Genomic DNA, 257,077 nt, shown 5'->3' on the forward strand with positions numbered 1-257,077 from the left:
GATGCTGAAAAATTAAAACAAAACCCTCCCCAACCTGGTACCCAACAGTACCCCCCCCTCAACGACCGCCACCCGGCGGTCCAGAAGAACCAGAGGGTTGGGAGGAACGAAAATCAGTGATAAGGGAGGGATCCAGAATAAAAGAACTGGGCACCCATAACCGGTCCTCAGGGCCGTAGCCCTCCCAGTCTACTAAATATTGCCAACCCCGCCCACGCCGGCGAGACCCCACAATCCGGCGGACAGTATATGCTGGGTGGCCGTCGATCTCGCGTGGGGGGGGGGGGTGGGGGGGGGGGCTCCTCAGGTGGGCACAACGGGCTGGGGCGCACTGGCTTAACTTGAGAAACATGGAAAGTAGGATGAACACGGAGGGAAGACGGCAGGCGCAGGCGGACGGCAGATGGACCAATGACCTTCTCAATAACATATGGACCAATGAAACGGGGGGCCAGTTTTCTGGAAACAGATTTCAACGGAATGTCCCTGGCGGAGAGCCAAACCTTCTGACCTGGTTCGTAGGTGGGGGCAGCCCTCCTCTTGCAATCGGCCCAGCGACAATTCTGCTCCGCTGTGCGATTAAGAGCAGCAACAGTCTTGTCCCAGATGGCCCTGCATCGCCAGATGTGATGCTGAACTGACGTGACAGCAATGTCCTCCTCATCAGCCGGAAACAGGGGAGGTTGGTAGCCTAGAGAGACCTCAAAAGGGGTCAAACCCGTAGCAGTGGAAGTGTGTGAATTGTGGGCATACTCTACCCAGGACAGGTGACGGCTCCAGTCGGCAGGGTCGGACGCAGTGAGGCATCTGAGAGTGGCCTCCATCTCCTGGTTCATGCGCTCGACCTGGCCGTTCGACTGTGGGTGATAACCAGACGTAAGAGAAACCTTGGCCCCCAATGCTGCACAGAAATGTCTCCACACTTGCGCCGAGAACTGAGGACCTCGGTCTGACAGAATGTCGAGGGGGATACCATGCAAACGGAAAACATGCTCGACCAGGAGCTGGGCAGTTTGGAAAGCCGAAGGTAATTTCCTCAGGGGAATCAAATGGCAGGCCTTAGAAAACCGGTCAATAATAGTGAGGATAGTGGTCATCCCTTTAGAGGAAGGGAGACCAGTGACAAAATCCACAGCTATGTGGGACCAAGGCCGTTTAGGTGTAGGCAACGGTTGCAGTAGACCGGCTGGGGGCTGATGGGTGGGTTTACAACGGGCACAGACGGAACATGCCAAAACGAACTCCCTCACATCCCTGTGAAGAGACGGCCACCAAAAACGACGAGAAGCCAGGGCTATGGTCCTGCTAATGCCGGGGTGGGCTGAAAATTTTGAAGAATGTAGCCAAGTGATTACACGAGCTCGCATGGCCGAGGGAACATAGATTTTGCCGGGGGGACCCACACCCGGATCTGGCTCTGATTGTTGTGCTTGTTTAACCAAGTCCTCAATCTCCCAGGTAACCACAGCCACAGAACAGCTCGGAGGGAGGATAGGTGCAGGGAGTTTGTCAGCGTCATCAGGAGAGTATAATCTGGACAAGGCATCTGGCTTGATATTCTTGGAGCCTGGGCGAAAAGAGATGGACAGATTGAAACGTGAAAAGAACAAAGACCAGCGGGATTGACGAGCGTTCAGCCTCCTAGCGGACTGCAGGTAGGCCAAATTCTTATGGTCTGTCCACACCACGACTGGGTGTTCTGCTCCCTCCAGCCAGTGTCTCCATTCCTCCAGCGCCAACTTTATGGCAAGCAGCTCTCGGTCCCCGACGTCGTAGTTTCTCTCAGCTGGAGAGAGTCTGCGAGAGAAGAAAGCACAAGGATGGGTTTTATGATCTTGGTCCGAGAGTTGAGAAAGCACAGCTCCCACACCGGAGTCTGAGGCGTCCACCTCTACAATAAACTGTTTAGTGGGATCTGGCTGGATGAGAACAGGAGCTTTTGCAAAAAGAGACTTCAATCTGTTGAAAGCTACCTCGGCTTCTGGGGACCAACAGTATGGGGTCTTTGTGGAGGTCAAAGCAGTTAAAGGCTGAGCAGTCTGGCTGTAATTGCGTATGAAACGTCGGTAAAAGTTAGCAAAACCTAGAAACCTCTGTAGTTGTTTCCTGGTTTCAGGGGTCGGCCATTCCAAAACCGCCTTAATCTTCTCCTTAGTGGGTCTTACCTGTCTGCCCTCAAGAATGTAGCCCAGGAAGGTGATCGATGCTTGGTGGAATTCACATTTCTCAGCCTTCACAAATAACTTGTTCTCGAGGAGGCGCTGAAGGACCAGACGGACGTGTTTCTTGTGTTCGGGCACATTCTTGGAATAAATCAGAATATCGTCGAGGTAGACAAAGACAAAGACGTTCAAAAAATCCCTTAAAACGTCATTCACCAGTGCCTGGAAGTAGGCCGGGGCATTGGTTAACCCGAATGGCATGACCAAGTACTCAAACTGACCCATAGGGGTCTTGAAGGCCGTCTTCCACTCGTCTCCCTCCCTAATGCGAAGAAGGTGATAGGCGTTTCGTAAATCAAGTTTCGAAAACACAGTGGCCCCATGGACTGGTTCGAAAGCTGAAGATAGGAGTGGCAGTGGATACTTATTTTTAATGGTGATTTGGTTCAGACCTCTATAATCGATGCATGGCCTTAGAGTGCCATCTTTCTTTCCAACAAAAAAAACCCCGCCCCAAGTGGGGATGATGAGGGTCGAATTATGCCTGCAGCAACCGATTCCTGTATGTATCGTTCCATGGTCTCTCTTTCTGGTTTGGATATATTATAAAGACGACTACTTGGCAGTGGGGCCCCGGGCAGGAGATCTATTGCGCAATCGTAAGGCCTGTGCGGAGGCAGAGACAGGGCTTTAGTTCTACTAAAAACTTGAGCCAGATCGTGGTATTCTACAGGTACCGTGGAAAGGTCAGGTGGATCTGCTTCTTGGCGACCTGCCGTTAACTGGGTAGACTGAAACGCGGACCGCAGGCAGGAGGAGTGACAGTCTAGAGACCAAGATTCAACACGTCTGTCAGACCAGTTTATGTTCGGGTTGTGTAATTGTAGCCACTCAAACCCAAGCACCACTGGCGAGCTAGCCGAAGGAAAGACATAAAACGAAGCAGACTCTGTGTGATTTCCTGAGACTGTGAGTTGAAGTCTCAGTTTGGCATGTAATTAGAGGCAGCGTCTTACCGTCGAGAGCGGAAACCCGGAGAGGAGAAGAAAGAGGAACGGTTTCAATGCCCATCTGCAGACAAAAACTGGCAGCTATCAAATTACATTCACAACCGGAATCTATTAAGGCTGACAACGAAATGGATTGGTTCCCAACCTGGAGAGAGGCAGGAACTAGCAGGCGAGGTGAGTGTGTTAGTACCTGATGGTCCGCGAGTTCCCTCGCCGTCACTGGCGGACCTGGGCTTTTGACAGAATGGGGCATTGAGCAATCAAGTGTCCGGCCTCCCCGCAGTAAAGGCAAAGCTTAGCTCGCAGTCTGCGCTGTCTCTCTTCCGGGGTCAACCGAGTATGACCAATCTGCATCGGTTCTGGTTCAGATGACGTCACGGGGGGAGTGTCTGCTGAAGAAACATGAGTGGAGACGGGAGGCAACCGTGGTGGAGGATTCCTACTAATCCTCTCCTTAGCTCGGGATCGAATTCTGTTATCCAACCGAATAGATAACTTGATTAAATCCTCCAGAGATGCCGGCTCGTCTAAGGTTGCGAGTTCATCTTTGATTGAGTCATTTAAAGCATTTACATAAACACTCTTGAGGGCGGAACTGTTCCACCCTGAGGCTGCGGCTTGAATGCGAAAATCGATAGAAAACTCAGCAACAGTTCGATGCCCCTGCTTCAGCTTTAATAGATCGCGAGAAGTCAGGGCTTTATCCACGTCTTGATTGAAGGCTTGCTTGAATTCTGATAGAAACTCATCAAAGGTGCAGTTGTACTGAGTGGAGGAAGAGAACTTTACTTCTGCCCAATCCAGAGCTCGATCAGTGAGATGTGCAATTATATATGAAATCTTTGAAGAGTCATGAGCAAATCTATGGGGAGAGTGATTAAACTGGATATTGCATTGCATTAGGAATCCCCTGAATCTTCGGGAATCTCCATCAAACCTGGGCGGATTGGGCAGTGGACAGTCGGAAGAAGTGGACTGGATCGGAGCCAGAGGCGGTGCTGCCTGTGCCGCAGGTCCTGGGGCAGAGGGGGCTGCAGCGGTCTGTGGAAAACGATCACGGAGAAAACTGGTTAGTTCTGCTAATTGGCGGTTTGTCTCATTTTGACGGTTACCCAGATCAAGAAGAGCTGATTCGTGTTTCTGAATTGAGTCCTGTTGTTGCTGAAGGGCTCTCCGGATTGCTTCTGCTGGGTTCTCGGTTTGGCCAGAGTGTTCTGTCATGGTGGGTTTTAAAAGTCGAACCCACATGCAGAAAACACTCACAGAGAGGAGTAAATGCAATAGTTTATTTACAGAATTTACAAGTTATTGCAAAAGAGTGATGACTAGTCTTAGGAAAATCCGGAATGGTTGGAGGCTGAGGCTCAGGATCGGCAGAGAGGAGTGGGTTCCAGGTAAGGGTATCGCCAGGGGGGAGGGGTGGCGTAGGAAGGGTGCTGGTGTTGGAGGGCGGACAGGTAGACGAAGTAGGAGGCTCCGAGGACCGAGGGGCAGAGCGGCAGCCAACTAGAGAGAGATCCTCCACAAGACGGTCCTAGGCCAGAAAACTTGAGAAGCCTTCTCTGAAGTCTCTCGTAGGGGTCCTGATGTACCACTATAGGCAACACTCTGGCAGGGAAGTGCTGGCAACCCGCTGCTTATATCCTCCTCCTGGGAGATTGTAATGAACCTCAGGTGCCTCCTGTTAAGCCTGTCAGCACACCCTCCTGTCAAGGCATGAAACACTGGCGCCCTCTCCTGGATAGTTGGAGATGCTGAAAAATTAAAACAAAACCCTCCCCAACCTGGTACCCAACAGTAATGAGATAATTATTATCTCATTATAATGAGATAACATTGTTATGAGATAATGTTCTCATAATAACATTATAATGAGTTGATTATTATCTCGATAACAATCTCATTATCATCTCATTATAATGTTATGAGATACTATCTCATAATAAATAATGGAATACTATCTCAGTATAATGAGATAGTATTCAGTTATAATAACATTATTATTATATGTTATAATAATAACATATGAGATATAACAATATGTCATATGATATAATACTATCTCATATATAACACTGAAATAGTATTATAATATACTGAGATAGTGTCTCTATAGTATATAATAAGATATTATCTCATAATACTAGAAAATTCCTGAAGAAATTTAACCGGGGCCTGCCAAAGTGTGCTTGTCGGTTTGGACCCAGCATTCTGATGCTAAACATTAGCATCCATGCTAAAGAAAGCTGCAATGTAATCAATAGCACGTGGATAGTTACAAGCATGACTTAATGCATTCAGTATACTAAACATGGGTAATAAGTAAGGGAAATAGCTAATACCTCATTTAAGGTAAAATGCCAATGCTCTGCCTTGCTTTGCTGTGTTCCGTTGCTATGGTAATGGATCCTCTGCCAGCTGTGAGTCAGACAGGGGGAGACATAATTCTATCAGTTTGAGGCAGCCATTTTCACTAAAATAGGCATGAGCCCGAAAGGAATCTTAAGGCTTTTATTTTGAAATTTTCATTAAGCTTCATTTAAAATTGCCATACTAATTCCATTTGTAACAATGGTTGGTTTAAGTCAGTTATAAAATGCCCAAAGCCCAAGTAGTTCTAAAGCCCAGCTCAGTCCTCAGAGCTCTGCCATAGTAAAAACTACAGTGATGCGTTTTTGTAGTCCTAATCAGCTGCTCGGCCCTGCTGTGTTTTGTTGCTATGGTAATGGATCCTCTGCAGCTGTCATGTGTGTGAGACAGAAAGAATTCTATCTTTGTGACTCAGTAAAGCAGTCCGAACAACTCCTTCCCATTCGGAAACTGTGATACGTATCGGAAAACCGTTTGAAGCATATGGGAGGGCTATCTTTCGTCTCCGATAGTCCTGCAATTCATATCTGTATGTCATTCACAGTAATTGCAGCGACGAGATAAAAATGGTGTGCGCTGAGGTCTGACATTTTTCAGAAATGCATGGAAGTGAACCTGGCTGAGCGTGTGGAAATCCTGTCGCATCACTTCGCTCTGAAACACCTAGACAGAAAACCGTAAACCCTAGGAAAATTTCGAAAACATTTTACCGGAGCAGGCATGCGTATCTATGTCATGACCGAGTTTGATACCGATAGGGTGATATTTGTGGGCGTGACGGTGATTTCAAAATTTATTTGGGGTCAGAATCACACTGCTTCCCACACTCTAACGAAACGTCAGTTACACTCTAGTTTGGGCAGTTTGTAACTGACGAAAAATGTTTGATTGTTTTTCGCTTTTTACGTCGCCATCATAATTCAGAATCCCACCAAAAGTAATAGCTCCAATGCCGGGATCGAGCCGCATGTTTTGATACCACTTTTGGTATCAAAACCTTTCGGGATGCATTGCTATGGGCAGGCCCCAATTAGCAATAAACACAATATGGATGAAGACAAGAATTTATTATAGTGGAAAATAAACCCAAAACTAATGTGAGAATGCCCCAGTCAAAGTCTGTACCTTAATCAACTCAAAATCTATGACAAAACTTGGCCAAAAGATTGAAAAAAAAATCTGAAAGAAAAACTTCTGATTTACATGATCCTGTAGTTCAGCTTCTGACTGGTGCATAAACTATTTAACCCAGAAAGCTCTTTATTCAGGCTAGATTAAATCATCTTTTTTTAAATTACACTTTTATAGCGTTGTTCTTATTGCCTTCATATTTGTCAATTTTTATATGACTTTCCTTAAAACAATTACTTTATCAAGGCACTAGATGGCAGTGTTGTACACCATAACTCTTCACTTTTTCCGACCAGAATTTCAGTATCCTGACCTTGCAAACAAATGTTTTTATTCCTACTGAGTCATCAATGCAACACACATCTGAATTTTTACAAACTTTGTTTAAACTTCTGGTCCTTGCAAAAATGATTTATATTCCTTTAACTTTTTTTTTTTTTGCATTTTGTCATGATGCAACCAAAAACGTTTGATGGGTTTGATTGAAAATGTGTAGATATTCGCAAAGTACCGAGCAGAAAATGAGTTTCAAAATATTTTCAAAATAAAAATCAGAAGTGTGGCAAGCATTTGTAATGATCCTCCCCCTAACCCCTCTTTTCTCTGATTCCCTTAAGTAAAATCTAGTGTACAAAAAGGACCAATTAACACAGACTGGTCAATGATTACGATGTGGAAAACATTAAAGAGGTGTTAGGTTAAAAAGTTAACTGACATTTTCGGAGCAGTGTTCATCCAACGATGACACAACTGCAAAAATGCCAAGAAAAAGATAGCCCAAATTAGGCTAGATAAGAAACAATCAGGGAAACAGAGGAAAAGTGTGTACTAACTTTTTATAAGCTGCAGAGATCAATAGCTCACATGGAAAAATCTATTGATAATAAATCCATTTGCTCTGCACTTGGAAAACCAGGCCTTTGTGGAGTAGTGACCAGAAGAGAGTCCTGCTTGAAAGAAAGTCATCTCATGGACTCATCAGTACTACAGAAGAAATTACTCTGGTCAGATGAGACCAAAGTTGAGCCTTTTCACAAAAAGAGGAAATGTTTTATGAGTTGCCGCTACACCCTGAGGGCTCTCTTTCCACAGAGGAACATGCTTATGATTGTGGGGTGTTTTCCCTCAGCATAGAAAGGAATACTGGTCAGAGTTGATGGAAAGATGGATACAACATAGTGGCCAATCCTGGAAGAAAAGTTTTAGACTTGAAGCTTGGACAGATGTTTGCCTCTCAGGAGAACAAAAATCCAGAAGTCAGAGCTGCAGTGCAACATGTGGTTCAAAGCATGATGGGCTTGTCAGACGTCCGACCTAAATCCAATTGAGAATGTCTGGCTAGATTTGAAAATTGATGAACAACTATCAGCTATTATGAACAACAGGCAAAATCTGAATTTTCATTTGTGTAAAAGTGATAGAGGAATGCCCACATGACTGCAGTTTTAATTGGAGTAAATATACTTTCAAAGTACACTGTCATATTTCAATGGCTGAGATCCAATCAAGCTATTGATTAAATAATATACACAGTTTATTAGGAAAATTAGAATCCAGCTGTAAATACAACTGGATACAATTGTAAATGTATCCAAAAGAGAGATATAAAGTTGTTGGTAGTTTTCCTTAATGTTTTTTTATTTTTATTTTTTTAGCTATTTTAGATGTATGACATCATCTGAGCACCCTGACCTAATGGTGCTAAAGGTCTTGGAGCCCAACTTGATTCCTCATGCAAGGCTGGAAAATAAATGAAACTTTAAATCACTGTTCTTTCATTGAGATCTACTTTTTTTTCTCAGAGCTCTCATCAACGTTTTTTTTTTAAGTGATACTAATGATACTGTGAAACCTCCATTTATCAGTCTGATTACATGTATTCATCCAACAAAGGTAATCAGACAACTATTACCCTTTGTTGCATGAAAAGAAACTCACCAGTGGAGCATTAGTGTCTTGGTGATTACACTCCTCAGAAACACTGTTAAGTTTGAATATTTACTAAATGGCATTTCCACAGGTAGTGCATTGAGCATTTATTCCTGCTCAAGTGGGAACTTATGTTTGTGTACAGAGGAATGCAACCATTTGCATTTCGATGCATCTTTTGAATCCAAAGCGATCACAGGGGTAACAGTCCATCGACAGTTCCCCCGGGCCTAGAGAGGATTTTCCACTGGGGCTGTTATTGTCCAGTTGGTCACCCTTCAAGCAGCACGGCTGTGACAGAATACCCAAACATTTAGGCCTCACATGCCTGGCAGTTTGTTGACTGTAGGGAATTGGAGCCAACAACTGGCAGGACTGGAGCCTGATGGGGTGCGGAAAAATACTGGCCTCTCCTCTGACTAGTACAGTTCCCATTGAGGCTATTGAGAAAAATAACTTGCAGTTTCAGGCCAAACTAAGATCAAGCTTATCATTATATTATGGTAATAGAATTTTATGTTCTTCATGGGTTCATTATAAACTGATTAATACATTGTTGGAGTATTACTGATTCAGCTGGAATGGACGAATATCTGTTTACCCCTGATGCGGATCATACATATTTCAGCACCTTCTCTCTACCTTTTCACACTTCTGAAAATCAGCAAAGGGTCTTTGTGAAGTCTCTGCAAAATATTTATTTTACTGATCATCTTCAGTTCATTAGTTCAGGTTTTTCTAATGATCCAGATCAACTTTGTCATTAAGAAAAATTATTATTATCAATGATTATTATATTCACCCATCGTTTTCAGTTAAATACAAAGTTACAATTTATAGTAACAGAAAATAAGTTGTTTTTATTTAAATCTATGGAAATCAATTGCCTCAAAAGAACCAATTATCATTGCAACATATATAAAAGCAAATGATGCTATGTTGTGCAATTTAAGCGTTGCAAACCTAAAATAACCTGATAAACTAAAAAGTAAAGACATCTGGACATATAAGTCACATGCAAATTTATATGCCAATTTTCAAAAATTCTGTTTTCCATGGTAGACAATATTCTTAAACTTGTCTAAAGTGTTATTCTCAGCAAATCTGTATACATCACCAAGAGCATTGCATTTGTGACATGCATAAGAAAAAACATATTCTCATTGAATCATATTTTATTTTTCAACACTTAAATTAGTTGTACAGAAGTTAAAAACTTTCTCTTTGGTTTGCAGATTTGCATGAGCAGAAATGGAGTAACGTCTGGACATGCCCTGAATGTTAAGTGTTAACCCTCACAATCCAAAATCTTTCAAATACCTAACTTTTTACATTTTTTACATACATATCCACTGTTATTTACAGAATCCAAAGCCAATGGGAACTTTGGTAGTGGGCATATTAGTTATTTAGTTCTTTTCTAAGTCCAAGGTAAAAAATTTTTTGTTTTTGAGTCCAAGCTCTACTTTCCTTTTACAGACGTTTGTCGGTCCAAACAATCCAATTTTAGCCTGATATGTTTACAGAATCTGTTCTGAAATCCTTCCTATGTTTGTGCCTGTAAGGTGACAACATGTAAAATGATCTGGAAGACACTGGGATTAGAGCATCAAAAACAAAAACAACCAACCCCGACGTGTACATGTGATGATCATGCTCAGCAGGGATCATATTTCATGCTCATACGAGGAGTGAAAACTACAATAATATCTCATCTTTATCTTCATGTACAAACATCTGACTATTCACTGTTAAATCATTTTGTCTTTTATGGTTTTCAAAACAATAAAGTGCACAAAGTAAAATATGTTCTGACTTAAAGCTCACTCGTGCTGGCTTTCTAGAGACAATCCCAGAGGTGCTGACGCAGTCGCTGGTTATGTAACAAGATATTTGATTAGGACAGCCAGTTCCCTGATGAAGGCATTTCTATTCAAAACTGTACATGGCGGGCTTCCAGAGAATCATTCAGTCTGGGAACTGGGAGGGCGTAAACAAGTAGCAGTGGACCAGACTGTGTCATCATGAAGATTAAGGAGAAGGTTGGAAATTTTATCTTTCAGTGAAGAAATCTGATTCACATGGGATCCTAATGAATGGGTGTAAAAGCTGATAAACAGTTCATTTGATTACTGATTATACACAGTATACTAAAAAGCATAGATGAATGGACAGACAGACGGACAGACGGATGGATGAATGAATCCTGTTGTACACACAAAACAGGTGTTTATGTAGGTGTGTTAAGAGTGTGTTAAGAGGGCAGCAATTTCTAAAAGAAATCTTTGGTCATGATTGCAATTTGACACAAGCCACATAGTTCACCCAATAAACGTAGAAGAAAGTGCTCCAGTCAGATTACACCAAAACTGAACTTGGTGTTAATGCAAAACACTTTGTGTGATGGAAAACTAACCTTGTACATCATCCTTAGCACACCATCTCTATTATGAAACATGGTAGTGCTGTAGGAATGTTTTCTGTTCAGCAGGGAATCTGGTCAGAACTGATGTGAGAAAAAAAAAAAACTTGTTAGAGACTTTAAACATAATAAAGGTAAATTTCCCTGCAGGGCCCAAGTCAAGGCTCAGGCATAAATACAAATGCATGTTGAAACCCTTAGTCACACTCACATTGAATGTCTCATATTAAAGTTAATTGTTTGGATTTACAGTCAAAAGTAAATTCTAACCTTATATAAACTCTAAGTAACCCACTTGATATCTATCTGATATTTACACCCCCACCAAAGTTACTGTAGGTGATTCGTGGAATGAAGTGGGGCTGCCAAACAGCACGTATGTTTACTTGAGCCGTTGCTTCAACTGTTCTGGAAGCGTTTCCTTTCTGGGAGGGTCCAAACTAGCCACGCCCTCTAGCGAGCTCCGATTGGTCACTCCGGAGGGTAAATAAAATTCCTATCATCTGATTGGTCGAGGATCAGTATTTTCTTTCCTGCCGCAAGCCGTAGCAGCTAGAAACCATCCCACTCAGAGAAAACGGGGGGCAGAGCCTCCCTTCGGCATTATTGTTGACACGTACTGGACCTAGAAGGAAAAAAAAGGAATAATCTGACAAGCCATCATGAAGTTTGTCCGCTTTATAATGAAAAACGCCGCGTTGGCTAGCGCGCCGAAGCACATCGAGCATTTCTCCAAATTCTCTCCGTCTCCGCTCTCCATGAAGCAGTTCATCGATTTCGGTGAGTTGAGCTCCAATTTGATTTTTCCCACGTTCAGCAAAGCTTTGTTTTAAATCAAAGCTCAATTCTGCAACACTCGTTCATGCTGTGGGTTATAACTGTGAATTTCAAAGCGTGCATCTGCTGCGCACGGGCCTGCTGTGATGTGATATTCACAGGCGCTCAGTGTTGCATCAGATCTGCTGCAAACTCAGGCTGCACCATTTAGCCTCTTACCTGGTCACACAAAAAAACAAAAAACAAAACAAAACAAAAAAAAATTATATGAAGGAATAGTTGTACTTTAATGAAAAGATAAATGTACTCAAATAAGCCAAACTTTAAAGCTAGGTTGATATGCTTGCTCAGATGGTTTAAGCCCTGAAGAACTTGGCAACTTAAAGTGAAACAGAAAAAATATTTTATTTTTGCTGAAGCTATTGTTTTTTTTCTCTCTCAGACCATTATCTATCATCAGATACATTTTTTTATGTCTATCAGTACTTATCTGGCTCTATAATTGTTCACAGAAACAACTTCTAACCTGCAAATGGGTCTTTTTTAAAGATGCATCATGTTTTACTTTATTTATTCAAAAAGCTCTCAAGTAATTCAAAATAAAATTTCTGATGGATGTGCTTGCTCAAACCCTTCGAAACCTTTCAAAACGTAGAACAGCAAGGAATAATTAAAACTTTGTGTTTGTGTGAGAAAAATCTGAATTGTTTTGTCTCCGTTTACCCCTAACTTTCAGGTTCAATCAATGCCTGTGAAAAGACATCCTTTGTCTTTTTGAGGCAGGAGCTCCCGGTGAGACTCTCCAACATCATGAAGGAGATCAACCTCCTGCCAGACAAGCTGCTCACTACTCCCTCAGTTCAAATGGTGCAGAGATGGTGAGTTGTTTATCCAGGAGACGGCCTATTGATTTTCATTGACCTGGGTTTTATCTTCAGGCTGAAATGTCGCCTTTCTTGTGGCCAAGTTTCATTACAATCACAGAGGCTGTTGTTTACCACAACCTGGGGCGGTTGATCCGCCCTCATTAGTTGCGTAACACGCTGAATTACAACAAAGCCCTGTGACCGAGTTGTGCTCTCTCCAACTTGCTCAGAGCGGAGGATGTGGGGAGTGGCTGTGAGCTGTGAACTTTAGCCCAGTTTCCCCGTCACAGGCCCATGTGACCTGTGTTTTTCTCACTGCACTATTTTTGCTTCCTTCATGAACTTTCATTTCCTTCAGCCTTACTCTGCCTCCTATGTTTGTTCACGGGTTTGTTTGTTTGTTTTTTTTTTTTCAGGTATAGTCAGAGTTTAGTGGAGATCCTTGACTTCCTAGACAAGAATCCAGATGACCACAGAGTGCTTGCAGAGTAAGGCTTTCGTTCTTGTAAAGACTAATTTCCAAATTAATGCATCTGTTTCTGGAGGATGCTAAAAGCCCGACAGCTGAAGGAGTATACTTTCTCCCCAGGTTTGTCGATGCCCTGGTTACCATCAGAAACAGACACAACGACGTGGTGCCGACCATGGCGCAGGGGGTCATCGAATACAAGGAGGTTTTTCCCCAGGATGTGGTCACCAACCAGAACATCCAGTATTTTCTGGATCGCTTCTACTTGAGCCGCATCTCCATACGAATGTTGATCAACCAACACAGTAAGCCCACAACCAGCTTCAAAATTCAGCTATATTTAGTTTTTTTGTGTTTTGTTTCTTTAAATTTTTTGTCATATTTTTCGTTGTTGGGTTACTTTCATTACTGTTATTATTTTATGCCAAAGCATTTTTTTTTGTAGATATTTGTTAGAGAATTGGAGAGACATGTTCCAATTTTCATTTGTCACCTACCTGATGAACAACCTAATCATTCACGTTAAAGGCAAATATAGAAAAATGTCCATTACAGTTATAATCTGAGGTGATTTAGACAACGAGTGTAACAGAAGTTCCTACCTAATTTTTCTTTCAGTCAGCATTGACCTTACTTGGATGCCACAGTTCAGCAGAGGACAGATTTATTGAGCTAGGTTTTTAAAATGTCAGTTTTGTCCTGACAATAATTCCTTGTTGCATTTGTTTCTATGAATATTGAATTATTGGGTAGATATAACAGCAAAGGGAGAGTTTAGCTTCTTATCTCATTTGGATTGGGAACACACATTCCCATATTTAAGTTTACACAAGTCTATTCCAAACTTCACACCCCACAATTGATAAGAGCCAAAAGAAAGGAAAAAAGCAGTTAAGGCCACTGATACGTCAGCATGTTCTTCATTAATAAGCGCAGATAGCCTATCTCTGCTTAGCTGCTGACATTTTTCAGGCCCATATGCATTTGTGCTGCAGCTGAATTTGTATGTGCAGTAAAACCCGCACAACTGGTGCAGAAGGAGATAAGAGATGGAATGAAGAGTGTCTGTTTTTTTTCCCCTTTTCATCTGGTACAATCCTGCACAGTCTAGTTTTGTTTGTCACAGAGTGTCTGGATAATCCACGATGTCGAAACACAAACTGCTGAAGCATACACTATCGTTGATCCAAAGCGAAATGTTTCAAAACTGCTGTTGCATGAAGGGGAAACGTCAAGAGTTATATAACCTCGTCCCTATCGAACCAGTCGTGTCGGGCAACTTTTAATGCCCTATACGTCTTTCGTAACATTTTGTTTTTCCAAACTAAGAGGAGAGCAGAATGACTGCATGGAAATCACTTAATGCTATTTTTACTCTTCTTTTGTACAGGCAAGACCAAGCCTAAGAGTCTTTGTGCAAAAGACATTCACACATTTAAAAACTTTTTTTCTTGCAAAAACTTTGTAGGTGAAATAGAAAATGTGAAGAAGTTCTGATTTTCCCTTATTCTCTTGTTTTCTGCAGCTCTTGTGTTTGATGGCACCACTAACCCAGTCCACCCAAACACAATAGGAAGCATTGACCCTCAATGCAACGTAGGAGATGTAGTCCAAGGTGAGTCTGAACTTGAGTTAAGGCCTCAAAATACTTAAACTGGCCACAGTTTATAGCAATCATTGTTGTTTTTAAGCTACTTTATGGGTTTTAAAGTAGCTGAAATTATGTTCCAGCCACTTTAAAAACAATGTGTTTTGTTTTGTCTGCAATTAAAATTAAGTTCCTTTTCATTATCATCAGATGCCTTCCTCAGTGCTAAGATGTTGTGTGACCAGTATTACCTCCGCTCTCCTGATTTGGTTCTGCAAGAAATGAACCGTAAGTTTTCCTTTGATTTGTTTCATATACTTTAACGATTCGGTGCTATGCAAAAGTTTTCTTAGAAGCTGTGTGTAGCAGATTATGAATGAAGAGCTGATCTCTGTACATATTATTTTTATTCTTCTTTTGCACAGACAAGACGAAGAGTCACCCCATAAGCATCGTTTACGTGCCCTCCCACCTTTACCACATGTTGTTTGAGCTTTTCAAGGTAGGAGATGCTGCCTTCTAATTCATGCATATGCCTAAAATTAACAACAATCAAAAAAAAAAAAAAAAAAATCAAAGTTTCTGTTTTTTCCTCTTGTAGAATGCTATGAGAGCTACCATTGAGACTCATGAAAACAGCAACAGCCTCCCACCCATTAAAGTCATGGTGTCTCTCGGTGGAGAGGACATGTCAATCAAGGTGAGACAAAGTTTAAAGTGCAGGACAATTGCATTTCTATTTACAGCGGTTACTTCAATAAGATGAATGCAAATAGTTTTACAACTTCTAAGTGCAGTAAAGAATATGCTTCATGGTCAAATAAGACCTTTTATTTTGGAGCAGGAAGACACCAAATCTTTATCTCCTCTCTGTGTTTTACATAGTAGTACAAAGGATTTTTGCGCTGAAGAAATCTGAATGTGAATAATTGATCAGTTTTGTCTTTCATTGTGTGAACTTCTCAGTTTTAAATGAAGCCAATATTTCCCAGCAGAAGTTGTTTTTGATCTCTGAATGTTTGATCTGTCCCACTTATGTAACGATTGAGTCCTCGTTTCAGCACAGCGCTTTCTGTAATCTCTCCGATAAGATAAGTCCATATGAATCAGGCTTTTACTGTCAAGCCAACTTTTCACAGGGATCAGCAAGTGAAACGTCAGGTTTCACCTGCTGTCATCTGGCTACAACTGGCCCAGTTGAACAAACAGAATCAGGGGTATCTTTGCTGTGAAAGAGAAATAAAGGGTAGACTGAACTAATACCAACAATAGCTATAATGACTTCATCTCGAAAAGAAAAAATTTCAAAGCCATAAGCACTGAGCCAGGTCTACTTTCTGTTTTAAAACATAGTGCATGTAACGGCAGCGATGGCTTCTTCAGGGCTCTCATCTCCTGTCAGCACTCATGTCTTCTGTTGCTCTGTCTGTTCCCCTGTAGGTGAGCGACAGAGGCGGCGGCGTTCCGTTTCGCAAGATCGAGAACCTTTTCAGCTACATGTACTCCACTGCTCCTGCCCCACAGATCAGCGACCACTCCAGTGCACCCTTGGTAAGGAGGGTTTGGTTTAGATGTACAGATTCTCTCAGCCTTTGTACTTCTCAAAAATGTTTTTAGTCTTTTATTTAGACTTTGCTCTGTAGTGATTGCATTTTTCACCTCATTTTTTATGACGTTATCTCTCTAGTCAACAAAAGCGATTCTGAAATGAGGTGCTACAAATTTTAAGCCTTTCCCTTTTCTCTACAGGCTGGATTTGGCTACGGCCTTCCCATTTCTCGTCTCTACGCTAAGTATTTCCAGGGGGATCTGCAGCTTTACTCGATGGAGGGTTTCGGCACAGATGCTGTCATCTACTTGAAGGTGAGCTACTTTGTACATAGAACTGTGGCACAAAACAATCGGGTGTGAACTTCCTTTTGATTTAGTAAATTTGTTTTTCTGATATGTCCGTCTAGGCTCTTTCCACGGACTCTATCGAAAGGTTGCCAGTGTACAACAAAACTGCTCTGAAGAACTACAAAGTGTGCCAGGAGGCTGATGACTGGTGCGTGCCCAGTAAAGAACCCTTAGATCTGCGCAAATACAAGGTGGCCTAGTGAGACCTTCGGGTGCAACCGCTGCTTTAAGACTACAAGGCATGGATTCTCCATGAACCATGTCCTAGTATTCCCATGGGATCATGGCAGATGAGCTTCTCACACCTCCCAGAACCAGAGCAGATTTCAGCCGACGTCATCAGTAGCATGTAATTTCCAGCTTCTGTCATTCATTTTGGTTTCTGTAATAGAAAATTAGACAACCTCGGAACTGCTACTAACAGGACATTTAAATAAAGTTACCATTGAGACCTGGGGAAGCAGCCCAAGTGCTGCTGAAATGAGACTTGGCATCAAGTGGTAAAAGGTGGAACCATGTGCAGGTGGGGGGAGACGGAGGAGGGCACCCAGCCCGTTATTGGGTGTCAGAAAATGAGAGAGAAGTCGAGAATAAGAGTGGACAGAGGAAGTTGAAAGTGATCCAGCAGTTTTGAGTCAGATGTAGAGGCTTTTACATAACAGTGAAATCTGATGTTCATCTATGCCTTATAGTATCAAATCCTCCCAAAGGCGCGTTTTGTTTAAATACTTGAACGATCACAACTGATATTTGCACCTTACATTTGATGGTACTGTAATTGTGTTTGGTTTGGGAATTTTGAGCAAATGCTAGACTCTGGAGTTCTTTTTTTTTTTTTGCATGAATTTTCTGATAGACTTTGTATTTCAGCCTTTGCAAATGTAAAAAAAAAAAAAAAAATGATCTTGTGCTCAGTTTTCTGGACCAGGCTGAATTTAGTCCTCCTGTTTTGTGCATTATTTGTAAGAAATACAAAGAAAAAGGGCATAATTTTCAACAAGCTGCAGCCCCACTGGGCCCAAGTTTGCTGTCAGTCCATCAGAGTATTTGCGCGCCTTGTCTCAAAGCTAGCATCTTGAAGACGAAGTCATTGTAAATGAGTGTTATTAAGCCCCAGTGGGTGCATTGTTTGTGGTTTTAATAGGCCAGTTCTTCGCACAGTGCCAAATGAGACTGCCGAGGGTCCAGATGTGTTCACAGTAGTTTTTATTGTGTTTATCTAACTCATGCAGTATGTAAAATGTTATTTTTATAGCTACACTTTGACTGAAATAAATGTAAATACTGTTAATAAAAACAGAAACACCTGTAGGCAAAATGCTATTTTTGTCTCTTTTTTTTTGTTCTGTGTGTTTGGTCATTATAAGGTTGTTAATGAAATCTGTGCAAAGAGACATGAACAAAGAAACACAGAGCTACTGGTCTACTGTCACTGGCAAAGAGATCAGGTAGAGCCGCCATTCCATCATCGGACAGTTGAAAAGAAGCTTGCTGCACTTATGGCTATGTTGTTCATTTGCCTGTGAGTACAAACTGTTTTGTCGCACAGTTATTCCAGCAGATGAGTGAGTGGACCACATTGTTTTCTGGCCATTTCTGGCTAAAAGCCCAGTAAGGTAGAGGTTGCAGCGGGTAAACCGAGAAGCGAAGATCTTCTTTGTCTAGTATTCGAAGCATGTGAAACCCCCGCAGCTAGAGGCCAATAGCCTGAAGCAGTGCTATTAATAGCTGACTACTTATAGACTTTGCTCGATGTGATTTTTCAACCTCGGAAGATTTTATGTGGTGGACAGAATTTAGAAAGATTTCCATTTATTTCTAATTAAAATCTATAAAATAATTGAGTTCTCTTAGTCAATGCTTTATATGGCCATCTTAATACTTAATTTTTAAATTTCAAGTCATTTGGGATTTCTATAGATTTAAAGACTGACATTCCTCCGTATTTTTCTTTGCTTAGTTGCTCAGATGCCATCAGACTGGATGGAAAATTCTGGTCTGGACTGACTGGACCAATGAGTATTCATGCTTGACCGAAGTCAGTGTTTCCCAACTCTGGAATTCAAGGCACCTTCCCTTTAATGCTTTAGGTGGTGCCCTGCTTCAGAACACCTGATTTTAATTATGACTGGTTAACAGGCTTTTGTTGAATTGCATACAACAGAATTAGGTGTGTCACAGGAGCGTCAACCTATTATCAACAACCTGCTGATTAAATTCCACTTGCTACAACATCATTTTTACCATTGCATTGTATATCAGTTACAACAGGGCCAAGCTAAAGCTTAATGTTGAGAATACCTAAGCTATTTCTCTGAAGCAATTGTTTTTTAAATCCCTGCCAGCATCTGTAAGGTGATTAGAGAGATCTAAACGCATAAAGTTATTTCTGTTCTGAAAATCTCTCTAATCTGTGATCGGTATTGTGAAGTAGTACTGTATTATGTTTAAAGGAAAGGCTCTGCATAAAGCAATGTTTGTTGATTGGATTTTGGATATTGTATAACCACAGCAAGAGCTGTGAGTGAAATTCAGACATGTTTTTGGTACAAGTTGGACTCTGCAGAGGAGTCCAACACAGCATTGCTGTAGCTAGGTGTCTGGTTTGGGTACCTCAGGGTATCGTCTCTACTTTTTAGAGACAATGTGGTTCTGTCGGAGAACTACTGCCATAACCATCAAAATCAGAGCTGTCCCTCCCCATTAGATTAATTCAGTTGAGGTAATTTACATTTCTGATCAGAATGCCTGCCTTTATTTAAGATACGTTCCTCTGGGACAGACATAGGAACTCGCTGGACAGAGCAAATTTCCCTTCTAGCTCTCTGAATTTCTTTGAGAGAGTTCACATCAGTTGCACAATATCATGTCTTGTCAGTTTTCAGACATCGTTATATGCCTTTCACACGTTTGATCCGTTGCGCTGCAGTGTGTTTAACCAGGACTATGTGTACATGGGCGTAAGCCAACCTGTGTTGGGTATACAACCCGACTTCGTGACCATATTTAGATCCGCTGTTTTTGGCCTTATGACCCACACAAATATGACACGGGTTATGAAATAAGTTTCACCTGACCTTCTCACTAGACCTTTCATTCATCAGTAAACTCAAGTAGATAGCGGGCGATAACAACATGCCAAGTAGAACGGAGCATTCAACTCGCAAAGGGGTGATTACATAAACATATTAATTCATGAACATTTTATGCACAAATGAATAGCCTTCAACTTTCAAATAACATATTTAGGAGTTCTTGGTTGACTTCAAATCTGTGTGATCAATTTTTTTCTTGGTTTTACATTTCCGTAAACCCATTATAATTAGTTTGTCAGGCATTTAAATCTAATTCAAGCACAGTTTAAATTTCTCCATTTCAGTTATTTATGTGCTGAATGAACTGAAATGAGCTTCTGAACATAAAAGTTGCATTTCTTTCAAAGGAGTGGAAATATTTTAACAAAATGTCTTAACTCTAATTTGTTGACAAACCTTATTAAGCTCACCTTTTAGCCTCTTTCCTTTCTATGATAATAATCAGTTATGCTAACATTTGTTGGGAAACATAAGTTATGCATAAATAAGTGGAGATGCATCCAGCAATTTCCCAGAGCTCAGATTTGACCAATTTACCCACAACCAACTCTAACCGCCAACTTATCTTTGTGGCTGACTAGTGCCAGGGTCAGATGTTTCCCAAAATCTGGATCCCATTGGTTGATCAGCTCCACATGATGACTCATTCATTATCAACATGGGACCTCCAGTTCCATGTGAGCTGCTGAGTTTTGAGACCAAAAGTAGAGAGAGAAACGGTACGACAGACACACCAAGAAGAAGTCGAAGCAAGTCAGAGTCACTCAGCTTCTCTCACTTATTCTTCAAACATGTTTATTGATTCTGAATCCAAAGTGAGAAGTCTTTGGACTCTCTTGAAGTTAGTAACAAGATGGCTACTTGCCTTTTTATGCCACAAAGCCCTTTGTTTAAATTTCACAGGGAGACCAGTAAAATTTATGAAAGTACAATCTTTATTCAGTTTAGACACTATTGAACATCCAACGTGTAATTCAGACAATGTTCTCTGTAAATTTAGCTTAGTTATGTTTTCTAATTAGTTTTTTTGTCTTCCTTTTGTTTAAGTATATTAATTGTAAATATAATAATAATAAATGCTGTCATTAATTAAGTGTAAATATTCTACATAGCAAACAGATAATCCCTCCTTCTTCTATAAATCATAAAAACAACAGAATATCTAATGTATATTGATATCTGGAGGCACATTTTAGGATTCCTGACACACAACACAACCCTAATTATTCAGTCTTATTTAATATATTTTCTGTTATATTATAAAAGGTCACAATAAGATAGGTGAAAAAAAATGTAGGCTCTCTTCCCATTTGTTTTTGTCAATGAGTAAAACATCCATGTGGGGCTTCTCTTATGGGCTCAAGTCTATCCAGGTCCAGCAGGCCGCCAGCATCTGATCTAAAAACAACCATGAGCAAGCTGTTTACTCTAACACGAGCCGGTAGATCTGCATACACCGAGGAGTGGAAAGAATCCAGTGGTGTCATCCTTATCACATGGAAACAAAAGCCTCTGATCAACTCGCTGCAGCAACAGCAACGGCTGCCAAATCACATCGTGTCCAGCATCTCGTGTATGTTTATGTGTTCAGAGACTGAACACACAAGCTTTGCAGGAATGGGAATTTAATTTCCTTTAGAATCAAAATACATAAATAAGGTTAAAGAGTTTCCTCTTTTCTTTATGTTTGAGTTAATTGCTTTATTTCAGTGTGAGAATAATATTTAATTGTGAAGGGTTTTTTTTAGAACTGTCTCATTGAAGGAACAAATAAATAGGCTTAATTTTAATTTCATACTGGAAGGAAGACTGTTTCTTACCAGTTCACTTAGATTTGCCCTATAAAATGATAATGGAAGAAATGCTCTGTGTACAATAAATGGTAAAATACAACAACAACTCCAATTATATGACCTTAACTGCTCAAGATTAAAGATGGGAAATCAGATTGTAGATATAAAAAATCATGGCAACGGCTCCAACACAACAAATAATAATCGCCAAGTGTCAAATGATAAGCAACAAAGAGTGAGCTCAGTCCCAAGTGTCACTGACCTGCACCTTTCACCGTGATATCGTCTTATGACATAAGGATTTGGCAACTGCACATGTGTTTGGCACACATTTCAATTAAACATTCTCAAACAAAGGCCTACAGCAAACGTATGGTTGTTACTTTAATGTGTACCAGTTACATAGCAATTTAAATTTTAATTGCACTAAATATTTGATTTTAAATGCAAGTCATAACCCGTTCCTCTGCCGCCCTCTGGTGGTAAGTTTGGTGAAAACAATATATTTTCAGTTGAATGAAAGTCCATTTCCTTTAGTTTTCTTTGAATCAGATGTTTGTTGTCTGAGATGTTTGTTTTCTGTTTATTGTTAAAAAAAAAAAACGAGACAGTAACTGCTTGAATTTAAAAACTGGAGATAAGCAATTCATTACAAATAAAATGCAGGACTCAATCCTGCCTATACCAATTTTTATTTTACATGTAAGCAGCTATATCGCCCTAAAATGCTGATCCCTGATCCATTATTTTATGTTAATTTCCTCATGCTATAAGAATTTACGTTTTGTCTTTAAAAGTGATCCATAAATATTTGTGTTATTTTTTTTTACTTATCTTGTTTCTTTTATTGCAGCTTACCTTTCCTTTATTAACTTTTCTGTAAAGCACATTGTGCCTTGTATTGCCCAGACGTGAACTTGCATGCATTGTACACGAGGGGGCGTACTAAAATCACTGTGAGCCCAGTTGCTTTGACCTATCAGCTTTAAATCATTTTGAAGGACTGGTTCAGATTGAGGTAACTTAGTATCTTCTGATATACATCAATTTATTTCCCAGTAATACGCCTTTTGATGAACTCCACTTCGCTTCCTTTTATGGTAACAGAGAACATCATAAAATAAAAATAATAATGCGGTTTTCCCTCTCTTTTTTTGTGCAGGCTTTGTCATTGCTGTGGAGTAGTGGTCTTTGGGAATATTTGCGATGTTTTCAGGCTGACACAATGCCCAGTCTGGCCCAAGTCTACCCAAAACACCTCTGCACTGTGTGGGCGGGGCGCCTTCAACAAAGCTGCAATCCTATTGGCTGAGGGGTGCAGGGGGCGGGGCGGGTGATACGTATACAAACGTTGAGGAATCGACGCAAAATGGTCTTTCCAGCCCATTCAGGTCCACTGGTCTGCCATATTGAACGTGGCAAATTGACCTTGGTGGGCGATACCCTTATGTTTGCAGACTTAGATCTAATAAGATCTGAATGAGTGACCGTTGCCATAAGAGAAACACTCATTATGAGAAACACTCACATAAACATTCAACTGACCTTCTGTAATTTTCAGTTAAGAACTAGTGACAATTCAGATACAAAAAAATAAATAAAAAACTGAAAAATACATATTACACAAATAATATGAAACAATCCTGCTTGGAATTCCCTTCTATTAGACTACCTTGTGGCTTTTGATTTCATTTCGCGATCTTCTTGAGCTCGCAATATTTGTGAATCCGATTAACCTGAAATAATGCTTACTGATTGTCCAGTAAGGATTTTCCTTAAATTTGGTCATTTGTCAGGTCACTGCTTACCACTGATTGTAGAGCGACTTCAAACAATCAGAGGGATCCCACAATTAAGATTTTCTGGTGAAGCGAAGTATTCAAACATTTTGCAACACTACAAATAAACTCCAATAGAGTAAAGACTTTTTTTTTACTGTAATTTATTTCCTCAGAATTCAGTAATTCTGAGGAAATGTAGAAAAGGTGTGACATTACTAAAACTGAATTTTTAACTGAGGTAAAAACAACAACACTTCTGAAAATCTGATACTAAAAGAGGTGAAGTTGCAATCTACAATATAAAACAGTCTCTTCTGTTCTATGCACACCAGTGGCACAATGGTATTTTTTCTTTAGATTTGATTAGACTCTCAAATCAGATAAAAACCTAAATTGTTGTAAATATCAGTCAGTTTTGACCCAAAATGTGAGGAAGAGAGATTGTTTTCCATTCAGCGTCACTGAAGCATACATCAAATTCAATAAAAGCATGGTTTGTCTTGAAGAAAACTTGATAGAAATTTATAGAAATTTGACAGAAGGTCTGTGGTCAAGAGATGATCCACAAAATCTAAGATATTTTGAGAACCTTTGTGATAAAGGGAATCTGGATATTAAGATACTCCAAACAGTACATCAACAAAGTATGAGATAAGTTTTCCACAACTATCCTATTTATAGAATTTATAGAATTTATTTATAGAATACATATATAGCTATATAAAATGTTCACGCCCAACACATTAAAAAGGTGCAAATAATTTTTTTTTCTTTTGTAATCCCACTTTTTAAAGTCTCAAAATCCTGGAATTGTTCGAGGAGTTTTGTAAATCTCACACAAATTCCCAAACGGCAACAGAACCATCGTTGTTAATTTTGCCTGTCCCAATATGGCGGCCACATTGACGTGCGGACCCGGACGTTCGCGCTGCGTCTGTTTGAGTCGATCCCCGCAGCGTGAAGTGAAGCCGAGCTGAAAACGATTGGAGCTCGCGCACGCTGTAACGGGACGACTTCAGGAAAGAGCAGGGAAGTTTGTATGGACATGACGCTTTTTTCCTTGCGGATAAACAGAGCTGCTAAAGGAGAACAGCGTTTCGCGAACGGGAGGAGAGGCTTTTAAAGCTATGATCCAGCTTAATTTATTATGAGTGGACGTAGAGTTTGACTTGCCAAACAAATCAAAATGCGGAGCGTTCTCTGAGGAAGAGACCGCCAATGCTCACCTTCTTCTAGGCACTTTACAAGCTCTTCAAATATTTTTTTCGCTACTTGTTTCAGCAAAAACAACACGGCGGCAGCATGGCAGAGCACGAAAGCTTGGAGTTTGGGAAGGCAGACTTTGTGCTTTTGGACAACGTGTCGATGGAGGAATTCATGGCCAACTTAAAACTCAGGTAAGCGGTCACTCACCTTTACAACCCCGCTGTGCGGACTCAGAAGGACTCGCGCTTAGAAAATATTAGCATTTAATAATTATTTGGCCTGAAATGGCTTGTAAGAGGGGTCAGACGGAGCATCAACAGGTGCTAATAGTTGACGTGCGTGCAACTCCGAGAAACTATTGTCACCGTTTCAAAATTCATTTCTACTTGTTTTTGTTTGATCTCGGTTGTGTCCATTGTACAGTTTCGGAGCCACGGCTCGCATTTCCTTTGGCTTTCAAACCGAACAGGTGACGCCTGTTTGAAAAATGTGCGACTCCACCCAGTCTATTCAGGCTCTCCGTCAGCGGGTTTGTGGAAGCATGATGTCAGGATTGAGAAGATGTAACATTACGCTGTTCAGGTGGGACAGCGGCTCCGACCGCTCACCTCTGCCATCTGTGATGAAAGTGCAAACTGATCCCCAGTGTCGGTTAGAGCTTTTAGTGTCTAATTCAGCAGCTCTGGACAGTAAACCCGAGAGGATCTGCCTGTTTCTCAAATTGAAGTCCACTAATTTCCCCGAACAACTACTCTCCTTAACATATTTTAATATTTGTGTCGCTGCAAAGTGATCCTTTGTTGTTGTGTTGTGTTTGTAACTGCGGTCATTTATAGCTGTCCTATTACCACTCTGGATATGATTAATTATTTTTCTTTGGCCTAGCCCTTTAAACTGCAATGACAAGACTAACTTGTTACTGAACAGGTTTGTTTCGGAAAGAAGGAGTAGAAACATTTCTTCAACATTGTGAAAATATTTTTCATTCATTCAAAGATGACAGTTTCTACATGTGTGCCACAGTGACTTCCTTCTCCCACACCCACTCAGGTCTAATTTTGAAAGGAAATAAGACTCTCACTGCATGAAGTGTCTAAAGTATGTCCCAGAAAAAACACAGTGTTCATCTATTGTTCAGTGTCAAATAGAGAGCCACAAATAACAGGATGAGCTAAGTTTCTCTGGTGTTCATTAATGGCCTTGTTTAATTCAGGAATGTAAGCACCAATCAACACTACATATTAAATTTGCATTTAATATGTAGCAAAAACATTTAAAACATGTTTTTGCTTCTGTATCAAAATGCAGAGTGCTTTCATTTTGTTTGATTTCAGCCACAAACTTTAGTATACTGTTTTGGAATTATGCTTGATAAACCATCTCAAGTTTCAGTTATTAAGAGAATCTGAAAAATGTGACATATGACTGTATTCAGACCCCATTGTTCAATAATATGAAGAACTACATTTCACTTCAGTTACAGTTTGCAAGTCTTTTGAAGTTTGTGGCTGCTCAGTTTGAACACCTGCAGACTGAAACGTTTGTCCAGTCTGTGCAAAATGGTAACTAACCTGCATTTGTTTACAGCTTTATCAAGTCTGAGGACTTCAAAGCGCTTTGCACTACATCATTTATTTATTTGTTTTACCTGTTGTAAAAACTGACGGTGATAAATTACAGTGTAGCCACAGCTGCCCTAGAGCAGACTGACAGAAGCGAAGCTGTAGAATTTGGACTTTGTTTCCTCATGTTTATGACTTGAAAAAGGGTAAAAACTAATAAAACTTTCTCACTGTGTTCTTTTTTCTTCCAAGGTACCCTAATACTTCCAGATTAAGCCATCAAAAAAAGCAATACTGCTCAAATAAAAAAATAAAATAAACTTTCCTATCATATCATACATAGGCATTTTTACTTCATGAGGTAAATTAAGTAGAGCAAATGTTGTTCTTAACAACATACAATAGTTGTATAAAATCATATTTTAGAATATATATATTTTTTATTGATTCGCTCATGGGATGACGATTTGAAAAGATAGTCACACAAGACAATTCATTATTTTTCTTGAGTTTGCAAACCTCATCAGATGTCTGACGTTCTTCAATGTTTTGGTGCTGCAGCGTCGGTTTTCTACATCGCCACCAGAAAAGTCCAGCGCATTTAATACCCCTTCCTCATAATTTTAATCCAATTTGTATATTTACTTTAAGCCTTAGCTTGTAAACAGTCTGTTCCCTCAGCTTTCTGGATGGACAATGGAAGATCGAGTGATGCATTTAGGAGCTTTAGTAGAAAGTTTGCAACAAATTGAATGCAGGGGGATTAAGATATCTTTGGAATGTTATTCTTAGCAGTTGTGATATTGTCTGTTTTGACTTCAAATATGAAACATCCCACTTTCAGTCTAGAAAAGATTAGCAGCAGAACTAAATAAATGTTTTTCCACAGAGCTCCATGGTGACGAGCTCTATTGTTAGAACATGGCCTGCAGGTGACTCATTTGTTATAGACTATCGGGACCAGTTGTCATGTTAACTACCAGACACCTGGCTGTCATGGGAGGTGAGGCATGCAGTTGTTAATTGATATTTTTACACTTTAATTGTTTCAGCAAGTAATTATTCTCTCTATTGTTTTCTCTCTTAAGAGCCCTTGGGTCTTTTGAAAGGTGCTTGTAAATTAAAAGTGTAATTAAATGTTAACGTTCATAAACTGATAATTAGAGACTGAGCAAGTATGACTGATTTAAAACAAAGTCTCCTCTGTAAAGAGTAAGATAGCACAGCTCGGGTTTGCAAAGTTGCATCTGAATAAGTCACAATTGTTCTACATCCTCGGTCCACATAAATTCAAAGTAGAGATGGTGGCCCCTAATGGACAGCGTGATGTCTGGAGAGAACAAATTGCAGCTCGGAGGAGTGATGAATTGGCCACCTAGCTTTGTGAGTCTAGCGTGAACTTTTAGGTATAAAGCCTTTTAGTGAAAAATGCAAGGCGGACTGTTTTACAGCTGGCTCAATCTGGGTCATCAACAGGACACTGATCGTAAACATAAATGCAAATCTACAACAGAGTGCCTGAAAAAACGAAGAACCAATGTGTTGCCTCGTCAAAGTCCAGACCTAAGCTAGTTTAAAAAGCTGCAGTAAGACCTTAAGATATAGTAGCAGCTGTCCGGAAACAAATGTCTGTAAGCCTGAAATCACTAAAGAAACAACAGATTGGATGCAAAACTATTTTACACTAATGAAAGGTTGATAATTCCGTACAGAAGATAACATCACTGCTAAATGTTGAGCCATGCAAGTGGCTCAACATTTGGCGCATGTGATTTTTAACCCATTGGTTAAAATATTGGTTATATTATTCATGACATTTTATTCCTTTGAGGTTCAATCTACCTAATTCTTAGGCCTATGTAATGAATTACATTTATTTGTAAAACATATTTTACATTTATGCCCACTTTATGTACTTTTTCTCAAGACTAAAGATGAGTTGCTCCTGATTAGCAGTACAAATCTCAAGCAGAAAAATATTCACTTAGTTTTGTTGACATGTTTCAGTCGGTGAATGTTTTCTCTTTAGCTTTGATTTGAAGCAGTGAAACTCAAAATGTCTCTGGTAAAGAGTGCTGGTATAAAAGTGAAGGGTTTTTTTTTTTCAAGAGGAGACAGCCGTTCTGGTTACCAGTGTTTTTACAGCCATGCTTTTTAAATTAGATCAGCGTCTGTGGTGTGAACAGTAGCTTTAGCAGTCGGGCTGTAAGACCTGAGAGCTACCAGACGGCACCAGGCATAATTTTTCCAACTATGTCCTATTTTCTGTCTGTTTGTTTTCCCTCCAGCCAGACTGTTCAGTCCAGAGGTGGCGTGTGCAGATTGTTATTTGTAGAGGGTGTGACCAGCCAGGATCGCTTCCTTTTTGCTCTCTCCCACCTTCCCCCCTTAGTCGCAGAGTGTGTGCATTCATGCAGGGAAATGTATGTGTGTGTTGGAGGGGGAGTGGACCACTTAAGGGATGGATCCAAAGGGCATCTAATGTTCTCTGTTTGGTTCGCTGCAGTTATCCAAAATAACTTGGTCTAAAGCACATCTGCCCCGTGTATTTTGGCTTCAAAGGACCTGCTGCTGTACAGCCAACTTTGGCTCTCTCTACCAAGTAGTTTACTTAATACATATCTCCTACAGTTGCAAGACTGTCTTTGAAGTTGGCATGCACTCATATTGGGACTTTTTTTCCCTTCATTATGTGGGATTTCTACCGTTAAAGTCCTGGTATGTCGGGTAATCACAGTCCCTTGTGGCAGCAATTAAGCCCTGATATGGAAAAAATGGCTCATGGTGAGACGCTGTTCTTTAAGATGACATTTGGTTTGTTTGACTTGAAGTTGACCTCTGCAGCCTGTTCTGCTCGCCTCAAAATAGAGCCCAATCAGATGCCCAGTCCATTTGTAGAGATGCCAAGATAGAAGTTCACATTCTTGTGGCATCTTGGGAAGTTTCAGTTGATACAGTGCCTTACAAAAGTATTCAAATGATATATATATTTTTTTCACTTTTTGTCCTGATATAACCATAAGTGTTTCCAAATAATTTTTATTTAACATGAGAAACCAACAAAAAAAAAAGGAGCACATACACATAAATTTGGTGGTTTTCAAAATTATATTGTCAAACGGCACTCAGCCGTTTTTACTTTGAGACCCCAGAATCAAATTTAATGCTACCTTTTGCCTGCATAGTATAGGTCAGAAATGTGCAAGAAGGTGCTCTGGGCAGATGAGACTAAATTTGACTTTGTGCAAAATTCTGTTTGATGGGAAACTTACTCTGCATCTTACCCTGAAGACATGGTGAAACAGTGTAGCAGCACCATTATGTTCAGCTGTTGCTATTCTTCAGCAGGGACAAGAAAGCTGGTTATTTTTAAGTAAGATGGAGCTAAATAGTCCCAGAAGAAAACCTGTCAAAGGGTGCACTATATTCACCTTTCAGCAAGAAAAAGCCTCTAAACATCAACCCAGTTACAGTGGATGCTTTAGATAAAAGCAAATCCTGTGCTAGAACAGCTCTGTCTATATTAAATCCAGTTGAGACTCAAACTGACGTCCATAGCTGCAGAAATGTCGTTCTGTACAATGTGCAAAGCTTGTCGAAATTGACCCTAAAAGGCTTGCAGCTAAACTTGCAACAAAAGCTAGTTTAATAAAGTATGCACAACACACTTCAGATTTTTGTCATAATTCAGAAAACCATAATTTTCGATAATTTTACTCCTATTTCACAATGATGAATTGTGAAGTGGCAACTTCACAATTCATAAAAACCAAAATGAAATGACTTGAAGTCTGTGGTTGTAATTCAGCAAATCATAAAAAGGTTCATAGTGTATGAATGGTTTTGCAAGGCACTATAAAACTTGGCATCCAACTACAAGTGTTTATGCCAAAGACAGTAGTTTTATGTTAAGAGTGGCATTGGAAAAAAGCCAACCTAATACACACACCTACCTGCTTCATGTTTCATAACATTTTTAGGTTAATACAGATAAAATAACTACCAAAACAAGCTTTATGATACTGAGAAACAAAATTCAAAGAAAACCTATTTGTACAATATTAAAGCTTTGGAAAATAACCTTTACCACTTGCTAAATGTGGAAAAAAAGACCAAAAAAGGAAGTGATTAAATAAAACTTGAAAGAATAACAGCATTAAGTAAATGTTCTCAGCGTCCTGGAGTTCTGACATCCTGCCCGACATCTGAAATGTCTTTATAAGGCAGCATTGTTTAGTCTGATTCCTGCAGCCCAGTGGAAAAAGAAAATTGCTGCGGTGTTTTCCTTAAATTAATATGGTTGGACTTTTCTTTTTCCAAAGCAACAGCCTTTCTAAAATTTGAGATTCTAATATGTTTGGTATGTTTTTCACTCGTGCTAAAAACGTTGAAAGAAGAAAAACTGCAAAGTTTTGTTTTGATCTCAGTAATAAGGATCCCGATGGGTAGGAATCAGTGTTCCTAATATACAATCTAAATTGCACTGATGTGGTTTCAGCTCTGCTTGTTAAATTATTTTCAACCTGAGGCAATACATTGTTTTCTCTATAAACTTTGGATGGTGTTTATGTTATTTCCCCCCCCTAGTGTGTAACTCTACAGGTTGTTGTCTTCAGGGTATGAATATAGCTCCTGAAGGACTCTTGAGTGATTTGACCCTTGTACTCATCTACGAGGAGTTAAAAGAGACTTTGGCCAGGAAGCCGTGGATAATACGGAGCAGAGCAGGAAAGCTGGCATTTCCCTTCCCTTCATTGTATCCTGTAGCCTCTCTCCGACTTGTCTGTCATTGTTTTGTATAGTTTGGCACGGCAGTACATTTTAACACTGATTTTACTTCTCAGATAATTTGAATAAATCACAGTTCTGACTTAAACAAATTAAGGTTTGCTCTCTGTTTCTAGTAGGTTCTGGATTTAACTTTAAAATGAACCAACAAAATTACTTTCATATGGATGTTAAAAAAGCAGTAATTCTCTTCTTTACCCTGCAGGAAAACTAGAAGTGTAATGCATAAAGAGGCCGTGCTGCCTCTCTATCTTGCAAAGTAAACAAAGGGTTCTTGCCAGACTTGTAAAATAAGGATTGTCCTGGAGATTTGGTTAAAGGTCTCCGTCTCCTTTGTTGGATATAGATCAATAAATGAGCCTCTGTTTCTGTTTAGAAACCTTTTTATATTACAAGTGTTGACAACCTGTAAGATATTGAGCTAGCTCTTTTTTTTTTTTTTTTTTAGCTGAGTTTCTCTTCATGCATTTGTCATCAATACAACAAAGTGCTTCTTCCCTGCAACAAATATGCAGCAGATGCCTCTTAAGAATATTTATTCCCAACCTGCTTATTATGGTTCTTTTCCTTGCAGTGGTCCCTGACTGGAGGAGAATATTTATAGATGACTGCCAAGATAGAAACTGTTCTTTCATTTGCTCTGTACTCTGTTCAAAACCCGCAGCAATAAAGTATGAGGTCTAATTACAATCATGAACATAAAGATAGTGGATCTAAAGTTGATTCTGAGTGTGTCATGGTGTGAAAGTTAACCCATAAACATCATCAAAGTGCTCGGTAACTTCTGTGAAAGTAACCTCCCGGTTCCAGGAGAGTATGACCTCTTTAGAGTTACCAAAAGAATCTTTCACTGCTTCCCCAGTGTCTCTCACTGCGAGTGGTCCCGCTAACACTGAAGGATGAGAGACTCCTGAGCTGACTGGATTCATAGAAGGCTCTCTGAGAAATGCTTGCTCCCCTGCAATCCAGCACTGAAAAGTCCAGTCTCACCACAGGAATTTCCATACAACCAGCTGTAATCTGAAACACATTACCATTGCTGCATAAACAGGACTGTGCCTGTGTAGCTTATTTTCCCCCTCTGAAATGGGTTCACCAGCCCTCAGAGACGTCTCATTTGTGGACTGAAGGAGTTGGCAGACGGGGTCAGAAGGAGGCCTTTAATACCGGCTTTCAAAACCCATTTGTAGTCTTGTTTTATCACTTCTGTGTCATAGTTTCTTGACTGCTACTTTTTAAAATTATTATTATTATTATTTTTTTAATCATCTTAACTTTATATTTAATTTTGTGACCAGGAGCATTTTGCTTAATAAGATAAAATGTACAATTATGGGGAGGAAATCCGTGTTATTCAATTCTTTCAAAAGTTAATTCTCTTTAAAAACCAGGATGATTTGAAAAAGATGCTTGTTGACCTTAGTTAAAGGTTGTGGAAGAATCCAAGGATGCTGCATGGACTTCTGTTTAAGCCACTCCTCTGAAAAAAGTTGGTTCAGTTCAAGAAAGAAGTTTATGGTGTTTTTCTTTAATATACACTCATCATGGGCATAAATCCTGTATTCATTCTGAGCTTTTAATTATTATTTCCATCCATTTTTTGAGTGACGGAGGATTTAGAGTTGCAGAATATATTGCGTTGCATCTCTCAATCCATTATTGCTTGCCTGCAGTATTTGATAGGCTTTTATATTTCAACTTCCATTCATTATAGTTTTAAAGATTCAGTTCTTTGTCAATCCACCCACTTTGTGCAATTTAGCAGTAACACTAGAACCAGAACAAACTCTCAGCATAATGCAGCCATCATTATATCTAACGTAGCTCTGAAAACCTCCTCTTGACTCCTCCAAGTCAAGAGGAGGCATCTATGGGCACACAGCTTGAGCATTGTTCAGCTAACCATAAAAGGTATTAAGCGAGTGAGTCCAGAAGGGAGGGGTCTTATTTTGAAACAGGTGTTTGTCAGCAGGTTCTCAGTTCTTACAAATGCAAAAGATGTTTGTTACATACCAAAACCAAAAAAGGTTTAAGCACATAAAACAAAAGATTATTGACGTTCATGGTCCTGGTGAATTTATGTAAGCTTCTGACCGGCACTGCATGTTTGTGTCTGACCTGAATTGTTTGTGTCTGACCTGAATAAACAATTTATGATCTGTTTAAACTATTATTTGTTTTGCATTCAGCAACAAAGCTGTGGCATGACAGGTTTGAATAACTTTGAATAACCCACTCGGGTCTCTCTAGCCTAGCACATGTGGTGTTCATATTTAGAATTAAAATTTAGCAATCTCGCTAGATATTTTTCTAACATATATTTATATTTTTCTTTTTAACGTTGTGGATTCATTGATAAGATGGGGATTTAAATCTGTCGGGCCTCGCATGTAAACTGTCTGGCTCATGATTTAACAAGCAGCCACATCCTCTTCCTGCAACAGTACACCACGATTAAACCTTTGTGTTTTACCTGTTGTTGTAACGTACCCCCACCCGCAGTTCCCTAAGTCTTTCGGTGCAACACTGATTTTTCAGATCTGGGTCTCTTTGTAGATTAAAGACCGTGTGCGGTTTCTGTCTGCACGTTTGACGTGTCCTGCTGTGACGGTTTCAGCTCTCTTCAGAACTGCATTGTTGTCCAGTCCACCTGTTGGAGCGGCAGTGTCCTGATCCACAGTGGGGGTAGAGCAGCTTACTCACTTTCACAACCTGTACGTCACGTTACTTTACAGCATCAGAGGGACACAGACTACTCAGACAATGGGCCGGAATTCACTTGAGCATTCAGTGCATTTTGTTTAATCTTTGCCGTACTTCTGATTGCATTGGGTGCTTTTGCATTTCCAAGCCTCAGTTAACTTGAAAGTGCATATTTTTCTTTCTTACACCTGAAAGTGATATAATTGTACTTTGGAATTTGGATTATAAATTTGTTCATCATGGTATTTCCAGAAAGTCAGTACAGATACTGATACTTCTGCATGATGAAATAAGCGAGTGACACATTTTGCTTTGGATTACAATGTATAATATTGGTTGTGATGGAAACAGAAAAATAAAGTGCCTGAAAAGTTGGTTTGCTGTAAAAGCACAGGCTACAAATGAAGAATATGTGTATTTCCAAATTATTTTTGTTTTCTATCTGAAAATGGCACAAATCGTTTGGGGCAACTTTGAAATCATCAGTATACCAAGGTTTTAAAAATGAACAGTTTTAACTTTGTTTAAATAATTGTTAATGATTTTTCTTTTATCCTCATTGTATGGAGCATATTGGGGTCCTACCTGCTGTTAGCTGGCTGAAATAATTCTCTTACACTTTTCCCTCTCTTAGACAAGTTCAGGTGTTTGGTTATATATTCCATCTTGACCAAACTAAGGTCAGCCATGGAAATTAGGGTGCTACTTATTTCTCTTAGTCTTTCACTATGATAAAACTGCTATAAAACCGCAGCTATTTTAGTTGTGACCTATTTGTTAAAATGCACAAAACAAATTTTTACATGAATGGGAAAAAAAGCCATTCATTTTGAATGTAACAATGTCCACAATTAATATTAGTTGCAGTCCTTGTTCAGACCAAATATGAAATCCTCCTCTGCCAACATTGTATCAGTTTTCTGATACCTTGTGTAAAATAAAAGTCATAAAATAAATGCAGAATTTGTCATGATTGTAGCTCTTTTATCAACTTATTACTAATGTATCTAATTATTTGTCAGCTTTTTTTTCTAGTTCTCCATTAGATCCTTGCTTATTTTTCTTTTTGCAAGTCAGAAATTATATCACTTTCCTTAAATAGCATGTTGAGTAATGCCTGGATTTCTTTGTATCGAATTGTTCCTTTTTCTTAATTTTTTGTTTGTCTAAATCCATCCTGCTCCTCATTTTTAGGGTGTATTTGTAGATTAAAGACAGTGCGCTGCTTCAACTTGAGTACCAATTTCTGTCCTGATTCATCCCGTCTTAAAAAGGTGTGGTGGACAACTGCTTTCAACCATATAAAGCGTCAAGCGTCTTGACATGCAAGCCTAACGGCAACATCCTGTTGATGTAGAAGAATTTTGACAAAGTTTTATTTGGAAACTCACATTTGTGTGGCAATGAAAGCTGGTAAAAATTGGTAAAGTTTCAAAATGTTTTCTGAAGTGTATTGTCTCTGCAGACATCAATAATAACTTTTTTTTTTTTAAGTGGGGAAAAAATCCAAATCTTGTATTGCTTTGCAACGCTGATAGTGTAAACTAGTATAAAACAATTTTTGTTTTTATATTGTTTTACACCATAAGATAAAAGCAATTTTTGTTTTTATCTTTATTTTATTTTTGTGCCTTCCTCTTGTTAGTGGTATGCCATCTTTTAGATCTATATATTACATCACAAGAGTTGAGGTTGCTGTGTATTTGTAAATTTAGCATTATGATCAGTGTAGATAGCATAGATAGTATTAATAAATCAAAAGTTCATCTGAGCAAATGTAGATCCTTACACAAACTCATTTTCCTTCCCTGTTTATTTGTAGTTATGCAACATTTTTTGTTGTCACACAAAATTCCAATAAAGTGCTAAATTTGTGTTTAACGTTGAAGGGGGATGACTAATTTTTTAATGCAGTGTTTTTGATGGGTGATTCTGGACTTGGAAAAAATACCTAAAATTTGATTTTGATCAAATACTGATGTAGCACTGTGGGATGTGATATGTGTTGATGGGCCTCTCCTCCTACACACAGTGTGGGTAGGAGCTCCTGTTTACTAAGCAGGCTTTACAAAGAAGCAGAAAATCCCCTAATGCAGAGTCCAGATGTTGGGTGGCTGCAGACCATGATGAAAGCCTCTGTCACACTTTATATCCTAGATGAGTGGAAAGCAACACTTCTGTCTCATTTCTGGTGGTTTCCACAGTTTAAATTTTTAGCAAGTGGCAGACTGACCTAATATATTTAGTACATCTAAATATGTACTAAATATATTATGGACTCAATATTTCTTGCCAGTTATCTCAGAAAGTGAAACAGTCAGATTTTAATGACTGGCTTACGGTTAAAAACCCCTCAAAAATTCAATGTCTCAGAAAAATAGAATATTATATTACACATATTAATAACTGATGTTTTAATCACGTCACTTAAAAGTATGCACTATGTACTCAATACTTGGTTTGGACCTTCTAATTATACTTTTATCTCCTTATGGTATTAATACTGAATAATCATTCTAGGTGAGTAGATAGCAATCAGTATTTTCCAATGAGGCTTGGGGTCATGTTTTGAGTGATATAGTTTTCTAAAATTACATTTTTTACCTTTTGAATCAGAATTTTTCCCAAATAACACATTTCTCCCTTGACAAGAGTTTCACAATAAACCATCATCATTGCAGTATCATTTTGACATCCCTGTTGCAAAAAATTTAATGTTCGGGTAACAGAATGTAATATATTCATGCTTTATATATCAGTAATGTTGGTTATTTTAATTCACTACTACTTCCAATCATGCATTGGGATACTTGGAGGAAAAAAAATTTTTTTTGGTGATCTGAAACTTGTGTGAGACTATGAACCAAAGGCTCTGAACATATCCATGAGCAAAATCATAGCTCTGTTTAGCTATTGAGAAGGTATAATAGTTAAGTGACAATTTTCAGTTTAAGAGATATGGAGAAAATAAATTTAGACCAAAGTCCTCAGTACAAACCTCTGGGTCTTGAAGGCAAAAATGACAATAATTTATGGATTGTTATGCAAACAAACCATCAAATAAAGAAAACACCTCAGAGGAAAAAAAAAACCCAGAACAACAGATGAAGATGGTATGCTGAAATCAAATATCACTGCTGTTCCAGTTATGTGCAAAGCATGATCTGATCAATGACAACGATGTTTAAATCATATTGAGCTGGCACAACATCCATACCTGTTCAGCCGCTGAGCTTTATTTGGGTTTTCCTCCTCCTCTAAATGTTCTTTTATATACTTTCATCCTATTGTTGTCCAACTGTGCTAGAGCCAAGGACATAAACAGTGTTGAGTCCCCAGAAGAACATAGGATTGAGTTTCAGGTGTATACATGCTCATTGTTTCAGACTTAACATACTCCATTAAGTTGTTGCTTACTCCAAATATGACCTTGTTTTGGTTAAGGTAATCCACATATATAGTTTTGAGATGAGCTGTAGTTGTGAAATAAGCAGAAGCAGCAAATGTTTTGGATAGTCATTGTTTTTGTCTACAGTACAGCTGTCAGGACACACCCTAAGCATTTCTGATGTTTACACTCAGCAAAAGCAGTGATGAACTCGGAGATAAAAGTGGAACAAACACAGATTATCTCCGTGCAGTTTATAATTCCCATTCCTGCATCGACCCTGAACACACACTGATAACGTGTGCCACAGATTTTATTGTGTAATGGAAATGTAGGGCAGTTGAGATATGTTACTTATATCATTTATTAAATTACTATTAATAAATGTTAATCTGCTATCGGTTATCCCTTTTAAAAACAAGTCTGCCTTGGATTATGTGGAGCTAAACTTCAGTACCTCATTTGGGTTTGACTGTGTACAATATCTTTTAATTAGTTTTTAATTTAACTTGGAAGTAATTGATGATTATCGAACTTTTTCATGTCGTGTAACTGTCACAAAGACACATTAGGTGAATATGAAAGAATACATGGATTCCCATTTTCTTTAAAAAAATGTGGAAAGAATGGCATGTATCAGTCAGTGTTTTGTATGGGTTTTTGATGGTGAACTTGTACATTTTAGTCTCGAAGAGTTGTGAACTTTTATGGACCAAAGTCTTTGCTCATTCTTTATACAATAGCTCAAACTTTAACATGAACATTCTTTGATCTGAACAGCTCCATTTTATGTTGTCCTCATTTGACTAATGAGGGCAAACCCTGCCAAGTTAAACGTGGCAGGGTTTGACTTTGAATAGGGATGCCTTATGGCTTTTGTTCAGTAACGGATTCCAGATTTAAAATTATTATTGTTTTTATTGTGGAAAACATTTCTAATAATTTAACCATCAATTTTTTTTTTACTCTTTTTATTTAAGGAATCTAATTTACTTTTGAGTTTATTTACTCTATCTTTATTATTATTTGTTCTTTAGTTCATCCTTTTTAGTGTATTGATATAGCAATTGATGCTAGTACACCAAGTGCTACTTTTTCAACAATGACTTTCTTCTTGCCTTTTTGGCATAATTGTCCTGTTTGCAGTGTTCTGTGGTCTTCAGGATGCTGTTTGCTCACTAATGTTTCCCAACAAATCTGAGGCCTCTAGAGAGCTTGAGTGAATTAGAATGCATATGTTGTCACTGTTTTCTCATCAAAATCCTCATTAGTATCATTACACTAACATCCCCAATTTACCTCTTCAAATATAAAAAAACGTAGCATCAAATGAGGACGGTAGCTTGGTGGTGGCAATTTCTGTTATTTATTTATTTTTTATTGAAATGTTGGCAAGCAGAAGAACGTATTCACTTACTGCAAACATCAGCAAAATGTCATAGATATCTGGATCAGAGTTGCAAACACAGCAGTAACTGAAGGTTTCGCAGGATATCTGTGTGACTGGAAAAGACCTCGCCCTGCTGAATGTATCTTGCCACAAATCTGCTTTGACTGGTTACATCCCAAAACAATAACTGTGGACCGTCATTTTGAGCCACTCGTGATCCTACAGACCACATGACGTTTTTTGGGGCCATTGGGGGATATTGCTATGAGCCAAATTAAACAGTAAAACCTTTTAATAAAGAAAACGGAGCCACTCCTTTTGCAGTGCTGTGACAATAGCATTATTCTGTTGAGAAAATAGAAACAACTTGCATTCATTGAAGCTGCTTGTGAAGTTTTAACTTCAACTTGCTTCTGATGATGGAAATTAACTCATTAGGGTAATTTTCGGAGTCCTGTTTGCTTCACTCCCCGATGAGAATTTACTCCTTTTTCTTTACACCTACAATAGTATCGACCTTCAAAACTACTCCACACATCTAAATAAAACCTCTTTCTGTGTGAGCTGCTTTTGGCGACTTGTTTTTTTTATGGTGCGATGGAGCCATGCTGGTGAAAAAATGTTACAAGTCGCTGCCGCTCCTCCCCAAGTTAACCATTACAGAGACCCACCCAAACAATTTTGGAGACAGTGGTTGTGTTTGGCTCTGCTCTGTAATTCTGAGGCGAGCATGACGTGTATGTTTACATGCTGTGTGCGTGTTTGAACAGCAGCTTGTGTGGGTGGTATTTGGGGTTTTCGGATATTTTTAGGGCAGACAGAGTTCTTCGGATAGATTAGAAACACCAGGCATTGTGTGAGTTTATGTGTTAACCTCTAAAAGCCACTTTTTAACATCTCGACTTCCATGTACTTCTCAGGTCTTAACGGCTGACCTAGCCACTATGACCTGACGTTTGCCTGCTTCACTGCTTGAGATGGTGAAACCTCCAGTAGGTTGAAAAATGCTTTAAAACTTGATCTTAGCACAGCTTCTGTTTTTATGAGGCGAATCCTGGAATGCACATGGGAAGTGGTTGAAAAAGAGAAAACAGTCCAGCATTTTAGATTTAATGTTTTAGATTTCAACAATAAAGAAGTCTGGTTAAGACGTTATGCAGCCACCTCAAGATTAAACAATGTTCAATATTGGCCATGGCATCATAATGCTTTTGTATTTATTTAATTACTCAACCAATAGAAGAACTATTTCATAGATTGCTAAGATGTTTGATAGTCTGTTAATGTCTTTCTGGTACGGTTTTATGGAAAACAAAGACTGCAGCATAGAGTTTTAATATGCAAGAAAAGGTAAAGAAAAAGGGGAGTGTGGGCTGAGAGTCGTTTACCCAGATACTGTGGAAAATAATTAAATTCCTTGTTTTCAGGAAGCACAGATGTACAAAGCTATTTAAAAAGGAATGTCGATTGGAGATATGTATGGTTCGTTAAGGCTGTGAGAGAGCGAGAAAGAACAAAATCTTCAGCAGATAACAGGATGGATAAACGGAATACAGCAAAATTAATCTTTTCAGCTTCGATCTTCTGTTATGCATTACGCTGATTAAAATTGTTTTTGTATTCTGTTAAAAAATAAGGCAGTGATCTACTTTCCCTAGAATGCACATTGCACAAGTCGTAGACTACTCAACTAGTAATAGTTCAACTATTTGAATTAAACTTCAAACTCTTTTTAGTTTTTATCTATTTTTTAAATTAGTAAAAGCCATTTTTAGGTTGTGTGTCAGTGACTCTTTTCCTCATGTAAAGTGAGTAAAAAAAGATTTTAAGTTCTGTTTTTCGTATCATAAAGAAAAATCTGGATTGGCAAGTCTCTAATTTTCACAAATAATATAGATAAGATAAAAAACGTAAAACTCATATTAGTCATTAAAGACATTCAAAAAATGCATGACTCATGTTTATATGTAACCACTTTATACCCTCGAGTTCGCCTCTTCATGCCTTTCTCAACCTCTTCCTTGTCCTCTGTCTGTTTGATCCTCCAATGTTTCCTGACTGGGATTTAGAAAGGGAAATCACAGGTCAGACGGTTTAATGAAACTTCCAGTCCCAGCTGGACAGACTGAAAAATATGAGCGGATCCAGATTAATGTCAGACGTGCTGTGCTAATTCTGCTTTATACACAATCTAAAATATCACCTTTCAGATAGGTTTAAATATGGAATACCTTCATTTTCCTGTATCTATAAAAAGCAATTCTGGGACATTATTTAGACTCATAATTTTCTAAGCTCAGCCCTGTGTGTCATTTAAATCCTCCTTAATCAGAGTGCAACAGATGGATCTCCAGCTCTGTTTCGAGCCTTAAACTGATTAATTTCCCTCTTTGCTTGTGTGCGTTCTCTCAATCCAAACTAGTTCTCAGAGGAATGAAGAAATGTACAGACACTTTAAGCAGATGCTTATAAACTCAGATCTGATGGACTAATGTTTGTCCAGTGTATCGTGTCTGTTAGGTGAAATAACTGAAACCTCTAAGACACACTGACTCTCCCAGTAGCATTAATATTTCCACAAATAATCACTTCTTTCTATACTCCCACATAATTTCTGAAGCAGTCACCAAAAAACCATCTCTGAAGTTCAGTTGCTCAAAGTTTCTTATACAATTGCAATAATTATCTCAGAGAGGATCAGTAAGCATTAGTGCACACACTCTGTGTGTTTATTGCTCATGTTTCATTTAATTACTGATACGTGTTATCTGTAAAGGTGGAACAAATTCCAGCTGGAAGTAGGTTGATTAAGACAGCCCTAAAGTTATGAAACCATGAACTATTAGGTAATTTTCTGGCTCTGCATCAGCATACAGCAGGTTTGATAAATGCCAGTTTTGTCATATACAGCATACAAAACTATAAAATGAGAAGTATATGCATGCAAATATCAGGGATTATCTTCATTTTTTTTTTTTTTTTTACATATTGTGCTCGTTCTTAAAGTTTAGCTGCATCATTCCAAACAATTACAAAGTGGAAGTGACTTCTCTCAATTTTCTATTTTAAAGGATCAGTAAAGTTTGTATTTCATTGTAACCAAACTCTGGTACTTGCCTTTCCGTGTTTGATCTATCTGATGCTGAAAGTGGAGACCTTTGACTTTTTACTTTCTACAGTCAAAACTCAGAGGTGCTGCTAGTATAACGTGGCTGTTCTTGGTATGGTGCAAATGTGGTTTTTCAGTTTCTCACTGGTCAGATCTCGCAATTGCAGTGAAAAGCAAATTTCTCAGTTCATTTTTTTTTTGTGTTTTTTGTTGTTAATTTTCTCTCTTCTGTTAGGGGTTAGGGTTTCTGTAATCTAAAGCAAAGCAAACCTGATCTATCAGCTGAAATCTAAGTAAAAAAAACATGAAAAAAAATGTTATTAAAGCATATCACTGCTGACTTTAATGTATTTTCCAGCAAATATTCCCAATTGACAAGTAGAGAAAAAAAAAGATTCCTGTGGTTATTTTTATTTATTATGTTTCTGAACACAGAATTTCAACACTTTGATCTTCCATATTTTGCTGAAACATCTTATTACTGAGAGAAGGCTCTGCCACCTCCTATACTTATGCACTGGGATCTGAGATACGTCCCTCCTCTCATGTAAAGCATTGTCCACGGTCCAGCAGAAGCTATTACGCATAAGGCTTAAGTGGGCAGCTCATTGTGTTGGCTCACACAGGAGGAGATGGAGGACCCCTGTCAGACAAAGACCTCCGTTTGACGCATAAACAATGGAGCTGGCACACAGCAGCCTTCAGCCTGGGGAGAGGAATGGCACAATGGGTGTGTTTCTGCTGCAACACAGAGGAAGAGTTTGCACGTTGCTTTGTCATTGTAATTCAGAGTTGTGTTGAGATAGAGAATACAAAATGTATTCAGCTTATTATTTCATACAGGACAAATTTTCCTGAATATTTTCAAAACAAGTACATATTTGATAGGTTTGTCAGCATCATACAATTTGTGTAAAAGGTCGTGTCAGACCCTCTGTAGTTTACAGGATTGAAGACCTAATAAGCTAGCAACATTTTTTCTTACCCCTGTGAGTTAATAGTGTAATGTAAAATCTTCAGAATGCAGTGAATAATTAAATGTGTGTAAAATTAAATTTCAATCCCCATATTTTAAGTGATAAAACATGGATGTAATGATTAGGATTTAATGTGTTCCTGGACACCAAGCTTCATAAAAAAGGTTTCAAATGTATCACGTGTCCTTTGTGGCTCTGACGAGCTATATTTTGCACTTGAGCCTTACATGGTCATGTATGCCCTCACTGTCCTAGACACACTAGCATCCTGTGTCACCTTCACCGTTCGAAAACAAGGATGTGCTCATCTGAGCTAATCTTACAGATTTACTGTTTATGGTCTGTTTCCTGTTTTTTACTTCTTGTTTTTAAATGTAGAATCAAGCAAAGTGTGACACCAAAAGGAGTAAAAATAAAATAAAATATGACCGGTTGCAAAAGCCAAGACATATATTGTAAGAACTTGTGTCTGACTACTTCCACAGCCTCCTGTTAACAGTTTCCTATAAAGTGATGTGGATAATTTAGCTTGATGTTTGAGGGCCTGAATGATAGCAAATCTGCTCATTGCATCAACAATGGACCAGAAAGAGCTACATCTTTTCATTTAGTACATGAGTCAGCATTTTGGTTTTCAGGGGAAAATTATTGCCCATCTTTTTTTGGAAACAGTCATGCTCCATTAAGTCTGTCTGGAACTTCTGCAGTCACAAATGCTTTACATTGAGCTATTAAGAATGTCTTAAAAATAATAATCTATTGGCCTTCTTTGCAAGGCGGCAGCAGAGGTTTGGCAGCTGTGATGAAAGGCACCATTCTTCTGTGGAGAGAAACGGGGATGCTAGCAGCACTTGGACAGGAAGGAAGTCAGCCTGGCAGCCTCATGTTGGGAGAAATGTAGGAATAGAAAGGTTGCATGAGTCTGGGAGTGAAGAGCACACACAGATGGATGCAGAAAGTGAGACAGGAAAGTGTATAAATATCTGTGATACGTTTACAGGATGTGAGCATATTGATTCTCTGTAAGAGCGAAGTGTGTAAAAAAAACATCATTATATAACCATTAAGGGCATACTGTCTCAATTCTGCTTAAGGTCTCAGTAGTTCATCACCCATAAATACATAAATAATGCTGTACATTTAGTATTAAAAATATACTTCATCTTAATTTTGAACTAGCTTTGAGACTTCATTTTGATTCATCAAACCAAACGGGGAAATGGACGTATGACTGAAGATCACAATGTCAAATTTATATTTTTATCATTTATATTTTGTAGGTACTCTTCTTCTTGAGTCTGCAATCTTCCCATTGAATATAGGCCAAGTCCTGGCTGTGCTTTATCCTTTCTGTGTTTAAAATAAATCCCTTTTTTTTTAAATTGGTCTTATTTAATTAAAAAAAAAAAAAACTAATAAAATCTATTGAATGATTCATTGATCACTTACTATATTTAATTTCTGAAATAAGACAGGTCACATGTGAGAGCCAATCATGCTGAAATTGTCAGAAGTGTTGCTGTTGTAAGAACATTTCTGTTTTATATGCTTGCTGTTATTTAAATGTATAAGTAGAAAAGATACATGACTCTTTATCTTTGTGCTTAAAGCAAGTATTTATTTTTTTATTCTTTACCAAAAGTAACATATAAATGTCTTTTATTCCCTTCAGGTTTGAGAAGGGGAGGATTTACACCTACATTGGTGAGGTGGTGGTGTCGGTGAACCCGTACCGTGCCATGAACATCTACAGCCGGGACACCGTAGAGCAGTACAAAGGTCGTGAACTATACGAGAGGCCGCCACACCTATTTGCCATCGCTGATGCTGCTTACAAAGCCATGAAGAGGAGGAACAAAGACACTTGTATTGTCATCTCAGGTACAATGAGAAGTTCAAGAATCACAAAAACACACACACACACACACACACACACACACACACACACACACACACACACACACACACACACACACACACACACACACACACACACATATATATATATATATATATATAAAAACTTGACTGTTTCTCAGATTAATATTCAACTTGGCCATTAGCAATGCTGTGGAGAATAAAGCACCACTCTGTGGACAAAGAAGGAACTGAGAAACTTTAAATCTTAAACTATTTGGAAGTTTTACAGAACAAGAAGCATGATGTAAGAACATCATACTTTTTTTTTACTTTTGAATGAAGTAAAAAGAAAAAAAGAATTCCTAAAAACAAGCCCAAAAATGACTAAAGGATTGACTTGCACTGAAACTGTTTCAACATTATAAGCAGTTCAAGTCTCGTTGCTCGATTTGCAAGCCATGCAAACCACTGCATAGTCTTCAATGCCAGAAATACTTTATGGTTATATATTTATCTTTTTCTTTTTATTGCAGGGGAAAGTGGTGCAGGAAAAACCGAGGCCAGCAAGTACATAATGCAATACATAGCTGCTATTACCAACCCTAATCAGAGGGCGGAAGTTGAAAGGTGAGCTGAGTTTTGGCAGGAAACACGGATTTTGTCTAGTTGGATTACTCTCTTGCTTTGATTATATTTGTGGAAACCAGTCAGACATGTTGAGTAGGAATAAATTTTTCTTCAGTCAACCTATTCCTTTCATTGCTTTCAAGGAGTCGTAGTCTTCTTGAAATGCTCACCGCCTTATATCAAGGCTCTTGCATCATAGTCAGATAAAGTTACAGCCCAGCAAGGTGTTGTCATTGTCTCAGGTAACTGAGCAACTGCTGTTTGCCTTTAAAGCACAAAAAATTTTATTGCTCCACAGCACAGAACAATCAATCATGCTTTAGGGTGTAATTAACCTGAATTGATATAAAGAAGATACGTAGAGCTTTTTGTAAAGCAAACAAAACGCAGGTCGGAGGCTGAAAGTCAAACATCACAGATTAAATATTGGACAATATGCAGTGCTGGTAACACACAGCAGACTGAGGAAGCATAGCTTCGTGTTGGGGGTGTATTGGTCCCATTTTGCAGCCAAAATAACAATCAAGGATTGGAGTCCATTAAACTCCTAAAGGTCCATTGTTGTGTCAAGCCCAAAGAATTTAGTAGACCAAGTCAACATCTCAAACTCATTGTTCTCCCCAAAACATTACAGAAGAATTTTTGCTTTATCACATTATCCTGTTGAGAGACCACAGGATGAAAAGGTCACATGCTTTGCCACAATGCTTAAGTAGAAAGTAAATGTCAAAGAGTCGTCTATGTAGATGGTGGGACTCCAGGTTTTCAGTTCTGAAACTCTTCCGCTGTTCTGAGCCCTCCCATTTGCCATAATTTTTTTACCCTTCTTATGTCACTTTTAAGGACAGGATGTTGGCTTACCCCACCCACTAACAGGTGTCATGTTTAATATATAAGCTGTTTGTTGGCTTTACCTATCAGTACATATTATGTTATGCCTGAAGGATTTATGTGAGCATTTAAAATCAATAGTACAAAGTAGAGTTCCTTATCTCAAACTGTGGTTTACAATAAAGGATCTTTGGGTCAAGTTCAATGATTTGTTCTGTCTTGGTACACTTTATTGTGACCCATCCAATGTCAGAAGCAACCAATTTGCCACATTTATGTGGTCTCTTGAACTGTCTGTCGTTATCAAACTCTTGCAGAGCTGATTTACTCTTAAATCCTTTCCCATGCTGTCTCTACCTCACTTGGCAGCTCAGAGATTTAGTAGCAGTGGATTGACTTTAACTGACCTTATGCATACTGTTAGGTATGGTGGAGGCCCTGTCATGCCAGGAACATTGTTAATGTGCATGGCGTACTAAACTGAGTCATCACATTAACAATGTAATGTAAACACCATGCTGTTAGATGGATGACCACAGATGCAATGCTTTATACATTTTAGGTCTAGACTGCTGTTATAGAAGACTGTACACTGGTGATATAAAGATGTTACTAATGATGTTTGAATATTTTTTTTTCTCTGTACCACCTTCCCATTTCACAGAGTAAAAAACATGCTGCTGAAATCCAACTGTGTCCTGGAGGCCTTTGGAAATGCCAAAACCAACCGCAATGACAACTCCAGCCGCTTTGGCAAATACATGGACATCAACTTTGACTTCAAAGGGGATCCCATCGGGGGCCACATCAACAACTACCTACTGGAGAAGGTGAGGTGGTATGATATTAAAATGGGACACTTTGGGATGGGATAAAAAGATTTGTTTAGAACAAATTTACAGTCCTGTCAATTGTATTTAGGTCTAAACTTTGACTGAGCCATTCTGATACATCAATTTGAGTTTAAATAAATCATCCAATTTTAGCTTTGACTTCTTGTTTAGGCTTTTCATCCTGGAATAAGATAAATCATCACTTCATTTTCAAGTGTTTTGTGTTCTTTGACAGCCACTCCATAATTTTCCCATTAAACTTGTCCATGACTAAGAAAAGTATTCCCACAGTATGATGCTGCCACTTCCATGCGTCATGTGTTTGTTTCCTAGAAAACTGAGTGTCCTGGATTTTTATTTTTTTTTTTTTATTGGTCTTATTTAACCCGAGAAGCTTCTTCCATATGTTCACTGTGTCCCCTGCATGATGAGTTGTTCAGTCATACAGATTTAGATCTATATTACTCACTCTGTGTGACTTTCTGTGTGATTCACTGGATTTTATTTAAAGCCATCAGAACATCCAAGGCTGAAGACAAATACATGCCACAGTTTTTGATGATGTTTCACACAAAATGCTTTTAAAATACATTAACATTTGTGCTGGTGAATACTCAAGAGGTCTGAATGCTTTTCCAAAAATCTTCTACACATTCCAAACTATCTTTATGTTGAGCATCAGTGATGAACATGAAGACCATTGTTGAGTTCAATTTATGATGTTGTGACTTCACCAAACTGTGGTTTTTTTTCTTCCTACTAAAACAGTCCAGGGTAATTTTCCAGCAGGAAGGCGAGAGGAGCTTCCACTCATTCTACCAGGTAATTATATTTGCACATCTGGATTTGCATAAACTCTGTGTTCTGTTGCACAAACTTCCTTGTGCTTTTTTTTTTTACATTCAACATAACCATGGGAATGTTGACTTGTTTTTCTATTTTTAGCTCTGCTATGTTTTGCACATGTATGTATATTCTAATCTGAATCGTGAGTCAGTCAGAATCCTCTTTTCCCTATTTATAGGAGTATATAAAGTGATTCTTGTGGATGTTTGTGTTGATACTTCAGTTGTATTCACAGATTTGCAATGAGATACTTCTGCTTCATGCATTTTATTCCTAAGATTGACAAAGTTTAATTTAATTCACAGAAGTTTTCTAACCAAATTATCATTTTAAATTTTTTTTTTTAAATTTTTACTAGCTGCTGAAAGGTGGTCCGGATTCCCTCTTACGCTCTCTTCACATTCAAAAAGACCCAACAGCATACAACTACATCAAAGTTGGAGGCCAGATTAAGGTATTTCAGACTCTTTGTTAACATATGAATAATCTACGTTATCATACTTAAAACCACATTTTTCCTAATTAATTATTAATACTTATCTTATAGGGCATGAAAGTAAATCTACGTTTAAAGCTATATGTTTGGGTTTTAGGAACAGAAATGTAGTGACCCTTCAGGCAGAGCTGTACATAGCTTGATCCTTTTCCAGACCTTTTTTTCAGATCTGCTTTTTCTGTTGTTGAATGAGTCAGATGATTAAGAACAACATGGAACCAAAACACTGTACAGCATCCAATTAGCTGATGTCATGCAGCTCAGCACACCCAAACAGCTGAGGTGTAGCTTTCCACTGTGTCTAAGCAACTTGTATTTTAATTTCCAGGAAATCTGTAATTTCACAGCTGAACTAGAAATCCAGCCTTCAAAAAAGAAATAGGCCACAACATTCAGTGGGAAGATATTACAAATATTTTTTTCCACTGTTCTGGTTTATAGAACTGATAAATGTTGAAACAATTACACTTTGTTTTGTGTTCTTTGAATTATTTCGTCAATGTGCCTAAAGCATGCTTTTTTTTTTTTTTTAATCTTTTCAGTCTGGCATCAATGACAGTGCTGATTTCAAAGCTGTAGCCGATGCCATGAAAGTAATTGGGTTCACAGTCGACGAGATTCAGACTGTTTACAAGATCCTGGCCACCATCCTGCATCTGGTAATACACAGAAAACCTCAATCCTCTTCATCTTGGTTGGCAAGATTTTTCCTTTTGCCACCTTAGATAAAAAAAAAAAGTACATTGGAAAGGACTGATGTAATTTCAGTTATGCAGCTCAGTCACTCCTAGAAACATTCTACTTAAAGTTTGATTGTTGGACTTTACTTTTATAAATGTCAAACTTTGGCATTATAAGAATAAAGGACTCATTATGTTTGTTATCTTGCCCAACAAATAATGAAAAATGTACCAACAGAACACTGTGCCTCTTATCATGGGAATATTTTCCCCCTAACTTCCCTGAACACATGCTATTTTACTCCAAGTAATTACAAGCAAATGCAAAACTCATGAAACAGACCGTTGAAAAAAATGTGACAGAAAATGTTATTCTGCTACCTCAGATGGCAAGAAGCTCAAATTTGCTGAAGCAGGTACTTTAGACACCAAGAAATATAAAATGTAGTTTTTGCTCTTTTTTATTTTTTTATTTTTTATTATTATTATTTTTATTGAAACAATTTGCAAGTAATAAGATGTCTTATCAGGCTAGAGTGAAAGGATGTGAGCCATATCAAATATTTGGTCATAAAATTAGCAGCACCATAATGGATTCTGATGTTGAGGAATTTCAACACTTTGTATATGTATAAATATTACTATAACATTACAGTTTCACTGAGCTAATCAAACATTATGGCATTAGTTTACCTGCAATAGGGATGCTAAAATTAGGATATTGAAATAAGAAACCTCCATAGATGTCTAATTCATTTTTATGTCTTGGAGGGGTTGAAATGATATTGTAAAATCAGAGTAGAGTAAATACAGTAGGCACATAACTCATTATTTAACCTAGACTTAATTTAGACTTACTAGTCTAAATTATTGTTTTAGTTTCCTATTTATTGCAAGAACATAAAATATTTTTATTTTTCAGAAGTTCTTACTTAAACAGAAAAAAAAGGTCAATGAACCCACGTCTTCTGTTCTGTCCTGCAGGGAAACCTGACCTTTGGAGTCGATGGTGATGTTACCCTGATAGAGAACACAAAGCTTGTCTCTGTGATTAGGGAGCTCCTTTCCACCAAGGAGGAAAATGTGGAGAAGGCTCTGCTGTATCGCACAGTGGCAACCGGTCGAGACGTCATTGAAAAACAGCACACCACACAGGAGGCCAGTTATGGGCGAGATGCTCTTGCAAAGGTTATTTCTGGGCACCAGTTCTGGTGACCTTTTTGTATGTATGTGTTTTTTTTTGTGTGCTTTTTTTTGTAGCAGCACTAAAGGGGTTGTGACATTTCACTCTTTGCTTTGTGTTACTTATAATTCTAGTTATCGTAGTTCACAGAAACATGAGTCACAGTGTTTTGGCATCAGACAGAGACTGAACACTGTGGAGGATGCAGTTAATGTAGGCAGTTGCAAGACCAGCGCAGTGATGCTGTTAACAAAAAAAAAAAACCTGACTCATTGATATTTTGGCACTTTTCATTCCGGTTACTCAGCTGTTGCTAAGCGTTTGTGCCCTGAGATAATCTGAACACAAACAAGTGCAGCATTATTCCCCTCCACACTTCTCAACATTTTACATTTTCCTCAGGCAATGTATGAGCGTCTGTTCTGCTGGATCGTTGGCCGCATCAATGACATTATTGAGGTGAAAAATTATGATGCCAGAGTCCATGGAAAGAACACGGTCATCGGAGTGTTGGACATCTACGGCTTTGAAATTTTCCAGAACAACAGGTGAAGATAAATGTGAAAAAAATTGTTTGCATTTATGTAAGACAATATTTCACAATTTATTTTATGTGCCTATTTTATTTCTTTAGCTTTGAGCAGTTTTGCATCAACTACTGTAATGAAAAGCTGCAGCAACTCTTCATTCAGCTGGTTCTAAGGCAGGAACAGGAGGAGTATCAGAGAGAAGGCATCCCCTGGAAACATGTATGATGTGTTTTGTTTTTCATATTAAACTATGTGAAAAATTTATCTTCCATCCTTAAAGCAATTGGCTATTGAGTTTAGTCGGCAGTACTGGTTGTCAGACGGGTTTGAAGCTTTCAAAGCACTGCCATTGCATGCAAAGTAGTCAGTGCACTGCCATGCCATCAAAAGCAACAGCAGGTGTTGTCAAACGTTGAAAAATCAAAGAAACAATGAAATCCAGCTTTATAAATAATCAGGAAAACCCCTGATGTCAACAGTCCCAAATGGGAAAGAAAGTGGCTTCTTACCAATCTCATATAAATCTAAAATGGCTTCTGGATTCTTAAAACTTAAAAGTATTTGCATTATTAAACATGTATATGTATTTTAAATATAACAAGATAAGAGAAGAAACAATGGATTTTCATGGTTTTCCACAAGAAGTTTGCACTGCTGGGTTTTCTTCCAAACAGTGTGTGTGTGAGAGAACCATCTCAGGACCCCATAAAAGGGAGGTTCCTAGGACTCTGAAGTAATTCACAGTTTACACAGTAATGTATCTACAAAGTTGGAGTTCTTTGTGCACTTAATGAATTAAAAAAAAAACATTTAGATGCTTCTGATCAGATGAGAAATAAGAAATTTACATCTGTTGCCAATTGATTGATGTATCTACTTGAAATTTTGCCGCAAAAACTTTTAATTCTGGTGTGTGTGTGTGTGTGTGTTTTTTTGTTTGTGTTTGGTTTGCATTTTATCATGTAATCATTTGCATATTTCTGTTTTCCAAACTGAATTCACCTCTGTCCTTGGTCTCGTTTTTTGTAGATTGATTACTTCAACAACCAGATTATTGTTGACCTGGTGGAGCAGCAGCATAAAGGCATCTTCTCTGTTCTGGATGAAGCCTGCATGAATGTGGGCAAAGTTACGGATGAGGTCTTCCTGCAGGGACTGAACGTCAAGCTGGCCAAGCACGCCCACTTCACAAGCCGCAAGGTAGGAAGAATGAGCTGCAGATATTAATCATGTTTTTTTTTTTGTTTGTAGTATGTGACTCTTTGTAGCAGAGTTGGAGTAGATCCAAAACTATGTCTTGCCTTTTTGTAGTTTTGTGTTTGAAACTGATTGGACATCTGCACCTCAGACTGTTTCCTTCATTTTGCCTTTCTCATGAGCTATGTGCTATATTGCAATTACTATTCTTGTTCAAATGCATTAAATATCCATATATATATACAATAGGAATTGTTTGCTCTCATTAAATCATCTTGATACAGAATACCAGCTTTTTCACATCCTTGATGTGGCTGGAGTAATCCAAGTGCAGCAGAGGGCAGGTTTCTTCTTGCGTTAAGCAGCTTTTTGTGCTGTAAGTGGAAACTGAATAAGCAGAAAGATTCACTGTCTAATTTGTACTAATGGTGTCATCAGACTCCTGAACCAAAGCTAAGCTAAATGTCCTGTTATTCATTTTTGTTTGTGACATCTTATCTTTTTTGATCTAATCGATATATGACACAAAAAGGTCTACCAGGGGCAGAAGTTAAAAGATTTCATTTTACAGATGTTTTTTTCTTTTTTTGACTGGAGATTTGCTGCAGTCTACTTTCTAAACACCAGGGGGCAACAACTGTCAGGATTTGTTTTTTGGGAGTCTGACTCAACAATTTGAACAAGTGATGTCACTATCAGCCTATAGGAGAGTGGAGGAGACATATTTACAGATTTATGAGGAGAGCCATACAGGAGAGCTAAAGTTAAGTGAAAAGGAGGGCAAAGGATAATGCTGATGCAGTTGGAATGCATTTTGACAGTGTGTGTGTGTGTGTGTGTGTGTGTGTGTGTGTGTGTGTGTGTGTGTGTGTGTGTGTGTGTGTGTGTGTGAGAGAGAGGGAAGCTGTTAACTGAAATATATAAATCAACAGGCTGTGCCAAAAAACTGTTCAAAGTCTTCATGTTCCCATGTGAAGCAAAAATGCCCAACAGGCCCTCCATAGTTCAGTACCTGGTACCCACTGGAGTTCAGAGTGAAAAAACTACCCTGCTTCACGGGGAGCTGTGAATACAGAAGGACTGAGGCAAAGATTGTACTGCACAGTTTATTGATCCCTGAAGCTTCCTTTCCTCCTTTCATCCACGAGTCGATATGCTCTTCAATATCACTCTTCTTCTGCTGCTCTCTGACCCGCTCCTCCTGCTGGAATTTCAAAGACATGTAGGGTTTCAGAATACATTTATCCTGTTGGTGCTTCCTGGAACTAATATCTTCACGAATCAATATTGTCTGGAAACCTTTTTGTTTGCTGTTCTGTTTGAAGTCCTGTTCCTGCAAAATGTTGCTGTGAATTAACTTTTTTCTGTTAAGAGATAATACGAGTTGTTCCCTGCTTCAGTGAACCCCCTTATTAATTAAGGTGTAAATCTTTATTATGTTGAGTGTGAATACAGACAGGTTGTTTGGTTAAAAATGAATTTGAGTCTTATAAATAAAAGAATAATTGAGCCTTCAAACAAATGTTTATACCATCAGATAAATGACGTGTAAGCCAGCCCTTTCCTACAGTTTGTCACAGAGGTGAGATCAGTAAAGGCTTTGCTCACCTTTGTGGCCAGTGGTTAAGGTTACACTGGTATGCAAGCTGTCCACTGACTACTTTGCATGCAATGTCCCATGAGAAGACATAATCCAATTTTTACAAAAATGCAAGGCATTTGTGTGATGTTGTATGTACTGGTTGTGTCTCCATTGGTGGCAGCAGCTGCTGTCTGGCATTTGAGAACTGATAACCTCAAGATTGTCTGCTTGAGAGCAGAATTCATGGCTCTATCTATAACAGCAAGTCCAGAAGCAGTAAAACAGTTTCTGACCATCACATTAGCCCTGCCATCTTTGACTAGGAACTCTTGAAGTAATTTTGGCAGGTTGAAACTCAAATAACATTCTTCATTGTATGCAAGAGCATGTGACTCTCGCTTGGGTTTTTGAACAGTTTCTACACTGATATATGTCAAAGACTTAGTATTTAATTTATTGTGAAGACTGTTAATCTATTAAGACTAGGTTTTTAGCCTAGTTCATGTTATTAGATGTGTTCTGTTTTATTGATTATACATATAGTAATTGGACAATGGTCTGAGGGAGATAAATTTTTCATATAGGGTTTAGGGTGGTTTGTTTTTTTGTTGTTTGCTTTTAGCCTTTTTTATACTTTATTGCAGTAGCTGCCACCTGCTGGTCACATTATTTTTACACAGTTTATTGAGCTGCAGAAAAGCATTTTTACAAACCCCATACCTCCTAAATTTTGAACATAGATAAGACATGACTATTTGAAAAGATAACCCAAAGTAGTTTTTGCATAAGTTTTTTTTTTGTTTGTTTTCTTTCCGCTCTACATAATTATTTAGACTTGGAGATTTTAACGTAAAGGGGAAAAAATAAGAGAAATCTTGCTGTTTCATTACAACATAAAATTCTTGTCTCTAACTCCATGTGCAGGGTGTATGGTGGTTCTTGGAAAAGGTTTGAAATTCACAAATGTTTGAGGATAGGAATTCCACACAAGTCTCCAAACTCTATAATCCACCGAAATTCGGCAGCTTCCACCATTCACATATTTTCCCTCGCAGACAGTCTAAAGCAGATGTGAAGCTGAAGTAGGAAACGAAGTGTGAGAAAGAAAGAGTTGGTGTTGGTGAGAAGCTAAGAATTAAATATGAGGTGAGACATCCACACCAAGAGGCAGGAAGAAAGAAAGGTGCTGAAGCATGTGGAAAGACTGTATGATAATCACAGTTACATCTGTAGTTAATGATGTTTGACATAGACTTTCGGCAACATTACAAAAACTGTTTTGTTTTTCCAGCCCATAAACTCCATCAGAAATGTTACAGCCACAGCAGGATGTTCTTTTTGTCCTTGATTAACTTTTATTGCCTGTTATGAACAAAATAATAAGTAAAAATATATCAGAAAACTAATATAATGTGTCATACAGAAATGTAGAACTGAGAAAACACTATTGCACTTGTAAGAAAGAAATGCCTAAAAACAATGCAAAACGTAAACAATAAAGAAAAAAAAAACCTAAGACAAATAAATGTCAATCATAAAAATTTCATTTGAGAAAATCAAAAATTAGTTTAATAAGAATAAAAAAGTCTGCAGAGCCTTAAGATGGATAAAAATGACAACATATACCAAACAAAACACAACTCTGTGTTAGATGGGCTAATTCAAAAACATCTATTACTATACAAATAAAGCCTGAAAAGATCTGTTCTTTTTTATTTATTTACATTTTTCAAATGTTTAGCATTTGTATTACTTGTTTCCTGCTGCAAACAGAGTACACACACACACACACACACACACACACACACACACACACACACACACACACACACACACACACACACACACACACCCACACACACACACACACACAACACAACACACACACACACACACACACACACACACACAAAAACAATCTGCAGGAACAGAGTGAGTCATAGGTCTTGGCCTACGGAGATGCTCATCTAACAAGATCTGTGCAGCATGTCTGCTTTTTTCTCACCCTCTTCTCTGTGCTAAATTATGCTACACTGGCCGCAGACTGACGCACAGGCACTCTGTCCAGGCTGTTTCATTGCTTCAGTAACTCGCTCTTTACATGCAGCATGTGGTCAGTAAATACACTCAAGCCGCACAGACGGCGTGCTCAGATCGGCTGTTTCCACACTTGGGGAAAGGGTATGTGTACAGAGTTTCGATCCATGACAGATGCACTTTGTTGTGATTCTAGCCCAGTCTGTATCATCTCTCTGTCATGATGTTTTCCAGTCAAATGATCAGAAATTCCTTTCATTTACTTCCCAGGGTTCTTGCTCTTATCAAATACTCAAGTTGTTTGAATACTTGGAAGCTTCTGGCTTGTTTACATATTTTCTTCTACCTAAAAGGATATGTTTAAATTTGCATAATTGCATGTGATATTTATTTCCTGCTTGTTTTGGGGCAGTAAAATCCAGCTGTCTGCAACATTTCTGCATCTGATTGTTTGTTATAGCTTTTGACTTTAGTCCAACTAGATTTTGAAAAGGTTTTAGCCATGCTGACCAGCTGCTGTTAAGTGTCAGACTTGTGCAGTTCATTTTTAAAAAGCTTTTTTTTAGGTCATTATAACACTGCTTAACTTAAGTCGTCAATTTAGCTATCTATCTGTCTAGCTGCCTGTCTGTCTTGAGAAATGGGCAACTTTGCAAAAGACCAAATTTAACTTAGATGCCTTTATTGTAACTTTATAGGGGCCTTAAGGAGTCTTTTTGTAATCAATTGCAAACTATTCATCATATTTAACATATTTTATCATAGTATCACAGATGATATTGTGATATTGTGAGAAAACAGTCAATGTTATGTAACCATGCGGCTAAACACAGTTTGGCTAATATTTCAAATCAAAGAAATCATAATTATGTAGGTCTTTAGCGACTTATATTATTGATTAGCAGGGTGAGCACACCTGACTATTAAAAGACCCCTACATCAAATGAATGCATTTCTACATAATGCATGTATAAAAATGATAAAAAAACGACATTTTAAAACATGCTGATCTTTTCAGATATCTTGCTGATGTGAATAAAGATTATTTCTTTTTTCAGTAACTGTGTCCACACTGAAGAGGGCGAGACATGTGGCTGTCGGTACCGGTAGTTCATTCACCAATTGGAACAAGATACTTTGATACATTTACATTAACTTATAAGCAATCAAAAAAAATAATCAAGTAAAACACACAGTCGAGAATACACACATCTCCAGCAGATTTATCTTCTCCTTAACATCTCACTTTTTCTCTCCCCAGTTGTTTTCTGTTTGCGACGCTCAGTTTACCTTCAGCTTTTTGAGCGTACCTTTCACGTAGATCTCAGCACGTTGCTTGTACAGGTGCAGAATACTAACAAGTTGTTTGTGTATGTGTACTCCACCAGCTGCCACATGTATGAATTCATGTAGGGGGATGTCCTGGGAGGTAGAGCTTTCACGCACCATGTGTTCATAGTGCTAATCATCCAAACGAAGTGGTCATTAACACCAGGGAGGTACAAGGTCAGCAAATGTACAAAGGACACTTGGAAGGAGTCAAAATGATACCTGTAAACAAGACAATATTATATCCAACAGGGCAGCTGTGGTTTTATTAATGGGCTGGACTGAGTTTGTACTCATCTCTCTGCTTAGAGTCAGGGAGGAATGTGGTGATTTAATGCCCTGAAAGCTTCTGCAGAGATTCAGAGATGATCAGAGGCTGCTCATCAGGAGGTCTGGCCTGCTTGCTGGTAGATATCTCTTTATTCCTGGAGAAAGAGATTATTGGGGCACAGGTGGCTAAAAGGATTGCTGGAAAGGTAAAAGTGATGGGAGATGCATAGGAGCACACAGGCTGGCAGGAGCAGGGGAGGCAAAGATAAAAATGAAATCTGATTTATTGGCAGTCTATCAAAACAATCTGTGCTGTAGAAAATGAAGGACATCCTCCTGTACACCTGCTGAATTTGCCAAGAGTATTTTTTCTGTTGACTTTAACAGCAGAAAATCTATGTCAACAAGTTCATCTCAAATTAGAATATTATTTCAAATGGGCTTATTTTAGTTCAATAAAGAAAACATCAGATTAAATTTGTTCACAACCCAGTGCTATATAGCAAGTGTTCTTTAAAATTTTATGTGACTAAGAACTAATGAAAATACTAGATTATTTTCAGGCTTGGCTATATGGCTGAAAAATACATCACTATATTGTATTAGGGTTTTATATCAGTCGATATCACTAGTTATTGAATATTTTTTTTGTTTTAAATAGCTGAAATTCTGGTGGCTGTTTATCCAGTTTTATCTCAAGCTGTTGTACTTATTTTCTCCATTCAGTCCACATAGTTTTCCTTTTTCTTTTTTTAAGCAGTTATGGGGCATGATGTCAAAACATGAAACTGTTGCTGTGCAAGTTATTCAACAGGTTGTTGTTAGGTAACCAATCAGTGAGTTACATAGAGACACAGAAGAAGTTGAAGGCAACAGCCTTCGTCAATGTCTGTGTTTCTGCTAATTTTAGATAAACTGGTGATGACTAGTTTATCTGTAGTAAGACTAGTTTCTGAATAATTATTGTTAGCTTCACTCTTGGTCTTCAAAAGAACAAATCACAAAAGCTGTTTTAAGATATTCTGGTTTTCCATTATCATTCATAACATTGAAATATCTAGTACCAAAAACAAAACATTTTTTGACATTGCCCATTCTACTGTTAGCCATAGTCACTGATTGCTTATGTTCATCCACAGCACCCCTTCACACAGCAACAGTGTCTTTGTTCCTTAATTTGTTGACTGAAAATCCACAGAATTGCTGAAACAGCATCACAGGTTGTTGCGCTTCAGGCCATAAAACAGGTTTTATCTATAGTTATGGAGTTTTCATGCTTGCCACGTACTGATTATGAGCCCCAGGAAACATAAATCAAATGATCATTCAAACAGTTAGACCAAATGACACAATCCTCAAATGTAAGTCGGGAAAATCTAAACTTTATAAATTAAAAATGTGTAGTAACCCTGTCATACAATGAAAGACACACATATACAGCCTGACATTGATCATGGCCAGAGTCCAAATCACAGAAGAGGTGCTAATAATGAAGATGCCAAGCTTTGTTTCTGAGGTGTGTGTTGGAGTGTGACTGATTGTTTTGGATGAGGGCACTGTGTGGCGTCCAGCAGATGCAGTCTGCCTGTCTGAGAGAGCATCTGCTCGTCTGCTCTGTCTGTCCTTTTCCTGATTACTGCTTAAAAGAGAAATAAATCTGTAAACAACTTTCTGAATAAACAGAAAGCAATAAAAACAAGTTTTACATATTTTCTTTGTGTATATTTTGCCAGAGAAAGTGGAGGGGTTTTTTTGTCTCTTATTTATAATTACCTGCTAAATTCATTGTCTTCATTGGAAATCACATTTGGCTTTCCTGTTTCAAGAGTAAAAGTTTCTGATAATAACATTCTACATTAAAATCCCTTTTTTGACCATTTCAAGAAGTATGTGTGCTTGTTCAATCACTAAACTCAGCTTTATGGATCATTCCAGAATAAAAAAATGATCCTAAATTTAATGGATACACCACTGTGGTATGCAAGACTTCACAGAGCTAATATTTTTCTTACAAAGACTACCTGAAATGACTGAAAAAGTCCAAATCACTTTTAAAGCATTTTTCAAGGTGGTCTTAAAACTTGATTTTAGTATCTGGCTTCCTGCCAAGATGGTTGTTTATTGGAGGGTTTGTCAGCATCACACAGTAAAGAAATTGGGTTTTGATTATGATAACTTAGTGAATTATGAAGCAATTGTTCAATAGTTTTAGGGAGGAAATGTTTGAAATTTAAAATATCACAATAGGAAGGTGACATATGAATAGTTTTTGTGTGAATACAGCAAAAGTTGCACTTCATTGTAGGTTTCTTGTTTTGTTGTTGCTCAGACATAATGGTCAGAGGAACACATTGTATTGCGCAGTCTGGAGTATTTAGTGCAGTAGTCTTTAGTTTAATTTGAACATTCTTAACATATGTATAACTATAGAGAAATATTTGTATTTGCAAGCTTTATTCTCTGTCCGATTGTCTAAAATGCATTGCTAATAGATCTGTCCGTCATCCGTCCAATCGTTCCTTTCATCTGTTTGTCCCATATGTCCATCCCTTTGACATGGATGTATGTCAAAGGGACTATTTAGCACTTTATTTATTCAATCTTTTCTGCCTTTTCACTACTATCTTCATTTGCCATCAATCAATTTATTCGTTTCCTTTCATCCATTTATCAGGTTTGAAAGTGTCCATTCACTTTATCCGTTTGTCCGTCCAGCATCTTCTTGCAGTTTGTGTTTCAAATTTAAAGCCTGACTTCTGTATAAATACCTGTAATACACTAATAGTGAAATTCCTTCTTTTGTCCAAGAGGGTATAAAACATTTAACTGTGAAGATTTGAGTCTTGCAAAATGACTAAACTAAACATGAATAATAATGTGCATCAACCTACAATCCCTTTGAAAGAACCTCTTAACTCTCACTGAAAGCAATGAATTCAGTCAGAGTGAAAATGCACAGACTCAAGCCAATCCCATCATAACAGGCTCCATCGTCTTGTAATGGGGCCAGACTTTTATGATTATAACAACTCTCTAATTACCATCTCTTTCACTTATACACACAGGCAATCACACATTTCTTTTGTTTCCTCATCAAACTCTTGTTGACAGTAACTGGAACCAGCTTTGTGTCTCAGCAGATTTCTTTTTTTGTTTTTTTGCCAGGGAGGTAAATAATCTTTTGATTTCCACCAGGAGTTTTTCTCAGATTCGTCAAAGATTTACTTTCAGCCCCTTCGTGCTTTTGATTTGGGCCTTGGACTTGGTTCATTCAGCTGTCTAAAATAAATCTGATGCTCTTATTATGTTTGCAGAATTTCCTCTTATACACTGCTGCTTGTGTGTCTGTGTTTCTTGTTAAGGTCTAAGAGCTCTTAGCACACCGATGAGTCATTCATCACTTTCAGAAACTAATGGAACATTTTGTAACAGCTGATTTGACAGAACTAGCCTCTAAATAACTATTAACATGGCTGTAGAAGCTTGTAATTTATTTTAGCATATATCACCTAAACCTATTAAATTACATTAGATATGGATTGGTCTTATGAAATTAAAATTTTCTATGATAAACTGAACCATGTACTCTTATCTGTTAATCCATAATAATTTAAATTAATTTGAATGAAAGCTTCCATCTAATTAATCTTTACAAATTTCACTCAATTCAATGGATATCAAACGTTGATGTCCTAATATATATATATATGTCTATATCTATATATCTATAGATATATATACATATATCTATAGAGATATAAATATAGACATCAGTGAGTTACATAGAGACACAGAGGAAGTTGAAGTTATGCAAATAGATATCTCTCTCTCTCTCTATATATATATATATAGATATATAGATATATATATATATATATATATATATATATCTATATATATATATATATATATATATATATATATATATATATATCTATATATCTATATATATATATATAGAGAGAGAGAGAGAGATATCTATAGATTTATATATATATATATAGATAGATAGATAGATATCCATAGATATATCTATATCTATGCATATTTTCTTCTCTTCCCATTTGCTGTTATTTTCCTTCTCCCTGCTTACTCTGTCCTCTGCTCTCCTCACATGTTCCCATACAGGTTTCAATATCACACTCTTCCTTACCTTTGTTTTCCCCCTTGATGTCTCCACCTGTCAAATTACTTTTATTTTCTCCTCTTCGGTCTTCTTCAGTCCTCCTCTTGCTGTCTCAGTTTGCCCCCCGGCTTTGAATTTACTTCCTAACATTGATGCATGTTCCTCTCTGTCCTCTTGCTCTTTTACTGTGGGACTTAATCAAACCTGACAGCCTCTGTGTTTCTTGCACCAGTGGGTTTGCTGTGTCAGTAATGCTCATCGCGCTGCAAATCATTCTGGACACTCAGTTTAGCCATCACAGCTTGACTTGTGAAGAGTTATGATCAAAGGGCCACCGATGACTTGACGCTTTGTTTTAAAGTAGACTTGGCACAAACCTTTGACAGTAAATTAATTTGGACTTGAAAAGAGTCCCGCTGAGCCTGATTGTTTAAGGGGGTGAAATAAGGTGTTTGGATTGATGAGAAATTGCACCAGGTTTGTCGCCAGTTTGTATGAAAGAGGGTGAAATAGAGCAACCAAAACATGTCTCCTCTTTCTCTATTCTGGTAAAGCTGCCTTTATGTCACAGGAAATAAGAATCTCATCGGTCCTTCTGGCTCAGTTTGTGTTAAAGCATTGCTGACTGGGCTTGGTTGCTGAGTCAAATTTAAGATACAGAAGCTTTTGAAAATTTTAATCTCCTAAAGAATATTTGACATTCAAAAAAAAGCTGATATTTTTGTCAATTTTTGCATAAATAAATCCATGTATCCTTTTCATACTTATTAATCCCATTAAATGTGCACGTAAACCATCGATCCAACCTGTGAAAAAGAGGGATGTGAACCGTGCTCTCAATGATCTTATAAAATATATAGTATACAAAAAGATGAAAAATATCCCTGAACTCAGACAGTATATTCACAAATACATGATTACATTTTTGACTGTACATAATTGTAAACTTTGATCAATTTTAACAAAAAAAATCCATATTTCTTTGGCTAACACATCTTTTTCCCCTCTTATGTCATATTTAGACTGTGCTGTGGCTCAGTTTACATTAAATAACTGAAATCAAATGTTAAGATTTTAATCATATTCAAATGTGTAGATACACACACTTAAAAACAACCATACAAATTACAATAAATGTACAACCAATCAATCTGAATGCAGACAAATGAAATGTCCTTTGATTAATATTTGAACCTATTTTGGTTACATTTAGAATATTACCCTCTAAAATCTATACAGAATAGTCTAAATTTTATATGAGACAATTTATTTCCACTCTGCTTTATTTTCTTTTTATTTAGACTGAGGAGACTTTTATGCAGTATATATCCAGCTCTATGGAGCTCTGTTCACTTTATGTTTGTGTTTCTCTTTATAGCTCTCACCAACTGATAAGAGTCTGGAGTTTGACAGAGACTTTCGCATCAGGCACTATGCAGGGGATGTGGCGTAAGTGTCTTTCTTTTTTTTTTTTTACTTATTTAGGGAAAGCTTTTACTGATGATTTATCACTTTTTCTACTCTTTGATGCATTTATGTCTCAGAGCTGCTGACTGGAACCAAAGCTGAGAACATTAAGTTGTTCCAGAAAAAAGATTGAGGTTATTAAAGGCCCTCTCATTCAGACTTCTTAAAGTAGATTTTAACCAAATAGACTTTATTAAACCAGGTTACGTTGTCCATACCATTCTCTGAAGAGAAATAATTTTTTTTCAATACGGTTTCTTTTGATATAGGAATCTAATATATCTTTGGTTGCAGTTGTTTTTTGTTGTTGTGACAAACATGCTTCTCTATAAATTAAAAATGTGAATGTTTTATTTCAGCAATTTAATTTAATAACATACTATTTTTGTTTCATGACACGTGGGGAACATTTCTTTAAGGCATTTGTTTCTGTAGATTTTTGTCTAACCAAGGAAGCTAAATTGACTTTTCAATTGTAAATGAATTTATTGAGATGTACTTGTATATGCCTTCATTAAAAAAAAAAAAAACTGTATTAAGCATTACCTAATATTTTTAACAGTGTTTTTTTGTAGGTCAAGAGTAACATCTTCATTGCTTGTTGGGACCTGTTTTCAGTCACTCACAGCACCTGAACATGACTTATATGATTAAATCACACACACTAAGAACCGTCATAAGGGTTCTCATGGAAATGTGTAGAGCCTATTTGTGAAGGCTAAGTGTCTGGTTCCCAGGGGAGCAGGGCCAGGCGGCCAAACCTTGATTGATCCCAGTGCCACAGTTGGATAAGGCAGGAGACTTAAAGCTCTCGCAGCGTGGATTATAACAGCTTGTCTACTTATGGAGCTCCTTCACCTACTCAGTGTATCATCTAAAGATGTACATGAGCACCAGACATTCTGTACACTGGCAGAACAAAGCTGAAAAGGTCTCATTTTATTTTAATGACCACAATTTGTGTAATTGATGGTGGTAAAGAACAGCAAGATGGACAGTATGTCCGAACATTAAAGTGAGCGTCATGTGTATTTACCAGACATTTTCTTTTCACAGGTACTCAGTGGTGGGCTTTATTGATAAGAACAAAGACACCCTGTTCCAAGACTTTAAGAGGCTTTTGTACAACAGGTGATGCACACCTTTTAACACTTTCTCACATTCTATTTATATCTCTTGTTGCACTTTCAATTCAAAGACTTTCCTCAGATTTATCTAACACTACACTCTCTAAACCTCAGTTTGTTCTGGCAAATATGACATAATAAATCCTTAAAAATCACGTGTGCACTGTGTACATTTCAATTGTTCATAGCTTTTAAAGGAAATATTTGGAAAATTAATAGACTAATAGAATAGAAAAAAATTAATAGTTTTGTAGCTGAATAAAGTTTCCTAATCTAAAAATATCTCTGATCTTTCAATGTACGCATGGAATATTACCACATACCCACATTATGACAACCTTGAGTAAAGTTATTCTTTTTCCTACCAAATGGAGGTATTTTAGTACTTTGGAAATTTACTTTCTGATATGTAAATCTATTGACAGGTTCAAACTTTTTTTTGAAGAGAATGTATGATATTCATCCAAAGGCTAGTGCATTTTTTTTTTACCAATGATCTAAATCAATTGGTCCAAATTAATCACATGTTGACTTATATTTTAAGCCCATTAAAAAAACTATTTTAAATCAAAAATAATCTCACGTATGGCAGACTGTTTTTCTCAAATGTTTGAGTCTAATTTATGCACCATAACAATGAAAACAGAAACAAAGATGTAAAAGGTTTAAGGGATTTGAGTGATTTTACAAAGGATGCTTAACATAAGTTTGTTCTTTTTGCTAAAATGCCTTTAGGCATGAACAGAAATTTCAGGGTTGGTTCAGACAAGTTGTGTTGGCGTCAGAATACATAAAAGCTGGAAGCTGCAGCTTTTATTTTTAGTCGACTGAATAAATCAAGAACTGGATTTAAACTGTTGCCTTGATTGTAGGTAACTGTGAGACCATATGGTGCATTTTTTTAACTACACAACAAATAATTTTATTACTTAAGGTTGACTTGTATTTTATAGTATTTTTGCCTCTTTCATCAATCTCTTCAATTTTCTTATGTGCTTTTCTTTTGTTTCATAGTTCCAATCCAGTACTGAAGGGGATGTGGCCTGAGGGCAAACTGAGAATTACAGAGGTCACCAAACGGCCGCTGACAGCAGCAACAATCTTCAAAAACTCCATGATTTCTTTGGTGGAGAACCTTGCCAGCAAGGTGAGGAGTCAGGATCAGTTGTACCAATTTCATGAACAAAATGTGAACTCTGTGAAAGATGGTGGGACAAATCCAAAACAATTCCACAGCTATTATAACTGATCTTAATCCTTGCAAACAAAAATAGCACATTGTTGGATAGCATAAAATTTAGGACATAAAAATAATCAGATTGTATTGTACTGTCAGACCGTTAGTTCTCAAAACTACACCAAAGAAAAAAAAAAACACATGTGGGGTCAGTAGGACCACACTGAACCACATACAGGATAAAAAGTTGCAGGGTCCAATGGATCAGCCATTTTGATATCCCAAAGAAAGGGGCAACAAAGATTAATTTTGAACTTTCCATTAGCTTTCTAGTATTAGCGTCAATCACATTGTACGCTATTCTATTACAATGTGACGGATTAAAATGTGTCTGGTTTATGACTTTTTGTTAACCTTCTGTCTTCTATAATCCACAGGAACCCTACTACGTCCGCTGCATCAAGCCCAACGACGTCAAATCTCCTCTTCTGTTTGAGCCCGAACGCTGCCGCCACCAGGTGGAGTATCTCGGCCTGCTGGAGAACGTCAGAGTGCGTCGGGCCGGCTTCGCCTACAGACAGACATATCCACGATTTCTGCAGAGGTATAACAGCCTTAACTCCTTAACTGGTGGCGAAAAAGGCAGAATATTCAAGCAAACTAGATTCGTCCCATGGATGAGTTAAGGGGTTAAAAGAATTACAGAGGCCGTCTTTCAATAAACTATACAATAGCGTCTTAATCTTTTATTCATTGTTCATTTATTGTTATCAAGGTGAACACTTTCATTTATCATGATATTGACTTTAGGCCATGTTGTCCAGCCTTTCCTTCCTTGTATGACCATCACAGATTTGGATACTATGAATAATCAATGGGCTTTACACTGACTGTGGAGTGTTAATGCAGTGGTTCCCAAAGTGTGGGGCGCACCCCCTGTGGGGGTGCAGTGCCATTGCAGGGGGTTGGGGGAAGCAGTATGGATCAATGAAAAAAGAACAGTTACACAAAAGTGTTTCACTGTAAAGATGGTTTGTAGTGTGTTTTGTTTAAATCTGAAGTGTGATATACACTTCAGTGGAGTTTGAAAACAAAATGTGTATAGGTTTATGTCTGGTTGAACGATGTGTGTGCCCAGTTTATTTTTTATTTTTCTGGGGGCGGGGGGTTATTGTAATCCATAGGGGGCCCCAGAAGAAAATCTTTGGGAACCACTGTGTTAATGTCTGTATCATAACCTTGATATTCAGCTCCTACTCTACCAACTCGTCCACACCAGGTGTTTCAAAAGAACCCCATCATTATTTTGTTGTAGTTTGTAATTTTCCAGCAACCACAGTCTTCTAGTGGCTTTTAGATAAAAGTAATTTGTGTAGACAACTATTGATGACAGCATATTAATGGCTATTTTTAGAATGGCTTTGGTAAAAAAAAAAAACTGCACTTTTCTTTTAACTTTACATATCTTTTAAAATTTCTTTTTACATTTATATCCCCAGTCTCATGCTATCAGAAGCATGTTTACACCCTGATTCAAACTCATTTACCTGCAACTCTAAGAGGCAGTTACTGTCTCCCAAGATTTGTATGTTACCAAAAAATGGCTCAATATCATTTGATCAAGCTTTGATCTGTATTTAGCAGCAAATAAAATACTAAAAGTTAGACAAAAACAGAGTAAACGTCTAAAAAATAATAAATTGCACTGTTTAACAATTATTTATTTAAAATGAACAGAACCTCACATTACAAAATCAACTTCTTAATAAAAAGTCATCTTGACTGCCCTTGAAAGTCATTTATTCACCCTGAACTCCAAATTTTCTCATTTTACAGCTGTAAACTTCCAATGTTGTTGCCAGGACAGACCAAAACAGTTTTTTCCGCTAATAAAAATCAAAAAATTGTGACTTGCATTTATTTCAATACCGCTATAGAGTGAACTTAAAATAGTTTAAAATAGTAGATTAAAAATAATCATAAATGTAGCTTTGGAGCAGTTATGCTGCTGTTTTTCACGTCTTCGCTTTGGTTTCTTTAGATACAAGATGATCTCAGAGTTTACATGGCCCAACCATGACCTGCCATCAGACAAAGATGCCGTTAAGAAGCTTCTGCAGGGCTGCAAGTTTGACCACGATGTGGCTTATGGCAAAACAAAGGTCTTCATCCGCACGCCGCGTACTCTCTTCAGCCTGGAGGAGCAGCGAGCTGAAATGGTCCAAAGAATTGTGGTTTTCCTCCAGAAGGTAATTATGTGACCACATGGGCGTATTTTATTCACTTTATTGCTAATATGTTATGTAATTAAATCTTTTATCTGTGCAGTTGTAATACTACTTTTTGTCCCTTGTTTTATCTCTTGTATTTTAACCCATTAGACAAACTAATACTTACTATTTCATGGTATTTGATAATAATAAAAAAGCTTCTAATTCTAAACATCAACTCTGCCGGTTACCCCCCATAAACATAAATCATGTGATTACAACCTTGAAATGAGATTAAGAGCTGCCTCTGTTTCCAAGGCCAGAGATCTTGTTCCTTCTGGATTTCATCAGATACTGTTCTGCATATGAATAACCCCTGAGAGGAATAAATCTGTGACTCTGCAGTTAATTGGAAAAGCTAAATCTGAAATCATATTGTATTATTGGTGTTGCTTTTAATTTTCTAGTTCTGGAGCTTCTTTATCTGAATGTAGTGGTTTTAAAAGTGTTAATTTTCTTTTTTATATTTTCTCAGAATAGCAGAGCTGAGATGTTAGAACTTTTTTTATTTTTATTTTTTTGTTTTACCTTTTTATAGTTACAGGTATAGGAGCTGTGAAATTAAAACAGGTTGCCCACACTTTCCATCCCATTTCATTTCCAGGTTGCTGAAATTGCAGACAGATGTATTCACAGTAAAAAATTATTATATTGTGGAAACAACAAATCTAATAAATCTTGACCTTCACCAACATACCAATAGTTTTTTTTTACCTTAACAATGCCATTCAAAATGGGACAGCAATGACTGACTGAGATTGTATTGGCTGTCACCTGCTTAAGCTCTTGATTCTAGCAGACAGACATGTGAGAGTGACTGAAGAAATGTAGCTGAAACGCAACTTCAACAGAATTATTATTATAAGTTTAAACTATTTGTCATAAACTACAACTTAGTTAAGTGTATTTCCTTCAGCTGAACACATTTAAAATAATATGCTCTGATCTTTGTATGCGTCTCTGGACTGAGTGGTTGTTGTCTTCCTCATGCGTCAGTGATTTGATGACACTTCCTTCAGGCGAGAAAGCCAAGATCTTGGTGTGATTATGCTGCATTCGCTGACAGGCATCGTTTTAGTATGCATAGGAAGAATGTGATGGTTTGTAAATGTGGACTGAGACTCTGTCTCAGGTTTAAATTGATAATATGCAATGCAAATTCTGTCGGCTTTAAAAAAAAAAGCCAGCTCTGACAGTCACACGTGTGCAGTATCAGTTTATCAATAGTGTGAGAGAGCTCTCGTACAGAAAGCAACTGAGGCACTATTTGTGCTACGCTTGGGACCCGACTGATAGGCATTCATGCATTTTCCCTGCTTGTCATTACTTAATGTCAGCAGATTCCTCCCCACTATGTTGTTGTATTCCTCCACAGCATCAATGTGCACCTTTGTCAAGGTAAGCCCTGACATGAAAGGGTTTTCCAAGACGAATTATCTTCTGTAGTGAGTTGATTGGTTGACCTTATTTATTGATGAATGTGACCCGTTAGGAGTTTCTTCCCCCTGAGGAAACCCCTATCTTGTATCTGCAGTATAATCCAGCTTTGATAACAAAGGGAAAGCTCAGAGGAATTGTAGCTCTTCCACCAAAGCAAATGGCTCAGCATGGTTGACTTTTTTTTCAGAAACTATATTTAATCTTGTCCTGGGTCAGTGTCGGAAGCAAAGCTTTCATTATGTGCATGCTCACACACTCCATATTTTCAGAGCGTCAAATAAAAGCGTGACAGCAGAATAGACTCCTGTATCTTTCATGCTGTTACTCAGAAAACATCCCAGTCGGAGTCTGATCTGCTGTGCCAAGCAGGCCTCTTATCAGCACCCGGCACACCATCCAACCTTAAGCCAGGCGGCACAGTGCCAAAGTTAGTGCTGTATGACTGAGGCGCAGACATTCTCCTTGTCCTTATTTACCTCACAGATTTATATTAATTCCACTTAGTTTGCCTTGTCAAACAAAACAATCTGTGACTCTGCATACAGGTTTAGTGTCAGCTCACACTGCAGCTGCGTGTGTAAGCCAGGAGACAACCGGCCCCACCATTCAGACTCCTTCTTTTTACTATCTTCTCAATGTCCAAAATACCTTGTTGGAGTACACCATGGACAGGTCACAGGTCTAACAGCTCTTCTCTTTGCATTCTGTTAAAATTTGATTTGTTTCAAAAAGCCAGATTCCATTTATATGCAAATGACACTTATGTGATTATCTTCCTCAACATCAGCAATGGAAAATCTTTCCAATCGGACTTTGAATTTCAGATCTATATTGCACAGTTAAAGTTTGAATTAGACAAAAACAAATTAAAGTTTAACTCGGCTAATTAGAGTTGACTATTCATAAAATAATCAGATTATATAGTGAAGCATTTCTTACTGTAACTCTTTTATTCCCATCTAAAAAAACATGTTGACTATATAATGGCACGTGTGCACTTTGTGATCAAGTCTTAAAAGCATCCATGCCTTCAAGATTTCTAGCTACAACCTGCATTGAAAATGAGAAAAATGAGGTTGTTTTGACCATGTCTGAAGTAATGTCAACCTAAGGTTTATATAAACCCTGGTAAATATATTGTTAAAAGCATGAGAAGATTTAGGTGTTGTTAGCCATAACAATATGCCATGTCTGTTTACTGAAATTCAAAAGGGTTTAAAAGTGTCAGAATTGATCGATAGAGAAATGTTTGTTGATTTTATTGGAGATAGAGAAGATTTCACTCAGTCAGTGTGACTGTTTTTGAAGTGGATTCTCCTTCTGATTTGCTGTAATGGTTTTGTTATGTACTTGTTTATGTTTGAAGTTGGTTATAAACTTATGTTCCATGATATTATTTATGTATTTTATTGCCTTTATGTTTTGCTGCCTTTATGAAATGGTCTCTCTTGGAAAATGTCTCTGCTTTTATGCCTTTAAATTACCATAATGCCTCCTACTTTAAGGTGGGGGTGAAGTCGGCATACAGGAGGGGCGAGGGCTTCTTCTCATCTCAAATTAATCCTCTATTTATGAGTTTTTTCTTCATATTTTAGGGTTCATCACATCTTTCTACTCTTTTTATTGTCTGGTTTTGTGAAATCCTTTCCTGACATCGAGCTGGGGAAAAAAAGCAGTTTCATTATTCCTACTTTAAAGAACAGAAAGAAAAACGACAAGAATCCCAGAGTCCAACATAAATACAGATAGCCCTTAAATTATACATAAACTTCCCCCACCTGCTCTGTGTGTTGCAAATGAATATTTCATAAATCCAAGCTCAGCCATCCACATCACAGTACCTGTCAGCGTTTGTCAGAGCAGGCGCCATGATGAGACGACACCCCCCTCGTGTACTCTGAGCCTGGGTTTTAATTGCTTTCCAAAGCTTTACATGGTTCATGTGTGAAACTGGGTTTATCAGACATGAGGAGTGTTTTTTCATGGGTCATCAGCTTTTTTGGAGAAGCCACATGGGGTTTATATGGACAGCATTTAGAGGAAAAAGTTTATTTGATGAAGACCTTTATTTAATCCTTTCCACTGACACCCGGTTGGTAAATCATGTCTGAAAGCAATGAATAATGCAGTCATTTGAACCTGTCCTTAGAACAATATTATTAGAGTGGTAAAGAGGACTGCTAACATTTACCTCTTTCCGTACTGACTTTCTGAAAAGTTGGCACTACCTTGGATCTCCCCAACAGCGCACTGTTCTCAGCAGAAACACAGTCGCTGATCCTTTTATTCCTCCTGCAAAAAGTTTTAGAAATTCTTTCTAAAGAAACTCAACACTGTTACAGAGTAAAATTAGATGGTTTAATGTGGCAAATCATTTTGCTATGGCTTTAATTTTTAATTTTCTTTAGTCTGTATTTCTTTTTATAAGATAAAGTACACACCTAAGTTACAAGCATGTAACTATCAACATTCAAATGTAATTCTGGATCATTTCAACATTTGATGGATTTGTAAAACAGCACTATAATAAAACTCTTTAATAATTCTCATTCAGGAGAAACATTCACATGCTCTGTTTTCAAATTACAAGTTTGCATCAAATCCTTTCAAGGTTTTATTCTCCTCGTGTTTTGAGACACCAACTTACCACTTCTGTGGATAAGAGTTTTCTCTGGCAAAATCTAAGGTTCGCCTGCATGAAGACCAATAACACCTCTTTAATGAGATTGCAATGTTTCAAATCAGTTTGAACACATTTGTTTCACATCATTGAAGGGCATTACCCCTGAGGTAAAAGTTTAAACCCAATGCAGAGAGTAAAGGGGATGAGGAACCACTGTGGGTTACTGGTGAGTGTGCCACTCAAAGGAGACCGTCATTGATTTATGATAATGACTGCTGCCCTCAGCTTCTTCCCAGTGTTTCCCTTTGACAGTGAGAGGTCAGCAAACCTCGCAGCTTCACCAGATTCTGTCATACAATCCTGATATTAGCCCCCCTCAGTCCGCCCCCCTTATTGAGTTTGTCATTTAAAAAGCAGTTCGATGTCCCCTGAGGACGTGGAAAGTCATTCACTTGATAGAGGTCCAGCCCTCCTATTGGTCCTTCTCAGAATAAAGTGCAATTTTTTTTACATTTATTTTCTTTTACTAATCCCATAAAGGAGTTGTTTTTAATACCTTAGACTGGTCTGTGTACAGTAGTGGCAAGTGTTTACCTTCACAAATACAGCACCTCATTGTATTTATAGCCTGGGGTAATCTGCAGTGTGGTAGGGCTTTTTAGATTCCCTGCTGTTTATTCCTCTTAAAAAGAAGATGCCTACTTAACCATAGTGTTCACATAGTACCGGTTTTCAAGTACCAGAACTGATGCCAGCTCTCCTAGTTGTTGAAGATCTCTTGCATGTCAAGAAAGGTTCTTTGAATAGACTGACAGTGATTACACTAACAATGATAGCAGCTCACAGTGAGACTTGTGCTGTATTTTATGGAGCTCAGTGTCTCAACAGAAACCCTACAGCTTTTATTTAATATTAATTTCTCAACCCAAACAACAGTCTTTGTAACAACAGAAATAGAACCCCAATCTGGGTTTGATAGGCTCGTAAACCCAGAGCCCCTTAGCTTGGCGAGGACCTCCTCCTTAATGATCAGATGGCTTTATTGGCCCAAAGATTGAGGCAGCAGACCGTCAGAGGCCTCGTTACAGGCCTGATTTATCCTCTTACCCCCTGGGTGTCATCTCCATCGGTCGGGCTCAATCGTTGGAGCCAGAGTGCTACTCTGTGGCAGAACGTTGTTGTGTCTAACTGTGGGGTTTCTGTAGGCACCCCCACCATTTTTGCACAGTCCCTGTGCCTATCACACTCTAATGAAGCTCCAAATACACCGCAATGGGTTTATGTCTGCTCTCAACTCATTTATCTGTTTCATCATGCTCTTTTTATCCCCCTGTATCACCTCTTACCACTGACATCAGTCACATTGTAATTAGTGACTTATGACTTCGCTAAGCAGAGTTGTTGATCTGGCAAAGACCTGTGCACCATGTGGGCCTTAGGCAGCCAAAATATTTCATGAGCTTTTATTGATTCCCCAATTGGGCACTTTTGTTTTGTTCTTTTGTTTCCATTTGAGGATTGGAAAATTTAGACAAGAGAGCATCCTGCAACTTGAAACAAAGTACAAAACATTTAAACAAAATATAAATTTAAAAGCAGCTACTGCAGTGAGGCTAAATATCTTTTCAACTTGCAAAATATCTATATATACATAACTGGAAATATCACATTCTAAATTGTCCTTTCAATATTATTAACGTGCAGAATGATACTGATATGCAGTCCATACTTAAAAGTCCATCTATTATTTAAAAGCTCTGCATCTTCTTGGTTTCTCTTTCTAGCATTAGTTCACCGGGAACTGTGCTAATGTAGCTATCCAAAGAAAGAAGCTACTGCAGCAGCTTTTGGCAGTGCAAGCTGATGTTTTAACATAAATGTAGTATATTTGGCTTTGTGTGCAGAATAAACTTATTTTATGTTTAATTTTAGATTTTCTATTGACTATTATAGGCCAGTCCAGATTAGAAAAGCAGTTTGAGGATCCTAGTTTTTTGAAACAGCTAAAAAGGAGTGATGTCTAATGCCACCTGTAATACTTGTCAAGTGTCGATAATTAATAGATCATGTTTAAGGTAAACACCAGTCCATCTACTTTCTACCCTTGGTTTACTCTTGTTTTGGGTCTTGGTGGGTCTTGTGCTTAGACACTTGATATTTTTGTCTAAATAATAAAAGAATGTTATTCATAGAAGTACAAAGAATATAAAACTTCTAACAAAAAATTTGGCAAGATTTTAAAGAACTATGCTGGCATTCAAGGCTGATGCACATGTATCTATCTAAAATTCGAACATAGGTGAAAATTCTTCATGTTTTGAACATATTTAACATTTGGATGTTAATGAATTAACATCAGCAATGTCATCCTTTTGTCAATGCTTTCTGAATCCTTTATTTCTCACAGCAATATTTTGATAGTGAGGCTTGACCTAGCGCCTTCACCTAAAACTGCGAGAGCCCGATTTACAGCAGCTTAGTGATTACATTCAAAATTGAAATGGAAATAATATGTCAACCTTATTTCCAGAAAACAGTCAAAAACGTTCACCTTGCTCCTCCCACTGCCGTCACCCTGAGCACATGGGAGAGTCATCTCAGTTATCTCTCTCTTTTATTCATGATGCATTAGAAACATTGCAGCATTTCAGAAATGAAGGACAAGGTCTTCATTATTCAGCCTACACAGCAATGGAGGGAGGATTTTTTTGTGAATGTGGGATGATTTGCATGAACAGAAAATAAATCGCAAGCCTTACTAAAAGAAATGAGAGTAATTTAATTCTGGATGTGATACAAATTTCTGTTCTGATTAGAATCACAAAACATTTGAGCAATCTTGGAAATCATTTTCCTCCATGGTCAGCCTATTTAATTTGTACCACACTGGCCTATTTTTTATGGATTTTATCTGCACAGACCAGTCTGACCACAGCTTAATTCACATTACATGACTGAACAAACTTAAAGGTCTGAAAAGCCAAAATCTCAGAAAGCAGTTTGGCTTTGTTGTCGTAAATTTGATTTTTTTTTACTCGGGTGGCTCAGGTTACTGTCGATAATGAATACTTTTGTGGCTGTGCTGTGTGTGCAGCTGCTTTTTACCTTTTTCCTTTTTTTTTTGTTCCAACATGACATTTTCCACTGATAAACAGAAATTTAACACTTATATTTGCAGCCTCTGATCGATTTGTTTGTGTCTTCAGTGATCCATCTTGTTCTCTGCATGCTGTTACACTGCTGGTCTCATCAGGTGAAAACTGCCTCCTCCGCAGTTTCAATATGCAAATAGAAGAAAGCCTTTTCTTTGCCACCCACCTCCCCCTCAGTGTAAAGGATTAAATATTCATGATCTCCTTGATTACAGTGCATTATACTGAAATGGTATTCAGAAGAGTGCCTTCAATGCACACCCTCCATAGTGCTTTGAACTGTTGATGTTTAGGGCCCTGTCAGTGGATTAGTGGCTTCCAGGGATTATTTAGGGGACACATTAACACCAGATTTGGTGCTTGTGTCAGAATGAGGGAATACTGTTAAAGCAGAGCATATGGTGCTGGTTTTAGAGAGGCTAGATTAGGAGTTATAACTCTCTTGGGTCCCCCCTTGCATCAATTATTGATGTTATAAAGGATCTGATAGCCACTCAGTTTATATTTGTTTCTAGGCAGTTCTGCTTCTCTCTTGTGTCTTTTAATATTTGTAAGATTATCATTTTCTTCTATATGCAGTTTACTCTTTTTTTCCTCTCTCATCTCAGTTTTTTGTCTTGTTACCTTGTATGTTGTTGTTTTATACTTGTATGTTCGTCTTTAACATGTGGAGGATGATCTTTCTGTTCAAATTTCCTTTGTTGTATTACTGTTGTTGGTGGGCTATAGCTTTCACTTACACTGACCTTTGTTGAAATGCCTGCTGTTTCAGTCTTTATGGCAGCAGTTTCAGCAAGATGTCTCTGATTATAAAAAATTTACCTTATATTTGCTAACATTTTTGCCTGTACATTTTTATTATTTTTTTATTTATTTGTTTTTCAGGTATCTCCTAAACCAAAAGAAAAGTAATTGACTTCAAAAGATTAAATATATTTTGTCAATGCTAACTTTTTTCTTTTAAATCTACGCCATTCCCATGTCTTCCAGGTTTGGCGGGGCACTCTTGCCAGAATGCGATACCGGCGGATGCGCGCCGCCCTCATAATCCTGCGGGCCTACCGACGCTACAAGGTCAAGTCCTACATCCGCGAGGTTAACCGTCGCTTCAAAAATGTTCGCTCCATGAAAGACCATGGCAGACATGTGAAGTGGCCGACACCTCCTAAAGTCCTGCGCAAGTTTGAAGAGGCAATGAAGAGCATCTATAACAGGTATTCAACCAGGACAGCTGGTGATGCGCCATCTGGAGGTCTGAGGCCAATTTCCAATCTGTAGTGTTTGTAAAACTAGCATTTGCTAATGCTAGTTTTATTCAATTAAGATTTGTTGCTAAAGACTATCATTTTCAGTGTACAACACATTTCTCTTACTATCAATCCTGCTGTGAGGTTAGGATGTTGCATAGCTTTTTTTTTTTTTTTTTACCTGTTAAGGTCAGTTCTGGGTCAGTTAGATAATATATTAGTAATTATTCATCAATTTGACAACACTGATGAGACAGTTCTGAATTGATGTCATGTGGCAAACGGCTTCGTTTCTTTCCTAAAAACATTGGAGAGCAGTGAATTAAATAAATATATGTATTCCTTTTATTCTAGTTGCACATTTCTGGTTTTTCATAGCTGTTATTAAACAATTCCAGATAAAAGCTACATTGATCTGATTTATCGGTCTGATTTATGGACTCATTTTGAAAGGGCGGGTGTTGATCTGTGTCTCAAGAGTCACAGATGCTGAACGCACAACACTGCTGTAGCAGAGTGAGTCGCTGAGCATTAGTGGATGTAATTTAGGCTTAGTTTTGGATCCCACTTTTGGAATGTTAACAGCTAGGATAAAATAAAAAGTTCAAATGTTGCTTTTAAGCTAAAAATTACTTTTTGGGTCACTTACTGATTTCTCTCTGTATCACTCAGTCTCACAATTCACTTCTGAATTTGTTCAGTGTGATTTTGCAGCAGAGTTTCAGTCTGAGGCATTTATAAGTTTGTTTTGGGTGTAGTTTATATCTACCTGAAGCAACTGTCGGTTTGAAGTGAAACTCAAAAATAAATCTCCAAATACTCATAGAATAAAGAGAGGTCATGAATATTTTGGACATGATGCTTAATTTGCTTAAAGGAAATTTTTCATTGTAAACAACACATGGTCCAGAGGGTTACTAAGAACCAGATGTGTCACTTTTCGAGCTGTTTACGCCTGTTTCCTTCAGGCTCACGCTGGGTATCGATTTTATTTCTCCTCCATCAGGAACTCATCTCTGTCTTTTGTCTTTTTATCAGTTTTTTTGTTTCACCCTTAAGGCATCCATAGATAGCTAGCCTTCTTTCAGAATCATGCTGGCTGTCGGGATTTATGAGTGAAAAGGCATCAAAAAATAGCGCAGTGCAGCTGGTGTCTGCTAACCCATCGACAGAATGAAAGCTTTGAGCAGAGGCCTTGATGGAGAAACTTTTCATTTCTGTGATGGCTTTTGGTCTTTAGAATTGCCTTTGGTATGTTTCCGTCAGGTGGTGGGCATGGACACTGATCAAAGGCCTTTCTCCAGAGGAGACTCTGCAGGTCAGGGCCAAGGTAGCCAGCCTGGAGGCCCTGAAGGGCCAGAGGGCCGACTTGGGCTTGCAGAGAGCCTGGGAGGGAAACTATGTGGTGAGTTGGTGAAGGAGAACCAATTGGATTAAATTCGTTCTAAAGATAAAGAAACAGATGAATAATATTTAATGTTGCCAGTATGTAAAATTTAAAATCAATGCAAAAATGCTCTTAGTTATTCTTGTGCTTGTGTGTTATTATGTTTTTAACCTTTTTATCTTTTTGCCTTTTTAATGCACTAGTTGAAAGACAATAAAATTTAGTTCCGCAAATTACAATTACTGTAATGATGATTTTCATCATACATGGCGGTGGATATGTAGTTAAATATACAGCTACATTTAAAATTTTGTTTGCCTTAATCAGCTTTTTATAAGCCTAGTTTGCAAGTTTCTACTAAAAGTAGGATGTAGGATGGTTTCTTGTTGCAATTTAATAGCAGAGCGCATAATCTTTACTTAATTTTTTTTTAATACACTTGAATATTTCGTTACTGTTAATTGCTTCGCCTCGATTATAAACTAGTTAATGGAGAAATCTGGAAATTTGAGATGGGAAAATCTGAAATAATATAAATATGTTAGAGCACTTGTAACATCTGATCTGACTGTGATTTGCTTCAAACTATTTTCTTTTCTCTTGCTTTGTGTCGGGCAGAAGCGTGACAACCCTGACACCGCTTCGTCATTCACTCTTGTTTCCAGCGAGCTACAGCGGAAAGACAAGTTCATGAGAGTTTTGTTCTCCTGCAACGTGAGAAAGGTAGTAGGCTATAAAATCATCGGTCCTCAGCTCACCACATTTATCCGCATGTGTGCACAGCTATAAAACCTTCTACTGGAGAGCATCATCTCCCTCCAGGGTGTGGAGGTTAGCCTGTTTGCCAGCTCATGATGCATCTCTGGGGAATGACTAACGAGGAGCTTTGTGTTTCCCAGATCAACCGTTTTCACAAGGCGGAGGACCGGGCTCTGCTCATCTCTGACCGACACCTGTATAAAATGGATCCCCTGAAGCAGTACAAACCCATGAAGAGCATCCCCCTCTACAATGTATGACACCCCCCCGTTTTATATCCTATTTTAAGCACACAAGGGGTAGTAAACAAAGAGCTCATCAGAAACTCAGTCACAATAAATAAGAAGTGTTTAGATCCATACTCTGAGTAGGCCATTGTAACACATAAATATGTTTTGATCTGAATCCTTTCATTATAGCTCTGGCTGTAAGTTCAGAGTTGTTGCTCGGAACAACCAGTTTCCCTTTATTGAATTTGTTTACAACTTGCACAAAAGAAGTGGCTCTTTAAGCCTAAATTTATTAGTAACTTCTATTTTCTTTTATCTATTTTTGTTGCCAGGGGTTCTGGTCACTATGCCCCTTAGCCTTTTATACCTCTGCAGTTTTGGTCATTTCACTTTCAGATGCCTCCTGCAAGTTAGTGGCATTTGCTCTCAGACATTTTGTAGCAGGTATTCACCAGAGGAAAAAACAAAACCACAGAACAAACATGTTCGCCCTTCAGAGGAGGTAGACATTCACATCACTCAGGCAACATCCAAAATCCAAAGCGAAATCTTCAAAGACAATAACTTAAAAAAAATCTTCTGGTTATTTTCTTTTTCTTTCTCTTTGTGGTGACAGCAAGAGTTGAGCAATTACTTATGATTAATTGTACATTTCTGCTATGAATGGCATACTTAATGGTACCTTTTTAAATTTGAAAGAAATTGACAAGTTTTGTGTAAGACATTGATTAAAAAAGGCAGTTTAGAAAATACCCATCTATGTGCACTTAACCTAATGGACTTAAAATTCAATCTAGAAGAGCAAACTCCAGCTTATTATTTTTAAGTTGGTATTATGGTGGAAAGGAGAGATTTTATTTTATTTTTTTCTGTTTCTTGCACTGCTTTTTTTCCCTGCAAAACTGACATGGAGGTCATGGATAGAGAGGAAATGTGCAAGACAGTAATCTGTGAGGCAGAAGCAGGAATAAGTGTGATCTGAGGCCGGTGGGCACTGAGCTGTGATGAGACATGGCAGTGTTCAGTCTAACGAAATGACAAGAAGGAATTACAGAGCTGAAAAGTGGAAACCCGAATCTTTCATCAGAGCATCTGGAGGAAATGTATGCGGATTGAGTTGAGACAGATGGTGTCAGAAAAGACGCGTTGCAGGAGTTAACAGGGTTTTTGGTTATTGTTCCTTCAGGGACAAACTGTCACAAACACAAACAGTGTAGAAGGCACAGAGGCAGCCATCAACATAACTCTCACTGACAGACGAGAATGACAATATGCACAAAGCTCAAAACATTTAAATATTCTTTTTCACAATCATCTGTAGTTTTGTTAGCAAAGTCTCCACAAAAACCCAAACCACCATCCGACAGATCAAATTAACAAACAATTAGTTCGTATAAGCAAGACTAAAATATCCTTTTTTTTTGCCATGGTGTTTCATCAGTCAAATTAATTAAAAACAAAATGAGTCACTTTGAGTGGATTAAGTTATATCATTGAAAATCTGCAAATTAACCAAAAATACTCCGTTATGAGACAGAGGAATATAAAACTTACCTTTTTAAATAGTTTTTGAAAAGTCTTTCTCAGCAGTCTAAGAAATTGATAACATATAGATAACATTTCTTGCCACCTGACATGATAGACCTGTTGCCTTATTATAACAGTAATTGAATTAGAAGGTTGTATTGCACTGAATTTGATTTATTATTTATTTCTATATTCCTGATTATGAGCCAGATCATCTAAATTGCCTTGGGGTGCCATTTATCTTAAAGTGACGATATAAAAAGTCTCTTGAATTTAACTGAATTGCTTTGACATCACTGCCTTTGTGTAAACAAAACTCCCAAACCTTTCCACGCAATAAAAGGCAAGCTGTGAGGGGAAGGGAATTGGTCAAGGTGAAAAGTGCTGATGTAGGAGTGAGAGGAAAGGTGTGTGTGTGTGTGTGTGTGTGTATGTGTGTGTGTGTGTGTATGTGTGTGTGTGTGTGTGTGCGTGGTTGTGTGTGTGTGTGTGTGTGTGTTTGTGAGTCAGAATATATAGAGATGTAAGCTGGGAGCCGGTGCAGTGTGACATGGAGCTATTGATTAGAAAAGGTCAAATAAAGGGGAAAGCAGTTAGCTGGTTGTTGATTAGCACTGATAGGCCACCAGCACAGCATCTCCTTGGCTGCCCTACAGTGACTATTTACTGCAAAGTAAAGACACCAGCTGGCCTAATAGATGGGTAATAAGCTTGTGAGGAACCAACAACTGTCCAGCTAATGATTTATGCAGCAGTAAACACCTGTGGGTTGAGATTAAACTATTAATTTAGAGAAATATTTCCTTTTAATCAGCAGTTTTAGTTGCTGTTTTTGACATCTTATTGGTTTCCTTGTTTTTTTTTTTCACATTTCTCCTCTCCCCATCACCTCTCCAAGCTCCCCATCTAATCCTAACTGCCCCGCATCTCTCTGCTGTCCTCCCGTTGTTGTCATGCCAACTTCCCGGGAGACAGTGTTGTCATGGTTACCGACCACAGAACGGATCAGCTGATGTTGCTCATGTATGTGTACTGATCGCACTCCCGTATGCCAATGTTTGCCCTTGTTTTCATTTGCTGCTGTTTGTTTTATTTTATTATTTTTATTCAGCTCCAAATGGATCAAATATGCAGCATAATCGCGTTGAAGTCTATTTTTATACACTTAAGAAAATCTGGTATTTTAAAAATAGGTTACTAAAAGGTGTTGCTGGATGCAGCAGGGCTTAGATTATAATCCATCCACTGCAGAGGTCGTTTGCAGAACTTTGTTCTCCACGTCCAGGCTAGTCTCTCTGGTGCTCTCAGTTCTGCAGCAAGAATGGCTGCTAAGCCTCCCTCATTATATTAAAATAATTTAATCACTGATCTTTCTGTTGTGGGCTGCTGGCTTCTATTTTGGTTGCATAACCAAAAAGGTTAATCTGGGAGAACCTGCTATTCAAATTATGTCCTTGTGACATCCATGAAGCAGAGCACTTCAGACCAGAGAGCACTTTTTAAATGAAGGAGAGGTTTTACCTGGTGGTGGATTATTTTTTTTTTTTTTGCTTTAAAATACGTGGGTGTTCTTAAACACAGTTACATTAAATTGTTTTTTTTTTTTTTTACCTGATGCTTAGAGGCATCTATTTTCTCTCCCAGTTTTTCTGTAAGCCTCTTTAAAGCACCAAAAATACTAGTTGTAGGAGAAATATCAAAAATTAAACAAAATTTGTGTAAACAGATAACAGCTTTCACCGATCAAATATAATGCCTTGATCAGCTGGATGCATTCTTTTTTCTGTTTTGTAAAAATGAGCAGAAATTCTCTTAAGCTTGTTGAGATAATTTTATATATATATAAATATATATATATATTCCCTTCTCACCCACCGCGGGTGGTTCTTATCCTCTGAGCTCGGGTCCTCTACCAGAGGCCTGGGAGCTTGAGGGTCCTGCGCAGTATCTTGGCTGTGCCAAGGACTGCACATTTCTGGACTGAGATGTCTGATGTTGTTCCTGGGATCTGTTGTAGCCATTGCTCCAGTTTGGGGGTTACTGCCCCGAGGGCCCCGATGACCACAGGCACCACTGTGGTCTTCACCTTCCAGGCCTCTCCAGTTCTTCCCTGAGGCCCTGGTATTTCTCCAGTTTCTCGTGCTCCTTTTTCCTGATGTTGCAATCACTTGGTATTGCTACATCTACCACAACGGCTTTCCTCTGTTGTTTATCCTCTACGACAATGTCTGGTTGGTTTGCCATTACCACTCTGTCTGTCTGGATCTGGAAGTCCCACAGGATCTTAGCTCTGGTGTTCTCCACCACCTTTGGGGGTGTTTCCCACTTTGATCTCGGGGTTTCCAGTCCATATTCATATATATATATATATATATATATATATATATATATATATATATATATATATATATATATATATATATATATATATATATATATATATATACAAAGCCAATTTGTTCTGGTCATATTGATCAGTCTGAGATACACAAGACCTTTATCAGTGTGTCAAGGTTTTAGTTATCAGGAAAAACGAAGCAGAACAAATGTCCAGCACAGAGAAGATTCTTCATTGTCTTGATTGAGTCTGACAGCAGTTTGAAACATTGCTAGGTAAGATTTATGACCAGCAGCTGAGCAGTGGAAAATCTCCTACAGATTAAATAATTGGGTTTCTGTGAATTTATATAAAATATGAGATGGAAATGAATCCAGGAAGTTCATCATTCAACTCTTTGGACCATAAACTTTTGTTCCTTGGAATTGGACTTTCACTATAAATGTAGATGTGACAACCTTTTTGTACCTACCTGATTGTTGTTAGACAGAGAGCCGTGGTTCTTGAAGCCACATGCATCATTTTGATTCTTATTACGCTGGTGGTATGAACCTGCCTCTGCCCGTCTTCCTTCCTCTGATGGAGAACGTTTCCTGCGGGGCCGAACTCTGTTGATGGGTGGTAATGTACCTTGCTTGCTACCCTGTGGCTATTTCTGCAACACTCATCACCTGTAAATCATCTTACAAAGACAAATGAAGTGAGGAAAAATCGAAGAGGAAAAATGACAAAGCAGGTGGAAGAGATGAGTTGAACAACAACAACAACAAAAAAAGAGATAAAAGCACCCAGAGCAGAGGAAAGGAAGTTAATGAGATGTAAAGCCGAGTTCCTTTTTCCTCTTAAGAAGTGTTTTCCTGTGAAGATATTGGCTTCTTCCTGTAGTTTGTACAACAAAACAGGGATTCCTCCTTTTACTTGGCTTCTCTCCACTGGTATGTGGTTTGAGGTTTCTAATTAGTGAAATAAGATGGGTCCCCTGGGATTCTGATCAATAATTCTATAACTCCTCATGCTGACTCTGTTTCTGAGCGAAATCTTTTCCATTCATTATCAGGCACCACAGAGTGCCTCTTTGAAGTGATAATAATACAATAATGCATTCCTGGCATTATTTCAGACTCATGGTGGTGCAGAAATAGGACATAATGTAAATTGTTTTTGGTTCAGTATGAGTGATTTGTTAATAAGGTAGTCTGGTAGTACAGATAGAAGAGCAATACATGGCATTTAGCTGCACGGTCTGACAGAAGGATGACAATAACCACTCGTTTCAAAGAGAGAGATGATTTCTAACAAACCACTGTTTTAATTCACTGATTAAACTGTGACAGTGAAAGAAAATGTGATGGGAGTTTTTTTTTTAATGTATGTATTATGGGTAACACTTTATTTGACGGGTTGTGAATAAGACTGACATGACAATGTCATAAGCATGACATAACACCTGTCATGAACGTTCATGAATATTTATGTCATAAAGTATCATACATGTCATGTCATGCTTATGACAGTGTCATCAAGTCTTATTTACAACCCGTCAAATAAAGTGCTACCATATTATGCTTTCCTGCGTCATTGGCCAAGAAAAGTGAGACATTTAAGTTTTAGTTGTTTCTTTTTTCCCCACTATTTGACATATAGATCATCAGTCAGGGCTGATCAAGGGAAGAGCAGATTGATTAGTGTATCACAACTTACTGTTTGTTTCCTATGTATATTTGTTTCATGCTGGTATATTTTTATAAATTATATTTGTGATCTTCTTGGTCAAGTTTCTCTTGAACAATTTAAATATGATGAATAAAACATATAGCGTATAGCTTCTCAAATGAACAAAATGTTTTATTATATTAGTCAATGTACAAATCACAGTTATTTAAAATTGTTTCTTGTTTGGAAAAACAAAGCACTTTTTGGAAAAAAAAAAGAAGAAAAAATATGTTCGACCTGCTAAGTGTGCTCATGTTTTAGTGGCTTTAGTCACTAAAAATCCTGTAAATAGATTTAAATTTTGGCACAATATACACTGCTAAAAAAATAAAGGGAACACTCAATTAATCTTATTTCATTCATCGGAATGAATGAAATAAATATGAAAATAATTTCCACCTGTTGTCTATTCCATTTGCACAACAGCAGGTGATATTGATTGTCAATCAGTGTTGCTTTCTATGTGGACAGTTTGATTTCACAGAAGTTTGATTTACTTGGAGTTATATTGTGTTGTTTGAGTGTTCCCTTTATTTTTTAAGCAGTATATTTTAGATCCTCTTCCTGATCTTTAGATCTCCACCACTCCTCCAAAGTAATCAAACTTAAGTAAACTTCTCCAGCTTTTCCCCTGAGCTGTCTGCTGTGTTCTTTGGTCTTATCTGATGTTGTCTGAGCTCAGTTGGTTGCACTGGATCGTATGCTGGAGTACAGGAGGTGAATAAAAATATACAGCACACATCTATATAAAATGAAAACAAATGATGACTTTCATTCCACTTTACAATTATTTGGTAGCTTATTTCAACAACAGGGTTACATGGAGATGCACAGAGAAGACAACCAGTAATTCAAATACTAAGACCTAAGAGCAATTTAGGACAACCAGTTAAGCTAAGATGGATGGGTTTTTTTTGCTGATTGAAGGCAACTGAAGTTCACAGGGACTTATTCCACACAGAGAAAATCCAGCCAAGATTTTTACTTCCCACCAAATGCCTGCAAGACAACAGATTCAACACCTGCTCAGTGGTGCAGTCCTTTAGTTTGTTCCAGCCTCACTGACTCAATAGTTGTTTGATATTATGTGGGGAAAAGCAGATTTGCACTTCAGCAGTTTTGTTTTTTTACTGAATCCAGTCATGTGTGCATAGAGGTAGCATCTGTTGTGCAACTCTTCTAACCTGTTTATATCAAATCATTTATTTCCTGTTACTTGTGTGCCTCTTGTTGATATGACTGCGGTCTAGATTTTTGTGTTTTATGACTTTCTATATGATTTTCTCTCTGTTGGCTCTGGTTTATCTTCTGTGTTTATATGTTGCAGGTGACAGGATTGAGCGTGTCCCCTGGGAAGGATCAGCTGGTTGTGTTTCACACCAAGGACAGTCGGGATCTCGTGGTGTGCCTGCAGGGCATGGTGCCTGCCAACGAGAGCCGCATCGGGGAGCTGGTTGGCACCCTGCTCAGTCATTTCAAGAGGTTAGCAATCAGGGGGCCGTGATAACTAGCAGTGGACAACACATACATTCAAGAAGCAGGATATATATTGTATTTGCTATCTAAAAATCTAAAACTAAAAAAAATAAAAATACTCCACAACATTTAGCTCATTGACTCCACTTAAACGTTTACCATTTAATTTTATTTGCAGCATCGCTGTAGAAGGAGTCTTGGCACACAAGCTGGAAACATTCTCTGTTTGTTCCCTAAATGAAAGTGAGGAGCTCGTGTGTGATGTTGACTGAGGTGACCTCAGGCGGCAGGATTATGGGGCAGGACGAGGACACAGTCACTCCTGTCTAACTGTCCTCAGTTAGGCTGTAGTGTTCCCTTAATGTGAGCTCTGTTGTATTCAGGACATTAGCATCACTAGATGGATTTTGTCTGTTGCTGAAGGGGAAAAATGTCTGTCCAGCTTGTTAAACAGTCATATTTTGTCAGTAAATGAGAGAGCTTTAATTCACATGTCATAGTAATGGCTCTGTCAGTGAGAGAAGGGCCAGATACAGTAAACACGCTTTGATTTAAACCATCCCTGTGACAGGATGTTGCCACTACAATTGTGGAGGTAAGCCTGATGTGCAGTGCAGTGCATTTATTTTCCTCCATAGCTTGTGGCAAAATGCAAACAAACTTCTTAAAGTTTCCTTTTGCCAGTTTAACAATTGTGTCTCTTTTGTGAAGGCATGATTCTCAGTTTTTAATTTTTGTCTTCTGTCGCAGCCAGTAGCCAATTTGATCTCACTTGGTGCTACACTTTAACTGTACCTCCATGTGTTTTTGCTTAAGTCCATGTCTGTCTAGTTTATGTCAAGAAAAGTATAAGTCAGAAATTATTTGGCAATCAGTCGTTTAATTTCTAAACAGAGGCTCTCTGATGCGTTTGGACCTTTATCCCTACTTAAACTCAGAGCTTTATTTGATTCATCAGACTGAATTTTATCAAACAGCAGATTTAAAGTAATTTGAAGTACCCATAGCTGGCATTCCTCGTCTGCTTCGTTTTGTGTATTATCCTGTTGTCCTAGAATGATTTTATTTAGACATTAGTACTAATAGAAAGGAAGCTTAATTGGATTAAGGGTAAGTTACCTACGATCACCAAATTCTCAAACATGTGTATAAGTGTTTATTGTAAAATCTCTCTGATCGTTACTGGATGCTCCAGTGACTGAATCAGGATACATGTAATTGACAAGTGCCCACTGTCATTTTTGTGATCTGTTTTCACAACAGTTTCTCTGAAACATGGTCCTGTGTTGCAGGATGTTGCCACATCTGTTTGTTTCTTGTAGCTGTGTGTGAGGAAGGTGTTAGCATGCTCCGTCACTGCCATTCTTTGATGGTATCTCATGCTATTAAGGAGCTCATTTCTCTGTCGGTGCCAGGAATGAGGGAGGCCTCCAATGAGCCTTGTGTAATGACCCGCCATGTGCTTCACATTCAGACTCATCCATCACTGTGAAGCCCTGACAGAACAAAGGCAGCACCAGCATGTGGAAAGTGGTGTGGATATATATGTGTCTTGTTTATCTGTGAATAGATTCCTGTAGGTCAGTCTGCAGATCAGTACTTGTATATCTGATGCCGTAGGTTGTTTTTCGTGCTGTACTGCCTCTGCAGCTCCTCATATATGTAGTGTTAACCTTTGTCTCTCTCACAACATGCTTCACAGAAAGCAAGAAGCACAACAGCAAGCAGGCAGATGGAAGGGCAGTTTACAGCAGCAACAAAGCAGCTGATAGTGATAGCAAGCCCAACACTTTCACTGGACATAGACTGTCCTCTAGATACTTAAGTTTCCAAATTAATTTGATATGTATTTTGTCATAAATTTGAATTTTATGTGTGGGTTTGATTTAGCAATAGCATCAAATATTAAGTTATTGTCACATCCTGCTGGTTGCCTCTAACTGAAGTGACTCAGATTTCTGCAGCATTTTGTAAGAGGATAACCCTCTTATCAGCCTCGACTTTGTCTGGAGAAATTCAGAAATAGTTCATTCTTATTTTGCATAAAAAAAGGATTGGAATGAGATTCCGATTCCTTCACCTTCCCTCCTCCTCTCTTCATCCCCATTTCATGCTTTTATTCCGCATGCCTATTTTTAACTACATCCCCCCATTGTTATCATTTGGGCTTCTAACGGAGCCCCTTCAGCCCCATCATTCTCTGCTTCTTGTTCACGCTGTCTCGTTTCCTCCTGACTCCCACTTTCTTCATTTCTGGCAAGGAAGCAATGAAATATTTAAAGCTGCACTGCTGCTGCTGAGCTCTATATTTATACAAGACAGATGCACATGTTTCCTCAGTTCTAAAGTGTTTTCATTTATCTCAGTCAGTTTCCAGTAAACAGGTAAATAAACCCAAGTTTTTAAATTCTCTGATCACATGCTGAGAGAACAAAGAAAATTAAAAGTAGTTTTGTCACATTGCAATTTCCATAGTCTTACATTTATAAAAATAATGACACTTAAAAGTTGGAATTAATTCTTATGGATAAGAAGATCACCGTTTTCTTCAATTAGCTAATTCTCTCCACTTTTATTTGTTTTTAGTTATTTATCAAAAGGATTCCTGAAATCCTTTTGCTCCTTTAATGAAAATTAATATAAAAATACAAGGGGATTGGTGGTTTAAAGGTTTAGCAGTTCTGTAAATAGGAGATGCTAAGCTATAAGCTAAGTCCATTCATTATTGCAAAATTATTCACACATTTCTGAACTTTTCCACATTCAGACACAAATAGGTGACTGTATGTCCTATTTGTGAAGCATTGTATTTTGAATCATACAATACTTCAAAATTATATGTGTTTTAGTAGAGATGATATGCTATGAATAGACTAACACATAGTATGACAAAAATGTGAAGTGGAATTAAAATAAGATGTGCTCTGCAATACAGTGCACCCCCACCTATTTGCACAGAGATGCACTTAGCCCAATCTTACAGAGTTTAAGATAGTTTACAAAGATGACCCCAAAGACTTTTTCCTGTAATAACAGTAAAAGGTGTACCATACCATGCATCACTAGCCTTTTAATTCACAATATCTATTCCCAGCAGTGAGGATAATGCATGTTACATTTTCATTGAGAGGAGAGTTTATTTTCTGGACACTGTACAATTTATGGACATTTAAACTAATTGCTTGTTTGACTCGGTGAAACCCAAAACTGTGCTTCAAATGGTTTTCCCATTTACTTATGTTGTGAACAAGTGACTCACAGACAAATGACTAAAGTCAGAAATGTCTCATAGATGTACAAACACAATATCTCTAAATGCCACAATTTTGTGAATGACTGATAAGTTTTATTTCATTCAGTTTTTCCATCAGCGTCTTAATTTTATTTCTGAGTCACTTCTGCATCATGCTCTTCTGCTCGTGTTCACCTCACTACCCCCTTCACTGAGCCAAAATGTAAAAATAGGTTGTTATTGAATTATTCATCTTCAACCCCAATTCTCACAGGTGGAAAGCTGCAAGTTTTCTACCCACTGGAGTCAACCTATTTATGCAAAAATATTCTTTTCATCCAAAATCAGGAGAAATCAACCATGTTGAAAGCTGACATAAAACGTGTATGGATCATGTTGTTCAAGCTGTCTCAATCACAGTTAATCGTCTCATACTTCTCCATTGTCCATGCATGTCAGTCAACACCTAAAGACTAAGTTCTATATTTCCTAATTATCAGGATTTCTGCAGTTCTCCTGCAGAAATCCTATAAGCTGTTCTGGAAACCGAAGGGTTTCTAAGGAAAGCACAGGATCATTTGGTGCCACCAATGAGTCACTGCGACTGAAATTCCACAAATACATCATCTGCACATGTGCGATATGTCTTTTACCACATACCTGTTGTTCTGTGGCCATCTTTGAATTTGAATCTATAAGTCTAATGATGACTTCCAGCAGAAATTTGCTGCCGACATCTGAATTATCTCTGGAAAAGTGTCAAATTTGAGCCTATGGAAAATTGTTTATATTTTTTTTTCTATTGGGTGAAGACGTTTCATCTGCTTAATAGTCTGGTCATCATTCCTTCAGTCCATTTATAAAACTGGGAACTCTGACATTTCTCTGCTGAGCAACTCTCTCAGTCGCCTTAATGCAGATGTAAGAATGTACATGTCGTTCCTCCAGGACCTTTACAGCTAGAGAATCCCAAAAAAAAAACCTTCAAAGGGGAGCTGCTGAATACTGCAGTTTGTCAGATCCGTTCCAGACTGTCACATGATTTCGACTGATTCCAGTTTCTCAATGAAGCTTATAATATGGGACGTTAGCAGACTATTTTTAGCTTTTCTGCAGTGAGTTCCCATTTATTATTAACATGACAAACAGGGTTTTCCTTATAAGCTTAAAGTCATACCATGTGATCACAGAAATTACCTTTTATAATGTCTTTAGCGTCTTATAATGGCAGCTTGCATTTCCTTGCCTCAACTATGAAGTTTCCAAAAAGGGTGACAGTATTTCTAAATGCAGCATGCTTTGTATCAAACAGAAGTCTTACAACATGGATGTACCACGGACAGGCATGCTTTAGAAAAAAAACATAATTAAATTGCATCATAAATCTCTCCGCTTCCTCTGACTTCATTTAAAACACCTCACTGGTTCTGAAAATGACTAATTTCGAGGCTTACATTCTTAACAGCTTTCAAACTTGGTAGCACTTGCGTATAATGCATTCATTGATTGGAAGAAGATAGGGGGCTAGAGGAGTGTTACCAGAAGCCTCTAAAACAGCAATTTGACAGGAAAGAGGGTGAAGAGAGGTTTGCAAGACATGCAGCCAATGGCCTGAAACCCTGAATCAGATCCAGGACAAACACTTCTTATTAAAGCCTCTGCTCATCATTAGGTATGCCTGCTCAACCAATGGAGCCGCTCAGCACCGGAAAAAAATTGATTTTTGTGTTTCCTATTGCCATGTTGTCAATCAGCATTGATCAAGATGAAAATCTGACTTTGGTTGGCAACAAATTTCTAGTTGCTTCTTTTATTATTATTTTGAATGAAAAATATCAAGATTAAACAAACAGGTAAATTTTATTTTATTTATTTCTGTTTTATATTTTATGTAAGTGGTACAAATTTGTCAGTCAGATTTATTGCATCCATTCATGCTTTCGTCCACTCTTCTCTAATCTCCACATCTTTATGTTCTTCCTCTTAACCCTCTTCCCACCTGATATTATGACTCGTCGCCAATGTGCAGACCTGTGCACAGACCTTCATTGATCTGTCAGAGTTATATGGTCATATTGTGCTCTAACACCTCTCCCCCAAGACATCAACATTTAACTACCCCAACTGTCAGCTTTTGACACTGCAGGAGGGATTTGGGACGTGTCAGTGGGAAGACGTGTGGAGAAGTGAGGGGGAAAGACTGAAAGTGTTAGAGTGAGTGAAGAGGGAGGGAGGAGATGAAGAAACAAATTATCTCATAGAAAATGAGCAAAAAACCAAAGGATGGCGGCTATAATTTCAACCCCTAGTTTAAAATCCATTTGGGTTCTTGGTTCTATAATCACCTTAGTCTGACATTAAAGGATGTCATCATTAGATTGTCTGTAGATAATCTTTTATGGCATTTGATTAAAAGTTTTCTTTTCAGTCCATGGTGGATGTTCCTCTTATCATTTGCATAATTCCTGTTGAGTTTTCTGTTTAAACAATAATATTTTGTGTCCAGATTTTGCAATTTTCCATCATTGATAGTTATAATGTACAAAATACGGCTGCATTTCACAGCTGTCGCTCTAATACCAATGCATCGGAGATGAAGAATTCGATGTTTTTCAATAATGTGGCCACTGAATAAGGTTTTAATTCCTTTCTAAAACTATTCTAAAACTAAAAGGATTGCTTAATATCGGTTAAAATCAGTACATGTTTCATTCTCACTAAGCAAATACTAACTTGTGAAGCTGAAATAAAAGGAGGAGGAGAAAGTTGATCTGTTTTAGTAAGACCATAAAACAGGATTGGAAAAAAATGGTCCCTAAAGATGATCTCATAATCTGTTTGCCTTGGCAGATTGTCACCATGCTCGAATCTTTCACAGTCTTACATCTCCTACTTCAGTGCTCCGACCTGATTAGTTTTTTTTGTTGATGTTATGATTATGATTTGGCAATCTGTTTGCAATTTCACTGAATTGAATCCAAATGATTTTTTTAATCCATCATTTGGTGTAATGGCTTAATGTTTTCTCACTCAGCTGTAGAGAGCCTGTATTATACGAATAACCACTATATAGCATGTAATTTCATTTTCATTGCATTGATAATTTGCATTACAGCATATTGCTATAAGTGACCAAATGTTGTAATACTGCCTAAACAAAAAAATCACAACGTCAAAGGGGTGAAAGCTAAATATATTCCATTAAAAACAAATCTATTAATAGATAGCAGATATACTAAACTAAATCTGCGTCTGTGCGAAATGTGTAGCCGAGCAATTTAGATTTAACTGAAGGCGACGTGACCATTGTTTAGAACTGCTTGATAAAAGCATAATGAGAGGGAGCAGGCAGAGAGAACTGATGAGGAACGCAGACAGAGAGGAGGAGACAATCTGCCTTTGTCGTCCTCTTCCAAGGTCACCCTTTCTGCTGAATCAAATATTTCACTCTGGGAGAAATGGGCACCTCTCTCCTCCTCCCCCTTCTCCTCCATCCCTTCTTCTCACTTTCCTCCTCCTCCATCTATCACTTGTTTCACTGCTCCCCCTCCCCCTCCTTGTTTTTCACTTCACACTCCACTTCTCCTCCTCTCCACCACCGTCCTCCCACTCGCTGCCTCCCTCCTTTCTAGGGCGCTGCGGATGCAGTTCCCATGGCAACCATGAGATCCATGCTTGTCTGGACGTGATCCATTAATAGCCCCGCTGGCTGCGGATAACACCAGCGCATCTTGCGTTGGACCACAGTTTGGAGGAAAAATAGACAGAGACGTATGATATCAAAACCAAAATATTCAAAAGAGAAACTGTGAAAATGTAGTGGACGATGGAGTTTGCCTAAATCCAAATTTAGCCTCATTCTCCAGACAGTTAAAGCTGCACGTTGACTCCAAGTCCATCCCTTTTTATCTTGTGTCCCCTTAGCATTTCAAACAGAAATGTTTTGAATGATCTTGATTTGTTGTTTAGAGGATTTTCCTATTGAAACCCTAGATTTTTAACACAAAACTTTTACGGCTATTTCTGTTTTGACATCCAGCATATTGACAGAACTTCCAATTTTTGTTGTAATCTTTCACAACTTACAAGTGATTTTTACACATCGAGACTGGGGCTCTTTTTGTGCTCATCTCCGTGGCTCATCATATTGACAACATGCTGTACACTGGCTAGGTGGCATGATGAGTGGCAGGTGGCCAAGCCAGAGTGTTTGTGGGTTTTTTTTTTTGCAACTGTGTGTTTATTTCTGCAGACCTTGTAAGTACACATCAGAGATAATGATTACAGGGTTAGAAATATGCGGTTTGTCGCAGAGGCAGTGTATGAATGAAAGACGGAGGGTGAGTGGGAGACGGTTTGACCTACTTTTTCACTGCGGAGGACCAGATCCACAGAGATCCAGCCAGCCGCCTTCTCGCCGCACCTCTTCATTTTGTCTCACCCACAAGGACAAAAACAAGTAGCTGTTCTGCAGACCCACTGGATCTAATAATAGTAACACATTTTACTTTCAGATGTGGCTCATTTAACAGGTGTTTAGGTCAGACAATCACTTAACTTTTGTTATGAGCTACTGCTCGGACATTCATCAGGCTTTACCACATTTCTTGTATTTCACAGAACATATTTATATGTAAAAATTACTTGATGTGCTTGATGTCCTATGTGGATATGAAAAGACAGTTCTGTGTTCATATTTGTTACTTTTCTGATCAATATAAACCCTCTGAATTATCAGAGATGTTTTAGCTTTTGGGTTCAATGTTCTGGGAAGGATTTATTATTAAACCTTATTTGAGATTTTATAATCGGCAGATAAACATCTCATTGGATCTATCTATTTAAAAATCTTTTTTTTTCCTGGAAAATCCAACATATTGTGCTTTCCTCTTTTAACCAACTACTTTTGATCTGTTGGTTTATCAGCATTTCAATGTGTTTAAATATTAAGCGTTTCTGATCAGAAAAATTGACTGTCTGAACTTTGCCTTTTAGGTTCCCATTAAAACGCTAAATACGACTTGGCGCGTCTCATTCATTAATTGCATAATGAGTTTCCTCTGCAGTGAATCAGACGCTAATTACAAACGGATCACAACCGTAAATGAAATGAGAGGCTCAGTGGAAATTAGCTGCCGTAGATTTGGCAAACATTGTCTTCACAGCAATTGCTTCATTTCCCCTTTATTCAGCATACATACATAACCGTAAAAAGATATATGTGTGCGATAGACAATTAAGGACATTATCTGGTATTTGTTTTGTTGCACTCAGACTGGAAAAGAGAATTTATTTTTAGATGTTGATGCCTGTTGGAACTAGAAGCCATGAGTGTGAACTGTGTGTATGGGTGTGCGTGCATGCGTGTCCATTTGTTGATTTGCTCTGGAATTCCTTGCATGAACTCTGTGCGTTACTGTAAGAGCTGCGCTCTGGTCTCAGTAAATGAATGAAACCGGTGGCCTTGCTTTTAGATCACCTGATTCATAGTGTATAAAAGCAATAGTTAAGTGCTGAACCATTAAGAGGTACCTGTGACCTCTACAATCCTCTCCCAACCCCCAGACACACATTTTTTTTTGCCCAGCAACAGCAGCACACCAGTTTCCTCTGTTAGACCAGTTGTTATGGACCCATTGCCCTCCTTTTTTTTTCTTCTTCCTCCCTTTTCCTCCCATCACTAACAATTTCTTCTTCCATTTTCACCTCAGATCAATCATTCTCCTATCTTGTCCCCTTTTGACTTATCAATATTGTCTTTCAATGAATCACTCCACTTCCACAAAGTCTCTTTTACACCAGTTTTCATTTTCATCTTTTCAGTAAATGACACACTTTATCCTGGTGACCTGCCACTTCATCTAAACTTCAAGATAATAAAATAGGTTTAGATTTTATTATTTTGCTGTTGTGTTGCATCAACAGTTTAGCACACTTTAGAAATGGTTAGTACATTTACATTTAAATATTAACATTCACCTGGCACAGTTAAGAATTTACCTAAAACAAGTAACCTTCCACACAGCAAATTTGTTCCTGTTTTTTTAGACATGCAAAGTTGAAGTTTTGAAGTTGAAAAAGCTGCACATCTTCTCGATCTATGTTTTTTATAGAATAATTACTCTAGACATGCAGGTAGAGCTACAATGGAGAGGTTTAGATTGGCACACTATATGGCCCAAATATCAGATATGGATCCAACAGAGAACATTGAAAATTGATGCCCAGAGACCCTATCGGTTCAGATTGACTGATGCATTTCTTAAAAGTTGAAGAGAGATCCCCACTGCAGGGTAGATACTGACTGCCTTATAAATAATGATCAGAATCTAAACCGTATCCTTTTTCTATTCCCCCATACTCATAATCTTGACTGACACTTATTTAAAATGAAAAACTGTGGATTTGATATTTTATCTCCATCTCGTGCAATGATTCATTCAGCGCCTTTGAACTCTTGTATCTCTTGAAAGGAAACTTATCACGACCGGACGAGACTTGTTTTAAGAGATGAAACTTTGATTAGGCATTGACTGGCTTTAATGAACAAAATTGGAAACGTAACTAGTTGAGAAGTGAGCGCTCACTATTCAGGAAAAAGACTTAAAGGACACGACCTGTCTTTTATCTGCTTTGACTCGGTGTGAGCCAGAGTATTGATTTACCTAATGTGTTTTAAATGAACTCCTTTGGCCCTTCAGAGTGTGGAGTGTCCTTTAGAAAAGGCCAAAGGCACAGCTGATTGGCGAGTATGATTTAGCTCAGTGGTTTTGAGGTCTTAAGAGGAGAAAAGGTCCAGCGGTGTTGACCCGGTTGGAAATATGAGCTGGTTAAACCACCTGCTGTGTGGATATAATGACTGTGCAGTGTGTTAGCCGCCACCATCTGTGGAGTAGCAACAGTGTCCTCCAGGGACCTGGAGGCCTTTGATTTTTGAGTTTCCGTTCCTCATTCATCCCCCCACTGATCTCTTAAACAGTATCTCTTAAACAGTTGAAATGTTGAGGTGAGAAGTGTTGTTTTGTTTAATGGGGAAACGACTGGGAACACCAGACTCACAGCAGCTTAAATAAGAAATGTCACTGATCCCATCTATTCATTACATGTCCTGTGGGAAAAAGGGCAGTGAATCTAATAATGGCAGACGGAGCACCTTCGAGTATTACCAGATATTAATAAGGTGAAACAGAAAAGGTGGAGGGGGTCTTTGGCAGACCAGCAAGAACTGAGTGTGTTTGTGTAATTAAACCATCACTTTTATTCACATTTTCATTTAGTATTTTCATGTTTTTCTTGCATAAAACGCAAAACATAAAAGCTAAGTGTCATTTTTAACATTTATTTTAAAAATGAATGTAATTTAACTCTGGATTTATGTTTATTGTTTCTGTCCAGCTGGAAGCAAAATCCCTGCTTTTACTCTTAAATTTTTTTTTTTTTTTTTAAGGATTACCTTTTATTTAGCTCCATTGATCTATCTTCCCTCTCCTTGCTGAAAAGACGTGTCCCTGCAATTTGTTGCTGCCTAATTGTTTCTCATTAGAAGTGTTGTGTTCAGGATGATGTACAGTGCTATAGAGGCCAAAACACTCTAGTCTCCTCTGACGGTGTACTCCTCTCTGTAGTAAACATCCAAGTATTGGTAGATATCCTTGTGTCATTTATTTTCCATCACCAGATAGCAAATTAAACTGTTCAAAACGTGAGATATTTATACTGAACTCAAATTACATCCAGGAGGAATTAAGTAATTATGTGACATCTTAAGGGACCTGGTTGCATTGGATTTTATTTGGGGATGTTAAAGTAAGATGGGCTGAAAAAATATTTCCACCACTATTTTTTAGAGTTTTATTTGTTAAAAATCATCCTTTTCCTTCTTCTTGTACTTTGCAGTTATGCACAACTTTGTGTTGGTTGATCATATAAAATTAGGATAGAATATGTTGCAGTTTGTCGCGAAAGTGGCAACCAACACAAACCACAGAACTTAAAAGCACTTCACACCACACAATAATGACTTTTGTACATTCAGAGGTTTTTGTTGGCGACTTTTGATTGTCAGCGTTTCTATTCCATAAATGCAGTAGTCCAGATCTCGCTTACTGTGCAGAAAATTAAGAGAGACTCACGGAGAATATTAAAAAGTAGGGCTCTTTTAGCTTAATTTCCTGCTTGCGTATAATAAATTTATATTGCAATTTTTGTACTTTCCAAACTGCAGACTGACTTTTCTTCAAAGTCTAATCTGTCCTTTGGGACAATGATGTTGTATAATACACCCTTGATGTCGGATGTTTTTTAAAGAGTTATATGATCAGCTTATTGTTATTATTATCTCTTTTATGAAGGCATCAGTCTTCCTCAGCTATGTTTAGACTTAGGGAACTTCTGTCCCTTTTAGCATTTATTTTGGAACTTTAGACCTTTCTTTTTTTATCCTGTCTTATTGTTGTTGTGATTATTGACTTGCTTGTTAACATTGCTCTTTTGTGCTTGGTTTTGTTTTCTGACTGGATGGGGAGCAAAGGCAGTTTCTGATGCTCCGATTTCCTTCTTAAGGTTGTGAGTGAAAGGTTTTAATTTGACCTTAGAGTGGATCGTTTAAATGTAAATGTATTATAATTTTAACAACTTTTCCTTTTCAGTTGTTTCCAGGCTTGAGTTCCTAACAGTTATTTTTGTTTCCATGTCCAAAAAATATATATAAAAAAAGCATGATGTTAAAAACAAGGGGGTGAGTAGATTTTGAAATTTCCCCTCCAGTTTTGACCTGCATTGTTAATCTAATGTGGTCAGGCATCAGCACTTTTTTCCTTATGGTCATCAGAACGGCCTTAGTAATGATATCAAGCTAAGCAAGGTTTGTGCAAGTTACACTTGTCTGCATTTAAAAAGCCTTTGTCCCACTTGTGAAGTAATGCCATGTTTGTTCCAAAAGAGAACTGGTCATGTTTGAAATTGGCAGGTTTACAAAATTGGTGTAAATTGACCTAAAAATCTCTGACAAGTGCAGCTCCTGTAAAAAACAAACAAAAAAAAAAACATTCTTTAAAGGAGTATAGGTGGTCATACATTAATTTTTGTAATGTCTTTAACTGATTTAAGATCCAGGCTTATGGAAAATACTTTGTTTCAATTTCTTTAGAACTACTTTCTCCTTTTGCATATATCTATTGAAACATTACATCTGCACTTTACAGCTCCATCAAAACTGCACAGCTCTAAGGCACAGTCATGCTAATTAAAGAGCTGCAGTCAAACAGCCTCTCGGGCAGTTTTCACAGCGTGAACTCCTCCAAACTAAACTGGGGCAGATCATCTTTTTTTACGGTTTCATCCGTCCAGCTGCTTTGAATCAAGTTCTTTGTGTTATGATAATCAGGGACAAGAACTGTTCCACCTTTTTGCTGCTCTGGATTATTTTTAGTTTTTATGTAGGTGTGAGTCTGTGCTGCTGAGTGCATGGTGCCATTTGTTCTTCTGTGTGAACGCAGCTCACAGAAGGATGTGAGACATGCAGTGCAGCCATGTGAGACAAAGAAAGTGTGATAGTGAGAGGAACGAGCTTTTTTTGTGTACATCTGCTGAATACATTTCCAATTAACTGAAAGGAGGAGGGCAGGAAATTATGAAAAATGATGAATGGAGTATACAAAGCTTGAACATACAGCCATGAGCATCCCGAGGATTCTGAGGCTTGGGTAGAAAACCTCCACGAGGCATCTCTAGAAAAACATTAAAGTTGGTATTTGTATTGTCAGAATCTAATTAGAACATTTCAGCACGAGCGAAAATGTGTTTTAAACAGATCTAACTACTTAACAGTAAGGACTTTATAAAACAAAATGAAACCACATGGACAATTTGGAAACTATAAAATCAATTAAACCTGTTTATCACTAAATGCAACACAGCAATGTCTTCATTCCACCTGTATTTTAGAGCAAATGTACCTCTGAGTACATCAGTTATTTTATTTTTATTTTGCTTCTGACCTGATCTACATTTTACAGAAAGACCAGAAAATCTGATGCAGTTTATGCGCAGAATACATTTTTTCAGTTCAATCTAATTACACAGACAGATTCAAAGTCCATTACATATCTTACAATCTGGTATGAGTTATAGACATAAAGGGGTCAAGTTCAGATTATTGTTCCATTTGGACAATCTCGTTTACTGCATCAAGTCTGTTTTTGTAACAATAATCTCTCCCAAAATATATATGTGGCCCTTTAAACCGGAGGAAAGTCCAGCATGTAAGTGGCCCCTTCGCTTAACTGAAAGAGGGAGATCAGAAAACCAAGCAGATACAAGAAACACAGAAACAGGAGTACTTTGTATGTTAAAGAAAAATGTTAGGGTTAAGTAGTTTCTTAAGTGGCTACATCTGGAATAGAAACCCAGCAAACATATGAAGTCTAAGCCAGTGGGATAAAAAACAGAGTGAACATAGTTAATCACAGCTGTAGCTGTGATGATGGATAATTGGAGAGTAGTAGGAGAAAGTAGCAAAGCAGGAAAATATGGTCAGCATGTCCTCCAGCAGCTTTACGGCATTACCAACTTACCTTGCACCTTGGTACATCCTGTTGTAGACGCTGAGTGTTTGCAAACATGCATGGACATTTCCAACAGGAACATAAATAGATTTATACTAGTTTAGGTTGCAAAAAATTCTCCTTCTCCTGTTGACTTCAACTATGCCTCCTACAGTACATTGAGTTGGTGGAGTCTAACCGAACAAGCCAAGTTGAGCAAATTTGAACTTCCTCATATTTTTTCTTCTGAGTTATGTTGTTCAGGGGAAAAAGCTAAAAGCATAAAGAAAAATCCTTCAGAATCAGTGATACAGTTATTCAATTGAAAGCATCACCGACTACTAAAGAAGAACCTTTTTTGGTATAGAACTGTGTGTATTATTTTTTTTGTTTTGATCCTGATGTGTTTGTGTGCACAAAAAGCTTGGATAGAAACTTCACTGTCCATCAGTCACAAAAGGCAACACTATCCAAATCTGACCTGATGGTTTTTGAACTAAAAACACAACAATACACTCTGTCTGAACAGATATCAAACATATTTCTCCTCTTCTTCTTTCATTTTGATCTCCAAGTTGTCTTCAGATCTAAAATATTGACATAAAGTCAGAGCTTTGTGCACCTGGGAAGCACATCCTCTTTGAAGCGTTGACAGATGTATTTTTCTGATTCAGTCTGTGCGGGGTGGTTTCTAATCAAGTATGTTTCCTCCTCATTGCTGTTACTGCTACTAAAAGTTGGAAAAACAAATATCAGCCTATGAGGGATTAAAATAATTCACACTTAGAGATAAAACAAAGGAGCTTGATTAAGAATTCTGTTCCATCAGCCTTTAAGTTTCATTCCCAAATGTTATCTCACCCAGAAAGGAAGGAAGGAATGTTTCGCTTGAGTCAGAACAAACTTTAGCTTTCCAGAGTGCCATCGCCTCCTCCCCACCTGCAGTACTCATATATATTTTAGCTGCTGTCAGCTTGGGGGACATTCCAGTACCCTGTTAGAAGAATGACTCAGAAGGTGAGCCGGATGGCTTAATGGATCTCTACTGCATCTCATCCTTCTTCCACTGACCTTGTTTTCCTATGTTCTTTAAGACTTGTTTTAAAATTGGGAATATTTTTGCTTCAGCATTTTCAAATTTTATTAAGCAAATTATGATCTCGATACCACACTAGATGAATTTAAAATAAGAAAAAAGGCACAGAACACTTTGAATCACCGAATCTAAGTTACCTTTTCCATAATACTTGAGATGCATCTGTGTGTACAAATCTCGAACAATAACTTTAATAATAATTCTTCATCAGAATATTTTCCATCCTATTTTTAGTTATGAAAAAAATGATAAAATGATTATTATTTGGTTTCTATGAAACGACACAATCTTTTTTTTTTTTTTTTTTTGAGCTAATAATAAGGTGTGAAGGGTAAACTGACATTCACCCGTTGCCTTCACCTTTTCTTTCCCCCAAAATTTCATTTTCTCTCCGTCCTCTTTCTTGTTCACACAGAGGAGCTACCTTTGGGAAAAAAGTGATTCAGGACTCATGTGGCTTGAAGGGCAAAGACGAACACATGCAGTGGACTGGGGGGGAAGGGGACTGGAGTAAAGGAAAGAATTGATTTTCCAGTCAAAGAGGCCATCCAATGATGGACCAAGTCTGCCCCCGGGGCTCTGGAGGGCGTCTGAAGGGGGGTTCCGGTTGGCTCAAGCCGACTACGAGTTAAAAATGGCAGTCGATGAACTTAAAACCAAGCTGATCATCATTTCTTTCTCTTTAGAGATGAAGTGCTTATCGTTGTTTCTTTAAAACGAGTCTTTGTTTTGGCTCAGAGATGCGTCAGCAATCTGTTTGTTTGTTTGGGGGGTTTTTTTGTGAGGCGGTTTGGATAGGAACGTTTCGGTAATTTTTTGCCCTTCACCCGACGCCCGGCCCAGCATTCCCTCTGGCGTTCCCTCTGGGGTTCCAGCAGCACAGTTGGACGGAGACGGACCGAGGAACAGACAGATCGCTGCGCACTCACGCAAACACTACCGTTGGCTGGCTGGCAGGCAGCCATGACAGATGGGGGGAGTTGGAGTCATGGGGGGGGCTGTTGCCATGGAGACCAGCACCAGCGCTACCCTGAGCCTTTTCTACCCTGGATAAGCTGAGCTGCACATGCTCTGCAGAGGAGTGTAGCGTGGGCAGCACAAGCCTCGTTTTTCGTTTTGTTTTTTTTCTTCTTGTTTATTTTGTAGTTGTGCAACAAGTCAGATTCAATAGGTTCACAGCTGAAATTTAGACTTTAGATTTAAGCAGCACAGAGCGAGATGGAAAAAAAAATACATTTGTTTACATGATTAGTAACTATGTCATCGGGAAAGTGTGTGAGAACAAACACTTGACCACACAGAATCAGATGCATATTTATTTATCGTGCTTTCAGCCCTCCGGCCCCAGCAGCTTTATATTTCCATCACTTCCTCCTCCCACTCGATCAGAGAGCAATTATCACACTGTCATCTTCTCAGTTTCCATCACATTAACGTTATCTCGTGTTTCTGTCTCCCTCAGCAGCCCCACAGTCCCTGCTGATTTTATTCTCACCGGCTGAGTCCCTCCATCGATCCTGTTGGAGAGCAAACAAGGCAAAGCCCCAGTTCACCCACAGAGGGTCTAACTGGATGCGACAGTCTCTAAAAGCCCAGCAACTGCCGCTCTCTGCTCCAGAAACCCAGAATGGGTGGTTCCTTCCAAAGCTCTCCTGCATGATTTCCTCACTTATTCATCTTCATGTTCTCAGCCTTTCTTTTCAAACATGCACAGACATGGTATCTGCAACAGTATATACAGATTCAGCTCCCATTGTCCTTCATAAATACCGTTATTTTCTCAATCATTCACACTTTGATCATATGCATCTTTTCTCACATACATATGTTCTTTTTAATCTACAACATCTTAGAATTTCTTTTGATGGATGATATAGGACAGACAAGAGCCGTCTAATGACTTCCTGAATCTTTGCTGATGATAACTTTTAAATTTCCTGGCCATTAATTTTGATAAAGCCAAAGTCTTTCTTACTTTCACAAAGTTCAAGTATTTTTACTTGGCGTATCATTTAGAGTAATTTGACAAATTCTTCAGTCATTCCTCATGTCCCTATATTTTATCTCCAGGAGTCTAAGCCTTTTGTAATATTTTGAAGTGTTCTTGATCTATAATTGGATTTAAGATGGTCATTTTAACATTTTTTAAGGGGGGCTTCACGGATCAGAAAGGAAATGGCACATCCCCCCAACATATAAGGAAATGCTGTTCAGAGAACATTAATGATCACAGCAGCTGAAGTTCAAGTACATTAAGCTAAATTTACTTTTAGATAAAAGATTTTGAGCCACCCTTCACTTCCTACTTTATATATCCTGTTATGACTCTTCATTATGTTTTGTATTCTAACATCATCTTAATGTCATCTGTTAAAATAGATACATTAGTTTTAAATACATCATGAGTAACTATAGTTAAACAAGTAGATATTTTTCTGCATTGATTTCTGTTGAACAAACTGGTAGCAGTTTTTTTTTGTATTGTATGAGTTGATGGATTTTCAAATTTGATTAAAAAAAAATTTTTTTTTTTATCAACGGGTGGATTTTCATACATAAATAATTCATAAAAATTAGAAAAACTGTTTCTAGGCTTCTTAACCACATGTGTTCCACATGATTTATGATTTATACCATGCAGTTTATTCATGTTCTGTGACAGAGTGTCTAAAGTACTTTGAGACAATTTTTTTTTCCTTTGAAGAAGCTTCACTTTTATGCAAAACAATTCGGGATTTTTTTTTCTGGTATTGCTACGAAAAAAGGCGCCTTTCTGAGTGAGACAGATAACTCAGTTTGTATAAATGATGATGATTTATGGTTCCTCACTGTGTGGGCGTATGTGTACCTGTGTGAGGGTGACTGTATGACAAATATGAAATAGAGTTGTGATTATGATGCTGTTTGTGTCAGAAAGAGAGAGGAAACCCATAATTTATAGCTTTATACACGTCTTGGTTTCATACAGGGTTTCTGTTGCTAAAGGATTTCATTTTAGCGGAGATGATCCTCCAATCATCTTTTTGGTTTGTAAAACAATGGAATTAACAATCTTACACCACCTCACATGTTTGTGGAATCTAAGGAAGGTTTTTGTGACGATGATGAGGATAATTTAAGCCTTTTTTTTCCTGTTCATACGTTCATCCCGCTGCTTTTTGAATATTTATGTCCCCATTTCCTGTTCTCTTCTCAGTGAGAAGAGGAAGCTACAGGTGAACATTACAAGCCCCATCCAGTGCAGCATGAATGGACGAAAGTGCACGGTCGTCGTCGAGCCAAAGATCAACCAGTCGCATCCGGACTTCACCAAGAGCCGAGCTGGCTACATCCTGGCTGTTCCTGGCAACTAAAATGGGCCAAAAGCAGAAAAGTGTAATAGCTGATTTTAAACCATTCCGAGATTACAATGAAGATTGTTTTGATTCGCAGAGCTGCTCTTGATGTAGCGAGCAGCTCTATATATAGATGGATTCTTTAAGCTAAGCCAAATTTGTCCTAGTTTTGCTAGTTGTGTCATTGAAGAAGGCAATATCAGCTGAAAGAATATGCACTTATTACTTACCAAAGGGGAACTGTTGCTTTGGTTAAAATCTGTATTTGAGTTGATTTGCTTTGTGCAATATTTAGTTCGCTGCATACTGATTAGTGTTAATCCAGGTGAGAATGGATTATCTAAAAGCTGTTCTCAGAAGCACCGTCGTTGCGTAACATCAGTAAAATCCAAATGTTTCACAGGAATTTCTAATCCCTGAAGCTCCATCAGTTAGCCGGCACAAATGGGAACCCTTGAAAAATGAAGAATATGATTGATTATGTTTGCTTTAATGCGTACCATTGGTGTTTTCAAAAACGATAATGCTACCAAAGACCATTCCTGTCTAATGGAGATAATGAAGGACCTGGAATGTCTGCTTTACTTAATGTTTACAAGTGTATCATGAAACTGGGCCAAAGTCTCAGTGACAAATTATTTTAGTTGTCATCACAGGATGTTTGGTAGAATGTGTTGAGCACATTCTCAACAAAACAATCCTGCCACATAAGCATGTTAAAGCGTTGGCAAAAAAAATGAACAGCAATTAGCAAAAAATGAAACAAACTTTTTTCATTTTATTTCCTATTATCTGTACGTGTAAAACTCAGTGCTTTATCAGAATTGCTTGCCAGTACTTCATAAAGATGGAGATCATGTTTGAGTGAGACTGAAGATGCAGGTGTTCTTTTCTGAGTCCATTAGTTTGCTCAGAGCTTCACCTGCAGACAGCAGAGATGGGGTTGGACACATTTGGACAGTTCTTTTCATCAGCTCTTTGGAGACTTGTCTTTTACTTTTCTCAAAGCTTAGAAATCCAAACAGCGCAAACCACATGATTCGTCTTCCACAAGGTGTCACTTGTGCTACTGTCATCCCTTTGCTTTTTTTTTTTTTTTTTTTGTGCTGGCTAAGTACAGAATGTGTTTCTCTCTGTTTTGCAAAAGAATCCGTCAACACTGAATTTCACCAAACACAAATGTCATGTTTTAGGATATGGATTTTATTGTATGGTATTAAATGAAAAAAAGATGCATAACAAAAGTTATGTGAGCTATAAGCCCCTGGCCATTCACACCACATATACATAGCTCACTCATTAGCATTAATATTCAAATCCATCCTCGGATTGAACAGATAAAGTAGAGATTTTGGGCTCAAACTATTCTAACCCCGTTTATCCATTGAGGTGAAATATTTATTTCTGATCTTTTTTCATGTTTTCCACATAAAATTGTTTTTGTTGATGTTCTGGAGCTTTCATTAAAGTATTTGTTTATCGAAAACAATTTTTTCCCCACCTTACATTGCTGCTAACTGCTAACATCCCCCTAGCTTACAAGACAACCACTAAGCCATTGTTAAACAGTTTGCTGCTGCTGTCCAGGCTAGATAACCATTAATGTAAAATAAAAAGAAATATTCCCAACATTTTCTCAGATTTTCCTTCATTTTGTCTATTTTGATGTTAATAATCTGTCCATAGACTGAACAGAAAAAGCAAAAATTCTGACCTAAATATTTTTTTTTGTAACTTCTCAACTGTAGTCTTATAATTTTCTTTATCTGTTTTACTGTTTTAAGATGTTGCTTTAAAAGGACCAATCAGTTTGATTTGACAGAAATGGCTTCTGGTATTTAGGAGAGTCTACTTATAATAGGAGTGACAGATTAAATTTGAAAGCACCGTAATAATTTTTTATTCATGCTGTCTTTATATTAAACCTTAGATACTCTTAACTATTAAAGAATGTAAAAATACATTCATGTACAGTCCCTTAATACTTTGATCGCCGTTCCAGTTTTGATCCTGAAAGTTATGAGAGAGCTCCAGAACATTTACAGAAATGTTCATTTCCTTTGCTGTTTCTTTGAACAACTGGAAATATCTGCCTAATCTCCATGTTCTGCTTGCAATTTCCACACAGCTGGTTGTAGGAGGACTAAATGTCTTTCTAGATGTTTTAATGGGAATTGCATAAATAACAAAATCAAGCAAAAAGACACAAAAGGACTACACAGCCAAAGCTCCCATTGTGTTTTCTCTGGACTAAAAGCTTTCGTTATGCTTCACAACAGGAAGGAGAACTTTAGTGGACTTTCAGGCAAGTGTCGCACAGCCAGCCAACTCTGTGGGATTTATCCAGGTATTGTTTAATTACTCTGACAATGTTTCCACCTTTTGAAGAGTTGTACATATTCAGTTGATTGGTGGTGCGCTTTTAGACGAGAAAAACTTGTGAAAATTGTAGCAAAAAAATCGAATCAGGGAAATGTTGTAGGTTTTATTAGACAGTCCACAAAGGAGTGTTCCTGCGTGTGCGTGCGTGTGTGTGGGTGCGTGTGTGAACTAGCAGTGCACCTCTGCATGTCCTCCAGTGTGGTAATTTCCCACTGGATTTTCCTCTTTTCCCTCCTCTCCACTCGGCTCTTCACCGCTCATCATTAGGATGGACTTTATGTTATTTCTTACTTCAGCACTTCTCTCCAGGCCAGAGAACAAAATGGTGAACAAAGCCTCATTTTTGCTTTCTCCCATTCTCCTGTCTCCCTCATTGCATGTCTCCACTCTGCATCAAATCACTCTGACTCCTGGGCCAGCATAGCTCACTGTACTGCTGGTCATTCAGGGATTTTGTTTGGTTTTGCTTTGTTTTCTTTTTTAAATTAGTTTTGCTCTGTTTTCATGCACTCAAATGTTTTCAAATACAATTTTTAAAAATACAAGACTGCAAAAAAGAGTTATGGATGTCCCGAAGCATTTTATAGATTACACAGTGTATCAAATTTATCATCGTTGTACTACAAAAGTTATTTGACTGCTATTTCGTTAAATATTGCAGAAAGAGTTTGAGACAAATTTGGTGCTTTCCAAAATATGTATAAGACTTCTCATGAAGATTATACATGAAAGTTCATGTATTAGCTTTGTTGCAACATGAAATGCATGTTGCAACAAAGCTAAAAACAAAAAATCTGTAAAGCTACGTACATCATTATTTATCACTAATCTTGTAGCCACTGGCATTAATCTCTATATTCACGTATGGTGTGTTTCTCTGTTATTATGTCACACAATGTATCTGGCTACAAATCTGTTTTATTATTTTACCTATTTTGGAAATACGCAGGGTTTTTTGGTACAACAAAAGAACTTTACACTACTGTGAAAAGTTCTAACTCCTATTTTTTTTGGTCATATTTCCATAAGAGAGATTTTGTTGAGTCCATCAAAATGGTATTATTCTAAGAATAAATAAATAAAAATTAAATAAAAAAGGTTATTGAGGCCCTAATGTGTTTGCCTCAAGATGCTTTTTCAATTAAAATATTACATTTCAGATTCTCGGCTCATCAAAAACACAGTTCGTTCCCATTTCATTTCATGAATCTGTGACACACATTTTAAAAAGACATAATCGTTTCCAAACAACTATTGGCTGAAAATTTGGCAGAAAACTAAATGGTGGCGCATGGAAGACCTTTGTCAGACTTTCAAGACTTGTTTTCCCCCTGCTGTTCGTCATCTGTAAATATATATGTTTTTTCTTTTATTTCTTTTGCCTTCTTTTGTCACGCACTTGTCAACTTTCCTTTCTTCAATACACAATGACGAGCTTGCACAATCTGGTCAGAAAATAGCGAAAAGCAGCCAAAGTCCAAGGAAAACGGTAAAGCTCAAAGAACTAACAATCAAAGCCACTTACATAGATTACTAGAAAGCTCAAAATTTGGAAACAAATTATAAGAGTTCAAAAGGATGTTTCAAAATTATACACAGTTATAATTTCCCCAAGTTATAAAGTTCAAGCTGCAGGCTGGAGGCATTTTCTGTTCTGTCCTTGGAGCAAAAAAGTAAAAGCCAAAGCAGTCAAGTTACTGCATCTGCACTTTCTAACTTTTGCTGATTTGTGGCTAAATCTGTAAAAGTAACTCTCCAGGATATTCTGATCATTTCTTGTTCCTGAAAAATACCGTATATTACAATGCGTGCATTATTGTTATTTGAAGGCCGAGGAAAAATATGCAGTGTTGGCAGATTTATTTTTCTTTTCTTTATTTTTGGGGATTTTTTTCAAAGTAATTTGACATTCAATTAATACAGAAATATTGCTAAAAACCATCTTATTTCTAATTATCCCATTATACACTCGTCTAAATCTGAATGACAGCTTTTGTGCCATTATGTCTTCACCTTACTGTGATCTATTGTTTTTTTTTTTACCCAATCCATGTCAGCCAAATCATAACTGATTATATCTTCTCTCTGTAATTTCTGTTGTCAGCAGCTTTAAGTTAAATCTGTGTGTATGTATGCACCTTTCCTTCAACATGTGCCTAATTTTATTTTGAGTTTATATTTTGTAATATTTCATACTATATATAATTGAAAAATATATCGCAAGTAAAACTAAAGGGAAATGCTGTTATTCTGTGTTGTGCATAGTGTTTTTGTATGATTCAGGTTCAGCTGTTTATGATGTTCCACAATGATAAATATGGCATTAATCAATTTATTAATAAATGTATTTGCTTCAATTGCTGCCTCTGAGTATGTCTGTTGCCTATAATGGAGAGACTGATATTACACTGGCATCAAACTCATCAGGTGGGGTCAGCATTTAGATAAAAAGAAGCTGAACAAAACAGCACAAAAACACATAAGATAACAAATGGCACCATTGATGTTGCAGCGTTGATTAAAACGATTAAAGATTCAATGAACAACATGTGCGCAAAATAATAAAGCTGACGACAAAAAGTACACAAGTAACATTCAGTTTAGAGGAGCTTGTTTTGTTGTGCTTTTGCCATTTTATGAAGAGCTACAGTGTCTAGAATATCACATAATATGTATTTGCTTCTGTGATAAATGGACTGTTTAAAAGAATGAGTGATTTTCTGCTGCTTGTCCAAACCTAAAGAATCGCTTCTTAGACACAGCAGATTGAACAGGATAATTGAAGACGCTTTGATCGCTCTAGAATCGACTTCGTGTTTCAAACTAGTGGTTGTGTAACCTCAGGTGTCTACAGGCGTGGCCATTCACGCCTTTCACGTTTGTACTTTAAAAATTCCGCTGTTGATTGAACAAAGTGAAAATTGCTGCTGTGTTTATATTTATCAATCATAAACGTCAGTATGGCAAAATAAGTGTTTTGCTTTGTGTTTGCTTGTTTCCATGTTTGCTTGAAAATGTACATGCGTGGAGTGGAAAGTAGAAGAAAGGTTAGAGTTGGCAATTCTTATTGGTGCTGACTTGATAGAAGTGGACTTTTTAGGAAACCGTGCATCTTCTACTTCTGACGTAAATTCAATAGCATTTCAGGAAAAGAATAATCCCACCGACAGTCAAACGTGAACAATGAATTTTGGAAAGTGTCCAGCAATCAGTTCATCGGTTTTAGGTCAAACTCACCTGGGTTGGATGATAATCCAAAGACACCAACAAATTTCTAAATGACTTTAAAAAAAAAAAAGAAAAGAAGAAAGCTAAATGAAGATTTTGAAGTGACCTAGTCAAAGTTGCATGACAGTAAGAGGGTTGTTTGTGCTACAAAACCCTCCCTTATGGGTAAATTGAAGCAATTCTAGCTTGGGCCAAAATTCTTTCTTCTTGCCTCCAAGGTGGCCCAACCAGTTGTTAGGTCAAGGGATTACTTTAGGCTGTTTTGGATCATTTGTTTCCCTTAGGATTAAATAAATTAAAATAAATTTGACGCCCTAAAACATTTTGGCAGGGACAAGAAAATTGCGAGGGGAGTAAATACTTTTTCACGTCTCTGTAAGCCTTATGTTTTGCACGCTTTGATGATTCAGAAAACAAGTGTTTGGTGTGACATGAAGTGTCTGGAAGCGACATAAAATATCACAAGAGACAAAATTGGGCGATCAGTGCATTTTATTTTTTTCATCACAGTACAAAAATAAATTAAAATAAGCAGAAACATACTAAAAAAAAGTTACAGCAACTGCTTTTTTTTTTTTTTTTTTTTGTCATTTTCTTTTTTAAAAAAAGAATGACTTTATCTAACAGCATGTACACCTTCCTCCCACCGAGTCCTGGTACCACTGCGTATGGTTGCCGTTTGCCAAGTTGTCCCTCTAAGTAAACAACACATTCTTCTGTACAAATAAACACTGCAGTTTACACACACTCATCCACGCATTCGCACAGTCACGCACACACACGCGCACGCATACGTCTGCAGCTCATTGAGCAAATCCTTTTGAAGATTTTAAATCACTGTTTTATCTACAAACAAGATACAGAAAAAAAATCCGACAGAAATATTTCAACTATCAATTTAGTCTTTTTTTCTTTTTTTTTTATGGTTTATAAGCTTATAAACAACTAGTGAACAATGCAAGTGAAGAAACATGGCACATTTCAAGCTGAGAGGGGGAAATTATTTAGTCTGTTTCACCTGACCCTTTCTATAGTTCCTGCCTGATCCGAAGAAAACCCAAAGACCTAAAACAGGAATAACAAGGATTGCTATTTGGAAAAGTGCAGCCCACACTTTTTGATTCCCATCGTCCCCTTAATCGGGAGACAGCGATTCATACAAGATATTTTCAATAGATGATCTTCAGATATATAGACTGCAGCTGTCATCTGCTTCTGATATGTGGAACATCAGGTTGGGTTTCTTGAAGTTCAAAACAAACAAACAAAAAAACAAAAAACTGTCAAAGCTGTGTAGTTTTGGCATGGTGACAATGGAGGCTACCGTGTTGGTGATGGTCAGATTAAACACAGGTTTCGATAAATGGGAAACATAAACAAACCGGCTCAATCTTCATTCCCACCAACGATAAACAAGCCTCCTGCACCAACAACCCCTCCTCTTCAAGTCCTTCGCTTTCTAATCACTCCAATGTGCCCAGCTGAATAAATACCTAAATGGCAATAAGTTAGATGTTGGGATAAGTTGCCTCAACGTCCAGTATCTCAGTGTTCTCCTCAATGATATGGCACCGTAAGAACATTTTTAATGCTGAAGCGTGAGCACAAGAGTGGCTGCAACACAACCTGTCCACAGAAAAAGTACAATGAAACTTTTTTTTTTCCCCTGGTAAATAATAGCCTATTTTAGCAAGCAGAGATAAATAAAACTAGCGTCACTTTGTTCACAGCATTCTCTTAACGCAGATGCAGTCGGTTCGCAAATCAAGTGAAAGGAAGAAACATAATAGTCCTAATAGTTGTAATAATAATAATAATAATAACAGCTCCTGGAGGCTTCGTAAAATTGCATGGCACACGTGCAAAATGTTACATTTTTAAGTAGAAAAAGAAAACTTGTTGGAGAACAAAGCAATAAATAAGCCTCGTGGAGCAAAACATCCATGAAAATGTTGTCTTTCTTTTTTTCTCCCCCTTTTTGTCAAATAATGTAAGTCTTTCTGAACACGACATTCATCGTCCAGTTTTTTTTTCTGTTCTGCTTTCCTTTTTTTTTTTTCTTTTTTTTTTTTAATCAAAAGTTCAACAAAGCAGGGCTGAGCGTCCACTGACAGACCCCTCCGTAACCCTCTCACCCCCAACCTTAATAAAACTCAGGCTCCGATTGGGATCTCTGTCCTCCGACTGTCAGATATGCATCGCCGCAGAAATAGAAGAAGCCCTCCTCCCCCCCAAAAAAACCCAAAAACATCCGTGTCAGTGGAGGGGATGTCCCAGAGAGGCAGCGGGAGTTGCCTGTTCATCCGTGGAGCTTGACATCCAGTCAGGCGATGGCCCTCACCCTCCTGCAGTAGGCAGTGCACACATCACATCGTCAAACAGTCAGGAGGTCACCGGTGGGCTGCTGCAGCTTCAGTCCTGTTCACATTCATTGCTGCAGCTTTTTCATACTGTTTTTTTTTTTTTTTGGTCATTTTGTCCTATTATTATTTTTTGTCTTGTATTTTAAATAATTATTCTTATCTAACAGTTGGTAAAGAACTCACCCAAATCTGGCGTTTTTTACTTTTTTTTGTAACTTATGTACAGTCTTTATAAATCACCTCTAAATTCTTAAGTTTTGCCTCCAGGAAATCTGATAATCCTTCATAAAGGTCTTCACCAACATGTCTTTCTGAAGGTCATTCAAGGCTTTTTTTTTTTGGTTTGTTTTCTATTTGGAAAATTGTGCAGCGTGTACTTAAAAAAAAACAGTGAGGGAGATGGACTGTCTAAAGTATAATCCTGCACCGGTAGCTGGAAGTTGTGTCTTTAAGACGGAACACAGAACCTGAGACATGGCTCACGCTGCAGCTGAGGTTTTCATTTTATAGCTCCATGGGAATCACTTTTTCCATGTGGAAATCCTTAATTCTCTCTGCCATTCTTTGGTATTTTTCACACAGGCTGCAAGCGGCAAAATCTGTTGGGTGCACACGCTGAACACTGGCTCATCTGGTCAGTTTGGAACCCCCTTCTTATGTAAATCAGTGCTGAGGTGACACACTAAAAATGCTGATGAAGCATCCTGTGATGAGAAAATCTACGAGTATCGATTTTCAAGTCTTGCCACGGCAGCCGTACGTCTCCAGCATGACGGAGGCAAGATGATCCTGCGTTTAACTCCAGCCAGCTTTCCTGTCAACTCTCACCGTTTTAATGAAGAGCATCCTAAAGCTCTTCATTCATCTGTGTTTGCTCTGGTAAAGGGTCTTCTGAAACACAAATCCCATTGTATGTAGACCAAACCGTTTAAAGTCTGAAGGACCTTCAGAAAGCCTGAAATGTTGATTAAGACCATGAAACAGTTACGAGAGAGCAAACAAAATCTGAAGAATCAAAGAATGACTTGAGCACAATCCAGTATGATAGTCTTAAAAAAAAGCTTTCATTCTTGGGTTCACATCCTTTGCAAGTTTGAAAATACTTGGGGGAGCATTGTGATCCTTTCAGTATATGCCAATATCAAACCAAATGTCAAAACTGCTTCATACAAATATGGAACACTCCTTCGTGTAACTGGCGTCACGGCAGTTTGGACAGTAGTGAATAAATAGCATGATTGATCATTTCTTAAGAAGATGTCAAAATGCGAGACTGGAGTTAACCCCCTTCTCTCCCCCCCCCCCCATCACACCCGTAGCATTCCCTCACCGGTCCAGGCCGATGAGCAGGCGGCTCCTCTCCTCCTCCTTCTGGCTCTCGTTCTTCAGGTCGGCAAACACCTGAGTGAAGTAGTGGGGGTCGGAGTTGATCTGGAGCATCTTGGCGCTCATCAGGTTGATGATGGACAGGCACCGGTCCCAGAAGGTCTCCTTGGAGCTCTCCACCAGGAAGGGCTTGAGCGGATAGGAGATCTCGTTACCCATGTAGGAGTAGGACAGGTAGAGGCAGGTGAGGAGGACGGCCTGCAGCTCGTGCTCCGTGGCCACCTCGGAGGAGACCACGTCGCGGCACAGCATGTAGACGAAGGCTGTTGAAGCCCTGGGCCAGCCCTGCAGCAGGAGTCCGCAGCACCGAGAGTGCTTCAGCACGCCCCAGGCAGCGCAGCAGCTCGCTGGTGGAGGCCTGAACGATCACTCTCTTAGGGGTGCCAGGGGCCACATTGGAGTTAGTCAGTGGGGCCTTCTTGACCGAGGATGTCGTGTTGTTGGAGCTCTTGCTGAGAGCCGGGCTGCTCTGGTCCTGGGTGAAGCTGGACAGATTGGCGCAGGACTGCGACTTCTTCAGGTTCTCGTTGTTCAGATGGGACACGTTGTTCTGGTACGCGGCATTGGGCTGCACTTTCTTGGAGCTCTTCTTCTTGGCCGACACCGCCACGATCCGCTTCCATGGCAGCACGTTGATGAGCGAGTGGCGCTTCAGGTTCTTGTCTTTGGCGTTCTTGCTGTTCTGCACGGCCGTGTAGTGGCCCACCGTGGCGGGGCCGTCTTCAAAGAGCGCTGCCTTCCGGTAGCTGGGGGACAGAGACAGAACGGTTCCCATGGCGGCTGATAGGCGTCCAGGAGCGTCAGGGTCAGAGGTCTGAGCTCTTTGAGGGGGTATCTATCACCTGGACAGCCTGCACCTCCTGGAAGTAGAAACATAGCTTGTAAAGATTAGACTAGAGATTTAGAGAAACAGGATCCTTTTATTTTTATATATGTATTTTAAAGGAATCATTATCGAGTCATTGGGTTCATTTTAGATAATATCACAGCTCTCTCTGCTCCGTAATACTCTAACAGATATCTTCAGAGTGGTTTTATACCTCAGGATGATAGGAGCATTGATTTGGATCTCTAACAGGCAGAATGCATTATAAACCACCAGCAGGCATCATGTTGCTTATGAACAATCTTTTATCTGCAGGAGCTTTGCACATCGATGAAGTTTATGAAATCTTGTCAATTTTCCTTTGCACCACACCTCAACATCAGTCCCCTTGGATGGAGAGCATCCATAAAAACATATTCTATGCCTTTGCATTGAGGCATAGACTCCAGTCTTAGTGTCATCCATTTCCCTAACAACTTGACCTAATTCCTTGTGCCTGACAAAGCAAAACAATCCCACACCATGATGCTGCCATCACTATGTTTTGCAGTTGGACACATAGTGATGTTTTTTTTTTTTTTTTTTTTTTTTTTGCTGTTTTTAGTAAGAGTCCCCTACATGTCTTGTGGCTAAATTTAGATGGGAATTTGTACCTCTTCCCTGTTTCTTCTCATCTACGCTGTCTCACTGTAATTCTGCATGTACGTTTATGGTTCTGATCCTGCCGGGCCGGGAGGCGAAGCTCCTCTCCGGTCTGTAGTCTTTGGCAGCTTGTCACAGGTTTTCTTCCAAGACTGCTATAGTATTTGGCTCCATCCATCTTCACAGCCATTCTGAAGAGTGAAGCATCCCCACACAAATATATTCTCGAGAGTGATGCATGGTGTTAATATTTCCATTTTTTTATTATTATTTTTTTAAAGATGAACTTTCTGGGGATGTTGTTTTATAACCCAACCTGTTTTAAACCTCTTCACAGCCTCACCTGACATGTCTGCCGTGTTCTCTCTTATGTCCACCACTCTGTTTGTTCACTAATGTTCTTTACGGAACCTCGGAGAACTTCACAGAACAGCTGGATTTGTTGTGAGACTAAATGAACACAAGCATGGAAGTTATTTCTGCATTTGGATGCGGGTTTTATGGAGTAAAGTGGACTTGAATACGTCGTTTGACTTTCTCTTTTGAGTCATTTTGAAATCCAAGAATAATTTCCCTTCCTCTTCAAAATTATGCTCTTTTTTTTTTTTTTCTTCTTTCTTTTGATGACCTGTCATATAAAGTCCTGATCAAACACACAGAAATGATCAAATCGCAGAGGAGATGCGAATTCTTATGCGATGCTCTGCAAATAGGGGGGGGGAAATGCTAAATATAGCCGCTCAGATAAAGACGACGGTGGATTGGAGCTCGGCGGATGATTGAAGATGGATCCATAAGCCATAATTCGCAGTGTGAGATTTATGGCGGACGGATCAGAGTGAATCATGCGTCTCCCCGCTTCCCCCGCACTAAGATGGACGGCCGGGCCGCAAACACCATTTTAGTCATTTTTATTTTATTTTTGTAAAGGTGAAGTATTTATCCAGATTTGAGGCACAATAAAAAGCCAAGATCACATTTGAATTTGAACTCGCTGAACATTGGATCAACGCCCCCCTCCCTTTTCCTCCCCATCATCTCTCTCTCTCTCTCTCTCTCTCTCTCTCTCTCTCTCTCTCTCTCTCTCTCTCTCTCTCTCTCTCTCTCTCTCTCTCTCTCTCTCTCTCTGCAGCGTTAAAGACCCTCGATCCAACAAGCTCCGTTCCTTCATCATCACGTTGTCAACCTGATCGCCGGTTCCATGGTGTGCGGGAGAAATGCCAGCACATCCCGTTTTATTTCCGTGCGCGATCTTAGCGGACTAATGTGCGGAGGAGGTGAGGAGCCGCGTGCGCGCTGCGCTCTCCGTGGTGCTGAATCTGTGCGACCGAGACAGATCTGTCGCTCGGATAGGCGGTGGCTCGCAAACAGAAACGTTATTAATTTTCTTTCTATCCCCCCCGCTCACCCCTCCCCAACCTGTTTGTTAATCTACAACATGCACAGATACATTTAACCACATCGTGGTCATTTTAATTAGACTTAAATGCGTACGTTCTGTTAATTAGAAATAATAAGTGCGCATTTCTCGTTCTGAAGAAGAATCCAACAATCCGCTATTTTTGTTTTTCTGCGCAAGGATTACGTCAAGAAAGCAAATAAACTCACCAGATCTCCAGCTCAACGACTTGAAAGATGATAGTCTTCCTTAGAATGACACGCTTGAAAAAAAAAATTTAACCATCTCGAACAGAGTAATTGCAGCGAAGAAAAAAAAAATAATCCGAGATGATCCAGACAGGGGGAGAGAGAGAGAGAAATGAAATGAAATGATGCAGGCAGCGTGATGAACTGGCCTGGTTGTCGGCGATGTGCAGACGGCGCCGGGCTGTTGTGGAATGGACGATCAGATGAAGGTGTGCTCCTGGTCCCGATGGCCGCGAGATGCGGGATGCTGCGCGAGCTAATGCTGTGGATCTGCGATGGTTGACGCAAAGGCGTTGCTGCGGCCGCCGCGGGTCGCCAGGATCTGCGGTGAAACGGCGCCCCCTGCTGGCAGGCGTCGAGTCGGACGCATCAGAAACCCGAAGAGATCCGGACGTGAGGGGCAGCAGCGGCTGTTTCTCATGTGGGCGACGTGAGAGGAGAGCGGCTATTGACTTCCAGTTCGTTTTGTATACAGTTTGCTCCCAATGCGTCACATGTCATTGGAGTAAAAAAAAAAAAAAAAAAAAACTGTATTTTGTTGTTTAAATTGACAAAACGCAAAAGGGTTCAGTTAAATATTTTCACAAAACACTGTGAATTTACGATCTCAAATTGTTCCAAAAAATACAAAATAAAAATGTGGACCACATTGCCCGGTCCGGTTGTTGTTATTTTTAACCACATAATGAAACCACAGTGGGCTGGTAATGACTTATGAATCACTGAATTTAAGAAAATGTAGTTATTTGTGTAGGCTAAGCCATTCAGATGAAGTCTGATGGACCGAGATAACATTTCAACGAGTGCAGTAATACCAGTTCAAATATATTTCTATGAAATTGGTCTTTCAAGAAAAGTAGATGAATAAGAACCTGCCCAATTCACACAATTAAAGAAATATTTTAAAGACCATTATTTGCCCACACCATATGTGTTTTGAAAAGAGGCAGATAAATACGGTGTGGGTTTGTGTCTTTTCCAGTTTCTTGCACAACGAAGGTCAGAGCAGCCAAATAAATTAAGGTAGCTCATGTTCTCTGCAAACTCACCAATTAGATATATACGATATGTATGGGTATAAAAAATAAACCTAAAAATACATTTGTCATTACCAGGCTGATTTTGAAGACTTGTGAGACGTGTCTACCAATATACTACATTTCCCGAAGTGCACTAAGTCACGCCCAGCGTAGAGCACGCTGACGTCAGCCCGCCAAGAGACGTATTCGCCGCACGTACTTTTCATTCAAGTAGTATTTGAATAAGGAAGATGGCGGCCGCAGCAGTGGTTGAATTCCAGAGAGCTCAGTCTCTCATTAGCACGGATCGGAATGCTTCTATCGACATCCTTCATTCAATCGGTGGGTGTTTATTTCCCTCTTCAGTTAGACCCGGTTCCTCTGAACCTGTTTGTTCCGTGTTTCTCAGTGACTGTCGGAGGCTTCCCAGCTGCTTGAACCGGCGCTGTGCGGTGCTGACTCACTGCTGAACCGATAGCAGCTGGACGTTAGCTCCGTAGCGGCTCAGCTCTCTCTTTAGGCCCATGGCTCCCATGTGTCCCGCGGCAGTTGTAAAAGACGGACTTCTTTTCAAGAACTCTGCTCGTTTTCGTGGTATTTTCTCACAGTACATAGGTTTTGTGTCCAACTATCCCCGTTAGAAGGGGCAGTGCTGCGGCTAGCGTTATTAGCTTGTTGTAATGTGAGCACAGTGATATCAGCTCCATGAAGAGGAAAGACAAACACCCACCGACTTATCTCTGGGGCATTTACCAATAACTTGTTTAAAATCGGCTTGTAAGTCAGCAAGATCAAATCGGACACATTTTCCTAAAGTTGTATGTCAGAAGGCAATATGTTTCTATAGACATGGCGGTCAGTATTTTGCCCTGTCACACCTGTCAAATAACTGTCAACTAGTCTGCTCTGTTTACTTCAAGACCCATTTTGTTCAATCTGACTGTTGATTCTGAACAGACCAGCCGGATAATCTGCGAGTCAGTTAGCACACTTTTCAGAAACATTAAGGATTTATATTTAAATATATGAGCCAACTTTTTAAAAATTAAACTTATTTTTCTAAATGTGAACAATTACAACTAGTCGAATTCAACTCCCCGACTGTCTTGGGTAAATGTATTTAAAGTCCTTTTTAATAGATCGTCAGAAAATGACACTTTCATGACAAATTCTATAAAGTAATTCTTTATCACCTGCTTACAGTCTGTAAGGAAACGTAGTGCTAACTCCAAAAAGGTCCGCCAAAGGATTTTCTTGGCATTGGGTTTTCTAATCTGCCATATTCCATGCAACTAGCCCAGACTGCAGTAAGAACTTAAATCACTGCAAATAGTGTGATACAAAGTGTTAAGAAAATAAAATGCCATTTTGGCATTTTCTGACTGTATCTCCATAAATTGATATGAAATAGTTTACTCTGGTTTGGCACACTGACACAACTTCAATAATGAAAAGGGAGCGGGAGGTACATATTGGGGGGCCACATTTTATGTAGATTCCAACCCCAGAATCAATAAAGCGTATACTTTCCAGAAACTGAAAGAAACTTGTGATACTGCTGACTTCTGTAAAGCAAGCACCTGCAGCAGCCCCATATCAGAGGATTGTTGGAGACCAATGTCTATGTGTTTCAGAGAAAATGCTTTGTTAGTTTTGTTCTTTATCAGTCGTCTTCATTAACGAATCCGTTTTTAAAACAGTGAGACGAGATGTTCAGGAGAACGATGAGGAGGCCGTTAGGGTTAAAGAGCAAAGCATCCTGGAGCTGGGAACACTCCTGGCAAAGACGGGGCAGGCAGCAGGTAAGGTTTTTAATGGTTTAATGTTTGTAAGAATTGTTGAAGTGAATTAGCTTTAAATTTTGCCTCCAAATTATATATATATATAAAAAAATCACAATCACGTAAACAGTTCCTTAAAATAATTTAGTTTTCCAAGTTTGCTCTAATTTTGAATTGTCTGACTATTTATATACTATCTTCAAAAAGGAAACTAAACGTGCTGAATTATAAAGTTTGGATGATTCTCATCTTTCTGCAGAACTCGGAGGCTTGTTGAAGTTTGTGAGACCGTTCCTGATTTCCATCAGCAAAGCCAAGGCAGCCCGGCTCGTCCGCTCTCTGCTGGACCTTTTCCTGGACATGGAGGCGGCGACTGGGCAGGAGGTGGAGCTGTGTCTGGAATGCATCGAGTGGGCAAAGACAGAGAAGCGGACCTTCCTGCGACAGGCTCTGGAGGTCAGTACGTCTAAACTAGCCTTCATGGGGTGGGTGCATCAAATAGCGCCTAATCCATCCTCCACCACACTTTTCTATGTGAATTTGGAACTTTACTCAGTAAAAGAAGATGTGACATTTACTCAAAACAATTTCTGGATTTGTTTTGCTAACTTTTAGCATAAATACATATAAAAGATTTCCAAGCCAAGGCAGTTTACTGTGGGATCAGAATGTTCCAAGAGCCATTTATACCCGACTCTTATCTCTCTATTTGACTTTTTGTATCGATTACAAAAAGTCAAATAGAGAGATAAGAGTCCAGTAAACCTGACTCCAGAATGCAATGATCAAAACCTGATCACTGTGTGCTCCTACAATAATGAAACAACTACTGCCAAAATATTAAGTTAATTGCTTTGCTTTTTATTTCTGCTTTCTGTACAAACATAGATCAGGTAGCGTGAAAACAGAATTGAAATTCCTGAATTTGAGCTTCGGAGGAGATCGGTTCTTAAAATGCGCTGGCTCAGGGAGTGGGAAAGATTTCCATCTTAAAGTGAAAGTCGTCATTAAATAAGACTGTTTATAACATGGTAAATAAATGATAAAAACTGGAGCTTGTACAAATGTGATGATGCTGCTATGTATAACTTCTGTTCTTTTCTGAATGTTAATATAAAAAATATACCTGGTTGTGATGTCTGCTGTAAATATCAGTGTAACACTGAGATAGTTACCAAAAAATGTTGCAGATTATGAGTTATTCATCCTTTTACAGTGGATTCCATTTCATTTTTGGAATTAAGAGAAGTCTATTTTCTTAATCTTTTAATTTTCTGTTGATATATGAAAGTTTTACCAGAGTTCTGAACTTTTGACTTTGTCCAGTAATCAGAATTGGATCGTTAAACGTAAAAATTGAGAACCGTTGTTCTATGAAATGCAGGTCAGCCCAACATTTTTAGCAGTTTGGCTTGGCGTTTTCACCGCTCATTTTAACATTCTCTCCGATTTCAGGCTCGGCTGATCTCCCTCTATTTTGATACCAAAAGATACCAGGAGGCCTTGGCTCTTGGTGAGTTTTGTTGCTTTCTCTATGTGGGGTTTTTCTGTCATATCCTACTTAAATGAAATCACTTAATAATCACCTTTTTCTTATGTTGAGCAGATTAGAACAGAGAAACAAGTTTAGTCACAGTTTAATAGTAATGTTCAACACTTAAAGCGAGACTTTGACTCGGTCTCGCTCTCCTTCCTCCAGGCTCCCAGCTGCTGCAGGAGCTGAAGAAGATGGACGACAAAGCGCTCCTTGTTGAGGTTCAGCTGCTCGAAAGCAAGACGTACCACGCTCTCAGTAACCTGCCCAAGGCCCGCGCCGCCCTGACCTCGGCCAGAACCACGGCGAACGCCATTTATTGTCCCCCAAAGCTCCAGGCGACGCTGGACATGCAGTCAGGTCAGATGGGAATGAAGCTGATGCTTCAAAATCTCTAATGACTATAAAGAATTTTTAAAATTTTATAGATTGAAACCAATCTAATTGTCAAACTGAAACTGAATCAGCTCCAGATTCTTTCTTACTCGGATGATTTCACAATTTTGGAATTGTTTATGTCAAAGTTTCAGTTTTTTTCTCTTTTAATCCTCTGATGCATGACATATTGACTATACAGTCTTCCATGAGTGTGTCTTTTTGGACCTGTGTTTAAATCAATGTGTTTTTATGCTACTTTTGTCATTTTGATTTAAAATAATGTGTAGTATGATACTTTCTGCTGTGTTTTATTTCACACAGGTGTTATTTGTTTGAAATATTTTCTTTTTTAAGCATTTTTAGAAGAAATTGTCGAACATTTGTGATGATTTGTTTTCATTTTTAAAATGAAAAGATAACAACAGCAATTTTACAACAACAATGTTGGAACAATGTCAGTGACCATTGTGTGTGTGTGTGTGTGTGTGTGTGTGTGTGTGTGTGTGTGTGTGTGTGTGTGTGTGTGTGTGTGTGTGTGTGTGTGTGTGTGTGTGGTCAGGGGGAGGGGGAGAGCTGGGGGCAGAAAGAGCGCGTTTCTTGAAACTAGCTAGCTAACCAATCTAGCTAATATTACTGTCTATATTCTGTTGTGCTGTGTGTGTCATGCATGTGAGTGTGTGTATGTATGTGCATTTATCCATCTGTCCGCCTAGGGACAGGTTGTGGGGAAGCAGACTAAGAAGGGAGGCTCACAGTTTGCTCTTCCCAGCCACTTGTTCCAGCATCTCCAGGGGAATCCCTAGGCTAGCTGAGAAACATAGTCTCTCCAGGGTGTCCTGGGTCTTTCCTCTGGGCCTCCTCCCGGTGGGTGGTGCCCGGAACATCTGATTAAGATGCCAAGAGGCATCTTAATCAGATGCCAGAGCCACCTCAACTGGAATACCTGGAATGTGAAGTGATAAAAACTTTTCATTGCAAAGATAATTGCAAAAAGATGACCTCACCTGGTCCAAAAGGACCCACTTATGCATTCGAGTGTTGAAAACAGGAACAAATGACATCATACCTCTGAGCACATGAAAGGTGAAAGGTCCCTGCTGGTTTCGGTGCAACTTTACAGCTTAAACGAGCCTCGTCTGGCTTTGTGGACGCTTCACATTTCATGGAGGTTTATGTGTCTTACTGTGACCATAGACGCTTAATGTCGTGCTGTGTCATGAATGCTGCAGGGATCATTCATGCAGCAGAGGAGAAGGACTGGAAGACGGCCTACTCCTACTTCTTTGAGGCCTTCGAGGGTTATGACTCCATCGATAGCCCCAGAGCCATTACAGCACTCAAATACATGCTGCTGTGCAAAATTGTGCTCAACTCGTGAGTACTTCTGTGTCTTAAAGTGTCAATTTTTATTGAGATAAATGTCTGAGCCATAAATTGGCATTTTGTTTTGTTTAGACCGGAGGAGGTACAAGCCCTGGTCAGCGGCAAACTGGGCCTGCGATACGCCGGACGTCAGGTATGTAACAAATGGCGATATTTTTTTTTCTTTTTTTTTAATATGTAACAGTGTTAAACAAAAGGTCTGATTAATGCTGATTGTGGTGGTGTAGATTCTCTGTCATCTTTACAATTCCGATAGAGATGGACGGTTTGATCTTTTTTCGTTTCCAGAAGAAGTTTTACTTCTTGTTCTAACATTTTATTTCTGGTTGTTTGTTTGAACCCAAGGGAATCTTCTCCTCCTAGTTTTGTTTTTTTCACATTTAACATTGACGTTATCATGACCTCAATGCAATCCTTTTTTAGTTCTTGGAATTAAAATCTGTTTATGGTTTAAACAAATATTTAGTGTCAACAATACGGTGTCTGCCCAAAGCAGCTTTAACTGTTCCACTTTTTGTCACCTTAAAATCTTAAAAAGTGGAAGGAAGTGCTTTTTAAAGGTACATTTCCACAGCCTCAACCATAAGCAAAAGCTGCTCAACATCTTCTACTGCGTAATTTGCTCTGAGTATAAACTCAGTTGTTCTGTGAAAGCTTCGAAGATTTGCTGGAGTGAAAACAGCAGCATGAAGACCAAAGAATGAAGTTTAAAATATATTTTATAAAACATATCTCAATCGCTGAGATATGTTTGGTGCGTCATTTGAAAACTGCAAGCCTAGCAAGACATGACCCTTCACCTCAACTCACCATATTTCCCTACCACACGTTGAGAAATTTCCTCTGTACAAATGTTTTTTCTTCCACTTCTCCTGATGTACACCACTTTGCATTAGTGTGTCACACAAAATCCGATTAAAATACAACAAAGTTTGTATTTAAAATGTGACGAAACTTTGGGAATTTCAATAATTATGGATATTTCTGAAGAAGTGCATTGCCATCAGTTTTCCTTTTGTTTTTTAAGGCTGTGTTTACACTCCTAATATTATTTTATGCTTCCAGCCTCGCAAGTGTTTTTTCCTGCATATCTTGATCAGTATGGAAAAGCATTTTTGTGTTTCTAAACTTGATTCCCTTGGCCCCAAATGTTGTTTTCTCTTCTCTGTGAACTTCAGTTGTTTGCATGTAAACATGAAATGCAAATGCAGCACAGAATGATTTGTTAAACAAATTTCAACTGTAAACAGAGCCTAAGACGGCACTGAAATATTTTCTGTATTCTTGTGTTTAGACAGATGCACTGAAATGTGTTGCACAGGCCAGCAAGAACAGATCATTAGCAGATTTTGAAAAGGTAAGAATTATCTTCCACCTTTTATATTCTTTCTTTATGAATCAGTCTCTGGACTGTTTTACTTTCTGTTTGACCTCAGCTTTGTTTCCTGGATTAAACTGAGGAAGAAGTGTTGTGCCAAGAGAGACCTTTCTGACCTTGACAGAGGCGTTCATTAAGTACAGATTTATGCCTTCTGATTTGAGTCGGTCTTTAATCCAACACACCGTTTTGACTTGCAGGCGCTGACAGAGTACAAAGCAGAACTAAGAGACGATCCGATCATTAACACTCACCTGGCCAAACTGTACGACAGTCTGCTGGAACAAAACCTCATTCGAGTCATTGAGCCTTTTTCCAGAGTACAGGTATAAACGATGTTCTACAAATGCTTGATTACAACACTTTCCAATGACAAAAGTATGTTACAAGTCACCAGGTGCGGTGTTGATTTGTATTAAACCTCTCTGGATTAAGAGTGACGTCTTTTCCAGCCTCGCAAATCTACTTTTGCAACAATAGCTCCTTCTAGTTCCTTGATCATGCAGTATTTAGAGTTAGTCCCAACACAATACAACTTGGTTACTGTTTTTACCTTTAAGGCACTGTGTACTGCATCCATTTGCGTTTCTGTTTCATTAACTGTTAACTAATGTGCAGGATTAAAGCAACATAGTTTTTTGTTTTTGAAACGTGTGACTTATTTGCCTTGCCGTCTCATTTCAGATAGCACACGTATCAGATCTTATCAAATTATCAAAGGTAAGTTTCAGCAGAAGCAATTAACTGTTCACGTTTAAATTAAAATCTGTGATTTTTCTTTAAAAAATTTACTGATTTATTTTTTTGTATCATGACAGGGTGACGTTGAGAGGAAGTTATCACAGATGATTCTGGACAAAAAGTTTCACGGTAACTTAACATTTCTGGTTTAATGTTGAACCGACTCTATCAGAGCAGCAGCCTTCAGTGGCGTGACGTACGTTTCCCAACACTCCTCCAGGAATCCTTGACCAAGGTGAAGGTGTCTTAATCATATTTGAAGAGCCTCCGGTGGACAAGACGTACGAAGCAGCCTTGGAAACAATTCAGAACATGAGCAAAGTGGTGGACTCGCTTTACAACAAAGCCAAGAAGCTGACATAGGTGAGGAGATGTTGGATAAGGAGCCCCAATTTAGTTTCTTTATTTTAAATGTTTTCATCTCTTTTGTTCTCAGAGCCGACTCCCCCTGCTGGCTGTGAGATGGAAGAACTGTGTGTGTGCGTGTGTGTGTTTTGACCAGCATGTGTAACATTTTTATTTTTAAAGGGGACAAACGAGGGAGAAAAACAAACAGGATTCCCCCATCCTTGATTTTCAAACGGACAGCTTCATCATATTGTTTGTTTTTTCCTTCCTGATTTTGATAACTCTTCAGGATTCTGTACAACAGTCAACGGCCAACTCAGGCCATCAGGGAATATTGTATAACTGCATTAAAAACAGAGAATGATAGGTGTAGGAACACATATATGTTTATATCTGCAGTAAGGCTGGTCCTGCCAAGCCTTCAGCTGACTCCATTGCAACCTCACAGGTGCAACATCGACCTCTGTGGCCTTTTGCTTTGTAATCTGCAGAGCAAGGCCTCCGTTTTATTTTATTGTGTTTTATTTTATTTTATTTTTTTCTCCATATCCTTCAGAAGCGAACTGGCACATTTGCTATTCCTTCAGGATGCCAACAGTTGACTCCCCTCTCTCTATTTCAGCTTTATATAATTTGGCTTCTTGTTTTAATGTTTTTGCTGAAGGAAAATCACATTGTTGCCACATGTCTGTACCCCCTCCCAGCCCGTTTTTAATTTTTCCGAACAGACAGTACGCCATTTCACCAACAGTGCCACCTTTTTGGCGCTTCGGTTTGCCTCAAACGTTTGGGCGCAAAATGAAATCGCGGGGTAGAAGTGGAGTTGTTTCCATCGCCTCCGAAAGTCTGCGGGTTTTCCCAAGTGAACACTTCTCCATCGTTAGTTCTTAGCACTAGCCCAGTCTGCTAGTAACCAAACAATTTGTATGATTTTGATTTGGTTCTTTCTTTCCTCTTTTTTTTTTGTTTTGTTTTTCTCTCTCTTATAAAGACATTTTCAAAAATAAATATTTTGTATTTTAACAGTTGTCTTGTCTTTTCCCACAAAATAGACACAAAAGGCTTCAAATGCTCTACTACTACTAAGATTTTTGACAGTGGCCTTCAGTTGATTTAAAAAAACCAAACAACAAAACTTCTCTAAAATTTACCTAGTCAGATCTTCAAATTTCTGTTGGTAGAAAGTGAAGGCAATCATCCAGTGAAGAAAATGTGGCAGCATTACTAAGAATTGGATGTCCCCCAAAGTTGATGAAAAGACTTAAAAAACAGTCATGGTTGCTGCCAAGAGCCCTAACGCTGTACTTAATTTGTCTTGGAAGGCATTAAACACAAAGTCTGACCTGGAATAAAGATGTATCAGAAAGCAATAGTAGATGAGCTGGAGGAATTTCTTGCAAACCCCTGACTACTACCTGTTAGAGTCACACGTAGCCTGGAAATTGCCTATAATTTCCAGGCAATTGTAGCTTGGCAATATGGAAGATATTTCTTTAGTACAATATCTAATATCTAAGCCCAGCTAAATTCAGAATAAGAAACATTTGATTTGAAGTCTCCCAAAAGCAAGTGGTAAAATGTGTTTTGTTCTGACAAAGCCAAGGTTGAACTTTTTGCTCATAATACCAATAGTTGTATTTGGCACAGACACATTCTTATACCCAGTAGGGAAAGCTATTCCCCAAAGTATGGCATGCCTTGGGGATGTTTCTTTAATTTTTCTTTTTTTTTTTGGCAAACTGGAGGGAATTACAAATTCAGATTCTCCTAAACATTTTAGGGTAAGGATGAAGTTAATTTTGAGCTTGGCTACAACCCAAAGCATACGTCTAAATAAATAAATAAAAGCAGAGGAAAACAGTTCTGGAGTGGCTTGAAAGTTTAAAGTGAGATGAACACTTCTTCAAATAATTTGTTTACAACCTTATGACAATGTTTGGATTCTATGCCATGATAGAGCAAAAAAAAAAGAAAGGAAAAAGAAATTGGCAAAAAAAAAATGCCCTAATTTTTTTGTGCAAAGTACATATATTGATTTTAGTAGTAGTTATGGAAATCAATATTTAAAAAAAATCTGCAATTCAAATGTTCGATAGGGTATACTTAAATGCTTTTAAACTAACTCGAAATGTCTGCAGTTAAGAACATGCCACTCATAATATGGCGACGGTCTTCACAACCTGTATTTCCGTCGGCTGTAATATACGTATCTAGTGACGTTAGGCCACGTATTCTAATCCCGCCTCCGGTTCCGTAGTTTTTTTTTTTCGTCTACGGAACTCTGATGTCCAGTTAAATCCAACAAAAATGGCGACACGGGTGAGTTTATTTTGACAGGCCTATTGGAACTCCGGCACCAATATACAGCGAAGGAAAATACATAAAAGTACACCATAATATTTTAGAACGGGAAGTTTGTTACACGTAAAAAGAGCCTGCACAGCATTAGCCAGAGTAGCAAGACCAGTTGTCATTCAGAAGTTCCGGAAGAAGAATCTTATGACCAGTCTGCTGTTAATAGTCGGTTCTGCTATTGGTTTATAGGTTAAAATGACCCAAAACCAGAGAGCTGCTTTATCTACCAATAAGATAATATTTCCGAGAAACATTTACATGTCTTTGATGTGTAAATGCTGCTGATTCGTTAATTAGCCCCGGTGTTTACAAGGTAAAATGAAGGAAGTGCCACTGGATTTAATGGTTGCATGAGGGTGCTTCATCTCAGTCTGAAGTTTTTCATTGAAATGTGTTTATGCTATTCAGTACACATTTTTTAAAATATATTTTTCTCTATATCATTTCATTAGTAGATTTCAATCTGACAATCCAACAATTTCAACTTTACACTTCAAAAATACATTTAAACCTGCAGAGGAAGTCTTGTTTAAAGTTAGACATAAACTGAGGATCACAGCAAACTTTTTGATCTACATGCAAAACTAAAACTGGAGTTAGATGCAGTTTTTGGAGTTAACCTAAATGGAGTTAGATTACAAAAAACTAAATGCTAAGCTTGAAGCATCCTACCAGGCACCCATAGCATCCCTACATTGAAACGTGGTGGTGGGAGAAAGATGCTGCAATTGTAAGGAACAGTGGAGCAAGGAAGCTAGACATTGTTGAAGGTGAGATGAATGTAGAGTACAATATTAAGAAAATCTGTGAGTGATTACAAGTGACAAAGGAATATTGTTTGGATAAAGCATATTTTTGTATTGGAATTGCCTAAATTCTTTTGAGAATTTCTCATAACACTCGAACAATTTTTAAACAATATAGACACCATACATTTCTGTATGCGACATTTTTCATGACAAGTTTTAAGCATAACTTTAGCATGTGCGGATCTTTGCAAATCTCACGTGCAGACATATGACAGCAGCTTTACCTTTGACCTCGACCAAATGATATTGTGACAGTCTCATGGGGAGATTGCTGCTCTCTGTTGACGCAACTGTGCTTTTACTCACAGAAACATTTGCCCGGGATTAATAAATCAAACCATCGCTGGAAAACTGATTATCAAGGCGCTTCTTATCTTTGCATGGCATTAAAATTTGCTTGACAACCTCAAACGTTTAAAGGTGTGAAAACAGGAAATCTGTAGTGATACATTTATTTTTCACAGCAGAGTGGAGAAACTATTGGTGTAATTAGCAGATGTAGAGTTGGGCTGTGGGGAAGATTAAACATCATCCAGTCTATCTGAAAAATAATGTGCATTTTAATAATTATCAGGCACTTCTTTGAAAGCATATCTATATTTCCACTTCTCATTTGACTATTAAAGTATGTTCTAGGTTGTATGGGTTAGGGTTAGGGTTAGCTACTTCTCGCTACGAAGTAGCTAATTGGTACATTGATGCAACTAGTTTAAAAACGCTGATAGTGTTTAGCATTTAGATTTTTTGGCTAAATCTTTTAAAAGTGCTATTAAATTCTCAATAGAAATATGAGTAAGTTGTGGTTATTCCTGTCTTTCTTTCAGACCTTGAAGGCAGTGAGGTGCCCTACAGACGAGCTCTCCCTGACCAATTGCGTCGTGATCAATGAAAAGGAGCCAAACTTGGAAGAGTAAGTGGGGCTTTTTTTCTGATGCATCACAATTGGTCAACTTTTTCACCCGGCATAAAATCCATTTAGGGATAAACGGTTTAAACAGTGTTGAGTGTAACTTTATGAAACATGCCAGAGGAGCTGAGTGTGTTGACTTTAGATCTAAATCCTACCAATCAGCTGACAACAGAAAGAAGGGGCAGACTGAATAATTACGAGAAGCTTGACATCTTTGAAATAATCCTTTCATGTTTGTACAGACGATGGGCAATGCCGTGTTGCTACACTTTACACCAAGCTGTTTGCTGATTCCAAAATAACTTGATTTGATTTTTACCTGAAGCTTTAAAGAAATAATCCCACACCTAATAGGCATGAGGATAATGCCTTAAATCTCCTTCAACGTCTCGATTTCAGCCGTCAGAAATTAAAAGGGAAATCTTTTGGATGATATTCCGTTTTTTTTTTTTTTTTTTTTAACCTGAATAGGTTCAGTTAAAAACCCCACTTGTGTTTATTTTTTAACCCCTACAACTGATTTTTTTGTTGTTGTTTGTGTTGTGTCTGCAGACATGTGGCCGTGTCCAATAACAGACAGGACTTTGTGTTTACCATTAAAAGACATAATGAAGTGAGCATCGGCTCAATCGCTTTCAGCCTGCCACAGGTACGGTTCACACGCTTCCTCCCCGAACTACATGCTACCTAACTGTGCCTGATCTTTGCAGTTAACCCTGCAAAAAACATGCAAAGAATGTCTTAAAGTTTGACTTTGAAAAAACAGGTTTTGAATTTATTCAAAAGACAATAAATCGTATGGTGTGAATTGTCTTGCACGGGCTTCTTTGTCTCAATCTGCCTGTTCCTGCTTTTTTCCTCTTTTTCTCTGCCCGCTCTTCCTCTGTCTAAAGCACTGGCAGCAAAAGAACTCAGGTACTACTGTAACCTCCTCACGACGGTCTTATTTCACCACCTTGCAATTACTGATTTGCTCAAGTTCTACCTGGTGGAAGCTGTTAATGAAAAGGCTGTTAAATAAGACCAGTTCCAGAGGAATGTTGCTTTCTGAAACATGCTGTTCTCATTTTTTTTCCTGCTAGAAACATGCACAAGATTGCTTAACTCGCAATCCTGCGCATGTTTAATTTATTTCATTTCCATCATAACAAATAAATTACCCTTAACTAATTCAAACACTTCCTCTTTTTCCCTACAGAGAAAATGGGCAGAAATCACTCTTGGAGATGACTTCAGAGGTGAGCCATTTAGAGCTTCATTCTTGACCACTAGAGGGCGGTGAAGGATCAAAGCTAAACTGAAATAACTTGTTTCTTGAGCCATGTCATAAACATAGCTAAAATTCATATTCTACTAGAAACAAAGTGATGTTTGACAAGTAATTTAAATTATCTGAATGTTTGTAATAACTTTTGAAAAACTCAAGTGGAAGTAGCAAGGATTTTTACAACATAAAAGAGCAGTCATTAGTTATTTAGGATTCAACTATCGAATCTAATTGGGGCCAAAAGCAAAGAGCCTCACAAATATTTACTTAAATGTCTCTGGACAATTTGCTTCTTTACATTCCTTCCTGCAGCCGCTCACAAGCGTTGAATATTATTCTGACTGGACATTTGACTGATCGTCAACCAGTGGTTGGTTTTCTGGATTTGGATCCGGTGTGTTATAATAGTTTGTTGTCTAGCAGTTTATTCTAGCAGGTTATTTTCATCCAGCTTTATTCACTCAAAAGCTATCTTTGACATCTGTTCGGGGCCTTTGTGCGTCTCTATATGTTTGATATTTCATCTCACTGTCATAAAACTGACTCCTGGATGAAATCCAGTAGTCACTTTCTCTCTGGCTGAGGTCTTCCTCGCACGTCTCACCCAGGAATCCCATCCAACCTTTTTGTGTTTGGTGACATTAATTTGTCATGTGTTAATTAGCCTCCAGCTGCAGACTTTAAAGACTTCAAACAGCTTACATGCGACTGACGTTAAAGGCGCTTGACTTTAATCTGACAGAAACCCTCCAACTGATATCTGGTGGGTCATTTAATGCTGATTTCCAAGCACAAGAGGAGGAGAAAGAGAGGAATTCAGCTTTTACTTAAGTGACATAGAGACCGCATAGAATATTAGTTAGCCTCCAGGTAGGACAGACAGTATGACAGTGGATGTGGGTGGTGTCGGTGAACATTTGTCTCAGAGGCTGACCAGCTTCCAGAGACGGAGAGAGCCTCTTCTTTGATGAATATTTTGCCGAAACTCTCCAAGGCCAAAGTGATGCTCTGAATGACGCGAACTATTGTCAGGCGAAGAATAAAAGGGAGCCGGCCGACTGGTTTATTCACCGTCTTGAGGAAAAGAATAAGCTTCATCATGCTTTCAACGGTCTTGACGTCATCTTAAAAGACTCAAGAAACGCTTTGTAGACTTTCTAGTTCAGGATCAATATCATACAAGATGACATAGTTATATGAAGGATGGGATTTGAATCAGAATGTCGCGCTTAACTGGGATAACACTTGTGACGATGTGTGTTCCTCAGCAGCATGGTTTGAAATTAAACCATGCTGCTGGCAAACCATTGACAAACAGTTTGGTAGTGAACGTTTCCTCTTCAGTTTTAATAGCCACAATTCACTATGTATCCATGTTACCACATTGCACTTAATTAGAATATCATCAAAACTAACAACAAAGCTATTATCACATGATGGCTACCTTCGTCTAGCATTTTCTGTGTAATCAAAGGGAGAAAATTTTCTTTGTTTAAAACCTAAAGCTTTTATCCTTGTTTTGTTTCCCTCCACAGTAACAAACTACAAGTTTGACAAATCCAAAGGGTGCATAAGCAGTATGACTGTGGAAATTGACTTCCTCCAGAAGAAGTACATTGACAGTAACCCGTATGATACAGACAAGATGGCAAGCGAGTTCCTGCAGCACTTCTATAACCAGGCGTTCTCTGTCAACCAGCAGGTGTTTTTGGGTTTACAGGGTTAAATATTAGGTCTACAAAATGTATGCAGTCTTTTTCTTTTTCAGGAATAAACATTTTCCCTTCTTGTTTCCCTCATTAAGCTGGTATTTGGTTATTCAGAAAAGCTCTTCAATCTGGTGGTGAAAACTATCGACGCCATGGATACCAGCATCCTGAAGGGAGAAAAGACATCCAACGCTTCAGGAAAGAAGGTATCTGCAAATATTCCTCTCATCCAGCAGCTTTCATACCGTCTTGAGTCAACTGAGGCTCTTTATTTCCAAGTTAAAGCTGTGGGTTTTTGTTGCTCAACATTTCTGTGAGATCTGCGCAACGGTGTCCAAACCAGGATTATTGTTTCCTGTTTCTGTTTTCCTCAGATAAAGGTCGGTCTCTTGCTGACAAACAGTCAAGTGATTTTCGAGAAATCGGAAAGCTCAGCTGTTGTTTTGATTGGTGAGTGTTAGTTTTTGCATGTTGCAGCGCCACGTGTCTTTGTTTTAGCTCCTCTGCTTCGCTTCAATGTTTCAGATCCTCTCATAAATTGCAATATCAGACAAAGATAGACTGGGTAAATTCATGTTTTTACATGTTGATTTTATTTAATTGGAGAAAAACTATCCAAGCCCTCCTGGCCATGTATGACAGGGTAATAGCTTTCCTGTTCAAATCATAAATTAAGTGTGAGTAACAACATTTTCAGGAAAGCTGAGTTCAATTTGAAAAGCCACGCCCTGGTTTGATAACTCCCAAACTTTGTGACCGCTTTCTTTATGTAATCAGCCTATTTTTAATAATGAACATTTGTGGTCTTTCTTATGTTTGTGTTGTCTATAGCCTAACACTTTTTGTATTTAAAATCCACTTTAATTCTATGTAATATTTTTATTTCATGACACACTGGGTTTTCATTGGCTGCATTTTTTCAAAAACCAAAATGAGCAGAAACACCTGAAATATTTCACAGAATATTGAATGCATTGCATATTAGTTTTACTTTTTAAAAAGTAATTATTCAAATAAATAAACTTTTGAATTGTATTTTAACTTTTTAAAATGCACATACAAATGCTAAGATAACCCTGGAAAATAATTTTATTTCCTCTAAAGCAACTGACATTTGTTCCACCAGGGGGCGCACAACACCCACATAGGAAGGTTTGCTAGGCAATATAGCAATAAGCAGAAGCACCTCACACACCTTTTGCATTTATTAGTAATTAAACACATTGGACACAATAAAGTTTATAAACTTGCAGGAAAACGAAGAGCAGTTCAGAGCTTCTTCTGCTTTTGCAGTTTTGACTTTCTGTATCCACTGGGCATTTGTTAGAAAAGAGAAAACATGAAAGATGGCCCTGGTGCATGTTCAGGTTGGTTGGAAATGTTCTGTGATTGTCATGTTTCAGCTTGCCGGTCGTACATTTAGTGTCTTGTGCTCATTTCACCCCGAAGGAAAATCTAAAACCCGAGATGCTCGGCAGTCCATCATCAGCCCTGACTGGAACTTTGAGAAGATGGGGATTGGAGGCCTTGACAAGGAGTTTTCTGACATCTTTCGCAGAGCCTTCGCCTCACGAGTCTTCCCTCCAGACATTGTTGAACAGATGGGTAAGTGCCCCTCCTCGCCGCCCCCTTTTACATTTTTTTTTTCTCAGTTCTTCCTTCTCTTATTTATCTGTTCCTGCTCATGTGTTCCTTGTACTGAAAACAAGATTATTTTTCTGTGTCACTGGAAAATTCTCTTGAATTCTCCTCATCATGTAAGTTCTACCTCAGCCTTCTACAAATGTATTCCTTAATGGTAATTTGGAGTTTTTAATTGTTTATTTAACCTTTGCTTTTTCTTGGTTGGAATGATTCAATAATATAAAACTGTAATGAATTTAGCCTAAGCTTAAGGTTTGCACGTTTGTATTTGCTGTGTATTAATTTAGGGTCAAAACTGGCATTAAAGCAGTCCCACAACATGATGCTAGCCCACAATGCTTGACAGTTGTGGCTTGTCTGTGTGGGAGTTTTTGCAAATTTCAGTCAAATTTAACTGTGTTCATTGTGGACCCGGTTCTTGGCAGAAACTCCAGTCCATAGTCATGTCAAACTAAAGCAGAATCTCACAAGATGATGCCACCATCTCCCTGCTCACCTGAGGTAGTGCTCTCAGGTTCTTAGTTTAATGTTTTTTTGAAGGTCCAGTTTGAAACGTTCCAAGAAAATATAAGATACATTTATTTTCAAGGTTATTATTCAACTTCTATGAGTGCAAAATTTTAGCAGATGCTGTAAGTTTTCAGTTGTCATTTGAATCTCAACATGAAGGCAATATAATTCCTTGCCTTATAAAAATGTTCTTGAATCTACAATCAGTGTTACTCAAACAGCTAAGCCTGTGTCCATTTATGGACACCGCAGAGCAATGACTAAACAGCCCTGACAGAGACCTCGGCACTCACTCATTAATAAGTCTCTGACAGCTGTCAGGTTACACGATGATTCACTCTAAAGGACAGCAGCTCACTCTAATGAAAGCCATGAGTTGGACCTGTTTGTGATTCAGACCCCCAGACCTTGGTTCCCACATCTGCACTTGATCACCCCCGCACTGTGAGTCTCACTTTTACACCAAGAAATCTCATGAAAACCTGTTATTTGCACCTCTGATTTTAAGAAATGTGCTCCATGCTTAAAAAGTGTAGCCAGAGAGACATGTACCCACCTTGCGGTGGGGCAGTGGTGGCAGGATGACCTTTAGCTGGGTGGCTGTGTGCAGGAGCTGCCCTTTGGCTGCCGGCAGCTGGCCGGCCATCGTAATGAGATGGCGTGCCCTGATAGAGCTTCCCGCTAAGGGTAAACTTTTAATTGGTAGGCATGTGGAGCGGGGGGCTGCAGGTGCTGACAGGGAGGCGTTCCTGCTAAAAGTCTGAAAGTTTCACCTTGTCTCCCCTTTGCTCCCGGAGAGGCGAGACAGACGGACAGAAACTTCAGAGCTTTGTCTCCGAAGACCACAGAGACAAGCACATCACTTTTCCCCGCCGCGCTCTGCTCCCGTCTCGCCTGTCAGCCCGGCTGCTTTTCCCTCAGCACACCCAAATGGCATCTCAGATGGTTATCTAAGGTTGCTCAATTAGTCTGGCCTAAATGTCATTAGGCAGGTGCAAAAGGCCATGAAAAGATCCAGACTTTGACCAAAGTCCAGTGGAGAGTTCATCGCATCCAGACACACTTGAACTTTAGAGAGGAAAAACTATCGTAAATGTATAAAAATGAAGTTATTGATCAGAAGTTTGTGCCAGTGGAGCGATTAATTGAATTAGTCGTGGTATATTGATTGTTGAAATGATTGTCAACTAATTTAGTAGTCAATTAGTTGACTGAAAAATAAGACGTTTTACAGAAATTCAGTGAAAACTGAACAAAAACATACACATTTTGCATTTGAGATGACAGAACTTTCTTTGTCTGCAAATGTGTTCTACCCAGAAGTCCTCAAGTGGCGTACTTTTAGCTTCACTCGGTTCAAATTTGTTAAAAAAAAATACTATTAATCATCTTTTGCTATCTAATTAATCGGTTAATCCCTGACTTGTCTTTTGTTTTGCTTTTTAAACTCTTACATTAAATTTAAAAAAAAAAATGTATTGGGACAGAAGTAAAGATTCACTTTCTCTCAACAACGGTTTATTTTCTTGCCAGACTTTAATAAGAGCCAGATTTTTAGAGCTCACAATTAATAGATCGATACTTGATTTCTTGTCTGATCAGTGTTAGACTTAGCTGAGATTCAGTTATTCTAATTTAGACAATTGAATATGAGAAAGAGGAACTGAATACAAATGCATTTTTTACGCACTACTTCATGTTGGCTGATGTCACAAATCACAAATGCATTTTATGGGTGTTTTGTTTTTTTTCTTTTATTGTGTGTTTCATCCCTTATGTGGGGGCTTTTATATGTTTTTGAATATATAAAAGCCCCCACAAAGTCCTCTGTGACTTTAACAAGTCACAGAGGACTTGTTAAAGCAAGTCCTCTGTGTTGAAATGAACCCTTCTTCTCGCCATGCGCGTGTTTCTGCCTCCAGGCTGCAAACACGTGAAGGGAATCCTGCTATACGGCCCTCCGGGGTGCGGAAAAACCCTCATGGCCCGTCAGATCGGCAAGATGCTGAATGCGCGGGAGCCGAAGATCGTCAACGGCCCAGAGATCCTCAACAAGTACGTCGGAGAGTCTGAGGCTAACATCAGGAAGCTGTTCGCAGATGCAGAAGATGAGCAGAAGAGGGTAAGAGGAGAATACGCTGTTCCCTCTTTCATGGAGACAGTTTTATCTGAAGCAAAAAAAAAAAAAAGAGCTATCCGGTGTTGCAGAAGGATCTTGCCCTGTTTAATTAGCCATTCATTTTGTTATTAATGTCAAAACTTTCCCAAACCCTTCATCGAGACATCAGAAGTCTCAGACCTCTTTAAAATAATAATAAAAAAAACAATAACTATCTTCATGAGGAGAGAGATCTGCCCTTTAGCCAGATGTAGCTGTGAAATTCTGCTTAAAGCCCAGCAGCTACGTCTGATCAGTGACATGAGCGTCACTCTGCACCACTTAATGATAGCGCTGGGTTCTCCTTGACCCCTTATTAGGCCTCCATATGCAAACACACACTTACACACGCACACAGGATCCAGTGTGTAACATGCGCAGCCCCACACCTGCCTTAAATGCTATGTCAGGGTTGACAGGCCTGTAGATGGAGGGATAACCCCCTACCCTGCGGCTCGCTCATTTATTCCATCTGTTTGTCTGTGGACGGCCAGGACTCGGCGCAAATCAGATAAACATGGAGATGTATAAAAGCAGTGCTTTGCGCGAGCATTCATACCCATTAGATCTCTTTTTCCATTTTGTCACATTACAACCACACATTTTTAGTGTGATGGGTCACAATTGTAAAGTGGAAGAACAGTGACCAAACATACCAGCCAGGCATTAAAACATAGTAGTGCTGACATCATTCTGTGGGCATTCGTTTTCTTCAGCACGGACCGGCGAGCTGAGTTGATAGGAACGGTTAAGGGGAGCTAAATAAAGGGCAATCCTTAAAAAGACACTTTGATCAATGTTTATTTTTTTTCAAAATGTTTTACATGATGTTTCAAAGAAAAACATCTGTGGTTTATATTGGTAGATCAGAATAAAGTAGTGCTTTGTATCGCTAAATGGAAGGAAAACTGTCAGTTTTGTTTTTTAAACCCTTACAGTTAAGAATTTAAAATGTAAGACATACATTTCTATTCTTTCTAAAACGTGTTAAGCTCAGTCAGATTGGATGGGAAACATCTGTGAATATCAGTTTTCGAGTCCCGCTAAACATTCTGAGTTGGATGCAGGTGTGGACTTTGATTGGGCCATTCTAAGACATAAAAATGCTCTGGTCTAAAACCATTCCTTTGTAGCAGTTGGTGTTTAATTCTGCTAAAAGATTAAACTCTGCCCCAGTATCAAGTCTTTTCCAACCATCACCAGGTTTTCCTCCAGGATGGCCCTTTATTCTGCTCCATAAACCTTCCTATCAATTTTGAACTGTTTCCATTTCTCTAGAGAAGAAGAACATCCCAATATCATGATACTAATTTTCTCTTCTAAGTCCTTCCCACAACAGCTGGATTTATACTGACAAAGGTGGACTCCACTTACTCATTAAGAAACTTTCAAAAGCAATTGATTGTTCTGGATTTTATGTGCAATTTTTCTATCACATAGAATAATAATAATAAAAAAATAACTAAACACAGACTATACCCCTAGGGAACCAGACAATTTTGTAAGCTTGATCATTCTGACAAAGTGTGTTTGGCATTAAGAGGCGAAGTCGGACCTCCGTGCTTGTAGGTGCAGATGTTTTAAGATAACAGCAGACGGCTTATTTACGGTCTGCGCGTTAATCTTCTTTCTCTCCTGCGTGGCTCCGCAGCTCGGAGCCAACAGCGGCCTCCACATCGTCATCTTCGACGAGATCGACGCCATCTGCAAGCAGCGCGGCAGCATGGCGGGCAGCACCGGCGTCCACGACACAGTGGTCAACCAGCTGCTTTCCAAGATCGACGGTGTGGAGCAGCTCAACAACATCTTGGTCATAGGTGAAAAGCCCCGTCGCTCTCACTTTCTCTCTGGGTTTATGCAACATAAACTCTCACACTCAACAGACTGTGCTGTGTTCTAGCTGAGCATCTGCGCTCTATCTCCTGTGTGTCATTCACCCTCTTCCTGTGCTTTCCCTCCCCTCCCGCTATCTCTCCATCTCCCGTCTCCCTCAGGTATGACCAACAGGCCCGACCTGATAGATGAGGCCTTGCTGAGGCCGGGAAGACTGGAGGTGAAGATGGAGATTGGTAAGAAGTGAAGAACACACACAGACGAGGCTTCACTCCACTGTTTATTTCGAGCAGCGTCTCTCACAGACCGCAATGTAGATTTGTATTGTATTAATAACAGCAACACCACCCAAAAAACTATTAATTAGTCCAACATTCCTGTCTAAACTAAAGTAAGCAGTGAGGTGGGCGCTTGTCTTGCTTCAGATAAATTTAAGAATGTTTTCTTAAATTTTGTGTTAAATTAACAGATCTTTTTACCTGTTATTGTTACAGACACGCTATATAACTTATTTATCGAATCCAGACATTAACAAATGAAGCCCAGACTATAACAAAGCAGTGAAATCCCTCAGCTGTTGGTTGCCAGATTGTTATGCAAAAAGCCCATTTATTCTCACTTCTTTGTCCTCGTCAAAGCTTATCCTTTCAAAATAAATGAACATTACTGAAATATCTTACATTATATTAAGAAACAGTTTCAACAAATATCAAACTTACTCCAAAGTTAGAAATTATGTCTAGAGTGCTAAATTAGAATGTGTATGCTGTGTCCAATGGGGATGAAAATGGTCATAATGAGAGTAGGAACTTAATTCTGCTCATATTATTGCCAGAGTACAAGATTACTTTCATAGTGCATAATAGTTGGGGTGTTTAGACTTAATAACTATTGATTTACTAAAATCTTTCTCCAGGGTTACCAGACGAAAATGGTCGCGTTCAGATACTAAACATCCACACAGCAAAGATGCGTCAATACAACCTACTGGCCACTGATGTGGACGTTAAAGAGCTTGCTGTGGAAACTAAAAACTACAGCGGTGCTGAGTTGGAGGGACTGGTCCGGGCCGCGCAGTCCACCGCCATGAACAGACACATCAAGGTCAGGTTTTCCTTATTTTAGGGATTATTCAATATGTGCATTGCAAAAGCTGAAAAAAAAAATACTGTACATCTTATAAGAAGTAAATAGTATATGCGTCCAGGTGCAATGGGCTGTTTATTATGTTCAGACTCTTGACAATTAAGCGTTTTATTAGGTGCACTGGCTCAAATCTACACAGCTCACTGCTGCACACAGATAAGGAAAAGTTATTATCTGTTAAGTGTTCTGCCCCCACAGGCACATACACTCATAGAGCAGCAGATATTAGAGGGTGATGATAAGTGACGGACAAGGGGTGTACACATCTCTGATGGCTCTGACGCTTTTCTTCACTCCTCTAACCGATTATTCTTCCCTCCCTATCCCTGTCTGACCTTTCTGCAACAGGGGAAACACTGTCTCATGGCACGTTGAGCAATCTAAATGTGCCATATTTCACGTAAAAGCGGTATTTACCAAGGGGACATTGAATTGTATCAGTTAGGAATGTATTTTTTTTTTTTTTGCGCTGTTGCAGGCCAGCAGCACAGTGGAGGTTGACATTCAGACGGTGGAGAAGCTGCAGGTCAGCAGACTGGATTTCATGGCCTCACTAAATAACGATATCAAACCGGTAAGTTTGTGTGTGCATCTCTGTTTCTGTCCTGATTGAGTCAAATAGGGACAGGAAGTCACCAATCAAACTAGTTTCCATTACGTATAATCATTCCCTTTTCTGCCTTACCAATAGCAGGAGACTGTGGAGCTCTTTATTTTGGCTCTGCAGAAAATCATATCCTATATTGTAGTGAAATTATTAAAATACATTGGTAGTCAGAGTGAGCACATATTTTTTTTATATACATACTAAATATGTCATATCCTAGTCTTCTCTATACTTATGCTCCTTGAGATAGTGTTATTTAAAATATCACTAAAATATCACATATTTTAAATCTCTCTATAGCTGTCTGGTCAGTTTTTCGGCTTTCTGCAAAATAGACTTCCTGTCAGCCATGTTGCTATGGTAGTCAAACTGTCTTCTCGTTAGCGATTTATGTCATGAGATACTTCAGCTAGTATATAATCTTCTGACTAGCTACCTTTTTTGCTACATATCTAGTCAGTTGTTTGTCTAGCTAACAACCTGTCAAGCTAATAAGCTGTTTGTCAATCTATATATTTAGACAGCTAATTATTATTAAGGTGATGACTGGCCTAGCTTTTCAACTGTCTGTACAGCAACTTTAGCTATACTAGACATTCATTTATTTACCTAGCTAGGTAAATAGTTAGCTGTCTCACAGGCTATCTGGTTAATAGAGGGTTGTGGAAAGTAATAACCTTTTGAAAATAATTTACTTTTAGCAGTTGTTTGTACTACACTGTACTTTTACTTGAGTAATATTCGTATGAAGTATTTATAAAAGCTTAAAAAGCTTAAAAAGGTTTGAAATTGTGTTAGTTGTACCAACAACATTTAGCAAATTTTTTGTTATGTATAACGTGGTACAATCATTTTTTCTGTCTATTTTCAGGCGTACGGAACCAACCAGGAGGACTACGCCAGTTACATCATGAACGATATAATCCGGTGGGGTGATCCAGTTTCAGCAGCGCTGGAGGATGGAGAGCTGCTGGTCCAGCAGGCGAAGAACAGTGATCGTACACCGCTGGTCTCTGTGCTCCTGGAAGGTAGATAAGCATTAACATGTTCAAACCCACAGGAAGAAAAACATTATATTTCCAACTAAACTTTCCATGCTTCCCTCTCAGGCCCACCTAACAGCGGGAAAACAGCTCTGGCAGCTAAGATTGCTGAAGACTCCCAGTTCCCTTTCATCAAGATCTGTTCACCCGACAAGATGATCGGACACTCTGAGATCGCCAAGTGTCAAGCAATTAAAAAGGTACGCTTCATTTTCAGTTACTGAAAAGTTTACATACACATAATTTCTTAACTCTTAACTCAGGAGACATTAGAATTAAAAACCATCGGGTTTTTTTATTATTAAAAACCACACATTTTAAAGGGACTTCTTGAAATGCAGTTCTTGTGGGTGAAAATTTACATCCAAGTTTTTCTGTTAACTACTGATATAATATGGACCTAAAAACCTTGAATTGGGGAAAAGCATTTTTTACTGAAAACAATTAAAGGACTTTAAATCTATAATAAACTCATGAAAGTTATTTTTTCAGTCTCATTTTAGATTTAATGCTTAATTGTTTTTTGTTCTTGAATAGATATTTGAAGATGCTTACAAATCACAGCTGAGCTGTGTGCTAGTTGATGACATTGAGCGTTTGTTGGGTAAGAAAACATAGAAATCAATGTAGATACATGTTATCCTGTCAATCATACTCATGTTAAAATGCTTTTTTTTTTCCAGATTATGTACCGATTGGTCCTCGTTTCTCCAACTTGGTGCTACAAGCGCTGCTGGTTCTCCTCAAGAAACCGCCTCCAAAGGTACCAGCAGTTTTAGTTGTTATTTATCTCCTCCTGATGCTGTTAGTCCTTAGGCAGCAGAAAGAGGGCAGCAGATCTTATGGACGCCTACACAAGGTCTTATGAGGAACTGATGGAGGTCCTTGGCTGCGACTGGCATGTGTGAGCAACCGTGTGAGGTTATTAGCAAATGTTTTGCTCCGGGTCCGTTGTGCTCAGAGTGAATGGTGGCGATACAGACCAATTTCTCATAGCTTCTTTGGTTGTAGTTTGTTGTTGTGTTTGTAAATGAGGGTATAACCCACTATATGGCTGCTTGAGAAGTGGCGCGGGGCCGGGCGCTGAATGCCTGGGTGCAGAGCTCCTCCGGGGTTGTAAAGCGCTGAGCCCAGCGGGGTGCCTGGGGCCGGGGGAGGCCAGGGGGACACGGAGGAGAATGGGCTCTGTGAGAGATCCAGGACCTGGCAGAGCTGCCGCCTGTGTGGCACCTCATCTGCATGCAGCATCACAACCCCCCACGCCATGGGGGGGAGCGGGCAGCTATAATCCCCCTGTCTGCTCACCACTCTTCTACTTCTCCTTCCTCCGTTGTCTGCTCCTGGTTGTCCTCCAGCTCGTCGGCTTAGTGGAGCTGCAGTTCTTCTCTTTTGTCTTCTTTTTTTTTTTCACTCATGTTTGTCCTCTGTGCTGTTGTTTTCTACTCTATTCTGCCATTAGTTTCTGTTCCGTATGCTCTTGTTGCGTCTGAGACCCCGCTAAATGCCATCCATCAGCAGGGCCAACGGCAAATCACACAATTGATTTAATATTATTCTGAAGTCTGCAGAAAAAACTAAAATGAAATGAAGCAGAAACCAGCTCCTATGGAGTTTTCTTGGCCTTATGTTTAAATAAACAGCACAGAATTGTCTAAGATTATTTAATGCATCTGGTCACTTTTATTTTTCTCAGATAAAAATAAAGGTAATTTTAATTTATTTTGAGAGTTTTTAATGTATATTTTACTTTCTATATGTTTTTTTTTAAAGTCTGCATTCAGACTTCCTCATAAGGAAAAACAGATGTTTATCTGTTTATTACATGCTAATATTTGATTTTGTGTGATGGTGTAATTGAGCATCATTTTATTGATTGTTGTCTTTACAATGTGCAAGAAGGATGCAAGACATAAATAAATGGTCATCTGCTGGTAATGCAGACACAACATGCAGGGTTTTGGTTTTGTAACGAGATTCAAGTCTTTTCAGTTGAACAGAAAGTCCACAAAACTTACATCCATGTCCACAACATGTGCTGTTTCATTATCTCCTTTCTTTCTGCATCTGAATATTCTGGTTAAAAATCAAGTTTGAATCTCTGGAGAGAAAAATCAGGGAGTAAATTGGTAATAAACAAAAAAGGAATGACGCACGTGTCTCCTCCCTTTCAGGGACGTAAGCTGCTGATCATCGGCACTACGAGTCGCAGAGATGTGCTCCAGGAAATGGAGATGTTGGACGCTTTCAGCACCACCATCCACATTCCCAACATTTCCAGGGGAGAGGAGCTCGTACAGGCCCTGGAGGTAAAACATGCACGACTCAAACCCTAGCGAATGCAGAATAAATTAAGCAAGATAATTAATTAAAGGTTCCTGATATTATGCATTCGCTCTACGAGAAATATTCTAAATCTAATTTTCAGGGAGAGAATCTCAATCACAAATACATGAGAGACAAAACTAAACATAGATTTTACATCAGTGAGTGAAAGAAGTGCTTAGTCCCTGAGAAAAACAGAATGTAAAATTAATGGCATTTTTACTGATTATCTGGAAGCCTGGACATGTTGTTAGGGTCAAATACTTATTTCATCCAGTGAAATGGACAAATATAGAATTTTTGTTTTATGCCTTTATTGTCCTTTACATCTTAAAATAAATCTAGCATAAAAATTAGTAACAGAAATGGCAGAATTGGTGTAATATCAAAAAAAGAACATAACTGAAAAGTTAATTTATTCATATTTCCAGTAACACAATTCACCCAGTAAAACGTATTATGTGGATTAATTACACGCTGCCTGAAGTTTTCAAGCCTTTATGTCTGGTAGTTCTAATGGAGCCGCACCATAATTAACTATTTCACTTCTATTTTATTGAATTTTAATGAATTTGAATGTCATTGAAAAGTAAAACTATTTTCATAACTCAATTTAAAAAGCCAGGGTGTCTGCAGGCCGAGACTCGGAAGCCACATTTAACGTTTCGAGAGTGGCTCTTTGACAGTTTTAAAATTTAAATGAATAAAAGTAATTATTAAAAAATTACAAATTTTAGCTGGTTTTCCATGTGTATTTTTTATACAACAGATGCCACAATAAATTGCCAAAAATGAAGGAAAAATATTTTTCTCTTTTGAAAAGTGTTTTTGCCCATTACTTTTCCATCAACTTGAAATTCAGCAAAACACATTAAATATTTGCATTTGTATGTTTTTTAATAATACCTCAAAATACAAATTTTGGTCCTTCAATTTAATCACTCATTTTCTAAAGTATGTTTTTATTAAATAGAAAAAAGACACGTAATCTAAATAAGTGCAGATTTGGGCACATGAGAGATTGAGCAGAAACGAGGATAAAAATGTCTCTGTGGATGGTACAAGCTGCTGATGCAGGAAATAACATGGACATAGTATTTCTGGTTTTAAAACCAAAAATTATTTCTGTTGATCTTTAGTATCTGATTCTATGATAACTTGAATCATGGGTTTTCATAATCATTAAGATTAACTAAAAAACTCATTCATCTATTAGTTTCACTTCACGGAAGTATCTGCTTTGGGGAAACTGCAATTAAGAGGTATCTCAATATAGTTACCTATTACTGTATGTTTTGTATCAGATCTGAACTATTTTCATATTTTATGTGGTTATGTTCAACTTGTATCTCTTCTCTCTGCTCCCCTCAGCTGTTGGGGTCTTTCGAGGAGAAAGAACGACTCAGCATAGCTAAAGCAGTGAAGGACAAAAGCTTGTGGATCGGCATAAAGAAGCTGCTCATGCTGATTGAAATGGCTGCACAGGTATGGATAACAATATTAGTTATTATTCAATGACTGTTGGGCTGGAATAACTTCACAGAGCTCCTTTGGGATTGTTGTAGTATTTGAAAGCATGCTGGCTCAGTAGCTCTCCAGGATTTTTCTTTTCCTTATTATTATTAAGCTGCATCTCCACCAGATGAAGATGCAGCTTTATCTGGTGGAGATGAAGCTGCAATCTCACTTATATATTCTCACTTTAATAGAAAAGAAATTCCTTAAAGACCTGATACAGGACTTGAGAGATGCATCATTCTTCACTTGAACAAAGGTTTTTGCAATTTGTAGCAAATTTTGATTATTATTATGATTTTTTTTTTTATCAAAAAAAAATTTATTTTTATGTCACCTAATTTTTTACCTGGGGGACTGTTGGATTGTTAAAGTTCCAATACACCAATAAAAATCCACATTTTATATTATTTGTATAAATATATTTTATTTTTAGTTATATTTTTGATAATTATTTGTTTGAAGAGACAAAAAAAAATCCACTTTGAGAAATGAATCCTTTCCATATGAGGTCACGTTGCTGTGAAACCAAATCAATTTATTTTTAAGGCTTTTTGCACATCTGCACCAGGGATGCCAATAAGTGTGAAGAGAGCTGTATATCACTGCTTTTATAGCTTTGTCTTGGCTCCAACAATGACTGATCCTTCCTCATTTTGCTCTAAAGCAAAGATTTAATTCACAACGTCTGTAAAACAGTTCCTTTTCGTGGAAGCCCTCACATTCAGAACACGGTTTCGTAACCGTGAACCGAACTGCGTCCCAGCAGCTGGGAGAACTGCTCGTGAACTGGAGCCGTACTGGATCGCTCTGCTCGACAAATCATCAGCGAAGCCACGCGGTTTTCATTCCAGCTTACGGATGACAGCTTTTTGTCCCCAACTGACAACAAACAGGCCGTCGAGAGCTGAGAGTGTCGGCCAGATGTGGAGGAACACGCAGGGATGGGGTGATTCAGCTCAGACCACACTGCCAGTTTCAAATTTGTGCTCTGAATATAAAATCCAACATGACTGATTGATTGTAAAGGCTATCTTGCATCTTCCAGCGCTTCGGTTTTAACCCCTCAACTGTATCGACTCACCCAACTTCAACTCCGCACCGAGTGTGTTAGCAAAGTTGAACAAACTTGATTTTTCACTGTCAGCATTTTTTCCAAATAGGAATTTGCACTGTTTTGTTGGGATTTTATGTGACGGATACAAAGAAGTCCATTATTGTGAAGTGTCCAATTTATTCTCTAAGACGTCAATATTAACTCTGGAAGAGCTGCATATATTCCCCATTTCAGATGGAAGAAAAAACTTCTAGGCATTGAAACCACAAAGCTGGTCTTTATGGAAAAGCACCAATGGAAGTCTATACCAAGCATGTCGTAGAAAGTGGCCTGCGACACTTGAGCCTCAAATGAGACTAAAGCCAAACTTTCTGCCCTCCGTGCAAAAAGCTATTTCATATTTGATGGCTAGATAAATGGAGCTAAATGCAGGACGATCCTGCACGAAAGTCTGCGAGATGCTGCAACCGACTTGGGTCTGGGGTAGAAGTTCACTTGTAACAGGCCAACCCTAAACACACAGTCGAAATGCAACCGGATGGTTTAGAATTAGATCATCATTTCAAACTCTTCTAAAAATGATTTTACTTTACACCGAGCAGAGATTCTTAAAAATAATTCCAGTTTTATAAAACCGTGGTTTTATTTTTTCAGAAAGGGTTTGATTTGTATTCATGAGCGGTTAAAATATGAATCAGACTGGGGCACCACTAATAAGATGACTAATAATGTCCTATAAACTGTTACAGAGGCAGATGGTATTTTTTCATGCTTAGTAATGCAGAACAATTGCGATTTACTTTAAAGTATTTAAAGAGTTTTTACATTTTACATAGTTTATGAAATGACAGGTTTCATGTGTAGGACTAGCATGTTTAAAGGAAATAAAGTGTGATAAAACATGACTAAGTACATATATCTATCACTGGGAGTAATATTGCATAACTAGAGACGCACCAATCAATCAGCCTGATAATTTTTAACTTTGATCTTTGATAACTGGAGTCCAATATTTTACAAGCACAAAGATGTGATGTTTATAAAAGGATTTGAGTTTAATGATCAGATAAATGTTTAGGTCTGGTGTGTAAATTATTTTGTTCTTGCTACAGTATGTTTTCACTTTATGAGCTTGTTGAGAGAAATGAAAGTTATATTAATTTTTTCAAAATGCATATTTGCTATTTTTCATCTGATCACCAATAATTAACAGCGACTAGATCTGCTGGGAAGTTTCAAAGTAGACACTGCTGGAGTCGTTTTCACTAATGGACGTTAAATCTTCTTCACTTCCACGTTTGCATCCTGGAAGGAAACCATTCCCTAAATCTTTATTTACTCCTCAGAGACGAACCAAAACTCCCGTTTCTCCTTTAAGGTTGAGGCTGAAGGAGTGAAATGAGATTCAGCCTTAATCCCATCAAGCAGTGCTCTAATTAATCACGTGATGATGAGCTTTTTATCTGCAGAGTTGGAGCTTCAGCTGTTTAATCATATATGCTAATAATGCAGGAGAAGCAGAAGCGTGCAGACCTTCACTCACGCCATCGTCATATGAGATGATTTTTGTCTTCAGAAAGACGCACAGATCAGAACCAGATCAGGGATCTGATGAATACCCCATGTTGCTTATTGCCTCATATAAACTTGGAATGATAATTGCATTATTACACTCTGTTTATCCAGCCAGTCCTTTGAAATTCATCAGGTGCCAGGATGCACAAAGTCATCTTATTCCTTACATACTTGACTGACATTTGATGATAAAGCAACAGAAATCCAACAGCTTGACATCTGAGGAATGATCGTCGATTTTTTTCGCCAACTTATTTTACATCACGTTTTTGTGATGGTAGAAAAAAGTTTCACTTTAGAAGCATTTAGGATTTGCATTTCAGCAATTTGATACATATTTTGTGAGTGAGTTAAATGCCAAACGTTTAATGGAGCATCAATTATTGTCGTTGCCAGTAATAGAAATTTGTCAATTTTCGCCTCGATCAGCATTGATAGATAAGTTGGATGCATAAAAACCAGCATACTTTTAGAGCTAGTTGAATCCAGATGAAACGTACAGGAAACCTGCTTTTATGCGTAAACAGGGATCATCTTGCATCTCTGATTGCAAAATTAAAATCCAGGTTCAGCTGAATGTGTTTATTGACCAGCAGAGAACCCATTTAAGTTTCGAGTTTTTTTTTAATTTTTATATCTGAGCAAGAATTTAGATTGAGTTACAGACAAATAAGTACAAAAACGTCATTAAGAATTTAAAGGAAAGTTGTCTGTGACATCATAATAACATGAACAGGCTGTGATGTCACATACTGCTTTGTTGTGTAACACGGGGTATAAATAACTCCGCTTGGTAACATTCTGCCAGGTTCCACGATATTTCAAGAAGAGTAGGCATCAAGTTCAGTTCAGAAGAAACATGGAGTTATTGAGGAGAGACGTGCAGTTGCTAGTGGATGGACACGCCATATCTGCTATCAGTGAATACATCGATCAGACACATGAAGACGACTGGCTGGATCAACAATTTCTGGACCTGGATAAAGGTATCGAAGAGAGGACAAGATACCTTTTAAGTTATTTAATGAATGTTTTCTCCGGTTTTGTCAGGGACGTTTCTGAGAACCTGAACTACGAGTATGGCGATATTAAAGTCATGTTCGGAGATCAGGTCTCTCAGGCCTTTGCCCGGGCGATGGGAGTCGACGAAGTCGTCCAGGGAGACTGTGCTCAGGTGCTTGACGTCCTTTTCCTGAAGCACGTAACATCTATGTCTCCCATGGATGATGAAGACCCCTTGTCGATTCTGAGGCCGGGCTTAGGTCTCAGTTCTTTGGCGCGAGCTGTCATCAGTTTAGTCCATGAACTGATGACAGCAAGGAGACGCGCCGAAGGACTGAGGGCGTCCCTAGAGGAACAGAGACAGGACACAGTGCGACTTTTTGTGAAGTCGTTGCTGTGTCTGGGCATCAGGGAGTCAAAGACACGGCGATGTCTTGATTCCCTGATGGAGGCACAGGAGCGCATAGTTCATCATATCTGCGCTGACATCGAGAGCCATCCGGTGGAAATCCAGGTGGACTGGGTCCCTGGGCTTGTGAAAAAGGTTTTCAGGGACCTCAGAGAAACCTTTGGATGTTCTGCCGGATGGGCTCTGGGCTTCATGGAGCACGAGATCGTCGACGACACAATTGTGTCGTCTCTTTTAACCCAGATTGAAAAGCACCAGAAGAAGAGGGGCAGTTTTTTCTCAAAACTTTCTTCTGGTGCCAACATCTTCAAGAGGTATTTTATCAAATGAAATGCCTCTTGAAGATGTCAATCTCAGCTGTCGATCTCGGCTCCATGACGCCCCCCTGTGCCTCCGCCTCTCTGTTCCTCTGTTGGTCCTGGTATCGAGTCCTCTCTCCGCGCCTCCGTCGGTCCCAACCCCAAAAAGCCTCCAATAATTACCTTAACAATTATTTTCAGTCATATTTGATCACTTTAAATGTTACTTAAAAAGGGATGCATAGTTCGTACCACTGTTGCCTTGCAGTTTGATGGTACTGGGTTAAATTCTCAGCCCGGGGTCTTTCTGCATGGAGTTTGCATCATCTCCCTGTGCATGGTGGGTTCTCTCCGGGTACTCCGGCTTCCTCCCACAGAGTCCAAAAGTATGACTGTTAAGTGGGTTCTCTAAATCCTCCTTAATGAGTGTGTGCGTGTGTCTCTGTTTCCCTGCAATGGACTGGTGACCTGACCAGGGTGACCTGTCCAGGGTGACCCAGCCTCTGACTTGTTGACCGCTGGAGATAGGTACCAGCACACTTCCTGACCGCATACTAGGCCGTAAGAACATAGATGGATGGATGGATTATTTTCAATCATATTCTATAAATTTGAATGTTATTTAAACAGAGAGTCAAACTGAATTGAGCAAGACACAAAGAAAAATCTGAAATCGGTATTAGTGCAGCAGGTTTTTCTTATTTATCCTCTGTTTTTTTTTTTTTAGCTTTCAGTCACCGATTACTATAAAGGTGTGATAAAATAAATGGACCACGTTGGTCTAACTTGATCCTACGCTGTGATTTTCCGTAAAAGTTGCAACATCAGGGAGCTCTTGAGTCCTGGTAGAGATTTAACTTTAGGACGCAGCAGTAATTTCACTCGGAGCGTCGCTGAGCGGTTCCTGAGCTTATCCTGTGTTTTCCGCTAATCCGTTTCCAATGCTGTGCCGCCCGAGGGCTCAGAGACCAAAACCCATTCCCGGCTGATTTCCAGGCTTTTCTGCTTCACACCGTCGCCTGTTTCGTGCTGGTACTCACTCAAAGCTCCATCTTCAGCCTGCTGGCCATCGCGATCGACAGATATCTGGCGGTGAAGATCCCGCTGAGGTCAGTCCGCGCCTGGTCACCGCCTGGGGTTTTATTTTATCCTGGCAAACATGCAGACAGGGAAAGCTCATAACTCGGACTGAATTCCTGAACTCTCAGAGGTGGTATTATGGCTCTCTGCCCTGGGCGTCATCGCACGAGGGGGACAACATAACAGCTCGGAATAAAATTAAAAAAAGCTCACTCTTCATTTCTTTGTGATATTTGATGGAGTGTTATTGGAGATTTTAATAAAACATGGCATAACAATGAGGCAGATGTTGTTTGCTTGATTTAAGGGTTGCTTTGAATAGATTAGATCAAAGAATGTTAATGGCCTCGAATGGCCTTGTCAAACTACCAAGCTAAATCAAATCAACAGGATTGTAGAAAGTACCGACTCAGGAATACACATGCATGTCAAATTTCTATTTGTTAACCGATTTTAAATGCATGCATTGTTTACCTTCCGCTTTACAACAACGCACCACTTTGCATCGGTGAAACAAATCAAAGTTTGTGGTGGGAACGTGACTAAATGTCAGAGGTTTAACTGACATAAATACGTTTGCGAGGCCCTGCACCTTATTTTGTTGCTCGTGTAGCCCGACAGAACATCTCCTGCAGCATCATCTCCTAACTTTGTGTCTGTTCGTCGAGCCTGGATGTGGTGTGTAAGTGCTGTGGTATGCACGGCAGCAGCCATGTTTTACACCCTCCCTCTTCTGCGCCTGAAGAAATATGAACCTGTGTTCGCCGAGACATGCTGCGAACAGGCGTGCGGCGTCACTCGTCTTCACATTCCCAGTTTCCCTCTCGTTGCTCCCGTGCGGTTGAATCCACTTCTTCTCTCTCTTGCCCCATTTTAAATATTTTATTTTTTCGCACAGTTTGATGTAAAACGACGTGTTCCAGTTTTAGTAAAAGTGAAACATAGTTTCTAAGACGTTTCTTACTTGCAGATGGACCCTGACTACAGAGTCAGTAAGTTCCTGAGTCTACTGAGGGATGAAGGAGGGTAAGTATCCTCTTCCTGTTTCTGTGACACTGAACACTCTCACCACACTCGCACACATTTGTCACTGTTGACCGAGACAGGGAAGAGCCAGATGTATACATTTCGATCAGTATATGAAGTGAGATTAATAATACACATGTTCTCTCTCTGTTATTTTAATTTTTTTCTGTAGCCTTGATTCTAAGCTGGTTGGAATCTCGAAGCAGTGAAGAAACATAATGAGGAAGAGTCATCCTTCCTTGGTAAGACTGCAGAGCCTGGATTAAAGGGAGATTACATGGAGCTGAGCACATGTAGCGGCAAACCAGATTAACAACCACCATTGGCTTCATTGACACTCCACATGCAAACGAAAACGGAAACTGCAGGGCTTGTTCGATACGGTGGAAAAGTTCAATATCAACCCTGATTCGTGAGATACCCTCTCCACCTTCTCTCCAGATTTCTTCTCTTCTGAAATGTTTCGGTTCATCAAAAGTCTGTCAGACAAAGGCCACCTGAGTAAATAAAAAACAAGATTTTCATTTATTAAAGGAAAGGAGCCAGCCAAACCAACCTGAAATGTGGAAAAGTTAATTGTCCATTAAACCTAGCAGCAGCTGCCGTCAAGCATTTCTCATAGCTAATGGGTGTTTTGCAAAGCTACGTCCACAAAGTCGTGAAGATCATTAGGATCACATTACCACTTATTTTGATCAGGGTGTGTTTCTGGCCTCCTGTCTCTCAAATGGTTGCTATTTTTTCCCCTCAGTCTTCTATTTCTTATTGTCAAATCATCAATACTTAGCTAAGCTGGAGATTAATTTTCAGACAGATTACAGTGACTTTGTTTCTAATGTAATACTTAAAAAAATAGGTTGGAATATAATGTCTTTCTTTTGAGTTTGCTTAGCCTACTTCATACAGTCAGGCAGGGTCTACTAATATCTGGATATTCACAATCACAAAATAATCTTAAAGTATTGAAATAATATCTGAAACATATGATCCTAACAAGTAATCAAGGTAACTGATGTGTAGTCTGATTGTTAGAAGGTAGGAAGGGAAGATTTGTCTTTTTCTTCAGTGGATGTAAGTATCTGCTCTTCATCACGTATGTATAATTTTGAGCCTGTAAATTTGATCCAAAATAATTTTTTTGCCTGTAATGAGAGCATTTGAACTTCTGACTGAAATTTGAAACGAAACAAAACTCGAAAGTTTCCAAAAGTTTTGGTGCCACACGCTTAACGGCGTCTTTTAACATCCATCCTGTGAAGACTTGGCTCCCCACGGTGCAAAGACTAGAAAGAAAGCCTCTCCGCCTCCTGCAGGAGTTTTGCTTTTCTTCGCAGCCTCAGAGACTTATGGTATAGTCGGCATAAACAGTGTTCCTAAAAATAAGCCGGCTAGACAGCTGCTCCCTTGTGGCGACACGTCCTCTTTTTTTTTCCTTTTTCCTGCCAATCTCTTCTCATTTATACTTTTTTTTTTTCTCTCCGCTCAGTGACTGAGTAGCGGAGGCCTGAAAGAGGCTGGCAGGGAGAGGCATCAATCTGGATCCTTCCTTCTCATCCATGTGAAGTTCCCTGCAGTGCAGATGTCTGCAGCAGCCACCGACCTGGACACCGACTTCACTTCAAAACTGTGCCAAGATGGGAAACGAGACTAGAACTTGTATATGTTGGATGCTTGCGTTTTGGATTTTCTGATGACTAATGCTGCCATCCTGGTCGCCAGAGCTGCTTAGGGATTTTCACTCATTTACGTTAAAAGAGTCAGCGCGACTGAGGCACATCTATAACAACATGTGCACAAACACTAATTATGAGACAGTTTTATTTGTGTAGCCTAATCATTCCATGACACGACTTGGTGTTCAAGTTGTGCACTCGCTTCGATCTGATCTTTTTATGATATGAATAAATTCTGTTTCTTGTTAATTAATGCTCATCCATCTTTAAGCTGTGTGCAACATTTAAGAATCGTGCCTCATTTCTCGGTTCCGATCATCCAGACTTTCTTGTAATGTTTAGATATTTAGAGGATTTTTATTTTTTTTTTAACTTTGGCTTTTATTTCTCTCACTTCTGCGCAACATTGTTTGTGCAAAACCTTGCAAAGTATTCAAAGTTATTCATTTTCATACATTTTACTTTTAAATAACATTCTGTGTTATTTAAAAGTAAAATTGTAGCTCATACTGGTGGTGCTTTCTGATATGGGCAACTACCCAGGGCAACATCTTGTTGGGGGTTCGTCTTTCCTTCTTGATTTTGTTTCCACCCATCTGTGATGGGAAACTGTCAAAGCTACTGCCTTAATATAAGTGCTTACTTTAACTGCTGGAAGACAATTACAGGCTTAGTTAGAACGCAGAATTAGTTGTAACCAAGAGAAAAGTTTCAAAGCCTTGCAGTGCTGTGAGTGCTGCTGCTTACATTTCTTCTGGTTTTATTAGTACTGAGGAACGTGTTGTTTCATCGCCGGAGGCTCAGTCTTCAGAATAGTGAATTCACCTCAATAAATGAAGGACAGCCAATTGGATGTAAATCAATAAAATACAAGGCTCCAACACATTTTCCAAGTAAACGTCCCACACTTTTCTAACCTCCTGAGCTCTCAGTCGATTTTTGAAACATTGTCTGTGTATAGAATCAAAGACTGCATGCAAATTTGAGATATTTCCACATCGTTTTGATACAAAAGACGCAAAACCACATACCGTGAGGAAGGCTAGATGAAGGGAATGGGTGAATGGATGGATAAAACACTGTATGTGCAACGTTTATTTAACTACCAGCACAAGAAAAAAAAAAACCCTTCTGGTTAGAGTAATGTTCTTTTATAAATTCAAATATTTATCACGTAGACAATAAAAGTTGCTAATATTTTTACATAATTTTTCCCCATACTTGAGCTGTGTCGGAACCCTCGAAATCCGGTCCTACTTTGAAGAATGTACTGTCATTTTGTTTTTGTCCACAGAAAAAAAAAATAAATAAAAATACACACCAGTACCAACTTGACAAGTGAAGATCTTGATCTGACGACGGAAACATCAAGAAACACGAGACAGACAGATTTTTCTTCTTCAAATATATAATCTTAGTTCAGTCATACAGATATATACATTGTATAATAAATAATATTTATAAAAACATAACATTTACGATTATAAAATAAAAAGGGAATTATTCACTTTAAAACATTTGTACAAAACTTTGGATATAGCAGGGGGGTAAAGTCAGGATGTTGGATAGTGGAAAGGTACATCCAGGTAGAAGATGACAAATATGCTAAGCTATGTCACACAGAGAGGACAGCCCATACAGGGTGGGTATAATTTATAAGAAGCATGAGGAACCATCACAAAATGATTATTTTTTTTACCTTTTCCCACACAAAAGACCTCATTTTCCCTTAGTGATCTCCTAGTTTGACCTTAGTTAAATCCATTCCTCTGCTGAACTCCTGCATGCTCCCTCAGTGTTACCACGACGGTGCGGCAGGCATGTTTTTTGGGGTGAAGCACAGACAAGAATACAGCTTCATAAATCAGACCTGTTGAATGCTTCAGGACGGGAAAAACATGAAGGAATGCTTGGAGAGATGTGACAGCCAATCAGAGGCTTCCCCAATCCTTGGTCTCCACGTGTCGTTACATGTCCTCTTGTCTTTACTGAATAAGATTTATTTTTAGACACAGATCTTTATGACGAACCTGATGAACTGTAATCAAACGCGCTAAAGCTCGACTCGAGCACGACACGTGGATTCATGAGCAGTTTAAAGGCCAAATTCGCCCTCGGAAAGTGCAACAAAGCTATTATTCATAAGAACTTTGCAGACTTTTAAAAAATGCTTGTATTCCCACCTAGAGTTGTTGGAACAGTGCATACATAAACCCATGTGGGGATGTTGGTGAGAGAAATGCACATGTGCCCTCCTGCATACCTTCAGTCCCATCCCAATGGCCATAATTCAAAAATGCAGGGCTATAAACCTCACACTGTAGTGTGAGTTTTATATATATATCCAGAATTTGCAGATGACAGGTCCAGTGGAAAGGACTCAATCAGCTCAGTAGTTTACAATAGACAGGACTGTTGCACCGTCTGCCTGCTGTTTTCAGTTCAGTAGTTAAAAAGTGACATTTGGGCTGCAGAAGAATAACTGATAGGATGCCATGTTAGTTTTAGACGTACGTAATAGCTAGAGGACTGAGGTGTAAGTTGGGGAAAAGGGTGTGTTTTACTGCATTATGTGTTTCTATACATGCCACAAACATCATGTTGGCATAGAGGAGGGAAATAAATAAAGACACGGGGGAGAGGGCGCTGAAAGTGGCACAACTGCTTCCCATGAGAGCAGGTGAAGTTTTTCAGGTAGTCCAGTGCAGGGGTTGTAAGGATTAAGTTGTTTTGTTGTTTCTGATTTACCTTTAACTATCTGTTACGGAGCCCAGTAAGTGTCAGGTGTCAAAGTAAAAACAGGTTAAATGGGTCGTGTTCCTCAGGTCAGGAAATGAAGTATGTTAGGAAACAAACTAGACGCTAAAATCTTAAAACTCTACATCATTTCAGCAGCTGAAAAGTAGAATAGGTGTAACATTCATATTCTAATAAAGCAGATCATGTTTGCTGAGTGCTTAAGTCACAGGTTCCTAATGTTGTTTGTGCCATGTCCTCATTTAACTGCCTCATTCTAAGTATTTGTGCTGTTCAATGTGCAAAAACTGAGGTGGAGAAATATTTGCTGCCTTACAGATTTCTTCAGTTTGTCACAATAACTTGGATCAAACAAATATCAAAGTACTTTTACTTTACTCTAAAAGTTTTGACTTTTAGAGTAAATAGTAAAGACAAACTAATGATTTCATTTATCCATTTATCCAAATTGTTCAACATTGTTGAAAAGTATTTCGGTGTTAGGCCTCCATTTCCTGTGACGATGTTAACAGAAAGTGTAAATGTCTGACACGTCCAACGTGATTTAATGACTGTACTGTTAATAGTGCTGATGGATGAATATTGCATCTGAGTGTTGCAAGATACAGACAATCTTTTAACTGTATAGAATTATACAGCTGGTGTATATAAACACCAGTGTTACTGTAAATCAATGAACTCAAGGAATTACCAAACTAAACTGACCTAAGCTCTGTTTTTATTGTTGCACCTGACCCTTGCTTGGCTCCGCACTAAGTTTGTGTGTGAGTGGGTTATTGACCGGTATGCAGAATGGGTCTGCGTCTGCAGGGAAGTTGTGCAGGACACGGGGGTTAAGGTAGAAGGTCCAGCAGTCAGTTTGCCTTAAAGTACAGGCCTCTTATTTGCACGTGTGCACGTCATAGACACGCACACACTCCTGGCAGCTGACGTAGCAGCACCAGTGGAAGATGCAGTGGCATTTCTCCTTGCGCTTCTCAGTCCGGGTATTGTGGCCGCGGCCGCAGCATAGGAGGTCGCATCCCTCGATGCCGTGTGACGACACGTTGCAGACGCGGTCGCGCGTCCCGAACGACCCAGTTTCTGGGTTGGGCTCGCAGAAGTTGGGGGAGCCCTCATAGTAGACCAGATCGCGCTCGGTGGGGTGCTTGAAGAAGTTGTACTTCACTCGAAGGGTCTCCACCCAACCCCGTGACTCGCGGTGCTTCTCCACCACCATCTCTGAGGCGCTGTCGTACTTGTCCTTCAGGTAGTCGCCCAGCGTGCGGAAATCCGGCTGCGCCCACCAGCAGGTCTTCACCTCGCAGCTTCCGGAAAGGCCGTGACATTTGCAGCGCAGGTGCATGTGGTCGAGGATGGTCTGAGGAACACAGAAGGCAGTCATTTAGTTTGTGGCGTTGCACATCTTTTGATATTTTGGATGCCATTGACCAATTGAAACAGTAGTGCACCAAAGCACCTCGGATTTGACCCAGAACTGTTTCTCTCTAGGTCTTACTGAAAAGTCTTTTTCCAGATTTCTATGGGACAAGCTGACCTCTATCGAGAGATATGCCACCTCACGATCTCAGGATACATACAAAAAAGATGCTAAGACATGACGTCTGTCGGTCACATCTGCTTACTTAAGATTTTGCCTGAAGGCCTGTCAATACATGTCTTTTAGAATATGTCTCCACCAGATTTGCACATCTTTAGACTTTCCAAGATATATCTGGGACAGACTCCCAGATATAGCAGTACATAAATCATTTTTATGTAAACTGTTTTATTATAAATCTGACTTTATGGTCTGAGTCGTCATGTTGGAAGGTGAACCGCCACCTCGGAGGGAAATCTTCTGAAGGATCCACCTGGTTTTCTTCCAGAGTTGTCTCGCATTTAACTCTTCCTGCTTCGCTTTAAGTTTCAATCACACGTTTATTGAAGCTGTGATTATTGTACATTTTTTAGCAGATATTTTCCTTCCACTTAACTTTCTGTAAATATTCTTGAATAGAGAGCAGGTGGATTCTTTGGCAATGATTTTTTTTATTTTTATTTAGCTTTATCCTTCTTGAGTGTCAAAGACTATTTGCTGGGCAAAAATCAAGTCAACATTCTTCTCCTATGTTTGTATTGGATGTAAGACTGTCACGTTTCGTTGGCTGTAAAATTAGTCAAAGGTAACAAAATGGAGATATAAAAATCTTTGTTACATTAGACTGTAAACTTAATAAAATATGTTATAATTTTACATCTCTGTTAGTAACACAATGTTGGGGTGTTTTTATCCAATGCCAAACCATGAGACTCTCCATACCAGCAGGTTACGTTGCGGTTCATTGTCTGAAGCTTGCGCAGTGCAGTTCTGCGAAATAAAAACGAGCCACTGGCTGTATGTCACTCAGGGTTCAGGCAGCTGTGAAGCACAGATGCTTTGTGCTGCTGCTAATTCTCTCTGAAGTCAGCGTGCGTTCCCTCAGGGCGCATTTTACCTTTGTGTTTTGATTTAGTTGTGCTTTCATTTACCAGATATATTTAGCAGCTGAATTCCCCCAGCTAGGGCGGAAAGCAGGTGGCCGTGCACCGGCGGACTGGTGACATCACGATGTGAGCTTGTCATGCTGAGATAAAGTCCCAGGGCCTCGGGGCTAAATAGTGAAGCGTGAGAGCACCAGGTGGAGAGAGCTGGAGGCCTCTGACGGCAGCACTGCTCAGTTATCTCCTGTGGCCCGTCTAACTGCTCCGGTGTGCTCAGATCAAAGGGTTGCCTCGTTCCCGTGTGGTCCCTCTATTTGCCCCCGAGCGAGCAGCCGAGGGCCTGTTTTCCCCCAGCAGTGACGGCAGCCGGTGATGTTTTAAGTCTGAGCTGATTCCCTTTTTCTTCCACCGTCAAGTCGCTCGGGTTATTTGACTGTTGGGGGAATTTTTTCCTTCTTCTTCTTCTTCCTCTTCTGCTTCTTCTTCATTGGGACACCGAGCATGAAAGGCAAGGCGTGGGGCTGACTGTTGTTTAGATGAGTAATTAACCAGTCATTCAAAGTCGGGAGCTCATTTTCAGTCAGAGTCTCGGAAATGTGCGGACGAGTCAAATAGCAAATCCCTGCTCATCTCACAAGCAGTTAGTAATCCCAAACCGCAGTGTTTACCGCATAAATCATCTTCGCTTTGGAACAAGCAGCTCATTGTTTTAGTTTTCATAGTGGCCTGAACTTTTCTTGAAGTTAAATTAAGTAAACTTAGTTAAACTTTTAACAAATACACTGGCAAGCATCTGCCTTTACAAATGGATGCCTTTTGGAGTTTGTCTCCAACAGCAACTTTTCATATGTACATTTTTCCCCATATCATCTTTGCGAAAAAGTTTAACTTCAGTCAAATTGGATGCACTACTGAACGGTGCAACTTTGAGTATTCTACCGCCTATAACGGATTTTCTTTCTTGATTACTTCATTGGCGTCCCTGTGCCTGAAGAAGGAAAGGTGTAAAGCCAGGACTTGGTTTGCAGCTGTGGCACATGCTTTTCTGTTTTCAAATGACGGGCTCAACAGCACGTAGTAGACTATAAATGCTTAAGAAGCCTCAAATGTGATTGAATTAAAACAATTGGCTTCTGTAAAGCCAATTGGGCTAAACTTCCTCCACTGTGATCTAAAAGATGCATTGCCAAGTTTAAAATGAAATGATTAAGTTCGACAAAGAAAGTAAAAAAAAAAGAAGGAATTTGTAAAGCAAAAATGGTTTTCACATTTTTTCAAGGCATTGTACACTCACAAGTATTGTATAAAGTCTACCCAACTTAAGTCTATTTGGTACTGCACATTTACATTTTATTAGTCAAATCCTATCACTGACTCTTTCTGCACATGCTTACTGTGCGTCCGGCCTCGTTGTTGTGCCGGTTCATTGCAGAGCGAGCATCCGGTCTGTTCTCCCTGGCATCTGCAAATTCCCTTGACACCAGCACCCCGAACTCCGCGTCCTCGCTGCAGCCGCCCCACTTCCAGCCCTCACCCGGTGGCCCCTTGTGGTGTGAGTCGCAGCCGCACATGGTGGACGTGCCCTCGGCGCAGGATCGGGTCACTGCAAAGGCAACACCGGCAGAGGCTATGGCATGAACGAACGCAGACTCTCTCGTAGCTGAAGGAGACAATCAAAGACAGACAGAGTAGAAAAAAAAAAGGAGAGGAGTGTCAATCTTGAATTTAAACATGGACAAAGCTGCTGCCAACATCCAGACAGATACATTGAAAAGGATCCCTCCAGGCAAAACCCTTTTAACACAACTTTTCATCTATGGAAGCAACAAATTTATGGACAGGTATTTGCCAAAGGAAAAAAAAGAAGAAGAGAAAAACAAGTAGCTCAAAGAAAACTCCCTTTTTTGTATTAATTTTTAACAGTTTTTGTTTACAATTTAGTTCATATTAGCGGCAACAAGGCAGAATCTCTGCCCTGACAGCTCCCCATTGTGGTGTCAGGTAGGCCCCGGTATTGAGTGGGAGCTCAGTGACCTCCTGTCATCCCCGAGGTGTGCTGCTGTGCATCTGGATAGTGTTTCAGGAATGTTGTCACCCCCTCACCCGTCCCAGCTCACAGCCCAACGGCCTCAGGTGAAACCGAGCAGAGCGTCGTCCCGTTTCTTACTGACGCTGAAGGGATGGAGTTAGGCCTCCTTTCAAGGGAACAGCTTATTATGTAATCAGATACCATTGTTTCACAATCACAGCACACTTAGTACAGCTCAGCCATTACTCTGCTGTAGACTCACACAAGAATGACAGTGTGTCATATAGCTGACTTGTCAGGAGCGCGTACTGGCCTGATCTCTCTACTACAGGGGCTGGGGCAGATTTTATATATATATTTTGCCTTAACATGAACAGAATCAAATTCTCAGCTGTATCTAAAGTAAGGAATTCCTCCGTGTCTCAACTTTAGAGAAAACCCAACAGGGGCACTTTAAAAGACTCATCAATGCTCAGCATGTCTCCAAGCAAAGTTGCAAAAAAGATGGACTTCATAGTCAAGCCAAGATCTTTATTGTCTTCTCAACCATTTATGTAATGCACAGAAAGAAGTGGACTTGATCGGCTGTTTTCCAGTTTTCTTGTAAGTCTTTCGAGGATTTTCTTTGAAAGTTGTCCGCTTTATTTATCCTGTTTTCATACCGTAGCCATGTTTGTGCACTGTTTGCAGCCCACTATGTTTAATTTATTGTCAGTCATAAATCCAGCAGCATTGTGAAGGCTTCAAAGAGCATCGTGAAGACAAAGGAACACAAAGCAGGGAGAAAAGATGTGGAAAACTTTAAAACAAGGTTGGGTTCTAAAAGAAAATCTGAAACTTTAAACATTCTCATGGAGCAACCAAAACATATTACTGTCTCTCTGTGGTGGCAGCAGTATGCTGTGGGGATGCATAATGTTCAGCAGAGAGAGAAATCCTAATCAGAGGTGATGGGAAGACATGATTTAGCCAATTACAGGGCCGTTCTGGAAGAGTCCTGTTGCAGACGTTCAACTTCCAGCAAGGTCACAACCCCAAACATACAGCCAGAGCTACAATTTGATCGTTCAGATCAAAGCATATTTATCTGTTAAATAATATCCAGTCAAGGTCCAGATTAAGATTTTCTGGCACAACTTAAAAATACTTACTTTTGCAGGGTTCTCTATTGATCAAGACCTATTTAACAACAGTCTGCGCTATTGGAAGTACATTTTGTAGAAATAAGGGATGACTCAAGACTTTAGCGCACTTTACAGTCTGCAGGTTGGGCTTCCTTTTCTTGCCCTGCCAGGACCAGTCAGACCCTGAAAACAAGCCCCCATGAGCCCTGGGCCCCTGGATCTCTGGCTGTCAACCAAGGCCAGCACTGCTCCTGCTACCTGCTGGGCCCATCAATCCGCCTTTGTTTCCCTTGTGTCACACTGTATTATCTGCACAAAGGACCCAGCGACTAGCGCCCCCACAGCCCCGCTCTGCCCAGAGCTGGCATTCCCTTAACTCCCCCTCCTCTCCCTCCAACTACCCATTTCCACCTCCACTCTGAGCTGAAATGGCATACACCCTTATACCCCCGCATCTATTTCCCTGGATCCTTGGCCATTCACCAAATAGCAGTGCCAATATGCACCTGAAGGTGGCGACAGGTTGAACATCTCCAAAACTCCCTTCTTTTTCCTCACTCCTACAGAGACACACTCGTCGTCTTTCCTTTGCTACTTCCTTCGCTTCCTCACCCCAAAGATCTACAGGTCTAGATTTGGGGAGATCTCCTTTCAGGCTGTTTTCATGACAGAGTCAAAAGGGCGTGTGAATGGGGTGTCCGTGGGAGCTGGACTGTGTGGGGAGCGGACTGGTCTTCATGCACAGTAGGGGTTGAGCGGAGCCCCTAGGCCCTTTTCTGTTGCCTGTAATCTCATTTGGCCTCCCCTATCCCTTTTATTTGACTGAGGAGCTTGGACTGCTCACACTGCCCATTCCTGCCCGGTTTCCCTCTCCTCTGACACACAAGCTAATTCATTTCCAATCAGCAGGCTTAGTCACAATGCAGAAACGTCTACCTTTAAAATCCGGGTTTTGAGCAGAAGACATGGTTCTATTGTTTCCTGTGTAAGGGATATTCCATATCAGTAGTTATGTTAGTGAAAAGCACCTGATATACTTTTTATAGTGTGTCAACTGCACTTATTGTACTCATCTGCAATTTTGTCAAATCAATATCTGTCTGAATAGAGTCAAAATATATTGCCTTGAAATTTTTTTTTTCTCTTTTTAACATTTTTTTTATGAGGTTTTCACATTTCATCAGATCACACCCACAAACGTCACTGTTCGTTTTCTTTTAACAAAAAATATCTGAAAAGTATAGTGTGTATTTCTTTCTATTCAGACCTCTGCGTCAGGACAGTTGAGATCCAACTTTAACTTGAATTATATATGCATCTCTTTTGAGGTGTTCTTCTACCACCTTTCAACATTTAGAGTCTGAAATCTTCATAATGCAAAATAGCTCAAGTTTATTTAAATTGGACAGTCAATGACTGTCCACACCAATTGTCAAGTTTTGAAAAGTCAAATTCTCCATTGACAATCTGTGGCAAAAAACGTGGAAGGATGTTTGAAAATTGTCTTGCAACCTCACCGCTTTAAACATCTTCAAATCTGTGTTCCTGATCTGTCTGCTATATTCTTCATACTTCGTTATAGGTGCACAATATTGAATTGCAGTTATCCTTATCAATATTTCTGAAAATTCTCAATTTTAAAAGACTGCTTCAAATTTAGATTAATTGTTAAGTATATAATTATTGTAATATTTAGCAATATTATAGCCTTCGTCCTCTTGATAATGTTTTTTCTCTAATAAACCTCTGAGGCCTTCATAGACCAGTTGAATTTGTACTCAGATTTAGTTGTACAGAGGTGGAGCATGTGGACTGAGGCTTATTATGAACGTAAAACGAACTTCTTACAAATACACCCTATTCTTTTCACTTTTTTATGCTTGAAAATATTTTCACAACTTTTAATATTATCCTTCATCTAAGTGAAAATGTGCGACTTTCTTTGCCACAGAAAAACCCCAATAACATTCACTAAAACGTGTGTTTGTCACATGACCCAATGGGTAGAAGACATTGAGTCTACGAAAACAATTAGCATTAAGGATCTACCTTTATCCAGCACTGGTCCGAAGATGGCAAGGTTGTCCTTTATGGTGGTACAGTTCCACCGGCGGCCTCTGAACTGGTGCTGACATTCCTGGATGCCCAGTTTGACACCCTCAGCAACACTGGGCATGATCTCGATGTAGTTACGACAGAAGCGAAGCTGCTTGGCCACCAAGCCAGGGATGGAGCCACACAGGAGGGGTTGGGAGCCCAGAGACGAGTACTGCTGCCCCAGGGCCAGGGACCTGTGTCACACAGCGAGAGATGGGGGAGAGGGGTCGACATTTTTAAAAGACAGCTACAGAACAAGAACAGTCTTGGAGTTTTTTGGTGACTTTCCCAGAAAATGAACGAGTGGGATAATATGGTTGTGCTGAATATGAAAGGATTTTCTGGACCTGGACAAAAAGAAATGCACCCAACCGGCCCCCTCCCCCTTGTATGGATTTTGCCTGGATTTATATTTAGTGAGCCTGGGGGTTACAAAAGGTTTCTTGTATGGAGCCCATTTAAGTTGGATAATATAACTCGTGTCGAAAAAAAAAAAAGTATAAAAAACAGCTGAACCCCCTATGTGGGTCTTGGCTTGGACTTAAACCGGCATTAAGAAAATCAGTACAAATTTGACAACGTGTGTAGGACCCGATTGGGTCTCGCTTTTCACCAGCATTGCTCTACATCAAACTTATGTTGCCAATTAACATTGGCAGTTACTCCTGTCTGGAGTCAGCCTATTTCCTGCCCTCATTGGCCCCATATGGAATGAATTGACAGAACAGTCTGTAGAAAAAAAACAACAAACAAGCAAATAAATAAATAAACAAGTCAGAACAGTTTATTGGGCTCTGGCTATGTATTTCTGGTAAAAAACATTGGAATGCTTTGCTGCTGGATGCCGTGGTCGTCCATTTTCAACTGGGAGCCCTGGACTCATATTTAGAGGAATATGACTGGATTAAAAGATGCTGACAGATTCATATTGAAATATATATAAAGCAAGCATGAGATTCTGAGGTTCCAAAACCCTCCCCTCCATGACGACACCTTGAGGTCTTGTCCATGAACAAAGCTAACATTGTTCGTGGCAGCGGAGAGTCCAACCCACACTCGGAGAAAGCTTGATTGTAAGTTGAGAATATAGATCCAACTCCTGCTTTGTGCGCACAAGAACCGGAAGGCCTTGACCTTCTTCCACAAAATGCCTTGCTGGACATGGTTCGAAGCTTCTTTTGAGACACAATGGACAGCCAAACTCTTGGTCTGGAACTCAATAGATATCGTTCCAGTGACCCGTGCAATACTGAAGAGGTGCATAACCTGCAACAACCCAACAATATCCAGAGCCTTCAACATCTCATCCCCCACATCCAGCTTACTTTCCCAAGTACTTCAACGACTTCATAGTAATTGATTCACCTTTCACAGAGTCCCTGGACTCTGTGTCCTCTGCAGAGGACAAGATGACCAAATTCATGAGATCTTTAATGAAAGAGCTTGTTCACACAGAAAACGTAGTAGTCAGTATATTCTCAAGAAGAGTAAATATGCTGAGTGAGTTTTCCTTGTAATGAGTGTAAATAAAAGTCTCTGATTCTGATTCTGGTCTGGAGCAAATCAATGCAGAGAACTAAGAGAGGATTTATCTACCCAGGGACTAATGTTGGGCCTTTACATCCATAACCCAGCGAATAACCTTGTTCTACATCAGAAAATGTTTTCTGGCTCCTATTGCACACATTTATGTATCTGATATCGATGATGCTGTTTGCATGGAGGCAAAAGGTCCAAACCCAACAAATACTCTCAAAATTATCCCAGCTTTAATCTAAAAACTGGTTTTGCTTAGACTGAAAACTTTTTCAACACCTCATGTCTTCCCATTGAGCCAAAGAAAAAGATAACTAATTGTCTATAGCCAAAAGGAGATCAGAGATAACTCATTTTCTAAGGATTGATGATGATGATGATGATAATAATAATAATAATAATAATAATAATAATAATAATAATAATAATAATAATAACTGCATTTTCTGTTGTCATTCCCTAATAAACACTTAAAATTATGGTGCATTCGCTAAAAGCAGTCATGCTTAAAACAAACTACACCCTCTTTTAGTACTAAGGCTTTTCATGTCACGACATAAAACAATCGTCTGCTCCTTCCCAGGTTCTAAAATGATTCAAACCTAACCCCAAGTGTACAAAGGCATTCAATAGGTTATACTGAGATTGTACAGATCAAATAAAGTTAAAGCAGGAAATAAATCCCTGTGGGCGCACCCAATGATTGATTAATAAACATCTTTAGCAATAATATCTTGAACTAATAATTTTCTGTGTGACTTTATCCTTGTCTTTCTGTTTGTGGAGAACTTATTTACGCAACATTGCCTCATTGCTGGCATGACATAAAAGCCTGGAAAAATGGCCACACATTTTAATCTTTGGCATACAGAGGATTCATGGTCGACCAATGGCTGCAAGTGAATCCTTTACAATCCCAAACAATGGTTTGGGATTGTTTTGCTGGTTTGGGATTCTCCACCATCATGCTTGACAATTGGAACGAGGTTTTTATGCTGAAATGTTTTGGTTGGTTTCTTTCCAACATCATGCCTTGCAATTTGGCCAAACATCTCTGCTTTGGTCTCTTCCGACCAATAAAGCCCTTCTCAGGATGATCCACAGCAAACTAAAAGGTTCATTTGCTTATTGACTTAAAACAAGCGATACGCGTGCACTTCATTTTTAATGCAACGTATTCATTTTGTGTCATGATCTGTAGGTGTTTTAACTTTTAGTTTTATTTGTGTTTCTGGTTTTAGCAACATATTACTTAGATCAGGTTTTAGATTATTGCTTTGAGCTTGTTCTTTTCATTTGTATATTATGATTAAGGTTTTTTTTTGAATTGCTGTTCCTTTGTCTACTTTTTATGTTAGCTATAGTTTTTTCCCTTTTGCTTCTAATTTTCATCTCTTGGCTTTTAGTTTGTTTCTTTCCGTTTTCCTCAGGTTACCATTTTACTTACATCTCAGCTTTTCCACATCTTTTAATTACGCTCTTCCTGCTCTAGCCCCCCAGCTGTCTCTACTTATTTCTGATTAGCTCTTATTGGTTCATCTGCTACTTTCACCTCTTTCTTAGCATTTAAGTGCTTCATGGTGCATGTCTATAAAGTGGCTTATTCTATTGCTCTCTGTTAATTACCATGGTTCTCAGTGTTTCTCCCCACAAACAGCAACTCACAATAAGCGACACCAGTGTGTCATAGGCCAGTCCACACTGAGATAAATGACCAATAAAGAAATATTTTAAAAAAAATTTTGTCACCAATATTGTTGACATTTTTATTTTTCAGATTCCAAATGTTCAAGACTAAAGTAAAAATGAAACACTTTTCAAAATGTGCTTTTAAGCAACTCCAAATCAGACATATTTCTGTTTGTTTCAATAATTGCTGCTTACAGCTCATAAAACCCGAAAATGTCGTTTTTCAAAAAGACGAACGTTTTTTTTTTTCCCTAGAGCAGAAGTATAGGTTTAATTTAGAGTCTAAAATTTCTAGGTAGATTGATTGTGGACTTTATAAAACACAGTGGATCAACACCAGCAGTTGACAAGACACCCTAAATTATCACTGACAGTGGAAACATCTCTGTAAAACTCTGGCTGGTTGGAGTTTGTGCCTCTCTACTCTTTCCCCAAACTCTGGGATCAAAGTAAATGTATAATAGCCCAGGTAAGACGCTTCTGACATTGTTTCTGTTTCAGGAATGATTGAACACAAGGAATGTGACAGTTGTACTCCTCGTCCTGGAAACATCTGTGTGAGGTCCACACCTTTTGAATCTCCTCCAAACTCTTGAATGAGCATTCCTTTACAACCCTATCAGTACTGCGGTTACTCGTGTTGCTTCTGAATCTTCTTCTGCCGCAGTTTTTGTCTTACACTCAGCTTTTCATTAACACGTCGGACGCAGTACGGTGTCTGGAACTATAAATGTTTGTGTTGACAAGCAGATTTCTGTAAAGTGAATCCTTTTCCTGTCTGTTGTTAATATTCGTCTACTGTTGCCTTGCAGCAAGAAGGCCATGGGTTCGAATCCTGGCCTGAATGTTTCTGCATTTTTGGGTCCTCTCTGGGTACTTAAAATCATTTAATCAATCTTCATGCCAATCCTTATCAGTTCCCTGGAATCTGGAAACAAAGCACAGCAGCATCCATAAAATCCTGCAGCAGCAAGGGGGGAAACTGCCTCCAGTTTCGATGAGCTTATTAATAAAGTTTATACTAAGAGTTTCTGTTTGTTTTTGTTTTTGTTACATCAGGAGGGGAAGTCCCACTCCAGAGCATGGATGACACTGATTTAAAATATATACATATATATATTTCACTTCTTAGCATAGACAAATATTCAGATCTGACTAATGAAACACAACAACCTGTTTCCTCACTTTGAAAAATGTCCCCTTTGTGCAAAATCATCCTTGCTGCTAAATTGTTAATTTGTGGTTTTGCTGCTTGAGCTGGTGTTTCAGCAACAACCATTTGTGTTGCTTTTTCACTTGTAATAGACAAAAAAAAGAAAAAAAAAGTCACGTCTTAAGCAATGAGCCATACCAGAGGACTACTGCAGATGTGCCTAAACAAAGAATAATCACTGGGGAATCATGCCAAGAACTATTACACTTTCAATCAGGTAATTAATTTTAATTGCTTTATATTTCTTTTAAACAAAATGAGACAGAAACATGTTGGTCGTGCCTAACTTCTAACATGCTCAAACAGAACAGCACAGGTTCTTCCAGAAGCTCAAACCTCTCAGGTAGGCTTAGTAAAGGAACATGCCATGTATTTGTAACATTTTTTTCCTTTTACAATGATAAACGTTGGTGGATTTCAGTGGTATTTTAAGTGATAGGCCCACTCAAAGTCTTAAAGTGATCTACAAATAAGAAAGGAACAAAATGTGTTCTTTTGTATTCAGTCCCTTTTAATTTCCTTCCTCGATTTTGAGTCCTGTATGTCCAATTTCCCTCAGATGTTTCGTTATTAGAATTAGGTCTCTGACGTTTTCAAGAGAACATTTATGAAGAAACAGCATCATGAAGAGCAAGGAGAACAAACTTCAAGTCAGAGATAAGTTGTGGAGAAGTTTAGGAAAAAGTTAGATTATAAAAGTTAGATTTGAACATCAAAATATTTGATGCAAAAATATAAGCAAAAATATTTCCTCACCAAAAAAAAGAAAAAGAAAAAAGAAAAAGGGGCAGCATCATGCTGTGGAGTCATTTTTTCTATCCAATCCTTGATCTGAAAGTCATGTGAGAGAATCTGTTGACAGGGCAACCATTATTTCTTTGCACATAACATTTAACTTTGTTATGGACCAATCCAGTAAATGAGCTACATAATTTATTATTTATCACATGGTTTGTGCCCTGGTCTCTCCTAGACAATATAACTAACAGAGACAATTCCTGCCATTCCTCCACAGAGTCCACTGTACTGCACTGAACTGTGGGGAGGAAGCTTGTCCTGTTAAAAGAGAGTGCTTCCTTTCCACAGTGCTTCCTCTTTGTAAGACTAGCTTACAAAGAAGGATTATTGCAAAGTCTATAGTTTGATTCAACCAGCTGTTCTTCTTTTGACAGATAAGGTTTTACAGCAATGGTATATGACTGATTAGAGGGATTTATAGGCCTTGAATCGGTAATGTGGCTCTTCAGGACATTTATTGCTAAATTCGACTTCGTAACTCAACTTAATTGAACTGAACAGGCAAATGATGAACGAAAGCAACAAGAAATCATGTTTGCACACTTTTCCCACACTACTTTGTTCATATTTCTCTCTTAAAATCTCTGTGACATACATTAAAGTTTGTTGTGACCAAAGGAAAAAAAAAATGTTCTAGGGAAATAGATATTCCTGCCAGGCCACACAAAACATTACATGAGAACATTTACAGGGTACGAAGTGCTGAAGAAAACGTCACAAGATGCCCCATCATTCAGGAATCCAGATGGATTACGACGGGAAAAGTCTGAGAACAATTGTTGGGCTCAGAGCAGCAACGTCCCAGAGGGTGCAACCCAATCACAGCAGGCGCTTACTCTGACAGATGAATGCCCCACCTTGACACAAAAGGTCAAGTCATCCTAATGAAATGTTCGCCTTTATAGTTTCTGATCTAAAGTGTGCTTTGTTGCATCGGGGTGTCAGAGCTCAACACTGTAAACATGAGACCAGGCTGTTTTGCCTCTACAGCTGCTGTAATGAAACATGATGAGGCCATAACAAGCCGGAGAACCACTTGTGTTGCTGGCACGATCGACACAGACACACAACAAACAATTCTTACGTTTCATCAGGAATGTCTGCCTCAAGGTTCTTAAAGTTCGGGAAACTCTCAAAATGCGGCGGCTGAGATGCTGTCGTGCAGAGTTAGCAACTCATCAATCTCCAGTCGTGTTCCTGTCACACGCTTACCCGAGCATACGCAGCCACATTATCTCATCTGCCTGCCCTGATCCCACCAACATCACACAGTTCATGTGCTGCTGACTTCACTCCGTCTGATGGGTCTCTGACTAAGGACCCCAATTACACTGTCTGCTGGTTTGGTTACTGCCCATTAATTTCTCATTTGTGGGAAGTAGTGTCACAACAAAGTTACCCAGTTGGAATCCCGTGCAAAAGATTTAAACTTTCCCTATTTTTTAATTTTGTTTTATTCTGAGTTTATTGTAATCTTTCACAATGGTTTTGATCATAAGTTGCACAGTGCCTCAATATGAAGCGATGTTAAATTGTAGGAATCAATCAGTCGCATAATTCTTAAAAAATTAAAAGAGATGTTAATTTGTCTACAAACTTCTAACAAAAAAAACAAACTTGGAAGTTAAATGGAACTAAATGGATGTAATGTTGAAAATCAAGAGTTTGACATTTTGTCAAACGTTTTGATATATTCAGGAACCTTTACAGTCAAATATCTCTTTTGCTCTTCAGTACACTAAATAAAAAAAATCTTTAAGCTGTAAAAACCATAGTTTTTTTTCTATGTTTTTTTTAATTGAAAAAAAAAAAAGCTTTTCAAGTTTTATACATGCCTGTTAAATAAAATCTCGTCATATTTTGGCAAAATGTAGAAACTAAGATTTTATTTCAGCTAATTTTTACAAAGACAGAGATAATCATCTGCAAAATGAGAGAGTAACTAAATATTCTATTTCTCAGTTGTGTGCACTGCATTTGCAGCTAGTGGCAATGCAAAAATTAAATAAAACTCATTGTTTACAGCATGGTAACAAAAAACAAAAATAACAAAATAAATATTTTCTGTCATTCTTTGAAGGTAGTTTTGTAAGCTTTTTCAGGATTATATTTCAATACACTGTTCACTTTTGCACAATGTTGACACAGCATTTAAGAGCTACTGTGAAGGACGTAAAGCACTGCAGTCCTTAAGGTTGCTTGAGGTTGGATGGGCTGTACTGACAGGAATTTTGTTGTGCTTTCGTACGACAACAATAAAAGTATTCTGATTTTGATTCTGACTCTGCTGAACCCTGACCTGGTTTCTAAATTTTTATAATCTTATATAAAAAAATAAAAAAAATGTCAAAGGAGATGAATTCAAAGTTTCTGACCCAAACTGTAAACAAAATCAGCTGTGATCTCTATGGCCTTCCTGTTTGCAAACTACTGTTTCTTTCTGTAGATAGAAGAAGGTGGTTTCCCCAGCCAGAATCACAAAACTCGGCTCAGAATGTTATCAGTTTTAGACCAAAACAGCTAAGATCATTTTGATCTAATATTGTGACAGCTATGTCATTTATCTCTTATAACCCACACTTCTAAATTACGACGTTCCTACTATTATCTGTGACGCATAGCATTCTGGTGGCCAACATCTCTATAAGCAGTGCATATCAGAGGCATTATATGTGTGTGATCTAGCCAAAGATATATTGCCATGTGCGGCATGAATGCACTTGAATCATAAGAGACTGCCAAATTATAAGAATCTATCATTTACAGTTCTGATATCTTGGGATGATAATTGTAAATCCAATAAGTAGACAGCTTTAATATGTGTTTAGCATTTCACCTGTGCTCCATTATATATGACTAACCTCTCTTATGTGGTACATGCAAGCTGTGCAAATGCATTAAGAGCTAAATAAAGCAAGCTAAGCTGTTATGCGCCATCCTCCAGATGCTATCTGTGTTTGATCCTCCTGAAAAACATATTTCTCAAACTAGATGAACACCTCTGTGTGGTGTCTTCCTGTGGCGATCAAAGGCTTGACATGGGTGGGTTGAGTTCTATCCCCCTAAATCAATGTCAACACCTGTCAACTAATCCTATGCACTGCAGAACAAAAGTAAATCACAGATTGAAAGTTTGATCTGGAAGGGATTAAACACGGCTTTCAGTTAATTTCCAGGTTCTACTCTTATTTCTTACATAGGCATAACTATGTAATGCCTTTACTTACATTTTGTACCCCTTAATAAAGCATTTTGTATCCGTGTATGTATGTATGTATGTATGTATTATTCATTGTAGATATATATTTTCATTACAATAATGGGTCATAAAAATGAGAACAAATATGAATTGACACATGGTCAGTATGAAACATCCCATAAGTGACAAGATCACTTCTTACTTAACCTTTTTAGGTACACACTGACAAAAACTGTAGCTATGAAATGACCAGCGCCTGCTTTAATAGATTGGGTTTTTTTTTTCAGTCTATTAAAACTACGTCCCTAAATTGATAACACACTTTGATTAAGAGGTCAAATTTTAGCACCAACAATTAGCAAACAGCTGTTTGAAGCTGATAACTTGCCGTCAAACCATGAAGCTGATGGGCCACAGCAGTAGAAGCCCAAGCCACAGGCCAGGTCTGTCACAAAACTTAAAGAGAAATTCACCAAAATTTGACAACGCCAAGATTGTGGAAAAAGTCGGCTGGCCTGATGAACCTGGATTTCAGATGCAATAATCAAATTTTGGCATAACCTGGATTCAGCTTGCTCTGTATCACTGATTTTAGCTGAAATTGGTGATGAGATGGTCCGGGTGTATTTTCTTTGCAAACCTTGGGCCATTTAGCACCAATAAAAACCTTGAATGTCTTGAATGTTGGTCTCTACAACCAACAGATCTCAGGATGTTTGGGAGGTTGCGAAAGGTTGTTGATATACAATAAATCTGCAGCAAATTGCAAGTGAATTTGGGCTAAAATCTCTCAAGAATGTTTCTGACACCTTGTTAACCTGATACTAAGAGGATTTCAAACCATTCCTAAGGCAAAATGAGATTCAACTCGATGTTAAACTTCTTGTTTTCACTTTTTCTAGCTTTTAAGAAAAAAAAAAAAATTCTTCATTTGTCTGTTTCCTTTCCTCACTTTGTATGCATGCATACACTACAATACATGTGCTATGCTTTCATGTTACTAGTAAAAAGCAACCAGTGTCCAAAGAAAAACAACGAGACACATTTAGACAGCCTCAAAAACTGCTGATGAAGACCCTTCTTAAAGGAAAAAATCAGCTTTATGTTTTATCTACAGTAAAACAGAAACTCAGTCTTCCTATTCATTCAACCAAACCTCTTTCCCACCACTACGACAACATTGGCCCAGTCAGTGAATTGAAGATTTCGAAAATTAATTTACCAACCACATGAGAGTTTGTGGTGGACGTGCTTGAACTACAAGCGGCGGATCGACAAGCCCATTTTTCTTCCTTTGCAAACGATGTGCCTCACTTGATCCATAAGAGCAGTTGAGATGAAAGGGATATCTTTTTGGCTAGGTGCTAATGAGAGTCTTAACCCTGAGGGTTTATGAGGTTCATTGTGCAAACAGACACACACGCAGACTCATGCAGTTAGACCACATGTGTGCCGTGCTGATCCCGCCTGCTCTGCCTCACTTCTCGGAAGCCACGAGCAACATGTCTTGACTGAGGGAAGGAGCAGCAGGCGAGGAGACCTCCTGAGAGGCAGAATGCCGAGGAAATCTGCTGCAGGGGGAACAGACGAGCGGCGCAGAGGCAGCAAACGGCAGGACTCTGGAGGTGCGTGCCCAGACTTGTTTGGATGGGGCCTCCGTTGCCCTTGGGGGGGAAGTTCACAGCTTGGTTGGGGGTTTTCTCAGTCTCAAAAACTGGGGTGGTGTGAACGCATGATGGGCCACTGGAAACCACAGAGATAAAGCAAAGGGATTCCACCACACACCTTGCTGAAGAGCTAAATATCAGGCAATCACAAGGCAGTCATCATAAAAGCACGGACCGACACCCTCCGAGACAACGTGCTCCAACATAAATATAATCTCACTTCAGAGTCTCTGAAGTGTTAATTTTGTTTATGTGAAGACACAACATGAGTCAAGGTGATTATGTGCATTTGGGCATATGTAGGTGTGTCTGTGTAATGAGCAATGCATTACAAAAGTTAGTGTGTGATGTGTCTTTTCTAAGGTTCTTTGAGAGACAGCAGTCAAGATACTTACTCAGGAATTTGTACCGTTGATGTATTGCTCACGGACCGTAGATAACGGACTGAAGAACATTTGGTACTGACCATGTGTCAATTCATGGCTGCTTTGACAACGAGTGAATGTTTCTATTATCTACTTTGACTATTATAACTAATGTGAATATTTGATTCCAATAGGTTGTATTTATTGAAAGGAAATGACTCAGAGTTCCTATTGGTTCGATTAGGGATTACAGTCACATTTTATGATTCAACTTTCCCACACAGAACCAAAATGAAAACTCAATCTTCTGAAAATAGGTGGTGTCAACCCAAAAGCTTGATCCAATTTCATGAAGTAGATTGTGCAGTGGTAGCTGATGTTACATGTAGATCTCATTTGGACATAATTCACAGCTGAAGTCACATGCAGTCGTAGTTCAGATCCATATAGTTCATTATCAGTCCTTCTCAGTATCTTTGGACTTTGGTTTTTTTTTTCCAATTATAAAATGTTTTTCTTTTTTTTTTTAATAAGCCACTTTGATTTTGGCTTTTAAATCTAAAGTTTGGAAACTCATGTAAAAAGCTTTGCAAAGAAAACTATCTTCATGTACAGTTTGTGAACGACACCAATAACAACAATCTGACAGACATTCAATCTGAGATGTTTTACAAGAGAAAAGTCTCAAATTGCTGTTAGAACACAATAAATCAAACTGTAATATTAAGTCTACAGCTAATTGAAATACAGCAAGTTTGAGCAGTTTTATCTTTTTGTTTTACCGTCATTTATCTTAATATTTAATGCAAATGCCTCACTACAGATAAGCTGGACACACTGATAAGCCATCGTGGGAATAAATAGGTAAACAGCTATTATTGATTAACTTGCATAACAGGCCATCTGCATGTAATTTTATGTTTTTGCAATGGGCACTGTTGAAGGCTTCAAATGGAAAAAACAAAACAAATTTTTAGTTTTCATAAATTCAGTTTTCTTGAGCAACAACACATCACAGTAAAACAGTTAATGATATTGTTTTTTGTAAATTGTGCATTCGTTGGGCTTTAAAAATCTTGGGGGAAAAAATCACAGCAATATAATTATTACATATTAATTATATATATTTGATCATATAAAAACATAGTACAAACAGAGTGATTTATTCTAGACAAACAGATTTTCATGTTCACATCCTAAAGCAGATCATCCAGCGGCATGTTTGCAGCTCCAGCTCCAGCTGGGAGGGACTGTGGTATCAGGACTCAGTCGCTGTGAGAGTTTGGACAAGAGAAAGACACCCATGGCAGAGCCCACCGCTTGAGTCAAGTACATAGAGGAAGATAGTCTCTAGGAGTCTCTAGTAATACCAGAAAAAGTCACAAGATTTACTATTGATTTCTTTTTTTGAGAACATCTGAAGCCTGAAGTCAGTGACTATAGCTACAAAGTTGCTGCATTAGCCACAGTGGTTTGCTTTGCCTGTTAAAGGCAATTGCAGCCCAATACAACGTCCATATGTCCAGCAGAGGGCAGAGAAATGCACTGCCACATGCGTCCAGTGGATTGTTGGGAATCGGTTGATCGCTTTGTTTTTCACCATGTGTTGTTTGCTACTTAGCTTGCCCTTAAAGTTTCTTCTTGAGTTGTTCTGAGAGCACTTTGCTTGTACAAACAGATTTGACATTGGCATTGAATTTGATGAAATACTTTGGAATCTCATTATGTTTGCCCACAGCAAATATTGATGACGGGCGCCAGTTGCTCTGAGCTATGTCTGAATAAGTTAACTTACTTTTTAAGAAAAGTTATTAATAATGTTGGCTTATTCTGGGTTTGTGCCTGAAGCCCCAAGCCCCTGGTGTGTTCCTCTGTGAGAAGACTTGTGCAGCAGCAGACTGCAAAAACATTGTTTGCATTAAACTTGGATCCACCTCCGGATTACCTCTATATGTCGACGCCGCCGCGCAGTTTTGTCAGATTTGCCCGGAGGACACCATGAGGCGCAGAAGGTACCGTGCACTGGAAGCATTGCCATCAAAGTCGCATATAGAAATCCCATAGCAGAATCCGGGAAAGTAAGGAAAAAGTCATTTGAAGGAGAGTAAGTGGAACAAGCAAAGTTGCTTCCTTACCTCCCCCTGAGGATAGATCTTTTTTTCTGATGGAGGCTGGAATTTGTCCAAGTTTTATTGTTCTGTTTGCTGCTTCTGTTTGACACGCTTTATTTATTGTCCAGATGCTGCTGAATGATCAGATTTTTAAAAATGACAGAACTGCTCCAAAACAAAGGTTTCGGAACATGTCGTTCTTTGTCTTTGCCACTCTCTGCTGACGTTTGAATCGAAGTTGAGAGAAAAAGCTCTCATCTGATTCAAGACTCCATCTGCAAGTAGGGAAAGTGATCAGATTGCAAAACTTGAGGACCTTTTGGTCCATAAGAAACTGAGAGTAGCAGCAGCTCTGCAAGGCATCAGTAAAGTCATATCAAAATTAAACATGAAGCAGGTTGACAAAACCGACCCTTAGACTCAGACTGAGCAACGGAATAGCAGGATTTTGTGAATTAGTCATGAGAGCAGATTGTCGGCACGACTGCATGAATCGTTAGCAGCATCTGATGCAACACGATGGATTGTTTGGAATGGCACGCCTGGAATTTCTTTATGAAAATTTAAAACATCATGTTTATGAATTTTATTTTAAAAAAAGCCGATTGCTGCTTACTTTCTCATGGGTGGTTAGCTGAAAAAAAAAGTGTGAAACTTTAGAAAAAATATTGGGAGAAGACAGCCTGCCAGTTCTCACATATTTTGCAAAGGTGATAGCCCAACCCAGGAAAACCCCGCTCCAAATCTAACAATCTGCTATCTTTCTGGGATTAACTCTCGGCGCATGTTTTCGATTTTGCTGCTGTCTCTTCCAAGTTGCTCAATTTAGCCTGATTTAGCAGAATTACTAGAAGTGCTGCAGATTTATTTGCATAGAAATGTTTTACCCCAGGTTAGGCATGTCCCAACTAAGAGGTGATAAATTTACTGTTGATTTGGATCCAGACCTGGATCTGGAGCTTAGCTTCTTTTTGTATTATTCACCGTGGGTGGAGGCTTATAATCTTGGACTGTACTTTATTACTAAAACAATTGAAAATCTAAAACAAATTCAAATCATATGGAGAAATTTGTGTTTTTTTGTTTCTGTATAATTACTTTATTTATAAGCACAATTAAGAAGGTTTCTTGTCATATCAATCTTGATAGACAAATAGATACAGGGATGAACAGAAGGACTGATGGACGGACAGAAAGTAACCAATTGACAATGTCAAGAACAACATTGTGGTTGGCTATGGGTTCTATCGATGCTCACTCCATCACACCAACAGATTGAGTCTGTAACACAACTCTGGACTAATCGACATACTCCTGCTATTTAGGCCAAATTCTGATGGTGTCCACTGAATGTTGCGACATAAATCGAGACTTTTCCAATCTGTTACAGTTCAATTTTGGAATAGTCTGCTGCTCAGTTTCTGGTTCATAGAGGAGTGGCACTCAATAATGCTGCTGTGACCCACCTGTTTGGATTTTGTTCCTTTTCTATCATCTCAAATCAGTCTGCCCATTTTCACCTTATGTCAAGGCGTTTTTGTTGACACAACTGCTCGTCACCGGATATTTTTTCATTGATTCTGTGTAAACCCAGCTAAGAAAAAAGATCCCTTTAAATAAACAGTTCCTTAAATATTTAGAACAGCTACTACTCACTCCTTCTTTGTTCTGGATTCTGTTACTCAGGCTGATCTTCTGCAAGTTACCATAATGTCTAGATGCCTAAATGGATTGAGTCTTATGATAGGCTGGTTCATGTTTTGAAGTAACAAGCAATTAAACAGACGTGCTTAATATACTGGGTGGTGTCTGTATGTCAAAATCAAAATTAAAATATTTCCACCTGGGCTGAGCTGTGCTTCTAGTCAGTGACTTGACGGTTTTGATCATTGGTGTGATCTGAACATCTTTGCCACTGACAAACATGTTGGATGAAATGTATTTTGCTAATACTTAACCTTTATAACATCTCATGTCAGTGAGATCAGCTAGAAGATTTCAAATAAAGCATATGTGTGTGGGGGGGGGGGAGTAGGGGGGGTGTCCATGCTTGTCCTCTTATGATGTCTTAGCCCCTGGTCATTGTTGTTTTTCCTTTGAGGAGCTGTCTGCTCTGTGTTTTACTGTAATGGCTGTGTAGCAACGGAGTTTGTCATTTCCTTCAGAAGCACGATGCTTGTCCTTTGATGGTTTGTTAAGATCATGACTCACCTTCAGTGCTTTGAAATATCAGAAGCCTTTGAAGCTCTCACCTTGCTCCAGTTTGACTGGAGAGTGTGTCACATGTTTCATGTTTTAGATGAATATGTGCAATAAACTCCAATTAACTGATGTACAAATAATAATAAAAAACCTTTAGTCAGTCATATTGTTGAGTGTAGCTGTTTCACTTTGGCTGTAAAGTTTTTGTTAAAAAAAACAAAAACATTTTGAACACATTCAAGAAATTAGGACAGCTGTTGAATAACCCTTTTGGATGATGTCTGCAAAAAAAAAAAACCCTCAAAAAACAAAACAAACATCCTGCTTGGCTGACTGCTATACCGTCACTTTAATACTTTTTGCATAGTTAGCCATTTTTGCTAATCACAGGTATGCTCTCTTGGCACAATACAATTAAATTGATCCTTATGACAAGACATTCTGAAGTAGCTTTTAAGATTAAAATATTTGAAGGTTTGAGTAATTTTGCTATTCAGAAACTCAGAATAACCAACGATTCATGGTAGATACAGTACGCAAACTTAGGCTAAAATACATTTAACATTAAAATCTGAGGCAATACTGTGTTATTGTCTGTTTGGATTGATGTTGTGAACAATATTTGTAATTTTACTTTTAGCGCACCAAAAGATTAAACTCTGAAAAATACTTTGGAAATAAATGCACTAGATAGATCTTCACTTACAAATCTGAATTCACAATAAACTATATAAGCTTTATAATTTATTTTCTCCTTTTTTAGCAGTTCTTCTCAGTCTGTTCTCTCAACCAAAGCCAGACATTTCCAGGATGGTAAATAGTTAATGAAGGAGTGAGGCAGATGGAGATATGTCACAGTTCTTTGTTTTCCTTATTCCATCCAGTCCTATTGAGAAATAAATCTTAAAACCAGTCTTACTTATTACATGAATTCAGTTTGACTCTGTTTGAACTTGCCATAATTAGAGTATGTGTAAAATTATTAAGTCATTAGGTCACATCCAACATTATCTTTAATAAACCAAAATCAAAATGCTACATTTCAATAGTTTGAAATGTAAATCTATTCTATAAATAGATTTAGAGAAAATCCTGTGTCTGCCTAGCAATTACATTTTGTAACGCTCACAAATTCTTCTCCAGAACAAAACTCTAAACCACTAACTCTCCAACTAATTTCATGTTGGCTTCTTTCCTCATTAGTGTTTGATATATACCTTGTCACAGCCCCCCACTCCACACCCCACTTCATGTAGTGTCCAACTTCTGGGTCTGTAGCCTACTTTTACTGAGCCATCCAACAAATGTCTTGAGGACTGCAATTGTATATTGCTCAAAGTTGACCAGTATTCAACAATTTACTATATCCAAGTTTCTAAACTTCTGTTGCGGAGGTTGCTCAGTCATGGCCCACTCAAGGCAGTTTTTGAAATGTTTAGATTTTAGAGAATCAGATGAGGAACTCACGAGAAGCAATACTGATTAGCATGAAGAGTGAGTTCAGGTCACACTAGATGAGAAGAGCAAGATCAGACAAGGATCAGATCAGCAGAGACTAAAGGAGAGTAACTGTAAATACCACCATGAATAGGTCAGGGCACTTGAGGGTCCAAGGTACACAAAAGTATCTTGTATTATTCTTAGCCCTCTTAAGAGATTGGAACTGCAATATTAATAATATCATATTGATTCTGCAACTTTGCTTCAATATGCTCTGCATATTTCAAGCTAAAATCTGGAATAGAAAAGAATAGAAATGTTACTTTTTGTTGCTAACTGGGGAAATTTAAGTGGACCAACAGCAAAGCAACAGATATTAAACTGGTAACTTTTGTAATAGGAAGAAATTACAATATTATCATCATCATCATCATCATCATCATCATCATCAGCAGCAGCAGCAGCAGCAGCAGCAGCAGCAGCAGCAGCAGCAACATATTGGTTTATTAAAAGAATAAGATAAATAAAAATCTGAGTAATGCACGGATACAATGTGGTTTTAAGCGATGTGGTTCCTAAACAGATATGGACGTTTTACTAGTCTAAATTTATTCTAAAGTTTTAAATACATTTGATTTAAACAGACTACAGATACTATCCTAGCACTTCACTGCTTCAACCAAAAGCTTGGAGCAGCAGCAATGTAATATTTGTAACAAGAAAGATTGTGAAGGTGAGCCAGAAGGAGAAGCTTTCAATTTACCAGCTGACCTACATTTCTACTCTCATCTATGGTCACAAGCTCTGGGGAGCGACCAAAAGAGCAAAACTGCAGATAGAAGTGGTGAAAATGAGTTTCCTTGACAGGTTGTCTATGTTTTCCCATAGAGATATAGTGAGAAGTTTGGTCGTTTGGGAGGAGCTCGGAATAGAGCCGCTGCTCCTCCACATTGAAAATAGCCAGCTGATGCGGCTCAGGCATGTTGTTAGGATGCCTCCTGGTCGCCTCCCTGGTGAGGTGTTCAGAGCCAGGAAGAGACCCAGAGGAAGACCCAGGACACACTGGGGGGGCACTATGTTTCTCAGCTGGCCTGGGAGCATACTGGGATTCCTCTGAATGAGCTGGCCCAAGTGGCTGGAGAGAGGAAAGTCTGGGCTCTTCTGCTCAGAGTGCTGGCCCTGCAACTTATTGCCAGAGTAGGAGGAAGATAATAGATGGATAAATAATATTTTTGTTTTAAAAGAAATTAAATTATGTTATGCACTTTTGATGTGGAATCTACTATGATACTGTGGGAATTTCATATTTTACTCAAATTGATCACACTGGAAATATTTCATACCAACGCATATTCTTAGTGACAAAATGACTAAGTATTAATACTTTTCAATGTGCTGACATTGTTTCCTCAAACAAATATTATTTTATTTTTTCCTGTTCTATATTTTACTTATAGTCAAACAACTGATAACATTTTTGTCACATCAGTTTTGCATTGAACAAAGCAAAGGCCTACTTTCAATATCCTGAACTGTTGATTTTTGACAAAAGATCTGGACTGTGTAGTCTATTGTCCTTTAGAATGACGTGAACTGCATTCTGTTTGTATTGAGAAGCCTAAAAACAAAAATCAATAGAAATAAATCTTAAAGTGAAATTATGGCTTGGGAAGTTGTAGGTTTCTCATCAATCCCAGCGTCAAAGTCCAGTAGGTAAAGCATATAAATAAAATTCAGGGCTTGTTCTGGGTTTTATTTCGAGTTGTCACTGAGCTAAACAAGTAGCAAATTCTTCTGGTTTGCAGCTTGATGGGACATAATCCCCAGATTTGGGAAGCGGAGCATGTCGGCTCACAGCAGTGGATGTTTTCACTCCTAAGAGAAGAGCTGTTGTATTTTAATGTTACACAGCCATTTATCTCTATAAGCAACGTAATATGCATTCACTGTCCCTGTGGAAATGGAAAAAAAAATTGCTTCGAGTTTAGTTTCTAAAGAACAGCATTCTTTTGGATGTTCCAGAAGTGTTTTTACCACCCACCGCAGGAGTTTTCAGAATAATACATGGACATCCTTAGTCGTTCCAGAAAAGCCGGCAAGCAGAGGATTTTCTCACCATAGGCAGGTGACCTCTCAGTTTTTGGGATTGGGGACTGAAGGCTTGGAGGGGATGATTGTCACATAATGACATTCCTGAAACCCAGAGATGGACTCCAGAGTCCTGTTAAAGCCACTCTTGCTGATCTGGAAATGTTTGTTTGGTAGGTTATTGTAATAAAGTGAAACCTTTACACTTGGTGCGTGTTTGAGCAAATGCTGCTAGATTAAGGAAGGGGCCCATTTTTCAAGGTATTTTGAAGGGGTTTTATTAAAGCTGAGATGTTCCAGTTGTAATCAGAAAATTTGATTTTGCCTTTAAGAAGTTGCCTATGTTTCTCTTTTTTTCTATTATTTCTCGCCTTTTCCTATTTTGTGTCTTTTATTTTTATTTTTTTACTTTTAATTTGAACTCAAAAGGGATCCAGGTTTTACAGGAAGCAGCATAATGAACTGATTTTGTGTAGTGTGCCTTCCTTCTGGTAAAGATTCACCGGCAGAAGTGAAGGCAATAAAGCAAAAAAAAAAAAAAACCAAAAAACAAAAAACAAAAAAAACAAAAGCAGTTATCGGATTTGAACATCCTGCTTCTCGATGTGCGTTAAACCGCCGCTGATGTTGGATGGATATTATTGGAGAAAATTCACCCTAGTTAATTCTTTGTTGAAAGTGACTGTCATCATTCTTTTTCACCCGTCACCATTATTGCAGAAAAGACAAACCCTCTGTCAGAGCGGCTTAAAGTAAAGTACGCCGGCTTAACACGTTATCACGTTTTTGACCTTTAACAATATCTGTTTTATGGTTTGTTGCGCAATTTCTACTGAAGAATCTTTGCAGGATGCGTGAGCCAGGTCGGAGGTTTTACTTGTTGTGGATTCACGTACAGTGTCTTAAAAAAGCTGCACGTCTTCAGCCACAAAATTCAATGCATTGTATTTAGATTTTATACGGAGGCACAAAGTGAAAGAAAAAGTGCACATAATTTACAAGAATAACAATAATAATGGTAGACAAAAAATCAAACCACCTTTTTAAATAGACCTCATCGGTGTCTAATTGAAACTCAGCACAAATCCAGATGTTCTGCAAAAGCCACAGAGAACAAACAACATCATAAAGACCAAGGAACACAGCGCTGCCACTGCAACGGTCCAGGAAGATTATCTGGTCGAGAGTACAAACGACCTCTGCAGGACAATGGCCCTAAACATGCAGCCAGAGCTAAAATGCAGGGATGGAGATCAAAGCCTGTGTGTTTCAATGGCCTAGTCAAAGTCCAGACACAAATAACATCAAAAATATATGGCAAGACTTGAAAATTGATGATCATAGACACTCGTTCTACCACCTGACAGAGTTTTAGGTATTTTTCAATGGGCGAAGCTATAAGCATGCCACATTTTAGATTTTACATGTAAAAACTTTTGAAAAGTGGCAAAAATTTATAAAACTTACTGCTAACCGACTGGAAAAAAAATAAAAATCCCCACTGAAGTTTGTGACTGTAACGTCTCAAAGTGAGAAAAGTTGAGAAGATGTGAGGGAGAAATTTCAACTTCTACATGTGAAAAAAACAAGTGAAAAAAATATTAAAACTGTAATTACAGGGCAAGGTGGAGGTGCAAAGCATTTACTCAGGGTGACTGGATACAAATGCACTGCATACGTTCTATGTTTTTATTTGCAAAACGTTGATAAAAGCATGAATTCTTTTCCCTCTGCTTCACTATTATGCGCTAAGTTGTGTTGGTTGATCTCATGAAATCAGTGATGTTTGTAAAAAAGAAATATGAAAAAGTGGAATTCACATTTTTGACAACTTCTATCTGGCTAACATGATAGATAGACGTTTATAAAGTTTATAAAGTTTTCCTCATTTCGAAAACCGACAGATTAACACTTTATGCTTCTTTTCTGACACTTCATCTTCCTGTGTAAATGCACATCCCTGGAGTTACGTATGCTATTTTGTTTTCTACGGCCCGTCTTGTAAAAAGGAAGGCAGCCAGGCATGTAGCAGTCAGTACTCTCTCTAGCTCGTCCCGCCTCAGCTTGAGGATTTATGGCCAAGTCATCGCTACCACTCCCCTACCCCCTGCCTCTCCCTTCGCACCCCCAACAGCCCCCTGAGCAAGAAGCTGAGAAGACGCGGCTTGGGTCCTCGCTGAAATTCTGCACCCTCCTGCTTGACGCACCGCCACCTCATTTTGTCTCCTTTCAGTGTCCTGCAGGGCGACGCCACTGACAGCCCTGTTTGACACCTAGGCTCCAGTCACCTGAAGCTACAGCCCCCCATCATCCTCTTTCATCTTTACCCTCCGTCTCGCTCCTTTCTCCTGGCCCCTCCCACCCCACCCCACCACCTCCTACACGTCAAAATTTGGTACCCAAATCAAAGGTAAGTCTGCATTGTTTAGGCTCAAACAGTACACCAGTGTCATGTAAGCTCCTTGAAGAGAACAGCTGCAGGTAATTCACATGGAGAGGATCCCGGGCTCTTTGTCACTGTTGTCTTGTGACTGTCGCTGAAGCCAGGCGTGGGCGTGAAGTCCTCTCTCCCATTAACGCTTCAGCCCTGTGGCCTGTGTGCTTGGCAGCTGTCTGCTCTGTAAACGAAACCAGAAGAAGATGCTCGCGGTTTGGACGCCACCACAGTGGGACCACATGCTGGTGGAGCTACTGGAGCGCAGTAGCTCCGACAAGTTCTGTGCAGCGGGCCAAAAGACACGGAGCTCTGTCGCACGCGGGCTTGTTTATGTTACAGGAGACCAGATAGGAGGTTAAAAGGTCAGAGATTTGTTTTTGTTCTTTAAAGAAAAATAAATAAATAAATAAATAAATAAAATAAATATTTATATATCAATCAAAAGGTGGCAGAAACAAACCTGACAAACTTCAGTTTTTGGCGCGTTACTTTAGTAAATAGTGGAAAGAAAAAAAAGTGGTTAATTGTAACATGTGATTGGGATGCAAAACATGCTTCAAAAACAAAAATAAAATAAATAAGGCACAGTTTCTTCTCTGAATGTCAGTATTAATTGAAAATTAATATTTCAGGAGATCTTAAATGTTAAGTGGGGACGCACTATAGACTATCAAAGCAAAACCTTAAACAGTGCCTACGCTGGTATGAGAAAACTATTAATAGTTCAGGGAAAAAGAAGTCTGACTTCTCTAAAAAGCATAAAAAACAAAACAAAAAAAAAAACCATTGGCATCCTGTTCTGCCTCTTTGGTGAGCTGGTGAACCCTCACAGATTTATTGACGTGAGTTAAAAGGCAAAATATAATTTAGAATAATTTAGATGCTCCCACAAGTAAAATTAATCCTTTTTAGAACAACACGCTCCATAATGATAAATGGACCAGAGTGTGGAGGGGAAAAAGCACGGCAAACCTTTTCCGTTGCACTAGTATTTGAGGTTAAGATTCTTTGGACTGGGCCGGAGAACATTTTTCCACGCAGTCGACTGAAAGTTGCACCCTCAGAAAATGATCATTTGACCCAATAGGCTGATGCCTTAAAACTGTGAATTTTTACATTTTACTCACCACCAGATGGGATAGCCTCCGAGCACCCGTGAGCTGGACAACCACACACACAGCAAATATCCAATCAGATACAAATCCATGAGGTAAGCCTTGTCAAGTGTGTGTAAGTGGATCAATACACAGAACTTGCAATAGGCAGTGAAGAAGAGTTTCCAGGATGAAGAGCTTCTGGAGTAGCTTAATTCTTGAATGAAGGGGGAAATTGAAATATTTGACCAAAAAAAAAAAAAAAAAAAAAAATCTTCCTCCTATTTTTCCCCCTCTCTTTCTCTGAGTCGGGCCAGGAAAGTGTGTCTGTCTCCAAGTAGTTAAGAGAATAAGTGTCTCTTACACTCATGCACACGCTCCTACCCGTCCTCTCCTTCCCTCCCTCTCTCTGAGGTTCTTCCCTAAGGTAGATATCTTTTCCTCTCTCTCCCTACTTTTTTCTCCCTCAGGATGCCTCATCCACAGGCCCAATATTAAAGTGGAGGGCGGGTGGGGTGGAGATCTGGTGGTGTTGGCGGGTGTGGGGTGGGAGGCGGAGGGTGGGGTGGGGGGGATTGTAGGATGAGGTTTGGAGATGTCAGCTGGCAAGCCAATCACAGGAGATGGCCTTAGGTAACGAAAAAAAAATTATTATTCGTTCCCATCTGTCAATCACGCGCCACCCCCTGGTAATGTGGAAGAGAAAGGATAGAGTGCAAAAAGAGAGCGAGAGGGAGGGAGGTGTAGGGAGGGACAACATGAAAAAAAAAAAAGGTAAAGTGGAGTTGTTGCTCAACTTGTTTAATCCATGATCAGAAAAAAAAAATAAAAAATCCCCCGAGAAAGTGGCCGGAGGCAGGTGATGAGGACTTAGGAGGAAGCTTGGCAGTACCTGCTGACACACATGCTGACATTGATTTGTATTTTTTTTTTGTCTTTTTGTTTTGTTTTTCAGAAGCTTGTGCCCTGACTAATTGATCCGGATATGACCGCTGCACTCTCACGCACACATCCCTCTCCTGTGCAGACATACGGGGAATTTTCCAAACTGTTATCCTCCCAACCCGCCTGAAGAAGAGGGCACAAAAGGGGTCCACAATAAAGCCATAAAACAGCAGAGAGGTGGTTGGGCCCGGCACGCAGGGGTTATGTGCTCCAGCGGCCCAAAGGCGACACATTTTACATCAATACTATTGTCATTCTGATGGGCTGTGAGGCGAGCAGCCGTGGGACAGAGTGGGGGGCGATGAGGAGGGAGACAGAGGGTGAAGGAGGAGGGTGGGACACTTGAGATGATCTTAGCCTGAAGAGAACATGCAGGAGATAAACCCACAAGGAAACTGATCAGGCCGAAAGCAAACAAGATACCCAGACGAAGATCAAAGGAAGGCGGTTGTACTGATGAGTTATCTGGATTGTCAAATCACTCTCAATGACTTGCACGCAGTGCCTCAACCGCTGTGGCTTTTTCACAGTTTGTCACGTGACAGCCACAATCTTAAATAAAGTAATTTATTGGGGTTTCACTTGATGCTAATGCAGCATTGTGAAATGATGATCTCAAAGGTTTAGACAAATCATTACGTGAAATGTTGCGTGGCCATGTCTCTGCAACAAAGTATCATCAAACTTGTTCAAGCAAAGAGGCTAAAAGCTCAGACTGAATAAAATACATCTGTGAGCATAAATGTCAAGTCTTTCTTGAACCTCCAGAGATACAGACCTGGCTGTTTTTTGAATCAAACCTTCCCTTTGTAGCTCTGTCTGAATTTCTGTGCTGTTTGTTGTGCTTGAAGCTGAATCTGAGTCTCAAGACTTTAATTTTCCATTCTATATTTTGCACCATCCATCTTTCTATCTGTCGACAAGCTTTCCTCTTCCCATGGAGGAAAATATTCCCAACAGTATGATGCTGTCGCCACAACCACCACACAGTATTAATTGTACTCTGCACCATGTTTTGCATGTTGGTCAAAAAGTTATTTGAACAATTTCTTTTTTTTTTTTTTGCCAGTCTTTTGTAAAATCCAGATGTGTGAAGTGTATGCCTAACAGTACTTGTCCTGTCAACGTATTCCCATATTTGAGCTCTAGATCTCTGCAGTTCCATTGGGCATCTTTGCTCTTTTGCTGAAAAAAAATTGACAGACATTGTGCCAGCCTTTCTAATATCAAATCATACTTGCAACAATTAAATGCAAAATGTTCAAAGCTTTGGATAATGTTTTGTAATCCAGTTCTGCTTTGAACCTCTGAGCAGCTTTATTCCTAACCTGTCTGCTGTGTTCTTCTTCATGATGCTGTTTGCTCTCTAATGTTGTCTAGCAAAACTGACGCCTTCACTGAACAGAGGGATTTATACTCAGAACGAATTACAAAAACATGAACTCCATTACCGACTCGTTCATTTCTGAACAGAATTGATTTCATTACAGTTCGTTCTGGGTGTCAGAATAAAAGGGCTGAATACAAATGCACACTATACTTCTTAGATTTTGATTCCCATCCCAGTTGTACATCACAGCAGATGCATCATTTAAAGTTGAATTGAGACACAGAACGCAGTGCTTTATTGGACTGACTTGACACTTTGAGGCCTTTTGCAGAGTTTACACGGTCCTATTTCCAATTATTTCTTTTTTAAAATTCAATCATCAACTTCAGATAGAAGATTTCATACTGATTAGAGTTTGACCCTAAAAGATTCTACAACCAATCCTTCATATTTCAAATAGCTTTCATTTCTAGCGTTTCACATCCATGAATACAACTGACATATCAAATTCTAGTTATTTTTGCCTTTTTTCACTCAGTGTTTCTTCCACTTTTAAAAGAAAAACTTTTTTTTGTATTAAATCACCAGAGACTGTAGAACTTACTTCTATTAGATTTTAGCCCAGAATTTCTGTCTCAAAGGTGGAAGTTAAAAGGCTTTTAACTACCTTTATTAAACATTGCATACAACAAAATATTTAAACATGTGGACAGCAACAAGATTCTATCATTAAGGGTTCAACATTTTTTTCAATATGCCAGAAGGTTTTAGCACAGTGACTGCTTGTTCAATGAAGTCATCAAAATCTGGATGTAGCTTAGGTTTTGTTGTAACTAATTTGTGATAAAATCAACAAAACTTAAAATTCTGAATGTCAATGCTAACAAAAAGCTGTATTAAAATATCAGAAAATCAATCTCTAAATTCATCAGTCAGCACAGACCATAATTAGTTCAAATCACAGTATGAGTCGCTTGACCATTGGCTTTTTCATAACACCAGGTGGAGTTAACTTTCACTTTGTTGTGGTGCTGGTACCGATTGGATCAGATAGTTTAAAACAGAATTATTTAGTAAAGTTGGTAAAATTATGGCAGCATTAGGAATTTTGAAAAAAGTAATTGAATTTGTGTGGTTGAACTATCTCACCTCACTGACTTTTTTCATAAAAAAGGATGAGGATCATGCATGTCGGAAATCCTTAAAATGATGCAATATATTAAATATTCTCTTCTTTTTGAAGAAATGTTTTGTGTCCAATTTAATCTGCGATGGACTGGCGATTTGTCAAGGGTGTACTCTGCCTCTTGCCCAGTGACCGCTGGAGAGAGGCACCAGTACCCCTCACAAGCCCACTAGGGGAAGAAGGTGTAAGATAATGGATGGACGGATCTAATTTAATTTTTAATTTCAGAAACATCAAGTGATTTACTCAACATAAAACATCAAAGACAAATCTTGTTCTATGAATTAAAATAGATATTAACAAGATATGTTTCTTATGTGGAGAAAAAATTGACTTGCAATGAGTTCAACTTCAGCGAGTCATTAGTTGGAAATTTTGTCCTACCAATGAATTTTAGCAGTGAAATGTTTTCTGTTCATTGCATGTAAACCTCCCAAAATCTTAGCCAGAGCAGAATTGTGAACTCTGATTATTTCCAGGACTTTTCATTCTTAGCCACTTTGCAATGCTGTGTGTTTGGTTTATATGAAAAGATTTTAACTGTTCCGGTGACCCATTTTTTTCTATAATTCTTGGTCTTTGGCTACATTTACTCTGGCAAACTTCAATCTATTGTTCATGGATTTCTTTTGAGAGTAAAGCTTTCCTCCTTGCACACCCACTTGTAAAGCTATACTTGTAGAGTCGCTCTCTGATTGTTCAGACAAGACACTTTTATATCACAGTTACAAAAGTCCGCTGTAACTTTCTAGAATTTTTAGGGACTCATTTTTGCATTTTGCGTTTACTGTAGGGTTGAGTTTGTTTGGGCAGTCAGACCTAGGCATGTAGACAATGTTTTGGATGTACTCCATCTGCTCATTATTTTTCATTCAATTAAATGACTCATGCAAAATTCCTTAAATAAGCCAACCACGCCATTATCACTCAGCAGATACATAAGCTGGCAGCTGGCAGCTTTTTCTCACAGTGATGTTCAGTCTTACTTCAATAAATATAACAAACTATCTGAAGTTTAAAAAAAATAAAATGCTGAATAAATATGTTTATCTGTTTTTTTTCTACTTCTGTGAGCAATTTTAACCATTTTAAGGAGGAACATTTATTTCTAGACAGGTTATCATTAAATATGGTATTTTTTTAAAAACATAATTTTGTAAGTAGTTTCAGCATTTTCTCATGATCAACAAGTTATCATGCAACTTCTCCTTTAGTACTTCAGGAAAACAGCTCAGGTCTCTTAGTTGTGGTGCCAAAGGGCCTCTGATAGCAACCTCTGGAACCCGAGGTACGTGAACGAAGAGTGAAGCTCAGTGGATGGGTGGATGCTTTCCATAGAGTAGATTGTGTGTCTGTTGCAAGGAACGAGCCCAGTGACCATAGCTTAGAAGTCAGTAGTTGGGTCCCTCCCAAACCCCATCAGCCGCCCCTTGGTGTTTCATTTCCCTTCAACAAAGAAGTTTGGGAAATGGGCACTGACTGAGTAGCCTTCAACCTACCGCCTGCTTCTGGAAATGTGGGGGGTAAATTTGGTAGAAACGGATCGACGTCCTGGTGTAACACGTATAAGCTCCCTCTAACTAGCTGAGATGGGAGTATTGTCCTTTATGACCAATCGTTTTTCACCCGCTCAAGTCAACATGTGGTATTGTCAATGCGGTGCTGACAATGAGGCATGTCTGTTTGTAATTATGAATGCTGTTGTGTGTTACAGCATCGTCAGAAATGTGCAGAGCTCAGCTTTGGATGACAGCTGCTGTTTGGGAGCGACAGACAGTGATTTTAGGGCCAAGTGTAGGTTAGGAGAATGTCAGTGGTCTTATTTATGAGTACAGGCGAAGGAATCAGTCTGCGGTCTGAATCCGAACAACATTGAGACCACATTTCCCAGGTCGAGGCTGCAAGTGCAACACAAAAAATGCCTGGAAAGGCAGCAGCGACTGAGCTCCATGTCGCTGGAAATGAACAGCACTTGTGGTGCGGTTTTTTAGAAATATCTGCAAAAGAAGACCAGAGTCTGTGAGAAGGGGGGAGGCAAACACTGGGGTCCCCTACCGTGCTGGTTTCTAGGGTGACCTGAGAAAGGCCATAACCAGGTCCGGCTCTTTCTTAGGCCTAATCAGCGTATTACCACAAAGAAGGACATGTGTTAAGCCCCCCACCTCTCTACCAATCCTACTCAATCCGAATAGCATGGCTGGACACAGGCAGCCAATAAAACCAGGATTAGGAGGGTATTTAAACATACTGAGGCTGTTGCGAGAAGTTTCTGAACATACCCAATCCCGCCCTTTTCATCAGTTCCCTCTGTCTGTCTTTCTTTCCATCTTTCACTATATTTTACTCTTTTCCTTCCTCTTTTCAGTGCTCTCATCGTGTAAGCTCCTCACACAAAGGAGCATCCAGGAATTACTCATTTTGTTGGAGTAGCTCAGCAAATTCCCAGTACCTCTCGTCCACCTCCCTCCTTTATGCTTCGGATCCTGTGCTTTGTACGTTTGTGATAAAGAATTGTGCTAAATCTCAATGACAATTTTGTGAGAGTTTGACTAAGTTTGAGGAAGAGGCCTACTTGTCTATGGATTTTAGAGTGGATTCAGCCATGAGCCAGAGTCATGGTTGATTCATGTTGCTTCCATCTGTTGAGCAATTCTCTGTAATTAACTGCTGATGACAGTAAGTGAAGGCCAATCTGATGATGCGTTCTGTCTGTAGGATGTAAATTGTGTTTATTGTTGTGACTGTATTGAGATTTGGAAGTGATACGCCACTGCAGTTTGGAGATCCATCTCCTGGAAATGGAACACTGTTAAAGATAACACAAATGCCTTTGTCTGGACTTTTTAGGACAGATGACAAGAGTTCAGCCCCCAAATAAATCTTTTTCATTAGAGCAGCAAACACTCCATCTCTCCATAGTTTGAGTCGCCGTGTGAGCCGCTCGGTATAATGCCCAAACCAGCAGCGGTCTTCGGCCGGACACTGGGGCTGCCTAATTAAAGGGCACTTAAGCTCTACAATGTGTGGCCCTGCAAGCTGGAGTTGGTGGGGGTCCCTCCCCTCACCCGACGGGGACTCATAAACAAGGGAGTCCCGGACAGAGTGAGATAAGAGGGCTATGTGCCAGGGACTTTGTTCACACAAGATGAAGAGTCAACAGCCTCCCCATCTCTCAGCCCTCTTTTAGCCATCCCCCCTAATAACCAGCTTCTTCAGAGAAACTGTGAACACAATGCCATCCCATTCCCCTCCTCTTGCTCTCAATCACCAAGGGGACAATGAGGGGACCCCCCGCCACCTCATCTTCACCATCCTTCTGCCCCTCCCCTACCCCCAAACAGACACTTCTTTTATTGAAATTCTTTGGTGTTCTAATCCTCAGCTTCCTCCGGGGCCAATAATGGACTCCCTGCATCAGCCTTTTCCAGCGAGGCTATCATCTTAGCCCGTCTGGGTCACAAGTCCAGCCCTACTGGAGAGAAATCCCCTCCAAGTGTCATTTCTGTCACAAACGGTGTAGAAATCCCCAGCACCATTGACTGACATATCAAACAAAACAAAACAACAAAAAAAAAACAGCCAAATAGTTAATTTAGGTGAACTTTCTTCTAGCATTGCGTGGTTACAATTTTAATTGGATACTTCACACTTTTGTGCACTGCCTTCAGTAAACCATATTGAAATGTACTTAAATTTTCTTTTTTTGTAAGTTTCTAAAAAATTTTTTCTTTCCTCAGTATTGTTACTACTGTGTATTTTAACTATTTAGATTGAAATATCAAACAAAATATATGGTACTAAAGAAAATCTGTTTTATTTTGGACATAATGCTCAAAATATATATTTTATTTTTTCATGACTGTTAAAACATACATTCAATTTAAACACACAAGGCATATAAGATAATAACTAAGTTTATCAAATTATAAAATGAGAAAAAAAGAAGCTATTTTTACAATAGTTTCTTCCAACAAGCAAGAATTACAGAGAAACAATTGCAGTGAGGAAAAACAGGCAGGGATGAAGATCATGATCTGATCTGTGGGTTATTGGTGACATCTGCTGGTCTCCTGCAGTCAGAGTCCTGTGATAGTGATGGCAAAGAAAATCTGAAGTCATTTTGGATATCAAGAGTGAAAAATACTGCTGGAATGAAATGTTTCTGATATTTACATACAGTTACAGCTTTACAGGCTTGAGCCCGACAGATTATATACAGTAAAGTCCAAACTGGTCAAAATGCTTTTCATCTAAGAACACTTAGTAGACTGCAGATTTGATCAAATAATAATCAGGTGGCAGCAGCAGGGGCAAAAATGTTTCTTTACACAGTCCTTATCCATCTGAGCATAATTTGATTTGATAGATAACAACAGTATAAAATCTTTTCAAGTCAATAAAAAAACGTTATCAATACACAAATTAAATGTTGTAGCTTATGCTGTAACATTTTCTTAAAAGAGTTGTTGTAGACGCTGAGGGCTGTGTTAAGTTAATGCTTCCTGCAGCAGTCTGTATTACAGCATCTTTGAAGAAGCCTCTGAAAGAAGACACTGCTGTTATTGTGTGTTTTTGCACAGATTAGGTCAGATTTATAAATTTTGTATCTTGATTACAGAAAATCGAAGAAATGAGAACAAGTGAACTTTATTTTTTTTTTTAAATAACTGCAAATTGTATGTAACTCTACATTTTTCTATTTCAAATCTCTATACAGTTTTGCTTAAGAGAAATTAGTTGTTAAATGTTTAAGTCTTATTTGAAGCAGAGTTGTTTAGTTGTTCCACCAGCATTTTAGAACAATAGTTGCAAGTGAAAATTCTGTCTTTTAGGCAAATAGCCTAAAAGTATCAAATGCATCAACAAGACTCACTAGTTGTTGAATGTTATTCTCCTCTTCATGTGTATTTTAACATCTCCAACATTTTTTCCTTGTTCCATTGCCAATAATGACTTCATACCACTGTCATCTGGGGCTCTCATTTACCAGAGCTCTAAGTTTACATAGCTTACCCATCTAATACACCTGAGGCGGTGTGAACATAAGAGATGGTTCTCTGTGAGCCAGTCAAACCTGTTTGATGCCACTCAACTCAGGGGTACTATTAGAAACAATAGGGCTCATGTAACATTGCATGCAAGCAGAACATAGCTTAGCATTTAGGCCTCAGGCTCCTGTGGGCCTAAATTAGCATTTTGACTTATATTGTTCTTTGATTTTGGGACCAGAGGACCAAGCCTGACAGTCTTTTTTCTTTTTTTCTACCTCCAGCAAGGTCCTCTCTCACATTAACTATAAGGAGTAAAGGTCGACTTACTCCAACAAAGCACTAATCAAAAATTCAGTTCCCTGATAAATATTGTCATCATAACTTAGTTCACTCAGTATTTTGTTAAATTTGCTTAGAAGGTATGGTCTGAGACAAAACGTGATACTTTGTACCTGTTACAATGGGTGGATTGTGGTAAGTAAACAAAGTTTTTATAAAATATGAAATGCAATCTTTAATAATCTGAGATTCAGCTTTAAAAATGTTTTGAGAATCTTGCAGCTGTTATTTTAAATTTAAAGGGGAATGGAAACTTCTTCAATGCACACCTCATCAACATGTTGAAATGGACATTTAGAAAAAAAGACATCATATGATATACATTTTTAGTTGCGTTTGTTATTTGTTGATATTTGGTCACACTCAGTCATCTGTTTCTCTTAGATATTGTAAAAAAAAAAAAAAGGCTACTTACCAATCCACCCAACAGCCTTTCCCCACCATGAACCTCTTCCTCACAGCTCCACCAGACTAGCGGCAGCAGCTATTGGGAAGCACCCGGTGGAACCTCTGCGGAGTTTGTCATACAAACCACAGCACACTTAAGAACAGTTGTGAATGGCATCAATGCACAGCATGGAAAAGCCTTGTTGATGAAAGGGGAGCGTTGGAAAGGTTAGGAGGACCGTAAAGAGACAGAGGCCAGTTTCAAGGCACCAGATATTTAACCATCCACCCATTTATGTATTTGTATTTGCCATTCATCTATTCATCTCTGTAGAAATATTACTTTTAAACTAAAAGTTTGACAATGGAAACGTGAGGCATTTGGGGTTAAAACTGTGTGAATGAAGGAACACTACATCCATGTGTTGTATAATGTAATACTAGAGCTGCAGCTCTCAAGTAGGTCGAAAACTAGAGTTGAAAAAAAATGTATATATATATAATATATATATAATATATATAATATATATATATATATATATATATAATATATATAATATATATAATATATATAATATATATATATATATAAAAATAAAAAAAATTCCCTTCTCACCCACCGCGGGTGGTTCTTATCCTCTGAGCTCGGGTCCTCTACCAGAGGCCTGGGAGCTTGAGGGTTCTGCGCAGTATCTTGGCTGTGCCAAGGACTGCACATTTCTGGACTGAGATGTCTGATGTTGTTCCTGGGATCTGTTGTAGCCACTGCTCCAGTTTGGGGGTTACTGCCCCGAGGGCCCCGATGACCACAGGCACCACTGTGGTCTTCACTTTCCAGGCCCTCTCCAGTTCCTCCCTGAGGCCCTGGTATTTCTCCAGTTTCTCGTGCTCCTTTGTCCTGATGTTGCAATCACTTGGTATTGCTACATCTACCACAACGGCTTTCCTCTGATGTTTATCCACTACGACAATGTCTGGTTGGTTCGCCATTACCATTTTGTCTGTCTGGATCTGGAAGTCCCACAGGATCTTAGCTCTGGCGTTCTCCACCACCTTTGGGGGTGTTTCCCACTTTGATCTTGGGGTTTCCAGTCCATATTCTGCACAGATGTTTCTGTACACTATGCCTGCCACTTGGTTATGTCGTTCCATGTACGCTTTCCCTGCCAGTATCTTGCACCCTGCTGTGATGTGCTGGACTGTCTCAGGGGCCTCCTTGCACAACCTACACCTTGGGTTGTCTGGTGTGGTAGATCTGGGCCTCTATTGCTCTGGTGTTTAGGGCCTGTTCCTGGGCTGCCAGGATGAGGGCCTCTGTGCTGTCCTTGAGTCCAGCTTTTTCCAGCCATTGGTAGGATTTACTGATATCAGCCACTTGGGTTATTTGCTGGTGGTACATCCCATGTAGGGGTTTGTCCTCCCATGATGGTATCTCTGGCACCTCAACCTCCGTTCCCTGTTGTCTGAGACATTCACTGAGCACATTGTCTGTTGAGGCTTTGTCCCTGATGTATTTATGGATCTTAGTTGTTTTCGTCCTGGACAGTGGTTCTCACACTCACTAGTCCTCTGCCTCCTTCCTTGCGGCTCGTGTACAGTCTCAGGGTGCTGGATTTGGGATGGAACCCTCCATGCATGGTTAGTAGCTTTCTGGTCTTAATATCTGTGGCTTTTATCTCCTCCTTTGGCCAGCTAATTATTCCAGCAGGGTATCTGATTACTGGCAAGGCATAGCTGTTTATCGCACGGATTTTGTTCTTGCCTTATTCGTTGGAGGTATTTAGCTGTGGCTCCTTTCCTTGTGACCTCATCGAGGTTGCCATTTGCTTGTGGTATACCTAGGTACTTGTAACTGTCCTCTATGTCTGCTATTGTTCCTTCTGGGAGTGAGACCCCTTCTGTGTGGATGACCTTCCTCCTCTTTGTGACCAGCCGACCACATTTCTCTAGTCCGAATGACATCCCAATGTCAGTGCTGTAGATCCTGGTGGTGTGGATCAGTGAGTCGATGTCTCGCTCACACTTGGCGTACAGCTTGATGTCATCCATGTAGAGTAGGTGACTGATATTGGCCCCATTTTTGAGTCTGTATCCGTATCCAGTCTTGTTGATAACTTGGCTGAGGGGGTTCAGGCCTATGCAGAACAGTAGCGGGACAGAGCATCTCCTTGGTATATGCCACATTTGATGGACACTTGTGCAAGTGGTTTGCAGTTGGCTTCAAGGGTGGTTTTCCACAGCCTCATCGAGTTTGCAATGAAGGCTCTCAGAGTCCTGTTGATGTTATACATCTCTAAGCATTCAATGATCCAAGTATGCGGCATTGAGTCATAGGCTTTCTTGTAATCAATCCAAGCCATGCACAGGTTGGTGTGTCGGGTTTTGCAGTCTCGGGCAACTGTGCGGTCTACGAGGAGTTGGTGTTTGGCTCCTCTGCTATTTACACCGATACCCTTCTGTGCCGTGCTCATGTGTTTATCCATGTGTTTGCTTATCTTGGCCGCTATGATGCCTGACATGAGCTTCCAGGTTGTGGAGAGGCAGGTTATTGGTCGGTAGTTGGGTGGGACTGGACCCTTTGATGGATCCTTCTGGATTAGGATTGTCCGCCCTTCAGTTAACCATTCAGGGTGAGTCCCACTTTGTAGCAGCTGGTTCATTTGGGCTGCCATTCGCTCATGGAGAGCAGTGAGTTTCTTTAGCCAGTAGGCATGGATCATGTCAGGCCCTGGTGCTGTCCAGTTTTTCATACCTGAGACTCTTTCTTGGACATCTGTCACAGTGATGGTTACCGGGGCTTGCTCAGGGAGGTTGCTGTGGTCCTCTCGTAGAGAGATCAGCCACTGTGCATTGCTGTTGTGGGACGCCTCCCTTTCCCATATGCCTTTCCAGTATTGTTCCGTCTCCAGCCTTGGTGGGTCTGCTCTGTTGTTATTGTTACCCTGCCATTGAGAGTACACCTTAGCTGGTTGAGTGGAGAAGAGCCGGTTAATCCTTCTGGATTCATTCTCCCTTGTGTATCTCTTTAGGCGGCTGGACAAGGCTTGGAGCCTCTGTTTGGCAGTCTCGAGTGCTTCAGGTATGGGCATCTGCCTGTACTTTCTGGGTACTGGTCTTTTCATTGCACCCTTGTGGAGCTCTGACAGTTGGCTCACTTCCCTCCTTGTTACCTTGATTTTAGCCTCTAACCGTCTTTTCCATGGTGGGTATTGGGTCTCATGGTTGCTCTTATAGCCAAGTATCTCAAGGATCACTGATGCTGAGTTGTAGATCAGCTCATTGGTTTCTGTTATGGTGTTGGTAGGGATCGTTCTCAATGCTGCATTCACATTCTCAATGAGACTTTCAGATGGTACTTCACTCAGCCGTTGTAATTGGCGCCGGGGAGGGCCTGGTTGTCATTCGGGTCATGATTCTCTCTCAGGTCAGCAGCTGTCTCGTTCAGCTCTGTATCCCCTCACTGGGTGGGGACTTGTAGTTAAGTCCCCACAGTCCTGACATCCGGGTTCCTCCCTTTTGCCGTAGCATTTGTGTTGTATCTCGTCAATCTCAAGTTGTGATAGCAGTTGCCGTTTGCGGATGTTGGAACACTGAGCTACTAGTTGTTTAGCGCTTTTAGTGTTGACTGGGGATGTCGAAGTAACCATTCCTTCCCCAGTCTTTGCATGTAACCTCTCTCACTAGGGTTACTTGAGTAGTAGCATTCCAACAGATCCACATTTTCATCTCTCGCCCATTTCCGTCTTGTTCCGTAGCCCATTTGTCATCAAGGTGCTCTGGTTCCCCAACACCTGACGCAGACCTTGTTTGGCCGGGCGACGTCTGAGCCGGCATGTTATGCAACTTAGTATCTCTCATGGTATTGAGGTAGGCAGTAGCTTGAAGGGTCTTGCCTAAGGACCCAGACTGGATTCGAACCCTGCCCTCGGTGATATACTGATGCCTTATGTATTGAGCTATCCAGTCAGCTAAATATATATATAAATATAATAATATATATATAAATATAATAATATATATATATATATATATATATATATATATATATATATATATAATATATATATATATATATATATATATATATATATATATATATATATATATATATATATATGTATGTATGTATAATTAAATTTAGGAAGCTCAGAAATTGTTGGTTTTTAAACACACACACAAAAAAATCACAAACTTCTGTACATAAAATAATAATATAATTTGTGCGCCCTTAATCCCACCTCTCTTGGATTACGTGAAGGGGGCGTCGTCCACGACGGCTCACCGTCCCAAACGCTCATTGCTCGACTCCCCCCCACGTGACACAGGCCAACCAACCCCTGAAAAATGCGCTGAGCGGAGCCTCGGCGGAGACATGCGTCCGTGAGAGTGAATGTATCAGCGACCGGCTCTTTGTGGACTGTGCCGTGTTGTCACCGGCTGGCGTTGTGGAGGGACGGTGTGGACGCGGAGCATCGCTGACCTGCGCCTCTCCGAGCGGGCGGTTCCCCTCTGAGCGGCCGCGTGGAGCTGAGGGAGAGCAAGGAAAGGGACAGATGGAGGCACCCGGACCTCTCCCGGTTACATAACCGAGTTAAAGATCACACAGAACCAGATAACGGACTGTTTCCCCCGGACAGGTCGGAGTTCAACCACTTTCTCCAACCCGGTAAGTGGAAACTCGCTGAACCGCAGAGAAATCGGCTCATCTTCCCTGCAGCCCAGTTGTTGGAGGACATTCAGTCTGAGGTGATTCGGTTTGCAGGTAAGTACGTTTGAAAGCATGAAAGCTGACGGCAGTGGGTCGTTTTTCCTCCCCCTCAGGACTTTATCATCTCTAAAGGTTACTTTTTGAAATAACAACCCAAAACTTTGACACGTGTTACTTCTTGCTTGTTTCTCCGACGCCGACAAATGTTATTGTGGTCTGGCAGACCTATTTTATTAATTTTTTTGTACTGTAAACATCTTCAGGCCTCTTGAACTTTTTCCACATTGTGCCACAATTCAATTTACGTGTATTTGATTGAATGAAAGTAATCTGCACACCACTGTCTATATAACTCAACTCATTCCTTAATCCCAGACACTGACCAGCTGTTACGTCTCCAGTGAAAAAATGATCCCCATGCATGACGGTGCCGTCACTGTGCTTCGTAGCGGAGATGGTGTGTTCAGATTGGGATACAGTGTTAGTTTTTGCGATAGTTGAATGTTGATTTTGAAAGCTTCGTTTTGTGACTCAACTCAACTGTGAGCTTCTCTATTTCCTCCCTGACCTGTCCATGATCTTAGCGATGCTCTTTCTCTGAAAACAAAAACTGCTGAGGCCTTTTAGGCGGCAGCTGGATTTCTACAAATCACACCTAGTTATTTATGAATTAGGCGTTACTTCGGAAGGCAACAAATCAGGTTACTTTTAGGAGTATTGGGTAAAGGAAGCTGAATACAAATACATGTCACACTTTTCAAACTTTGATATTATTCATTTCACTAATTTAGTCAACTTCATAACTATCCACTACTTTATCATGAATAGCTCGGATAGAATCCATGACAGTTGTAGGTTTAATGTTTTCCCTTGAAGTCAGAGTTTGTAATCTATTTTATTAGACGGGTCAGTCAAAATGTTCTACAAAACAGATATCAATTAAGTGATTCAGCTAGACTTTCAAATGACACCAGCATTTTACATGTTAACAAAAAACAAAAAATGAAACGCATGGAGTAACTGGTGCTTATAAGACAATGAACTAAAATGGAATAAATTAAGATGACTGCTCAAAATATGTATAAGATCATAAGTATCCCAAAGTACTGATGTCTAGGTAAACTGTAAGTAAATTTCCGACTGACCTAAGTTCAGGGTTCCAACCAAATGCAAATGTGGAGACGGATTGTTTCACAGCCCCAGGCTATGACCAGATGACCCTGTTCTCCTTTACTTCTCTGTCTTATGCCTGGAGTGACTGATAAATCTTACATTTACAAAAAATTGAATGTTCAGACAGAATATTAACTAGTGATGCTCTGCTGTCCATGCATTCACTGCTTCAATGATGGTCTTCAATAAAGTCTTGTGTGAAACTTAATTTATTTTATTAATTCAAAAAGTGGAACCTGTTTGCTCATTTCAAGAGTTTTTTTTTTTTAAGTTTTTAGTTTAGGTGGCTTCAATTAACAGGTAAAACACAATAAATAATTTTCTTGTCCTTGACCAACAAATCAAAAGAAAAACAGTTTTAAATGTGATATATGTCCTGATCATGAGTTAAACTCAAAAAAGTTCTGTCTCCAGAAATTTAACCCAAAATTGCCAGAATTTCATTTTCTTTTCTTTGGTTATTCATTTAAACCAAATGTTTTGTAATGCATGTTTTACATAGGGCTGTGCAGTATATCGCAAATCTTTTTTCATTGCAATAAAAGGGGCATAATAATTAATATTGCATGAAGTACTGGGAATAAAATCATCACTAATTAACATATTTTAAATGCCGTGAGTTCATGCTTTATTCATCAATTCACCCTGTTGGACAGAGTTTCCCTGCAGCTCTATAGGAAGAAAAAAATAAGATGTCTAATGAGACGCTGGGTCTATCAACAAGGATTGTAAAATAATTACCTTCTGCAACAAAGAAAAAGTCACAGTCGTGAACATTCTGACTTTTGTTGATATTGTATCAAATAATTCCAGCGACATCAGTGCACGCCACCATGAACGTTGGCACGGCGCACAGCGAGGTGAACCCTAACACCCGGGTGATGAACAGCAGGGGCATCTGGCTGTCTTACATCCTGGGCATCGGCTTGCTGCACATCATCCTGCTCAGCATCCCCTTCGTCAGCGTCCCGGTCGTCTGGACCCTCACCAACCTCATCCACAATCTGGTGAGGGGAATTTGCGCAGGCTTTACTTCCATCCAATGGCTTTGACATTTTGTGAGTGAGATGGGTCAGCGAAGGATCGATGCAGAACAGCTGTGATTTTTTTTTTCTGAAAGTGTTTGATTGGTGGTTCAAATTAAGACAGTGGTTACAATGAACATTGCACGTCCAGAGGTGGTGTTCTCACCTCTCACAAACTGGTGTTTAAGTTTAAACTTTCAGAAAAAGCCAAATGTCCCAGTTTTCTCCTATTAATGTCTCTGATTTGCTGGTTGTTGTGCGTTCGTTGCAGTGCATGTATCTCCTGCTTCACACGGTCAAAGGGACTCCCTTTGAGACCCCGGATCAGGGCAAGGCTCGCCTCCTGACCCACTGGGAGCAGATGGACTACGGCGTACAGTTCACCGCTTCACGAAAGTTCCTCACAATCACGCCGATTGTGCTGTAAGTGACCTCCCTGTGCTCCGCTCATCGCTGCGATTCCCTTGTTCCGTTTTCTTTCTTCTGCTCTCTGTTACCTTTACTCTTGTGAAATGGGCCAGTAGATTATGATGTTTACTCTCCACATCCACAAACTGACAGAGGACTTGGGTTTTCCGCAGGTGCACCCATAAGTGCTTTCCTGGCTTTTTCTTCCCTCGTGATCATGAGAGTTCAGTTTACAGGAGGCACTTTGGTTTCCTGGGTCGGATTTGCAGCCTCAGCGAGAATACTGTAATGAGAGCAGCTCTGCAGGTGTACACTGTGCTTCTGTACACATTTGTCGTCTCGTTTTGCAGCCAGTGCCAACAGGAAGTAGTTTGTCAGCGCGGGAACAAGACAGCAGTGCAGGATGTCGTACGTCTTTAGAGGCCTTAAATGTGTTGCTGTTCCCAAGATAACAGCTCAGAGCATTTTCAATTCTCACTAAGTGTTGCCTGGTTAATTAAAAAGAAAATTATGCTATAAATGAAATCACGAGTAAGGTATAGAAATTTACTTTGTGTCGTTAAAATGTCACATCGAGTAACAAGATGACGAAGAAAAGCTGCTTGGTCGGTACTAAGTGTCCTGTGGCAGATGGAGCCACGTTATAGTTTGCGAAAACCTGTATCAGAAAAGACCAAAACTGCAAAAATATGAAAGCGCAAAGGGACAAAATGACCTGCACCCATCAGGTTTGTTTCTGCGTATTTTGAGGAGACTACTTCCGTTATGTTTTCACAATTTATTATTTACAAATGTAGCTGTGGGCAGGATATGGATATAAATACAGTGGATCAAAATGTGGCTGATACAAATTGTCACCTGTTTTATCTTGGTGATAGTCATACATTGCTTTGCATTGTTTTTTGAACTGGCCATGAAGCACTTGAAAGCTGCTTTTAATGTCTTTCAGGATAACGTACTGAAACTGAAGCTTGTTCTGAATGTGTTTAAGGCGAAGCTTCTGGTTTTAAACATCTCTAAAATTAGACCACATATATTCTTGCTCTGGTTACCCTGGATGGCAGGGACATAGAGATGATCAGTTCCTATAAATAGATAATTTATGGGAATAATAAAATTTAAAAAATGTAATAATTATTTAAATATTTATTTAATCTGTATTTATAGTACAGTTTAAATCCTTGAGTCCTTGAGTTCCAATAATTAGCTGCTCCAAATGTCTGCTCCAAACCTGGAAGAAAGGCGTTTGCCTTCTAGGTCTTGCAACGTGGAACACTCTGCAAAATGTCTTGTATCGTTTAATAGTTTAAGTTTGCTTGGGAAGTTTAAAGCTAGACCGACACATTGATGGCTTTGGACGTGGCTTCTTTAAATTGTCAGCCTTTAATTCTGTCTGATGTGACGTTTACAAACTGCGTCCATTGTTTTCCCTAGCTATTAGCTTGCTGCTTAGTTAGCTCAGCTTCACACACACAGCCACCTGAACTGCTGGTTCTTTGGAAGCTCTGACTAACAAAGAAAATCCCCTTCTATCATTACATGTGGTAATTTAACACTTGCACATCCATACTGAACTGTAATATTGCTTTTACTATTATTTGTTAATTGGTCTTGGAGTTATTTCTCAATATTTTGTTTTGTTTTATGATCGTGATTCATTAGTTGGTTGATTTGATCAGTTTGCTTGATTTTCATTTTTGTCTTTTCAGAGAAAATGCTCTATAAAAATCACCACATCAGGCTGCTGTTGTGAGAACAGAAAGACTGAATGTTGGTTGTGTAATAATATCTGATATTCAATTCAAAAATACTTTATTGATCCCAAAGATAAAGTTAAAGTTGTTGTAACTCATTAATTGAAGTGGTTCCCTGACTTATTATTTGAACTAAGATAAATTTTATCTTTATTATTAGTTTTGTTAAAAATGTCACCCATAAAACAGACTGTTTCTATTGTTTTTTTGCAGAGCTGGCCAACACTTCAGCTTTTAAGCACAGGAAAGGGTCAACTTCTACCAAAGACAAAACATAAATCTGTGATGTTGAACATGTTTCTTGACGACTCCTTGAACTCAGATTCTCCATCTCCTTTCTCCGTTTCTCTTTTTGCTTCAGGTATATATTAACCAGCTTCTACACAAAGTATGACAGAGTCCATTTTGTGGTCAACACCGTGTCCTTGCTCACAGTGCTCATTCCCAAACTGCCGCAGCTGCACGGCGTTCGGATCTTTGGGATTAACAAGTACTGACAGGATGGAAGAAGAAGAGATGGAGGTTTACGGTCCCCCCTGGACCGCTCGGAGCACACAGTGTAATGGGCCTCTGATGAGGACCTCTCACACCTTATTCTATTGAGGAGCTCCATATAGGAAACCTGCGGAGGATGCTGCCATGGTTCCGAATCAACAAGACTCCGAGGAGAAAGCACAAGCGGACCGCGTCAGCTTTGCACCAAACTGTGGCTCATCCACATGGTTTACAAACATTTTAAAACAGATGAAGATGAATCTCTGACATTTCTGAAGACAAAGCACAAAAACTGTGCTGTTTCACTCCTCTGGCACTAAGAGGCAGTTTTTAAAGTTAATTTTTGTTTAATGATATACTACTGTATTTATTCAGCCTCGCTCAAGGCTGCAGCTTCGTCTATTTTGAGGTTTGCGGCTTCAGTTGAGAGCAACAATTCTACACAGACGTGGTGAGGAACTGGCAGACTGCTGGAGAGGCGAGACACTAGAAACCACCTAGTTATATTTGGCTCCCTTCTGCTCTGCTCTGGTCTGCGCGGGGTCAAGACCGGGAAGTTGAGCAACTCTTATTTTTATCTGCCCGTTTCCATATTTGGAAAGTGCTTGTCCCGGTTTGTCCTGTATGCAAAGTCCTCTGGCACAGAACGCATGAGCCGTCTGGTACAGACCAGCAGACCCACTGTCTCAGTTAAGAGATAAGATTTTATTGAAACACCAACAAGGGTACATATTTACATGATTGAGGTACTTGCTTCAGCTTGCCCCTGTTGGCAGATCAGTCGAATGTAATCCAATTACAAAATACCACATATTATTCTAGATGTTATTTTCTTATTTACTTAAGAGATGCACAGATTAAAATTCCTCAGAATTATGACATTAGGTTGTCTCATCTGCTTAACATCTGTGTGTCTTGTGCAAAAAGAATTAGCAGTGGATCCTTTATGCTGAAGGACTTTGTTTGGAGTGGAGATAGGAGGTTTATTCCCTACTTCAAGAACAATTTGAAAGAAAAATAATAGAAACAGTTTTATGCAACAAAAACATTAGGCTCATATGTTCTCTTATGACCATAATTTGATAGTCTGAAGGCATGGCGTTACCTATGACAACACATTTGGTTGTCTCCGCTCCATTCCCCAGCTGTGGTCAGTTGTGGATTGTAATATTTTGTTGGGCCAAACAACCATAGAAAAATACTGTAGCTGAAGTCGCATGGCTTTGTTATTTCAATTTTTTTAATTTATATTAATGTAAAAGAAGCAGCTGTTGATGACTTAATTGCAAATACAGTGTTGGGAAATGGCTGCTGGCGTCCCACAGTAAAATGTGTTATATAGCGAGCTGCTCTGGATCTTTTGAGAATATTGGTTGTTTTCATTGAAAACAATTTGTTGTGTAACATTTCTGAAAAAAAAAAAGTCTGTGAGGTTGTTCATTAGTAACTGCAACTTCAATCATTTTAAGCAGATTAACAATCAATTTCTGAAGTTTTGATTGTCAAAAAATGAGCATCAAGCACATTGAAACCAACTCTTCAATCTTGTGACGATGTAAAGTTTTTCACATGGCTGTTGAGTTGTAGGCACAAAATGAGTTTTTAATATTTTAGGATATGTGAATAATGATTTCATTTGTTCTTTGAATTGTTAAAACACTTGGACATTATAGATCTACAGAGAGTTGAAAATAGGGTAGAATAAAGATGATTTGCTTTTTTTAGGACTCACGCTGAACCCCTTACAGAGAGTATTGACCAGTCTCCAGTCTTGTTCAGAGGTTAATTTGAATCTCAGAGTTATGTCTCCCAGTGGCCTGCTTGGACTGGGCAGAGTGTTTGGTTCTTATAGTCCTGAGCCAAATTAAGAATGAAAAATGAACCTAATAAAAGTAGAAATTACCCTGCTCTTTGTGAATTGATTTCTTTGCAGTGGAAGATTTATCTACTTTCATAATTGATTTTCTTATTTTTTCACGACAGCTGTAAAGAAAATTGTTTGCACTCCTTGTCAACTCTGCGAGGATGCATCCAATCAAAAATTAATCCGTGGTCTTTATTTCAGGCTCGTAAACGGATACATGTACCGTACAGTGGTCCTTATGTTAGACAACACCACGGGGTTTTTAAACATTCATTAAGTGAAAGCAACAAGAGTGAAACAAAGAGGATTTATTGTGACTTGGGTTAACGGTTCTAAAAATCAAGATTTGATATCCTAATAAAAGTCTTTCCTGGATTTAAAGATACTCTTCTTCTTGGTTATATTCTTTCTTTCATTTATTTTTAAATATATATATATATATATTTATATTTTTCTATATATATATATATATATATATATATATTTATATTTTTCTATATATATATATATATATATATATATATATATATTTATATTTTTCTATATATATATATATATATATATATATATATATATATATATATATATATATATATATATATATATATATATATAAAAGAAACTGTTGGAATTTACCTGATTGGGTTGGTTGTTGATAGTTTTTGCAGTTCTTGATACAAACACTGCTGAGGGCTGCAGTAAGAAACTTTGATAAAAATGTTTTTTTTTTTTACATATTTTTTAAAACTGCCACTATGTCATAACAGTATGGTAGGAGGCAATTGTAAAAAAATAAATAAATAAAATTAACTTCTCTGCCTCCTCCTGGTAGTCCTACTGACATCTGCGGAAAAAGACTAAACACATTGCACCATTGCAGTCAGTAACTCAGCACTTTGTCTGGTTCTTTCTTTATGTTGCTTGTTCTTCCTTCTCACATTAGGCCATCATGAAAGTTCTCAGTTCTAACAGAGATAGTATGACCGTGTGAAGGCTGCAGAGGTTTGTTAAGGAGCATGAATGAACAAACAGCATCATGAAAACAAACACAGCAGACAGGACTGGGATGAAGATGGCTGTGGGATAAAATCCGTTTCCCGTTGATGACCTATGTGAGGACTGAAAAGTTGATTTTTACTAAAGCTGTAATTCAGTCCCACTGAACTTCAGTTATTTGCAAAGAATCTGCAAACGAAGTCTCGAGATGTGCAAAGCTCATGCAAAGACCAACTTCTAAATTCGGATGTTTTGTTGTTAATGTTTGTCTCTAAATAAATGTGGGACTTATATAATATATTTATCATTCAACAACAGAAAAGATTGATCTTTAAAGATGGCAGAATTTTTTTTTGTGTGTGTCTTTTGTTGTGGAAGCAACATTCAAGCTGATTTTATTCAGGACTGATATTAAAAATCTAAAATGTGCTTCTCCACCAGAGAGCAGCAAAGAGCTATTATTGACTTATTTGAAAGAACCTTGAGCCAAAACCCAGAGTGTGTGTGGAGTGACTCCCGTTTCTGATCATTAATTTGTTATTACAGTGATTCATATGCTCTAGAATACATTTGAAGAGTCTCAGATAGTGGTCATTTAAATCCTTAATGAATACACAAAAATAAAAATAGTGAAGTTATAAGCGAAAGGAGACAAAAAATGTTTTTATTTATTGTAAATAAATGCTTTGTTATTAGTGCCCATAGATTATATATGCAATGTATAATTCATTTATAAAATTTTTTAACATTTTCTTTATTTGCTTTTGTTGTTGTGTTAGACTGTAGCCCAAAGAGCAATCAGATCAGATCTTTAAAAGTTCATAATAAGCACACACACCTACACACCTCTACACACACATGCACACACACCCAAAAGATTAATTGAAAGGGTGATTATGGTAACATTTTTACTTTCACCCAGGAAATTATAAAGGTGATAATTGTTTATGATTAAGTTTTTCTAACTCATTTTCTGTTGGATTATGTTTTGTAGTGAGAGCTAAAGATGAGTCTACCATCTCAGCCATAGCAATTGGTAGCCATATAGCCATAGGTAGCAACCAATGAGAACGTCTAACACTTTTGGAGTACAGGTTCTACAAATAATGCATGAACTTCTCCGATTTGACATGAGTTTTTCTTCCCTCAGCTTTGCCTGCCATGTGCATTAGGTTCTGCAAATGAACCAGAACAAGGTTTCTATTTCACCTTGTTGTTTTATTACATATGTTCAATAAATAAAAGATGATCTTGTTTTTCTGCTGCATATAAACAAGTTCAAATGAGCTCAGTCTTTACAAACATGCCATATTTTCATTGCACTGCTTGCAGGAGTACTTGAATAAAGGACATATCCAATGCCATGGTGTGCAAGAGGTTTTTGTTCCAAGTTTTCTTGTATTTTATCTCATATCCACAAACACTAATGACATGATGCAGAACTAATTTTCTCAGAAACCCATTTATACCATCAGTTAAAAGTATTCTTAACTCAAAACGCTTTAAATTTTATGTCCTACTTCTTGCTACAAATCTACTTGCCCTTGGGGAAGAGAGATATAGGTTCGACGAGAAAGCTAAGCGTATTTCTTTGGGATTTTATGCGATAGACCAGCAGAAAGTGTATAACTGCCAAGTGTAAAATTAGGGGGGAAATGACCCATTGTCTCTCTGCAATTTATCCCAAGAACAGTCTGACTGCATGGAGAGTATTTGTGAGTTGCAACGTTAAAATCTTTCCACATATTCTCATTTGGAATCTAGCCTGGGCTTTCACCGGACAGTCCTAAAATAGGAATACGCTTTGATTTAAATCATTTCTTTATCTGTATGTTTAGTTTTGTTGATCTGTTTGGAAGATGAAGTTCGCCACAGTGAACTTCTGATTTTTCCATATTTAGATCCACCTATCTTCAATACTGACCACCATGACACTGCTATCACCACCTCAAAAAGTGGGATTTACATATTAACTGTTATGCGCCATGTCATTATGTACTTTGTTTGGATCTATCACATAAAGTCATATTAAAATAATAAAATGTTGTTTGGTAGCATAAAATTTCAAGGAGTACTAATAGTTTTATGGGGCATTCTGAACCTTTATTTTTAAATGATATTCAACAGTTCTATCTGGAAATCTCTCAATTTAGTTATCTGCAATTCAGGAGTTGATGTCAGGCATTTCTGTTTGTTTACTGCAGCATATTATAGATTTAACCATGTATGAAACATGGATTTAAATTTTTATGAGTGCAGCTGTAAACAATCCAATCATCTCTGAATGTTCCTTCCTGCTATTTCTGTGTGAAACATTTCACACCTTTCCCTAAAGTACAAAAACAATATGCTAATTTTAGTCTGTTTGCAAAGCAATTGGAAAAATCGAGGTGAGATTTTTATTTTTTATTTTCTACTCTGCTGAATCCGAATCTTTGCCATTTTACTCTCCCCTGAGCAGACAGCCCCGGAGTTCAACTTACAAAGGCAATTAAAAAAAGTAGCTCCTGTGTTGTATAATTTATTTTGTGTTCTATTTACAACAACTTAGTGTGAAGGACTGTTGCAGAGAATTCCAGGAGTTTAAAAAGAAACGAAAGCAAATTTAGACTTTATTAGTCATGAAAACTTCATGGCATGTCGGGATTTCCAAGTGACCCAAATGAAATGAATGAATACTAATATATATCTCTATATATAAATAACATTTGACGGTTCTATGGACCTTGGTGTCAGCTCCTCTTTTTCGAAAATGAGCTCCTTTTTAGACTCCATTCAAGACTTGGCCACCTGACAGGCAGCCAAACTCTGAGTTTTATTTAAAAGTAGAAAAACCATCAGCAGAAAAAGCTGGCCTTGGGCAGCAGTGGACCTTCCAACAAATGAATAATCCAGAAGCTAAAGGGGCCCTTTTTGGTTGGCAGAGCTCAGCTTTGACTCCATAGAGGGAGATGAAGTTTTGTTTCGACATCTTTTTCAGCACAGTGGAAAGGACAAAGAGGACAAAACAAAAAAACACTTGATCTTGAACTTGAGTGACTCACTCCTTCACCATTCAAAGAGATGTTTAGAGATGTTTTCTCCCCAGAACGTTGTTTTTTTTCTTTTTGTTTAAGTTTGTTTATGAACTTTATTTTTTATCAAAAAAGTGAAAAGGAAAGTAGCATTTAGCGTTTGTTCCTGCACCTCTGAATAATGCAGACATTATGTGGGGGGTGGGGGGGGGGGTAGATTAATTAAATTATGTCCCTATGAACTGCTGAGGAGTTTTTATTTAAATTGACTTGATGGCAGAAATCCACCTTGATGCTGAGTCATGATTGCCAAGGTGCTGTCTTAACTCTCTCTAGAGTCTAGACCAAGCTTCTGCCCCTTTCTCTGAGTTTGATGATTGACACAAATTCAGGTAACAAAACCACTGATTAAATCCTGACCATCTGTTTACAGTTTCATGCACTTCTGTTTGCCTCCTATTGTCTTTACCGCAGCCATGTTCCCCCCGATGATTCCCTCTCAGGCTCCGTCGCTACTTTCTCTTCATTCCTTTCTTGTCACTTACTGTGCTCACACAGTATGAGTTGCAAAAAACTCCTCAAACACATCAACACCCCCACAGTTAAGCCACTTTGGGAAAACAACAGAGCAGAATGTCCTTGAAGAGGAAAAATAAAAAATAAAATAAAATAAAAACAAACAAAGAAAGAGAACTAACAAGCCAATCCGGGATGCTCAGGAAGCCCCAGGTAATTAATTAAAATCATAGACACGGGTTAACACCCTGCAGCGCACTTCCAAATTGCAACAAAGTGAAAGCTAATTAGGCTTGTCCCTTAAGCTGCGGTGTTTTATTTATGACAGCATTTCCGGAGCCTTTTCTCAATTTATGGTGCTGCTTCAATGGTGACCAGCAAATTTTGCACTGCTGATTTAAATTTTGTGTGTCACAGGGCCGTCGTAAATCCTATTTTCTGGTGGAAATAGAACATTAATAATATAAAAGAAGAGTTGTTTATTAATATTAATAGTTTGGGGATGCATCTGTGTGTGGCTTTATGGGCTGTGTTAAAGCTTCGCCCCGGGACAGTCTCCTGCCTGGTCCTCAGAAGCTATTCATCACAGGCATAGCGTCACCATTGGGCTGCCTCATCCATAAAAAGCAATAAAGTGCTTCCAAGGATTGAGTCAGACACACTGGCCAGGTCCCTTAATTATGCTTTAGCTAGTTGGACAGAAGTGAGAAAACTACCACAAGTCAAGGTTCAAATTGCTGTGGCTTAGTGAATGCTAGAACTTCTCAGCTAAACATGCCCACAATATAAAAATATAAAATAAAATAAAACCATTGTGTCTGGTTCAGGATTGGGTTTCACATAAGGAATGCAACATGAGTAGCACATGTGTTCATTTGACCATGTGGCTCCTGAAGTTCTGACTCAGTCCTCCTGTGAGGCTCATGGCTGAAAAGTATCTAAGTGTGTCTGTGTCCCATTTTTATTAAATACTAAAAGAGTCCTTTTGATAATTTAATTAGGTTCTTAATTCAAGGAAAGCGCACTAGACTCCGCATATGTATTGAAAAGCAATATGTATGCTTTTCAGACACTTGGGAGTTATTCTTGCCAACGGCCTCCACTCTCATCACGAGTACCCTCCAAAGGATGCACTAATTTCATCTTCCGTGTCTCAATTACATTACCCTGCGCGTAAGCTCGAGATGAAAAGCCGAAAACCTCTCCACGAGCAAGAGGCATCTCCAGCACGTTAGTGAGATATATTACACCAGGTGTTAACATGTGTCTCTCTTCACTGACATCTTTATTTCTACCCGACCTCAGTTCCCTTTTAATCTTCTAAAGTGGCGCGGGAGCTGGGTCAGGAGGACCAGAAGAAAACCTGGCTTCCAAACATCATCCCGAGGCCGGTGCGCGCACGCACTGGAACAGCAAGACCCGCCGTGTGAAAGTGATGAAACAACAAATCCTTTACTGCAAGCACCATTATATCGGAGTGAATGTTTGAGAGAAATACAACTTTTAATTGAAACTGTAGACATTAGAAAATTATACTCATGAATCTTTGAACTGGTGAGAAAACAGAGCAAATACCTTTATGAAGATATATTTTAAAATAATTATTTGTAGTTATTATTATATATTTCATTCAGTAAATCATGAGACTTCTAATACAAAGTTGACATTATTCAAAATGTCTTTGTTATGACAACTTGACATTAACCAAGAAATTATGATCTAACATAAACTTGTTATAAAAGTATTACTTATTAAATTTTAGCTTTAATAACATGGTAATATGATTACCAGTCAAACTCTTCCAAAACTACCACAGTGAAAATGAAACAAAAGTAAAATGATGATTGGTTTAAAATAAAATTGCAGGCAAAAAGTCCTGAAACTCTGGGATTAAATGAAGGATGATGCATTTCTCTGATCTTGTTTCAAGCTTTCACTGACTTTCTTTTTCTTTCTTCTTCATAAAGGCAAACAGAACTGACACCGCTAAAGCAGCACGGGAAAGCCTATGGAACATTTGCACAAATTCACACATATTCACAAAAAAAAAAAAAAAAAAAAAAATCTGAGCTGCCTTTATTTATTTCTCATCACATTCTCACATTTTGATCTTGCGTCTATTTTTTTTTAAATCTGTGTTTTCTCGTGGACAGATGTTGCACTGCTAGAAAAATTCAACGAGGTCAGTAAAATATTTAATATCCATTTCTGCTGTCGTCTTTAAATTTTTACCCGACGTGAACCTGCGCTCTGTTTGTCCCGGGCGCAGACCGGATAAAGCTGCGACGCCGCTGACCTCTGGGACGATGTTGTCTTCCGGAAGTCTGACCCTTTCTTTATGGCTGGTCAGACCCACAACTTTCCCTCTGAATAATTCATCGGTGGTATCGTGCAAATGATGAGTGAAGTGATTCATCCTGCATGAATCTGCGGACGTGATGAATAATGCAACCTTCTTCAGGAATGTTGAACGCTACACATTTACCTCCATCTTTCTTCCTTTGACATGTCCTGGTTCTGTCGTTATGCTCCATTTTGTTCGTCTTGAACGATTTCCCCTTTGTTTCGCTCTCATAGGTTTTGGTCTCAGAATGTTTCTGTTCTCCTCTTCTAAATTTTCTTAGTCCTCTTCCCTAACTGACCCCTTTCTTTCACCTTTTCTCTTTGCCTTATTATTCACAGTAATGTTTTGCCTGAGTGCTCACTTTATTCATGAGGAGCATGAGATCAGCTTCATAGCAGCCATACCTCCCAAGTACATCCATTTAATAAAAATCCATCCTTGGAGAGGAGAACACTCTCTGCAATTAAGAAATCAGATTTATTTATGTTTTTTCAAATAAGTTGTGGCTTGCATTTGCACTGCTGGGTCACGACATTGAGTGTTGTTATTTCAGTCTGTCAGAGAAAACGTATTTATCCTTTAGCAATTTCAAACTCTTGAACCCTGCATGTTACTTACAAGTGGAGGAAAAATAGTTATAAAATTTTTTTTTAGATCATTTTTACAGAAGTCGTCCATGACGAAACAGTGCACAAAGACTGTGTAACTCTGTTCAATACGTTCAATACATAATATTCCCATTCTCTGATGATGGCTTTTGAAATGTACCAAGACATGATGGATTGGCAACTGCTAGTGACGGACTCCATAGATCACAGAAGAGACCAAAACTGAACCTTTGCCCAAAGAAACTACGCAACAGTGACATATTTCTGGCCTTTGTTCGATTTTCTCCATCCAGACTTACATATATAGTTTCGAGCAGGATCTATAAACATCAATTTTAGAAAGCCCAACAGGGTTTTTAAATGGAGTCACAGTTTCTAAATTCAGGGGAATTTTTGTGATTATAGTTCACCTCTCATGTCCAGGTAACATTCTCAAAGGTGGTTTCTATTAGCTGAAGTGCACCACAAAGTCACACTTTTCCCATTTGCATTTAATCCATTTTGTCAAGCAAGTTTGCTTCTTAATACAATTTGCGGATTAAGTTATGTAGTGAAAAAATATTACCTGTCGAAATGATTGAATAAGTTGATCTTATCTTTGACTTTTTTTAATATTGTGCAAAGATACCATCAGCAGACTGATAGTGGAGCATATTTTCTTTCATTATTTTACCTGAGTTGAATACTGCCGGCACCATTAGAGACGCGTCCTTTCAAAATCTGTCCAGATGCAGGTAATTTGTGAGAGTGGGTGAAGAAGTGCCAATAAAATGTTGACTTAAACGGAGAACATCATTAGCAAAGGGTATATGTCCTAATTTTTACAACTTTTACCTTTCATTTATGTTCAGGCTTGAGCTGATGACAGTTTTATTCATGTCTTTAACAAAAACTGAGGAATACATAAGGGAAGCATGAGATAAATAATAAGGGATGCACATGGCAACCAAGGACACAGCCAAAAGATGGTGAAGAGTTATAACATCAGGTTTGAAATCGCAAACTCAGACCAAAATGTAATAGAAAATGTGTCTGGCGTCCATTTGAATTCATAAAGCAAAAATGTATTTGTGGTGAATTATCAAGTGATGAGTTGAAGTGAAACACTAGCTGTGGGAACCAACTCTATGGAGGGATTTAAAAGTCGAAGCTATTTGTGTCTTAGTTAAAATAAAAGTAAATCAAAGAATCCAAATACGTAATTCATTCAGTCTTTCATATTCTCTAAGGTCCTCACTTCTTTTTATGTTTTTTGTCAGAACAGATTATGATTCATGTTTTGTGGTGTTAGTATTCACAAGTTATGTGGTTATAAGCTATACGTGGCTTTAAATTGTGTGTTTACTTTTTGGACTCTAAGCAAACAGGATCTGGGGACTTTGATCACAAACTAGAGCATTGAAGGGGGTCTGGGTGGAGGAATGAGCTACGTACAGCCGACCTCCACACCAGCTTGGTGGAAGGGAGCCAATTAGCTGACAATGAGAAGACAAGCAACCTTATCATCTTCCCTGGCATACATCACTCGGACTGGGCTCCAGTTCTTCCTCTTGCATTTACAGTCCCATTAGGAAATAAGCTCTGACTCATATTTCTTAGATCCCACATGAGAAGATCGATAAAATGGGATGGAATAGTTGCCAGCGGGCCACTTGTTTCTGAGTGGGGACATTGCATCGAGTGCACACTGGGGGAGTCTTGCTGGGGCACTTTGCCTGAGGGAGAGTCTGCTGGTGTGGAGGCACTTTCCACAAGCTATATAATGATTGGCTTTGGGGTATTTTCTTTTTTGGGGCTTGTAAGGTGTTCTGTTACTAGGTATATTTTGGGGGGCTTTTTCAAGAAAGAAATAATCTCTTGAGCCAGAGGATACCGCTGGTATTTTTTATTAAAAGAAATAAACTAAGCAGATAACTAATTAGATGCGTTTTTGTTAGTCTGCTGTTCTTTTCTAAATTGGATTTTGTTCATTTCAGATACCATTTATATCTATTTGGCATTGAAAGAAAATTAATTTTGGGCAATAGAAAGACAGATTTTTTTTATTTTTTTTATTTTTTTTATTTTTTTTTTTAGTGGGTGTGCGTGCCTATCTGTGTACAGAAATGAGGCTCACTGAAACTCCACATGAACAGGCACTTTGTGAGCAATTCTCAGAGTCTGATTAGTGCCACCTCGAGGCATTTTCACATTTCTTTAGAGATATAAGCGTTTTATTTAAAGAAGCCAAACACACTGAAACAAAAGGAGAAGAGAGAAACTGAGAAGTTACCAGCAACACCAGAGGCAAGAAGGAGAGAAAAAAAGAAACGTTCTGCAGCACTCGGAACAACACTTTGATTTTGATTAATCACTTGTGTAACTTTGTGTTAAATTTGTTCTGAATAACTTGTGACATGGGGGCTTCGGTGGCTGATTGCAGAGCTGGTAATAATGAGCAGATTATTAAACTATGTTGTTGTTCATGAGCCATTCATAATTAATAAAAAAAAATTAATCTAAGGTGATCTGGACAAACTCTATGTTGAGTAATGTTTTTTTTTATTGCATGTAAAAAAAAACATAAAAATATTTCTGATATATTTTAGGATTTTAATTGATCACATATAAACACTAAAGTTAAGATTTCAGCTGAGGATTTGTAGAAGTATTAATGATGCCCATTCAGCCAATTAATATGCCTCACATTGCTTAGTAAGCAATGTGTTACTTACTAATTATTCAAGGCAGATTAACTTAGCAAAGAAACGACACAAACTTTCCAAACAAAAACAAATTATGCTTATTAATCTACAAGTTGCTGAAAAATATTCACCTTGTTATTGTCTCATCAAACTGTTGTTGCGCATCTCTGAGTTGATCCCTGTTCATTCAATTACACCAGGGTGGATTTTCTCAACAAGCTTTCGGCTTTCTAAACTGCATCTCCCGCTGTTCTTTAACTTTGGTTGTTTCTGCAGACTTTTCTTCATGTATCGCTCCCTGAGGAACACCAACATCCTGAGCTAATGTGATTGCGGCTGTAAGTATATCCTGTGGAGTGATAAAAGCAGTCGATGTGCCATAAAAGAGAGGTTTAATGTACTTCTACATTTGTTATATATTGGTCTCTTCCAAGCTACAATTTTGCAATTCAAATTACAAAAATAAGAATAATAAAACAAATCTGCAAAAGCCGTTTTTCATTCATTCACTCAAAATCCTCAGTGAGAAGTCTGATGAGAAAAAAAAAGATGAACTCATGTTCCTCTAGCTTAAGCTGGGAAGTCAGGGATAGAATTTATTATACTCATTCTTACATGTAAGAAAAGAATCAATCTCTACCATATATTAGAGATCTGGTGGTTACGTTTGGTCCCAGCAGTTTACTCTGTCTGCTTTTAAAAGGGGACTTTTCCTCACTCTAGATCTCCTGCTGCTCTCCAATCATGCATCAGCTGATGCATGATTGCTGCCGTTCATCAGCAATTTACGTGTTCTATTTTTATCTCAATCACAGAACCATGAGCTGCTCTTGTTTCTGCGTTTAGGTCTGTAAATAGAGCCATTGATCCCAGCATAAATATGTTCTCTATTCGAGAGACCTTGACTTTCTCCTGAACATTAATGCAGCTAACTGAACACTCTTTTTGACAGTTTTTACACTAACTAAATATATATGGTTATGAGTCCATCCAGTCTTGTGAATTGCGGCTGTATCTGTCAAATGACAGTCCACCAAAAATGTTCATATATATTATTATATTTCCTTTTTCCAATGTGCCATTTCAGCCGTTTCTTTAACATGTCACCATGGCTGTCATCTTTCACATTATAGGCTTTTAAACCAGAGTGCTGACACTAATAAAGATGGATCCTGACAGCTTGGTGGAGCCACCTCAAGCCGTGCGTCAAGCTCTCTGTCTCCGTATTCCAGCTTCCTGAATTTGTGTTAACAAAGAACCAGCCCTGTGTGAAAGTTTCTCTCTATAAACCCATTGGTTTTTATGGCCCATGAAAACCAATGCAATCGTGAAGGTAAAAGTGTGATCGTCTGTAGTACTTTATGTTCATCTTTAATGTGAGGTATTTAATGAGCGATCTGTACATGCTCAAAATACAGAGAATAAATAAATCATGCTTAGACTGTGAATTGTTAAAAAAAAGCTGGTGATGAAATATCCATGAGCGTAGCCCTGAGTGTGAGTCCATGCCAAGAGCACAGACTGTAAGATGTTAACACTTTCAACAAACTGCTTGCAAAGGCATGAATTTAAAATGCAATAATTAAGCCATTGTAATTAAAAACTTTGCTAGTCTTGCATTAACATCTTATTTTATGAAGAGGCTGAGTATCTTCAACTCATTCAAATAACTTTTGACATGTGAGTCCACACTTTTTATACATGTCTCATCAACACTGCTTCATACATTTTTAAATCTGTTTAAATCAACATCTCTGCAACATATCTAAGCTCTTCAGCCACTGTGTGACATGTTGGATGTCAGAATTCCTGCATGCACGCTTTGCTCTGGATGTCGAATAATCAAGAGACGAATTATAGAAAAGGCTGTCCTCTGCACACACAGAGCAGCTTTAGCTCTTTGAATGACATTTTTTTCTTCTTCTGCAAGACTGAAGTTAAATATTATACTACTAAAGCCATTAACAAGCAAATTGTGTGTATTAAACCTAACATTCATGCCTGTTTCACCACCGTAACATTTGCACACTGCGCATTCTGGACAATTGCAGTAAATGACTCCGTGGCATCATGCAAATCTCGAATACAACCCACAACCATCCTACAATAAACATTCAGAGACAATGAATGAATGTGAATCCAGCTTATGTGTATATATATAAATATATATATAAAGATTTGGCACCAGCTAACTAGTTTTGTTGTCACAAAGTGTAAGGTTTTCATTTTGTTTAGTCTAATGATGGTAGTACAGTTTTGAGCAGTTACTGAAAATTACATAACAAATATAATTGGATTCATATTAGCTGAATGTCCATATGGTCCTTGTGAATTTTGCACATTCATCTTTGTGATTTGTTAATCCCACATGTGCACTGAAATTTTCAGCATCAATGTGAATAGGCATTTCCATGTCCTCTGTTTGTTTCCTGTAGTTTTTTTGAGTTGTAAACTCTATCTTTGTTCTATAGAACAAAATGGGAATTATTGATGATAACATTGGTTTTATTTTGACTGGGTGTTTGCGTGTGTGTATAGAAAATGTACAATGATCTGAAAAATGGTCACTCTTCAGTGACCTTTTTGCTTTCACTTTTTCAAGTTTTGTCTTGAGCAGTTTAGCAAGTTTAAGGATTAAAATGTTTGTAATTTTGTTATTTGCAATTCATTTTATGCTCTGACAAATAATACAGATATGTTGTTCATGAACATTACTTTGGCTGGACCATTCTAACATATGTTAACATAGTTTGAGAATAAAGCATTCCAGTGTCGCTCTGGTTGTGCATACAAAGGGTAACAGTCTTTAACAAGTCTGTTACAGAATCTAAAAGGTTTGTTCTGTATTAAGCTCCCTTTATCTTCAAAATAGCTGTGTTTTCAGAAGCATAGTGATCACAGCATGATGCTGCCACATCTGTGTTTGAACTTGTATAGGTGCAAAGTGACAAAGAACCAGGTGAATTCATTAGAGAAAATGCTGAACAGCTGCAGGGAAAAAACAGAAAATATAAGACAGAAGGAGCTGAACTGGGACTTAAAGAATCTAGAAAACAAGAGGGGGGAGCCTGACAATAATCTGAGAGAAATGAACACAAATATACAAGAGTCAGACAAGAATAAACAAAGAAACTAATATAACAGGACTGAGCTAGCACGTCAAAACTATGATGTGATAAACACAGAGAAAAATGGAAGAATGGAAACAGAATATGACAAGACCTCATCCATCCATACTTTAACCTGCTTACCTTTGAAGGGTCATAGGAGGGCTGGTGCCTTTCGACAGGAGTCATTGGGCGAGTGCCAGGGTACACCCTGGGCAGATCAATAGTCAATCACTGTATGGCAAGACCTATTGAACATAAATAACCCTCGAGAAGCTTGATTACATCAAAAACTCAAACTCAAACACAGAGGTAATGGGACGTGTTGGTGTTTTTTTTTTCTTTTGCCTTATTTAACTTTTCATTTTGATGTCTTCTGAGCAGAAAACCTTCTTCAACGTGTTTGCTGTGTCTCCTGCACGGCTTGGGGAAAATTCCAAACAAGATTTCTTAGGACTCAGTTTCAATGAAGATTTTTTTGTTGTTGTTGTTTGTTTAGTTTTTTCCACTCTTTTTTATAGACCAGGATTGTTAAATCCACATGTAGTTGTCTTGTCACCAGATGATTATATCTTTACAACTCCTCAAAAGATACAAAGATACAGGTTTGCAGCAGAGTCCTACTGTTTTTATTTTCAGGTGATGACAAGAGCAAAGCTCCGCAAACATGTCAAAGAGCTGTGATGTGTTTTCTAACTCATTTGTGTATTTAACTCCACAGCGTCCCCCACACTTTTACCTCTGGAAAATTATTTCTCAACCTTATAGAAATACAGCTTTTAGTGTTGGTCTGTCATGTCATCTCAATAAAATACTCTCACATTTCTTGTTGCAAACCTATCAAGTTCTTAAAGAGGTTAAAGTGGTAGAAATATAGCACGGCCTAGCTGACTATCACCAAATTGCATCTTTTATTTGGGCATCTTTGTTCAAAGAAAATTGCAAAGACATAACAATGTCCTCACTGTTACACAGCTCAATGTCTTATGGAAGACATATGAAATACGAGCATTATTTCGATAATTAAAACAAAACATGAGCGATTAACATATTTAATTTCAGACAGATGAATCAATTGGTCACAAAACCAGGTTTGTTTCTGTAGAGGAAGAATAAAGAAGATGTTTTTTTTACCACCACAGGATAAAAATAAGGTGCAAACCGTTTTCCGATATCTTCGGCTGCATATTCATGTAGATTCAGAGGCAAACTCTTTGATGGAGTTTACATTTTTGAAGAGCTTCTGAATTCATCCCCAAATTTTAGTTTTCTGATGTATAAAATATCAGCCAGAACTGTCAGCTGGGTTTCATTTGGATTTCAGCTGACGTGCGGCGGGGTAGATGAAGTCTGTGCGAATGTGTACCTGCAGACGCGTGTGCACACACATGCATCCTCCTGTATTATGCTAACTGGATCGTTCTGTGTTTTTTTTTCTTTCTGTCCTCACATGTCTCCGCCTGCTCCCACCCCAGCCCACCCAACCAGCTGCTGCTTTGATATTAGTTTTCTGAAATCTACAGCTACAACTAATCTGCTTCTCTGAATCTCATTCTCCTCTCATCATCTTGGCCTTCTCTCTGCCTTTCATCCTCCCACCGTCAGCAGAACACAGGAACTGTGACTTTCTTCTTTTATCTCCGTTTTTTTTCTGTTTGAATGCAGTTCAAGTTGGGTGAAAGGATGCAGCTTTTCTCATCATTTTCTGCGGACGTCCGACTGCGCGGCTTTGATAAGGTTTCCTTAAGGTGTCCTGAGAGATGTGTTCAGAGTTTTGTCTTCTTCTCCCACAAAAGAAACGGTGATGAGCGACCCCCTCTTTATCCTGCAAGACTTTGAACGAATCCCCAGCTGACCTTAATGTCCCAAATAAACATGGTAACCTACAGCGAACTAAACCACTTTAATTTGAAAATTCTTGGATGGGATTTAATATTCTGTTAATTTAACTCTTTGAAAATAAGATATCAAATGTATTTTCTGTGTTTCCCAATATAAAGACTATATACACTTTTTGAAGCCAAGGTTAATAAAAAAACATCCAAGGCTTTGCACCTTTTCTGAAAGAGTGACACTACTGTAAAGTTTACCAACACATGGCAGCCTGTCTAACTTGACAGGCCGGAAAAGGAGAGATCTAAAGTTGAGGTGGGTGAAACGAGAACTTTTAGCTGTGCAATCTGCAAACCATCTCCCCGCGGAAACGTGGCAAGAAGACAGCCATTGTCGAAAGAAAGCAATAAGTTAGTCTATGCAGCTGTTTTTTGAAAATTCTGGATTTCAAAATCTGCCCATCTTGACCGGTTTACAAATCACCTGTTTCTTAAACCCAGTAAGAACATACTGTGATCTGATGTTCTTAATTAAAAGAACTTTGTCTTTTCCTCCCCTCTTACTTTCTAACATAAAACAAGACGGTTTTGTTCATTGTTATTTTGAATCTTTTCCGATCATTTGTTACTGCTTTCTTTAGTCATAAGTTCACGTAGAACAAGGGTGTGTCCAAATTCAGAAACTCCATCCTTCGAAGGCCGAATCTCAAGGCTGGTCATGCCAAAGCGATGTGACAAATTTTGTTCAAATTTGAAAGATTCACCGGTTGACAAATGTGAGATTTTGGTTCTTTTAACAACGGCAACGCGTCAGATACAGCAGGAGAGAGTATAGCTCTAAATTTAAGTATATTAAAAACATCGGTGTACAAAAATTGAACACATATTTGAAAGTAAATTTTGTAAAATAAATAAATTGTGAAATGAATTTAATGTATAAACAAGAAATAAAATATATCTGCAATCTCCATTCTTTCTAGCCTGTGCTTAGTGTTGTCATGGTTGCTAGGCAACAGGACATTTGCCGAGGTAACACCTTTACCTTCGCAAAGGTAAAAGTGTTATACCCTTTACCTAGACAATCCAATTTCACAGCCGCTCAGTTCTGGTTTTCACAGAAGTTGACGAAGTTTTCACATGAACTGGGTCCATCTAAGGATGCAGCCCCTGAATTTAGGAAAGACCCAAAGATTATGCAACATTTATTCAATTTAGAAAAGCCCAGATGACAATGTTATGTCTTTACAAAACCCTCAGAAAACATGTATCAGTAGCACAAGATAGTCTGACTGGTTGTAAAAAAAACAAAAAAAACAGCAACAACAAATAAGGGAGGGTTTAAAACTTTTGCACAAACTTCAGTGGTCGCACACGTTGTGATAATCGAGGCCCTCCATCCTGCATCGAAGCACTCGGCCAATTAAGCACCGCCGTCCGTTGAGGATTGTTGTTAAAGAGGCCGAAGATAAACTGAAGCTGTTAAGAGCAAGAAAACTTAATCAATGGCTGTTTATCCAGGAATGACTGTTGATCTCAAGTTAAGTGTTGAAGTCAAAGGTATCGATTTCAAATTGTCTGCAGTCGAGCGTCCCTGATTCAGGAGCCAATTAAAGCTCTTAACAAGCTTGTTTACAGATCCAAACAGCTGCACTGATCGAGAGGCTCTTGCAAGCTGTGCTAGAATAAAAAGCATTATTGTTCTCCATTGATTGCTGGCTGCAATTTTCAGCAGTAAATGTGTTAATGAGTATGATTGTTTCAGAGCTCCTTGTAAAGGGGAACCCCCGGTTTGTCTAGGCCTGTTGGAGTGGAAATAATGAAATCCAATTGGCTTCTGTGCCTTGAGATCAGGGTAAATAAAGGAACAACAGGCCTTTTTTGGACATCAAGTCTATTTTCGTTGTTTGCCGTCCTGTTGCTCCAAGTGAGATGAAAGGGAAAAATCTCCCAGTGAAGAAACTGAGACTGGTCTCCCATTTAATTTAAGTTGTTAGCAGGGAACACTGACATTTAGCACGCATCCAACACATAAAAAATATAACTCGTAAGGCATGTGTTGCACTGAATGGCTTTTTGTGTAAAACACTTTCTCACAATGTTTGTGTTTTACATCAAGGTGATTTTTACGGTCAGCATTAATAAACTTTTCTCAAAGTGTGAGTTAGATGACTCATGTGCCTGTGGTTTTATTGTGCTTGCTGCAGCAAAATGATCACCCAGCTGTCAAGGATGATGACTAGATTTCATCTGTGTTTTTATGTGTAATAGCATAGTTATGATTGCCTGTTTTATTATTGAAAGAATATTTGATTAAAAATACATAATGTGAGGACTTTAGTTTGCACTTTTATTAACATCATATCATTCTTTTTCATGATTGCTATTGAAAAAAAATATCAATCAAAGCAATAAAATCAAAAAAATTAAACTGTATGTTCTGAAATGGTGTTTTTTTAAAAAAATAAAACAAATACAGAAAAATGTTGGTCTGTTTGATGATGAATGGCTGTTGCAAAAATAGCTATGTTTGTAAAACAGTTAATTTTTTTATTTATTTTTTTCTTGCACTCATTAAAAACATCACTTTGCATGTAAAAAAGACATCAAACTTAAGTCTGGTAACACATGCAAAGTATTCAAGTCGTGTTTTCAACCACACAACATGAAGATCCTTCTCTGCAACTCAAAAAAACATTTATATCCTGTTTGATGTTTTCGACCCTTTGAATATTCACACATTACAACAATACATGTGATCTTTTCATAGAAGTCAGTCTGACATGCATTTCTGTTGCTGACATCGAAATGTCTTTTAAATGTGTCTGAGGACATTCCAATGGTTTTGTTTGATTGTTTTACACTCCCTGAACAGGATGAGCTGGTGGAGCGTTGAAAAGACTCACGATTCAAATAAACCACAAACCAATCCCATTGTTTTCCTCCAGGCTCTGACTTAATTACACTTTCTTTTGTATGAAATCATAAATCAGATGTGCAAGCTGGGGTCAAAAGATCAGGCTTCAGAGCCGTTGCCTTGAAGTGATTGTCTATTTCAAAACAACAACAAAGCATCAGTTCATGATCCCTGGAGGTATCAGCTGCTTATGATGTTAATGTTGTCTCTTCACCATTTACAACTTCCTGTCCTCCAACCCTCTCACTTTTCACAGGTATGTTGGGGGACATTTTGTACCCACTTTAAAAGCTATAATGAAGATATTTTCTATTATCTACTGAGTCTACTGTAAAAAAAAACAAACAAAAAAAACAAAACAAACAAAAAAAAAGATTTCAAGAAATACCTACCAGCAGTTAGTAAGTGTTTTGCTTTTTTCATCTGGAGCTCGTAAAACGTCAATACATGTCATTGTAAGTTAGTTATGATCACAAATCTGACTTTTGTTTAAATTTTAAGTTTGATTAACTTCACTTCTGAAATGCCTTCAGTCTGAATCCAGTTTGTTTTCAGGACTCAAGGAGTTCCACGTTTTAGAGCATTTGTCACCCTTTGTTCAAACTGATTGAACAAAGGGTGACAAATGAAACCACTACCGTTTTAATTTATTGCTTCGCCATCACCATATTTTAAATCTGCTTTTTGACTATTTCTGCGATATTTGTCAAAAAAGACACAGGCTTTACCATAATTTTTTTTTGTAGCATCATGCTGCAGCCCGATCAATACTGTCTCCATATTTAGGACAGGGTTGTGCATAATTTATGGCTCAGGCAAAGTCTGGGTGCATACATCTCTTCACATATCACTGAAATTTTATGCAGAAAGACCAAGAACTTTACTGCATGGAAAGTATCAATTTCTTTCAGCACAATTTCCAAGTATGAATGCAATGCAATCTTAAGTTTCAAATTTTTTTTTATTTTATTTTAAATGTCAGCCAAGATTTACCTTCATTATTTGCTTCACTCCAATATAATGTTTTTTCTTTGATCATTGAGTTATGTTTTTATCATGTGGAGCACATTGAATTGCTTTGTTGCCAAAAAGTGCTACACTCAAACTTGTCTTGAATTGACTTGACTCAAGCAAATTGAAACTCAACTTCACAAGTTCATTGATAATCTTGTGAAAATTGAAACCATATTATTTATCAAGGAGGGCATCATGATTAACTGAGTCATTGCCTCTGGAAGTTGAGGAACACACGCATTATATAGCCATTGTTGGACAGCGATTTAAATCTAAAAGCAAAGTACACCGGAAACAGCAAAACTGGATTTTTTGTCAGATCTCAGGATTGTTGTCAATCATCTGATCAAAGATATCAGAGCTTTCAACGAAGCAAAACTAAAAATGCTCATCTGCATTCAGTTAGACATATGTCTCCATGCATTATTTTATTTATGGAATCCAACAGCCGAGTCATGGCCCCATGCATCTCTCACTTCTACCTCCTCATTACTGTCTGATTAGCTCTGGAGCATCACTTCAGCACTGAATAGGTGAAGTAATCACTACCATTCGGTGACCAAGAGGTGGGGAGTGCTGTCACCCATGGCATACCGAGCTATAACAGCTCATTTATTCATCCAGAACAAATTGACCCCACCAGCAGCAGCCCCTCTTGTCAGCTCGAGTGGTTGTAACACTCCAAAGGCAATCATACTCTGTGTTCTTCACTTTTATCTGAACGTGGAAGGTGTAGCAAAGAGAATAACCTGTTTCTGCCTCCTTTAGCAGGTGAAATGTAACACCAGGGCTTTTGTTGGAGAAAACTGTAATTTGATGTTTCTTGTTTGTTTGACTACAGTGGCAGATCAACGTTCAATTTTCAAAGTATCAGTGATGCTGAAGCTTTGTGTGGCTAATAGAATGATGCAGTAATTAAAACACACACATTGTTGTACATAATAGATCATAGATTTTCATTAATGTTAAGATTTTGGGGAGGATCAGCCATTTTTAAATGTTATTCCAAAATGAGCCTGAGTATATGTTTTGGGATCATAATCATGTTGAGTAACATCCAATTTAGTCAGAGGGTTTGCCTTCCTCCTTGTTACACAGTGCAATCAAATAATTACACTAACAGTGAATAGCAACACAGCACAAAGCTGCCACCATCACAATTGCCGGTTGCTGAAGTTTTCTTAAGTGTAAAATCTTATTTCCAGAAAGTTCCTAACAAGCTCAGACATGTTGCTCTTGGAGCATTTTTTTTTTTTACTTTGGTCAGCACTGTCTGATTCTGCTCTTCCAGAAATTTCCACATCATGGTAACAGTCACTTGCTGTAGAACGTCCTAACCAATTACTTTTCATTTATTATGACAAGTTCTTTATCAACTAAGATTAGGGCTTTGTAAAGGCCACTGTAAATCACAGAATTTGTTTTCCTTTAACCACTTTGTATCTGAGTTAGTGTTACATTTTGGGTTATTGTCCATTTGGAAGAGTCATTTGCTCAAGTCTAACTTTCCTGGAGATGTCTTTAGATGAAGTTTCCATCTTTCTACATGATGTTCCCCCATCAAAATGGAATCTATTTAGTGAAGTGCACCAGTTCCTCCTGCTGCAAATCACCCACACAATACTAGGCTCCCGCCACTGTATGACTTAAAATATATCCAAAAGTAAAATTAACCAATCAGATACTTAGAAAGCCATACGACCTCACATCAGAGGAGATCACCTGCTGAATAAGCTTATTACTAAATAGACTAAAAGAAACTAACAAGGTGACTTTCCCGAATTATGCAATGTCACCATAATGTCTGTATTTTTAAATGTCGAACTTGAAAGAAAGCAACAAAACAAATACACATTGTTCAATATTTTAGTACTTAGCAAACATAAATATGTATGTTTTTTCGGTTAACCAACTGAAATTGTAAAAATTTAGTGACTGAGTGTTAAACAATGATAAAAAAAAGTGCATGTAAATATTCAAAAACTTATTTTCAGCACAACACTTCAAGACTATGAAATTAGATTCAGGGTCACAAGTTGTGACAACAATTATAAGAGTCTAGTTTAACTGAACTTTAGTCCATAAGGAGAGAGTTCGAGGAAAGCACTTGTAGTAGGAGAAAGATGAATTAATATGCATTGCAGACACCGACGAGAGCTGGAGGAGTAAAACAAACAAACAAACAAAAAAAAAACAGCCTACACACTCCTTTATCGAATCTTTGCTGCTTGTTTCCACGCAGCTACTCCATCATCCTTGTGACCTTTGCTGATTTTCAGATTGAGCGAGCAAACATTAATAATGCTCTTTAGGTATTCTTCGGCTGTCTAATTTCTGCTCAATTCTGAACGCAGTACACAACATTTGTGGTTGTAAACACTGCCGAGGGATTTTCTCCCCTTAAACATGCTATTAGCTATTCATGAGAAACAGATGCTTCTAATGCCAAATTAAAATGGATGTCTACAAACACAAAACTACAGGGAAGGGAAATTACAGCTCCCAAATCGCTCCCAGATCTCAGACGAATTTGATCACTGCCTGACGTGTAATTTAGAAGCTCAGTTTAGCTGGTCTGATGGGTTTTATAAAAGCCCCACATCGCTTCATGGATATAGATTCTTTGTCTCTGCCTCACTGTCGGTGTCAAGTGATTATATTTTTAAACTTTCACTGTCACATGATGGATAAATGGATCTAACATTTGCTCCCCACTCCGATCTATCATACATTCATGTAATTTGCTCAGATTTGTGACTTCAGTGGGCAATAATATAGATGGATGTTTAATATTTAATAAGCAGGAGACATAATGTAGCTACGGACCCTGACAGTCTGGGGCTACGATGCTTTCCTGTTCTGAGTGATGTGGCAGGATGTGCTTAACGCCCGTCAGACTCAGGTCACTCAAAGCTCAAGAAGCAATTACAGTTGATTTTGTTTTGTTTTGGGGTTTTTTTTTGTCTAGTTTTCCACATTTCTTTGTAGCACACAGATTTTCTAAATGACCACATACAGGTTCATCTCAATTAAAAACTGGATTATCTTTGAAAAGCTTTTTTGTTGTAGTTTTAAATTAGAAAAGAGAAACACACATCTAGATTGATGGTATTTCTAGCATTTAATCCTGATCATTTTGAAGAAATTAGCAAAAAAAAAAAAAAAAGCTGAAAAAACCTACAAATAACTACTTTTGATGTAGAATTTTCTCCCCCTCTGTCATGGTGTCTCTAAGGTTTCGAACCCACATGCGAGGACACAATCACTTAAGCGGTTAATGAACAATGATGATTTATTGAGTTGAGGGAAAAGGAAAGAGGGATGGTTCTGGAACGGGTCACCGGTTCGTCAGACTGTCAATGAGATGGTTCGGGTTAGTTAGCGGGTAGGAGAGACTCTCCGGGATAAACAGATTGGATCTTACTTTGGAGGGTGTGAGTATGACGGCTGGCAGAGCACTGGAGAACTGGGCTGGTGGGAGGCCGGACAGGTAGAGCGATCAGAACGAGATTCGTCAAGGCCCAGGCCAAGGCACCTCCAGGTGGATCCAAGCTCGGTCAGGGAGTCCTGCTTTCCTGGAGAGGCGTCCGAGGCGACCGAGTAAATCTGGAGGCTAAGGGTTCCGGGGCAGACGGCCCACTCAGGGAATCAACAGGGAGACGGCGGGTTCACCTAATGTGAGAAAAAACAGAGGTTAAATCGACGTAGATCTCGGGGGGCCTATCATGTAACGATCGTTACCGAGGTAAACAAAACACTCAGGCGGAGAGGAGTCGTTCCGCCGCTCCTAAAAACACCCAGGCTGAGCCCTCCGAACAAGCTGCAGGTGTGTCGACGGGGTTGACATGGCACAACTCCAGGGGCTCTGCATCCTAGCGGCACCTGGTGGATGCCATGAGAAGCAGCAGGTGCTCCAGGGAGACACAACAAAAAAAAGGAAAAACTAAAAGAAACAAAAACACAGACCCTGACAGTACCCCCCCTCAATGGACGCCACCCGGCGGCCGAGCAGAAGAGGAGGGCTGGGAGTCCCAAAAGTCTCTAATGAGGGAGGGATCCAAAATAAACGATCCAGGCACCCAGGAGCGTTCCTCTGGACCATAACCCTCCCAGTCGAGGTACTGGAAACCCCGACCCCGCCGCCGGGAGGCGACGACCCGGCGGACGGAGAAGGCCGGATGGCCATCGACGATACGGGCGGGAGGAGGGGGTTCGGCCGGAGGGCAAAGGTCACTAGAAAGGACAGGCTTAATCTGGGACACATGAAAGGTTGGGTGAATGCGCAGGGACGGAGGAAGACGAAGACGTACGGCAGATGGGCTGATAACTGACGACACCTCGAAGGGCCTATGAACTTGGGAGACAACTTTTTGGACATCGCCTTGAGGGGGATGTCGCGTGTAGACAACCACACCTTTTGACCTATGGTGTAATTAGGAGCAGGAGTCCTCCTGCGGTCCGCCAGGCGTTTATTGCGTGCAGTGGTGTTGGTGAGCGCATCTATGGTGTCTTTCCAGATCTTTCGACTTTTACGAATGTGGTGTTGAACAGAGGTAACAGAGATTGTCGTTTCATCAGAGGGCAGGAGTGGTGGCTGGTAACCCAGCACTATTTCAAAAGGAGAAAGACCTGTGGCTGCAGAGATGTGACTGTTGTGCGCATACTCAACCCAGGGAAGGTACTGGGCCCAGTCGTCAGGATTGGTGGAGGTCAGGCACCGCAGGGTAGCTTCTAGTTCTTGATTCATGCGCTCTGTCTGTCCGTTGGTTTGAGGATGGTAACCAGAAGTGAGCATCACCTTGGCCTCCAAGGCAGAACAGAATTGGCGCCAAACCTGAGAGACAAACTGGGACCACGATCTGAGAGGATCTCCTGAGGAATGCCATGGAGTTTAAACACATGTTTAATCAGAAGCATGGCAGTCTGGGTGGCAGTAGGCAATCTACGGAGAGGAACAAGATGACAAGCCTTGAGAAGCGATCGACGATGGTGAGAATGGTAGTCATACCTTTAGAGGTAGGTAGTCCAGTGACAAAGTCGACCGCGATGTGGGACCAGGGTCGTCGGGGTATGGGTAGTGGCTGAAGGAGGCCCGCAGGATGATGGTTCGACGACTTATTGCGGGAGCAGACCACACAGGCCGAGACGTACCTTCACGTCCTTGTGTACCGATTCCCACCAGAACCTCCGATTTATTAGCCCAATGGTGCGACTGATGCCAGGGTGGCCAGAAAACTTTGAAGCGTGTATCCACTGGAGGAAACGGGATCGAACCGATAAGGGTACGTACATTTTACCTGAGGACAGTGTTCAGGGGCAGGTTCCTTTTGCTGTGCTTGGCGAATAAGGTCCTCGATCTCCCAGGTGACCACTCCCACTGTGCAGGTGGGGGAAGGATAGGAGCCGGATCTTCTTCAGAGTCATCTGAGGAATAAACTCGAGAGAGCGCATCAGGCTTGACATTCTTGGAGCCTGGGCGATATGAAATAGACAGGTTAAAGCGAGAAAAAAATAAAGACCAACGCGACTGGCGTGGGTTGGACCTCCTAGCGGATTGGAGATAGGATAAGTTTTTGTGATCTGTCCAAACCAGAATGGGTTGTTCAGCTCCCTCAAGCCAATGTCGCCATTCTTCCAAGGCTAACTTGATCGCCAGGAGCTCTGTCCCCAACGTTGTAATTTCTTTCCGCCGGTGAGAGTCTGCGGGAGAAAAAGGCACAGGGATGAAGCTTATGGTCATGGTCGGTGGTCTGGGAGAGGACACTCCGACCCCTGTGTCGGAGGCATCAACTTCCACCACAAACTGCTTCTTGGGATCGGGCTGGACGAGTATGGGTGCATGAGCAAACCGGACTTGAGTTCCGCGAAGGGCCCTGCTTGAGGGGTCCAGGCAAATACCCTCTTGGTGGAGGTCAGAGCCGTTAGGGGAGATGCAGTTTGGCTATAGTTGCGTATGAATCTTCGATAGAAGTTAGCGAACCCCAAGAATCGTTGTAGTTGTTTACGGGTCTCAGGCTTGGGCCAGTCCAGTACTGCTTTTATCTTGTCCTCTGACGCTCTTACCTGTCCGCCCTCCAGTACGTATCCCAGGAAAGTTACTGATCGACGGTGAAACTCACATTTTTCGGCTTTTACGTATAGTTTGTTTTCAAGCAACCGCTGGAGAACCAAACGGACGTGTCTTCTGTGTTCAACGAGGGACTTGGAGTAGATCAGAATGTCGTCTAGGTAGACAAACACAAAAACGTTAATGAAATCTCTGAGGACATCGTTCACAAGTGCCTGAAAAAAGGCAGGGGCATTAGAGAGACCAAAAGGCATCACCAAATACTCATAGTGCCCCATAGGAGTCTTAAATGCCGTTTTCCACTCATCACCTTCTCTAATACGGAGAAGATGATAAGCGTTTCTGAGGTCTAGCTTCGTGAAAATGGTTGCGTCTTGCACAGGCTCGAAAGCTGAGGACAACAGTGGTAATGGATATTTGTTCTTTATTGTGATTTGATTTAGTCCCCTGTAATCTATGCAGGGCCGTAGGGACCCATCTTTTTTTTCCACAAAAAAAAACCCTGCACCTAATGGGGAAGAGGACGTGCGGATTATGCCGGCAGCGAGAGATTTGTTTATGTAGTCCTCCATTGTCTGTCGCTCACTTCTGGAAATGTTGTATAACCTGCTGTTGGGTAATGGAGCTCCTGGCAAAAGGTCAATGCTGCAGTCATACGGCCTGTGGGGTGGTAGAGATAACGCCTTGTCTTTGCTGAAAACCGTAGATAAATCATGGTACTCACTGGGAATGGAGGATATGTCAGGTGGATCGACCTCTGCCTGTTCAGTCAGGGAGGTCCTGCCCGGAACGGCGGAGAGAAGACAGGTGGAATGACACCTTGTGGACCAGGACTCGATCTTGGCTTCAGCCCAATTGATATGAGGGTTGTGTGCGTGTAACCAGTCGAATCCCAGAACTAAGGAGGAACTGGTAGCAGGGAAAACAAAAAATGCAATCTCTTCGGTGTGATTACCTGAGATCAATAGGCGTATGGACTTCGTACGGTGGGTGATTTGTGGTAGGTTCCCTCCGTCCAGGGCTGAAACACGGAGAGGGGTAGGCAGAGGTTCAACCTTGATGCCCAGTTGCTGGACTATTTCTGAGTTTATGAGGTTTTGTTCGCATCCCGAGTCAATGAGTGCTGACAGGGGAAAAGATTCGTTATTGCTAAGGAGGGTGACTGGAATGATGAGACGGGATTTAGTTGACTGTGATGATAACGCCGACAGTTCCCCCGTCTTTACTGCCGGACCTGCGGGTTTAAACGAATGGGACAGTTAGCGATAACATGGTTAGGCTCACCACAGTAGAGACAGAGCCGGGAACGCATCCGCTTCTGGCGTTCCTCTGGGGTTAGGCGTGTGTGTCCCAGTTGCATAGGTTCAGGTTCAGGGGCAGAGGTAGGGGAATCCTGAACTTCGGACCGGTTACTGTGTTGGGAAACACCTGGGGAAAAAACCCGGCTGGACCGCTCCCTCGCCCTGGAGCGGATTCGGTTATCCAATTTTATGGTTAGGTTGATGAATTCGTCTAGAGTCTCAGGTTCATCTAGAGTTGCCAGTTCATCTTTAATTCGCTCATTTAACGCATGGAAAAATGCACTTTTAAGTGCAGGGGCATTCCAACCAGAAGCTGCGGCTTTGATTCTGAAATCAATGGCAAAATCAGCCACACTCCTCTGGCCCTGCTTCAAACCATGCAAATCACGGGAGGCTGAAGTCTTTTCAGTCTCCTGACAAAAAACTTGTTTCAACTCCCTTAGGAACTCAGGAAACGTACATCCATAATTCAAGGCGGATGTAAACCTGGCTTCGGCCCACTCTAGTGCTCGACCCGTCAACAGGGATAACATGTACGATATCTTTGAATCATCATGGGGAAAGCTCTGCGGTGAATGATTAAAGATTATATTACACTGGAGAATGAAACCTTTTACCTTCTTAATGTCTCCTGAAAATTTATCTGGTGCAGATGGACGGACATCCGAAAACATGGAGCGGTTCGGCGGATCAGGAGCCGCAGAGGGAGTGGAAGAAACGCTAGGTACCTGCTGGACTGGGTTCTGTAGGAAATTTGAAAGTTCTGTTAGCCGACGATTTGTTTCTGCTTGGCGGCTTCCCAGCTCTCTTAAAGCGGAGTCGTGGGACTGAATCAGGGCATGTTGTTCGGATAGAGCCCTTCTGATTGTGTCCGCTGAGGTTGTGGTCTGGCCTGAGTGTTCTGTCATGGTGTCTCTAAGGTTTCGAACCCACATGCAAGGACACAATCAGGTAAGCGGTTAATGAACAATGATGATTATTGAGTTTGAGGGAAAAGGAAAGAGGGATGGTTTCTGGAACGGGTCACCGGTTCGTCAGACTGTCAATGAGATGGTTCGGGTTAGTTAGCGGGTAGGAGAGACTCTCCGGGATAAACAGATTGGATCTTACTTTGGAGGGTGTGAGTATGACGGCTGGCAGAGCACTGGAGAACTGGGCTGGTGGGAGGCCGGACAGGTAGAGCGATCAGAACGAGATTCGTCAAGGCCCAGGCCAAGGCACCTCCAGGTGGATCCAAGCTCGGTCAGGGAGTCCTGCTTTCCTGGAGAGGCGTCCGAGGCGACCGAGTAAATCTGGAGGCTAAGGGTTCCGGGGCAGACGGCCCACTCAGGGAATCAACAGGGAGACGGCGGGTTCACCTAATGTGAGAAAAAAACAGAGGTTAAATCGACGTAGATCTCGGGGGGCCTATCATGTAACGATCGTTACCGAGGTAAACAAAAACACTCAGGCGGAGAGGAGTCGTTCCGCCGCTCCTATAAACACCCAGGCTGAGCCCTCCGAACAAGCTGCAGGTGTGTCGACGGGGTTGACATGGCACAACTCCAGGGGCTCTGCATCCTAGCGGCACCTGGTGGATGCCATGAGAAGCAGCAGGTGCTCCAGGGAGACAACAAAAAAAAGGAAAAACTAAAAGAAACAAAAACACAGACCCTGACACCCTCTAGTTGTTGTGTTATAGCATAGATATCAATGTGCAGGAAATACTCGTTTTTAATAATTATGCAAAACAAATTAGCTGTTGTAAATGACAAGAAAGTCATAGATTTACACTGTACTGACAGATCAATTTTAATCTAAAGTGTCATCAAACAATTGAGCTGCACAGGATGTCCACATGTCTCTGCAATAGATGAGAACATAAAGCTGCTGACCACATTGGACCATGTTAAAGTTTCTTGTACAATTTCTGTGAGCAGTTGTACGGCCATTGTTGTTACCCATATTCTCTGCAACACTTTACAGTACAAGTATTACACAAAATTGACTTTCTTTTAGCTTTATAACATGTTATAATGTTATTCCATCATCAGAAGCGAACCTGGAGTGTTGTTTGATTCTTTTATGCTTGTTTGATGAATCCTTAAATGTCTTGTAACATATATGGCATTTTGAAGTTAAAATAATTACTTGATTGTGATAAAAGGTGGCACTTTGTGCTCAAAAATAGTTAATACCAGCCTGTTTAAGCATCCATCAAGTCTTCATCGCATGTCTCCAGTGTGACATGTCTGTTTTTAATCTGGTAACAGTTCCTCAGCAAACCCTGTAAGAGTCTTCAACATGTCCTTTAGTGTGAAAATGTCCATGTAAGAGCCATGCAGTTGGGTGCACACATTTCCATACAGACGTCTTCACTGTTATCCCTGAACCTTTGTGTGGAAAAAAGGTCTTTGCGCGCATATGCATGATTTGGACGGGAGATGATAGGAGCTGTTTTTTGCAGCCCAAAGGTAAAATCTGAGGTGTCTGTGTGCACTTTGTTACATTTTCTGTCAAACTGCAGATTGGGATCGTACACCCTTGCACCTTTGACAGATTGGTTGACACCTTTAGAGTGCGCTGCAAACACATGATTTCTTTCCTTGACAGTCACCATTCTGCACTGACAAGCCCTCCGTCCCGGAATAAAACGTATTAAAGCTTATGTTCCAAAGCATCATTTACTTAAACAATTTTCAGCACACTTTCTTATATAAAGGAAGGCACATTTGACATCCGCAGCCGATTTTGAAGAAAAAAATGACGACGACAAACAGGGATGAGTCAACACTGGACCATAGCCTATGAAAAAAAATAATTTTACGTTATATTCTCTGCATAAAACATATATATATATATATATATATATATATATATATATATATATATATATATATATATATATATATATATTATCTTTTTAGATCAAGCTCTTCAAAGAGAAATGAAAGAAAACAACTCCCATAGAAGCATCCTGTTCAGATTCTCTGCCTCAGTAACAGAGAGTCAATGCTCTGAAGGACAACTTCCAATAAAATAAATTGCTGCTTGAGATTAAAGTATAAAGTAGAGCAGAGCTGTCCTTCAATAGACTGTTGCTTTTGGTGCATATTTTGCGCTTATAGCTATGAGATGCTCACAGAACTGTGTGATAAGCAGACGTAAGTGCACAAGGCTTTCATCAAGTCTTTATACTGAACCTCACTAATTCTAGATTCCACAAACTGTGCTTTTGAGATTGTGAAAATACCAGGTCTACAAAACAATTATGTTAAACTGCGAAATGTGTTTGCTGCATGTCAATACCTGTCGAAGCAATGCACTTAGTAATGATCTCTTTCTGCGCTCGTAAAATCCCAGAAATTTGTTTTTGTTTTGTGAGAGATCTCCTGGTTTTGAATTTTGACTCTGAAATGTAAAGAAAAACGTTTTTTTAAAAGATATAGAAGCCTTTTATAAGTTAGCCGTAGAGACACTAAACACTTCTCCGATGTAATTGTCTGAAGGCATTACGATGGGGTGAGGCAAATCTTAGTCCTGATTCACAGAGGAGCGAAGAGAGACGGAGGAAATGATCGTCTGATTACAAAAGACATGAACCAGCAGCAAGAAAGAACCCAGTCCAGACCAAAACACAAACCAGATCTACTTGTCTCAAAATTCTGATGCAGTTTTTATTTGCTTTAATTAATGGCTTCAGCTCCCCATCTTTTTCCAGCTTACTTAAATTTCTTTTTACCTTCACTTTCAATTTACTTTTACATGGTCAACATTTGCTTCAGATACTAAAAGAGATGAGCAATATAAGAACATGGTAAATGTGACAATGATTAAATTAGTTGTGATACATGCCTATTTTCTTCTATTTTGACTTTATCAGAAAATAAGAAAGAAAAGACCTTTAGCAAACATTATGTGTAAAATACAAGTTTTCATCACCTTGAAACTCGAAGCTGTCCTTTGCAGCAGGAACCTTGCATGCACTGATATTGCGATGAAGATATTTCTGTAACATATTCTACAGCTTTACTGAACATCCAACAGCTGTATCTGAAGAAAACCGAATCCTCCTTTGTAGAGAGGCTCCATGAGGCCTGGTTGGGCAGATCTCTGAGGAGACATTGCCTCTGAACTGAGGAACAGGATGTACAGAACCACGGGGGCCTCGTCTGGTCCTCGGACAAATCATACAAAGCACCAGGTCTAGAGTGTGCTGCCATAACATGTTGAACCTCAACCTCTCTTCACATTAGCCCATCATTTTTTTGACAGGTTAATGTGATGCTAAGTGCAAGTATCGCATTAGATTCCGTAAGTAGATCAGATTTTAACATTTCATTTCCAATTTAAATTTCCATGGTGAAGTTCTGAGGTGAATGTGCTTTTATTATATATCCCTCTTAGTCATTGCTATGTAGAATACTCACTGTCTAGGTAAAAAAACAAAAAACAAAAAAAAACACTATGTCCATATCAGATAGATAGATGGATTAATAATGTGTAATGTACTTAATAAGGCTGATAAGAATGTTGATGCTTAAGTATAATTAATCATCCTTCTTAGTTCATATACCATTAAATAAAGAATTATAATCTCAGTTTACAAAGATATTTAATTGGACTTTTGTCCTTGATCCACTCCACCAGAAAAAAAGGAGAGTAAATTTATAGACCAAATATTTTCTTTGCTGCTACTGTAGATTACTTGTGGCCCCCTTTCAGCTTTTTCTACAATATTTTTAGACCTTTGCAAAAATAGAAAAAAGAAATACACTCACAAAAGAAGAAGAATCAGAGATGTAGAAACAAAACCGTGTTATCAATGGCGTTTAGATTATTTCTCTGGAGTTCCAGAGAACACTGTTTTATTAAGACTCTCAAATATGTAAATGTTGATACCCCAAAACCAGGGCATGCGTTATGCTGTTTATTAGTGGTCTGGCTCTCCGGAAACCTTTAGTTTCTTCGATACAATCCTGTCTGAAATCATATATATTACCTCAAGTGCCATCAAAACCAATAAAGAGCAGTGAGAAATATCAACAGGAGCTTTGCAGAGAACAGAGGCAATATTGAGGAGCCTGACCCTTTTGTGAATCTGTGAAAGCAACAAACATTGATTTGAAAGAATATTTTCTCCAGTGTTTAAAAAAAAAACAAACAAACTGATTTATTATCATTACTGAGGAAAAATGTGTTTGCCTTCTTTGTTAAATCATGATTTGACTATGAACAATCACATATTTTAAGTTCAGTTTCTCAACCCTGGACAACTGCCAGAACCCTGGAATCAGAAAACAGTTTTAGCTAAACCTGCCTTTCATCATTTAGAAAGCTAAAAGATCTCAAAAACCAACACGACACACCCTAATAATAAAGAAATTCAAGGACAGATGAGAAACAAAATTACTGAATCCAGGAGCACATTGCAGAAAATAATATTTTTTTCTTAACTTTTAAAAATGTAACATTTACTTTCCTACAATAGCTAACTTTTTAATAAATCATGAATGTTAAAGCGAAGTGAATGCAGTGAATCAATCAATCTCATGGCGGCAATTCAATGCAATTAGACATCTTGAGATGTCATAACTTACTGAAACTTGAACTGAGCATCAGAATGTGGGCAAAAGGGAACAAAGAGACTGTAGGAGCCAGCCTGGCTATTTCAGAAACTCCTGATCAACTGTGATTTTCACACAGAGCCACTCCCAGATTTAAAGAGAATAGTCAGAAAAAATAAAATAAAATAAAACAAAACAAAAACAAATGCAGGAATCTATCATGTCAGTATGGATCAAATCCTGGAGGAAGGCTGTCACTCCTTCAGCTTGTTGAGAAAAAAAAAAAGACCACTAAGAAAAATATTTTGAAGACTTGAAAGTTGTACCTACTTTAATGACCAGTCAGAGGGTGTACACTGCGTCTCCCTTCTTGTGTTGACAGCAGCTAACTATTTATCATCTGTTCACACTTCTCTTGGCCGCGTCGCTGTTGTTTCCAGCACTTTTCATTCGGCAGCTCTCTGCTGTAGACTTTCATAATATTTGTCTGAAAGAACTGCAGCAGCTGCATTTACTTAATGCAAATCAGATGAGCTGCTGTTGGGCTCATTTGCCTGTGTGGTCTCCATGAATCCACATCTAAATTGAAAACAGCGGTGATTTAAAACGCTGAAACTCCAACAGTAGCCTGCTTCAACATCTGCTCCCACAAACAGACAATGCACTTCAGCCTCTTCTCTCTTTTTGCTCATCCCTCCCTCGTTCTTCTCATTTTGTCACTCTAAAGATGATTTAGACTTGGACATTCTCCACCATGTTGCGCTCTTTTAATCACTTCCTGGAACTGCTCCAGAGTATTACCTCTGGATATGCCACTATGAAAATTTTCTGCATTGCAGGAGAGATGATGCAGGGAGGAGAGTAAAGATGCCAGGGAGGTACAAATAATAATAATAAAAAAAGGAAGTTCATTTGCATGTTTTTGCACCTCGGAGCTCTGAAATGTTATCAGTGTGAATCAGACAGTGGCTCACGACAAATCTTGTGATGGAAGGAGTAATGTATGGTGTTCTCCACAAATTTCTGTGATGAAAACAGAAACGGGAAATAGCCCAGGAGAAATAGGCTGGTAACGTGTAAGAAGTGCATGACATTCATCGTTAAAAGCAGCTAAGTGTTATGTTATGGTCAAGAAATCCTGGGGAGCTCTACCTTTTCTGTCAAAACTGCTGTGGAGTGAGTTGCACTTATAGATTACATAAAACGCTGCAGTTGAATTGAAAACACACGCACACGCGCCCATCCACACACACACAAATTTAACTTAATAACACTAATTTTTATATATTTTTATTTCTCTCTCTCTCTCTCTCTCTCTCTCTCTCTATATATATATATATATATATATATATATATATATATATATATATATATATATATATATATATATATATATATATATATATATATAACTTTCAGGTCAGTTGTGTTTCACACAGGTGCTGGTGTGTTTCCTCCTATACACCCAAATCCTAACAATGATCTGGAACTCATACCAAATTAGCAAGACGTTTAAGTAAAATATTTAAAAAGGGAAAAGAGGTTAAAAACAAAAAGTCAACTTGTTGTTACCGGTACAAAAGATTGTCCTGACATGTTTTTAAAAAAGTGACTGGCATATAAAAGTTTTATGGATAAATGACATGTTTGGAGAGAAACAGACAAGACAGACTTAACTCCATCAACCTGATTATCCTTCCATTTCATATTATGCAAACATCATGTGACACAACAATTAAGCTTTTTACTTTCAGTCTAGTTATAAACTAAAAGATCCAGTTCTGTGAAAATATGAATAAAATAACATCAAAGAAATTCAAAGTACATTTGGTTTTGCCCATTTGAGCACAACACCCCTCAGTTGTGGAGACTTCTTTCAACCAGCATCTACTCTTTACTCTTTTGTCTTACACCGAGTTCTTGCATTTGCACATATGTGACACTAATGAATGAAACCTCTGCTGGAATCACAAACACTTCTATAAAGTAAAACATTGCAGTGGCACACAGGAGGAACAAGCTCCATGTTTTGTATTTGTGCTCTTTTTCCTCCATCCTGATTTGATGCTATTGAAGTTGTAAATTGTGAATTTACAGGTATGTCTTGGCTGCAGTGCCTATTGCACCAAATAGAATCTTCTGATTGCAATGCACGAGTTCATCATTTTGTGTGCTTCTCGCGGTTTCTGAACGTATATATTAGACAAACATTTCACAGAATCGAAATATGATTTATCTAGAGCTTTACGCCATACTAAACAGCAGAGGTCAGCAATTTTCCAGAGCATTTCTTTCTTGCTCTCTTTCGTTATGAATACAACTTAATTTTTTTCTGGTTGCTCAGTATTATGTCAGAGTGAGGTTCAGTGAGAGTGAGGTGTTTCTTGGCAGAAACATCATGTAATGCCTCCTACTTAGTCTTGTATGAAGTAAATATAACATGCATAGCTTTGCGAAGGTCTTTATATCCCCTAAGCTTCACATTATGTCATGTTGCAACCACATATTTCAGTTAATCTTATGAGAATTTCAAATGACAGACCAACACAAAATAATGGATATGTGGGAAGTGGAGTGAAAAATGGTTTTTAGCAAATATGAATCACAAATGCTTACTCAGCTCCCAATTCAGGGCCTTTTGTTGCAAGTAGAGCTGCAGGTCTGGTGAGCAACATTCCTAACAGTTTTACTCATCAACAGAACATTTTGGCTTAATCACTTTGAAAAGAATATACCTCAAGTTGAGACTGGATGGAAAGTGTGGAACGGCATCAATATTCAAGTATTTCCACAGATTTCAGGTTGGATTTGGAGCTGGACTTTGACAGGGCCATTCAAACATACCAATATGCATCGATCTAAATTATGCAGTTGTAGCTCTGGGTGGATGTTTTGTGCCATCCTGTGATTCTTGGGGAAGACGCTGTGATTCTTCTGATGCCAACCCATCATGATTAATTCAATAATGTGTTCAGGATGATGTGTCATATGTATGAAGGTTTAAGCAGTACTTCACCAGATGCTCTAAGCGTGGGACGTCACTTTATAAGCTAACACAGCCTTAAGCTCCACAGCTTCCTCTCTGATTTGTCTGAAACTGTTTGTTCACTAATGTTCTCCAACAAACCTCTGAGGCCTTCATGGAACATTTGGATTAATAAGGAGACGGAATTACACTCATGAGGACTCTGTTTACTAATTGGGTGACTTTCAAAGTCAATTGGTAACATTGGATTTTATTAAGACGGATCAGGAAAAAGGAGGCTGAATATAAATATATGTCACATTTTTGGATGGTCTCTTGCCTGTAATTCTGTCTCTGCAACCTGGTTACAAAGCAGAATCTGAGACTCTTTGGGGACATTTGTCACATTCGCTCAACAACCATTTGTGTTATTTATTGTTGGCATCTCCAGCATTTCTAAGCAGCAGGATTTTTTTCTCCGTCTAATCATTCTGGTGGATTCATTATAACTATTTCTGTTTCTACAAGAGATCCCACTGACTTATGACGCCATGTGATTATTGTGTCTGATTAATGTCTTCCTAAGCAAGTCCCTGTGGCGACAGTAATGCACATCACTGGCTGCATTTTACTCTTGGTGAAATCTACAACATACTCTCATATTCACTGAATCAGAATATATGTTCCGATGAGGTTCGTTTGTCAGGTTAAAAGTTCCTTTTGAAAACAAATTTTAAGCAGGTATTAAACTTACTTTTCATCAAGTCAGTGTTTCTACATTAAAACCATATGTTCTATTACTGGTCTGATGCAATATTCCAATATTAAGTGTAACTTTTTCATTAGACGTAAGTAAAAAATTATAATTCACAAAAATAAAAGCTTGCAAACATAAGTCTGTTTTTAATTAATTAATATAAAGGGTTTCACTTAGTGAAGTAACTGAAATAAATTACCTTTTTAATATTTTAATTTGTTGAATTCGATTTTATATTGGCTGTATATTATCAGTAAAATACAAGCAGCATTATTTGCTAATTTGCATGCAAACGTTGAACGTTTCTCTCCAGTTCACGACTATAAATTAATCCATGCATGAGTGGAGCATTTATAAGCACCAATCCATGAGGCAGAAAGTTATCATCACATTTATATGGATGATTTCAGGGGGGAAATGCAGACATTTTAATTGCCTGCCTTTAAAACAGTGCAGTCATTTCAATATAATTGCAAAGGTTTTCAATCAGGGCCAAGAAAATAATCCTTTCTATCTTTATGTGTTAGATTTTTTATGTTTTTGCAAACTTACCCTGATTGGAGCTTCATTAAGCGATAGCTGTTCAATGGAGGTACAATAGGGCTTAATTCTGCTGCAGTTCAAGTGTCTCACATACTTTAAACACAACTTGGTTTAATCTAAGCACTCATTCAAGCATTTCTCTTTGGAAATATTGCTCGCAAGTCCAAAGAACATTCCTAATAAAGGCCACTCGAGTCCTGAAGGACTCATTTTCCCTCTATGTCCTTGCACTGTGCAAGTAGCTCTGCTATTGCCTGTCACCAAAGTGTTTGCTCTGGTCACTGATGACCATAATGCTGCTCAAAACCTTCATCCATTGTTGTTTGAGCTTGGTGTTTGTGTTGAAACGTTGTTTTCAGTGTATCAAATGTATAGCTGATCGGTATGTGAATTTAAATGGAGGTTTCAGAGGGGGATGTTTCCTGAAAAAAATAGTGTGCAGCAGAAAGAATCTAAAATCATTTTTATGGCATATGGAGTTGCAGTGACATTGAACCAACTTTGGACCTCTTCTCAGATGTTTGAACATTTTATCATTTGTATGGCAGCTATTCACACCTTCACTCATTTGTTTGACTCCTTTTTAATTGGAGTTCTGGTCTTACGTTTCTGATTGCTTTCACTCAGCATTCCATCTGCTTTAATCCCCCCTGCTTACTTCATTGTGTTCATTTTTTCATCTTTTATTTCTCCAGCTTCTTCTTTCCCCTGCCCCTCCTCACAGTATCTTGTCTTTTCATCTCAGTTTGTTTGTGCATCTGTTTTGTGCAGCTTGTTTAATCAATCGCTGTTCTCCAAGCTCGGCTTGTCCTTGGATTCTCCTCCTGTTACCTTCAGCTTTTGTTGTGTCATGAAATTATGTATACATTTTCTACTAAAGGACCTTTAAACTGACCAAGAAATTTGCCGTGTTTAAGTCTCTGTGTCCTACACCTGTGTGGAGACTAATTTAGCTATTTTTTCACAAGGTCCTTGTGAGGTTTTTGGATTGTGTTTTCATCCAAATACAAGTACACATAAGAGTTAAAATTCAGCATTCGACTTCTTTGTAATTATTTCTATTTACCTTTTTCCTCTTTCCCCTCCTCGGTGTGGTGTTTTTTTTTTTTTAAAGAAAACTCTGCAATGATTGATCTCTTTATGTATATTGTCTCTCAGTCTCCATGGGGCCTTCACAAGCAGTCAACAAATGGAGAAAACAGCCGTTTTAATTTTAAAATCTACTTATAATCTGCATGCTGTTCAGCCTTGGATAGTATTTAAAGACAGACTATATTTTCATCTGTTGCAGAGGTAAGTATTTGTGGAGTGTCATTGATGAAGCCTTGAATGACATATTGCTGCATTTTTATGACAGTGGAGATGAATGCGTTTGTTAGATAAAATCATTATTGTCCCTGAAGTATATGATGGAGGTGGGTGGAGTATCTTTGAAGATGGAAAGCCCCATTCAGTGACCTTCATGTTTCTTCTTTAACTCAAAACAATACCAGGCTCTGATCAGTAAATTTTATGTTTCTTTAATTAATGCCTCATTAATGGGATTAATGAGCCCAGTGGCATTTCTGACAACTTTAACTCTCTCTTTATCCACAAACTAGGAAAAGAAACCATGCTGTTGTTTTGCATATGAAGGATCTGAGCTTAAGATTCTCGTATTAAGCTGTGAACTGATCTTACCATGAACTGATCTTCATAAATGAAATTATTCCAGTGTACACTGCTGCAAGAATGACATGAGCCTGCCTTTACGTAGTGTATCAATGATCCCTCAATATATTATCCATTTGGTTTGTTAGGAACCCATTTGCAATCGTCCTCATGACGAACAGCTAGATGCACAAAATGAACTCCAAATGGATACTAGACTTCATCTACATGCCACTGAGGATATACTTCCCTTCACTGCTTCTGCTTTCTCCAGAGCTCAGTTTGATAGAGTCGATCCCTTCTCAATCCTTCAGCCAACTGGAGCATACCACCAGTCAGAGTGTAAAGACGACGAAGAAGAAAGATTAAAACTCGACATTTGGTTTATGCTTTTTTCTTATTTTCATCCATTCCTTTCTTTATTTTTACATTTCCTAATTCACAATCACCATAGCCCTGATATATCTCCATCCAAGTTCCTTTTCAGAAGTTTTAATTAATGCTATAGTGGTCATTTTCATTTTTAGTCCTCATAATTTGCCTCACTTTAAATATTTTGATATCTTCCCAGAAAAACAATAATCCCATATTTTTACTGTGTGTGGTTGTGTTGGGATTAGGCTCCAAGAACAGCGAGTGAGGCCTTACTTGCCACAGGAAAAGAATTAGCAACCTCCTTGAGTCTAGCAACACGGACAAATTTTTTCAAACCTTGTAATTCTGAAAAACTCCTTATGTTAGTGAGCAGGTTTATATTTTTATCTTTTTACTTTTCATGCAGCTGACCTTGATTTTATTAGTCTTGGCAATATTTTGGAGCATGAAAAAACATTCCAAAGTAAAAATAGAATTAATCTTACTTGAGCTCATTTTTTGGCTACTTTACCTTTCTCTGTTTAGCGAACAAAGATAACTCTTTTAGAAACAACACACAGACAAACACGATACATCAAGAATAGTCATAGTGATGGCACACATTAATAAATGTTTAATCCCCCATCTTTTACCCACAGCACAAATTATGGCGCAAATAAAATTAACTCTCACTTATATATGCAAAGTAATGTGAATCGTTCATCAAATTTACACCCTCAGTATTTCTGACACACGGCTGCTTGCTGAATAGATACAGCCGGATCAAAGCGCTGCTCTAATTCTCTTGGAGAATAGCCCTGCAGGTGCAGAGGATTTACCCCAGCAAGGAGGCTGATAAGTCCTATTCTATATTCACAGCCAAGGAGAGCAAAATGTTCTTCCCAGTCTGCCTTCCTACATCTATGTTCAATGAGCCAGGAAAAGATCCTTGCGTTTTGGTCGTACGAGCTGCCATCGTGTCCATCTTTATACTCCACAGTCCTGCAGGAGCACATCAGCAGGGAATCTGTTTAAATCCTCCAGATGTTTGTCTCCATGACATGTTTCTCAAATTGCATTATGCAAAGCGGAAGCTGAAGTGCTTTAAGGACAGTGAGTGAGTTGAAACTTTAAAACTCGACTTCCTGTTGCTAGGAAGGAGTTTTTTCCGTTGCTGGTAAAAGTAAGACTACAAAAATAGCCTAATGAATATCACAGTATGCTAAATATTAACATATTTTTTTAATACTACTTTTTAAAAACATACAAAAATGCATATTTAGTTATGTTCAAACACAATATTTAATCAGCAGAATTAATTCAAGTCAGACATTCAAGAACAGCGACATCAAACTCCAGTCCTCCAGGGCCACTGACCTGCAACTTTTAGATGTACCTCTGCTGCACCACAACTTAATAGAATAATTAGGTCATTAGCAAGGCTCTTCCTCTACACAAGGAGGAGGTAATTAAATAATTTCATTCCAGTGTTTTGTACCTGTGGCACATATAAAAACTGCAGCACAGTGGCCCTTGAGGACTGGAGTTCGAAACCTGTGTTCAAGAATAAAGAATTTTTTAGAACTGCATAATTCTGCTTTTAGTTTTCTGATGAAAAGCTTTTTTTTTTCTATCTCCACATACACACAGAGAAGGCTTTGTTCACATATGTTGGAGATCAATATGTGAGTTTCTCATCATCAGACAAAATTCAGAAATACTCAAACATGCACTCTAAGGAACAAGTTGCAGGTTCTGTCAAACAGTGGCACTAGCATGCAGAGGACAACAGTCAATAGATCCTATTATTGAGCTTTTGGAGTTTGAAATGAGATGACGGCCTTTCCCCAGTGCGATAAAAGACATACTTGTGATTTTTGCGCCTTTTGCAAACTGTTGATGCCATTTTGTGCTCTTTCACACTCTTCACAAACACACACATCTCACCTGTTTGCTGTGATTCTTGTAACCATGGAGACCCACAGAAAGCAAACAGAAAGGATGGCCCCCCACTCAGCTCACAGTTCTCCCATATTTTATACCTACAGAGTGTATAAAATATGGGAGCAAATGTTCCTCACGTTGCAGATGAAAGGGCCATTGTTGGGTCACTTCATTTTACAATGAATGCCATGTTTCACACTGACTTTCTATTTTTTAAGACTTGAAAGAGAGACAAAAAAAAAAAACACTTGAGGAGAGCTTAAGGTTTTTCTAAAGGGAAAAATTCAAGATTCTGTTGTCATCTGATTCTCATTTTTCAATTATTTTGACACAGAAAATAAATTATAAAAAAAAGCATGTAGAGAATTTCAAACCACAACTTTAAAAGATCAACATGAACTATGGCCTATCGTTTACCACTTTTATATTGAGAGGCTGACACACTGCATCTCTGCACAGTTCTCAACATGAACTATGCTAATGACCAGCAAAGCTGCCCAGAAACCCATTAGCCACAATGTTCCCTTCCTGAAGGATATATTCATAATTTATTCTGGAAATGCCTTCTTTTCTTAGGCTTTTACAGCGCCTCTGAATAAATATTTGTCTTTCATTTCTTTTATCACGCTCAAATGATGCCAGGATCGCATAATCAGGTCAAATGTTACACTATCTCAAAGTCATAGATGCTAGATGTTTCAGTTGCGAAAAAATATGTTCCCTCTTATAGAATATGTTGACTATTTGTGTTTTAGTTCTTGAAAGCATGAACTTCGTTATTACTAAGACTTTAAAAAACGTCCTAGGGGAATTACTGTTTTTTATTTAACCTGCAAAACAACATATTGAAATGAAATTTCTCAAATTCTTTTGTGGCTTTTGTTCATAAATATTAGTGCTCCCGCTGTTGTTTTGAGAATCTGCTGTATAACTCAAATGATCTAAGCTCTGAAGCATTAAGTGTTCTCAAACAGTGCCTCTGTTTTCTTGACTTACTTTTTTTGGTTGGTTGTGATTGTTGTAAAGCCTCTCTCACTACATTGAAAAAGCAAAGTCAAGTATGCTGTAGAAGTTGAGCATAAAAGTGTTGTCGTGTTCTCTGTTATTGCGGTAGATTGTTCATCCAAGATATGTGTTTTTCACCCAGAGTGCCACTTTTATTGTGCACAGATGGCGAGAAAAATATTGCATTCACAGACGCACTTCTCTTCTTCTCTTCAGTTGTTATTGTGGGTTATTCTTTGCATCCAACTATTTAACAGTTTCAAGGTTGCTGAAACGACGCTGTAAACCTGACCGTATCATAGTCAGATTAAAATATTTTTTTAAATTCTGTACTCAGCGTTGAGTTCAAGGCCTATGAATATTTTTCTTTTTTTCTTTGCAAATGAACTGTCAGAAAAGGCTCTGCTGGAGACCATTACTGGAATTTTAAAATCGTTTCCTTGTTAAAAGCTTTTTATGTAATTACTTTATATTTTCCTGTCAGTCTGCTGCACCCCACTGATATTCCCTTCCCATTTTTTTCTACCCAATCTCTCAATTTCCTTTTTTTGTAAAGCTAAAGAGGAGCAATGGGTCAGTGCATTCGATTACATATTGTTTTTTTTATGCATCTTATGTCGTGTATCAAATCCAGAACAGAGTTCATTGAAAAGTGCTTGTGACCAGACAAAGATATATACATTATTAGTGGTTCATTCACGCATTCATGCTTGCACTGAAATGAGAACAATCAAAGAACAATCAAAAACAATTTTCTAAAACTTCTGAAAACCACAGAACTCTCACTCTTTAAAATGTCAGTGCTGGATAAATGTTTGTTCTTTCTGCTTGAAGTCGCTGCATAGAGAGGCAGCTCGACCAAGACTTCTCCATCTTGGCAGCCCAGCCGCTCTCAGTTCTCTCAATGGTCGTGCACCCTTCTTAAACTGCAGGATATTCCCACTTCGTCGACACTCCTGACAACCAGAAAAAAAAAAAATTCAGCTTCATTGCAGCAAGTTTGGCAGAGCGCAGGGCATAAACACAGTGCAAGGTTTCCGAAGAGAGATTATTGTGAGAGCCAAAGTCAGATCAATTCTTGGAGCTGGGTTTATCTCTGCAATCATTTGCACCACGGCAGATTTGCTGCTGTCAGACACAAGGTAATTGCTTTGATGTATGATGTGCTGAATGAAAGTTTAATATATTATTGCTTGCCGAACATAACTATTCAAAGACAATCATGATTTGATCTTAACAATTAAGTTGGCTTGTTATTTATTGGCTCTACAGTGCTGAAGGAGAGCTCTAAGATGTTTCATTTTCCACACGTTTTATTAAACCATGAATCAAGAGCAGAAAGTGGTTGGTAAGTAAGAGCAAATTAATCAACAGGCATCAGATCAGGCCAAAAGCAGATTGCCAATACTTCACAGGTGAAGTGAATGACTCAGGAACACTTAACACAACTTTATTAGAAGATCAGCACATTTTAGCTTTTGACCTTTATCAGGGTTGTTTCCAATCATTCCCATGGCCAGGAATGCCAATAAAAGAAAATTAATGTATGCATCAAAAAACCACACAGACAGGCATAAGAGATTCTAAGTAATGACCTACTGGCTGAGTGACTTGAAAAAAAATGTTTCATAAAAGCAGTGTTTCCCAACTACTCGATTGGGTGCCGCAGCACAGAAGAGTGCTCTGAGAATTTAACGGTGTGAACAAACGGAGAAACAGCCAGCATTAATGAGCAAAACCACCAAGATAAGTCAGAAAGCGCTTGCAGTGAGCTAGACCAAGTAAATGAACTCATTACTCAATCAAAACTGCTATACTACACAACAAAATGATCTTAAAACATAATCGGTGCTGTTAAAGGAATAGCCTGAGTCCTTCTCTCAAATAGTATAATATTGAGATGTATTGAAGACATGTCTGCTGATGCTGAAAAGATAGTTTTGAAACATTTGTAGTGCCAAATTTGTGCTACAAATGGATGAAGACATCACAGGGAAAAAAAGAACAGGAAAGAATATTGTTTTTACTTGTGTCAGAGTACCTTGAACAAGGAGAACTGAAGTTGCAAAACTACTAAATGTAACAATGGAGCAGGTGCCACTTTTAGGAACAACAAAGAATCTGTAAACACGGTGAAAGATCAAAAACTAGATGCCATTGCGATGCACCAGGAAGTGCTCATTCCCATGACATTTGTTGGCAGATCTATCTGGTGTTCTGGAAATATCCCGTGTGTATGGCAGACTTTCCGAAGATGAGATGCATAAAAAGTTAATTTTATGAGTAAATGGGACCAAAACAGACGCTGTGCTCCACATGGAGCAATTGTGACTGTCCCATGGCAAAGTTTCACGCTGAATGTGAGCTGAAGGAGGAAATTAATAAATTAGAACTGACTCAAGTGAGAAGATGTGAAAAATTGGCATATCCGGCATATTAAGTTCAACATCTGAATGACCTGAACAAACAAATGTAAGGCCTAAATCAAGATCGTCTCACAACTACTGATATAATAAATGAATTTTGTGGAAACATATCAAATCAGATGGATAGGACATGTCTTTGTAGGAACTTAACTGAGACAAAAAACATGGCCTAAAATTGAGATTAGCCGATCTACCGTTGGGCTTTTTTTGGTAGACTGATGCCAAGGAGTTCCCCGTTCTGGCAAACGAAACCATGTCAGTTCTGATCCCTTTCTCTACAACCCATTTATGCGGGTTAGGCTTTCGTGATTCAAAAAGTTTTGGAATATACACTAATGTTATATGAATATACTGTGGCTAATGTCTGTGTGAAACTTTTATGAAACATGTGTCTGAATTTCCTTCTGTCATGCAGATCAGCCACCTTCTGAAAATGTCACGCTGGGTGTTGCTAATCACTGCTAAATAACATCTGCCTCCATGATGACGCGAGACACTTACTGCATGAGTTTCAAAAGGTTTCTTTCACGGCCAGCCTCATCCTTTTAGATTGAGCTCCATGGGGATTTTTGCCTCCCATCATTTCCTCCCCACCACCGGAAAACCAGGGGAAATCAGTCTTTGCTGTTTCTGAGTCCCGGCTGTAATGAGATTTAAGGGACATCAAAGTGTGGCTCCCTTTTGAGGATGAAAAAAAAAATTGATAGAATGAGAAATAGGTCTGAAATGTAAATTTTCTACTGAACATGAGTCAGCATCATCCAGTGTGCAGCACAAAAAGGAAAAAAAAAACGAGTCTGGTGGAAAATGAGTTCCAGTACTTTTTTCTTTTTTCTTTTTTTGAAGACAAGATATAGTCATAGATAGCTCTGAAACTACAAAAGTACAAGACATAGGTGAAGTATGTTGAACGAGCAAGTCAACAAGGAAAGCACAGTAGCAAGACAGGAAGTTTATTCCAGTTATTTGGAGCTGAAGTCGACTTATTGTTCAGTCCAATTTAAAACCATTTGATGCTTGCGACGTTCAGGTTCATTAAAATTCCTCATGCACACAGGCTGCCTTTGCAAGGTGAATTGTTTTTAGCCTACATTGTTTTATTAACTGTGCATTTATTGCAATTCAATCAAAAAGTAACATAAATATGCAAGCTCCAGTACGTGGCAGAATTATATTTTGTGTTTTTTTATTTTCATAATAATAAACCACAGCTAATAAAAACTTCAGAGTAGTGTTTTATGACAGAAACAATATTTTATGACCGTATCATGGTATATAGCATCAGGATAACAGCTTTCAGACAGTCACCTGCACCATTCAGAATCACAGTATCTGCAACAGGATCAAAACTAAAGAGACCGGCTGATCAGTGTTGTATCCAGGCGTCCTAATTAAAAGTTTGGAAAAAAAAAAGATGCAAAAGCAGCAAGTATTAACACAACGTTGGGAGGATTATAAAGCAAAGCCCATTATCTTGGGGTAGATTCACAAAGCATGGACTACATCTAGTCAGAATACATGAGGCCTGTAGCTGTCGCCTTCTTTGTTCTGAACCACTACTTGAATCATTGGTGTTGTATTTGGGCAAATGGAAAAAAAAAAAAAAAAAAAAGAAAAATAACTAGACTGTTGCTTAGTCATCCAAAGAAATCTTTTCAACTGAAAGAAAAAAAAATGGATTTAATTTGCAATTTAGAGTCTGAAGCTATTCGAGAGAGGAGGCAACGGATCGAAGTCGCTCAAGACCCAGTCAGAAGTTTCTAGTCAGTGATGACTTTAGAAACGTGGGGAGCTGACACCTGCTGCTCTGTGTCCACTGCATTTTGTCCAGTCAGTGGAGTTTTTAGCACAATATTTAAAGTTGAAGCAGTTTTGCTGGCATTCAACTCAAAAGGTTTTCAATGCACTCCAGTGCAGCCTCCATTCTTAGCCAAAAGTAACTAAAAATGTGCCATTTAAACAGAAATAGAAAAACAAAAATGCCTGACTAAGTTTTGGACCTAAATCACAGAGATGCCTATTCGCTTTGGGATAGTATTACCACAGGATCTCTGAGTTCTGCATCTGTCATAGGTAATTTGAGGGGCAATTTTTAGTTTACAAATTGACATGGCCAATTTGCACAGGATTAACAATCTCCATAGCTTTTACAAATTTGCCCCTGAGGTAAGCCTAATCCCATGAAAACAGATTGTTAGTTTACAGTATAATTTTAATGGTATCACAAAAGTTTAGAATTGTTCACTGTAACAAATTATTTTTAGTCATTTACTCAGGACACTAATTATATAAAAAAATACAACTGAAGTGTTTTAGATATTTCTTATTTAACTGATATAATTTATGTTATGTTCATGCTTCTGCTGTATGAAAGTGTAACGGTTTCTGACTTTTGGGATAGTCCCCAATATTACAGGAGTCTAATAGCTTCTCTGTGCTATGATGCATGCAACTGTTACTTTTGTGTGGGCTTCATGTCCGTTTTCATAAATGATTTATTCTCTTGTCAACTTAGAACTATGTTTAACACTTACAGGTGGAAAGGCTAGACCATAATAGTCTCAAAATCACAAAAAAGAGACACAGTTTAATCTACTAATAAGGTACCATTGTCAAAAATCATATTTTTGAAAAAATCACATCAAAAAAAAATTTTTTTTTAAATCATATTTTATTAGGTTTGAATGTGTCATAAAATATAGTCTGATAAACATTAGATTTTCAATACTGTGTTCATCTGATTTTATACATTTAGCAAATATAAAGTCAGGTTTGCCTTGTTTTCTTGTGAATTTATGTTTTCTAATAAAAAAATATGTTTTTCAAAGAAACCTTGGTCTTTCTTTTTACAATGATCATGTTCTCAATTTTTTTGTATTTTGCAAAAGTAAAATAATGATCCTTTCTTTATAAAGTGAATGTTCCCCCATAAGGAATGGTTTGTAATTCCTCTCTCCTGTGCGCACTCTGCACACTCACTTAAGATTTGCAGCCCTCTGTGTTGGTAATTAGTTTTTCTTCCATGGCAGAATGAATAATTCCTCATCTGAACAAAAGTAGAATTTCAGGGAAGATTGAGGTCTATGAAAAAGACAGATAATCTCTGTCTTTTTCATAATATCTTTGACTGAAAACAACAGACAAAAAAAAAAAAAAAACAAGAGAGGAAAACGTGCATTTCTGCATGTGTGTTAAAAAAATGTGGCCATTACGAATGTATAACTCTGTTCTCTTTACAAACACTTCCTTTAAAGTTCTGTGATATATTTGAAAGCTCATGGCATGTTCTGTGCATGAACAGATAACATTTGGCAATAACACCCAGGAAAAAGGTTTTGTTGTTAAAACAGTTATCTCTCAAGGTAACCGTCACTTTTCTCCTCATTTTAAAAAACAAAAATAAATATAGTTCTGTCAGGGAGAAAAATCATGGTTATTGTATTTGGAGTGTGTTGTCTTTCAGTTCCGTTTTTTGTTTTGTTTTGTGTGGGTTTTTTTTAATATAAAAAATTAAAACATTGGACATGAAAATTGTATAGGATCCAGTGATTGACTGGCTCACAGTAGGCCACATATTTGTTGCATGAGATGATGTAGAAAATGACGCAGGTAATTTTTCACACACAACAGGGTGCAGCCGTAGGAGCTTATTATCTCAACCAATGAGTTGATGATGAGCAGCCTGTCACATTTTTCTTTTAAAGACAGGTCATAAGGCTGGTTTCTTCTCTCTCTTTGTTCCTTCAATTTCAGAATTTGCCTTCCGGTGGTTGGGAAAGAATAAAATTGGGGATATCACTATTCAGGTGTTTGTAGCACCAGGTTTTTTGTCATGTTATTTTCTTTACTGGGCAATCCAGCTGAGAAATACTTTGTTTGCATTTCCCACAAATGGCCTATATTGCTATGTACATTCCTGGGCCAAAAATGCTGAAAGGGTCCTGAATATTGAGTGTCTCTCATAGCAAATGCTATAAAATGCTTTAAGAGGCTTTTATGAGAGAAGACAGTGATTCACAGTGCCAGTAAAATAATTTTATTCATCTTTTGGTCAGAATCCATTTTTTTGACCTGTCCTATACCCATGTTCTACCTGCAAAGCTTTTTACATCAGAGAAAAAGTATCACAGACACCCACCTCACATCTGTCTTTCACATGGGCTGGTATAATGAGTTCCATGTAAAATGATTCTTAGTTCTTGGAATTTGCTGCCTCCAGCTCTGATCAGCTGGATGCAAGCTCGTTTCCTGCAGTATGCCGCCATCAGGGCAGCAAGACTGTGTAGGGTTTGTTTTGAATAAAGAAAATCAAAATACAAAGACACATTTTCCAACAAAGTTTCAAATGCAGTTGAGCTTCTGTTTTTGCAAAAGCAAAAACTTGAGGATGGTTGAAATTCAGAGAAACCATTGAAATGAGTTTCCTTCTTGGTCGCAAGAAAGTGTTGGAAAACAGCAGCTCTGAAAGGGAATACAGGGATAATACCAATCTGTGTTTTGTGAGAGTCTGGAGGGTTTTGAATATTCTCAATTTCGGTCTTCATGGAACGTCTTGGGCGGCCCAGAACGGGCTGCGGAGTGTTGCTGGGGAGAGGAAACTCACAAAGTAAAACAATTCAGTGTGTATTTTTCTTTTCTCCAGAGATACAGTTGGCAATTATCAAGGTTCTAACCTTCTAACCTTTACCACTGTCAGTTTAAATCAGGGAACAACACATTCGCTTTATTTAACAGAGATCTTTATCAGTGATTAGACGGTACTACTGCAATTAAGCGAGAACTGCAGATGGACGGATCCATTATTCAAAGCAAAGCCTCTCTGGTATCAGACCTGACAACCATTTGTAAAATTAACTCTCACTACTCACTGCAATGGAGGGGGAAAGGTGGAATTCATTCTGCAGAGAACTGGGAACTGTTGTCTGCCAGACTAAACATTCAAAGTTAGTGAAGAGGTTTTGTTACTCTGAATGATGGGGCTCAGGTTCTGGCATTCATATTCAGAAAGGTTGAAGACTGGTCTTTGTCATCGTAGTCTTTCAAAGGGTGGATCAACTGGCAAATGTCACAGGTGTAGCTATACACCACCTTGCATGCAATTAGTGAGAAGCTGAATAGTGTAAGTGCAATTTGAAAGCAGGAATGAAGATTAAATTGAGAACAGAAGCACACCTAACACTCTCTTTGAGTGGTTTGTCGAGGTTGTTTTTTTAAGAGTAAAAAAATACTTTGGCCTAGTCGATTATTTGAAGAGGGATTTGAGGCTCACCTTTTTGTTAATTGATAGTTAACTCTCATTTGACTTAAATCCATGGAGTCTTAGGTTTTGATTTAAAAGGTTTAATGATTATTAAGTTCATTGCAAAAATCAAAAACAAAATCATTTTGGTCTCATCTTACACCTAAATGAGTATTGCATATGTTAACCCACTACACAGTAGATATTGTACAATAAAGGCATTGCTACTATCTTCTTTTGGACAGAAAGAGTCTTTAGTTTTTATGATGCAAAGAAAATCAAAGGAACCTTAATAGTAACCCGATTAAATATAAATCATGTTTGCTTCAGACCGTACTTCAAACAAAAAGGCTCGATCATAGTCAGAATGGACAGGAATTTCTAAGATCATAAAAATTTCAGGTCTTCATACACAATCTGAGTTAGATTTGTGGCTGGAATTTGGCCAGGCCTTTCTAACACATAAACAAGCTTTGGTTTAAGTTATTCCACTGTAGCTCTGGCTTTATGTTTAGGGTTGTTTTCCTGTTGGAAGCTGAACTTCCACCTCTACTGCAGGTTTTTCTGCCACTATTGCACCGTTTTTTTTCCCACATTCATGTCCTTATCGACTCTGACCAGCAATTCCTCATGCCTGCTGAGGAAAAACATGGCCATATCACGGTGCGGACACTGCTGTACTTACCAATGGCAGTTAGTTTCTAGGTAGTTTGGTGGTAGATTAGTGGAGATACTTTCAACCACAGTATTTTGCATGCTAGTCAAAATTGTAACTTATGGTTTCATCTGACTGGTGCGCCTATTCCACGTTTGCTGTGTCCATTACATGGTTTGTCATGGATTTCTTGTGAACTTCTTTCAAAAATACGAGTTCTTTCGGACAGTCTTACACAAAGGTCAAGTTTTTTTATTGTGCAGGACACACAGTTGTCCAACATACAGATTTTCTCGTCTGATCTGTGGATCTCTGAAGCTCCTCTGAGATTACGTTGGGACTCCTGGCAGGTAAACATGTCAGTTTAGTGCAAAGCCGTGTCTTGTTAGGTCTACTGTAAGATACTGTTTCCATTTTCAGATGACGGATGGAACAGAGCCTTGTGAAAGGTTTAACACTTGCAATACTGCATTGCAGGGCAAAACCTTTTTCAAACTCGCCACAGCTTCATCTCTGATCTGTCTGGTGTGTTCCTTGGTCATCGTCATGCAGTTTGTTCACTAATGGTCTTTAAGAAAACTTTGATGCTTTTTAAGAACAGCTGAGATTAAATCACACACAGAAATAGACACCATCGACTTCTTAGGAGACTTCTAAAGGCAAATAGTTACACTGGATTTTTATTTAAAGGCATCAAAGTAAGGGTGACTTGAAGAATATGCTACACTTTTCAGATTTTCATGTGCAAAATGAAGTAGCATAAAAGAACTTGAATTGCGCCTTCCACTTCACATTAGTATTTTAAATCACATAAAAGTTCACTAAATACGTGTAAAACCGAAAAAGAAAAGGACAGTGTGTCTGGAAGGCACTGCACACACAGCAATCACAGAACTTGTATCATTTATTCATTCATTAGCACCTCATCTGAAGGACACATATTTCAGTGATGTGTATTTAAAAGTAATGAAATCAGGGGACTTCAGGGCTTAAACGGGATCACAGTTTTTATAAGTCGATAGGTTAATCTGTTCTCCAACCCAAACAGATTGTGTTTTAATCCGCTTTCAATCTGAACTCTAATGGAGACAAAACACAACAGTATTAATTTTGTAACGTGGCTGAAAAAACAGTTTAAATTGCATGCTGAAAATTTAAGCTGTAAATGCCACACTGCATGAACATTAATGATTGCCAAAGTTGTATATGGAGACAATTTAATAGCAGACTTACGTGTTCTTTGTAGATTTTAAGACAACACAGTCTATTAGTTTGAATGACTGTGCTTCTCATCCTGAGTTTGATTTGGCATTTGTTTTAGGTTTTTTTTATAGAAGGAAATATAAACTAAGCTATAACCTTTATTGATTACACATTTCCCTCCAAAGGTAATACAGTGTGCCTCTAATGATGTCATTAAAAGTAAACGTCACACTAAACAGCATAAGTCCAACACAACAACGTAGGAAAGAAATTGAATATTTACCGCTGACTTTATTGGGTCATAATGTTTTTGTTTGTTCAGTCATTGAGGTTGTTTTAGCACATAACAAACAAAGCTCTCCAGCTCTTTGCATAAAAAAAGCTAGCTTTTAAGAAATTTGGAAAATGATCCAGTATTCCCTTTTGGCATGTTTTGGAGGTTTTGGCTTGAGTCATATTGTTAAATGGTAAACCTAAACCAAAGTCCCAAACATCCCAGATGCTCCTCCATATTTCCAATGGGTTGCATTGGGAATAAATTCAAAGAGAAGGGCTATTATCCATCTGCTTGTCCTTGCACTTATTCACATATTCATCCATCCAGTCTCCAGACCAGATGTCCACTTCAGTGACAACTACTTCAAACATCTCAATGTTGCTGTAATATCACATAATTACACTGTCAAAGTTGTTTTATGATAAATGTGAGAAGGTGTGTGATAAATAAATTGATCAAATTAATGAAAATAACAGGAGTTAACATAGATCTGCACTGTCTCTTTCATTAACCCCCCCTCCCACCCCCCACCCCCCAAAAAAACACTAATAGCAATAATGTTTGATTTGATTTGTATCTCCCAAAAAAATACAGGAAAAAAAAAAAAAAAAAAAAGTAGTAAAAAAAAAAATACAAAAAGAGAAAAAGGATAACATGTAATAAAAGTGTATAATTGTAATAAAAGTGTATAATAATAATGATAATAATACATAAAAGTATTCAGATTACGCTTTGAACCCCCTCCTCCCCTCCAAAAAACAAATAAAAAACAAGAAAACAGCAACAACAACAAAGAAAGCATTTCATGGTTCCATTTAGGAATGTACTGCTACGAGTGACTATTAATTATAGCTATTTGTATTATTGTTTTGCTAAGAAGAACAATAATACAAGTATTTGATCACCTCTCTCTCATTCCTCCTTGCTGGCTCTTCCTGTAAGACCTCGTTGCTTCCTCCGGATTATCCTGCTGGTTTTGTGTTCTGGATTCTTGTTTTTGTTTGCCTCTGGCTCCTTGTGTTCGCTGTAATTTTGTAAGTTTTCAGTTTTATTGATAGACAACATTCAGTACAATCCGTGCGCCCAGTTCCTGTCTGCATTTTGGGCCCACAAACAAACAAACAAACAAAACAAACAACAAACAAACAAACAAACAAACAAACAAACAAACAAACAAACAAACAAACAAACAAACACATCGTGATAAATAAAACGCCCCATGAAATTATCTAAAC

General features: G+C 38.9%; 7 protein-coding genes and 1 long non-coding RNA gene across 9 annotated transcripts; 5 read left to right on the plus strand and 3 right to left on the minus strand.

The window, feature by feature from the left end:
• The first annotated feature begins 11,561 nt into the window (after positions 1–11,561).
• On the plus strand, positions 11,562–17,946 carry pdk2a (pyruvate dehydrogenase kinase 2a). Its single transcript, XM_055043042.1, has 11 exons — positions 11,562–11,804; positions 12,538–12,679; positions 13,084–13,155; positions 13,257–13,441; positions 14,662–14,751; positions 14,935–15,012; positions 15,150–15,226; positions 15,326–15,424; positions 16,165–16,275; positions 16,474–16,587; positions 16,683–17,946. The coding sequence occupies exons 1-11, from the start codon at positions 11,687–11,689 to the stop codon at positions 16,821–16,823; spliced, it is 1,227 nt and encodes a 408-aa protein (XP_054899017.1). The 5' UTR covers positions 11,562–11,686; the 3' UTR covers positions 16,824–17,946.
• A 6,308-nt stretch (positions 17,947–24,254) lies between these two features.
• myo1d (myosin 1D) lies at positions 24,255–107,721 on the plus strand. The gene is made up of 22 exons (XM_055042578.1): positions 24,255–24,689; positions 44,088–44,296; positions 44,809–44,902; positions 46,398–46,563; positions 47,335–47,388; positions 47,771–47,866; positions 48,451–48,567; positions 49,573–49,776; positions 50,174–50,319; positions 50,406–50,520; positions 51,331–51,501; positions 62,221–62,291; positions 63,366–63,440; positions 64,451–64,583; positions 65,051–65,217; positions 66,655–66,862; positions 75,089–75,312; positions 76,612–76,750; positions 77,351–77,455; positions 77,632–77,745; positions 84,627–84,781; positions 102,844–107,721. Exons 1-22 carry the CDS (start codon positions 24,595–24,597, stop codon positions 102,998–103,000), a joined length of 3,015 nt encoding a protein of 1,004 aa, XP_054898553.1. The 5' UTR covers positions 24,255–24,594; the 3' UTR covers positions 103,001–107,721.
• A 4,560-nt stretch (positions 107,722–112,281) lies between these two features.
• Positions 112,282–115,936, minus strand: cdk5r1b (cyclin-dependent kinase 5, regulatory subunit 1b (p35)). The gene is given in 3 exon segments (XM_055042579.1): positions 112,282–112,663; positions 112,665–113,201; positions 115,418–115,936. Coding segments are annotated over 2 exon segments (834 nt in total). The 5' UTR covers positions 113,117–113,201; positions 115,418–115,936.
• A 781-nt stretch (positions 115,937–116,717) lies between these two features.
• On the plus strand, positions 116,718–125,041 carry psmd11b (proteasome 26S subunit, non-ATPase 11b). The gene is made up of 13 exons (XM_055043207.1): positions 116,718–116,817; positions 118,176–118,277; positions 118,516–118,712; positions 119,712–119,769; positions 119,956–120,150; positions 121,398–121,542; positions 121,624–121,684; positions 122,846–122,908; positions 123,130–123,255; positions 123,614–123,649; positions 123,748–123,799; positions 123,891–124,033; positions 124,107–125,041. The coding sequence occupies exons 1-12, from the start codon at positions 116,727–116,729 to the stop codon at positions 124,031–124,033; spliced, it is 1,269 nt and encodes a 422-aa protein (XP_054899182.1). The 5' UTR covers positions 116,718–116,726; the 3' UTR covers positions 124,107–125,041.
• A 1,228-nt stretch (positions 125,042–126,269) lies between these two features.
• Positions 126,270–152,216, plus strand: LOC129367980 (vesicle-fusing ATPase-like). The gene is made up of 22 exons (XM_055042714.1): positions 126,270–126,337; positions 128,007–128,092; positions 128,645–128,741; positions 129,291–129,330; positions 130,895–131,061; positions 131,164–131,274; positions 131,443–131,518; positions 132,518–132,673; positions 135,145–135,344; positions 137,032–137,197; positions 137,375–137,449; positions 138,130–138,317; positions 138,838–138,933; positions 139,838–139,994; positions 140,076–140,209; positions 140,547–140,613; positions 140,693–140,772; positions 142,181–142,315; positions 143,703–143,816; positions 150,239–150,294; positions 150,467–150,536; positions 151,781–152,216. The coding sequence occupies exons 1-21, from the start codon at positions 126,326–126,328 to the stop codon at positions 150,501–150,503; spliced, it is 2,250 nt and encodes a 749-aa protein (XP_054898689.1). The 5' UTR covers positions 126,270–126,325; the 3' UTR covers positions 150,504–150,536; positions 151,781–152,216.
• Positions 152,217–153,413: 1,197 nt separating this feature from the next.
• Positions 153,414–184,667, minus strand: wnt3 (wingless-type MMTV integration site family, member 3). Its single transcript, XM_055042715.1, has 4 exons — positions 184,310–184,667; positions 162,390–162,631; positions 158,582–158,847; positions 153,414–156,084 (listed from the first exon to the last, which is right to left on the minus strand). The coding sequence occupies exons 1-4, from the start codon at positions 184,387–184,389 to the stop codon at positions 155,605–155,607; spliced, it is 1,068 nt and encodes a 355-aa protein (XP_054898690.1). The 5' UTR covers positions 184,390–184,667; the 3' UTR covers positions 153,414–155,604.
• A 7,046-nt stretch (positions 184,668–191,713) lies between these two features.
• Positions 191,714–197,783, minus strand: LOC129368245 (uncharacterized). Its single transcript, XR_008606822.1, has 3 exons — positions 197,693–197,783; positions 193,483–193,577; positions 191,714–191,821 (listed from the first exon to the last, which is right to left on the minus strand). It is a non-coding gene; the product is annotated as an uncharacterized LOC129368245 (long non-coding RNA).
• ormdl3 (ORMDL sphingolipid biosynthesis regulator 3) lies at positions 197,772–205,266 on the plus strand. Of its 2 annotated transcripts, none has more exons than XM_055043148.1 (4): positions 197,772–198,120; positions 200,149–200,342; positions 200,632–200,783; positions 202,884–205,266. In XM_055043148.1, the coding sequence occupies exons 2-4, from the start codon at positions 200,169–200,171 to the stop codon at positions 203,017–203,019; spliced, it is 462 nt and encodes a 153-aa protein (XP_054899123.1). In that variant the 5' UTR covers positions 197,772–198,120; positions 200,149–200,168; the 3' UTR covers positions 203,020–205,266. The 2 variants fall into 2 exon arrangements, with proteins under 2 accessions (XP_054899123.1, XP_054899124.1); XM_055043149.1 differs by lacking the exon at positions 197,772–198,120 and adding an exon at positions 198,131–198,216.
• Positions 205,267–257,077: the final 51,811 nt, after the last annotated feature.

Source organism: Poeciliopsis prolifica, unplaced genomic scaffold (genome assembly GCF_027474105.1).
Source record: "Poeciliopsis prolifica strain line A6 unplaced genomic scaffold, Auburn_PproV2 SCAFFOLD018, whole genome shotgun sequence".
NCBI lineage: Eukaryota > Metazoa > Chordata > Actinopteri > Cyprinodontiformes > Poeciliidae > Poeciliopsis > Poeciliopsis prolifica.

What these genes read in the sequence shown, in the direction of transcription:
- pdk2a (XM_055043042.1), top strand. Translation starts at nt 11,687, where the DNA reads ATGAAGTTTGTCCGCTTTATAATGAAAAACGCCGCGTTGGCTAGCGCG. An exon ending in GTTCAAATGGTGCAGAGATG is followed by an intron (nt 12,680 to 13,083) that starts GTGAGTTGTTTA and finishes TTTTTTTTTCAG; the next exon opens with GTATAGTCAGAGTTTAGTGG. An exon ending in ACCACTCCAGTGCACCCTTG is followed by an intron (nt 16,276 to 16,473) that starts GTAAGGAGGGTT and finishes TTTTCTCTACAG; the next exon opens with GCTGGATTTGGCTACGGCCT.
- myo1d (XM_055042578.1), top strand. Translation starts at nt 24,595, where the DNA reads ATGGCAGAGCACGAAAGCTTGGAGTTTGGGAAGGCAGACTTTGTGCTT. An exon ending in ATGGCCAACTTAAAACTCAG is followed by an intron (nt 24,690 to 44,087) that starts GTAAGCGGTCAC and finishes TATTCCCTTCAG; the next exon opens with GTTTGAGAAGGGGAGGATTT. An exon ending in GGCGAGATGCTCTTGCAAAG is followed by an intron (nt 49,777 to 50,173) that starts GTTATTTCTGGG and finishes CATTTTCCTCAG; the next exon opens with GCAATGTATGAGCGTCTGTT.
- psmd11b (XM_055043207.1), top strand. Translation starts at nt 116,727, where the DNA reads ATGGCGGCCGCAGCAGTGGTTGAATTCCAGAGAGCTCAGTCTCTCATT. An exon ending in CGACATCCTTCATTCAATCG is followed by an intron (nt 116,818 to 118,175) that starts GTGGGTGTTTAT and finishes TTTTTAAAACAG; the next exon opens with TGAGACGAGATGTTCAGGAG. An exon ending in TCCTGCGACAGGCTCTGGAG is followed by an intron (nt 118,713 to 119,711) that starts GTCAGTACGTCT and finishes CTCCGATTTCAG; the next exon opens with GCTCGGCTGATCTCCCTCTA.
- LOC129367980 (XM_055042714.1), top strand. An exon ending in CCAACGCTTCAGGAAAGAAG is followed by an intron (nt 131,275 to 131,442) that starts GTATCTGCAAAT and finishes TGTTTTCCTCAG; the next exon opens with ATAAAGGTCGGTCTCTTGCT. An exon ending in AGTGTCAAGCAATTAAAAAG is followed by an intron (nt 140,210 to 140,546) that starts GTACGCTTCATT and finishes GTTCTTGAATAG; the next exon opens with ATATTTGAAGATGCTTACAA.
- wnt3 (XM_055042715.1), bottom strand. Translation starts at nt 184,389, where the DNA reads ATGGATTTGTATCTGATTGGATATTTGCTGTGTGTGTGGTTGTCCAGC. An exon ending in CGGACCAGTGCTGGATAAAG is followed by an intron (nt 158,848 to 162,389) that starts GTAGATCCTTAA and finishes TGTCTCCTTCAG; the next exon opens with CTACGAGAGAGTCTGCGTTC. An exon ending in ACAACGAGGCCGGACGCACA is followed by an intron (nt 156,085 to 158,581) that starts GTAAGCATGTGC and finishes TGTGTTCCTCAG; the next exon opens with ACCATCCTCGACCACATGCA.
- ormdl3 (XM_055043148.1), top strand. Translation starts at nt 200,169, where the DNA reads ATGAACGTTGGCACGGCGCACAGCGAGGTGAACCCTAACACCCGGGTG. An exon ending in CCAACCTCATCCACAATCTG is followed by an intron (nt 200,343 to 200,631) that starts GTGAGGGGAATT and finishes CGTTCGTTGCAG; the next exon opens with TGCATGTATCTCCTGCTTCA. An exon ending in ACAATCACGCCGATTGTGCT is followed by an intron (nt 200,784 to 202,883) that starts GTAAGTGACCTC and finishes TTTTTGCTTCAG; the next exon opens with GTATATATTAACCAGCTTCT.